General features: G+C 41.7%; 5 protein-coding genes across 21 annotated transcripts; 2 read left to right on the forward strand and 3 right to left on the reverse strand.

The window, feature by feature from the left end:
• The first annotated feature begins 1,813 nt into the window (after positions 1 to 1,813).
• On the forward strand, positions 1,814 to 16,266 carry arhgef33 (Rho guanine nucleotide exchange factor (GEF) 33). Its single transcript, XM_084562500.1, has 17 exons — positions 1,814 to 2,120; positions 4,194 to 4,237; positions 6,398 to 6,562; positions 7,156 to 7,277; positions 7,513 to 7,661; positions 7,804 to 7,944; positions 8,948 to 9,074; positions 9,785 to 9,917; positions 11,598 to 11,705; positions 11,917 to 12,009; positions 12,400 to 12,548; positions 13,188 to 13,277; positions 13,631 to 13,809; positions 14,189 to 14,634; positions 14,715 to 14,939; positions 15,020 to 15,168; positions 15,347 to 16,266. The coding sequence occupies exons 1-17, from the start codon at positions 2,069 to 2,071 to the stop codon at positions 15,474 to 15,476; spliced, it is 2,502 nt and encodes an 833-aa protein (XP_084418626.1). The 5' UTR covers positions 1,814 to 2,068; the 3' UTR covers positions 15,477 to 16,266.
• Positions 16,267 to 21,904: 5,638 nt separating this feature from the next.
• LOC311500375 (mitogen-activated protein kinase kinase kinase kinase 3-like) lies at positions 21,905 to 57,066 on the reverse strand. 8 transcript variants are annotated; one of them, XM_084561740.1, is made up of 35 exons: positions 56,844 to 57,066; positions 45,540 to 45,597; positions 44,849 to 44,939; positions 44,603 to 44,667; positions 44,406 to 44,461; positions 43,319 to 43,366; positions 42,853 to 42,895; positions 42,540 to 42,612; positions 41,951 to 42,082; positions 41,245 to 41,307; positions 41,009 to 41,090; positions 40,583 to 40,699; positions 38,236 to 38,314; positions 38,042 to 38,100; positions 35,953 to 36,015; positions 34,028 to 34,080; positions 33,674 to 33,712; positions 31,719 to 31,793; positions 29,415 to 29,466; positions 29,121 to 29,325; positions 27,387 to 27,493; positions 27,187 to 27,228; positions 26,637 to 26,721; positions 26,431 to 26,510; positions 26,176 to 26,236; positions 25,880 to 25,997; positions 25,607 to 25,665; positions 25,183 to 25,286; positions 24,688 to 24,859; positions 24,529 to 24,597; positions 24,303 to 24,395; positions 24,004 to 24,074; positions 23,005 to 23,060; positions 22,863 to 22,901; positions 21,905 to 22,135 (listed from the first exon to the last, which is right to left on the reverse strand). In XM_084561740.1, exons 1-35 carry the CDS (start codon positions 56,940 to 56,942, stop codon positions 22,048 to 22,050), a joined length of 2,796 nt encoding a protein of 931 aa, XP_084417866.1. In that variant the 5' UTR covers positions 56,943 to 57,066; the 3' UTR covers positions 21,905 to 22,047. The 8 variants fall into 8 exon arrangements, with proteins under 8 accessions (XP_084417866.1, XP_084417861.1, XP_084417863.1 ...); XM_084561735.1 differs by having other exon boundaries at positions 28,944 to 29,325; XM_084561737.1 differs by lacking the exon at positions 35,953 to 36,015 and having other exon boundaries at positions 28,944 to 29,325.
• Positions 57,067 to 57,512: 446 nt separating this feature from the next.
• thumpd2 (THUMP domain containing 2) lies at positions 57,513 to 64,139 on the reverse strand. The gene is made up of 11 exons (XM_084561340.1): positions 63,618 to 64,139; positions 62,819 to 62,957; positions 62,063 to 62,689; positions 61,798 to 61,934; positions 61,393 to 61,470; positions 61,214 to 61,266; positions 60,791 to 60,878; positions 60,329 to 60,400; positions 59,971 to 60,085; positions 58,829 to 58,949; positions 57,513 to 58,600 (listed from the first exon to the last, which is right to left on the reverse strand). The coding sequence occupies exons 1-11, from the start codon at positions 63,726 to 63,728 to the stop codon at positions 58,276 to 58,278; spliced, it is 1,866 nt and encodes a 621-aa protein (XP_084417466.1). The 5' UTR covers positions 63,729 to 64,139; the 3' UTR covers positions 57,513 to 58,275.
• A 4,812-nt stretch (positions 64,140 to 68,951) lies between these two features.
• LOC311500344 (uncharacterized protein) lies at positions 68,952 to 75,053 on the forward strand. The gene is made up of 7 exons (XM_084561687.1): positions 68,952 to 69,053; positions 69,241 to 69,456; positions 70,636 to 70,830; positions 71,067 to 71,236; positions 71,400 to 71,549; positions 72,865 to 73,037; positions 73,117 to 75,053. Exons 2-7 carry the CDS (start codon positions 69,280 to 69,282, stop codon positions 73,554 to 73,556), a joined length of 1,305 nt encoding a protein of 434 aa, XP_084417813.1. The 5' UTR covers positions 68,952 to 69,053; positions 69,241 to 69,279; the 3' UTR covers positions 73,557 to 75,053.
• Positions 75,054 to 94,594: 19,541 nt separating this feature from the next.
• On the reverse strand, positions 94,595 to 208,699 carry slc8a1b (solute carrier family 8 member 1b; the record flags this gene model as incomplete). 10 transcript variants are annotated; one of them, XM_084561531.1, is made up of 10 exons in its annotated part: positions 207,816 to 208,699; positions 205,149 to 205,313; positions 202,569 to 203,359; positions 131,858 to 131,967; positions 117,658 to 117,803; positions 111,998 to 112,097; positions 100,113 to 100,298; positions 99,894 to 99,983; positions 95,132 to 95,235; positions 94,595 to 94,867 (listed from the first exon to the last, which is right to left on the reverse strand). In XM_084561531.1, the coding sequence occupies exons 1-10, from the start codon at positions 208,689 to 208,691 to the stop codon at positions 94,595 to 94,597; spliced, it is 2,841 nt and encodes a 946-aa protein (XP_084417657.1). In that variant the 5' UTR covers positions 208,692 to 208,699. The 10 variants fall into 10 exon arrangements, with proteins under 10 accessions (XP_084417657.1, XP_084417658.1, XP_084417662.1 ...); XM_084561532.1 differs by lacking the exon at positions 131,858 to 131,967 and adding an exon at positions 132,354 to 132,438 and having other exon boundaries at positions 117,658 to 117,795; XM_084561536.1 differs by lacking the exon at positions 131,858 to 131,967 and adding an exon at positions 132,332 to 132,438.
• Between the last annotated feature and the right edge of the window lie 79,659 nt (positions 208,700 to 288,358).

A 288,358-nucleotide genomic window follows, 5' to 3' on the forward strand; every position in this document is an offset into this window, starting at 1 on the left:
CCACAGAGAGAGGCACAAAGAGACAAAGAGACACACACTGTAGATATGACCAGAAACAGAAAGGAAGATGGACTTAGTGTACAGTGACGTAAAGACATGGAGCGGGACAAACATGTGGTCAAAATGTGTTTGAGCCCCAAGACACTGTCACACTGAGTCTCAGAGTAACACATGCACACACATGTGAACACTACCTCAGCTGGACTGTTGTGGAAAATGTTGCGGTTTTGCATAATAGGATCCATTGTGATTCCTTCAAATCAAGTTTTGGGAAATTTGAAACACATGATATACAGTGAAATTAAGCCACACAAGTGGTATGAAAAGTTTATGTGGACATTCGATCCACTATCATTGGTTTTTCATCATGTGGTCAGCACTAGAAGCAAATGTAAATCCAAGTTGAGCACAGCGGCTCTTGCCTTTCAAGGCTACTATTTGATACTTGGCAATTCAGGTTTGGTGGAGTATTACCTGGCTAGTTCACAATTTTCAACTCCACATTTTTTAATTTTACCGTCAGCAACTTTAGCGCTTTGAGGTATCAGATATTTCCAAGTGGCATCCTAGGGGTCTAAAACAAATAAACCCAACTCTGAATTGCCCAAAACTGCAGTTCCTAAAATGTCCACTTGAGGCAGGCTACAAACTTGATAGACCTCATAGAACTCCACGTTAAAATGTCCAATTGTATACAGACTGTTATGATAAAAAAAGAAAAAAAAGAAACAGTTTATAGAGGCCAGTATAGTCAATTTCTCCATTCATGACAACTGTAAGAAAAGAGCGTTTTCATATAACTTACCTTTATACATTTGTCAAGGCTTAAAGTTATCGATATGCTTCTTTGAGTGACAGGTGGCCTCAGTCACAGGTCTTCCTACACTCCTGCCCATGTTAGGTCTACTCATGCCCTACCTTTTTGACCATTCTGGATTAAGTTGGCAGCTTTGCCAAGTTGGCGACGACCATCTTGGCAAAGCTCCTTGGCCACATTGGGCTTCAAAACTATGGGTATCGCCAGTGAGGAATTATCCAATATTATAGATATTTATAGATATTATAGATATTATAGATGTCTATGGATACTTCCTTCAAGAGTTGGTTGAGATTTACCATGTGAAGCAGCTGGACTGTAAGATTCATGAGATCACACAACAACCCATCTTACCAGGCGCCAAGCTTTGCGGTTATGGCTGATGCTGACCAGTCTGAGTCAGATAATTGATGACACTTAGTCCTTTGAGTGCCTTTTATGCACAAACACCTACCGTGACTGTTGGCCTCAGATTGCTCACTGACGTGTTTAGTCTGTGAAACACATCAGTTTATCCATACAATCACCCTTTCAATGTTTTCTTTGACAGCCCCTACCCTTCCAAACAGTTTGAAGAACATGTGTGAACATAGTGACTACCGTATGTAGCGTGCATGTTAGAACTCATTGCACTTTCCCCTTGTGGCCAAAAGATTACTGCTTCAGGGTGAATATGTTCATGAACCCAAAGTGAAATCAATTATCTGTTGAAGCAGCAGAAGAAGGAAAAACAACCAGGCTACACACCCTTCACATGTCCTAGAGACAGACGCACATCTAGAGCTGACAGTGCAGCTATACAAACCGGCTTTTACTCACTGTGCCAGTTTTCATTGCAGGAAACTACAATCAGCTAGTTTCACCTCCTTCCCACTGCAATATCTGGCTTTTCCATGCCAGGCGTTCTCTCAGAAGTTGCGTAAATCATCCTCATTAACAGCCAGTCACGCCTCCTTAAATCTAATGAGTTAGCTACAGTATGAGACTGTACGATGCACAAATGTCTCCCTCTCTCTCCTCCTGATCTTTACCCTCTGTCCTTCTGCTCTCTGAAGACAAGGAGCTTTTTGTACAAAAGGGAAATCATAGGACTCACATGCTTTGGAAGGGAGAAGTGAGTGATCACAGCGAAAGATAGGTTGGCTCAGAGGAGAGGAACAAGGCAGAGAAAGTTGTTTAGAGCTGGACGAGATCTCCACAACCAGACGACCGTGAACGACACTGGACCAGACTCAACAGGACTACCTTAACATGGAGAATGGAAAACCAGAAGCAGAAGACAAGACAGAGGACATGACAGAAGGTAAAACAAGAGTTAAAAGATATGAATTAGTGATAAGATGCTCTTGGACTAAAGTTATGCAACTGCTGTGCTTATTAACAGTATATGAAACATTATAATGCTTTTCCTATTTCAACTTTTGCAACAAAACATCTAAATGAGAGTGTTCTCCTACACGTCAGTGATCTCATGTAGTGTTCAGATTTTCTCCTCTTGATTTGCTGTTGATCACAATGCAATTCATATGATTTCAGATGTGACCCCTAATAGGTTTATCGTGAAAAGATCTTTAAATTTGAAACAGCAGAAATCTATTAAATCAATATGGCTAGAGGACAGGAAAATCTGTCTTTCAGCCAAAAAAAAAAAAAAAGCTATTCATTGTAACATCAGCTTCTGGAAAGAGCATAAAATTGATATTTTCGCTCTTGGGGATGAAGAAAATCTAATAAAGGAATAATGAATAGAATCCAAAAGCAACATATGAATTGATATGTTTAAATACAAAAATGTCTTTTAAGGATATCTATCTCTATATCTATATACAGGCACTATATGTATTTCCAAGCCAAAGGTGAAACAAATTGCGTTAGTTATGGCTCGGTTCCACACGCCTAGGACTCTGGAAGTGGCTCACCTAAATGGGATGCAGCTGATGTTACCAATTACTTGCTTCCTGGGGTCACAAGTCAAAATGTGTGCTGTGAAACAGTTTTGTATAGCATTCAAACTAAAGTCTACCAAACACACATGTGTGCTGTTTTTGTGTTGTAATTATCAAAAACATCAGTCTTGCTTTAACTGACTTTAATAACATTAATATTGCAGGAGAAGAGCCTTGTACGCTACACAATTATAAAAGCAAAAAAGTGTCCCACAGTACAGGGAATGAACTCCTTCACACCATGGATTAGATATGGAGAGCTCATTCATGTCATAGCAGGCAGAAGGAACAGCAAGGTATATCATGTGTTTTCTTATCAATGCTCTGATTACAGAACTGCATCCTGTGTTTACCTAATGGCAATGATTTCATCATTTTTGTCTGGAAGTCTGAGGCCACTCGTGACATTCAGCTATCTCTGGCCTGCAACTGCTGAAGCCAAAAAGCTTAAAACCAAAGTGGCCAGAGGAAATTTGACACACTGTGTGTTCCTGGACAGAAAGCCTCAGTTGTCAGACGTTGCGTTTCCCTTCTTTTTCTCAAGATCTTTCATGGAGCAGATTGTGCGTCTGAGCCTCGGCTATTACGCATGATAATGTATGTTAAAGACGTGTTTCAGATGACCCTCTGCAGTTTTGACAGCAGCCTCGGCCTGTGACATTTCCCCAGTAAACCGAAGCATTGTGCTTTTACACAACTGGTCAACTGTCGCCAAATGCAGTGCATTTCAAAGACAAATCTGTCATAAATATTAATTTCCCCATGCACACTAACAGTCAGTTCATTTTGCACACATGAGCATCAGGTCCAGAAAAGTCCAGTAGCTTCAATTCATGGAGCTGCTCCCTGAACAACGAAGAGGAGACTTAACCACAAGTCTGACAAAGATTTACAAAAAGAACAAGACATGACATACAAGGACATGAAACGGATGATTGATCTTGTGTGTAAATGACCAAACCTCTCTTCCTGGTACATGTAGCACATGACTGCTGAGGCAAATATTTGTTGCTTTTACCTAAAGTAACACATGGGTAGACAATGAATGTAACACTTTATATGTTTCAAGATGGTTTTGGTTGAAGTTAAGGCGTATTTTGACTTGAAATGAGGAGGTCCATCGCTCAAGGCTGAGTCCAAGAAGAGCATCTTTTACGTTGCATTTAATCAGTCAACAAGTTGAAAGTTTCTGATATGTTCTCCTAGTTTTTTTTCCATATCCAGAGTTTCTTAACTCATCTCATTTACTTGTGCTAAAGCACAACAAATCATCCAACACGGTGTACATACGTAGCACAAGATCCTATGATAAAATATGTCAATAAACAAATGATTGAAATTCAACAAATACGAAGCATAATCAGTTCACCGTTTTTTTTTTTTCCCTTGTTAAAATTCAACACCATTTGTATTTTTTGTTTATTTTCCAGATACAGAAGACAATGTGGATGCAGCCAGTCTGGAGGTTGCTCAGGTAATCAGCAACACCGTCAACTTCATATTCGATTTTGTTTACAACTCAAAGCGGGAGAAATAATAAATCAACAATCACTACTAGCAAAGTTACCAATGGTTTATATGCCAAGTTCTGTCCTGTCAATCAAACCTTCCATCCAGATGTAAAGGCGTTTCTGTCTAATTACTCCATTTAAATAGTGTACTTTTACTAAACTCACTGAGCTACTATTCACCTACTTCATTATGACATTTTCAGTTTTCATAAGAATGCTTCCTCTCAGCATCTTAAGAAAACCTTTGGGCAATAAGTCACAGAAAGGTCAAATGTCAGTGCAGTCAAGTGTGTGTGTGTGGTGTGTGTGTGTGTGGGGGGGCCTAAATCAAAAGCCAGCATAATGTCTGTCCTAAACTCAGACCTTTTTCAAAAGGAAGACATCTTGAGTTGTTACAGAAGTGAAAGCACAAAGTGGCTGCTTTCCATTTACCACAGAAGCTGACAATCAGAGGGAGCGACATCACACGTGAGGCGGCTGAATGCAAGTACAGCAAGTTGAGAAGAATGTTGTTAGACGTTGTTAGCAACACCAGCTGATAACAACATAAAACATGTTTGTTTTTCTTTGCTCATACAAACAGTGTGGACCAGACATAGAAGCTAGAAATGTGTGTACAAGTGATTTAATGAAACCTAAGCACATAGAGGTGCTACTAAACAATAGGCCCTTACTGCCACAGCCGCTGATGTACAGAGCATCCATAATAGATTTTTAGGATGGGGTTGATGAGGTTTCTCTGATTTTCTGATTTCGGAAATCCGACATTTGCGGTTCCAGCTGAAATTTACAGGAAGCTTTCCAGTTCAGAGCCATCGACGTCTGGTTTCTATATCCAGTAGCTCTGTGTACATAGACTTGTAAGCCGGAAGTCCACTCCTTACTGTGGAAACCGCTGGGAAATCTGAAAGGAGTGTGCAATGTTCAAAGAATTTGCCTTATATGCTGTACAGTGTAAATGTTCCAGTGGACTTATACCTATATCCAACATGGCGATCATTATGTCACTGGGGATATAAAAACACAAAGCAACTTCTTAATAAATTCAGTTTAGCAAGATGAGCAACTCACAGCAGAACGAAGTAGAGCCGGTCTGCTAGTTTGAGGCTAATCGTGATTTCATGTTTAAAGAGCAGGAAGTCTGAGTCTTAGGTAAAGCACTATATTGTAGCTTCAAGTTCACTTTTGACACTTATTTCCTCATCAACCTATAAACACGTTAGCCCTTAAATGACTCTCTTACTGACTTACTTAAAGGAACCAACCACAGCATCACACAAAGTAAATAACGAGCTCTATGAGGCAAGCTGCAAGGACTCCAGGTGTACAGACGGACCGCAGCAACGTCAACTATCAGAAAAGGAGACGGGAAGAAACAGGACAGACGCTCCATTGAGTCTCCTGCCTGATGCCTTTCACATGACCAAGAGAGTGAGAGAGAGAAAGAGAGATGGAACGATAGGGCGAGAGAGAGCTGCAGCCCATGAAATGTTCCCGAGAGCTGATTCAGTTATCCCCACTAAATGAATTCAATCAACCCTGCATGAGAAAACGGAGAATGGAACGCAGAGAAAAGAGCGAGAAAGCAGATAAAGTATCCACTGCTTGTAGATTATTATTATTATTATTTTGAAGGGAAGATGCCTGTAGAGAGCAAATAGTCTCTGGAACTGAAAGATGGCACGGAAGATGACTGAGAATATCATTATGAAGAGGAATCAAAATCAAAGTAGTCTAGACAGAAAGTGAAGCACTAACAGGAACTAAAGGATTAAAAAAAAAACATCAGCAGTGCCATCAAATAAATTCCTGACTGCCAAAGAAATCCATAATTGTATATCTAGCTATATCTATATCCATTAAGATGAGGGAATAGATCTAAATGAGCACATAAAGCAACCTAAAATAATAAGCAACTCAACCAAATATAAACTATTAAGCTTTGTAGAAGGTGTATTCCCTTCAGACACTCAGGAATTTTAAAATCAATGCCAGACCTTTGAAAATTTTACAGAAGTCAGAGTTTTGACATAAAAGAAGCCAAGAACCAACTCTTTCAAATCTCAAATCTGAATTCACACCGCGGAGAATATCATGCATTAAAATCTCTCCTTGTGATGCAGCTGCAGGGCCTGGTGGCTGAGCTGCGCGAGGGGCTCCAGACTGCTCTGACGGAGCTGTGCGAGCTGCGCCAGAGGGACCAGGGCATGGAAGACAGGCTCCGGGCCCATCAGACTGATGTGGATGATAAGATAATGGGCCTCAAGAACTCGCTCAACACATTCAAGGTGCCGGGGACGTTACACAGAGAAAACACACACACACACGGAATCTATTCCTGGCGAGGAGGTCAAGAGGCCTCTGTAACATAATTTAGAGCATCTGACTGGAACTTTATTAAGAATGTAAACTAATTTAATCTACTGGACAGCTCCTTCAGACACACATTGCTCTTAAACTGTAGTTTGAATACTGACAGGCATCTGTGTAGTGCATCTATACACATGCAGCAGCTTTACTAACCTACAAACAAGGGACTTACTCATAAGTATGTGAATTTTTAACTTTTACGGGATTTTAGGTCTATTTACACTACAGAGAAGCGCACAGTTTGTAATAAGTTGAACATAATTTTTACAATAACCAACAAAGCTTGGATGGTGCACCAAAGCTTTAAAGTCTACATGGCAGCAAATACATTTCAAGTTTTCTTCATAAATCTTTGTGCCATTACTCCTCTATTCCTCCTCTCGATTTGTACCATAAAGCAAACCAGCGGATTTCCCTTTCCAAATCTGACTTAGTGCCCTACACTGTAAAATCCAGCACACAAGCTAATCTAGAGCAGTTTTAAACTAATTAACCTAAAATCTGCCTGCAGGAAGAGCTGAATGTGGCGTTGTTTCACATTAAGGACGTGTCCAGCAGACAAAGAGAAGTGCAGAGGAGAATCGAACTGCTGCACTCAGAGGAAAACAAAGAGATCATCTCAGTTCCACACAGGTAGGACTGAACCATCATTTATTCGATTAGCAGTGCCTCACAAACAGATTGTTTTTTTTATTTAATCTTAACTCCACATCTCCGTCTGTTTAGCACATTACGAGACAATTTTCAGATCTGATTTATCTCTCTGAATAAATGATCCCTGGCAGAGTTTTAAAAAAAGGTGACTTTGTTGTGTTACTTAGTGAATACAAACCCATTCTTGTGTTGATTGTGCGGTTTGGTCCAACAGCAGGAAGAGCTCCAGGGCAGATGTGCTGACGGCACCGGGGGACGAGCACATCTGCATGCCCAGCCAATCAGACCTCAGTGTTATTCAGCACTTTTTTTCCAGTCTGCCACACAGCGGGTCGCCGCATAGGAGCACCACGTCCACGCAGAGTGAGTGTGCATGTGCCACATTCAGGCGTAGGTTAGAAATTATAAAAAACAAAAAAAAAAACATGGGTGGTGACAGTGAAGAGGAACTAATGGCAGACCTGCAGGAGTCACTTGATCACACTGGTGTGTGTGTGTGTTGCAGCATCCGTCTCCGAGCAGGAGGCTCAGGATTCTCAGCAGCAGCAGCAGCAGCAGAGGGGTTGTTCTTCCAAATCTCCAGAGTGGGGAGAGAGCAGAAAGAGTAGAGATGAGGCAGAGAGTCACAACAGCCAGAATGAAAACAGTAAGAAATACAATTACTGACACTACTTGTGGTTTCCTCACCAGCATCAATTAAAACCATGCATTAAAGGAATCGTTTTAATTTTAAAAGTATAACCAGCTGACAGTTGGTTTAGCTCAGAATCAAGAGTGGAGGCAAAGGGTAACTGATCCCTTGTCTCCATCCAAAGGTAACAAAGTCAACCATAAAACACAATGCAAAACCACCAATTTGAATTCTTAAAAAAATAAAAAAATAAAACAAGTTTTAGTGGTTCCCTCTGGGAGGATTTTATAACCTTTGGACAGAGCAAGTAGAGGCGTTTCCTCGTTTACAGACATTTTCCAAAATGTCAAACTGTTTCTTTTAATTTGAACTCAGCAGGTAAAAGTATATCTTTGGTAAAATAATAATAAAAACAATGTCAAGAAGAAGACACAATCTAACACTGGGATCAGAAATCACTTTGAGTATCTAGAGGTAAACCATCTACATCTGCTGTTGGTGCAGATCAGCCAGTAACAGGGGCCCACTGCACGTCTCTGGCTTTTACAAGCAGATGTTAATGTCAATCTATTTCTAAAGCATTTAAAAAATAATAAAAGGTGACCAAAGTGCTGTACAGAGTAGCTGAAGCTTGTAAAAAAAAATACATAAAACACATAAACACACAGTGAACAAAAAAACAAAGACAATGGAGAGGAAGAGGTAAAAGAAAAGCCAAATTAAAAGCACTAGACTAAAACAATAAAAAGTCACAATAAAAACAGCAGCTCTCGAACTGAATTAAATGTCAAACAATAAAAAGTGAGTTTTACAACCAGGCAGTGTCTGGGCCTGCCTAATATGCAGATTGGAGATTGGAGGCTTCAGCTGAGAAAGCTCGATCTCCCCTGAGCTTCAGCCACGCTCTTCTGACAACCAGAGGACAATGGTCAGCAGACCTGATGTCTTTGCAGATTCAGGACGAAGCACAGCGAATGAAATATGTTTAAACTTCAAATATGTTGTGCTTCGTGTGCAGATAAGAGACAGAGAGCAGCTCTGGAGCTGCTGGAGTCAGAGAGAGTCTACGTCTCTCACCTGTCTCTGCTGCTGAAGGCCAACATCTCCTTCAACGGATCAGAAACTCTCACCTCTAAAGACAAACGGTAAGCCTACCAGCGCACAAACACAGCTCACACACACATCCCAGAATCTTACAGGGACATTACTGGAATAAGTCACTGTTAAATAAGGAGGAGGCATTTGGAGTTCTCCGTAGGAAGATCACACGTCAACAATTTTTGCTATTAAGAATAAAGACACACCCTAGAAGAATAAGAACAACCCAGACGCTGCCAACACAAACACACAAAGAGCCACACTTAATATGTTCTAGGAGTGGCTCCAGACCTAATTTGAGACCTACAGTGACAGGAGAACAGGAAATAAATAAATCAAATAAAAGCAGGTTATAAACACCAGCGAGACAGTGCAGACACCACACAGCTTGTTAATGTAATCAGCACACGAGTTCCCAATGATGACCGAAGAGCTCAGAAGACAGAGGACTACTTTTTCAAAGACTTAGTATATGTTTTTGGAAATATTTTATCTAATAAAATCTGAGAAAAAACACCAAGAGTAGTCTTTATGTAATGTTATTCTTAAAAGTACTAAGACAGAGTCACGTGTGCTGAGACTGCTGAAGTGAACATCTTCATAGCATATGGATCATTGTTATATAAACTCAACATGACAGTATAATATATATATATTACAGAAAAGGACAAAAATTAAGAATGTCTGCATGAAAATTCCCGTGAGAGACAAACGGTTCATTCATCTTCTATGCTTCTTTCTTTCTTGCCGTCTTCAGTCCGTTTCCCAGCTGCTTGAGGTTTCTGATCCAGCAGCACCTCGAGCTCCTCCACACCCTGCAGGAACGCGTGCTCAAGTGCCAGTGGCAAGGCATCATGGGGGATGTGTTCATGAGGCTCACCAGCAAAGAGGTAAACACAGAAGAGCTGCTACTGTTTTCTTTCAGCTCCCGAGTTTCCCGATTTTTTCTTCTTCTCCTCATATTTCTGCAGATGTTAACGCGTCTCACGGCAGCCTGCGTCACGGCTGCATACCCATGATTTTTATGTTCATGTGTTGATTTGTTTCTCCAGTAAACACAGCCAGATCAGCCACAGACTTCTCTGTCCATACACTGGAAAGCAACCATTTCATCCTTCGAAAACTGAAACAAAAAATCTCTTGTGAATTGTCCTAACTGTCAGTTATCTGTCAGTCACAACTGTCTGTGAACCGTCACACAGTCTAGAAACTCTGTTGTGATCCTGGACAATGATCTAACTTCCTAGAGCCACAACAATGGCAGTAAAAACCTGATTTACAAACAATGGAAATGATGTACATGAATCTTATTGTCCTAGGAGGAAGTCAAAAAAACAGTTTCCGTCTACTGTAACACGCGGCTGACGGGAATATCCAAATGTCAAAAAAAGCAGCCATAGCACATCTCTCTTGTAAATTAGGCCCTACATGATCCGACACATCTTTCTGACATGCTTGCGAGCTATGAGCAAGTTTGACTCCTGGCTGAACTGCCTCAAACTTCTGTAACATACCGCCCAATCATATCCACTCTGCTCCAGTGGCGTCATCTATTAAACTGAAATTGCCTTTAAATGTTTTTTTACTGGTTTCAGCTCACATTGCCACCGATTTATTTCTCGTAATTGTGCTTGAAACAGACACTTAAACTGGTGACAGGAGAACAGCACGTCCTATGTTTGCCTACTCAATTTGCAGCATTGAATATAGAAACTAAATACTGTATTAAAAAACACTTCAACGCTCGCTGCAGTTCAGCTCAAGTTCATCTGTTCCAGAGATTCGGTCTCGCGACAGGGCCATTATAATGAATATAAATCACTGTGGCAGCCACGACGGGCATTAAATGAAATGTCAAATTCCAGCAGAGGCATGTCGAGAGCTGGAATACAGATGTAGCGCAAAGACAATAGTGACTCCTGTTAGAACTGTTCAAAACAAATGAGCGCCAAAAGGACGCCACAGCTCGGTTGACGAAAACATAACTCTCCAAGACCTCTTCCGGACGGATAAAAGTAGGAGCTGATTCACACCCAAATAAGTGAAACTCAGAAGCCAGCCCAGAACTGCTAAAGCTAATCAGTCTATTCTATTAAAGCCAGTGTGTGGGTAATTGTATCGGAGGGAGAGGTAGGAAATGCAGTAATTGGTGTGAATTCCGAGCTGTTTAAAAGAAAATTAGAGACCGGTTCACAGTGAAGTGTGGGACCTCTCTTACCGATGGCCGAAGGGAGAAGAGAAGGAGAAAAGAAAAGAAAAGAAACTGACACTGCATTGAAAAATATGCAGTGTCAGTTACTCTTTTATTACTCTTTTGCTAAAGTAATATTTGAGATACACGTGACTCTTGGCGGTCATTACATGCATCTGATCTGCAGAACACAAAGAAGATGGAGCTTGTTTTTAAGTATTTTTACAAATGAGTGTGCACATGATGGTCTGCTACAATCTATAACGTATCATACAGAGAAGGGAGGAGAGGAAGTGATGAATGTTTCAACAGGTAATTTGTTTATACAGTATATGCAAATCCAGACATTGTCTCTCTCTCTATCTCTGTCTCCATCCAGAGTGATTTCTTGGACTTCTATGTGTCCTACCTGAAGGAGCTCCCAGACTGTCTGTCCGTCGTCACCATGCTCGCCTCGAGCTCCATGAAATCTTCTGCCTTTGTGGAGGTAACGCAGAACGAGACAGAGCATGATGTGACTGAGAGGGCTATGAATGAATGATGAACCCTGAGTCAGAAATGACTGAGCAGTCCTAGCAGGTTGATTTTAAGCCTCGGTTTTGTTAAAGTCACAATTCTCACACCTGTGTCTCCTCCTATGCTCATTGGTTCTCCCGTGCCGCCTTGTGCTCTGACTGGCCGTGTGGTGCTGCCTTCAGTGTGACATAATGGGTGATGAGTCCAAACCCTCCCTCCACACTCTGCTCCTTCAGCCGGTTCAGAGGATCCCGGAGTACCTGCTGCTGCTACAGGTGATCGATCAATTCCCACAACGCACACTTCAAGGAATAAAAAGAAAATGAAGTCTATTTGAGGTGTTGAGGTGTTTTAAATGCTATACACGACTTCAAACTTTACTTTCTTGTCATTCTTCATGTTTGTTATGTCAGAAGGTAACAAAATCTGCCTTCCTGTAAATCTCAAATTACCTGTTAGATCTCATTTATACAGCATATAAAAACTCTTTATTTGTTGCATGGATTAAACAAACAAAATATGTTCAGAGGTGCTGGTAGGTACCTTCAAACAGAGCAAAGAAAGCTACTACTCTTTTGCTAAAGTAATATTTGAGATACACGTGACTCTGGTTGCACTGATCTCAATCCCATATGAATATATATATTCTGTGTATCTGTGTGTAGGGACTGCTCAGGCAGACGGATGCCGACCACCCAGACTACTACCTGCTGCTGGTGAGCATCCAGCAGTTCAGGTCGTTCACGGCGCAGTACCACCACCTCCTCCAGCACAACCAAGAGCTCTTGCTCCTCAACCGCAAGGAGGTGAAGAGGTCAGCACTACCACACTACCATAACAACACTGCAGCTCATGTTGAAAAAATATAATGAGGCAGAAATATATATAAAGTATATATACAAGGATATATAAATGCAATATGCAAGGATATGAAAATATGAGATGTATATACAACGTGCACAGTATATAAAGATATAAAAATATAGGGCAAGCAGGATATACAAATGTAAATATACAATATATTCAATATAGAAGAGCATCAAATATGGACTGGTCATGAGATATATTGTTTGTATAGAGTTATATACACGTGTATATAAACATATGTATAAAAATATGTAAGATAGATGAATTCTGTATAAACTATACAAGATACGTAAATGTTAAGATATTTAAGCTATAAGATATATACATTCTGTATAATATATGTAATATTGACACAGTCAGGATTTGCCATAGTCCAGTTCTGTCCTCACAGGGAGGCGTTGTAGAGTTGTATGTCCTGAGGGACATCAGTGTGGAAGGGAAGAGACAGCAGCCTGTCTCTGAATGTGCTTCTCTTCCTGATTATAGTGTCATATAGTAAACGTTGTTCATAATGGACCTGAGTTTGTCCAAAGATATATATATATATATATATATATAGAGGGTGTGTGTTCACTTTGCTGTGCAGGTCTACCATGAAGCAGCTGTTAAAGACGGTGGAGACGGGGATTCAAGCCAACAACATGGGCTCACCGTATCCTTACAGTAGCGCAATGCTGTGAGTATTTACTCTGCAGTCCTCTAGCAGTTTTCTACTCCATTTATTTATTTTATTCTTTGATATGAATCATTTGGATTTCCTATGAAAGCTGATTTGATTCTTATTTGGCCACTAGGCAGCAGAAAGTGAACAGACACATCTGATAGCCCTGACAGATTATTTCCCAACCACATTATGTACATGGTAGACTTGTTTTCCAATATTCCTTTATTCTACCTCTGTTATTTTTCCTTTAACTGCTATGGGAAACTGTGTCTTTACATTTATAACCAGTTTGTTGCTATCTATGTGAGCTATAACGCATGGTTTTTGTCAGCTGTGAATAATGAGTCCTTTATTATTCACCACAGGGAACATGCTAGCAACGCAAAGCTAAGGAAGCAGTGTCTCCTGGAGCAGATCCAGTCTCACCGTTTCCACGACTGGGATCGGGACCAAGATCCCGAAACCCACTGCTATGATACAGAGTGGTCCTCCCAGCTCCCGTTCTTGAACCCCGATCTGGACTCACGGAACCACAAACCAACAGGTCTGAGCTCACAGAAGCTTCTGGTTGTTGTATCAGATGATCTCTCTCTGATCGGTTGATGTTGATTTGGCAATGAAAGGATTACTGGGAGACATCGGTGTACTTCAAATTAGGTGGGATTATAGAACAGTGAATGAAAGGCTGGAGGCAGGATTTAAACTTCTCATTCAAGGTCTCTTTTGTTGCTTCACATACCAGCTTCCAATATGTTTAGTGAAAGCAGTCAAATCATTGTGGGCCCTAGTGAAGGAATGTCTGGTTCGTCATGATAAGTTGAAAAAGTTTCTTTTTGTGTCCCAGAATCCTTTGCTGAAACACTTTAATGCATCTGGGCCAACTGTCCCATAACTCAACCAATTAACCCACCTTTGGCCTTCAGGTCTTGGCAGTATCCCTGAGAGTGAGATGTCCGATAGGCACCATCTTCCCTCCAGACCTACTGAGTTCCGTCAGGTCCAGCCAGGCTCTGCTCTGGCTGATGCCCTCGGGGAGTTCCTCCTTCCTCCAGACCCTCCTGGGATGGAGAGCCTCTATGAGGAGGAAGGAGGCTCCCTTCACGATGCATCAATGTTCGACCGCTGCTCGTCTGCCTCCTCTGACTCCTCCATCGACATTGCCTTCGTGAAGTGCCCCAAAGCCCCCTCTGGACCACATCACGCAACAGCTACAAATGTGTTGACGGCCCGTGATGTCTTCGGCAACGGCGGAAGTCAGAGGAATGGTCACAACAGACTACCGAACCGGGCTTGCGTGTCTCCGGATGAGGCTGTGATGATGCGCCGCAATCAGCATCGCCCCCTCCAGGCCAGCCAGCGTAAGAGTAAGGTGAGCACGTTGGTAGGTTAGAGAAATATTATCAAGTCATTTTTGCATGTGTACAAATCAACATCTTCTCTACTGTGTAGTCACTGAACGGCCTGCAGATGGAGAACACAGTGAGTGGTCTGGATGGAGGACCGATATCAGATCACCTGCACAGGGTGGGGCTGGGCAGCCATGCCAAACTGGAGCGCCAGGGCAGTAGAGGCAGCAAAGGATGTTCTACTCCATCCCGCAAGATCCACAGTTCCCCAGGGACCAGAGTGGATGCTGGGAAACAGAGCCCAGATCTTCATGGACTGCTCAACATTGTGGGTTTCAGCTGAGATGTGACTTGTGCATAAAATCTGTTTGAAGTCCAAATTTGAAGTAAATGCAATGTTGTGTTCAGGCCCACCAGGACCCTGGAGTCCAGTCATGGGGGGATGAGTCCAAGTGGAGGGGCGGGGCAGAGGAGAATAACCACACCCCCTTCAGTGAGAGGAGTCGCAAGGACAAAGGAGGATTCAGGAGCTCATTTAAGAAACTCTTCAAGAAGAAGTGAGAATGATGATGGGACTGTGATACAGCAGCTGCTTTAACTAAAAGATTAAAAGAAAATAACCAGAGACATCAGGAAGGCAACAAAGAAATAAATGTTTAGCCTTCAAAAGCTGCAGTTCTTTTGCACCATTTTAAGACACAGGAGTTTCACATTTACCCCTCCTCTTTCTTTTAGGTCAGGTGATGAGAAGAAGGAGAAGGGAAGCGAGAAAACCTCAGAAAATCAAAACAACGGCGAACACGAGACGCAGGGGAAGAACCCCAAACTGGTCCCACTGGAGATCAACCGCGGCACAGCTGTATGAACAAACACATGAATACCAGACTGAATATGTAGTGAAGAATGTACATGTTTAGCTGAGACCCCGTTTTTTTTTTTTTTTTATTATTATTTCTATTTTTACAATTGCTGTATAGATGCTGTACAGGTACACACCGTTTAAATATGCTACTTTTCTTCTAAATATAAAGTTTAAATGCGATTTTTATTTATCCTACCCCTGGCCTTCACACTGAGGGAAAGCACTTGACATGTTTGGACCATGGACCGATGGCACATTTGTTTTTAGAGTTATTTTATAAAAATTCATTAGGTTAAGATTGACTTGCTCCTAAATTACACAATAAACAGAGGCTGATTGTACAGTTAAGAGAACAAATGAATTTTTTTGTCAATTAATATGTGAATATATGATGACAAATCTGACCACTAGAGGGCACATTTACCCCCATGCTGTAAATAAACCTGCTGTCTTCATTTTCTTTATGGTTTCGAGGTAACTAACATCTTTGTTTTGCGTTTTACTCTATGTATGAAGGGTTTTGTTTTCGCTTCAAGTTCAAACCTGACATTGTTCCAGTTCATCTAGCAATATCCAGAATCATATAGTTGCATATACTCAGGAGAAAAAAAAAATATATTAAGCTGTTTTATTTTGTATTTTGTGTACGTGTGGTTTTAAAGATAGAACAGGAAATGTTTGTCTTCTTGATGGTGATTATTATTGTGCACTGAACTGTTTTGTTAAGAGAGAAGGATGTCACAATGTTCAATAAAGCTCTCCACTGAGTATTTGTCAGTCACACTGAACAGACTGAGCCATCATCAGACATTGTATCACCTCTCAACCCTTCATACGCACATTCAGCAGGAAGTAAGTCACTTGAATCAGATGTTTGGTTCTGGTTTGAGTAGAACCTGCTGCTGAAATAATATAAAGAAACAGTAAACAGTTTAAAATTTTGAAGGAATTAATTGTCCAAGCTCCTTAAGGAGTCGGACTATGAACCTGAAGTCATTACATGATGAAAGGAATTAAAAATAGCAAAGAGCCACTTAAACAGCTCTGTGGTAACAACAATATTTTAATTATTGAAATAATTAAATTATCAGCTAAAGATAAACTAAACCTTCTTGTGAGAAAAAAATGGTCCTGTTTTTTTTTTTTTTTTTTTAAATAAATTATTTTCTGAAATGTTTTCCTGAAAACTATCCTGAGAAGGAATAAAATCTCATGACTGACGCCACAGTCACTACAACATACAGTATTTTACGAAGTCTTATGCTGGAAAGGTTGGAAAGGTCTGGTGATCTATGACTAAAATAAAGGATTAAAGTGTGAAATAGGAAAGCTTAAAAATCCAAATGCCAAAACATCCCTGACCTGTCGAGGTATGGACTCCAGTAGACCTCTGTAGGTTATGGTCTTTTATTTACTTGACGCTTTTCACACCCACCCATTCGTTCACACTTTAACTCACCAGTGCCAGGCGCTTGAAGAAACGCAGGGTTCCATTATGTTTCCATGCTAACCCTCTGGTTCACAGACAACCCACTCCAACTCCTGAACCACCAACGTGATCCACTGTGCGTTCTGAAACCTTTCCATCAGAACCAGCACTGACTTTTCAGCAATTTGAGCTACAGTATCTCGCCTGTTGGAGCAGACTACACTGTCCAGCCTTTGCTCCCAATACGCCTCAGTGAGCCTTGACCGTGACCCATAACCCTGCCACTGGTTCACCACTGTTCCTTCCTCACAACAGCTGCAGTTTTAGAGATTCCCTGTCTGAGTATTCAAGCCATCACAATTTGTCCTTTGTCAAATATGCTCAAATCCTTCCCCTTGCCCATTTTCTTCCTGCTTCTAGCACATAAACATGTAGGGTAAAATGTTACCTTACTGCCTAGCATATCACACCCACAGGTGCCGTGATAACAAGATAATCAGTGTTTTTCACCAGTCAGTGGCCATAATGTTACTGCTGATCATTATTTTTTAGCTCTATAAGACGTTACCATAATACAGCACACCCTTACTCACAGGAAACATTTTGACTTGCAGTATAAAAGGCACAGCACAATAGCAGGGACTCCATATTAAAGCAGAGAAACACAATCAGGACATGATTAATTCTTTCCTCTTCCTCCAATTCTGTAGTTCCTGTCCTCCTGTGACGCGTCAACACGTCTGCTGCACATCAGAAATGACCACAAGCCACCAAACGCTTCAGTTCCTTCTTTAATGTGTTAACCTGTCATCTCATAAATCTGTTACACTTCTGAAACAAAATATAGGCAATTATACAGTATGTAAAACAAACCCATTTTTATTTTACACTATATACATTTCATAACGTACGCATTATGAAAGCAACAGACAAAGGTGATGTAAAAGCAACAGAACAGACGTGACCTTCTGTGTTTTAAGATCGGGAGGAGACCTGGATCAAACAGCCTTGGGAAATAACTCACAGCCAAATTAATCTGCGGAGGAAAATTAACGCCAGTTGTTTTCTTTTCCGTGAGTGTCATAGAGAGAATGTACACAACTGGTACGCAAAGCATCTCAAAGCGGGGCCTGTGACTTATTCTCCATGTGATTTGATCCAGGCTCAGTTGAGTTTAGAAAAAAACAGATTTCTGGTTTTTAAGATTTCAGCACAAAGAGTTGCCATGTTGGCACCTGCTTTCAGGGTTGCAGATTAAGCTCGTGTGCACGGCGGCAGGAAGTTAGGAAACAGGGCGTCATTCAATCCCATGTGAACTTTGTGATTATGCTAAATAGACAGTTTTCCCAACATGTTTTAAGTCATGAACCCTGCAGAAAAGGACAGGCATACAACTGCTTGGAGTTTGCGTTTGAGCCACATGAAAACATCCACAAAGATGTGAGGATTAATTATTATTATCTTTTTAAATCTTATGATTCAAAAAAAAAAAAAAGAAAAGAAATCTCCCCTCTTATTAAGTGGAATATCTCATTTACTTTGTACTCACGTGATACATTTGAGTATCTTTTGTTCATTTACACACATCCGCTGCGAGGACACAGACATTTAAGAGTTTAGAGAACATGTTTTGTTTAACGTCTTCTTTACAATCAGACATATTGTTTTAGTTTTAAATCTAGCACATACCACGAGGTAGACTACTGTACCTAAATATGGCCATAAGAAGTTTCAACAACGTATTTTGGCATTACGCAAAAAAAAAAAAAAAGAGTCAAATATACGTTCTTTGACAATAAACTGAGCCCTAGTATTAAGGAATGTTTTTTTTTTTTTTTAAACCAAATTTACAATGAACGTCACGCTGGGCTGACAATATTGATGGATATTCTAGTTGCAAAAACAGATTAATTTGGCTTGATGGTATATCTAACATCTTTTGACAATAATGAATAGATTTTAGCTGAAATGACACACTCGGCTACAGCCCTGATATTTTGCCCAGTCTGTATTAGTTGGCAGGAAGCACATGTATTTGCATCATCAAAGCTGAATCGCTCGTCTGGGGCACTAATGCACTTTGTAGGCAATCCAAAGCAAAAACAATGCATTTTATTGTTTGCTACTGATAAAATTCTTTAAGAAAAGTGTTTTAAAAATATAAATAGTGAAAATATGTTGTGTGTTTGCTAACAAACCATCAGATTTCATCTTTTCTATGGCTGTAATGCGAAGGCTTTAGTTTTGCATGATGCGTATTTCAGGTGCAAAGGAGCACTCTTTATTTTAAGAAACGTGTGCACAGACCATAAAAAAATTACAATTTATATTCAAACTGTGGACTCGAACTCTTATAATCAGTGAGATGATCCGTTTGTCCACAAATAAATCCCATAAAAACATAGTGAATAGTGTGCAGGGGTTAGTTTGATTCCTGTCTCTGAATGCTTGGGGGGGGGCGTCATGTTGGAAAATTGACCAAAAATTGACCAGAAATTGACCAAAAATATAGTATGACACTATCAACTATGAAATTCATTTCACTGTATGTAAAGGGAAACATGAAGTCCAGGAGAATCTGAAGGCTGGTACATTACTTTTTCAGTTACCTGTCCCCAACATGGTGACGCTTATGTAGCCACCTTCACAACATTCAGGGACACATCAGCTGAAACTTGGATGATCCCATTTATTCTATAGCTAACCTTAAAAGATAACGCTGTCATTGCTTCTCTGCTTTCAAATGATTTTTTTTTTAACTAAATAAATCACTGATGACATGTACAAAGATGTATTAAAAACCTCCAACAACCAGACATATCACTGTGGCCATACTGATAATCAGCTGCATGTCATTATGTACTAGCACTTTGTGCTCCTCACTGATGTAGAAGTTTCTCGGGAGTGTTTTATCGTTGTCTGTAATGCATTTTCTTAATTATCCATCTCTGGTTGATTAACAGACTTAAGCTTTCCCCTGTTCATATTCGGAGATAAATGAAAAAATTAAAGAAAGACCCAGAGCTCTGTAGGATGTCAGCATCACAGATGGTATCTCAGTTAGGTTCAAACTAAACTAGTGTCTATGTTCTCAGAAGCAACCTCGAGTGTCACAGCTTGTAAAGTCTGGTAGTGTACTGCCAACTGTAGACTCCTCTACACACCACACAGTGCACATCTACATGCACGCCATGTATGCGATCTCTCATACAGACGTCGGCCTTTAAAAAGCCACAGCAGTGAAGGCTGAAGACAAAAACCTCTCAGATTATTACCGAGATAAATAAAATACGAGAAATTACACAGAAATACAATGAGGAGCAACAGTCTGACTCCAAATTTTCTTCGCTTGGTTAAAATAAACACTTGTTTCATAACCGAGTTGCACTCAGAGAAACCAGGGTTACTTTTTTTTAAATTTTAGATTACCACCGGCAAGAGTCTTTGAAAAAACGTTTAAATAATTATAAGTAGTAGAGTAAAAAAATCATCAGAATTTCGATTAGTTTATATAACTGTTCAACAGAAGTCCTTTAATTAATTAATTTGATATAAAATGAATGCTTTAAATTATGACTACTGACGAATATATAGCAGGAATTTTGTAGAAATGTAATTTCTTGTTATTTCTGTGTAAATCCAGCTTTTAAAATCTCTCGATGATCTTTGACCGCCAACACATCTGCCACCTGTTAAAGACCAGATCTGTACACGATGCACTTGTATGTGCACACTCAATGTCTACCCAAACACACACGCATACACTCTCTCACACTGTGCATACACACAAGACCATATATTATAATGACATCACATTTGTTTATGAAATACATTTTTCTCTGTGCAAATTCTTAACACCAGTGGTTCAATAAAAGTAAAAAATAGCATTAGAGAACAAAAAAATTCTGATTAAAACAGCATTAAAAAAAGAAAAAAAAATTGAAAAGGATGATGTGGAGAAAAAAAAGAAAAAAAACTTAAATGAACAGAACTCCGCTGCCCTGACGACAGTTGCTATGGTGCATACAAGCAGGAAGTTACGTTGGCATGCAGAGTGAATATGACCGATCCGTGTCACTTCCCGTGTTGGCTCAGTTCAATCCTGAGCTCTACACCATTACAAGAGTAATATCAGATTACTAAAGCTGTCCGCCTGAGGAGACTGCAGGGGTGTTCCTGACCCTCGTCACATGATCAAGGAACTCGATAGTGTATTTACTGTCATATCCTCCACGCCCGTTTGTCTCTGTTCCGTCTCCACAGTTGTACAGAGCAACTATACACACGCCTATCTACACGACCAGTCTTTTTAGTGTTCGTCTCTGTCAAAAAAATACTACATTTATATTTACAACAATTAAATAGAGGTCAATTAAGCACTTGTGTGGTGTGGTATTGGAATTTGATGCTAGCGAAAGTGGCGAAGCTTTTTAGTCTGCTTTCTCTTTACTATCCTTTAAAAAAACAAAACAAAAACAAAAAAACTACAACAAATAAAAACAGGAAAGTCATCCCGGTTGTTAAAGTTACAACATGCCACAATAAATAAAGGGGTAGTTTTTAAAAAGTGGGGGAAAAAGGGAAGGAGGAGACATAAGGAAAAATGATAAAAGAGAGAAAGGTGGGTTTTCTGTGCAAGATGGCCCGTTTGTGAAGCTTTAGCGCGAGTAGCTGTAGCAGTAGTAGTAGTAGTAGTAGTAGTATGTGTAGAACTAGTAGTAGAAGTAGTGTTCAGATTTCCGTGCTGGATGCTGTTTTCCCAGTGTACATTATGCAGGGGTAGGCGAGATGAAAAGAGTTGCAGAGATGAGATTTCCCGGTTATCTCAACCCAGACTGACCTCAGACCAGCGGTTTAGACCCTCGCCCTGTCTGAAGCAGCTCCGCAACCCGCTGCTTTAATACAACACACTTCACTGATACACATATAACACTGCGGTGCATTTTAACTGGCTGCAACTGGGAATCCACATCAGCGCGTCCCCCCCCCCCCCTCCCCCCAATGAACTGCTCATCTCCCAGTCACACAGCCAGGTGAAAAGGTGAAGGCTGGGTTAGCGGTGTGGCGCTTACTCCCTCATCTGCAATAGTGATGGGGTGTTTAAGAGAGTGTCTTAATGTGCGAGTATGTTTGTGTGCGAGTGTCTCAGTAGCTGTTTTCATGGCCCGCCAGGATGTAGAGGTTGCTGTGGGCTGTAGGGTTGTCTGTAGGCCTGCTCTCCAGCACCACCACCCTGCAACACAAACATGTCAGCAAAAAACACAAGAACAGTGTCAGGGTTTGTTTCAAGGGACGGCAAAACAAAAAAACATCTCACTTCATTTCACCTTTATATCCCACACAAAAGAACATCCCAGCCTGATATACAGCATGTTATTAGTTTAGTCTGACCAAGTTGAATATGTTACTGGATAAAATAAAGAGTGAAGACAGCCAGCGACCCACACAGGATATGGTTCAAGCCTGTAAAAGCCCTGTTATTTGGAAGAAAAGGCAGCAGAGGGAGTTGACTTGCCCTGTACTCTGTTTACACTGAGGAAAATTGTGAGAAACGTGTTAATACTCTTTAGCGGCTCCCAAAGGCTCACACATTCACACATTACACTTTAAAGAGACTCTTCTCAGTTATGAGACAATAGACACCATAATTACCCAGCCTGTTCTTGTGTAGTTCTTGTTAATTTGTGCAGGTTTTACCAACCTGACACAAATCTTGCAATATTTGACATCTGCAGTTTTTAAATCAAGATTAAAGGCCAGTCCTGATACAGATGATTCTGGTGTCTATGTTCTCATATCTTAACATGTCAAATCTCCAAAAGAACATCATTTCCGTAGGCACACTTTCTCTCCCCCAGAGTCTAAATGCTACTGAACAATAACATCAAGCAGGCCTCGAGATTCCCGACAGAAAGAGGCAGAGGTTTAGGCCGTCTGTGGCCAGTGAGCTGTGAGTGTACCTGGGTAGAGTGAGGCCTTTGTCCTCGGCCTCTGGATCTCTAAGACATCAGACAGCATGTTAACAGAGAGCTAAGAGTGTCTGGGTGCGTGAGTGGTATGAAGTGGGAGGGTTGTGTGCATGTGTTGGTTTGCGTTTGTCACCTGTCTGATCCCAGTAGTCTGAAGATGCGTGTGCTGTCAGAGATCTCCTGCGTGATCTGATGAAGGAGAAAAGACACAAGATCAAAGCAGGGAAAATGTTGGATCATGCAAGATATTATTAAAATACTGTTGTCCTGACCAACATTTCTGATCACACAGATGGCATGTATATAATGAAAATTAAGATTGTTGAGAGACTGCATACAGTTCATCTCAGTTTGTGGCGACAAAATGATGTGGAACTGTATTATTGTCATAATACCAGATAGAATTATGTGTGTCATTTACTAATTATGCAAGTCTGAAAGTCTGCACAACCTACATCATGCTCTATGTGACTTGGTTTATACTCTTCCAATGGATCTAAGCAGAGCCTTCACTGTAACAGGCTACACCATTGTAAGCATTTATACTTGTGCGCTGGTGTGCCAGCATCGTTCTGTAATGATGTCGCTAAAGTGCTAGTTGGCCGCTAGCCACTTGGGTTGAGTTTCTCGGTGTGCTCGAACAATGGCGACATGAACTGAGGGGCTCTTGTGGAGTTGGAGCTAATCTGTGTCGAACAAGAGTTGCTTTTGCTGAGATCACTGCAACGCACGACAGAGAGATGACGTCTGAGTCAATGGTGAGCAGGAGGCAGAAGGAGGGAGAATTGACTCTGCTTATCCAGCTACTGAGGGACATGTAGGAGGAAAGGCATTACAGAGCTATCACAGGTTTATGCTGTGATAGATCTGAACGTGCAGCTCAGGTTACAATGCACAGTACGTAGCTGCGCCGCACTGATGTGTACATCTGATGCAAAACCATTAACCTGGCTTTAACGCACTAATATTGTAGTCAGCTGGCAGCGACAAGGGGACTAATCAAAATCCTGTTATAATCTCACATTTAGTGTGATCTTGTAGTGGGGCCTAGAAGTGAACATGATCCAAGGGGCTCCTCAGGTGTTTATTTTATTTTTAAATACTCTCATATACAGAGAGCTCAGTATCCCACCTCGTTGGTCTTGAAACTCCGCCCCTGCATGCCATGCCTCCAGAAGGCCAGGACACTGTCTTGGAGACAAACTGAGAAACACATACAAGGATTATTTTTATGGGGCAAAAATACGTGAACATGATCAATAAGTAGCTGGAGTGCTTGTATTGTACAAATCCAACTGAGACATACATGTCACTTCTAGTTCTCTTAATTATGAGAGGTGAGTCTCAGAACATTTTGGTCATACTGAATGTGTGTAGCCCTATGTTATGAGAAGTATTTAAGTGATTTAAGAAACTTTTCCAGTCCTTTACCAATGGATTCGATCTGGAAGTTGAAGGTGAGCTCAGCTGACAACTTCCTGCTGGATTTCAACCGGCCCTGGAGGTTCACTATCTTTATACATCCTGCAGAAAGAGGTGGAGAAGACATAGGAAGTGGCAGAATAAAACTCAGTTAAAACAGGAGAATTGTGAACTGAAACAGCTGAAACTACACAATGTGAATGTTCAGATGACTAAGAACGTGTGAGTCACTTACTGTCGAGGCAGACAAGGATGGTGTCTCTCTCTAGCTGAGTGACATGAATCACGCACGACTGTGGTGTGTCTGCAGAGAGGAAGAAGGATTATGTTATTATTTTGGTCACATCTACAATATCAAGTCTTGTCGGTTTAACATAGGAGAAGACGTTCTCACCTGCTTCTGTGAACCAGGAGGAGGTAGAGTTGGGGTTGACGGTGCCGAATCGGACCACCTGGTTGAGCTCCGTTCCTTTGCTGACCGCCACGCAGATCAGAGGGTAGGTCTGCTCGGGGACCACCAACATCTCAAAGACCTCCATCGGACACGGTAACGGGAAGTCAATGTTCTGTCAAAATGAAGGCAAGGCAGATAAGAAGGAGATTTATTAGAATCCGTAGTCTTATCTGTTCTGCTACAGAAAGACATGATAAATGGAGAATTTCTAATGGTGTGAAAATCATCTGTATCTAAAATGCATTAAAAAGACAGCATTTCAGAGCTGTAAAACTAGGATACAGAGCAGATATAGTAGCTCAAACTTAAACATATATTAATAGAATAAATTAGCCATTCTTCTGAAAAATGTGCCTGTGTGTTTCGTCTTGATTGATCTGAAAAAAAGAAGGGGAGAAGACAGAAATGAGGAGTTTAGAGGAGAGCAAAACTGACCTTGATGAGCATGAACTTCTGCATGGACTCCACCCACTCCAACAGCATGACACTGGACTGGAAGGCTCCACACAGGTACTTATGGCCTGTGTACGGGTTACGAACTGCATGGAAACAACAAGTTATCAGTCACTTAAGTAAGACATATTAGGAACTTTGTCTGTGTCCATTAAACTATTTGATTCCTGTGAAATTGATTATTTTATAGTTTTTCTTGTTTTACAGAGTTGAAAAACATTGTCATTTTATGTCCTCACTGTAATATTCGAAATGTGTTGCCAATACTACTTCTATGTTTTCGATGTAGCTTACTGTAACAGGAACGATTTCAGTAAGGTCAGATCAAGTCAGGCGCGAACTTCAGTCATGAAATAAACAACATCAGTAGTCATCAAAACAGGAAATCATCTTTTGCAAAACTCACCTACGCAGCACTTTTGGCACCCTTTAGTGTCTGGAATTTTATTGGATACAGCAAACTTCCTGTAAACAGGCAAAAACGATATGTCTCTAATCTGGGTTTTTGTGTTGAGGTTGACTTACACAGATGATTCAAACATAGATTAGGACTGAAATTGATGTTTTGCTTGTCGATGAAAAGTAACGGTGGAGGATCTTTGAAATTCTACTGATTAAGTACCTTTAATGAAAGGAATTCGAGTTCAAAAAATAATTGACAACATTGTCTTCCTGTTACCTGGGAATCATCTTATCAGGCAGCTTGTGTGTGGGAATGGCTACTGGTAACTTCTGTAACTGCCGGGCCTGTTCAAACAGACCACTCAGACTATGTGAGTACAGCTGCGAAGCTTTTCCTGAATGGAACAAAAGGAGACAGAAAAAAAACTGTTGAAGTAAAGAATAATATTGACTTAAGATACAAGATGTTGTGAGAATAAAATTAATTGGTAGTCATTAATAAAGGCGAATTTCAGGTCAAAATGACATGGTAGAAGAAAAAAAAAAAACAATTCCCAAAGTGTTAAAACTCACCAGATATGGAAAGAAGACAGCTGTTCATGACATACAGCCAGGTACACCGCCGAGGGAAGAGCTGCAGACAGATACAGAGAAAATACATTTGATGTAACCCAACTAGTAGCCATTATTTCTTTCAGTACCAAAAACCAATTTCCCCAAAACTGTTTTCTATTTGCTGATAGAGCATAAAATACATGAATACCACAGGACACATTTAACAGTGGTCAGTATTTTCATATAGTGTACTACTATTATTTCTGGTCTCACCTGTTCCATTGTAGTCTCATGCAGCTCGTTGAGATTTAATGTGTAGATTCCCTCTTCTGCTCCGAATATCAAATACTGGTCTGAAAAACACAATCATTTTGCAAATTGTTAAAGCAGCAGCTCACGTTAGACAACCCTGAAATGCAATGCTGGTTTGATTCAGGATGTAACTGATGCTGATGTTCAGTGCTTTTCTTATTGGTTACCTCTGGTGTCAGGGTTGATCCAGGAAGTGGCACAGTGGATCTTCAGAGGACAGCCGTTGAACACCTTGGAGAAACACGCGCCCATCTGTGAAAAAAAGAAAATATATATATATATATATATAACATGAAAATGTTGGCTATGAGGCTTTACAGGCGAGTTCTTTCATTTTTGTAATTGTTTGTTTGTTGTTGGTCTGGTAGAAATGTTAACTGTATCTTGAAATGGTTGACGTCATTTGAATCACAATGAATGAATATTAGCAGAAGTACGGTTATACACATTGGAGCTGTGAACATTGAGTGGACATGTAGGCAACACACGAGACTTGCAATTGTAAAGATCTACATTGAAAATTAATTGAGGTTTTATTGCTCTTGGAGAACAGAGAACTTGGCTGGTGTTCAAGTAACCAAATGGATACAACTATGTGAAGATCTTTTCCTTCTAAAGAGTTTCTGTGTTTGGGACTCTGCACAACACTACTCAGATTAACCCAACTATCTATTTTTTGTTAAATAAAACAAGAACTTTATAAAACAAGATACTTACATGAACTTTAGGTGTTGGTGGGAGACCATTACTGATAGGCGTCTAGGGCAAAAACACGCACACATTAAAAATACATATTATAAAGACAAAACAGGGGTTACTAGGACAAGCAAGGAACAATTAATCTGCAGCTAAACAATGATATATGTTCTAATTTTAGCTGGTTGCCAAATTCTACTCTTCCTTTGCCGTCTGCTTACCGGAACGTCCTTCTTATCCTTCCGTATGGGGACACTAGGGGGCATGGTGGACTGCCTCTCCGCCCCGCTCTCCCTCTCACCATTGTGTGGCGAGTTCAGCCCATTACCTGCAATGACACAGACACAACTCAGTGTGTTTGGGTGGTGCATAAAACCAAGAGTGAGAGGGTTGGCTTCTGCAGCAGTGTCTCTGAGACAGTAAGTGAATGAATGTAAACACAATTCGCTCCAGAATACACTGTAAGCACAACCCACTCACACTGTTGATTTTATTAAGAACAATCTAGTCTGTGGGACTGAAGACGAGGAGAAGAGTTACAGTAAAACAATAACAACAAACTACTGGGAGCAAAGAGGGAGGGAAGGAGGGAGGAAGCCGGCTAGAAGGAAGAATACAGGAAAAGTATAGTCATGAGCAATGGAGGCTCTGCTAGACAGTGGTCAGCTATGACTGGCAAGATTCTCCTTTACCACTCTGGTAAATAATGGAGTGGTAAAAAAAATGGGGTTAAGATAATAATACAGGCTTGTCATAGTTCTATCCTGACTTATATTTTGAGAAATGCATACACATATGTACTATCAGATTTTTTGATTTAGCGCCCACGTAACACAGCTAAGTGGGAATCTCTAATCAGAATGAGTTCAATTAACTTAACAAAACAATTATCCAAGTTAACACAGCCACTCAGACACGTATGTAAGCATACAGTGCAGCTTGGCCTGGATTTTCCTTATTAAAGCTGCAATGAGCAGAATGAAAGTATACTTCTACTTGTTTTCAGTAAATTTAACAGGGATTGTTTTCCTAACTACAAGCATATTTTCCTTTCATATTTTCAACTTCACTTTAAATTACTCAAGAGACTTCAACTACAAGTGCAAGTCATTGCGCGAAGGAATTCCAATGCAAGAAGATCCTTGTCAAAAACAGATGGGAAGTACTGTATCCTCTCTAAATCTATTTATAATAGCCAACAAATAATCCAAAGCAGAATAAGTCTGACAAATTATCAGTCTTTGGATTTAGTGGTAATAAGGGGTAGACTTTACTTTCCTATTGAATTCAGAAAACATTGAAAATAAAATGATTATCACAGTTAAGATGATGGAAATATCTAATTTCCAAAAGTCATGTTAACACTTTTTGTTCTGCAAAGGTGATTCTTTTCAATGAAACAGTTTAGTTAGATTCTCTAATTAAACGGAGTAAGCTAATTTAAGCCTCAGCAGCATCAGTCAGGACAATGTTTTCTCCTCTTCCTTCTTCCTCCTAGGAAGCGTGGGGGCAGTGGTAGCAGCTTTTGATTGATTGGATTAAACAACCAATCAGATTTCACAAAAATGGCTTTAGAGACACACAGTCATATTGAGAGTGGAGCTGATGACAAGAAGGAGTTACAAACAAAACATTAAAAAGCATTATTGTTAATGGACTCATGAGACAAATAAATCAATTAAGACTACAAAGATTGAGTAATGGGAGACCACACAACCAATCGAAAGGGGGCGACAGGATCTGCGGACGCTACCCATCTACCAATCAGCTGCTCTTACTCTCTTCCTTTTCCTCCTCTTTTTCCTGCTCCTCTTTCACCTCCTTCAGCACCTCCCACGCCTCCTCCAGCTCCTCCTCTGTGTGAGGCGTGTGGAGCCACTCCCAGAAATGCCTAAAGCTCCCATCATCCTCAGGGGCAGAGTTTTCGGCGTCTCTGCACTTCGGGCTCTCGTTACCTAGGCTACTTCGGCGGTGAGGTGGCAGCTTCGGGGGCGGGGGCCGTGGAGGGACATTGGAGGGCTTGGCGGGGCTCGGTGTCTCTGGCACTGGACAGCGCTTGATGGTCCCTCCCCCTCCGCCGTCATCCTCGCTGTGTGATTGGCTATCGTCTTGTTTTTGTTGTTGCTGAGGCGGATGTTGAGACGAGCTGAGAGACTTGGGCTGGAGGTAAATACAGATCAACTTATTTTTCATAATCCAGGCAGTGACATCCTTCAAAATTGAAAACGTTGACTGTGGCTGACAAATACCTTGGGAGGAAGTGGCGGTGGGACCTTTGGCCTCATGATAGTGCTAGATTTACTGAAGAATGAGAAGTAGAAAGGTTTGAGATAAGACAATCAAAAAAAGACTACCAACTGCTGTTTACTACAAACAGGAATTAGACTGCTATATACACACACATATACATAAACATGTTAGCAGTGAGGCTGTGGTTTAACATGTCACACATCCATTATTGCTTCTATTATAAACGAACTTTTTTTATATAAAGTCACACATTTTAGTAGACTTATGTATATCATATATCAACAGAGTCTGAAAACTACTGTCATTATTGCAGTAGTTTAAGGAGCAATTGGCTGTTTCACGCTGAAATGACAGGTATAACCATAGCCTGACACTGTTTGACACTGAGACAGACATACGATTACTGTCTTAAAAGGTTAAACAGTAAATAAAACTAAAAAGTTAGATTGGAATGGGTAAAGAAAAACTACAGATGAGAAATGTGTAAAGCCTCTGAAAATATTAGCGCTGATGTTGACAACAATAACGCAATTCAGCCAGTGTCACCTGTACTGAATTTTGTTTCTTGATTAAAAAAAAAAAAGTGTAAAGTTCCCAATATGGCAAATTCAACATAACCCCTAAAAGGACTTTAGCTTAACTTTTGTTCTCATTTTATATCCAGGTCTCCCCACATTGAGGCTTTAAGAACTTCTTAATGACCAGCACTATATTCGGAGAGACTTTATCCACGACAGTTTATGTATTTCATTGCTACAAAGCCATTTGTTAATGAACGACAGACGGAAACACAATCAGAGCACACCAAAAATGGGCAGAGGCTGGGAGCAAATCATAGTGAAACACCAATAAGTGTTAGGTACAGTGATTCAGATGAATGGCAAGCGACATACACGCAACTTATTGCCCTGGGGGAAGCTTAAAATAGGAAGTTTATCAGTAAAAACTAATCGTCAAATGATGTTTACACACTGATTTAAGGGTTCATATAAAGGTCGTAAAGAAGACACCTATGAGTGCACATCTAAAAGAAAAGCAGGATGATTTGTAACAAATCACTCTCTGCATCGACTAAACCTACACCTAAGATTAAGAACTAGAATAGAAACTTTTTTTGGTGAACTAAGCAGCTCACTTTTGCTTTTTGACATGATTAGCCTTTTTTTCTGTAATCTAAATGTTTGGGTGTACAGCCTGGAAAAGAAGTGGAAAAGAAACATGTGTATGAGTATTTTTAGAAGTAGGCTCAATACTGGTTTGGGATTTATCAGAAGGAAAGGGGGAAAAATGTTTGTTTGATGCGCTATAGAGTTACTTAGCAACTGCAAGCAGTTAGCTAGCATTGTAAGCGTTTTTTTTTTTTTTTTTAAAGCTAAATGTTTGTGCATCGAGTCTGGAGGCAATTCCTCTTTGTCCAAGCTGAAAGCAGTTTGAAAACATTTTCAAGTGATACATAGCATTTACAAGCTATACTGGCTTATTCAGCACGTTAATAGCAAGGTTTTACGGTTCTTTATATTTCTGCTATCACTGCACTGTGTGTTCTGGATGTGACTAGACGCAAAAAATCCTAAAATAAAACGCACAAAAGGCCTCTCTGACTGCGGTGGAAAATATCTGTCTAGAAAGAAGTCTCTGGCCCACCACAGACATTTGGCTTTTACACAATGGGGGAAGAGGCTGGACGCCAGATCTACAGTTTTATAGAGGCAGGAGAAAACAGAAGGCAGCGTGACTGCACACACACAAACACACACACAGCAAGGAGGCACACAGATGGCGATGCAAGGGGAGAACAAAACAAGAGGACAGCAAATAAGACGGCAAGGTCGTGAGGCTCAGTTAGCTAAGGAAAGAAAGAGCACGCAGGCCTTGTTCTGCACAGAACAAAAATAGATCACATTTATCTATTTCATATTTCTTGTGGTAGAAATATGTGGAAAAAACGACAGAAGTACTAGAAGATAGTAAAAGTAATAACAGATTCTTGGTGAGTGTTTAGGGTTAGGGTTACTGTTAGCAGCTTTAAAACTTCACACCAAAACAGCAGCACCAGCATGGAGGACACACAGGCAGTAAACACACACAAACACGGGTGGCATATGTGGCGTGATGGTGGTGTGTGCTGCAGAGAGATGCGTGGATGAAACTGTGGCAAAGACGGGAAGCCTTCCCCCTCATCTTTCTCCTCATCCTCGTCCTTCCCCCTTCAAAAAGGGGGAGGGACGGGCGGGGGAAAGAAAGAGACATTGTGGAGACGAGGAGGGAGAGGCTTCCAGCGCTTAGACTGAAAGGGAACTTACTGAGTGTGAGTTTCATCATCATCTGCACCATCATCATCCTCATCCTCATCATCCCCTAAGTGTGCCACATGGCCCCTGGGAGAGGACGTGAAGACAGGAGGGGAGTGGGAAAGAAAGGAAGGAGTAGGAAGTAGAAATTGTAGTGGCAGGGAGGGCAAAAGAGGGAGAGATTAAGGGTGAAAGGGAGCAAGCAAAGGAGATAGGAGATGACAACAGGAGGAGGATGAGAAAGAGGATGGAGGTAGAAGGGAAAGGGGGAGGGAGAACTGAGTGACGCTTGGTTCACAAGCTACTTCTAACTGACAGATCAAGGCCAAGTTCAGAGAAATTCAGCCCGAACGGCCTGCTGGTTACTTCCACAACTGGACAATTACAGCTTCAACCTATACAGTCCTTCGAATCGAATCGCAAATCAGCAGTAAACCTAACATCTGACTAGTTAAATCACACAAAATCTGTTATTTTATCTACTGTAAATTCTCAAATATTAGCCAAAGCCCGTCTTTATCTCCACTGCAGAGAGAACACATGCTTTATTTGAAAACGGCTTATATTGTAAATTATTACAGGCCGCTGTTGATAAAAATAATATAGTGGGATTCTCTTTTTTAACAGAAACACTGGTTTCCCTCTCTACGCAAAATAAGTAGTTTCTACTTTTCCGCAGTATTGATCTGTGTGAAGCAGCTGTCCACTAAACATCAACACTATGATTAAGGACAGGGCCCCTCCTTCCTGCAGAAAGGAGGTATCAGTAGCTCTACGCTGATATAACAGCAAAATATAAAAAAGGAGAAACATGAAAATGGAGAGTCATTACAGCAATTATTCAACCACCGGCATATATTTGAGAGTCAGAGACTAATAGTCTGTGCTTCTTTAAATAGGTAATTGGAAAATGTCATGATCAGACAATAAGCTGCCAGACCTGGGTCTTGAAGCCTTTGCAAATTATTGTCATATTAAGGTAATCTCCTCCTCCACTGGGAAGATAAGGAGTGTGGTTTACCACTTCTTACTTAGGTGTCACAGTTTGAGGATTACTGCATAGCAACAGCAACCTCACAGACAAATGATTACACTAAAACAAACATCAAATCTGAAATTTGCCTGCTAAATACAAACTAAGACACAAACACTTCTGAACATACAACAATCTCTCTGTTTCTTCTCTACCAATAGCTCTGTTCACTAAAGTAGACAAAGGGACTGAGCAACTTAAAATGAACCACTACATATGAAGAGCGTAGTCAAACAGGCTACAATATAATATTTGAAATTAGTTTGTCTAGGTCTTATATGTAATCTAACAGACATGGATTCAAACAGTGTGGATGTGCAGAGAATAAATAGTAAATTGTTGACATCTGCATTAAATACTGAATGGGGATATTCATAATACAATCCCCTGTATGCACCTTTTGTTTATAGACGAAAATATTCTCTGCAATCTTCAGAGAATTCAGTGAAACACATTTATGAAATCAGATTGAATCGTAGAAAATAGCAAAGCACAGATAAAGCAATTATGTTCTTTTGCGCAAATAAGAATTTTCTTCCAAAGACCTCCTGGTGTAATTGATATAATGAAACCCCCTGCTTCTTTGGCTAATAAAAAACAGTTTTGCATGTGTGTGATCGCACACATGAGAATGCGTACGTGTATGTGTGTGTGTGTGTGGTTGTGTGTGAGCCATGCTCTGCAGGAAGCCCCTATGCAGCACAGCTTTTTCCTGATGACATCAAAGCGTGAAGCAAGCCGCAGAGGGAAAATAAAACCCAGCAGAATCCAAAATGCCGAGAGCTGTGACAGCCTGAAGTCATTATAACACTGTTAGTTGCGTGTGATTGACCTGATTAGTCCTGCCGTTAAACAATGATTGGCTGATGAGTGAGCGTGGTTAGAACTCCAGCAGATCAAGATCACTCAGGATGTAAAAAGAGGTCTGACTCACCTCTGCTGTAGCTCCTCCTCCACAGATTTGAGAAGACTCCTGTTTGTCAAACACATGAAAAAAATAACAGATTTTTCACTGAGAATGAAATGTTCTTAGTCCTCGCCAGACTACGAATGACAATTTGCTGCCTAGGTCTGAACCCGAGCTTTCTGTTTACTAAGCAAACTCGTAAGCAGAAAGCCGTATGTAAACAGAAAGCTTACATCCTCAAGTTACGATCATGAATAAACCATGAAACCTACAGCATAAAATCTCTTCCCACCTCACATTCTCGCACACTGTTCATTACAAACTCATTCAGTCTTGGTGGTTAATTAAAAAAAAAAACAGGGAGACATTTAAAAGACTCACTTGTTTCCTCCGAGCAAACTTGGAGAATCGTGGCCATACTCCAACTGCAAATCCTACGAGACAAACAAATGACATTACTTCTGTGACATACTTATTAGTGACCGACTCATTTAAAAATGTTGTATTTGATTTCTTCATGGACACAAACTGAACTGTGTCCTAATCTGGCAATAAACCAATTTGCCAATAGCCAAATTACTCCAGAGGCTGTCATTGCAGTAGCAGTAGTGACAGCAGTAAGCACAATAAAATAGCACTTTGCACAATACATAGGCACAGAAATTCACAGAGAGAACGCATGGGTAAACTGTAGGTGAACAGACGTGACTCTTGCTGGGTTTACATTGTGGCCTAATAACAATGTAATGTAAGTCACAACAGCAAATCTGTGTTGTTATAGATTAAGAACAACAGGTTTAGCCTGTAAGATTAGCCAAAAGGAAACTGGCAATGTATCTAAAATAATTTTAAAAGAGTAAAGTAGTTGCTGAACATCCTCCTCCACGTTAATATCAGCTTCAATGGTATGAAATCAAATCTGGTTTTAGACAAGCGGTTGCCAATCTTTTGGTTTTGCGACATCTGAAAATAAGTCAACTTTGACTTAGATATGTCCTCACAAGTTAAGGCCTCTTTGTGGACAATCAAAGAGTTTGCTTTCCTTATGGGACAGTTTCCTTTTAGGTCAAAGAGGTGAAAGGCAAAAATTAAAAGCCAGAAAAGAATAACATGCCGACTAAAATCACAACAATAATTTGAGCTACCACAAAATCCAAATGGGGAATGTGCCAGTTGTGAATCTTATCTTTTATTTTTAATATACCCTGTAGTAATGTGAAGTACTACACAGCATTTCTTCTTAGACATAAACTACTGATAAGGCAGATAAGCTAAGACTTGCAAGGATCAATGACAGAGTGTGCACTGGGTACATACTGACTCGTTTCTCATGCAGTTTAAGTTCCTGCAACACGTTTTGAATCAAACAGCACCATTCTGACCAATACAATTCAAACCAGGTTTATCGTGTGTTACAAAAACCACAATGTGAACGCAGCATAGTGTCACTGAAATATTTTTTTGAAGATAGACATAAAGCAACAAGCGTGCAAAGGGGAAAAACACACACTGAAAATGAACAGAAAAACACACACGCACGCTCACATATGGAAAAAAGGCCTCATTGCTCTGGTCAGCTAGAGCTTGTTAGAGGTTAGAGAGGAAGAGACATGCATTCTGAAGAGGAAAATATTGGAAATATGTCAAACAAATACCACACACAATACAGAGAACATTAAAAGATTGAGTATATGTGTTCATAATTTCGGTTGTAAGTGCTTTTGTGAGCAGGAATGTCTTAAATCCATAGACCTCAATAAGAATCCATGAGAAATGCCCTGCCCCACCACCAGCCTTTTAGGCTGCAGATCTATACCTGAATCTGACCTCCTACCCTCCACTGTATGTATGTTTGTTTGTGAATGTGTGTATTGTATGTATGTCTGAAAACAACAACGACACCACCACTAAGGACTCTTTTCACCGTGACAACTACAACACCTGCTAGTGAGGCAAAAGCCAAAGCGGGAAAAAGAAGAACAAATTGAACAGTAACAGATGGATGGACCAGAATAGGTGAACCAACATCGTGACAATGAACAAAAACACATGTTGGACATCGAGCAGCCAAAAGAATCAGCCCTCTGAAAAACAGAACAAATGACAGAGACAGCAGGGGCTCGGAAAGCAAGAGTGCCGACTGAAGGACAAGGACCTGTCCTTTAGAAACGAATGAAGAACGAGCAATGTGGAGTGAGAGCAAAAGAAGGCATGAGGTTAGGAAAGAAGACAGGCGGAAAATAATAAGGCCTATATTGGTGGACGGAGAAAGAGAGAGAGAGAGAGAGAGACAGAAGGAGTACTACCAGATTAGATCTCGCGGTATAGTAGAGCTCCTCAACACAGTCCAGATAGGGCTCAGATTCACACTGGTCAGCAAGACAGAGCGAGAGAGACCTTAGTTAATACATTAACCTGGACTGATGGAGGGAACAGGGGCGGACGAGGATGTGGAGGCAAGAGAGGGGAGGATGGGTGAAAAATGGATTAAGGCCAAAATAGGCTCTGAAGTCCATGGATCAGCAGGACAGAGGCGAAGGGTACGGGAATGTTATATATCTCACGAGAAGAGGGGATGGAGGGGTGATGGGAATAAACTGGTGTAGATGGGGGTTAAAAATCAGCAAAACTGAAGAGACAGTTATAAATTTCATTAAAATATATCAATAAATGGGATCAAAATAGATAGGGTGATACCTTTTTATAGCCTTGTTTAGTTTGATGTCAGCTGTATTCTTTGTAACATAACCACATTAACTTCATAAAGGTAACTTAGTGCCACGATAGATGTGTTTGATTTCTGACACGTATCACACCGGAGATTGAACATACTAAAAGTTTCTCTAGTCATTGCACCATCTCTCTGCCCCGTTAAAGATGCGACAATATGCTACCGATAATAACTGCTGGCTACATAAATGGCATTATTAATTATCTACTACAATATGAATGTGGTAATGGTTTATTGATTTGAAAATGCCACAAATAGCATCATAGCCCTGAATGAATAAATCCTGGAGGGGAAACAGCAACACTATCAACAAGACAAAGAGAACACATGCTGTTATGCCGTCTTCAAGGAGAGGGTAGGAACTGAAGGACAAACAGACGACTGTTGGTGGTTGTCTACATTGGTGACTGTGTCTGATAATATTAAACCAAATGTATTGATACAGAAATTGAGGGACCAAGGAAAGAACACGGTTTGATCTGATTTTAACCGAATTTTCTTTTTTTAGTCAACGCCCCCAAAGAGGGGGAATATGAAAGGGGATAGTGAGAAAAGTAAAGACGAGGGACAAAAAAGAGGGAGGGATAAAGTGGGGGGCTCAAAACATGCCATGATTGCACATGAACCCTGCACCATCACAGTTTATCTCCGACAGCAACCACATCGTCCCAAAGCTCCGAAAGCGTTTGGAAATAGCAAAGTCAGCTTTAGTATCTAGAAAATCAACGTAAGTAACGGTGGCTCAAACAATACACATGTTTTAAAGCTAGTATTGAGCTATGATCAAAAATTATTTCTTCTGCTAATAACCAGAGCAAGTACGGATATGTGCCGAGTGTTGATCCTGTTAGATTTGTGACTATCCTTGACTGTGAATAAGAGGCATTATGGTAGTAAAATAATATTTGCAGTTATGTCTGTGTCGCGGCTGCCGCCTCGCTGTCAGCGTCACCACCATGCCAATGACAGAGGGGATACGATTGCTGTTTAATGCAGATGCATCCATACAGCATTCCTCTGCTGCTCAGTGAGATCTAGGTTGTGGTGGCAGTCGGCTAAGGAACATAGCTCAGACATTCTGTAGAGCCACACCCTCCAGCATTTACAGTGGGACCTAAAGTATTCCAATCTGGGTGGGATGTATAATCCCACCAGCGTGCTTTGGGTCTGAGCCAGCATCTCCCCACATTAAAATATGAACAGCTATCCTCTTCTGGAAGGGATGCAGGCGCTATCAGGATCAGATGCTTGTGCCACGTAACCTCTTCTCAAAATTCCCTGGACAGGCAACTTGACAGTTAGTGTAAAACCAGTGCTTGGATGTAATTATTAACATCTCCGTTATTAACGTTATTGGCTTATTTTGAACAAATTAGTGATGCAAGATCATCCCGGCTGTTTTTTTAATGTTCTTCCTTAGTGTTTTCTTAAAGTTACTTTGTAAAAAAACTACAAAAATACTCAGCAATATTCTATTATTTTAGCAACCAAATTGAAATTTAGATGGGGTGTGTGTTCGGTTCAACGCAGGCTGACAACGATGTGAATTGTTCAGGGTGCTTCCTGTGATTAGGTGAGCATCAGCCATGCCGGTACTCGTGAAGTGACAACAACACAAATCTCACTCACACACATGCAAACATATGCCACAGAAAATAACTCACCGGCTCATGATGAGGTTCTGTCTCCTTCCTATATGGAGGATCAAACTTCACCTGACCAACTGAGAGGGACGGAGTTAAGAGACAGAGAGGGGAAGAAAAGAGGGAACAAAATGAAGTGGGCAGATAGATATATGGAGTGACATGACTGACTTCAGGAGTCTGTTTGTTCGTGTGAACTTTGCGTAGGGACTCACAGTTAATCTCAGACAGTGTCTTTCCTTCTCTGGTGCTCCTGCTGGTGGAACGGATGCGATGAGGAACTGAGACCGGAGACTACCGGGAAAGACAAAGAGACACACACACATCCGAGAGGATTACAATAGGTTTAAAAAAAAAAAAAAAAAATCATAATCCTTCTGCTATTTCCTGTGGGTGGGATTTGATGACACAGCAACACACTGCAACAAAACATAGCAACACAGTTGAAGGAAAACACAAACTGTCCCTTGCGAGAATATCAATATTCCACCCTTCGTCTATTAAATATCCTCTTTACAGCAGTTTATATATGATAGAGGATATTCTTGGACTAACACAGGCTCCATTAAATTCTGGTTGTTTGTTCCCCTGAGTAATAATCAAACTTATGTTTTTGATTAATGTCTGTATAGTCATTCACAAATCAAACAATGGATGCTGTACTTCCAAATAAGTAAATCTCTTCTTGAGTTCATGCCTTAAGCACTCAATCTTAAGATACAAACTCATCCTCACAGAAAAGCTACACCCACAGCAACCTCAATCATGCTTGTACTGGAAAACACAAACCACTTCAATAAAAATGCTTCTATCAAAGCCAAATCTGAATTCACAACCACTAATAAACTTGTCATTTTAAAACCGCTTCATAATAATCTCCATTCCCATAAAACACAACCCATGGTTAGTAACTGTAATAGCAAAGGTAGATGAAGATGGCTTCCATGACTGCACTATATGAGAACTCAAAGGCCCCTTGTTAGCTGTATTTTCCAAACCACCAAACAGAGAGATGAAGTTTTGATCTCTTAAGCAGATCTGGGTCAAGAAAAATCTATAAACCAGTTTGAACTGCTTGGACTTATTATTTCATTGATTTTCAGGATTTATTTTGAACTTTCAGACCGAGGTTGGGATTTATTTTTTACAGTAGAAAGGCTATGTTCTCAGTTTATTCTCAAATAAAGTACGACTCACCTGGGTGTGATTTAGCATCATTATTTAAGGTAGTGTCATAATGTGACACTTTGACAGCCATCTTTATGAACCCACATGCTTCTTTAAAATCCCAGCTGCTCCCACAGAACCTGAATGAATCGAGATGTTCCTCAGCAGTGTCTTGCTGATCTGCTTTGTTATTAAAGCCATCGTGACTCCCAAATAATCTCACCAATGTTGTCAAGGAAGGACAAAGAGGCGTATATTTAGTTGTTTATGTAGCTATGTATGAATTACGACAGAATAATCTGTCGAAACACGACAATAACTATAATAAAATCAATGACTGTACACTCTTTTCAAACCATTTTTCTCTAGCTTGTTCACACGCATAAATGCCTATACAATTTTGAATTAAATCCTAACTTTTGTTGTGCTCCCATTACTTTTAATTATCTTAGGAATAAAATATTATCAGTGTGCTTCTATAACTTTGCATTAACGTTTTCTTTTTTTTAATTTTCTTTCAATCTTTAAAGACACGTCAATTAAATGTTACAAAACTGACTAGAAGTAAAGCAGCGAATATTATTGTTCTACATGATACGCTGAAGAAACAGCTCATGTCTATGTCAACACAAATGTTAAGTAAGTGCTCATTGGCATGACCAGCTAATTAGGGAGCCTCCATAGTCATCAATCAACTGCCTGGATCTCACATACCAATGCCAACTTCCATGACAACACCAGCAGACACTGCATTGAATGGAAACCCACTTTCTATTCATTCAGTTCTGTAGTCCTCCTCCTCCTCCTCCTCCAAATAAAGCAACAGGCAGTATGGTTTGTGTTAGAATGACATCACTGCAGACACTGCAGCCGACACTGGTACCTTCCTACGGGCTGCAAAACGGGGTGCACGTCGAGCACCGGGGCTTACGGGGAGGAAATGACCCCTGTACTTAAACTGAAGATGAGGTAGAGTATGAGAGGTGTAGACAAGAAGGCAAGAGGGAGAAAAAGGAAGGGTGGAAGAAAGAGAGGGGAAAAGAGAAGTGCTACAAGGAGGACAGGATGAGAAAAAAATAACTCAAGAAGAGAAGAATAAAAAGAAAACAGGTGAAAGAAGCAGGAGGGGAAAGAGGGAGGAGGGGAAAGACAAAGAGCAGAAAGATGAGTCACATGTGTCAGGGAAAGAAGGGACTGAGGGTGAGGAGGTGAATTATGATGGGTGGAGACGGAATTTAAAGAAAGAACAAATGAGGAGACAGAAGGAGACAATTTAAGGGGAAAGAAAAGAAGCCAGTTCCAGCAAAACATAATCACTCCTCTGCTGACTTCTGTTTGCAAGCTTGATGCCACTTTTGGTCTTTAACAGCAAATCCCGAGAAGGTCAAAGGTTACCTCAGGTTCGGGGTCGTCATCGTCAAAGTCGTTGAAGGTGCTGTGGTCGGGGTTGCTGGCTTTGTCCAGCAGCTCGATCGCCAGGGTTCTGCTGAGAGGCTGGGACACGAAAGGGTGCTGGAAGAGAGATAAGAGAAGAATAAATAAGGATGTTGTATTAAAATTACTTAAATAATTATAAAATATTACTGGTTGATAAATTTTATTAGCCATATGTAAGAAGCCAGATGGTTAGTGTTTATTTTGGCACACGACTGCTGATAAGAACTATCATAAACTACCATGCTGTCTGTCAGCTTCCTATTAGTTGATGACTAATTGTTGTGCCACTAACATGATTACACAGTAACCTGTAAAGGTTATGTCTGGGTAGCCCCGCCCAATGTCTGTTTAAAGAAATAAAAAACATGATGTTTCATTGCTCACCTGCAGCAATTTCTCAGCTGTCGGCCTCTTCTTTGGGTTCTTGGTCAGGGCTAGTTTGACAAAATGGTGGAAGATACTTGTCCTGTTTTTCCAGCAACGGGAAGGAGATGGAAGAAAAAAAGAAAATGGGTTAATCTTTCAGCATCACTGATAAAATATGGCAATCTGAACAGCAGGGTGTTAGAACTACAGTAACTACAAGTGAAAAAGAAATCATGGGCAGCGCAGTGTCTTACCACTTGACTTTATCTTTTAATTTTGGAGGCTGGAAATTACTCTTGGTCATTAAGAACAGAGCCCTGTGGAGAAAAAAATGTGAAAGACAAAGTTTCAACATTAAGTCTGCGGAAAAACTAAAGAGGTGTGAAAGAGCCCATTGGACAGAAAACAGTTATAATCACAATAAGCTCTACAAATCATCTGTAGAGTACACATAAAAAACACTGAAGTAAAAATTAAATGTTTTTAGAACACCAGCACCCTGTGATAGACCGGTGACCTGTTTAGGGTGTACCCCGCCTCTCAACCAGTGACAGGATTGATTGATACTTTCCTATGGTATTAATTTAATTTCAAACATTCATTTGGTTCTCTGCATTTGATCCATTCTGACACACAAACAAGAAGTGAGCCCACTCAGACCAGTGGCCAGCTATGCAAACAGTGATAAAGTTGAGTGGTTGTCTGCCTTGCTCAAGGTCACTTCAGCCATGGATGTAGCGGGATTTCAAACCAGTTTCATCAGAGGTGTACGAGTGTTTCTGCATCAATCACTTTGTGTTATTTCACAGCTACTACAGGACCACTCTGTAATCCCATCCCAATTCTGACATCTAATAAAAACCTTCACATACACACACACACACACACACATTCACATACACACACACACACACACACACACACACACACACACACACACACACACACACTCTACCCTACCTCATTGGGTGCAGGTCAAACATGGGCGGCTGTAGTTCAGCCAGCTCTATTGCAGTAATACCCACAGCCCAGATATCACACAGCTGGTTGTAACCTCCTTTCCTCTCCACTGCTGCTACCTCAGGAGCCATCCTACAGAGAGGGAAAGAAGGAAAGGAGACAGAAGGAGGTCATAAAAAAACTAAATAAACAATGTGCACTCTCATTTTTACAATCTACTGAAATAAGTTAATTGAACAGTTGCACACAATAATTCAAATTTTTTTAGTATTTTCCAGCAGCTGCACAAAAGTTTCCCAACATGAGCCTGATATGCAACTATATGAATTCTCCCTGACCACCAACAGTAATCGTTATCAAAAGATGACGGTCCGGTTCCATTATATCTGCTCTAAAAATTATTAGGCAATATAATAAATGTTTGAAACATGTTACCATATAAACTCTTGTGTATTGCAGTAGAATGACCATTAGACATTAGAGATCACTTAGATGACTGTTGTTCAAGTTTAAACCTTTTCTCTACCTGCATGAATACTCATTTGCAGTATCAATGGAGCTTCTCTTGAGGTGGACAAACATAACTCACCAGTAAGGCGTTCCAATGAATGACTTCCTCTTGGCTAGAGTGGCTGTGATCTGGGCTGATACACCAAAGTCAGCTAAGGGGATAAAAAAAAGGAGAGGATGTGGGATTGAGGGTAAAGTGGGAAGAAAAGAAGAACTCAAAAGGGAGAAAGAAAGAAAATGTGATTAGGCATGAATAAATAAAAAATGGGGGAGAGTAAGAACCGAAATGATTTTATGAAGGGCGAACAGGAAACCATGTCAGAAAATGAGGCCATTCAGATTCAGTCTTTTGAGGCAGAAGGTAATTGCAGAGGCTTGCGTGTTCCTCTCACCTAGTTTAACATAGCCGTTGTCTGTCAGGAGGATGTTGGCTCCCTGTCAAAAGAGAAAACACCCCATGCATCAGTATCCAACAAAAATAAATTAAACCTGAGGTCAATCTAAATTAACACGTATTCAGAAAAGCAGGTTTGTGGTAAACTGGTTTTGTCCCTTGTCAATGTATCCTGCAGCTTAGGATCAATAATCATTTTCCTCATCATGTAAAACAAAAGCAGCCAAAACATTACATTGACATTTTCTATTATGGAGACTAAAGCATTAATTCAGGTCCACAGCACCTTTTGGGGTTGTGTTGAATTTTACTACATTGTTATTATTTAGTCCATACACATACATGATATAAAACCAACAGAATGCAGCATTGTTTACAGCACATTACAGGTATACTGAAAAAGAGTTTCATAATTCATATGTTTCCCAGACATGCATATTTTATACACTTTTCTCCAAACTCACCTTAATGTCTCTGTGCATTTTGCCTTTATTGTGTAGGTAGTATAAACCCTGTAAAGAGAATCATATAGCAAACTATGATATTGGCTATTACTGCAACTTGCAGTTAAAAAAAATTATTCATGAAATGAAAAAATGGAGCTGAAATATTTAAATTAAATGTTCAGGAGATTGGCTCAACTCATAGACTACCATGGATTACAATGCACTACAGTACAGCGGCCCTATTTAATCCAGCGTGTCCTGCTATGTCTGAGCTAGTCAAGGCCGTGTTAGTGGCTTTTCACCCAATTCGGCGTGTTGAGTCAGCTATGAAACAAGACACAGAGATCACTCCGATTGGCTGTTCTGAGAATCAGTGCATGAGAAGAAAATCGAGAGTGAACGAAATGATTCGTTCAAAGGGTCCTTCTTCATCTACTCTAAATATTCAAATAACAAATACAGACTACTGCCTCCTGCTGGTAAGGAGAGTTATTTCCTGTAACACAGACAGCTGTTGACTGCAGCCTTTGCGGTGTCTTCAAGTGCCACTTTATCAGGTGACAATGTAACGTCACAGTGGGCCAGGAGGAAAAATATTCCGTTGGGAGCATATTCTGTTCTGGCAAAGATAAAAGTGGGGCTCATTAAATTGTTTGGATGGGCTTTATCTGGTGATGGGTTGAAGAGTAGTCATCCATATCATCTAAGCCCAGTGGACTTGAATTTGTTTACAACAAAAAGTCTCTGATTGATTGTAGGACTATCCAGTACATGCAGAGCCATTTTATTTTCTTAGTTGAAACATGCTCCAAAATGAAATCCAAACGATATGTTACCACTTACCAGACTCGTATTCTTAATGTATGCAACACTGATGCTTTGGAGAATGATTCAATTGTTGTTTCAATTTTTGAATTTCTACTAACTTGTTTCAATCTGAATAGATTATCAATGCCATACCATAAAATATCATAAAGCTCTGGAACCAATGAACAGTTACGGTCATTCGTGATGTTGGTGCCGGTATTTACAGAGAGAAACGATGAAGGAGAAGATCCATCTCATGCCTATTTGTTCTATCAGGAACATTGTAAATATACTCTACCTGCAGGGTTTCCCGTGACATGTAGGCTATCTGTGACTCTGACAAAGGCCCGGTTACTGGAGGAATGCGACAAGGAAGAGGCACAGAGAAACAGAGAGAAGGGAATGGATGGTAAAAAAAAAAAGGAGAACATTCAAACCCCAGATCAGTTGAGATAACAGTGTATCTGTGTGCGTTTGGGTGCATGTCATTCCTACCATGATAGATATCCTGCAGAGAACCTCCTCCACAGTACTCCATACTGATCCACAACTTATCTCTCCTGCACAAACAAAGAGAACTCTGTGTAAGTTATTTCCCTTCACACACTTCCATCTGTCTTTTGCTTTCTCACATATACCAGCAGCGTATCTTTTTCATTTTCTCTCTCTGAGAAACATTCACGTTAATAACAACCACAGCCAAATAATGTACAACAGAAACACACACACACAAATGCTTACCGGAGATAACTGCCAAAATAGGCAACTATGTTGGAGTGTTTACAGTCTTTCATCATTATAATCTCCTGCTGGACGACAGCAAAGTCCTCACCTGCAGTGAACACATGAACACACATATTACTATTATTATCACTATTATTACAGAGATAATTCTGTAATCTTTTCTTATTATGACTTATAGAAAAATACAAAGTAACAATTGGGTTCATCATTTTTTGTTTGTGTGAACTACTAACAGGAGCATAATTGAAACAAGGACCAAAAACAGATGGAAAGCAGAATCGCGCGTTCAGCTTAACTGCTTTAAGAAATTGGACAGCAATTGATAGTCTGATTATAAGTTTCCACAGTCGTCCTGTAACTTGAAGTTTTTAAATGTTTGATAAAGGATGGAGATGAGGAATGGGGATAGAAAACGACAGAAGGGAAAGGGGAAATAACCTGTGAGGAGGACGAAGACTTGAGGGGAGTTAAAGAAGCGTTAAGAAGTGTAAGAGCAGGGTGAGAGGGTAAAATGTGGGAACGAAACTGATGAAGGACGAAATGAATGATCTCTAGAGGACTGCAGAGGGAAAACAAAAAGGAGGAGGATGTTGGAACAACTGAGAGAAAAGTTGATATAGAAACGGAGAGTAAAATATAGCAACAACAAGAGAGATATAATAATAGAAATAAAGATGAGGTAACTCACCCGGCTCCAGCTTGATGACTTTGATAGCAGCCAGCTCTCCCGTGTTTACATTACGAGCCTAAAGAACGAAAAGAGGGAAAGTGAGTCATCGGAGGCTTTGAAAAGCACAGTGAGCATTTAGCAATGCTGTTTATGCAACATCAGTGTAGAACATGACTACACTTGTGGACTTGTGCTTTGTATTTTTCACCCAGATAAAAATCACAAGACTCAGATGTGGTAATGGTATGAGGCCAGTGTTGGTCAGTGACTACTTCACCTCCAAAATCAACTAACTCTACATTTATTTGAACTGCACCATAAAACCTGCCCTGCTCATTCATTTCACTGGTGCAGAAGATTCCACCAAGAAAAGGTGAACTTGCCTCAACGCCTGCTGCAACTCAATGCAGCGCCATCCTGCAACACATTCACAGTGAGTTTATAAATCTGACGCCTACCTGCACACATTCTTGTGTGACTGCTTTGTTTGGTTTCTGATAAGCCTTCAAACTCATGGATCCATTACTTCAACTGATGAGGATCATGTTACATACTCTCATTTGTACCTCAAGCAACACTTCCTACAACCCTTTAAGTGAAGGTGCAATACTGTCCTGTCAACCGAAACAGCATTTTCCTGCTCAATCAGTTGTTTGCATCCTGCTTAGAAACTTCTAAAATACCAGCATTCCTCCCCAAGTCCTTCACTACAAAAACTCAGATGGGCGGAGATGGGCGAGGGGTTATGAAGGAATGTATGGACTTCAACATGAAATTGAGACGGCTTTTCCTGTATTCCTGAAAAGCTAGCATTAGTCAAGAAACGGGGCGATTGCTGGATACAGAGGCTGCTTTTCTATAAATAGTGAACGCTGTTTACATTTGCTGTAGCTGCAGTGCTGGTGTGGCAGGAGAGGAATTATATATGAAACGCTCATGAATAAAAGATGGCCTTTCAGAGGAGACATGAATTGCTTGATTCTCCCGGGCCAAACTTGTACAAGTATGACATCGCAGAAGTATGTGACAGAATGAGAGAGAAAAAGAAACTCGACTTTCCACTTGAGAGACAAAAAAGCACTATCACCCTGAAAGAAATGTGCCTCCAACACAGCTTTGCAATTTTATTTAATGCTCTGGTTTCACTATTTCCAGTCTCAACAGAGGAAAAGATGGAAACACCCCCATCTACCCGGAGTGAAAAAAAATGACATTTTACATTCCTGTTTGGTCACTTTGCAGGGAAGTGGTCACATACTGGAGGTTAAACTTTCCGCTTTCAAAGTCTTTTCCATTTTTATATAATCAGACCAGGTAAGAAAAGGAATGCAGAAGATTAAAATCCAATGAAAATAGTAACTTTTTCAATTTTGGGATTTCTGTGTGTTTCTATTTCTGTGGTGAGTCGTAATGTGCAGACCAAACTGCCTACTCAGCATGAGCAGTGACAGCCACCATGGCTTAAGGACAAAAAAAAACAAACAAACAGCATCTGAAACTTCACTGGGAAGACATTGGAGTACTGCCTACACAAGTGCACTGCAGACGCTCAAAAGAGATGAGGAGGCAAAATAAAATAAGGGTCACCACGGGAGAGATACTGACTATTAATAAAAACAAAATGGGAAAAACTAGTTTCCTCCATTCAAGAGAAAAATCAAGTCAAGAACAGAGGCAGAGGAGGAGCAACACAGGCCAACTCACACCAAAACAAAGCTGTGGTGGGAGAGACAAAGAGATGCAAAGAGAAAAGAAGGAGATAGAAGCAGAGGGGAGAGCAGAGACAGTGTCTTCAGTCAGCAGACGGACCAGAGATGACTCATATTGCTCAGTGGTCGTGGCAATAGCACACAGCCTCACTTGATTTGACTGACTGGCTGACTGTAGCATGCAGTCTGGTGCAGCCAAGGGTCTGAAGGTTTGATCATTGGACTCAAATCAAAGGTATAGGGAAATTAAAAAGTACTAGCACATGTCATTTTATATGGACAGACAGTCTGAGAAAATCAGAAACAACTATGAAACATATTCAACTTTATTGTTCAATCAAACTCAAATCTGCAACAAACAGCGTAACTCGGAAAATGCTCCAGTCCATCAAATCAAATTATTTCTCTTGTGTAATACATGGACAACCTCCTCTCAGTGTAATTGTGTAATTGCCACACAACTCAGCAGTGCAATCTGTCACTCGCTGACATTTAAAAGTAATCCATGCAGTGATGGAGCAACGCCTGAACTAAGAATGAGCTCACTAATTCCCAAGTAAACCACTGAGTGTGAAGCCGTTTCCCGTTGGTTACATTTGATATTTTAATTTATTCGGGGCGAGAACTCCAAGCCTAACAGATCAAGTTCCATGTAAATCATCACAGATTCATCATGAATGGGCCACAGTAATACAGTCTGGGTGCCAACCGTTTACATGTTGAGGCACCGATGACTAGGTGCTTAGTGGCGGCGGTAAAAACCAACCAGAAAATGAATGAGGCGACAAAACATTTCCCAGTATGTACCCAGGAACATGACTTGGTATCCACAGACGCTTTCATACTGTGAATATAAATAGAGTCAGTTTCAGTACCGAAGCAATATGTTTTGTAGACCACATTCAAAATGTAAAAGCCTCCTCAACACAAACAGTACTGCAAGAACTTAAAATGCAAAGTGATATAGCACGGAAATATAAGCAAAGATCTAATATCCCAAGCGTAACAGTATTTAATACTAGAGATGAAAAGGTGAGGCCGATTTATAATGCAACTCCACAATTTTACTATCCCCAGATCAAAGAGTGGGTTTATTGTGTATTTTTTTCTAAATTATCTAAAACATATTATTTATAAATCTGTGAACTAAATCTAGACACTGTGATTTCTGTGTAGAAGAAGGTAGTCAGAGATGTGCATCGAAACAATAGGAAAGCAGGAACTTAGTTGTTACGGTTGTTGATTTAGAGAATTATCCAGACTGCTGATTGAACCAGGAGACCCAAGCTACAGAGATGATTCAGCTGCGAGTCACGGGACATTTTAATGAGAAAAATAAATGGGACTTTTACATTGTGAGCCAGAGGTGGCCAAAGTTGTAAGCTCCTAATGCTAGTCAGAAGTGACCTGATAGGGAGAAACTTCCATCCTTAAAAAGTCTAGGCCATATCTGTGTGGAAGTGTGTGTCGTACACTCTGCATATGGTGCGCTCAGTGGGGCATTTAACTTTCCAATCTCTCCCTCGCCATGTAAAAGCAAAAAAGAACCACCTAAGCAATAGCAGCTCTCCATGCTAATCATCGCCCTCGGCTTGAGCTGTAATAGTGTAACCACCGTGGAAAAAAACAAAAAAAAACAAGGGTGCACAACAATAGATTGTACTCTGAAATTGCTTGTTAAACTAAATTCATGTACTTTCACTATAGCTCTGACAGAATACCCTTGTACTTTTTGCAGTTACAACTGTGTGACAGTATTCAGAGGTTATGTCAGGATAGTGGTGGTCCCTCTAGCCTTTAAGTCAACTCAGGTGACAGGTGCATTCAAGGCTTCACACTTTATCTCCCTCCTTATCTAAAAGTGTTAGGAAGCACAAAGTACCTCTGGATAATATATTCAATGAACTCTTAATAAAACTATTTGGGCATTAAGTGAATCACTTCAGGTATATTTCAGGTTTCATGCAGATACAGACTACTATAGACTAGATTAGACTAGATTAGAGCGTTCTGCTGAAAACCTCTGAGCAGCAACAGTGGTAGGGTTAAAGACTGGCCTGGGGCATTAACTAAAATAGTTAGCCATTTCCCCAGACAAGATTTCTCCAAGAGATTTGAGGTGTCCTTCCAATCACCACCGTGGCTTCTCTGACCTTTAAAGCAACCAATGCATTAAACCATGTCAGGTTACTGACTTAACGAGTATTTCTGCTCACTAAATGACACGAACACGCACTTCAGAATGTTGACTCCTGGGGGATAACGACCAAAGCTTAAATCTAAAAATACATGAAAGTTGGAATTTATACATTAATCAAGCTAATTTACATTCAAGCCCTTGCCAAATGAGTTCACACAATGCTGATTAAGGCTACCAGTGCCAGGTAAATATCTTTATCTTTCACAATATATGTGTTAAATCTGGTGTCTGTGGCAACATTCATGCGCTAGGTAAAAGAAGGCATTGACTTTTATGCTTTGACAGAAGTGTAAAGGAAAGTTAAGTGTAACAACACAGTCTACAGCTCCTAGGAGTTTGGCAGAGCTGGAGGAATATAACTAAGGTTCCATGAATTCACTTTCTTTGTCTCTTGCTGCCGGGAAGAATAAAGTAAAACGAAGGAAGTGTCCAAGAAAATGGGATGCTCTGGATAAGACAGACTCTTGGCAATCAGAAGTAAAATTACAGTCTAAAAAAAACAGACGTGATCGACGATGAGGACAGACACTGATTACCTTTGGTGGGGCTCTTGTTTGTAATAAAAGAAGAGAGGCGGCGTAGGGATTGTAGAAACATATCATATGCACACATCCACATTGTTTGTGTAATGGGGAGACCATAGTTCTTTAAACACTAACAGTATTTTTTTAAAACAGGGGTTGCTCCATATGGCATTGACTTTAGCAACATTTTGACAAGCCAGTGAGCACACTGGCCCGGTCTCCTTTTCAATGGAAAGAAAGCCAATCCTTCCATTAGTATGAGAATTAAGTTTAAAAGGATGACAGTTCATTAGTATTTTATTTTTGTTGTCAAAATAGTGGATATGCAATTTTGGTTTTCTCCAAATGCTCAGCCTTGTCAACTACACGCCTCAGCCATAATTAACCCATGGCATCAGGAGGGGAACAGGTGAGGTACAAGCCAAATGCAGCCAAGTGTGTTTTACTGGCACACCTGTCTTTCCACAAAATACCCACTCGCTCAAGCAAAACACCCAGAAATGCACACGCTCACACATGCTCTCTCTCTCTCACTCTCTCTCTCACACACACACACACACAGAATAGAATTAGAATAAAGTTGTTCAGTAAATCATCCCAAACCTCTCAGGTCGAAATGACCAAAATAACTTTCCTTTCACGCACTGAAAGCTTTCTTCCTTAAACAGCAAACGGATTGAACTGAGAGTCATTTAATCCGGCATTTACTATCAAAGACCTCCCTCTTCAAAGCAAGTGATGGGTTCTGCCAACAGCAATAACATGGTAATTGCTTCCACAGCAACTCAACTGGGCTGAAAGAAAATGACTCCAATTTAGCAACACTGCAAACCACAGAAATTAATGAGGTGCAAAATCAAATCAAATCATGGCACATATTTAAAAGCATTCTTGCACAAGACTCAAACTAAAAACTGCAAAAATGGTATTATCACACTTGACCTTTGACAAAATGAATGTGACTGATTCTGCCTTAGCACCAGTGGCACGAACATTTAGTGTCAGCCTGTGAAGTCACATACCGCACACTGCTGCAACAATGACCCACCCAAACAGGATGCATGAATATGCGTGTATGTACAGTATGTTGTAGCTGTTTTAGAGTAGTCTCAGAAAAAAAAATATATGCTCTTATACCAGCAATGACCCTACATAAACATTCCTTGCAGCCTTAATTGTCCACATTATGTGTCCAAAGAAGCATCTGGCTGAGATGAAATAAATATTTAACCCAAGCCAGGTTTGAGCACTCCCTAATGCATCATATGAGGACACAATCTCAAAATAGGATTTGACACTTATGCCACATTGATGCCAGAATATAATGTACAAGTTCTGCCAGAGGTACAATCACAAACGTGCTCCAAACAACACTCAAAGACGTACGCCCTCTCTAGTAACTTAGTAATGAGGTAGCTTTGAGTGGCATATTATTGTTAAAGTGGATAAAACTACACATTAATTAAAGTTAAATAACTTATTTGTATGCAAATTTTCAAAAGGATGTGTTTTAAATACATATCCCCTTCCTCTACTGTATTTCCCCAAAAGTCAACACAATCTAGTACTGATGTAAATATGTTGCCAGAAATACAGATCAGTATGGATCTGTATATGTGGTATATAGAGACAGCCAGCCACAGTCAAACAACCTGATGAAAGTGTGGCAACACACTGTTTTTATGTTTATTCTTATGTCATGATAAATCTCAAGATTTGGCGACTAAAATATGGGGAATTCATAACTCAATAATACGTGTCTGTACCACTGTTCTTATAGAAGCCTTTAACACAAACTTAAATGTAGTTTTAATAACAGAACAATGAATATGTTAAAAAAGTGTGGTGACTGACAGTAGCAGCTCCAAAGTAGCAACAGTGTGCTGTAAATATGTCTGCTTGCGGGGGAAGGCCCAGGCTCTGCTTCACCTGTCACACTATTATTTCTATTGTGCTGAACCACCCTACAGAGAAGTGTCATTCCAGTCACAGATTGCACCACAGATTGAGCAACCAGCAGCACATCGTTTCAGACAGTTAATTACTCATTTAGTATTTCCATTTACAAGCTACGGGGCTGTGTATTTAACTACATTAACGTGGTTTGACTGTACGTGAAGTAGCTGGTCCTGCCCTGGCTCGAGATATTGTGAACCACACTGGCCTGGGCATTTGTGTACATAGTTGAAATGTTTTTAGCCGAAACTAGAACATAGGGCAAGGAATAAAATATTCGTATTAGATGAATGTAAGACAAGTTGAGACATGGCCTTAGAGTAGAGCAGACATTTCTAACTGCAACGAGTGTGAATTTAATCCGTCATAAACATTGCATGTCTATACTGAACACCCCGATCGCATAATATGATATTGCTACTTCTTTGAAGGCGATGTAATTTCCTTATTTACAGGCCTTTAACGTCTTTAACAACATTTACACGGACACCGAATTTAACACCATGCTGCCCGAATGCGATGACTAAGCTATTTTTACTGGTAGATCTGGTTTTGTTCCTTGCCACTACACTCTGTCACTAAGCACAGCGTCGCTATGCAAGTTATCAATATGTCACTGCACCGGTGCCACAAAGACATTCCTGCCCAGTACATGAATTGTACTTGGAGAACAGAGACTCAGAGCCGGGACAGGGACTAAATTTCCAATGTTCATCTGAGGCCAAGGAGGATTTCAGGAACCTCGCGTTGCTCCAGAGCTTTAATGTATGCCAGGTTGAGGTCTGTATATCCACCACAGCGCAAAAACAACTGGAGGAACAGTCACAAAAACAGGATGGCTGAGGACCTGCAGCTTTATTTGTGACTCCACGGCCATCTGTGCGTGCGTGTCTGTGCCTGCAATGATACGATCATCTTATTTTGTGTGTGTATGTGTTACACTGCCGCTTTCTACCTTCTTCCTCTGTTGGCCTAGTGTGAAACAATAGGACATGAACACACACACACACACACGGAGGAAGTGAGGATTTCTGCATTCCTGGACCACGGCTGCCCAGCTGTGCCACAAACACCGAGCTCTGGCCAGGGGAAATCGTTACCATCACGTATGCAACTGTTGAAGACATCAGTCTTATCATGCATAAGGCATGAGTGAATGTGTGCATAGAAAGCAACGCAAAAAGGGCGAAGTAGGGATTAAGGCCTTTACGCATGTGTTATATTTGTGGTAAAGCATCAAAGTCAAACTTCCACTGACTAATCTGCAAACAAGCTTGATCAGTCAAATTTCAATGCAATATAAAGGGATTTGTTGACACATTCTTTTACCACGTTAGCTCAATTAAGGCCAATCACACACCACAAACGGCCATTTCAGCAACTTTCAGTGCTGGTAAATGCACTCAAAAACAGTAAAAAAAAAAAAAAGTGAACAAGCATAGCAGCATTGCTTGCCCCTTACTCAAAGTCCCAAAATATCCAGATGGCTGGGTATGTTTTTAAAGCACACACACACAGTGCTACTGAAATTGATTTTTTATTAACTGATCTCTATCCTCAGTGAAGGTCGTTGCTTTCCTCACTCTGAAACCACAAGCACAGTCACCTCGAGAAAATGAGCAATAACTTAAGTCGTCCTGTGTGAGGGTAAAAACTTGACCTGCGCCATGTCTCGAAAGCACATCAAATGAGGGCAGCTAGAAGTCTAGAGCAGATTTTCATGGCTTTAGAGCAACATATAACACTGATGCTTGGATTCACTGAAGCAGTCTAAATGGCAAAGTGGAAAAGAGAGTCATCGTCAGTTCTCCACCCACATATAGTGACAAATCAATACAAACGATATCTTTAGGATTAGTGAGTAAAGATCGGCTCATCGATGTCAGATATTTCTGGTTCATCTTTGGTTGCACTGGTAAACACAAGCTTTCTGGGTGCAGTTTACTTGCTTGTTTCAGGAATTCTCGCGGTGAAAACTGAATCGAATTGTTGCTCTCCGAAGGAATATCAAAGCAGCTCAGTGTCGGTTTAAAAATTGGTAATCAGACAAAGCCGTCTCCTCTAATAGTGTGCAAGCGGAGTGCCTTTCTCTCAGTATCGACACGTTCATAATGATTTTGTCAAGGAAAAGTAAACCACATGTCTTGTTGGGTCTTAGTTACACTGGACGAACAAAAGAAAACATGACTAAATAATACAGCATGAACACTAATTAAATGCCCAGCCTTAAACATTGCATTGTTCCTTTTTACCAGATAGCCTCAGGGTTGTCTTTAATAATCTGCCCTACCTCACCTTGTCCTGAGGGGTAACTAAAGAATTTCATTAGTCTGTCTACTGTCTACTGTTTCGTCAGTAGACCGAATAATCTCATTCTCATTATTAAGATATTTTTCTCCCTGGATCCTTACCAGGGTCCTGAGGGAAATATCTTGATCACTGGCATAGATTTTGGCATAAAATGGCCCAGTTTATTGACATTAGCTCATTAGCCCATAGTATTGGCAGCTAAAAAGCGCTGGTAATCCCTAAAATAATCTGAGATAGCCGCAGATTTTAGAGGATAAAACCTGTGACCTCTTGGTCTGTCTCACCACCAGACAATCCTCCTACTTCAGTCTCTCATAGATACAAATGGAACGGCATGGCTACAAACACAGGACAAAACAAGCTAGCAGAGTTCATGCTTTGCTTCCTGCTTAAACATTCCTATCCAAGCCACACTTTTTTCACACAGTGGTAGAACCAACTATAGACATTGATGAGGTTTACCACAAGCTCTGGTGTTCAGGAGCACATCCTTTAATCCAGAGGTTTCAAGGTTTGATCATTGTCCTTCAGTAAACCACTGACGTTATGAACTAGACCACGAGCTACATAATATTTTTGTAGATTTCACTGTAAATTTTTAATGGATACATCTGATATCAGAAATAAAATACAACTCTGCTGTAATGAATCATGTTTATGTTCAATAGTTGAATGATTTTCACACTTCATAATTGTTTCTAAAGGGTCATCAGAGCACATTAATCAGCTGCGAAAGGTCAGGCAGGCGAGGCAGCTCTGAGCTGCAGGCCTCCTGAAGATATTCAGACCTATCTGTCTGCGACATGGCAAGATACTGAACCTAAATTAGAAACAAACAAGATTAGCTGCAGCAGGGAGGATCACAATACGGAAAACACACCCCAAAAAAGAAATAAATTATGACATGTAACGTGGTGTTTGGGGTTTACTGTTGGAATTAAAGGCAGCTACGCGTCTAAAAAGACTGGAAATGTTTCACATCTCTACTTTTTCGGATTCCTGTAATTACCACAAAGAGTGCAGAGGTTAACCAAACACCATTTTGTCCCATTAAAGTGTTTAATGAATCTACGGGCTGCCAAAAGCTTCTCCCTCGCACAGCAGTTAAATTAAATTCCACAACAGAGTGACTGCTACACAAACAACTACAAACCCAAGAGTGTGGATATTTAACCTGCGTAACTGGAATTAAAAATCACTTAAATATAAGTAAATTTTTCTTAGTTTTCTCTTATTTTGGGTGCTCTATATACAGTATAGATTTTTTATATACAGTGTGAATACAGTATTGTAGACTTGTGTTTTTGTTGCTCAGCTGCGGATTTATAGCGACCTGATCCTGCTGCATGACGACATGTGTTTTTACATCCTGCAGCATTACTTTACAGTTTTCAGTAATCTTATAAATTGTGCATGATACATGACAGTCTAGCCGTGTTCCTACACTGTACTTAACTCAATTTTATTATATAATTATGACTGCTATTTTTTTCCTGTGTGCTATATAATAAACATGTTGATACTAGATGTCAGAGTTGGACTGCAATCCAGGAACTGGATCCCCGGCTCTCTGCTCCCAGCACAGGGCCTCAAGAGTAAAGTGTGGGACCAAACATAACACCTAAAACGCCACCTACATCAGAGGGCCTACAAAGAAACAAGCACCCCAGTTCATTAATAACCTAAGCTAGTTTTACTTATGTTAAAATGAGGACAATAACAGCAGTAAGTGTTGATAGTAATGTTGTTGTAGCTGGCGCAGTGCTGGGCGCTTTAGCCAGAGCGTTTCCCCAGGCAGGCAGCTGTCAGTCTCTGTCTGGGCTAAGCGGAGACAGTTCTAACAAATTCAACAAAAACTCGGCAATATTACGAGTAATGGTGAAACGAATGTATCGCCTTTGCTTCCGTCAGTGTTCCCGGGCAGAGTGTGAATCACTGCTTGTTGACATTTTGTCACAATTTTCCCACGAAGGAGCTAAACGCCTGGCTAGCTTCTTAATGCTATCAGGCTAACCGCGTCCGTTGTGGGACTAGCTAACGGCTAAACGTCTATTATCGGACAGGTCGATTATTTAATATATTAACAGCAGCAATTCGACACAACATTTAGGCGACCAGAGCCCGTGGCAATTTCTTTAAAAAATAAACTAGCGTGCGCACATTATTTGCAACAATTAAAAATAAATGTGATTTTATCTTGACAAAAACAGATTTAAGGTATGCGCCCATCACGCAGATTGCATATATCGTTAACTACAACTATTTAAGATTTTTCAGAACCCGGGCATATTAACTGCTAAAAGACATTTCAATAACATGAACCCGGATGTCCATACTGTCAGCAAATAGTCGTGGAGAAGGGCCAAAACAATAACACTCAACATCAGTGAAGTGCAGCCTTGGCTATGTGTGGAATTATAGCATGAGTAGCAGATTAAATACTGCACCAGTAAACATCGAATCGGAACAGGCGTTATAGCTTTATATCAGAAACAACCTAATGGCAGCCAAGTATTTGTTTTCTATTGTTATGACACAACCATTGAAAAGAGAAGATATACATTAGCCACTGGTAATACAGAAAATGGAACCCCCGACCCTGGTTCCCTCACCGCAGTTTTACCTTGTACACATCTCCGTATGTGCCGCTTCCTATCCTTTGGATCAGCTCGAAATCCTCCTGCGGATTCCGCCGGGACAGGTCGACACTGGAGTTCATCATTTCCACTGCCGATTACGGCGCCGATAGCGCGCGTTTGACGAACCCCAACAATGTATGGAAACAGATATTTTAGGAAAAACATACGGCGTCAGAAAATCCCAGCCCGAACCCACTGTAGCTCCAACATGGCTTCCACTGCGCAATGAGCATGCGCAATGGACATCATGGCGTACTCTCTCAATAGTGTCTATCAAGGGAGAAGAAGCTGTTGAAATTACTAGATTTACAAATATATTCCATATATGAAACTACAATTGAATGAACAAATGCACGTTAGTCTTTTTTTGTTTTGTTTTTTTGCAGTTAAACATAAAAAAATATCAGAGAAATATCTGAATATATGGGACACAAACTTATATTGAATTATGTACTGGATCTATACAATAAAAAAGCCACATTTCTTAATGCAAAGGCACCAAAAAAAGAGACGTTTACTACTATGGGTAAAGAAAATGAATGAAAATACTAAACTCTGTGTGGCCTTGTCTGGGCCCTGGGTGCAAAACTGGGCTAAGCAGGGCTAAACAACAGCAGATGGCAACATTGTGGTTCAACCAATGGGGTGTGCTGTAGGCAAAGAAAAATGCCACCACTAAACTTTCTCATTGGCATTTAGCAACATTGCCTTTTTTTAATTAGAATAAAAACAATGAATGGAACAATTATGTATTTATTCAAATCACAAGTATAGTAATTTGTTGCCCAATATTAGACACGGCTCTGTGTCTGTGCCATAGACCTCTACTATTATTGCCCTACGCCTATTGAAAACACATCACTGACACTGACACTAACATGTTCCTTCATTTGCATGAACTTCATCATCCTCCTAGTGCTTTAAAAAACAAATGCTCCAAATTGGTATTAATTAGAAGTTGATCAAGGCCTCAGACAAATGTACTTTTCTCCACTCTGAGGAACATTTGCTAAAAACGACTGATTTGAGCTATTTTGCCTTTTTTTTTTTTTTTAAATTAAACAATACATTTAGAGTCTATTTCTCAAGATTTTAATCACCATAGGAACCAGTTACAGTGGGCTAGGAAGGTCACACAATTTTAAGAGACAGAGAAGACCACTGTTGGAAGAACAAAATATTGGTTTGTCAGATGGTAAGATTTTAATCCACTTTCAATGCTCAACATAATTGTTTCCAAAAATAAATATATTCTACATATATAGAATATACACTACATCTATATTACATAATTTGCAATTTAAAAAAGCATAAACATTTTACAGTGCAGTTACAGTAAACTGGCATAACCGCTCTATGATAAGACACAAAGAAAACCAAGCTAATTACTAGAAACTGAACTTCTACCAACACTGATCAAGCATCTGTTTTGATATATTTATGGATGAGTCCGTCTATTGCACCTAAGCTGACTCTGAAAGTTGCTTGGTGTCTGAGGGAGGATAAAGCAGGCTGAAGACTGTGTTGAGGCTCTATTTCCTGGATGGGTGAGGATTTGACCCCTGGGTGGATTTGGAAAGTCTGCTGGTTTGTGGCAGATGAACAGTTTTCCACCCCAGCGTGAGGTTTTATTTCTTGATTAGATGTTGGTTCAGTGTGCTTTTGTATCAGAAGTTTCTTGAGGACACAGGACAACTGAGGACTCAGGAGAAGAACCAGGGTACCACCACCACAGAGGATTCTGGACACACAAACATTTGTACAATTAATAGCAGTTAAAGCTCTTTCCCTACATTAGAAAAAATAACATTAATTCATACAGTTTGGATCCTTACTGATTTGTCACGTGACTTAGGATAACTGTGCATGAAGGCACACATTCACATAGCAAAACAAGCAACATTTTCTGATTGACTGTCACTGGACAATTCGAAAAGAAACAACTGAAAGAGACACAGAGGGAACAAACCTCTCCATCTCAGCGAGGATGAGTGGCAGGTTGGCAGCCATGTTGGTTCTGGTGCCAAACTTCTTGCCAAACGGCAGGTCGCAGACCACAGAGTTTACACTAGAGCTCGGCAGAGGCAGCACTGTGCACACAGAGAAGGACAGACAAGCCAAGAGGTATTTTAATACATGACAACAGGCTCCAAAGTCACCTCCCACTCAGTGATTCCCATCCAAAGCATATAAATCTAGCTGAGAAAGTTTCAAAAGGATATACTGTATACAGAGTCAGTACAAGGCAACATGACATGAGATTCATGACTTATTTTCTCCAAGACATTAAATGATCCATAACAGTGTCACTAAGGATCCTTTAAAAGCCCTAATAACATGCTTTAATTTGAATTTCCGTTTATGTTTATATAAGATTCCCAAGAGGCAGACACTTATACAAAAAGTTAATGTTTTGTCTAAGCTATTATATTTTATTTCTAAAGTGTAAATGATGCCATTTTATAAAAAAAAATAATAATTGTGTGTATTGCATTATACACACAATTATACACAAACAAGAGCTTAATGCAATGAGATATAAACAATCAGGCATAACATTATGACCTTAATATTGTCTGAGATCTGATATCTTAATATTGTACACAGCAGAGAATGGACATGGGTCTTCTGAGGGTGTCCTGTGGTGTCTGGCAACAGAATGTTGTTAGTGGGACCTCTGGGTCCTATGGGTTGAGGGGAGGGGCCTCTGTGGATCATCCCACAGATACTTGATCAGTTTGGGATCTAGTGAATTTGGAGGCCAGGTCAACACCTTGTAGCGTTCTTCATGTTTTTTTGAGTTGTTCCTAAACTGTTTCTGTGTGTGTGTCTGTGTCAGGCTGCATCCTGCTGGGGATGGCTGCTGCCATCAAGGAGTGTCATTGCTATGGGGTGGGGGTGCCTGGTCTGGTCTAGGTGGGCGGTACATGTCTAAGTAACATCCACATGAATGCCAGGTCCAAAAGTTCCCCAGCAGAACACTGAATTGTCACAAGATGGTCAATGTTATTTACTTGTCCTGCCAGTGGTTTTAATGTTGTGGCTGATCCGTGTAAGGCCTAATGACAACATAAAATTTACATTTGTGATAATTTTGTGCAGGTTTCCTACTCAGAGATGAAGCTTTCAGCAGGTGCATCCTGTTTCCCAGCTCTGCAAACGCTATGTTCTCACTGGCCTTCTGCAGCTGTCCATCATCAATGTCCACACCCAGGAAGCAGACCCCCTGAAGAGCCCAGTAGCACAATATTATAAATTTAGTATCACAACTGCACAAAAGTTACAAAGGTATGTTTTACGTTTCATAACCTATGCATTACTTTTAAATAACAGGTAAAATGGATCCACAACTGTATTAAATGGACTGAACTATTCATGAAATGCTGTATTTGTTTCGTCCAGTCCCAAAAGACAACTTTCCAGACACTTAACAGATACGCATTGAAGCTGCATAGACTACTGTTCTGACCTCATGTTCCTGTGCTGCCTCAGTTAAGATTGTTCCCACCCCACACATTGGGTCGACCACACGGAAGCCCGGCTAGGAAACAGGAGAAAAACATACAGTACATACAGTTGGACAACTGCACATGGTGGGACTGGAGCCCAGCATTGCATCATAGTTTGAGCGGTGTTCAAATTCTTTGCCACACACACACACACTGCCAAGGAACAGGCAATAAGCATTATGCTAAAACCTTTCGTGTAGCTGCTGAATAGTCATGTTTCGTGAGCCTTTATCTGCATTTTTCAGGGGATAAAACAACTAATGAGCGAAGATTTTTGAACTTCCTTGGATTATTTGATAGTACATTCTGATTTTCATACAGTACATAAGCAAAACTATGCATGTAATAATCTTGTTCCCTCTTAAGTTTTAAGAAGTTAGATTTACAAAACAAATACAGTGGCATGTCCCCAGTTTTACTACCTGTATCTGAGCCAGTGAGGCCATGGCCCAGGCTACTGTAGACCTCAGTCCTGTGGTTTTAATATAGCTCCGGTTAGCCAACGGTAACCTGAAATAAAGAGAAAGGGCCCGTTACTAACCACTGCTCATCAAGTGAATTACAGGCACAATAGCAAATACATCTAGAACATTATGTCTGAATCCAGTGTTTCTAAGATTTAGATTTTCATTATTAGGAGCATCTGATACGAGTATTAAGGGAACAAACTTGTCTTGATGTGAAAAGCTAGCATCATTTAAAGAAAAAAAAAAAACATTCAAAGCATCGAGAATATCAGCATTGCATGTTGCATTACAGACTGGCTATGTTCAAAGTCTGCTTCTTTGATGGCCCTTTAAAGAAGCCAGCCTACACGTGTTACAAAAGGTATTTCTGTCAATAACCTGGTCAGTGGAATCCCCAGCAGGCAGTGGTCATCACTCAAATATATATTTATCTGCGTTTGAAATGACAGGAAAGGAATCAACAGCATATTTAACGTGAAAATATTACCAATCAAACGCCTCCCATTAAGTTACTCCATAATCAGTACAATCAGGGAGATTTTAAAGTAAATATTTACCTCCAGCTCTGGATTCTTCAGGTCTGCCTTCCAGCCCAACAGTCTGCACAGACTTACTCCAATCACTTTGCTCACCTCCTATATTAGACATAAGCAATATTATTCTAAACAAGTAAATGATATCTCGACTAAATATTGGTGCCAGTTTCTATATGTATAGGAACGCTCTGAGCTCGAGAGTACAAAAATACGATTAGAAATTTGATGACATGATTTTTCAGTGTTCAGGATATTAGAAATAAGTGATTTCTGAAGTCATGGGAAGTCTCATAATTTGCTGCTTTAACAAGGTTTGTTTTCCTACTGTGCGCAGATGTCCTACAGTATTTCTTTGAAGGATATATGGCATTCATAGATAATACACTGACTTTACTGCTATGTCATGTACATTTGGACTTTCACTACCTGTGTGCCAAGACATCGAGCAGCAGATCCAGTACATTTGCAGCTAATCCTAAATGTTACTGGGACACAAGAAGGCTGTTCTGGTTTGTCCTTGCAGGTTTTCAGAGGTATCTCATCTCCTGGTCCAGCAGTCCTCACTTCAAAGGAAGCCAAACATGAGAAGACATACACAAATAAAGGATCAATAAAAGCAAGAATTAACCGTCGTCAACCTAAAATGTCAATCTTTTACAAGTTGTGATGAAAAGAACATCCATCTTGTTACCATTTTCCACACTCTCCGCAGCAAAATTCGTTTTGATGTCCTCCGTCATCTTCCTGCTACTTGCCACATTGTGTTCCAGTCCTGGAGTTGCGTGATCACAAACGGATCCTTTTCCATTTAAGTTTTTTCTGCTGCTGCTAAACTCAATTTGTGTCCTCTCAACTTCCTCTGTTCTGCTTTCTCTCTCAAATGTCTTGACTTTTTCTGCATTCTTTTTATTACTAGAGTCACGAGTAGTACCCTTCCTCTCCTCCACATCTTCCTCATCGTCCCTCTTTCTCTTCTTTTCCAGTGCCTGTGTTCCATTTTGTTCACTACTTCTCGGCCTCCCATTCCCACTCTCCTCCTCCTCCCTCTGCTCTCCTTCACTTTTTCTTGGCTTTACAAGACACTTCTCCCACTCTACCTTCTGTTCGTCACTCTCCCTCCCCTCCTCCTTCTTCTCCCGTGGTTCACTCCCTCTTTCTTCCTCCCTCTCCTTGGTCACTCCCAGTGCAGATCTTGATGTTTTGATAGTAGTTCTTTTGGCCGCCAGCTCCCCCTGCAGGCGGCTCCATGTCATTACAGCACTGGTCCACTGATTTTTGTCACCCAGCAGTCTTGACTGCAGCATAGAGGCTGCCTTTGCTTTGGAGATCACAGGGAACACAAAGATCAATGCAAAAGTGACACTTATAAACAGTTCTTAGGTTTAGACTGGTGCTTACTGCATATTATGGTATTACAGGCATGTGTATTTTTGTGTCAGGTTGGTACCTGGGCTGGTGTGGGCTGACATCCGCAAAGGTGAGTCTTGTTTCAACAAGAGGAAGAGTCTCTCAGCTGCCTTCAGGTTACTGACTCTGTGGATCGGTGCAGAGGAGCTGAACAACACCTTACCTGGCATCTGATACACCTGGATACATACAATAAAAAAAGAGCAAGGTGGTATTTAAAGACTTACCCAGAGAGGAAAATCTGTTTTTAAGAACATCTCTCTGGTCCACAAGTTCAATGAAACAAACTCTGATCTTGAGTAAACAGATACTGAGACTAATAAGTAAGTCAGGCACTTCTGCCAGTGTGTTATAGTGGATGTGATTAACTTTGAAAGACACATAAACATCCACTTCAATTATATTCTCAATAAAATAAAATTATACACTTTCAAAATATACACTATATTAAATAACACCAACTGATAAGAACACAAAATGCAAATTACACAGTATACTTGGTTTTAACATAAACGCGTGGATAGTATTAATAACTTTTTAACAAATATACGATTACAAACATTTGATTAGCAATGCCTTGTGGCTAAGCCAGCTTACATTAGGTGCTGAGGCAAGACATTTAAGTCTAATATTTTATAAGTTAAAACATTTAAAAAGTTAAAAGTTTAACTTTACTACTTGTACACCTGAACTAGAAAATATGTACACTGTTCATAATAACAACATATTAATATTACATCTGGATATTTAATCGTCACATTATTTGAAACCACCAAAATGCCTATGGAGTTCTGAACTGCCGTTTTGACCGTTGGTTTCTTGTGCTAGCAAGCTCTTACATCTTCAGCTGCTAGCTTCCTCTTCACTTCGTCAATTAAAAAAGGCTCCATCCCGTTACCGGCGGTGCAGTAGTAACGAACGACGCTCCCGTCACTTATCGATTCGTTCATTACGCTGTAAAATGTATTAAATGTCAACAAACTGTCAAATCGGCTAGTAGAAGTTTGCTATTTCTTCAATTGACCGATGAAGGGCGCCATATTGGCTCGTTTGTTTACACCGGAACCGGAACTACGTCTTCAAGCAATGTGGCATCTTGGCCAGCAGGGGTCTCCGTTACTCAGTGGAGAATTAATCTATTACGTATAAACTGGAACAATCTGCATATTAATCCTAACATTTATCAGACTGTGAATGTAATAATGTGTCAGCTGAACGTGTGAGACTTGTTTGTATCGATTGTCTTTGTAATAATGTCATGTTATAATGACACAGCAGCACAAAGGCTGCAACAACAAGCCTTCATTATGTGGTTAATATTAATACCGAAGCGAGAGCATTTCACGTACAAATGCCTCAGTGAACACATCACATATTCACACGTACATCCAGCTCCAAATGTACACGCACATACACACACATTTTTCACCCGATTAATTCTGACGAGTACAATACACACACACACAACTCTGCTGCAGAGCACTACCCAGAGGCAGCTCAAAACAGGTGCTCCTCCGAAGCAGACAGTTAAACTAATAAATCTTGCAGCAGAAGACTTTTTTTTTTTAATCTCTACTGGAAACAGAAAGATCCTCCTTCCAATTATGATTCAACACTTACCCTAAATCCTTATCTCTTTCTCTCCTCCTGCCTTGCTCTTTAATCTCTTTTCTCTGTGACATTTTTATGACCCCAAACATATTTAATCCTTTTACTTTATTTGATGAACAGTGTTCTGCTTGTTGCTATAAAACCCCTCAAATGTTGACAGGCTGGTGCAACCCGCCGCTATGTGGTGCACAGTCCTAACAATGTGAAGAATTGCGATAAGTAAGATGTTTATGTGATAAACTAAATATATGATGTCAAATGCTGTTACTTCATTGGGATGGGCTGTTCCGGCTGAACTAATTAGTATAATTTCTCAACTTTTTTCAAACATTTCCTTGAATAAATTGGCATTGGCAGCAATGTCTGGTATCAAAAATGTTTCATAGCAATTTTTCAAAAACACTGACACATTCTGGGCACCATAATACCCTCCTAGCATCTCACGGTCAGACACCTTGTAACATCAAAGTCCTCTGGAAACAAACTTTACTGGGTTGCAAGATAAATGACAGTGGCTAAAGGTAAGCCAGTGTCAGCTTTAATTAATGTTCCAGTTGGATTTATGGGGCTTTCACTTAACAACACGGGCTTTGCTTTTCTGTTCGGCTCCCTTTAAAGTTTAGCCTGTGACTGCTTTAATCAGCCCATGCTATCTGGACGTATCCATGTAGAAAGGAGACATTAATACTCCTTTCAACAGCTGTCATTTGCAATAATTAGCCCCGCTGCCGCTAAATGAACGCAGCAGCTTCACAAAATGGATGCCGCCTCGCGCACCAGTCACGGCGTGATGTATTACTGTACATTAAACTTGTTTTTATTCTCCTCCACACTCTGCAAATGATGGGAGGGGAGGGGAGGGGAGGGGAGGGGGAGGGAGGGAGAAAGTGTGGTGGGTAAAGGCAGAGAGAGAGGGCATAAAATGGAGGATGGAAGAGAAGAGAAAGGATTAGAAATTATGAAAAGAGGAGGGAAATGGAGGGGAAAGAGTGCACAGATCAATATAGGGCATAGATAAGGCAAATGAAAGAGGGACTTTGTATAATAATTTCATCATGTTGAACTAAGCAGTTCAGCCTTGGATGCAACGAGTTTAGGTATAGTGCTCTTTAATAAAATCGTCCATCAGCTCGCTTTATCCTGCAGGGAGTCAAGCTGGGCCGGAGCCTATCCCAGCTGGCAGGTCACCAGTCCATCCCAAGGCCAGCACAGAAAGACAGACATACTGATGGACAATTTAGGACCTAACATGCACGTCTTTGGAGAGAACGCACAGAGACACGAAGGAAAATGCTCAAACCCAAAACCTTGTAGCTGTGAGGCTAACTACTGCACCTCTAGACTGCACTATAGGGAAGACATTGCTGCTTAAACTGCAAGCAATGCGGGGCAAAAGCCCAGAGTTCAAATTCTGCAAAGATTAAAAACAAGCTGACTCTCACACACACAAACATGACTTGAGAAAACTGGCTACATGATGCTGTTGAGTGGTCTTATCACTGACATGTTATGAATAAGAACGACGTTTGGTCTGGCAATCATAAGATATATCCTACAGTATACAGTATGTTGTATAGGCCTCAGTATTTGACACAATTTCCCATTGGTGCCTGAATGCATCACAATAGGCCTCCTGACCTAAACAACAGAATGAGGGTCATTTTTCACGATGCTTCTGACGTATAAAAACACATAATGTCGCCTCCCTTTGTCTCACGCTCCACTCTGATCTACACGCAGACGCTTACAACAATACTCAGATGTGTCACAGCTTCCCACTCGGAATAATCTGTTTTCTAACAGAAATTTTAATTTGAGTTTTGAGTGGCGTTAGTTTTATAAAATGACACATTCAGCCTGAGATGATTTATATGTCTGTGAGGTTTCACGAGGGCTGTCATCTAGAAGGCTTGTAGGTGTGTGTATGTGCACGGTAGGCTGAGTCCATCTGTCATTCTCCTCTAACTTCTCTCTTCTGCAAACCACGCGTTTACTCTTCCTCTACTATTACTCTTCTCTTCCCTCTTCTCTTTTGCTTTTCTTCTTCTTTGCCCTCCGTTTCTGTCCCTTCTCTCTCCCATCATTTCATTCCTACCATCCTCTCTTCTTTCTCCCTTTTCATCTTCACTTCACTGTCAGATGGAAATGAAACCTTTACAAAGAGAGTGTGCAAAAACTGAGAAAGAGAGCGAGAGAGGATATATATTGCGCATTCATACCTCTTGCCAAACGCTGATGTGTGTTCGTGACGTGCGCACATTTAAATATTTACTGATCTCCGTTGAGTGTGAAGTGTGTCAACAAAACCAAGCATCCACGGACAGGGAGGGAGAGTGAAAGACGGTTGCGTACCCTTCCAGAGGCACAGCTCAGCCGGCAAACACTGCAACGAGCTGACAGCAGCTATCAACATCAACAATGGCAGGTGAAGAGGTGGAGAGCGGGATGGAAAGCAGACTGGAGGGAGGGAAAGGTGCATGGAGAGTTTAGGAGGAAATGTGGAAGAATATTTGTCTTGGGCCTGCTGCGTTAACTGTTCACTATTTTAATCGTCTCTGTCACATCAGCTGTGTTTAAAGAAAAAATATGTTTAACAGTCGTTCAGATCCCAGATTCTCAACTTTCCCAGGTAGATATGACACTGTAGCAGTAAGCCGGCATGCAGACAAGGTTTAATTTGTACTTTTCCTACTGAGCCAGAACAAAATGTATCTATTGAAAAGGAGAAATTTTCCTATTTGTGGCACAGCTGTTCATTTTAGGCCCTCTGCTTATACATGGATCAGCCACAACATTATGACCACTGACAGAGAAGTAAAAAACACTGTCCATCATGGATTATGTGGATGTTATTTAGACATGACACTTAGACACTTAGACATGTAGCACCCATCTAGACGAGATCAGGCACCCCCACCCCATAGCAATGACACTCCTTGATGGCAGCTGTGCATATGCAGCCAGACACAGGCACACACAAAAAAAAAACACTTTAGGAACAACTCAAAAAAAACATGAAAAACAGCACAAGATGTTGACCTGGCCTCCAAATTCCTTACACAATATTAGGAAGGTGGTCATAATGTTATGCATGATCTGCGTATCTGCCATGTAATATGAACACTAAAAATGTCAAAAATTTGGCATCACAAATTCACCAGACAACCTGATGAAATGTCCTTGCAGGACTTGAACAACTGTTTTGGTATTAAAACCAGTCGGGTGCAACAAAACCAGCTGTAAACACAACAGCATGCAATAATTTCAAACCTGAGAAACTAATGGCAAATAGTTGCATCTTGCAGACGCGGAGCATCTTCATTATTCATGTGGAGTTGTGTTCCTGGTCACTGGATGAATTAAGTCCAGTATTTAACTCAACTCTGTTTTGGTCTCCACCACTTCCTAAAGGAAGGCAGTTTTCTGATTACATCTTCATGTTAAATATTCCATAACGTTCACAGTTTAGTTGTAACATTTGAATAGTATCTGTTCTGTGCTGGGCTGCTAGCATTTCCCGCTGATCAAAGCTGGTAAAAGCTGCAAGACTTGCGGGCTGTGAAACACTACAAATGAAGCAAGTGACGCTGCAAATAGCAGTTCATTTAATTACAGAACGCTTCATTAAAACATACAGTATGTGTTCCTAATATATTGCCGCCTTCATGTTTGTTATCAGAGTGGACAAAATATTCTATCAGGATATAAGCAGTAATCATTAAGTACAACTGTCAGCTTTTTACAATTGCTTATATGTTTGATTTTCTGAATTGTTCACCAGCAGGGTGACCATTTGAATAAACACGACTGACCGCTAAGTACTTTCACCATCTGCTCCTATGTGACACTGACTGATAAAGTTTAACAGGGTCTGACAAGTGTTTCTGACACTGTTAAAATTGCCACAAAAAAATGACACCCCACACCTTAAATCCCCAGAATGATTTAAATGTCTTCATTAAAACTGATGTACAGGCCGTAGATGTACTCTGTGAGGCATTTCATTTAAACACGGCTGAGATATTCACAAAACTCTGACCAGACAGTGCACAAGCCCTTGTCCCAGTTAACAGAGAACATCTCTCACACTACACAAAATCCCAAATCCCCTTGCCCCATATTTTATGAAGTAAAAAAAAAAGTCAACATCACACCACCACCAAGGCCGCTGTTCCATTTAGCTAAATAAAAAAAGCTGAAAGCCCTTGGCCTATATTTTCAATGTTTAACACAGCCACAAAGAGTTTGTAGCTATTACTTTCATTCCCAAGGACCCCTTTCACAGAGGAGGGCTCCACTATGATCACTTTAAGATAAGAAAGGTTGCTAAATAGCTATTCTCAGAGGCCTTAATCCTCCATGCAGCAGCAAAGCCGTCCCAGGTTGAGCTCACTCAGGCTGACAGGCTGCAGTCCTTCATCCAGAGCAGGTGAACTTCCAGATCAGTGCAGCTAGGGGGAGATCTAGGTTTACTGCTGGGCTGCAATGAGCCGCTGTGTTGTCTTGGTGAGCGTCGTTGCTGCAGCATGCCGGGGGCAGAGGAAGAAAAGGGGAAGTGGACAGACAGAAGAGGCATGACTGTCCAAAACACTGCTCACTGCAGTGAGAGAGAGATTAGAAGTGACTGGAATGTTAGTGGCAAATGTTAGGGTGCTATTTTTGAGGTAATTTACAAATGTCACGTCTTGATGATAATAAATCAAATAGATATGTTGCAATTGTGTCTTTGAGACTTTCCAGACATTTGCAGCACATGTTAAAACCTTTCATTCCATAATGTGTGCTTTCTTAACTGTGTTTAGTAAATTTAATGTTTCGTTTTTTTCTTCTTCTTTTCTTCTTCTTCTTCAGTAAACACACACAAATATAAAAAAACAGATCATCATCATCATGGGCCAGCTGTTCTCATCAGAGGAAGAATTTTCTCAAGTGAAGGATGTGATTGGTTCTCTCCTCTACGATGCCATGTTGGAAGGCGGTGCCGTACCTGAGCTTGGAGTCGTCCACCCTCTCCTGCTAGCCAATCACGATGCCTCCCAGGCCCACCTCCAGGAACAGCTGCACCAGGTTAGTGAGATTTAAGCATACGCTGATCATCAGCCACAACATTAAAACCGCCAACCTGTTAAGTGAATAACACTGATGATCTCATTTTGTAGTGTTCTTCTGGGAAACATGGGTCCTGGAATTTGTGTAGATATTACTTTACAAACCAAGAACACCTCCCATGGCAAGGGGGTGTCCCTTACACCTTTCTATACACTGATCAGGCATAACATTCTGTTTCTTTTATTTCTCTGGATGCAGTGATTAATCCGACCACAGAAACAGAAAATGCACTTATTGAAATGTTCAGTGTTTGATATACACCAATCAGGCATAACATTATGACCACCTTCCTAATATTGTGCAGGTCTCCCTTGTGCCTCCAAAACAGTTGTGACTCATCAGAGAATGGACATGGGCCTTCTGAGGGTGTCCTGTGGTACCTGGAAACAGAATGTTGTTAGTGGGGGCCTTTGGGTCCTATGGGTTGAGGGGAGGGGCCTCAGTGGATCATCCCACAGATACTTGATCAGTTTGGGATCTAGTGAATTTGGAGGCCAGGTCAACACCTTGTGCTGTTTTTCATGTTTTTTTTTTAGTTGTTCCTAAACCTTTTTTTGTGTGTGTGTCTGTGTCAGGCTGCATCCTGCTGGGGATGGCTGCTGCCATCAAGGAGTGTCATTGCTATAGGGTGGGGGTCTGATCAAGGTGGATGGTACATGTCTAAGTAACAGCCACATAAATGCCAGGTCCAAAAGTTTCCCAGCAGAACATTGGATTGCAGAGTTGGCAAAATGTCATGGCTAATTGGTGTTTGTAAGTGACGATGATGATGCAACGAAACACTAATTTGACTCAAAGCAACTAGAAAGCATGCAGCAGGTACAGCAGATGAGCTGCTCATTGGTGCCCTTTAAATCCATTCAGCTGTGAAGTGCAGACTGAGATGAAAAGGAGCAGCAGGAAGATATTGTTGCCTTGAAACGAAAAGAAGCACGTTTTAAAAGTGGAGTCCAGCTGGTGATTGTAAAGAGGTTACAAATCGCTTAATGCCTAACCAGCAAGAACCAATATGATGAATGGATGAATGAATGATCATAAAGAATGGAGGTTAAACTGCTGGCCTAACATGTTTATTTTATTGAGACAGAGAACAGGAAACAAATGCTGTTTTCTGTCTTTCCATGAATGTTCGCATAGTTGCAGGGAGACATTGGGAATAGGGCGCCCACGTACCTGAGGGATCTGATTGGCCGACTGTCAGCCTTCTCGGATGAGCCGCGTCTGGCAGGCCTGGTGGGATTAGCGGTAACCGTGGTGATGGACATGGCTTACACATCATCGAAACCGTCATCGAGTGCAAAAGGGAAGTCAGGGGGGTCACATTCAACCCAGGTAAGAAAAAAATACTGAAGAAAGTAGTATGAAGAGAATATATCTCTGTAGATGTTTAATGTGCAGAATTTAACTTAACGAAGATTAACTACGTATTAAAAGATATATACTGACTGTATTCAACCTTCAAAGTTATTTTATTAATATCAGCTGATTAATATTTTTGACCTAAGTTATAACAGTTACCTGAACCAAGCTTTTAGAGCATCACCGTATACCTGAATGTCTCTCTGCAGCAGAGAGTCTGGGAGCTTCAGGAAATGATGGAGGAATACCTGAAGCGATGCAGGATCAGCCTGAATGATAAAAGCAAACTCATCCAGGACTCAGTCAGACTTGAGGCTGAGCTCAGCCTGATCCTCACCCAGCTAAAGACCTGTCTCCTGGGGGGAGACTGTGACTCCAGGTGAGAGAGTACAGCACAGAACAGTGTAGGAGTAAAGGACAAGATCACATTTTAGAGTAGTGTATAGAAAAGAAATATAGAAGGCATGGTATAATTGCACCAGAGTAAAGGATGTAAGTGGTCGTGAAGCACTGCTTTGTCCTTACGCTATCTACTTCTCCAGGTCTCTGAGGCACTGGGCCAGCGGAGCAGCATTTCACACCCAGATGTTGGTGCACCTGGCTGGTCTAGAGGGCAAGGCTGAGCCCCTGTCCGCAAGGGCAGCACTGGAGCAGTACAAAGAAGACCTGGCACAGATCATACCTGCTTACAGGTAAAGTATACCAGTCGACTTAGAGAGAAGATTTCTTTTGTTTCTTCCCATTAAAGGTGTCCTTGTGTTGCCCTCACTGGATCTAAGTGGGCTGCAAGTTGGACATATAATACATTCTCATTTGACTGTGTGGGGTAGATACAAACCAAGGCTTAGTTTCAAATACTTTAGGTTTTCCAAAAAAGTGAATTCAACACAGACTACATTCACAGGGAGACTAGTAATCTGCTAATAATCATAATAATAGCCCAATCAGAAAGAAAAACGGCTCACGTAATAATCTCAATCAGACCAGACCGCCCCGATCAGGCAGAATTTAGAAAAGAGCGAGTGTGTAAACCTCTGATAAATCCATTCAATAACAGGAAAAGCTCTCTCTGGTTGAAATAAACATATTATTTCTGAGCGTTTGCCCCAAGTAGAGTAAGGTAGGAGTTTTCAGGAGGGACAGAAACGTGGAAGTAGCAAGACAACTAGCAGTCCAGGCAGAAATCTGAAACGCGGTCCTCATACTTTGTGCATGTCAAAAAAAGTTCTAGTGTGACTCGTTTTTTTGTTGCATGCAAACACAGATATCTTTCAGTAAAGTTGGAGCATCTGATCAGGATGACCCCAGTCATGCTGAAGACATCTTTTCCACGTAGCCAAAGTCAGTGAGAGCTCCGGGGTGATGGTTTCAACAGTCTGAATAAACATTTGTGACCAGCAACATGCATTTACAGGAACCCCTCACACTGTCACCCCGGCGTCTGCTTTCTGTTTGAAAAGTTTTTGGCAGCGCCGGCGGACGACCCGCTGTAATGCACAAGACACAGCCCATGTACGAACACTGATTTTTCGAGACCATGTCAGACAGCCAACACACAGCACTTCAGTGGAAGCAGGAGCCTAATAAAGCACACTGACAGAGGAATCTACAGCCACACTGAGCCTGACTGCCTGCCTGTTTAGGAGACGAGCTCTCCAGCTCGCTCCAAGTATGACAGCAGAAACATACACACACACACAAAAAGAAAAACTCATCAGACTGTCAGGGAAGTGTAGCCTCATACTTTCAGCTTACATTTAGACTTTCTGCGTGCAGTAAAAATATCCAGGCAGACAGGCAATAGCTGCAGTCCTTACATAATCCAGAGCTTGAGAGTTTAACTGGAAGAACATGAAAGCTGGAATCAGTGAGTCTGAGAACAGGCAGCGTCTCAACCACATCCCTCTAATGTTTAGCTAAATGAATGAATAAAAGACTCTGAAATTTTCTGTTTTTTCCTCGTCCATGCCAACCACCCCATCCACCCCCCTGACCTCCTCACTCTAGGCGTTATAAGTCTAATACGATATGTGTCGTGAAATGTCGAGGGGGGCTCCTGGAAACGTCTGACCCTTCTGGAGAGCTGCCAGAGGAGGGTGCGATGACGGGACTCAATGTGACAGACAGAGAGACAGGAAAGAGTGTGACCATCCCTCTGTGTGGCATGGAGGCAGAGACAGGTAGGGCGCAACGAATTAGCCAGTAACGGCGCTTTTGCGTGTCTCGGCTGATTTAACTGAATTACGTTGAACTTGGCAGGGAGAAGAATGAGAGACACCGGCCCCGATATCAAGTCGTCCCCCACGTCGTCTACAGTCAACCTGGACCTGATCACCTCGGATCAGTATGCTCAGGCGTACCTGGACCGCCTGTTCTCTGATAAGGGGCCCGTGGCCGCGCTGGAGAGCTACTTTACCAAAGCTAGTGAGAGTCTGCGAACGCTAAGGACTGGACTGGGATGTGCAAAGAAGACAGGGGTGAGGAATCAAGTAGAACATGAAGGAGTTTTTCTTACGGACCAGGGAGGAGCAATGAATGAAGAAAAAATGGGCGACGCGGGGGAGATGGAGAGAAGAGGTGGAGGACGAGATGAGGTGGAGGGATGCAGTGAAAGAAATGAAAGTTTGAAATTGAGCATTGTTGAGACGCGGCCGGAGGAAAGCCTCGATCAGAATAATCAAGGGGCAACAAATGCTTAAAAGCACAGCAGCCATCCCCCACAATGAACGTCCACTACTGAAAAGAGACAAAAAGAAACCTGAAATGGTTCAACAATGTTCTTGTCACTCAGGGTGCTGAACACTTTACCAGCTTCACTGATTTGTCTGCCGGGCTTTGTGAACTGGCACAAGCTGCAACTATAGTTTTTGGAGTGCCTGTTGAGCTAAATACTAAAACAATTATAAAGTTAGAACAGATGTACAACAAGGCCCAAAACAAAAGGCTTAGTTACAGTCAGGCTGTAATCTGTGCAAATCCGATTACTGTTAATTTTGAGTCATGCACAGAAAAAGGGGCACCAGCACTGAGCGATGAGGAATTGCTAACAAAAACAAGAAGCTTACTGAAATACGTGTGAGTAGGACCTTGGTAAGAAAGTACAAATGTCGGACCTAAGCAGCAAACAGAACCGTTGGCCTTCGAGAACTAAAAGATGAGCCGAAGTGTACATCGCAGACCTTTGAGTTTCCTGTTGTGCAGACAGGTCAGACGTGTTTATAAATCAGGCATGAAGAACACCTCACAAACGTCCACGCTCGCTGGCTGTGCAGCATCTGCACTGAACGCAGCCTGTCACCGAGATTGTTGTATGTCGGGCACGTGGCCATGTTTCCAAGCAAAGGTCCAGGGAGAGTTCACCGTTCACTGTTGCTTAGAATTTATTGCATAATAAATGTAACTGTGCGTCTGCAGCTGCCATTCACTAGCCAACGTGTCGAGGGGACGTGGATGAGATTCAGTTGCAGTCAGTGTGCCGTGTGCTACCAGCTTATAGGACGGGGATGCCACCTTGTGTGGAGGGTGCAAAATAGGAAATATGGCAAAAATTGAAAACAAACAATCGTTATATTTGATGATGGAGATTATGATGTGGATTATGATAGTAGTCACAGCTTTGCATCAGTGAAGCCCTTTTAAAGTATGTTACTGTGGTTTCTAATTGGTGCAGTGAAACAGATATCTGTGCTGGTAATGCAGTTTAGACAAGAGGTCAGTAAGGGAGATCAGCCCCCCGTACGTTCTGTTTCCTTTCCTCTATAGTGAATTCGGGCCTTTCCTGACGCTCTGTTTCCTCACACCTCATTCCTTTCTGCTTTCAAAATCCCTTCATTCTGAAAGTGAAACCCTGGATTATAAATCTGTCACTTCAGAGCATCTATCGTGCAGCTCTCCTCCTCCCCGTCTCCATCATTTCCTGGTTGTCCGAGGAGTCTCCGCCAACAACCTTCATCTGCTGCTCCACCACCACCTGCGTCTAAACTGTCCTTAACTTCCTCCATCGTCTGGGACTCACGCAGATACAGTCTCTTTGGTGTCTCTACTGTAAATGTTCACTGTTCACTCCTACTTGATCTCACCTGATCGAAATAAAGTAACACGTGCATGTGTGTGAAAGCTGAAAACAGCCTATCCAAATGTTATTGTGTGGCATTTAGAGTACTTTTGTTGAGGGAAAAAAAAAAAGCTCTGACACAAAGTAGTGTTACTTTAGCTGGTAGAAAAATGCGTCCAAATTACTTGAATTTAAAAGGTCAGAAGCTCAACAACCCGTCTGCCGCTTGCACAGGGCAATTTTGTCTACGTATGTGAAAAGAACTGCATCCTCAAGGGGGGCATTTTGAAGAGAGAGGTGGCACTCAAGCGCATCTCACTTAGAAAGGTTGAAAAGGCGCTTTCCGTCTCCGCGTTGTGGCGCGGCGTGCAGCAGGTGGGCGAGCGGCACGGGAAGGAGCTCTTATGCGGCGGAGCTGCGGCGCCGTGTGAATGTCAAGCCCGGAGGGCCAGAGAGTGCATGGATTTCTGCGTGGGCGTGCTTTAGCGGGGGCGTGTGAGCATGCACGCCTGCCTTTGTAGGTCGAGACTGAACAAAGACGTGGACGTGAAGGATCAAGGCTTGTGTGTCACCTGTGTGATTAAAAATAAAAAATAAAATGAGCACCAAAAGAAAGTTGTGTGATTTATGGAATAAGGGATAATAATGATGACAGGCAGAGAGATGGGGGAACGGTACAAGTGGTTGATGTATGTCAGGTCTTTGTAGCTGTCGATGAATCACACTTCATGGCTGCAGTTACTGGTCTCTGCTCTCCTAATGCTGTCTGATTGGTGTTATTACTCTGGCTCTTTTATTCGCTTCCTCCCACTTTCTTTCATTCCTTCTTTCTCGCTGGTTTTAAAAAGTAAGTCTGATTGTCTTGGTAAACACAAATCAGTACCTGCATCACAAAGAAGCACATATGAAATTAAAATCCTTTGTGTTGTTTTTTTTTAATCACTCTCTATGTCCCCTTTTCTTATCACTAGCGACAGCTCTTTCTATAGGTATTTCTTTTCATCTCAATTACCCTGGAGTCTCCGTCTCTATTCTTAAATAATGCTGCATTTTTCTTGCATTCATCTTTGTTCAGACTGATTTATTGACACGGCGAAATGTTCCTATTTCAGACCGGTATTCATAAAGAAAGAGAATTGAAAAAGGCTGATGATCATTGATCCAGAAAACAAACGCTGTAACACGGCGTGACTTCAAAACAATCATTATTCATTAAAGACAAACAAGCTATTGTTGTGTAGAAACCTGTGACGTTCTGACTGCACAGACAAGATTTCACAGTTTTTATTAAGAAGCAGAGTCACACTTTAATAACCAGCACTATATATAATTACGTCTAAATCACATGGAGAAAGTTATCACTGCACTGGCGTAGCTTGATTAAGGTCACGGGGGCTGCAGCCCGTCACAGCCATTTCTACACACCTTTTATTTTCAGTTCTCTGTATTTCAATTCCACAGTCGTTGTTTTATGATGCATATCTATCCTGAAGGAAGGAGCCCTCCTCCGTTCCTATCTTTTTTTTAAAGAGTGTTTTCCTATTCCAGTCATCAAGTCCTCAATCAAAGTCAAGTACTTTCTCTGGTTTTGAGGACACATGTCATTTTTGCTTACGTTTGGGTAATTTGGCCCCAAAAATTACTCACTAACACATATTCTTTGTAATTCACAATGAGAGGTGAAATCGAATTGGCTGATTAGTGACCTGCTCCATTTATGGACACAATGAAAATTCTATTGTTGGAGCAGAGAGTGGTTATTAAACTGCTAACCCCAAATCCTTTATATGCTGTACATACAAGGTCACTTCAGTATTTACACCATTACATACACCGATCAGCCACAACATTATGACCACTGACAGGAGAAGTAAATAACACTGACCATCTTGTGACAAGTCAGTGTTCTGCAGGGAAATTTTTGGACCTGGCATTCATTCGTGGTCACCCAGACCAGACCAGGCACCCCCACCCCACAGCAATGACACTCCTCTGTCCTGATCTGTGTATTTGAAGGTTAGAGTCGGCCTATGGGTTGCTAACTGCCTGCAGTCGTTTTAAAAATGTGCACAATATTAGTACTCAGAAACAAGAAAAGAGACATCTCAACACTTCAGACATCATTTACACTGAGCACAGGAGAATAATCACATAATCACTCATGCATACTGCATGCAGATGCAACATATGAGCATATACACATACACATCTGTACCTGCAAATTTATTTGTATCCATGTCAAAACTCATTTAATTTGAAGAATTTACTTGATTGTGTTTGTTGTTTGCTTTCTACTGCCTCTCTGTCCTCCTTATTCTGGTGGGATCTGTGTGGATAGAACGCTAAAAGGGTTACTCCCATTTCTAATGTAAACCCTGAGGAGGGTCAGAGTGTGTTTGCTAAGTAGGGTTACTCTACTTGATGGCTTGTTTTTATGTAGGAGTACATACAGGTGTAGTCAAGAGCCTCCATGTCTGCGTCTACCTCCTGTGTGTGTACTCGAAGGCGCCGACATGTTCCTTATCCCGTCCCCCCTCCACAGCCCCGAGTAGTGTTGTGTGTGTGTGTGTGCGTTTGCGTGCGAGTGTGTGTCCGCGCGTTGTGTGCTGCATTTGGTTGTCGCGAAAGCGTCGCCGCGGCAACCGAGAATCGCCACAGTAACTCGACATCATCACATCGCCCACAGGCTCTCAGCAGAGAACAGTCGCTGACACAGAGTAACCTGCTGTCGAGTGTGTGTGTGTGTGTGTGTGTGTGCGTGAGTGTGTGAGTGTGTGGGTGTCCGTAAGTCAAAGAGATGAGGACTTTGTGATCAACTTGTGCCAAGAGTAAGGGTGGAAGACAAGCGAATGAGACAAGGAACAGAGAGAACTGGAGGGAGGGAGGAAGGGAGAGAGACACGATGACGGGCCAAAGAGAAGAGTGACAGATTGATGGAAGGAGATAATGAGGGAGAGAAAAGACAGGCGGACTGTAAAAGGATGACGGACAGGGCAGAGGATAAAGCTGCTGATTTTTAACGTTTTAACTATTGTCAACAAAATCTCATGAAAAGATTAAAACACCAGTGAGTGTACATTACTGAAGCATTCCAAAAATCTGAATTTGTCTCATTCGTCTGTGACACAGAGGACGCATTGTAGTCCCAGACACATTGATGAACCGCACAGATGTCAGAGTCTCTCAGAGCAGTTGTTTGTGCGTGCTTGGGAAGATAGTTTGTGTAACAGAGCCAAAGTAATGAGACTAGAGGGCCTTAAGGTCACGTGGGGTGCAGGCTTCATGAAAACTACATCTACGGACCCAGGGGCTCTAAACAAAAATTGGTAACACAACCATACAGAGACATGGATTTTAATTCCTGGTAGGGAATTTATTAAAGACTAATGAAAGGAGAATGGGGTTTAGGACCATCTGCTTTAGCACTACACGATGAAAACACTAATCTTTCACAAATCTTCTTAATTCTGAAGAAAGTGTACGACACTCAGGAGATAATTTGAGACACATTAAAGTTAATCCTGCTCTTCCCCCCACCTCACCTTGGTCGTCTTTAGTGTGCATCATATTTTGAAGTGGTGCAAAAGGACTCCGCTTTAAAGTTATCGAATACGTTTAAAAGGATTTTTTTTAATTTTTTAAAGTGCCTCTGTAATTGCCCCTTGGGGACAAATTATGTTTGTAATTGAACTGGTTCCCAATCAGTTTTTATTGCTCTGTTTAAGACCCAATATTAGGGTCTGCTAGCACCCTGTCCCACCCTCTCAGCCCTCTTTAGTTGCATTTCCTCTTCTGAACATTCTTAGCATATGAATCGACAATTTCTTCTTAACCATCAGACGTGAATTTGAACTATATGTAAAGCAAAGTGATGTTTAGTCCATAGAGCTGCCCATCAGATCATTTTATCCACCGTCATTAGCGGAAAAATATTGATTAGTGCGGCTCTGAGGGTTGAATAAAGCTTACGTGTGAATGCGCCACACCCGTAGTTGTGCACGTCTTAGCCCATTAATTCTAAAAGGCACTCACTTTGCATTATATTACAGCCATACAATGTTAGGCTCTTAGATTGATTTTCAAGTCCGCCATCAGATTCAATTCTTTTCCTTAAGGGAAAATTAACATTCATTGACTTGGCACTTGCTTGAGATAGATAATCAATCACAATAAACAATTAATTCATCAAAGGTCTGTTACAGTCAGCTGTGACCAGGGACTCCCTATTCTTCAGTGGTGGTTACTTGGTGGTTGCTTTCATTTCCAAATAAAATGTAACTTATAAATGTATAACCCCCTTTGCGGCTGACTGTTAAGTGCATTATCAAGGAAAGAAAATCTTCTTAGCTAACATTATAAAAAGTTTCTTACCCAACATGATAAAAGCTGCACTGTTTATGTTGTAAGCAGCATGCATAAGCCCATGTCAGTCATAGAAACCATAGCAATAAGTCATTATTTCAGAATACTGCTCCTAGAGACTCTGAATATTTTTGTCTGACTGTGGAAAATATATATAGGAAACAAAGGGGAAGTTTATTCCGTAAAAGATCATCCACAGGTGCAACCACACACCCCCCAAGACTTCAAATGAAATTGACGAAGCTTAAATTTAGCTGGGAATGTAAAGCAGAGGTGCAAATCTTCCTCCATTTTGCAGCCTGACACAGGCACACACACAAAAACGCTTTAGGAACAACTCAAAAAAGCACAAGGTGTTGACCTGGCCTCCAAATTCACTAGACCCCAAACTGATCAAGTATCTGTGGGATGATCCACAGAGGCCCCTCCTGTCAACACATAGGACCTAAAGGCCCCCACTAACAACATTCTGTTGCCAGACACCACAGGACACCCTCAGAAGGCCCATGTCCATTCTCTGATGAGTCACAACTGCTTTGGAGGCACAAGGGAGACCTACACAATATTAGGAAGGTGGTCATAATGTTATGCCTGATTGGTGCATATCAAACACTGAACATTTCAATTAGTGCATTTTCTGTTTCTATGGTCGGATTAATCACTGCATCCAGAGAAATGAAAGAAACAGAAAAACTGACAAAAGGATTTGAAAGAATGTGTCGTATGAGGGATTACTGTACGCAAATTAAATGGGAACATGGAAGATGGCATTGTTCCTGGGACAATTTCTGGACTGACAGGGTTCTTTTAGATGCTCCAACAATGCCTTGATTGGTACTGCCTTTCCCCATGTGTGAGAAACTGAAATTGAAATTCACACAGGCTTGTATTGTATGCTTCAAGCAAAATTAGGACTCCTACATGTCTTCCTATCTAAATATTCGCTGCAGTTTTTAAAGGCACCTAGAAACTCACAGTAGGCAGGAAGGAATATGCATGTGCAGTTACACACACATATGCCACACGCCGGATCTGGGGGGAAAGTTCATGCTCTGGTATTTGCCTGACATTTAACTTCAATCCATTCCATGTGTGTGAAACACCTGCTCTAACATGGCACATTCACGTTTCCATCATTTCAGAGGACATTACGTTCCCTAATTCCAACCATTTTTCTATTGTTGACACTCACCTTAACCTTAAAACAATTCTACATTCTAAAATGTTATGATTTATTATGAGAACATGTTTTTCGTTAGCAGAGGGAAGACAGGTCCCCACAATGTGCCTGTAAACTTACTTATCTTTCCACAGCATGAGTGATACAAGCAAACACACACACGTACATCTGGCCATTACTGTAAGCCTGTCTATCAAGACAGTCAAGCGGGAAGCAATTTGCGGGGGTGGAAACCAGCAGTATTAGTGCCATGTGATGATAACCCTAACCCTGGCATGTAGGTGTTTACTGCACATTTTGTGTGTGCGCGCGCGAGACCTTTAGTGATGGACCCATTATTAAAAACTAACCCCCTGGCCCGGCCAGACGTCCTCCTTCCTCTCCCCTTTTCCTACAGGCTTGACATTTCTGCAGCACAAAGGCCACTTGATCTGCTGTTTGTGGAACAACAGTGTAGGAGAGGGAAGACTCTGTATTAGAATGACAGAAGACAAGGAGAATCAAGGAGATATGAAATAAACAGAATACCCAGTTCAGAAAAATGCCAGTGGTCTCTTCTGATGACAGTGGTCAAGATGTCATGCAATAAAAATGCCTAAATATACTAAATATTTTGTCATTTTCTTGCATTTGACAGTGGATTTAGAATTTCACGCATATGCATAAATTAAGTTTGGATCATGGAGGAAAACAATCTTTGTTTTGCTATGCTATCCTGTGCTTGTGTCATGTCATCATTGGAATTTGTTGAGAAATACAACTGTCTATCATCAGCATAACAATGATTTCGGTACATTACAGAGACTAGAATGTACAGAACATAATGGGACCATGAATAGAGCCTTGGGGTACACCACATGTTCACAAGGCAGATGTTGATACGTGAACAGTAAATGTTACGAGGCAAATAACATTAAAAGCACGCCCTATAAGTATCTCGCACATAATGTTGTCCAAATTTATCAAAAAATGGACATGATTCAGCTTTCAGTTTGTCTACAGATGTATTTTATGCTTTCTGTTAAACCACAACACCATCTCTAAACATGTCAGGAATTTTGCCAAATGATTAAATATGTCATGCCTGTTGTCAGAAGAACTTCTTCACCACCACAGATTCAAATCACATTCAGGTCTCCCCTCGCCACCTTTATCAAGAAATTTGAGCACTAGTCTGGCAGTTATTGGTATTCCAGTGCTGACCCTACTCTCATCCTCAACCTCTGAGACAGACATTTTTCTGTCCTGTCTCAGAGAAAGAAAAAATGCCATGGTCTAAAGAAAGGTATGATCTGTGATATTGTAAATGAATGTCTAGATGGTGAAACTACAAAAAACTGACACAGTAAAACACATACCGGAGAGTTTCCTTTACTGGACACCACAGTTGTTGGTTTTATTTAATAAGTATTTAAAGTGCCTGATGAGCTCTACCTGGGCCCTGGATGTGAAAACTGGAAGTGAACAAGGTGGATGAGTTTCAAACCGATATGACAGCTCACAGCAGCAGAGGAGCTTGAATGCAATGACTAGCTGATTGAGAAAGTGCCAGAAGGTGGTTACGTTGGAAACTCCCATAATCAGCTGATGAGGCAGCGAGTGAGGAAAAAGTCTCCCTGATTGAAGTCTGAGCTTCATTTCAATAATAGAATGCTTTGAAAGATTCAGAAAAATGCTTCACACAACTTTGTCACCACATATCTGGTTGACAGTGGGAAAAGGTGGTGGGCAGCTGAGGAGCAAAGGCTGCTGGAATGAAGATCGGAAGATGCAACAGGAAAATATAAATCAAACATAACGCACACACACTGAAAATATGTCTAACCAGGCAATACAAGAGAAAACACTCTTGTAGCCCCAACAGGTGAAGTTACACATGAGGTATGTCTTGACTAAAGATCAAACTTACTTTCCGATTGTGAAACATCTGAAATGTTGGCAAGGAAACCAGAAGATCAGAGGACTTTCTCACTTCTTAGAATACATTTGATACACCGCTTAAAGCAAATGTGAGCCTTGTTTCACAGTGTTTTTATATTTCAATAAGGAGAGATTAGGTGGAAGTCTGTACAGCACATTTGTTGCGGAAACTTGAGCATGCAAAGTATTTTGGTGATTAAACTGTGAAGAGTGACGGTGTCAAGTCCCAGACGGAGGAAGAAAAGGAAAGGACCCCTGCAGAGCTAGATGCTGGTGGAGGCTGAGCAGCAGATGGAGTTAGCAGGCGGTTAGATGGAGACGTCTGATGAAGACTAGCAGGACGACAAGGAAGGGGTGGAGATGGAGAGGCAGGGGGTTGCTAAAGGCAGAGTGAGAGTGGATTTAATGTATGGGGTGGGAAATGATTTGCTCAGTGGTGACATAGAGATTGAGAATTAAGTGATTTTAACAGTATGGGAAAGCAGACGAGATGAACAAAGGTTAGAAGTACTTTTTTCAGTAACTGTCTCAAGACGCTTTACAGAACCCAGACTGAAAGAGGAAGGGAAACAGAATGTGAAGGGGTAAAACGTCTTTAATAACCATTTGCTTCACTAAATATAGACAACAGGAAGTACAACATATGACAAAACATTATTTAAAATCCCTTTAGCACCTGTGTAAGAACCCTGAATGTCAGAACCTTTCGTAATGCATGTGCTTTCACCGAGCACTGACAGCTTAAACAAAGAGAAGTGAACAGTATAGAAAAATCAAGGCTGGTCCTGTTGTCTCTCTCTGAAGCAGTTGTGTACAGTTTGACAGCCGATGCACACTGTCTGACAGTTTTAGGCTTTGTTTAGCACTCAGCAACAACCACGCGCACACACACACGGACATAAATTCACAATAATTTCATAGCGTGCTGACCGTCAACCAGACAAGAACCTGTCTGGAAATCAAATGTGACAGCCTAATGAGATTTTAGACAAAGATGGCAGCAGGTGATTAATGAAAAGAGCCAGGGCCTGGAAGCAAGTTAAACAGCAACAGCAACGGTCTCTTCTGCTGACTCACTCATAAATATACACATCCAGCAGGCAGCAAACATAATAAAAAGAACATCTCACCAAAGGCTCTCACAAGAACCTAACCATTACTCAGCTGCTTTTCGACAGTAAAAACTTTGACCGTTTGCATACCCACGTGTTTATTTACGATTTGTTTATTTCTATAACTAGTTTACCCTTCCCCTCACCAAGAAGCTTCATTCTTCCAATGCTACTTTGGATTTTATATATATTTTTTTATATTGACAGCCACTTTACTTCTATGTGAAAACAGTTTACATCAGTCCTAATACTAGTTGTACACATTTATACTAAGAAAATGACCATTTGCTGCAAACTGTGGCACAGATTTGGCAGAAAACCTTCTTCTCCAACATTGTACTGCAAGAACCACCTCCCTGCTAAACTAAAGCTTAGCACAGAGTGTATCAGCATGACTGCATGTTACTAAGGGGTCCGCAGATTGCTACGAGTCAACCACTGATGGAGAAGCGTGAATGAACGAGATGATTCCAATAAGCTCATTCATGCAATTCATGGACCCTAAATGTAATTTTAATGGTTTTAACATGGGATCAAAGTCAAAGCCGGCTTGAAATAGCCACAGGCCTTAATAACACATACACTAGCTTCATAGCTTTTAGGCATTAAGCAGTTTTCTTGTTAAAGTGGAAAAGGCAAGTGAGACAGTGAGCACACCACTGATTTCCCCTGGGTTTTTCTCTTCTTTGACGCGCCATAATGTAATAAAAACCACAAACCGTTTTTTGAGTCCTTTAAATAGGTGAAAAAAAGTGAACTTTCATCTAATAAAACTACCCAACTGCTTTGTCTTTGCTTTTCCTTGCAATTAAAATCAATGAAGGAACATGAGGGTAACTGCATCCAACAAATTAAACCGTTTCACCAGTAAAACCACAAATGCACAATAGGCTAAATAAGACACTTGGCCGAGAAAGAGAACTACGTTTTATAGTGTTCAACTTATTCAAGGGCCATGAAACACCAAGTCAGTGGTTGGCCGCTGTCCAGCATCTGTGGCTCTAGTTTTGGTTGCGTGTCTTGCAACATTGCCACTTGTCAGCAGCACAACAAATCTGTGAGAGAGATCTCTCTGATTGCATGTTCATCTTAGAGAACCACAGCACGAGAAGAAAAACAGAAGAGAGGATTCAGACTCACAAATATTTGCACAATGACATGATCATCTAGAATGAATAAACTGTAAACCAGTTGATCAGCGTGATTAAGGCGAGGACAGCACTGTAGCTCTTTTTAGTTTCCTAGCCTCTCAGCTAATAGCAGCTCTTCCTCCTCCTACGCGATTAGATTCAACATGTATGCTTTGGTATGTTCATCTCCTTCCTCCTGCTGCCCTCTTCTCCTCCTCCTCCCCTCTCTCTTTCCATCTCTCCAAGCCTCAAGCAGATAGGTTTCTTCCTGTTAAAAGGTAGTTTTTCCCTGCCTCTGTCAGACATAACATTGTGACCACCTTCCTAATATTGTGTAGGTCTCCCTTGTGCCTCCAAAACAGTTATGACTCATCAGAAAATGGACATGGGCCTTCTGAGGGTGTCCTGTTGTAGCTTAGGCTTAATCAGGATTATAGTTGGGTGCCAGAGAGGAGAGTAAATTATATTGTCAACCTGCCAATTTCAAAATTAGATTAATAATGAATGAAATTAGCCTGGTTAGCTTAGTGCCTGTGACACAAAAGGCATAAACAAAAGGAAGACACATTATAACTCAGCATACACAAAGATCAGATTAATCTGTCACTGTCCAATCAAACATTTCCACAGAGGCCGATACTCAAACGGAAATGCCCGTAAATTCAGGACTGTAGAACCAGCCCCACATTTAACCAATGGCAATAAAATGAAAGTTTGTTAATCTCTTACTTTCCAACTTTCAAAATAAAATCCAAAAGTGTTTGGACGTGTATGAGTGTGTGTATTGGAGATGTTTGAAGGCCCTTTTTTTAATTTGAGGCAGTTCAGTTCAGTTGAGAGTGTTTGTAAATATGGATGGATGAGAGTTGCGTGCATGGAGGCATGAGTGTGAGAAGCCTGGAGAGTTTAGAAGATAACTTAGCTATGACAGAAGGGAAGGTAAAGTCCACCGTTCGGTCCCAGTCAGTCAATGAGATTTTCATCTGGCCTCATTTGATTAACTCCAAGGATTTCTTCCACCGGTCGCTTTCTCCCAATGTAGTTGGGTATATCCAGCTGATTTTGGTTACTATTTGTCCTTCTTTGTTTACTTTGAAATAAGTAATTCTGCTTCTTCTTCTTCTTCTTCTTTTTATATGGCGGTTGGCAACCAGCTTTTTGGTGCATTACCGCCACCATCTGGAAATAAGTAATTGAATAATTTCTTCTTTTTTCATTAATTTACTCTTAGTTATCGCTTTTGTTACTCTCACTTCTTGCTCTGTTATCCTCCATGCTGCTTTCAGTAGTCGAGTGACTGATTTTCCACCTCAGGTGTGTCCAATTTATCTTCTCCCTCCCCTCTTCTTTTCCTGTCTAGGTGGAAAATGATTGGTTGGTCTGTTGTCCTATGTCTCTGCTGCACTTTGGGCTCCATTGTCACAAGATGTCAGTGGTTTTAATGTTGTGGCTGATCAGTGTATGCCATTGGTTGTATTCACCATGGTGTGTTCAAGTGCACCTTTTTGGTCCAGACAAAGGCTACATGAGATAAAAGTAGGCCGGCCTTCGTTTGGTGTGTCGGTACCTTAAATCTGCTGCAATACAGATAGCAGATTTAATTAGCCCATTTGTCAAACTCTTAGTTCCGTGCTCCATCCTTTTCTAGCTTAAAAGGAGCTTTTCTTTTTTTTTTTTGTACAAAATCATTTATTTTTCTGAATTTCCTCTAACAAAGAGCGAGTTGTAAATACGCGCGTTGAAGGAAAATAAATGGAGACAATACATGAAATGACAGAATTAATCAGAGCCGATGCAGACGTCGCTTCCATCCCCGACACAATGGCAGAACAAGTCCGATGACAGCTAACGACTCGTCAGCCATTCAAACAAATGTCATCCTCGTCGTCAACAGTCTGAGCACGTGAAAGAACACGGCTGTTTGTGTGCACGAGCGGCCGAGCGCGAGACAAAGGGAGAAGGAGGCACCGCGGTGAAGAGCTGGCCGCAATTCCCGTTTACTTCCACTGAATGAAAATATAAATGCTAATGGGAACTTGCATAATAATTAAGCTTTTATATTAAAGCTTCTTTTCAGTGTAGACTGCATGTAACAAACTCGCACTACACACACACACACACATACACAAAGACAGTGGACTCACGAGGTCTCTGAAACAGGGTATCCCAAACTTTATTTTACTGGTTTTATCAGAAGTACCAGGTACCATGGAGAGCAGTCACAGTTAGTGGCAACACACATACAACAACTTTCTTCCTATCAGTTGGTGTTCAACAAAACTTCATAATATTAAAAAAAAAAAATAAACTAAAGAAAATTAATAAATGCACACACACACAAAGAGGAACAGCTGCACAGAAAGAGAAAAAATATCTTCATTATTACAAACTGTTGCGGTTATTGTTCCATTTAAAAAAAAAACACACACACACCAAAGCAAATGAACAAACATATCCCCAACTACACCCATGGACAGCGAAGAGAAGGATAGAGAAAGAAAGAAAGAAAGAAAGGGATGGACAGATGGAGGGAAAGAATGGATGTGGAAAAATGGATAAAGGAAAAAAATATGAAAAGAGGGTTATAGCAACTAAGAAAAAAAAAAAAATAATAACAGATGGTTCAGAGTCAGACAGATGGCGACTTAAATAAAGACAGGTAATCCTGTGAGAGGGTCAGACAGGCAGGTATACTACTGTATGTGACGATGGATGGAACATGTAAGAAGACAGGAAACGGGTGAATACGAGCATGTACGGAGATACTGTTGGGTCAGATCAGACAGACTGACAGACAGATTCAAAGACTGATTCAAACACTGACAAAAGCCCATCTGAAACACTCCTGAAACTGAAAAATAAAAGCAGAGAGAGAGAGAGAGCGAGAGAGAGAGAGAAAGAGGGGAGAAGAAAGCGGATGAACGAGAAGAAAGAGCGAGGCAGAGATAGAAACAACCCTTAAGCAAACTACAACTTCTCCATAAAAGGCAATATATGTCATTCTTGAGTGTAGTGAGCGTTTTTTGTTTCCTTTAAATAAATATGTAGAATTAATTCTCTATGGTTAGCGTGATGGCCACACAGTCCACCTCACTTATAACACTGTACAGTATATACACAATATTATTATTATTTCTTTAATGACAAAATAACCTTTAACATACAGTATTCCTCGTCCTCTGTCAGAGAATACAGCCACGGTATTAGAAGTAGCAAGCAGTGTCTTTTTTTTGTTTTGTACAAATAACCCATGCAACTCCCGTATAGATTATTTATTTAAGATACATAGCTCCTTTAAGATCTCATCTCTCATTCAATAACAGCAGATATTGCCTTTTCAACAAAAATATAACCTTAATTAGTTAATCAGTCATGTGCAAGTTACTCCCAAACAAAAGACGCCTGTTTAAATTAAAAACAAAATGTCGTTAAGCTCTACGTACGTTACAAAAATGTAACTGAATAGGATCAAAGATGAACAGAAAACCTGAATCTGTACAACATTCAGACCACTTTTTTTCTCTTTTTTTTTGTTTTTTTGTCAACACCAGGGGAATGGGACACGATTCTCTATAACTATATACAGACATGTTATCATTCATGCACAGTGTCAACAAGTAGCACATTGACATTCCAAGATATGGAAAACGTGGCAAAGGGAGACGGAGGGTAAAAAGGGGAGGAGGGAGGGGGGAGGCTTGGGAAGGAGAGGGGAGGGGAGTACAGAACGAAAGGGTGGCTGCCGGTTTTGGTTACTTTAGCAGCAGAGAGCTCGAGAAAGAAAGACAAAGAGAGGGTGAAGAGACACAGAGGGACAGATAAGACACCATAACAATACACATGCTGGGCAGGAGAAGTCCATTTCAATCTCACTGACCCAGAAATCAATTTATGGCTGTAACTTCATGTTTTTATATTTTATATTTTTTATATATATATTTTTTTTTATTTCATTTTCACCTTCATCCTCCTCGTCTTCCTTCTCTTCCTTCTTGTCAACATCCATTTACATTGTACTTGTTAAATTTAAGGGTAGAGAATAGCTCTGGTAATGTTTTTTTTTTTTTCCTTTTTTATCCAACAGCACATTAATTGCCGTGCCACAGTCTCCGGTGACGCCGCACAGCTTGTACCGCAAGCAGGTGTGTTTGTCCTTCCTTTCACGCGTTTGTTTGTCTGTCTGGTGTTGCATGTATTTATTCCTCAGTCTGTCGAAGAGACAGTCAGTTAAGAAGTGAGCGAGGCAACAGAAACGTATCGCGAACCTTTACATCAGAAGCAACATCGTTAATGGCTCACAACTGATTCACCACCACTTGTTTTTTTTCTTTTTTTTTTTTTTTTTACATCAGGTACATCGTCATTATTATTGTGTAAATCAGAGTCGAAAAACAAAATCTCTGTTGTTGTCTACACCAGGAGAAGAGCTGTTAACAAAACAACATAGCAACCGTTTCACAGAAGTGACGAGAACCAGTGCAATGATTTTCCTTCATTTAAAACCCAGTTCTTCTTCAAACCCCACCATAGAAGAGTTAAGTAATAAACCAATACGATTGTTTTCCATAGCTACTTTTCCACCCTTGCTTGCTCTTAGTGTTATATGTACAGTGGTGGCCTGGCTAACCTTTGACCCTTCGAACCTCAGAGGTCCAAACCAAGGTAGGAAGCTAAATTCAAGTACTACTGTGGCTCTTCATCTGAACACATGGCTTCAGAGGAGAAGAACTTGGTTGGATGTTTATGATGCCTTCAATTGGGTTTGTGTTCAGATTTTGGCCTGAAGGATCCGATATCGATTCTTAAAATCCTCGGATTGATGTTTTTAATACACGCCGCCGTTTCCTGCATCCTCTCGCTAACAAATCTCACTGCGGCCTCGCAAGACCGTAAAAACGAGATTGGGGTGATCCAAAAGACGACAGGAGCTCCAACTCTGAGAGCACTGTCAGGCCTGAGAGCTGATTGGATTTAAAAATGACGATGACGGAGAAGGGCTGCACAAACGAGAAGCCACATGCAAGATGTACCAAGAAGAGGTAAAATATTTGCGTAAATACCACAAATCTCTGGAACTGATGACAAGATTCGATTAAGTTGTACGTAAAATTGTTGCTAAACTAAATTATCTCCAAATGAATTGATATTGCATTGAATAGAATAGGAACCTTGTGGATCTGATTCAAATCGATGGAAGTCAATTTTTGGTGGCTGGTAAGTTAATTTAGTCATAGTTTCGTCATGATGATACTCCTGAGAGTCTAATCGTCTCAGTTTGCCACAACATTTCCTACATGTTAACCTAAAGTGTGGCTAGCAGCCACGTTCTCACGACTTACGGCCGACGTGTCTTCATTTTGCGTACACGTCTTCTCACGTCATGAGCTCACAAGTTCCATTTGAAGGCAGCGTTACAATCGTAGCAGGCAAAGCGGTCAAAAACGCCTGTTAGCCGGGTTTAGCTTCCCTCCTTGATTCAAACCCTGTACAGCTGTCATCAGACCAGCTTTTAAGCCAAGGTAGGTACACTGAGAGCGGCGATGCAACAAAGCCGGCGTAGCGACAGAGCTAACCTCCCACAAATAAGAAACGTTAGCTTCTGGAAAATTGCGCAACCAATGAATTTGATGCAAACAACTACATTACTGCAAGCCTTAAATTCTTGCTCTAGAATCTAACAAATTAGGTAGCAGGCACACTTTAAGTAAATCCAACATGATTTATACCCTGCTGAAGTTACTCAAAAATGGATGCAAACAGCTTCGATATATATGTATATAGATTTTTTTTTTTTTTGCGCAAGCTATCTTTTATTTCTTTTTACAGTGTCTAAACCTTCAGCTCCATGCCAGTGAAGAGACAAATACATACAAATTTAAATAGAAAGGTTTTGGGTCAGGTTAAAACAACAATGCTTTTTTGTCACTTTTCAGATTGTTAATGAAATATGAATAATATTTGGCGTTTTAAGAAAGATCCATTGGTTAGAAAAGCCTTTACAGTTTGGACTGGAAATATTAAGTTTCTGATAGAAAGATTTCCCTTTGGCAAAACAGGGGTAAACTGCCACTCCAAGGCCTTCTCATGAGAACAGCTACTCTAATATGGAGAGCCGCACATTGTGCAGAGTTTGGCAAATGCAAGTAATCTCATTTATGTGTTTGTTTGGCCGTCAAAAGATTATTTCATCAGTAAGTTTATATAAATGTGTGTTCCAAACCGTGCAGCATTAGGCGCCTTCGAACCAAACCGAAACCTTTTTTTTCTGTCTGTATTTCCACTGCCTGTAGGAACTCTGAAGTGATGTGGTAGCTGTTCAGTGGGTGGTTAAACAACATAATATGCTTATGCTATAGGCTCAGTAAAGCACGGACTTCATTACTGGTTCATTTCTTCATGTTTTGCGCCGTTATTTAAGGCTAATGTTGAGAGCTGTAGTTTATACAGGTAACCTTTTACCAACGTTTAGCTTCTTGATAATTTCCATTTCTGCATTCATGTGTTCACCCAATCAACGTACACTCACATCCAGACCAGTCACTGAACAGCTACTTCACTCAAGGTTCCTTGTGTACCCTGAAACAAAGACCCTAAAAGCAGAGTTCAAGGAACTATGAAGGTTCTCAGTTCCTGCAGTACAGACACAAAAAAAGGGGAATCCTTCCTCAGTTACTAGAACTACAAAAAGGTTCCTCTGGCGTGAAAGCGCCTATTGAGGCTGCAACAACTAAAGTCTGTAACAACACACGAGTTTTAATCAGAATTGCGTGCCGTGTCGGACCTCTTTGTAGCGTCACCCATCTTTTGGTGAATTGAAATTGTACAAAACACTGGACATTCAAACTATTTCCGTCCTCAAGCTACTCCGTATTTGCCAAACTTACCCAATCCAGGGCCCTGCTCAGCTCTACTCTCTCACAGGGGTTGAAAGCTGTTTGTGACAAGATTGTTGCAAGGTTCAAAATGGATTACATCTAGCCCCAACTACTTACTCTACAGATGACATTAAGAATACTATTTATTATATTATACATAGAGTAAAAAACACGACGTCAGCAGGGAAATTCTGGCCAATTCAAATGCACGCAGCAGTGCCATCCAACAAACTACTGGCTTTTACTTTTTTATGCTCACACACAGTTTAGTAAGTTTCGTGGACGCTGAGATCACTGCGATTTTAGCTGAACGAGTAAAGCAGTTAACAGTCTGAAGTCTAAACTTCTCTGACAGTCAAGATATGCTTGAAGATTTATATTGTGCCTCTTTAACTTAAGTTTTGGAGATTTCTTGTCTTTCTAATACTGAATCATTAAAGAGGATTCACAGTCTGTTAGTGTTTGACATTGTCACTTTGTCATGCTTTTGCATTTAATGTAGTTGAATGTGGGTTACTTTGCTGCTCACCGAAAAGTTTAGTTTCCTAATGTCTACTTTGTGTACTTCCTTGAGGTCATTTTTGGTAACTAGTGTCCCCAGACAGCCCACGTAGTGTTTACACAACCTCCAGTTACCTCTGAAGCTGTTACAACATTTTTGTAGACGGAGGAAAAAATGCACCCATCTCCCATCGTGCACACAGAGCAGCGATCAAACTGAAGCTCGAAATTCAGTCTGAGGAGAGCTGAGATACAGTGGTGTCGTTTTCCATCAAACCAATAGATTTGACTTCACTGTAGACCTTGTTTGTGAGATTTGATGTTTCAACATTTGACAGTTTCGCCTCGACAGAGCCCCTTGTTTGTCCAAGATTGAGAGCCTAACTATTAAGATAGACTCACTTTTTTTTTTTTTTTTGGGCCCAGGGAATTTCTGGGCATTTTCCAGCATACAGGACATCATATAAGTTATAACAGGATCTCAGAATAGATGTACCTTATGTTAGATGTCTAAACACATGTCCAACTATTCCTTCCTCTGATGGCTTTCATGTTAACAGTGAAAACTGTCTGCTGACAGAACGTGTTAAAGGTTGTTTTCATTCAACTTCAAAATGTGAATCATGCATATTACATTATGGTTCCTTATTTAAGAGCAAACACATACCCTTGAATAAAGAAATAATATAAAGTGAGATGTTAATTGCTTCCTTTGGGTTAAGGCCTTCACGATGCAGCTAGAAGGCTAGAGCGTTTAGGCATAATAATGAGAAGAGAACACAGCATGAATGTTTTGTTTTGGAAATAAAGCTGACTGCAAGTTATCGGAAGTCTTTGCATTATATTGGCAAAGACTCCCAACAAGAAAGGTTGAAGCAGGCTGCTTCTTCCAATGTCTAGATAATTCGGGATACTTGGCCTTGTGCGATGATGAAGCCATGTAACTGCTATTTCACCAAGTTGTAGTGTTTATCTTTTTGATGCCGCGGTGAAGCAAAGTCCTACCAACTGAGGAGTTAATGTAAAAGGTTTAGCAACAGAAGCCCCCGTTATAAAAAGCCCCCAGATGACCAATCTACGTAAAGAATTATAAATCAAGTGTTGGGTGAGGGAGTAAGGAGTGGTTGTTCGTTACACAGCCCTTGAGGATTTGGATTGGTCCACTGACCAGCCAGGGGGAGGTGCTTAAGACACACAGGGGTATTGGCTGAAGCTGTTGAGTGAACCAAACGGCATCAAAGTGAGATAAATGACGGCACAGACGAACATGAAGCAGAAGGCCTGTGAGGCTTCACTGAGGGCGGTCACCTACGTTGTTGCCTACGTCTACTACAATGATTGACAAATAATGGTGGCAACCCATTGGTGGTAAACCAGGTAACAGAATTCCACAGTTTAAAACAAAAACAAAACAGAAACAAACACCTAAGATAAACCTAGATATTTATGCAATGTTAATAGTTTCTCTAACAGTTTTTAACGGTAGAGTTGGCCGCTTGGTCTTTTCAGACGCGGCCTTATTAAAGGTAAAAGCACACTAACCCCTTCTGGATTCAAATTAGACCTTAAATCATTTACATCTACAGTATAAAGCAACAGAAAGAGGGCCCGTTCAGGAGCGTATGGCGGAACCGAGACATTCAGAAGGAAAATAGTAGAGCTGTAATGTACGTTCAGCTATTTGTATTTACATGTCTAAACTCATTGGCATTTCGCCTCACTGAATGTGCCCTCCCATAGCAAAGTCTTACTCAGCATTTCTACAGGCTGGGAGAGCGAGAGTCAAAAAAAACCTCGGGTACAAAAGCGTATTCCGTCTCACGCAGCGACAGCGAAACGAGAGGCGTATTTTTCACAGTACTTGACCTTCTTCTCACAACACACAAGCACAGAAACACACTGTCACACACCAGCACGCGCACAGTTTGTTGTCATTGAACAGTTGTGGCAATGTATCCGGTTTCGGCTGTATTTTCAGTATGGTCTGGTCATGCATGTACATACTGATGCAGTTATTCTGTCTTTTTCTGGCTCACTCGTGCCTGTTGACGTAGCTGGACGCAAGCGATGCTTTGCTCTCCAACTGGAAGATGATAGATGCGATGGCTAGGAGCTGTGATGGCGCACGCTCACTCCTCCTGTTTAAACACACTTTGATATCTGTATGGTTGAACCACAGTGTGTTTCTTTCTGTGTATGTGTGTTTGATACTTTAAGGATTACGTATTATGGGAGTGAGGTTAAGATAACTTGATTGGTTTGAATTTGTCAAGCGAGACGAAAAATGAATCCCTTTATAAATCCCTTTGACGTCATGTTTCGATCTTCTGAGCGACTTCTTCAGCTCTTATGATTCTCATTTTTATTGTTGTCCTTCCATGCATCCGTGCCCCCTTCCATTCTGTTATTAGATGCTTTAATGCATCCTCCAGTCCTTCACCTGTACATCCATCCATTCATTCAATCTATTGCGCAAAAGGGAGGGAGCAATAGATCAATGTGACTGCCGCAATTTTCAAATCAATCCATTCTTCACCTCCCCCAGGTTTCTTCCTCCGTGTTCTTCTTCCGTCCCACCCTCCCCTTGGTCTTCTCTAAACACCTTAGAAGCCCTGGATGTGGCAGTAGGCTTCCAGAGAGGAGAAAAGGATGTAGAGGAGCCACAGGCTGACGAACAGCATGGTGGTCAGGACCTTCGCAGTCCGGGGCCCGCCCAGCTCTCCGCCGATCTCTGGCCGCCGTCGATACATCAGCGTGCCGACGCAGATAAAGGCAAAGATGGTGAAGAGCGTGACGGAGAAAGCCAGAGTGCCGGGATCCACCCTGAACTCCTCCCCCTTGCTCTGGTGGTAGATGGCGGCGATGGACCACGCCACCTGTCAAGCATGAGCACAACTGAACTGAATCAAAGTGATACTACGACAGTAGATGTTTATAAAAGTGACTGATGGCTGTGGCACACTATTCCCCATGTCAATCACACACTCATTCATGCAGAACTAAAGAATCGCATGCATACAGTAACATATCAATTATTACAAACACAAGATGATAATTACTACCACAGCAAGCTGACAAGCTTCACTGGATTTTCACCAGATAATAACTAGTCAATCTTAAATTAAATGAGCTGCACTCACCCCAATGCCCAGGAAAACATTGACAGCGTTGGAACCCGTCACATTACCAATGGATGCATCAGCATACTGATCCTGGATAGCAGCTACCTTACTGGCAAATGTATCTGGACGGAGGGAGAAAGGTTTGGAGATCAGAAATGTGCATGCCAATCTGTTGTTTCCATACTGATCATTTTACATGTTTTACACTGCCATCTAAATATGTAAGTATGCCAATCACAAGTCACATTCCTGTTTCCGTCTCCATCACGAAAGAAAGCAAAAGCTGCCAAAGACATGATTAGGGTTTGGCACAGCCATAATGTATTGCACTGAATAATACAAAACGTTCCATTCAGCAGAAATAGTTTCTGATTTACATAAGCTGTTGAACGTTTGACCTCGACACGCAGTTACACAAGATCACAGTGACAGAGAAGGACATGCTTGACAAATGCAGAACACTTATAATTATTAAAACAGAGTGCTGTGCAAAATCCACTTTTCCACTTTTAGACAGAGAGCCCTAAATTAGAAACCCCAATCTTTAATCCTGTTACAGTGTTTCTTCACTGGCGGCCAGCGGGAGCAGGATTCGGTCCAAGATCAATAATTTACGAGGCTGAATCTCAGTTTGCAGGGACAAACAAATCTCGGCCTGGCAGCTAATCAGCGTTGTGTTGCCGGGTCCCAAAATTTGTCCCCGGTTTTATGTTTGCCAAACTACGGCGACTCCAGAGGGACACTCTCACTCAAGGATCAGCGGAGACCCTGCCAAATCTCAACAATAGGCTCTTCGGTGAACAAATAGCCAACTGGTCAGTTATCACTCTTTACTCTTGCTAATTTCCAAGCCATCTTCTCTTCATTAGTGATTCATGTCCTCTTGCTTTCCTCTGCCAGATACAGCAAGAGCAGATAAAGAGTGAGAAAAGGCAAGGAAGTGATGGATAAAGAGAGAAGGAAGGGCCTCCTTGAAGTGGCAGCCAAACTGGCGGAGGAAAAGAGGATAATGAGAGGGCTGGAAGAGGATGGTGTGAGGGGGGTGAGGGAACGGGGGGCCAGTGAAAAAGTCCAGCGAAGATAAATCTCCCTATACATCTTAAAGCTTTAAGGAACGGCCTGGTGGGCTTAACTGTGTGTATGTGTATGGGCTCTATTTACGTCTGCCCATTGGCCTGCAAGTGTTCTTTTTATAAGTGCACACATGTACAATGTACACTTTTGTGTGTTTGTGAACGACGCCACCTGGGTCCAATCTGATACCGTTCCTCCACCAGCTGGCAAAGGCGTGCATGTCTGTGCATCAGTTGGTCTTTGAGTGCTTGAGAGCCTGATTGAGTGGGTGAGTGCGTGGGCGCTTGCATGTTCGGTAGCAGCATGTGTGCATGTTTGTGCGTCTTTGTAGAAGACAGGTTCTACTCTGCAGCTCCCTCTGTGAGAATACGTCTCCCTAGAGAACTTTCTGCCCTTTTCCGCCGCATTTCTGTCAATCAACCAGTCTCGCTCTCTCTCTCTCTCTCTCTCTTTCTGTCTCATCCTATCTCTCCTTCCCCCCTCTCTCTCGTGCTCCTCTTTTCCCCATTGCCTCTTAAAGTGGAAGGACACACTGGGGAGCACTGATGGGTTTGTGATAATCTGGCAATCTCTCAGATTTGTGGAAACTCTTGTCTGGTGTTGCCGATAGAGGAAAGTTAGTCCTCTGGGGCCCATGAATAATCTGAGGGAAATCTGGCTCTTGGATCTGGACACTCTTTGTCAAGGAACAAACTGTCATAGGGGAAATGGGGAGCAGACAGTTAAACAGGGGGTTATGAAAACAGTTACAAATGATCTTCTTGGGACATAAATATCCAAAAGTGATTTCATTGCAGCCTGGGCAAAACTTTTCAAGATATGTTGCCATGGAATGGAAACACCACCCAATTTTAAAATCAGATTACAAGGAAGGAGAAGCTTCACAGATAGTCTTCTCTCTAACCTCATAATAGTGCCACACACACTACAGGATATTGTTTAGATCATCGTGCCAGGTAATGACGAGAAATATGTACTGAACAACATTCATTGGCTGTCATGAAAGTACTGACATACTCACGCAGATTTTAAATCCGAAACAACAAATGCGTTTGACATCATTCACAGCGGCACAGATGAGTCTGTGAGCAGTCTGGGAGGTTTAAGATCAGACCTTTAAAGACCTCACATTAACAAATAATCTGGATTTCTCCACCGATTCTTGAGAATATATCAGCCCAAAACCTCTGTAGCCTGAGCCTGCAGTGGCCAATATTGTATCAAGGACTGGATTTTGGGACATCAAGACAGATGTCTCCAGTTTTTTTTTTAGACTGTATACCATTTTAATTAATAAATGACTTTAACAAATAAAAACAACAACAGCAACTGATTATTTAAGAACTTATTTAAGAATAATTACAGAAACAAGTGATTTACCTCTCTGTCAGTGATCTCTGGCTGTCACCAAGGTTTCTCTTCACATGAATGAATAGATGCTTTACTGTCTAGACCTAACATGCACTGCACAGCACTTCCTGTCTTGTAACTCTTCTTTCTCACAGAGGTCCATCGTGTATTTTTGGTGATTTTCCAAAGCCAAGATACAATGAAACATAGTATGCTTTAAGTACACTGTGGATTAATAAACTAGGGCTCAAAGGATTTGAATTAGATTTTCTTTAGTTTCTAATTCTCGTTCAGCAGCTCCACTTCTGTTGTTTTCTTCTCCATCCCTTTCTGTGTGAGTGTTGTGTTAGCCTGGCTAACTGTGATAAACGAGGTTAATCATCATGAAACTGCAGCACAGGATGGGTTTTATTAACTGTGTGTGTGTTGTGTGTGTGTGTGGGCCACTGGGGGTTCTGTTAATAAGGCTGAGAGACACCGAAAGGCTGAAACACTTTGTTTCCATTCAGCAGCTTTGCACTATTTGTGCACGCCTGTTTTTATGTGTGTGTTTTGAGCAGCTGTATGTATGTGTGCAACTGTTAACAAATGTATATTTTTGTGTGTGTGCACCTACAGTGTTTGCACCTACAGTAAATTACATCTGTGCTTATATGTGTGCACGTCTGAGTGTGTGTTTTTACCCCTTAGCTTCCCAAATGGGAGGACTGAGACCACCTGAGTCTGACATGACAAATAGCCCAATTCTAACCACACATGGTAGGAACGGCACAAGTGTCTGTGTGTGTGCAAGTGTGAAAAGCGACCATAAGGATGGAGGTTTGAAGGTTCTGTATGTTCTAGGTTATTTACATCTTGCACTAGTATGAGCTGTGAGTCTGATTGCGGTGTGGGTGTGTGTCTGCAGATGGAGACGACTGGGGGCCAAGGTTAAAACATATTTAGCCGTGGCTGAATGCAGTCAGTCATTCTTCATGTTTAGAGGATGATCAATGTACTGCCTGCAGACTGCACTGCTTGGTCTAACAGGAACCAGCATATTAAAAAAAAAATGGTACATAGACCTGGAACTATTGGGTCAATCCTGGTAAATATTCCCTCAGCAGAACAGCCAAGCACAATAGGAGCAGTGGCCTATTTAAATGACTGCTTAAATGCAATTTTTTTTTTTTTTTTTTTTTTATCTATTTGTTATTTAAATGGAAACATTTGTGAATATTATCATTATCAGGGTTGTGACTATCATTTGGTTTTTTCAGCCCTTTAACCTATGGAATATTCAGGAATATTGAGTAGGTGATTAATCCTTTGGTTAAGTTACCACTAAATAACAACTATAACCTCTAATGTTAATTAAATTAAAATTATAAATAAATTATAATAACTATTTTAACAGTCTATGAAAGAAGCAACTGTCCAAAAAAAAAAAAAAAAGTGTTGTTTTTAAACCTAATGGTACCATTTGTACCAACGTGCCATAAATCATCAGATATTGTGTATGATTTAACTTCAGTGGTTTGTGCTGACTGCAATAAGAAATAATAGCATGGAAGCTAGCCCAACTTCCCCCTGCCAACAAAAATTTCTGCAGCACAGAGCTCGTCTGGAGTCACTCCACTGAGAACTGATTATGCTCCAGAAAACGTTTGCCAGGCCAATCAAATCATCTGAAGAAGAAGTGAGTAAAATTTTTTTAAATGCGGCTGTATTATTTATCTTCTAAAGGTTGTTTGCACCTACTTAGACTGATCAACATTAGAGGTGTATAACATGTGCAAAAGTAAGGATTTACTATAGCCGTCATTAAATAAAAACTCAAAATAAAATTGACTTTTATCTCTACTCTGTGGTGTAACACGTCAACCCTGAATGTTCCCATTTTTGTAAAAGTGCTATTGTATCCACACATCTTTGTCTTGCCTCGTCCAGCATAGCCATCATCGATTTGTTTGATTGTTGTTTAAAAGAGCGCTGACTTTTATGGGACTTTTATGAAACAGTCCTTGATGCAGGGATACACTCTGTAAAGCTGTCTCCTTTACTCTGCAGTATAAACACAGAAGAAACGAAATGGCAGAAGCTCCTGGTAATAAGAAACGAAGCAAGGAACTGTAAATGTCAACGCATACTCCCTGAAGGGGATCACTGACGAACGCAAATCTATTCTTAAATTGAAGACCTCGGGGTATTATATGCTCATAATGACCTTATCAAGCTAAATACTAAATTCAGAGAGACAAGAGGTTTCGATTAAAGTGGATGGGACGAATCCTGTAGTGGGGATATTTAAGATGATTAAAACAATGTTGGGTTAATCTCTGAAAGTACATCCAGTGTGTGTTTGAACCCTGCTCACCTGGTACAGAGGTCCCCAGTGCAACAAATACTACAGCTGTGACGGAGTCTTTCAGGCCCACTGTGCAGCCAAAATGAGAAGCCAGGTCCCCTGTAATGAATGAAAGGAGTCACCACCATCAGTTAATGTCATTGTCCACTACATCATAAAAATCCAGTCATGTTAGGACCTCTTTTATGTGGTCATAAAATACATCTTATCACTAAAGCTGAAACACACCAATGACGGCGGTGAGCAGTCCGATCATGCAGATGGAGACGACGAAGCAGGCCCAGCCGCTCCAGTAGTCTGTGGGCGGGACGAAGGCGAACAGAACCTTCCAGAAGACGGTGAGGAAGTGCATGACGTAGTCGAAACACGACGGCAGCTTCTCCTCCCCGCACTCGTCATCGTCGTCATCTTCGCCTGGGAGAAAATAGAAAACAGAACGAGTGTTTAAAGAGGAGGTCTGCTAGGTCGGAGTTCTCCTCAAAGTTCTCAACCGCAAAGAGGTGGGTTATTGAACTTTGACTCTGCTGAAGGTCTCTGCTTTTGCTATGATTAAAAATGCAGGACAAGTTAATAAGGAGAGTTTCTGAATATAAGAAATCATGATAATGAGACCAAACAAAAATGCTGCTTGAGTATGAATAGTGGACTAATCTATCATGTCCCGAAGGGCACTGATTAAAGGTCTCTGTGTCTCTACCAGAAAGAAGCCTTGTACATTAAAGTCCATAGTGACAGGTGGTGCAGTCCAATATTACTGCAAAGATAAAACAACTGATTCAATTTGACAGATACCATTTCTGACCCACTAACCGGCAGGTGTGTGTGTGTGTTCGTGTATGTGTGTGTAATGTCAGTATCAGAGTCTAACCATTGCCTCGGGACATGGACCACAGCCAACCATGCTGCTAGGCATTGTTGTGGCATCTGTGTGGTTCAGTGTGTGTGGAAGGACCGACGAAACGAGGGAATAGCTGAAACATGAATTTCAAATTACTTTTTCGCACTCGGTGACACACACACACACACACACGCGCGCGCGCTATTAGCGATCCACGCAGTCTCTGTGTATCTGGCGCCTGTTCGGCTCCATTTATAAATGACTCAAACTAACAAATAAATGAGCCTATCTGCCGCTTCCATGAAACCCGCTGGCTGGGTGAATCCCAGGGAAAGCCATGATCTCTTATTGATTTCACCCGGGTGTATCATTAACATTCACAGAGCCGGCGATGCGTTTAAATGCTTAAAGCAAGCAGACATAACCGTCTGCATCCGGAAACTGAGCTGAGCTTGGACCGTTTCTAGCAACGCAGCTGTTATAAGAGAGTTTATATCAGATAACTGTATTTGTTTAATTGCTAATGACATGTCTCATGCAAAGTTATTCATCCATGTGGTGAATGACCCTTGATTCTGTGGTGCATAATCGTTATGCAGTCTCATAACTTGTAATAATAGTGTTATTAGCAGCAAGGCTGTTAACACACCTTACACACCTTGTAAGTATAAAATTACAAGACTGCCTGATATTTGAGTCATTAAACATTAGTCATGATCCAGGCAGTGTGTTACGCAATCACTATACATTAGCGTGGATTAACATTAAAATGAATTTGCTCTAAAAGGGTCGATAGTTCCCTCACGGGTCACATACCTTGTTTATAATGTAATTAAAAATAAATGTTTCAAATCATCAACTATAAATGAACCGCAGAAGGTCAGCGACGGAGAGCCACGTCCACTTTTGCGCTTTGGAGCGCGGACGCACTTAATGGATTATAAAACAAGACTCTCGACCTGAGTTATGTCACTTTTTCACCGTCAGCAGCCCTCCTTCCCACCCACACAGTCTGTCACGGCTGAGTGGAGCCACTTCTCTCTCACTTTCTTTCCATTTCTATTCGTGCGTGTGCCCTTTCGCCACAGCCTTGGTCTCTCCTTTTTCATTTTCAGTCCCCGGATGTGTCGATTGCGTGCCCTGCAAGCACCCACGGGGGAAATCATAGGTGAGGTGACCAGACTTCGCAAGATCACGTGACCATCTTCCCTGGTTTCAATCTATGTCCTTTACTGCTTGTTGGCTTTCAAAGCTTGATCTCATTGGTTTTAATTAGCCTGTGATAGACAGATGGTTCATCCATTCACCTGCTAGTTTTGTTTCCAAAAGGTTAGAGTACTGCATACAGTCTGAAAGTGGTGCGATTGAAATGCAAGCTAATCCACTGTCTGCTTCCTTGTTATCGTCTAATGGCCACTTAGTTTTGAGTTATTTTGTCCCTTACTGGAATACAACACCACACTCCTAATTGGACACGTTTCTAACAACTAATTTGTTTTATAACTTCTTTGTCACTGCGTGGAAAGAACTGCACTAGAGCTGTGTTGATGAGATGCTGCCGCTGAACCGAGCGCCCTCCCAGGATGTGGGCTTCAGCCGGTCCCTGCAAAAATAATTACTGGACAAACACAAACACCCTACACATGTCCTGATCAATCACGTTAAAGGCATTATTGACAGAAGATAAAATCTGGTCCACTGACCACGGCTGAGTTGTGCACAAACGTTTCATGACTGAGAGATTAGATTTTAATGAGCCTTTATAGATTTGATCATTTATTGCAGCATAAAATGTTAATAGTTATTTGTCCCTGGGGCCCATCTTTTATAACAGCCCACTATAAAATAATGTGCAGATGGTTTAATCCACTTTAGAGATGTCTCAAATCGTAGTACAAGTTCATTTGGGACCTGAATGTGAATAAACTGTTTCATACACGGATCAGCCACATTAAAACCACTGACAGGGGAAGTAAATAACATTGACCATCTTGTGACAATAATTGTTATAATAATTGTTCTGCTGGGAAATTTTTGGACCTGGCATTCATGTGGATGTTACTTAGACATGTAGCACCCACCTAGACCAGATCAGACACCCCCACCCCATAGCAATGACACTCCTTGATGGCAGCAGCCATCCCCAGCAGGATGCAGCCTGACACAGGCACACACAAAAACTATTTAGGAACAACTAAAAAACATGAAGAACAGCACAAGGTGTTGACCTGGCCTCCAAATTCACTAGATCCCAAACTGATCAAGTATCTGTGGGATGATCCACAGAGGCCCCTCCCCTCAACCCATAGGACCCAAAGACCCCACTAACAACATTCTGTTACCAGACACCACAGGACACCCTCAGAAGGCCCATGTCCATTCTCTGATGAGTCACAACTGTTTTGGAGGCACAAGGGAGACCTACACAATATTAGGAAGGTGGTCATAATGTTATGCCTGATCAGTATATTCACGTTTAAAGTTGCACAGGACATCTGAACTGTTCAGCCTTCCACTCTTGTCCTCTCCCTACTTTGGCGATCCTTTTTCGGACACGAGGTGGCTCTTCTGAATTCAAATTCTGTATGATGATGTGACTTTATTTACACATCTGTATAACTTTAGAAATAGATTCAAGCATCTGATGGCTGTCTTTTTCACATCCCATCTCTCTTCTTCTATTTGGCTCATCTTCCTATTCTCCTCCCTCTCCATATGTCTTCTTTTATCTCTTTCTGTGGCCGACTCGTGCCTTCCCTCGCCTTGTTCCTCACTCTTTTCTTCCCTTTTGATGGCATTCTGCTGATTTAGCCTTTTTATTATAATTGAATATTCTCCGTCACTTTCCCGTTTCATCCTTACAAATCCCACCTCACCCCCCTGAAACCTTCTGTCACTGCCGTTGTCAGTCTTTTCACGTGTGTGCCTGCGTGATGCTCGAGTGATTATTCAGTTATTTTTCTGGAGCTTCAACAAAATCAATTGCTATTCGTCTTGGGGTTTGCATAAAACCCCCCCCACAAAAATACAACCGAGCAGTAATTTAAAATCAAACAGGTCCAAAACTAAACCGCACAAAGAAAAACAAATGGTCAAAAAAAACGATGAAACGTAGTCCCACACAAGAATTAATAAAACTAAATGACTATCTGTATGAATTGCTCAATAATTATCACCTTATGCTAATCTGACAGTTTCTTACTCAGGCTTCTCTTTCGAGAAGCACTAGCATGCTGATGTGCTTTGGCATGGAGAAATATTTCATCTGACACACACATATCAGTACTTTCTTTCTTTCTCGCCCTTACAGAGGTCGTGGATGTCTCTTATGTCTTTCTGCTCACTGAGCGTGCCCAGGAGCTGCGCTCTCGTAGGTCAAGGCAGATGGTGGACTGCAGCTTTACGTGCTGACAGCCAAGCGAGGGGTTTGTCCATGAGGACGGTGTGCTTTAAGTGATACGGTCTGTGCTCAGGGGACTGTTAAGAATCATTCATACCACTGTCTGTTTACACACACATATTTCCAGACAGGGAGAAAGTGATGTGGCCAAACAAGCTCCTGGGCAGAAAACTCCAATCTGCAAAAGACCATTCAGTCATTTTTCATTACAGAAGGAGAGAACAAGACACACCATAACAATGAATAATTCATGTCAGGATTCACACAGCTTTGTCACAGGGGTTGTGCAAGAAACCACACAAACACACAGAGATCAATAGAAAAGACACACCTAGCAGTATCCCAAAAGGCACTGGGCATGTATGTGCAGAATCCCAGATGTAGTATCACACACGCAGCAGAGGAAGACAGCCCGTCAGTCAGCCATGCATCTTCAAACGTAGCCTCCAATTTGTGCCTCTCATTAGTGCTTCTCTGACACGGAGGACATCAGTCAAGTCACAGAAATAAGTCGCAGCAGTTGTCAAAAATAAACAGAAGTCAAATTCTGAGAAAGAAGAAGCAAGAAGTCCAAAATCTTCAAAGCCCCTTCGGTCCCAAAAAACAAAAAGAGATTATCTGGGCTGCACAGTGGATCTGAATTTGAAACAGTTTCTTAAGATATGTCTGCAGTCTTTGACCAAGCAAACACTTTAGACCCTGTCTTCTACTGTAGTATGACAGCCGTGTGACTGAGTGTGTGTGTGTGTGTCTGTCAGAATTCATGCTGACATGCTCATGTATATATTCATGATCCGCTGGTCCTGTCATCCTGTCTGGATAGGGCACACACGCTCACGCTCAGAGTCGGGCTGTCAGGCAGCAGAGTCACTGGAGAGCTTCAAATAGACAGCTGACACTTAAAACGAGGTTGAATCTTTCCTCAATGCGCCACGGCACAACAGAAAATCATTAACCTAACTTTCCAGCTCGAAACCTTTGAAATAGTGACGAGCCCGTGTGGAACGCTGACTCTATCCGTGCGTGGAAAATGCTTTCTTGTGTTTGTGTTATTTGTCAAACGTTTTCAGCGGCTGTCGCACTAAGTCCATCGGTGAATGAGCCAGTCAGCCTATCTTTGACAAGACGATCAGTCAACATGTAACGAGTCGATTAAATAATAAGCCATGTAGTGAGTCAACCATTCGTCGTCATCCATCATCCAAACAATGCAAATAACAGTTTGTGCCAGGGCAGACAGACAGGTGGTGAGATGAACTAAGAGCAACCCAGGAAGTTTCATTTTGCAGCGAGAGAAACAATTCGGACTGATGAGAGTTGATTTGTCTCGAAAAGTAAATAAAATCACTGCATATGTTGAGGTTACATTTACTGTCCTCAAATCCTCTAGTGAACACGACATGGGGCCTTGTCTCTGGATTTTTCTTCTTCCACTGTTTTTCCTTGAATGCCCACATTACCTGCATTTCCCTCGGGTGCCCTCACACATACAGACATACATCCATAAATAAGACACCCACACGGAGGAGTAGGTGACACGCGATGTGGGCTCGGTAATTAGAAGGCACTGGTGTGTGGAGTGTTTGGACATTAATCTCTTTTATTTTCTTCCACTTTTGCCCACAATCCTATGTCCCTACTAGTCCCTATTTCCTCCTTGATGCCATTTCTATTGATTTTGTTTTTCAGTCTTGTTGTGCTTTTATTTTATTTCTCGTTCATGATCTTTAAACAAGAACACATTAAAACAGAACCACAACTCGTACCATGATACACTTCACACATGGGGGGGGGGGGGGGGGGGGGAGGGGGCATGCTGACTCACTTCCTTCTTTGTTGTTTTAGCTGCATATTAAAACATTCAAGTCACAATTGTATAATGAATATGGGCTTGAGAGCAGCCTCTCAGCTCTTTAATATTTAGAGTCCTATTTCAAGTGACCAAAAGTGATTGAGCACTTGACTTAAGAGCTGTTTAATGGTCAAGATTATTCCTTTATTTCATCTTCATCTATTAGGCAAGTAAAAGGTCTGAAGTTGTTCCCGAGGCATTTGGAAAGTGTTGGTCAAACAGGCCCTCTGTAAGGTACGGACACACCAAATGGACATAAAAGTAGTGCTGGCGATGAAGGACGACTGTGACATCGCTTGTGTTTGGAACAAAGAGTTGCACTTGAACAAGACTACAGCCATTGCCTGCATTAAAGGAAATAGATTTACGTACCAGCAGGTGGCAGTAGTCTGTAATGGTCATTCAAAAGGGGAAACCAGAAGAGCTGATATCAGGTGGGAGGCTACGAAGCTAGGAAGCGCTATAGACCGTCGTATGGAACTGACTCCCGCTGATCACTTGGTCTACAATTTAGTCATTCTAGATGATCACTCCGCTGTGAAAATACATGCATATTTGAATGTTCAGATCAGATTAAAATTTGCACTTTGCAGCTTTGACCAAAAGATATAGATTAGAGGGATAGCAGGAGGATTACTGTCCAAATGAACCAGTGCAGGAAAGTTGATTGGTTGATTGGTTGAAATCACAAAGATAGTCTTTAAGGTCCCAAGTTACTGATTTCAACGGTGCAACACAAAGACTTTAGAAAAATGGATGACGCGTCCCCACTTCCTCTCGTGGACCACAGTGAGGCTAGAATTCTGGGGACACAAGCGGACCCATCTTATGAGTTTGGAGCCAGAGTCTGCGTAATACTGTCTGAGATGTAGAGTCACCCATACTTCCTCTAAACCCACTGGCGTTTGCGTTTGGCTAATAGTCTGCTCTGCTCTGCTCTACCTTTGCCAGTTACAAAGAAATGTTGATGTTGATGATTATGCACTGAACTTCAGCATGTATTTCAGTGTTTTAGTTTGGCCCAAGTCCCATCCACTAACATGGAGGAAGTGGAGCTTATGACCTATACTGCAACCAGCCACCAGGGGGAGCTCTACATGCTTTGGCTTCACTTTAGAGGAGCTGTCATGGCTTCCACTTTTTTTACAATCTATGGTGCCACATCAGTGTCACATTACTTCTACTTTTACACCTACAGCGATTATTTTCTCCAGGATAAGAGGGATAATAAGAGCAACTTAACATTTTCATCTTATGGAGTTATCCCTTAAAGGGCAGTAAGACATCACATTGAAGGAAACACTGCTTATGATAAAAACAGCCATTCTATGCTCGAACAACGTGTGAATAACAACAAATGCATTTACACTTCAGCTCTATCATGCTGCTCTCCAACTCGGAAGATTTGTCAAATACTGCATGGGCACAATGATGAATACATAATCCCTTCCTGTCTCTCTGTGCTAGCTTATCTGGGGAATATTCTCCATTAGCCACGCAACACACACAAAAAGGAAAACAGGTCAGTGTACGCACAGCACCAGCACGCTGACATTTCAAGGTGCTTTAAAGGCTGGTTAAATGCAGGTTTCTTGCTTTGAGATGAATGTCACGGTCTTGGAAGCATGTTGTGTGCATGTATGTGCAAATATGTGCATGAGTTCTAAATCGTTGTTATGGTGTGACGACCTGAAGGTCAAAACTTGTCAGATTTTAAATGCCTTTTCATGGCTGCCGCCTTAACAGAAAAGCTGCAATTTTCCCAAGAATATATTTGTCACAATAATTTCTGGAGAGCTTCTAAGCATGTAATTATGTTCTGATGCTTCAGCTGTGGAGTGAGGATGAGAGACAATATAAAGTTCTCTTAAGTTCTCGGGTCAAGATGAAGGAACAGTTGAGGCTGGTTTAAAGTGATAGTAATCTTGATTTAGATCTAATATGTTTGAGACGTGATAAGAAAAAGTGAGGCAGGATAATAGAGGGAGGGACAGAGAGAGAGACGGAGACAGAGAGAGAATCAGAGATGGAGAAAGCAGAGAGAGGGAGAGATGAGATTAGACAAGGCTAGCTTATCAGGGTGTGCGTTAAATCCACCACAGTATCAGTGACAGTTCCTTTGGACTTGCTCAAACCCTTCAACCAGAAGTGTGTGACTGCAGGGATGAGCCGCCAAGTTACAGCATGTCTTCATTCGGGCTTGCTGTCTCAGTGTGTGTGTGTGGCGTGCATGTGCACTCAGTTCACATGGTTTGTCCAGAAAAGCAGCGCCAGATACAGGATTAATTCCTGTTTTGATATATTCAGTGCTAGCTTGCCACCATCCAGGTCTGAATCCCAGTTGTTGGAGGCATTGTAGCTCATTCTCTTTCTGTGTTGCTGCAAGATTGCATCCAAATTTTCAGTGCAGATAATGAAGTTGAGCCTTTTGTCTATTTTTCTTTGCTTCACCTAATAATTTCTCTTTTTTCTCTTCTCCATCCATTCATCCATAACCTTGATCAAGTGACCCTGGTTCCTGAATCATAGGTTCAGCGTGTTTGTATTCCAAAGGAGAATATTGACCTTCCCCAAATAAATTTGCAAATTAAGTGGAGAGGGCAGACTGCGAGATATCAGGGCTTAGTGTGCTGAAGAAACGGAACTACTATTTAGATAAAACAAACTCATTTCAGCTACTTGGTGCCACACAAGTTCATTCTAACTTTGCCAAATGAACAGAGCCAGAAGAGGAAACTCTCCGGGGGTAAAACAGCGATAAACACGCCGGGTGGGTGTGAATGAGTCGAGGCGCAGTGTAGCAAAGACCGGTCAATGGAACATGATGATAATTACTGCGGATGCAATTGATTTCTGTTGATCCCAAGACCAGATATTTACACTGCACATTAATACTGTACGCTAAGCATGGCATACTAATATAAATAGTTGACATGCAAATTACCGCATCAACATTTCTGTCTATCTTCCCTTTTAATTATCTCAGCATGAACTTGATTTGTCTCATCAGATTCTTTAGTTCGTTGCTTTCTCTCTCTCTCTTCCTACCCTGCTCTGGTTCCATTCGTTTGCAGCTGGATGTCAACTTCCTGTTTGATCTGCAAGCGTCAAGTCAACTCTTAATCTTCAAACACTCCCACAATCCAATCATTTTTTGCTTTAAAGGCCTAAAAAAAACAAAAAAAAAAAACAATTAGCCTCCAGTTTGACATGGTCCTGCATCTGATTTGCTTGTCAGCTTTGTGTGAATACAAAACTGCACTGCATGTGTGTGTAAGAGACAGCGAGCGCATGTCACACAATGAACCGTTGTTCTTCGAGGCTAACTGTGCTCACTACCTTTTTGCAGCTCTCCTTATAACACAAACACACACACACACAAACAGCACTCAGCCTAGACAAGCTAATCCCAGATAAGAGGGCAAAGACAGACCTTTTCATTAATGCCATCAGCCTGCCAACAAAGGCTGGCTAACTAGAGTGCAAACAAACGCACTAACACACAAGGATTAAGTTATTCAGGAGCACTGGAGTGATTGGGCAGGCTATAGACAGACAACAGAACTGTGTTTTGAACACAGCAGCGGCAGCAAATTGGATTTTATTCTTTTAACCGATTGTGCATTAATCATACTGTATGTACCATTTTCACATGAATAAACACAGAACAAACACATATTCCACTCCGGGTCATCTGTGTTTACAGTGATTATCTTGTTTGTAGTAGTTATTCTATCTATTCTATCAGTGGCTCTGAGGTGGAAAGAGTGGACACTTTCAGATACCTGAGAGTGACCATCTTACAGGACCTGCCATGGACTCAGCACCTGAACACCATCGTGAAGAAGGCCAGACGGCGCCTCTACCTCCTCAGACGCTTCAGAGACTTTAAGCTCCCTCTCAAGGTGCTCAGGAGCTTTTACACCTGCACCATAGAGAGCATCTTGTGTGGGAGCATCACCACCTGGATGGGAAACTGCGCCGGGCAGGACTTCCTGGTCCTCAAAAGGGCGGTCCGTTCAGCGGAGCGGACAACTTGCAGGACATTTAAACAAAACGCTGTAGGTTAAGGGCCAAGAAGATCCTGGAACAGCCCAGTCACCCTGGACACTCTGTCTTCTCCCTACTGCCATCAGGCCGGCGTTTCCGCTGTCCGAGGACAAAGACTGAGAGGCTGAAGAAGAGATTCTATCCTCATGCCATCCATCTTCTCAACTCTGAGCCTTAACTGGACTTAAATAGCGCTGCATTACTGCACTTTATTGACACGGCTGCTTTTTAAAACATTGTAAATGCATGTATATACTGCAACTGCCTATATAGTACTAAAACTACCCCAACTAATTGTATATAGAAGGCCATTTATATACTGTGCAACTTATTTACACGCCAGAGAGTTAATGGACAAAATGAGAGGATATGAAAGTGGTTAGCTTAGTATAGAGACTGAAAACAGGTCTGGCTCCGTTCAAGGTAAAACAATTCATGTAAAAGTCGCACCAATATCTCTTTTGTTTAACCAGGAGTTATCAACCGGTGCTGTGTCAGGGTTCCAGGTGAAATCCAGAAAGGAAGCGTCTGAAAGATCAGTCAGATCAGTCAGATTTGGTGAAATCTGAAGCATTACAGCAGCAAGAACGTTTACATCTCCTTCTCCACTGATGAGCTGCAATGAGGCTCTCCTTCCTCCAGAGGGCAAATCACTACTAGCGACGATGAGCTGTGAAGATTCTGCAGCGGATGTGGAAAAAAAATGTCTTCCACAGTTCCCTGATCTGCGTTCTCCCTCGTCTCTTTTCTCTCTGCCAACCTCCAGGAACCTCAACTTATTTTTTTAGGTTACTTCATACATTTCTTATTTGATGCATTACATTTCAATTCATGGATATATATATATTTATATTTGTTCTACACTGTCCATATTTCTCAAAGTTATTTTAACCCTGCATGTATGCTTTATCTCTCTCCCTCTCTCTCTTTCTTGTCACTCTCTGTTTGCATAATATAGTGTTTGAGACTCTTTCTCCATCTTCAAGGGACATTGACTCCATCAGGGCTTACAGCTGATCTGACAGTGACATTACTGTTGAATATTACTGTCTTTCAAGATCAGGGCACACAGCTTTCCTTTTTTGTCTTTGTGAGAAAAAAAGGTTCCCGAAGTTCCACAGTATATAAAAAATGTACCTTACAAACACATGAAACATACACTAGCGGGCCCAAAAATCTTTAAAACCATTAAACATGTTCCTGTTCTCATAATGTGAAGCCTCTTGATACAGAGAGCAGACAGGAATTCAAGTTTGCTCAGCCTTCATCCAGCCAGAAGTCACTGTGGAGGACGTGGTTTGAGGTCATACACAAAGTCTGCTCGTAAATCCGCTGGAGAGACGGAGGATTTTTAACGCCAACGATTCTCATGGCAGATTTAATCAAGTGGCCAGTTTGGAATTTCAGCTTATCTGATCCCACAGCAGACGATATTCTGTAAAGCCACCTGGTAGAAAATACTCATCAGCACAGAGCCTCTTTCTCCAGCCCTCTCTATCCCCAAAAACCCACACACGTCATCCTCGTTCTTCCGGCTTTATGGGGCCTGAAACACGCGCAGTCACGGCCACAGTTGTTCTCAGCATTATCTCCCATCTGGTCAGCTTTTGTCCAAACAATCAAAGGCCGGTCAACTATCCAGTTAGTAAAACACACACACACGTCTGAATCCGCAGAACAGTGAAACTGCTTGATTTTACGCTGAGAGGCACATTATGCATGAGATTTTTGATTAATTTGCTTATATCGATCGTTAGAACGAAGGAAGCAGAGGACACTGGAGACATCAGCGGACTGTAAAACTGCAGCTGTTCACACTAAAAAAGAATTTATATGTCACACTATCCGTCACACACACATCTGCTCCATAAAACCACCTCAGATGACTCCAGCGAAAGCTCAGAGCGGGAGGAAGGAATTCTGAATAGATAAACACATGCGTATTAAGCACACACACTCTCCACTGGCCTTACCTGCGCTAACAGTGATGGCTTCTATGAACTGGTCTCTCCAGCTGTTGGTTCCTACCAGCAGAGCCAGGTTGGTCTTCTTTATCAGCTTGTCCACTGTGTTCTGCAGAAGGAGAGACAAATAATTCAATGTTATATTACAGAAATCAACTGGATGCTATAAAGTAAGAGACTGCCACTATCATTTTTAAGCAAATGCAAAAGTTTTCAGATCTTCTGGTGTAACTTACTGGTGCCAATGTATCTCTGGAGCTATATGATTGCAGAGTGAAACATTAAACCCCAAGACTACTAGGCACCATTTACACAAAATTCACATTTGATTTTCCTTATTTTGGATCACTGCTGGAATTTAAAATACACCTTTCTGGATTTTCGAAACATATGGCTGTGAAGCTCGACTTTGTAATGACTGTACCATATATTCTATAGTTATAACTTACTTAAGGGTAAGGGTTAATAATTAATTAGGGTACATGGGAGTAGTTCCTTGAATGGCCACTAGAGGTTGGTTCAAATAGTGAGTCGACCCCAAAATACATTTTGGTTTCTATAGCGAATTTCCTTATTTATGACAACTGTAATGGGGGTTATTTTTTACATAACTCAACCATTTAAATTATGTCAAGGCTTACAGTTATGCATTATTAAGGCCGTTACTTTTCTGCTGAGGTTTTTCGCTGTCAGCCCCAGCTCCAGTCCGACCTCATTGCTTATTTTTGAATTAGCTTGCGAGTTCTGCGTCGTATTCACGCCATTTGGTATAGCGGCATAGCTCTGTGACCTGTGCCCAGACATGTGCCTGCTCATCATGACAACGCAGACTGCAATGGCTATGATTGGTGGGAAAGGGAGAAACTTAACATACTGTCAAGATGGCAAGGACAGGAACCACCACAGTGAGCTTCAAAAACCGCTCTACAGGTATCTTATAGGTGGCGTCGCTTAGGGATGGGCGATATGGACTAAAAAATTTATCCCGATAATTTCTGGTATTTATCACGGTAACGATAAAAATTACGATAAATAAACACCAATTCAGCCTAATCTTTTTGACTATAATTCATCGGCAAGTTTTATCTGAGTTGTTGTTTTTTTACCGGACTCTTTGGATGAATTCGACGCTGCTTCTGCATCCTTGCACATTTTCTGGCTTTCTTCATATTCTGGTTTGTGCTTGTGTTTGAGGTGGTGGATCAAATTAGTGGTGTTACTGTCCTTTTTATGCACTATTTGTTTGCAAACCTTGCATGTTGTAATTTGCTGCTCCCCATCAGACTTTTTAACCCCTTCATGCCTAGTGTCGCGAATTCACGACGCACTGTTTCCGTTCAGACTGCAGCCGAAATAACGCATGTAATACTCCAGTGTCGGTTTGTGCACATTCAAAAAATTCCTAGGAACCTTTTGCAAGCACTAGTTTCTCGTGGGACCGGCCGGAATGGTAAGCAAAAATACAAATATTTAATTTCTTTATATAATTGAAAAATCAATTCAGGCGTTAAGGGGTTAAAACCAAACCGGTTCCAGATGATGGAGGTGGAGCCTCGTTTAAGAATGAGCTCCTCGCTGCCCAGTGTATCTGCTCCGCGTTCCACCATTGTCAATATTCCATACATGTTGGGCTGCGAGTGTGTCGCGCACATATATACGTCATCAATGGGAATTTATCGTTTTTATCGCGGGATGACATATTCTTACCGTGGGGAATGTTTTTGACGATATATCGTAAACGATGAAATATCGCACATCCCTAGCGTCGCTGTATAAAGGTCTTTATATAGTCAATGATCTTTATGGAGCTTAGTCCAGTTGAAATGTTTAAAGAAACAGTGTACATTTAGTTTATCCTATCTACTGTAAATTTGTTTGCATCTGCAATTCTCATATATTCCTTTATCCGCTTCCCTTTTTCTTCCTTTCTCCCTTCCTTTCTTTTGTTTCCATCTTTTTCCAATTTCATTCCTTGTATTTATATGCTCTCTGTTTTCTTCAAACGGAAGAAACTGACAGATTGAGATGGCACACAAACTCTGAAGCACGCACACTCACACACACTAATTAGTAGAGCGGTGGGGATTGCTCGCTCCTTTTCTCTCCACTTCAGAGGGAAACTGGGATGCTAATTGTGTTGAATGGAGCTTAGGGGTGTAAATAGTGCCTTGCTGCTGCTGTGGACACACACACACACATGCATGCACGCATACACACGCACACAGCCAGCTTTACTCTGCCTATTGTACGTGCAGAGTTTATTTAACTGCGCTCAGCTAGGTTTTTGTAATGCCGTCTTTCTTATTCTCTGCTACGCTGTTATTTTTATCCCGTTGACTTGCTTTCTTCTTTGTTCTCTCACTCCTCGCTCAGACTGGACCGCTGTCAGATACATATGCACACCTTGTCTGCGTGTGTGTGTGTCCACAGAAGAGAGGAGCGCACATCTAAAACCGGTGGATAGATGAATGTCACCAGCATGTGGTGCTGTAAAACCTGGTTAACTGCAACAAGACTTTTCAACCTGATGCTGACGGATTTATTGGACATAATAAATTTCTTCGATACTCCTCGATCTCTTTGTCCTGACTTTAAATCTCTTTTCTTTATAAACAAATATTTCAAACCATATTGGTGATTATGAAAAGTACATATTACAAAGTGCACATGTTGGAATGCACAATAAAACTGCATTTTAAAAGGATATGAAACATACTTATATAATTAATACCAGCTCTTTTTTTCTTCTGTGTCACAGGGGTTGTACTGAATAGTCGACTAGTCGACTTCCTGCTTAAAGCGTCATGGCACAGCAGTAAAGTCGACTAGTCGCCTATCACGTGACAATAACAACACGGACACCTCCAAAAAGCACTACTGTAATGCACACTCATCTAAAAAGACATCCGCTAACGCTAGCAGAAGAACGGTCCAAATCTCTCTCAGCAGCACCAGCTACAATATCCTATCTTACAACATGCTGTGAAGTATTATTAAACGCTATTGACGATGCTGGTTTATAGACAATACAGACAATCTGCAGCGCACAGCATTGATAGGCTCATGTGTTTCGTTCAGTTCTGTTGCGTTCTATTAGTTGACATTGTTGGTGTGATTGTAGATTGTGTTTTTCTCTTTTTTTGCCAAGCGAGAGCCGCATATGCGTCAGACTGACGGTGTCTATGGTGTTGGCGTGGGCTGCAGCCGACAGTAGCCCGTGTTCAGGCTTCAATTACCCTGCAGAAAGGGCTCTGTAGCTTCCTTTATGTATTCAGGTCAAGAACATAGATTTCGTCGTTGCAAAGCTTTACTTTCTACTGTGTTTTTATGTGTGACACCATCGACTAGTTGACGTTGACTGGACTTTCACCACATATTAGTCAAAAAAATCTGAAGTAGTTCAACCCCTAGTGTGTCATCCGTGATTATTTACAGACAAAAATAGATAAAGATGAGTAACGACATTAAAAGACTTTGAGGAAAACAGCTTATTTGCCTCTATCTGTGGACTCACTAGGCATCTCTTTTCTGTACATGTGTCTGTTTTCACACATGCACGGAAGCCCTCAACTCATACAGACTTGAAATCTAAGACAGAGAGGGTTGGAAATCAAGCTTCATGTAAGAAAGAATGTGTCTGAATCAGTCTTTGTAATGTGCACCTGACCTGATGTACAGTACGAGTAAAGCAGGGGATTTTCAGGGGAATTCAGCGTGAGGGAGCAGGTGGATTGATGATGTGTCTATCAAGTGTGAAGAAGTGTGAAGAAAAATAATCCTTTTCACAAAAAAAAAAAAAAAAACTGTTGGAGAGACAACAAGGTTTGAGAACTTTTAGAAGGTCAGAGCCATCAGATGAATTTAGGAACTAGACCAAATAACGAAACGGCCATGAACTGTAAAAAAAATAATAAGCTGGGATTTATATATCATAATCTTAGTGCCTGTCACCAGCAGGCAGTTTTGAGAAAGAGTCTGTGTGTGCTGCTGTTGTGAAAGGGCACCTCCATATATGAGAAAACTACTTTTGTCTTTCTTGATCATCAGGCCATCCGTGCTTTCTTTTAGTACTGGCACTATCCCTCAACAAAATACCATCAGATCAGTCTTGCTCATCCTCAGTCTCAATCCCTCAGTCCCTCAGTTGCTCATCCAAATACCATCAGATCATTTTGGATTCAAAAGAAAACATTCAACTTCCGAGTAGAAACTTTCTACTGGTCTGACTTTTAACCTTTATCCTCTCCAGTCCTGTCTTAAATCAAACTCTGCTGTACTCCACTATCTGCCAACAGGTGCCACTTACAGATAACTATAGGATACAGCTCTCCCCCCACACACACATTCACACGCACAATCTGATGCACTGAACTACTTGACAAAGTATAGTATCCTGTCAAGTGGCGAGCTATTGCTGGGTGTTATTAACTGTCTGTCTAGAGCGAGCGTGTAGGTGGAAGGCAGCAAAAAACATGCATTAGTACACACACATGCACACACACACACACCACAATATGTAACATGGAAGGTAATTACATCTACGCTTGTCTTAAGAGAACGAGAACTCAGAAATGACACACACACACACCGATTACACAATTATTTCCTATATGTATCAGAAAGGTTTGTGAGTGGTTTTGTGTGTATCTACTGTTACGTCACTAATTATCACATAAGCGATGTGTTTGACACAGGCAATGCAACACATCATCTGGCTTTTAAAGAATTATTACCCCCCAAAAAAGAAAGTCACATATGGATCAGAGAGGTGTCACACTTCTCATTATACTGCTGTATACGTATCAGCCACAACACTAAAACCACCTGCCTAATTTTGTTTAGTTCTCTCATGTGCCTGCCACAAACTTCAGGTGGGACACTGATATATCGTATCTGGCACCAGGACGTTGGTAGGGGAGTCTTTGAGACCTGTGGAATGAGGGGAGGGGCCTTTGTGGATCAGGCTTGTTCCAGAGCATCCCGCAGATACTTGATCAGCTTGGGGTATGGGGACTTTGGACTATATTTCACGTTGTTTTAACCTTTTGTGATGGGAAAGGCTGCATGGGATTGGCTTCTGCCATTAGGGAGTGTGGTTGATATGGGATGGGGTTGCCTGGTCAGGAACAAAGTCTAGGTGGGCGGTACGTGTCATAGAGGAAGAATATGAGAGCAATAGAAGCAGTAAGACCAGTTGGATTTTGTTTTTCCTCAGATTGAGCCGATCCATGCTTGTGTAAATTCAAGGATTTGACCACATACTTCATAACAGCCCCACATCCAACACTTTATAGTGCTTTCAAAAGCCTTGTTTCCACCTGCAATTTAAACCAGTTTTGTTGTTTTTGCCATCTGGTTTCAGTGTCCACTCCTAGTAATGATTAATAGATTTAATTACTGACGTACTGACTCTACTGTCTAGGAACTGACAGGCTTTGTGAAGTAAAATCCTCCTGTCGTTCAAGGTCATGTGGGAGTCCGGTATTTATTTTGTGGATTAACTTTCACGGAGACAGACAGGATGGAGCGGACATCATCATAGTAAACAAATCTATTGGTCCCATTATAAAAACAATCTAAAATAAATTTCTTTTATAACCAAGCAAGTAAATTTGCAAAAAGGTGGCACAAAAATACTGACAGCTTTAGAAGTGTAACCTTGAACTTACCTTGAACTCATACGATTCCTCTATAATGACCTCCAGTTTGACATGGTCTCCCAGCATGGGACGGCCCATTTCGGCTATGCGGCGTTCCTCTTCGTCTTTTCCTGTCAGTGCCTCTTCTTCCTCCTCTTCTTCCTTCTGCTGCTCCTCTGAAAATGTAACAGAACAACAGCAGGTCAGTGAGGTTTTGGAAGTGTTATAGGTGTCAGGAATTCATTTAGCAGATTCACCCATTAAAAAAAAAAATATATATATATAAAGATCTACAAAGTTTCCAGTCAGGGGAACCCGCTGTGTAGAAGTAAACCGGAAGGTAGTAGATCTGAGTGAGGGAAAAAAATATTTAGTAGGTTATAGTCCTTGTAGGCTACTGTGTCAGCATCTGTTAAACTGCTAGTCTGCAACTAGTCAGCTGTGTTGAGTGTGTCTGTGCACTTCAAATAATCGCAACTGTGACTGAGCAGCCCATGAGGAAGTGGGAGCTAATAAATGTTGAACAACCGAAATTATTGCAACACAGAAAAGAAAAAAGATGACTGAATAGATGGTGTGTCGGAGGTAGAAGGAGGGAGAATTTTTTTTGTGCTTGTCCGCCCACTGAAAGACATGGACAAGGAAATGCATTTTGGGCCTAAGTATAAATTAATTCATCTCCAATCAGACCTACAAGTTTCTTACAGAGACCCTGCCTTAGAACAAATCTACTTGAATGTGAAAAGACTGCATTTCAGTTGAAGCTATTAATGAACAGTAATGCTCAAGTCCTTGTGATCCTCAACGTAACATGTCATGACAGTTACGTTAAAAACGTTTACAGCAGCCCTGCTGGGAAACTAACTGTCAGTTTGTGTAAGTTGTTACGAACTCTGCTGTGTTAAATTTTAATGACTGCACCCCATCTGTCCACTGTAATTCTTTAAAACACTTTATTAAATACACTAAAACCAAACACACCCCACACTTGATGTCAAGAGACCTGAATTTGGAAACATGTACGAATTTATCCTCAGCACTCCTCATTGTCAGTAGTAGAGCTGCTCTTTCAGGTGACAGAAAGCACAGTGATATACAGTATTACTTCCTGGTTAGAAGACTGAATGAACAGAACAGAGCATCATCCACAATACCCACTCCCAGTACAAATCTTTGTGTTAAATTAATATCTAGACATGTCTGTAGTTTCAACTTATTTAATTAGACTTAGACTCTTCAGTAGTTTTAGTAGCCTTGCTAAATGAAAAATACGTCCCCAAGTTCCTCTGTCATCTCATTATCCCTGTCGTTCTGTTGCTCTGTTGCCCCCCTCCCCTCCTCTTTTCCCCGTCTTTACGGTCAGTAATTGAGATTCGCTGTAGAGCCAGAACTCACTGCTGGTTTCAAAGCGTGTGGGGGAAGGGACGATAATCAAATTTTCCATGAGGGAACGGTTAGCAGTGCTGTTGCCTTCTATTATAGTGCAATGCATTGTGGGTCCACACTAGCTCATTGGTCATTTGTTCCTTTCAGCTGAGCTTCAAGTGCATGGAGCTTATAGCTCACTCACACAAGCAGCCATGCAAATTTCTGCCAGGAACACTTTTGTCAAACACCATCATAAGTGAGAGGCAGAGTCAGAAATTGTGGCTCCTTGCACGTCCATATATCACGAGAGCTGAAGGTAAAGCAACCAAAACAGAACCTATAATATTAGTACTTTCATATAATGGAAGGCATATTTATCTGTAAAGGGCTAACAATTCAATTTTGCCTCGGTTTTACAATTGGGAATTTAGCTGCTGTCAATCAAAAATAGACACAAATGCTTGTTTCAGCCACTGAGAGAAAAACGTATTTCAGATATTTCTCAGAAGACCCTTCTGGTTGTTTGTCCCTATAATGAAGCAGTGGTCTCCTGTGTTAAAGTCCAATGTTTTGTTGACTCATCCATGCACCTCCACATATAAAATGCACTGCTAACACAGCTTTAAACAGCAGCATCTCTCCCTCCCCTCCCCCCAGACCATCCACACACATCGGCCGCTCACCTGCTATGTAATATAACCTGAGAGAAAACTTCATGGACCACTCACGTAGCATACGAAGCTATTTGTGTTGTTCACTAATAAAAACTGACGTTACCGACACTTTTTGAAACCCGATGTTTGAGCTCCTGATTTTCTGGACCATGGAGATTTACAATTACTTAAAGAGAGTTGGTCAAAACCTGGAGGAATCGAGTCCAAATGTAACGTGAGCTAGCTTAACTTTATAAGCGCTAGCTAGCAAAGTTAGATTGAAAGTCCACTGTTTGCTATAAATTAGTTTTATTCGTTGATACTTTATTTAATCTTAGATGCATATGTCCATAGAATACCATGACTTAACAGCATTATGTTAAGTATTCCTGTAGATGAACTGGTGAACTGAATTTGTCGCTAAATCCAACCCAATCCGTTATTACGGTAATTTAAAGAAGGACTGAGAGAAAACACATGCACTTACTGTATGTGCAGACATTTCATATACTGTATAAATTGTTTTTAATAGTAAGGACAGCATCATAATTAGGTTTAGATTAGGTTTTTATTAACAGTAGACGCTACCCCCCAACACACACACAAAAAAAACATTAGCTTTTTTACTTGCTAATTTTGCCTAGAGGGAGCTAGCTGCTGTTAATAATGCACAGACACTCATGCTTGTTTAAGCCACTGAGAGAAAGAGGATGTATTTTTGACATTTCTCCATAGACCCTTCAGGGAGTTTGTCCCTATGATGAATAAGCGGCCTGCTGTGTTAAAGTTCATTGTTTTGTTGACCCGTCCATTCGGCCCAGCCTCATTCCCATGTGCAAATAGTAGCTGTGCAACTACCTGACCTCACTTCTTCCACTGCACAACACCCTCTAGAAGCCACTGGCACAATGAAATGAATCTCTGGGCAGTAATAAGCTGCATAATGGGCAGACAGTCTCTCCACAAAACCACAATTATAAAAGTTTGGCAGATGATGTAAATGTAGGATTTTCACTGAAGCTACTCTGTTACTATTATATCTCACTTGACCTTCATGGTTTGCTTTTAGTTCATTTAGAATGATTTACACACACACTCATGCAAACACACCCTGTGACACACCATGTAATGCTCTTTTAATGAACTCAATTAACGGCCTACACTATACCTAGTGTGGGATGAACACGACCTGCCAGTATCCTTGTTAGCTCCACTCCCTCTGTGTGTGTGTGTGTGTGTGTGTGTCTAAATAGACCTGACAGAGGTTGAATGTTACAGGGTAAGATGCTGCCACCTGTCAAAGCTGCTGTCTATACCATTTATCATTTGGATTTTCTTCCCCTTCTGGTGTCCTTCTCTCTGCTCCTTTGCAGCTCAATTCAGTTAAATTAAACTAGGTGTGCTTCACAGCCAGGGCAGACACACAAGGATATGGTTGAAGGGTCTGAATACAAATGAAATTCAGCATTTAAATAATTCAGTTCTTTTTCCAAATTGAGCCCAACCTTTCTACTTGAACTGTATCTTTAATAAACACACAAAAATATGACATAATCTACTTGTGTGGTATCCTAGAATTTTTAACATAACCGCGTCTCAACCCATGTTCTTCTTTCTTAATCGTTACTTTCCTTTCAGTCAACATTCTGTCACCGCATCACCTTTGCTTCTTCTTCTCACTATTAAAATTTCCCATCTGTATTCATACTTTTCAATTTCGCCCTAACGCATCTTTCCCAATTTAGTTTCAGTTCAGAATCAACTGGCTGAGAAAACCAGCAAAGAGCACATCACTTATTTTGTAAGCATCCCTGACAACACCCTGCTTTCTTGGTATTCCCACTGAGAACACATGAGCATGGATCACTGGTGGACGCCGTCTTCCTCCCATTGTCATTACTGCTATTTCTGTTAAAAATAACAAATGCTTTTCATAACCTCCATTTTTTTCACCTCATAGTTGGAGCACTATAATCAGGGTGAAACTCTACTGGTTAAATCATCAGTTCAAACTCGAAGTACATAATTAAACACGGAGTACATTAACCTTTTAGGTAATTTAAAGTTTCCTTTTAGCAAGAAAAATCTAATCACTGAACTTAAAATTTTATCATGTGAGTAATAACAGTGGGGATGTAGGTTTTACAAACTTAATTCAAGTTTGCTTACTTCATTAGAGGAGTATATCTTTGTCTAGATGAAACACTGATCAATACATGCTGACATGACGTAGCATGTGTTCAGTGTGTATGTGCGATTTCACTCCTTGTCATGCGCTGACTGAGAGTCTAGTTCACTAGAAGGAATGGAAGAAGGAAGGCAGAGGGAGAGGAAGTGGTTGAGAAGCACCATGGGTAGAGGAAAAATGGGTTAAGAGGAAAATGTGATGGACTGAGGTTTCATTAGAGGAGGCAGAGGAAGGAGAGGAGGAGAGGAGGAGGGATATCTTTGCAAACTGTCACCGTACAAAAGACAAGGGGAGGAGCAGAGGGGATAAACTTCTGCACTGTGTCAAGGGTGAGATGAGCAGGTGGAAGGAGGAAGAGGACAGGGAGGAGACGGGAGAAGACAGGGTCTTTGACAGGATTAAGCAGTACAGCGGGGGACAAGGGAAGGAGGAGGAGGGAGAGGAAGTGTCAAACTTTTGGAGAGTCTCACAGAAGGAAGCAGAATAGGATATGTAGAAGACTTGGGAAGGCTTAACAAACTGTGTCTGCCCATAAGAGAAGACAGGAGAGGGAAAGGGAAGGGGTAGTTGAGGAAGATGATGGCGGAGCACAAAGAGGCAGTAAGACAAGAGGAAGACAAGGATAGTCAAGAGAAGGAAATCTTCATCATATTAAGGGGATGGGTTTGTCACCAACCAAAAATAAAATAGGAAAAATAGGCGGGAGGAAGAAGGAAGAGTGATGAAGAACTGGCAATCCTGGCTGTGTTAGGCCTAACTCTCTATGCCTTCAAACATTTCATGATGGAAGGAAAAAAAGTATCATCTACCCACAATGCAATGCATGGCATTTTACAAAAGCCAAAATGACAGTTGAATTATATTCAGCAGGAAGTAGTGGATGAGTGAAGGGAGTGATTTCTGAGGTCTTCAATTGAACGTTCCGTTGCCAGTAACAACCACTACTGACACACTTCCATGGCAGCTTAACTGATTGTTACAGCCATCATTTCTTCTGATCTGTGTCCAAACACATACTGACAGAGAATTGCTTGTCTGCACTGACCTTGTTTGGGAATATTTTCACTTGAGCTGTTTTATTGTGGCAGGAAACTTTTTTATCTTATTAGGGCCATACGGTTTCTTTTTCTTTTCCCTGCTACCTTATTAGGAGTTTTATGCCTGATTAATTTGCTCGGCTACAGTTGTGACTCCTCAGAGAATGGACATGGGTCTTCTGAGGGTGTCCTGTGGTGTCTGGCAACACAATGTTGTTATCGGGAACCTTTGGGTCCTATGGGTTGAGGGGAGGGGCCTCTGTAGATCATCCAACAGATACTTGATCAGTTTGGGATCTTTTGAATTTGGAGGCCTGGTCAACACCTTGTGCTGTTCTTCATGTTTTTTGAGTTGTTTCTAAACCGTTTTTTTTTGTGTGTGTGTCTGTGTCAGGCTGCATCCTGCTGTGGATGGCTGCTGCCATCAAGGAGTGTCGTTGCTATGGGGTGGGGGTGCCTGGCCTGGTCTAGGTGGGTGCTACATGTCTAAGTAACATCCAGCAGAACATTGAATTGTCACAAGATGGTTAAAGATAAGGAAGAGAAGAAAGAGAAGCTGGATAAAAAGAAAAAGGAGCGGAGAGCCGAGGATGAGAATTTGGAAGAAGAGGGAGTGGTTGAGTAGGATGATGGTGTTACAGTTAGAACAGAAAGAGGCATAGGAAGCAGAAAAGAAAATTCAGGAAAAAGAAATCCTCACCCTCTGAAGCCACTAACCGCAGGATGTCTCTGTTTGGTAAATATAACACTCATTACCTGCTTATTGAGTGGCGTTAAATATGACAAAGTGCAGGCTGGAGTACATTCAAAGCCTGTCACACCACTGAGTCAGACTGTTTTGTGGGAATCTGTACATACATTTACCAAGAAGAAAGACTGGAGATTATCTCTGTAGGCATGCTGTGACTGTAGCAGATGGCTGACTTTAGTTGACTCCAGAGCCTTTTGCTCACAGGGACTAGTTTTACATATATTTATCTTATTATTTGAAATTAAGAGAACAAGAAAAAAACATAATTGGCCCTCTTTAATAACTGTGATCTTTAACTTGCAGTATTTTACTTCTTACTGACAAAATAATAGAGATTTTCAGCGGATTGTACAGTAAAATAGAACAAATTTTAGTTTCACAACTGCGTCCAGCAAATTCTTCAAATGCAATAAAGCCCAGGAAGTCCTAATTGATGTAATGATCTAATCTAATCAAGGTAACTGCCTATTCCACCATCTACTTATTTATTTAGACTATTTAGTATAGTATATTAGCATATGCAAGAAATGAAATTCACAAAAACAACACATGATTAATGTTCTGTTATCATTAATCAGAGCTTTATATTGCCGCAGGAAAGCTACAAATTGGTATATAGTGTACATGCTAATGATCAAACTAAATATGGAGGAAGGCAGGCAAACCCACACACACACACAAACTCTGACTGGCATGACAAACGGCTTATTGTGTCTCCAATTAATTTATGTTGTTTGGACACATGGCCAGGGTTAATCAAGGCCAGGGTTAATAAGGATGCTATGTACGGTTGCATAACTAAACACACGCACATGCAAACAGGGGCCAGAGAGAGGACATAAAGAGAAGGAGGATGGCACAGCTGTCAGACGAGATCTGTCACCGATCTCCACACACATATACATAAGCGTGTGCGTCCATCTGTGTGGGCACATGTGGCAATGTATGTTTCACTCTGTGAGTGTATATTGTGTGTGTCATGCACGCTTGATGCTGCGTGTGGATTAGGACACGGGGTCATCGCCCTCTGCGGGGCGTGTGTGTTTTCAGCTGTTTACCCTCTCAGCACTATCCCTTCCTCACTATTCTGCTATGACAGTTGGAGGTTCACAGGCTGCCGTGAACTCTCCTCTGCCTCCTTGCCATCCTGAGGCTGCTTTGGACCAAATCAAAAACCGGACATATCAGAGGTTCTTCCGGAAAGTTCAAAAGCCTCAAGTGAATTTAGCCTTTTACCCCCAGAGAGGAAATCTCCTGCATAAAAGATGTTATCGCTCAGAACACCTTCAGAGAGAATCAGAGATGCATTTTCTATTTTGAAACAAGAAAAATTGACCCTCGGTATCATCAACAATACCGTGACTGATGACTGGACAATCACAACCTGTGCAAACAAGTTCACAGGTGGAAGAGCAAATCACATATCATTCAGTCTGGGAGAAAATGAGCAGCGGCTCCATGAACTCGGAGCAGACTGGCTGATGAAAAGACCTAGGTCTTGAACTGATTTTTGGTACTATTAATAAGAGGCAAATTGACCATATTCCACAATGCTTTAATACTAAATGCGTAAGATTTAGTGTAGTAGTTAAACTGAAATGCTTACGCAGGATAATTTATACTTTAGGCTTAACAATATGATGTAAACTGTGACCATTAATCTCTACTTATTTTTAAAGTCAAACAGCTACATGGGTTTCCCTACCCATCTTCTAACTAAGCACAATGTCTAACTCTTTGTTTCTGTATAGCAAGTGACAGATGCAGAGCTTGTTTAGTCAGCGCTCTCACAGTGAAACACAGCTAAACGAACAACCAAAAAAAGCCCTTTATTTTCATCTAATATTTAAAGTACAGATTTGATAAAAGATAAAACTGACGGGTTCCAAAAAAAAAAAAAAACTCCCTCTGTTCTCTCTATCCAACACTTCCTAGATGTTAAAGCTGTTTTTTTTTTTTTTTTTTTTTTTTTCTGGTCTCTTACATCTGAAGGCACAACTCACACATTAATCAAGGCTTGAGAGTGAACGTGGCTCTTTTGGTCTCTATTCAGCAGCCGTCTCAGGGGCAGGAGGCTTAAAAACCTACTTGAAATTTGCTGGATTGTTCAAAATTGAGAAAATCAATTCCACACTTCACAGTCTCTCTGTAGTGGTCTCTGCGCGAGAATGAAACAAAAGCGCAGCTGCATTAAAAATTCACATGTCTTTTAACACAGGTTTATCAGGTCAGTGTATTTTCACAAATTTGGCTGTCTGCTGTAAAATTAAAATGGAATAAATAGATGAATTATGTTTGTCTGGTAACGACTAGCCACGCACGTATGAGCATGAAGGTTCTGCTGCTTTTAATTTTATAGGAAACACATGCTGCTGCTTGAGTTATTAGCTGTAGTCAAAACCTCCAGACCTGGTAATAAATGTATGGGTACAGTATACGCATTGATGTTAACAAATGAAAACATACTTCCTCTACAGCCTAAGGCTTTTCAGAGTGCCCCAGAGGTTGATGCTGATTCTTCGTAATGCCTTCATTCAGTCCGTCTTTCTGTGCACCATATCTGCTTCGTGTGCCAATATGACAGCTACCCTCAAGTCTCAGCAGCAGCATCTGGTATGAAAGTGGTCAGAGTGAGGGACCAGCTTTCTTCAGTCTACATTTAACTCAACTATCTGAAATTATTTGGTTTAGGTACAACCACTTCTCTTTCACTGGTTACGACATATGACCGAAATGTCAAATCCCCGGAAGCACATGGCCTGGGTCTATATTTGCTGAAACCCACTGAAATGCTACTGGTAATATAAAACCAAAAATAGTAATGGCACAAACGGGTTTTGCACCACGTTTCTCCAAATAATGTCCCCAAATTTATTAATGAGAAGCATTTAAAAAAATCACAGGGGAGCGACGGAATGGCGCCACTTTTGCAGACATTGCCACCACAAAAACAGCAGTAGTGGCCAAATTTGAAGGTTTTCTTTTTAACATGTGTTTAACACTGCTAAAGGGTCTATTTTATACCAAACCACAAACTTTTTATTAAAAGGTAAATATAGTACCTAAACCTAATCCCAAATGGGAATAATAACTCAGTTATGTAAAAAAGTAATAGGCCGACATTGAACACAAAGCCCACTCTCCTTGCTGAAAGTCTAGCCTTATGCTGCCATCCATCTCTCTTCCTCATTCGAATTTATAAGCAGTCATTAACACATATTCCTTTAAACCAGGGGTGTCCCACATTTTTGTTTAAATACTGCCCCATTTGATTTCAAGTGGGCCAGACCAGTGACATAATAGCACAAATTCAAATGTTTCCCTTCATTTTAGTGAAGAACCTGTCATTTTATGAAAAATAAGTGCAATTTCAGCACATTGCTGTCTGCTGTTTAGTTCTGGGTGTTGTGTTCTGTCCATTACTCTTACTAAAAGAGTGGACAAATTAGGAACAGCAGTTAATTAAAAAAATCTAGTTAAAGTCTTGACAATTTCATGCCATGGGCCATATTAGAACCTCTGGCGGGCTGGTTTTGGCCCTCAGGCTTTATGTTTGACACATCTGCTTTAAACACACATATCTGACCTTCAGGCCAACCCGTAGTTTGGAACGTCAGGAAGCAGAAACAAACATCCCCAAGCAGAAACAAAGAAAATGTCTTGTGAATGGCAAGCTCGGCCCCAAATCCCTGTCTGTGTGCTTTCCTGTCAAAATCAAAGCCACCTGTATTTTATGTTGACTTGAACGGAGCCACCATTGGAGAACTAAAAAAAAAAGATTCATTTACAGCTAAGTGTATTTTTAACTATGGAAATGCCACGAATTGGGATATAATATTCTAATCGATTGACAGCCCTAACCCACACGTTTAATCAATCATACGCATCATACGTCATTTTAGGAATCACTGGCAATTGACCTTTGGCTAAGCCCCGCCCCCCTTAGTTACTGTTGCTACGTCCGACATTCTCTTCTGGGCTGTGGTTTTCTGGTTATCTATAAGGCTCTGGTATCAATATCAAGGAGCAACACTGTTCATGCAAAGCTGGGTACGTCTCTATTCACTTCTATAATCGTTATTACGAAGCAAACGGACTAACGTTACGCACGTATAACGTTGTATTTCTTCAGCGTGTGCTAGCGTATCAACAACTATGCAACTTAAGCTGTAACGGTGATGTTTTGGTTAGCTCCACAGGGTTTTGCGCGCACATCATTGGGCTTATCCATACCCTGGATGCTGGATATATACCGACAGTATAGCCTGCCGAGACCGAAAATATGAGACGCCTGCGTTAAAGTCAATGGAGCGCTGTGGAAAAAGTGTCGGACCCCTGTGGCAGCTCTCTTGGCTGTGATTGGTCAATCTACATTCTAGGGCGGGGCTTAGCCAAAGGTCAATTGACCTGTCTACCCTTCATGTGAGAGAACAGGAACTTTAGGAAGCTCTTTGTCCAAATAAAAAAAAAAAACCCTGACGACTGAGGGTTTATCTTGAACACACACATCCTGTACACACAGAAGACGGACACGTGCATGAACAAGCAAGCGCACAATGATAAGATGCACAAACAGACATTTGCGCGCGCGCGTGCACACACACACACAGTCAGGAGCTAAAGCCATAAAGATCTGCGCAGGGCTCATTTAGCATGGTGAACCAGCAGATCAGTTCATAAAACACACTCATTAAACACACAAAGCCAGTGCAGCCTCTGAACTGTGCGAGTGTGTGTCTGTGTGTCCCGAAGGTGTGTTTGATCTCCTGACTGTGATAATGCGATATCCAGCCCTTGTCTTTGATCCCCTCATCACTATAAACACTGTGGAAGCCTGGCAAACACACACTGCCATTAACACGCTCCCTCTCTCTCTCTCTCTCTCTCTCTCTCTCTCTGCATGTGTATGGGTGTGTGTGTCTGTGTGTGTGTGTAACAGAGACATAGATAGGGCTACTTTTAATGAGTGTACCCAGAAGAGCTGAAATGAGTTTAAGGGCATAAAACTCCTTTTAGACATCGACCTGAAAACCATGATGGGCTGATGTACCTCAAACTCATTAACATGAATTTGGTTTGTGGATCGCTTCTTTTTGAACAGCAATGTCTAATTAAGTCAAAGTGAATATTAAAAAACGCTGCAAAATGTGTGTGTGTCTGAGGCTATAAATAACTAGTGGAAAATCTTTACAACTCCAGGTCAGATCGTAAAAGGAAAATAGAGATGTGGAGCTGAGATGAGACGACAAAGTGGAAAACAGATGCAGAGACTGAGGCCAGTCACGAACATGCACATCTGATAACATCATTCATTTTGTCATAATCATTATAGGAAATATATGATAATATAAAATATGTGTGACATACAGTCAAGAAACTGGTAAATATGCTACATTGCTTTTCACTGTTTGCACTGCACTTTATACAAGACATTATTTCTTCAACCTGAGAGAAATCATTAGGATTGGAGATTCCAATTCATCTGGTCACATGGACACTAAATAATGCGATCTAATCTATGATTTTAAATGCCTCCAAACGTTAAGAAAAATAGAACTTTTTTTGACATGCGTAAAGCGGTTAGGGCCACTGTGGAACGTCAAATCTGCTCGACAACATTGTCTGCTTTTGACAACATTGGATTCATTCAATTTTAGAAGACGGCCCAGGCGGACCGCCGTTTTTAATCAATTTCTGATTCGGTCATCTTTTCAAAAACTTGTTTTTTTTTTTTTGCTCTGATTAGGTGGTTACACAAGGTATTTTTATTCCTATTGGCCTACTATACTGATTATTGGTGAAATACTAGCAACCATGAATACGTAGCCACTGATTTTTTTAGATAGTAGTGCAACACATCAGTACTGTGCCTATACAAAGCATATTGTATATGACTTCAAATCACATGTTTACAATTGAAATTCAGTGTTTCCCACAGATTTGAAAGCAATGTGTGGTGGTCGACGGGGGGGGGGGGGGTTGGTTGGAGGTGGAGGTTTGGCCGGGGGGGGGGGATTGGGGAATGAAAAGATTGGATAGGGTATGTGCATGAGGACACAGATGATCCAGACTAGAGGATGGATACCCGAGTTCGGACAGATATTTAGAAAGGATGCTCGGCTACCTTTATGTAGGTAGCCAATGGGCCTGTTTCACTTGATGCAAAAGTTCGTTTTTGTGATTAAAATAAATGTATTAAAAATATTACCCCAAATTGGTCTTCCTGTGTGCGGAAATGTGTCAAACTAGCCAGGACAACGAAAGATGTGCGTATTAAGCTACATGTGTGCGCCTGTGTTATAACGGCGCTTTTTGCCCCGTGTGCGCTGATGCGCTCATCTGTTGACATTTCCGAACGCCTTCCTACAGTTGCTTAATAAAAGCGGGCTTTCCACACAAAAAAGTGCATGTGTCATTAGTATGAGAAAAAAAATAGATTTTAACTGTGTCGGGCTCGGACATAAATATCTTAATGCCTGTCGGGCTCGGGTCGGGTTCGGTTACTGCTCTGTCGGACGCTCGGACAGAAAAATGCGGCCCAATCCGCACTCTAATCCAGACAGACAGTGTGTGTGCACGGAAGAGTAACGAAGAATAACGAAACGCAATATGTGACGGTCGGTGTTGAATCTATTATTATTATTATTTTTTTTGGTCGGTGTTGAATCTGCGGCGGTCGGAGTTGAATCTGTGGCGCACTGCCACAGATTCGTCTATGTGTGGGAAACACTGAAATTTAAGGCCTTCACCTTCATTTGTTTCTGCTGAATTGTTGTGGCTGGATGATCGAGTCGTATTAGTACAGTGCCTTCTTGATCAAGATTTCAAGACGTGGAAGACGTTTCTATCTATCCCTCCATCCATCTATATTATCTCAGCACTTTGTATTGTGCAAACTTTCGTACGGTTTGCTCTTCTTTTTCTGTCTGAAAAAAGTCCAGAGTGATTATACAGCTTAGGCTAAAGCTTTGTTGACAATGGCAGCAGTGTTGTCATGATAACAATAATGTTTCTTACTGACTGACAAAAGCACAGTGACATTGCTGTGCTTTAGTCACAGCACTCCCATTAAACAAACTGATGTTAATTTTTTAATTTAGGCGGCAACATTTAGCTGTTTAATACTACTGAGATGAGTGCCAAACCCACAGTGAACACCCTCTCGGTATATGTATTTTTTGTCTCAGTGATCCATAATCCGGCTGTGTGTGCACACTTTAAGGGCAGCTGTGACATTTTCAAAGACCAGCAGCGAAAAAAGAGCTGAATGTATTAAAAGCTCTTGGCTGGCTGAGCAGAGGAAAGGCAAAGGCAAAGGAGAAGAAAGGAGAGGACAGGTGTGATTCCCCCTAAGCTTTCTGCACATACCTCTGAAGAGAAGCAGAGGAGGGACAGAAGAAAAAAGACAGGAAAAACAGAGTACAGGAGGGATCAGCCGAATCGCTCCAGTGTTTGTGCAACCTGAATCTTAAGTCAACAGGCCTCTTAAAACATGAGCGAACACGGGGAGGCAGCTATGCGACTGTCAAATAAGAAATATAAGTGCAAGTGATGCTTGGATTTAATGTCTTACAGGGTTGCCAATGGTAGAGTGTCCTTGTCAGAGATGAAATGTGACACTTTGCATCCTCTAAGCTGTAGTCATGCCCTGGATGATTGTTTAGTTTTTATGTGTAATCTCTGCCAAGATGAAAACGGAGCATCTCAGACAATTAGAGTTACCAAACAATTTTATATAAAGTACTGAGTAAATGTCCTATTGACAGGGAATATTTCAAAACTTGCTGCATCATAAAACACTCTCTAACATTAGAATACCACTGCCAACTGAATAAGACAGTTCTCTCAACAAATCTAATAGTTATTTTTTGTTGTTTTCTTACATGTTTTGGAGCCGTTTCACCACCACCACCCACAGTTACTTTTCATTTTTCCAGCTGGGAGCAGCTCCATCCTCTCCTTGGCAGAATATCTTAAAACAACCGTGTTTTCATTCGGTCAGTTTTCCAGTGTGAACTCTCTACATATTCACACCTTGCTTAGACTTGGTATGAAATCAAGACACACGTGTGCAGCTGCACCTTTGTGAGGCTTAATTAAAAAAGCAGCTAGAACTAGCAAAAGGAAAATGTTGTGTGAATAATGTTGTGTGATAATGAGAAAGGCCTGCTGACTCTAGACCCACTAAGACCCCAAAAAAAAGTGCATTCTCAGTGCTGATTGGTTGTCACACCTGTCCGTTCCTTCCCGCTTCGTCTCCATTCGGGGGGTTCAAGCAGAACGTAGAAGGAGGATTGCTTATTGTACTCCTCCCGGTCTAAGATCCTAACCGTTATGGTCTTCCTGTATGGGACAACACACGTACACACACACACACAAACACACATAGAGGGAGGTGGTGAATGCATGCATGATAAACAAACCACATGGCAAGGTATCCAAACAAAATAAAAAGCACAGACACACACACACGAGGTGGAGTAGTGGATGTGGTGAGATGAGGTGACCCACAGACCGCTGCATGTTCACTCTGTCCTTTTAAGGGCACATCAGGAGGAGGAGAACAGGAGGAGCAAGAAAGGAAGAAGGTGTGAATCAAAATCTCCTCCTTTGTGTCTCCATGTGTTGAGAACATGCAGCGTCTGCAGTGCGGCGGGCTCTTTGGGGTCAAGGGGTCAACGTTTACGAGGCTCACCCTCTTCCTGACCTTTGGTGTCATTGTTCTCCACCAGGCGAGGCTCTCCAATCTCTACGTAGAAGGTTTTGTTCTTCTCGTACTCCTCGTCGTCAATTATTTTCACCTTGATGGTTTTACTGAGGAGGAGGAAGAGGAAGAAGGGAGGGAGGAAAAGAGGAGGAGGGAAGAAGAGAAGGCAGAAAGGTGAGGAAAGAAAAGGCTGGAACTGGAAAACCAAGTGGAAACAGAGAAGAGAAGCATTTTGTTTTCCCACAAGCACCTCTCTATTTATTAGATTACTTTTTTAGGAGCCAGTTTCTGAGGCTGTTTTGCTTTTAAGACTGATAAAAGTTTTTGTATTTCCACCTCTGATGTCAGACTAATCTCTGATGTTATCAGAGAAGCTCACATCAGCCTGACAAGATTGATCTGATAAACTCATCACGCTGCCAGCCTGCAGTCCTGAGCAAAGCTCAATTCAATCTTCCTCTCTGGTCTGATATCAGGCCCTTTTTCTTTTAAAAAAAGCTGAAACCTGATCGCTGAAGGCTAAATGAACCATGGCAGTGACTGGAGAGGTTATCAACTCTGTTAGGCGTTTTGGTAAGCGAGCAATCATGATCACGATGATGAAAATTTGACACACAACCAATTGACTTTTAGCATCACGCAGGTTTGCAATGCAGTATTTTAGAACACATTGCTTTCCACTTTTATGAGACTATTTCAAAACATAATCCACTGAAGTATTCATTTACATTTATAGAGAAAAAGAGGAGGCTCATTGCCCTGGTGCCTGTGGGAAACCAGGAACATTCACAGGTGATTCAGCCAAATACAGAACTGAGTTTTCATCTAAATATACTGCAGAGGGTTGCAGTTAAAGGTGATGGGAGCCTATAAGAAATTTAGAAAGTGTGCTTTCGCAAGCACGCAGCTTTCACCTCATTTTTGGCTGAATTCACTGTGACACATACTGTTGTGAAGTTGACCAGATCGGCATACAGACAAGCTTGAGACATTAGAAGAATAAGGAATCATCCAAAGACAGAAGAAACAAAAGGCTGAGCAGGAAAATAACAATGAAGAGGTGACAGAAAGGTATGTCTGCTGCTGTTATCAATCCTTCCAATTAAAATGTTTAATAAGACCAGCTCTGACTTGTGATCTAAACCAGCACAAACAGGTCAGAAACACATGCAAGATGAGGCATAGCTAAATCCAAGAACGCCTCTCAACGTCTCCAATTCTATCTTGTTCTGAGATGCAACATATCAGCACCACAAATGTCTCCTCTTTGACACAATAGCACATTATCTACATGCAAGACACATTTAAAGTAAATGTTCTCCATATAAACCAGTCAATTCATGATATATTACAACGAAACTGCAGTAAAGCACCCGGTTAACTCCAGAGGCATTCTGTCGATGAACAAAGACAAGCCGATGATTTCTTTCTCTGCAGCCGAGTTCATACAGATAAACCAATAAGTGCAGCAGCAAGTATTGACCAACCAAATGCGCCAGCGTGGAAAGAGTGTGTGCGACCGTGTGTATTTATTGTGGCAGTTGGCCTTGGTTGTATTTGGCAGGGCAACTAATATTCCAGGTCGCAATGGCTATGGAACGGTGTATACAGTATTTGAGTGTGTGTGTGTGAAATAAGTGCCTGCGGACATATTCATGTGTTTATGTTGTCTTCCCGGCCTGGAAACGAAGCCAGTATTCTGATCCAAATCCACCACAGGCAATAACAATGACAGCTGAGAGAGTAGTCATAATCTGGCCTATAGGGTGACAAATGGGAACACACACACACGCACCAGCTTATATAAGCGTTATCTCTAATCACAGGCCTGCAACCTGTGTTGAATTGTGAGCCAGAGTCATGTTTGCAGAGTTACATTTGAATCCATGCGCTGTCAACTGAGCTGCTGGTTGAAAAGTAAAAGGTACGTGGTGGTTTGCATTTTGCCTCTTGCATACGGTCTGGATTGCATTCAGATATTCACCAATGTAGCACTACAGTGCTACTAAATTAGCATTCAAACCGCACTCAGGTAAGTATTCTCAGTTTAATCTGTTTAAGTTTTAAAGTTAAGGGGCATACACACAGGAACAGACTAGCAGCAACAAGAGATCATGCCTATTGATTAAAACCATTGGAGCAATGACAGGTGAAAACACCTTTGGCGACACAAAGTGGTGCACCAAGTTGAGCTAATCTCAACTTTGTGGTAGAAACCAACAGGAGTGACTGCTAGAGCTGACTGACAGAGTTCATTAAACATTTACCACAAGGAAACTTTATTTCCAACCATCAAATCCACCATGCCACCATAGCGGGCTTGTAGCTTAAAGGGAAACTACCGTTTTTTAAAACCTGGACCTTATTTCTGACGTAAAATATGATCGTTTACTCACCCATATAACTCTGGTGTTAATTGGAGTCTTTTGGAAGATATTTAGATCCAGTGGAGCACCGCATATATCCATATAGTGGGAGTGACTGGGGCACAGAAACTCAGCCTCTAAATAACGCATTATCTGCCGCGAAACTCGTTCATTTCACCAGTATTTTGTTATGATACGCTAGTGCTATTCCCTGTTATTTATTCGCGGACGTGTAACGGTTTGTTGTTCTTTGGCCAGCTGTTCCTCTCTCTGCCTCTGCATCCTCCTGTCAATGAGCTCCTCATCCGTATACTCAAAACGGTAAGGGCGTCCATCATAAACAAAGTCGTCGTCCACAACCTCAGAATCGGAAAAATATTCAGCCATGCGGCAAAAAACTAGCAGTAGCAAATTACAGGTAAACAAGCTGCGCTGGGTGCGCGTGGTGCTCAGAGATGACATCATCCAGGTCAGAGGTTAGTAGGTCAATCTACAGACCCCGGATGATGATAACAGGTAACTCCAGACTCAACGGGGAATAGCACTAGCGTATCATAACAAGATATTGGTGAAATGAACGAGTTTCGAGGCAGATAATGCGTTATTTAGAGGCTGCGTTTCGGTGCCCCAGTCACTACCACTACATGGATATACGGAGTGCTAAATATCTTCCGAAGGTCTCCAAATAACACCAAAGTTATATGGGTGAGTAAACGATCGTATTTTATGCCAGAAATAAGGTCAAGGTTTTAAAAAACGGTAGTTCCCCTTTAAGGTGAGCCAAGACAGAGCGACGGTATCTCTGATGGTATTTTCTCTTCAAACAAAGATATCTAACTCCGTCCATGCACTCGCAATATTTTTATATTCTATTTGTTTCAATCTGAAACATTTGACGTGGAAAATATACAAGACGGTTACCGAGGTAGACAACCAGGGCCTGGAAAGTCCACAAGCGATTAACTGTCAGCTATGAAGAGATGGATGACTAGTGAATTGCTTTATATGTGAATGGGGCTTTAAAGTTCTAATTTTGTAGAATGGATGTAATTGTGATGTTATGATATTAATAATAATTAGCAATACACAACGTCCGAAAATGACAATGCTCAAGTAAATACAAGTAATAGCACGAGTTAATCCGTTTTTCACCCACTGGCAGCCTTCACAGCATTTTCCATTCCTGATAGGAGACACACAGCAGCCTGCTAATCATCCAGTCATACACAGGAACATCACAGGTCAATCTGTCAACTGCACAATACCAACGCAGCAAAGGTCAAACCATTAAAATATCATAAGCAAACGTCCACACACACACACAGACACATTCAAATATCAGGGGTCAACTGAACGCACTGGAGGGATTAGTCCATCTATCATTGTCCCTTAACGGCAGGCAGACACCTTCTGCCGGTCAGAAGCTCACGGCCAACGGGGCTGTCTGTTCACACACAGCAGCTGGAGAAGTCAAACCCTCCCCTGCCTCAAGGTGGAGCCCTTGAGCAAGACACTTAACCTCACGGCTGATGGAGTAGAGATGCCGAAGGCTCGTTTACAGTCCCTCTGAGGAAATAAATACTGCAACTTCAACCTCAATTAATAAAACACTTATGATCATTTAACTGTAAGTCTGCCTCTCACATTTGAGTCTTCATGTTTCACTCAGGCTGACTGGTTAACAGTTCTTCATTTACAACGTACAACATGCCAGTTTTGCTAACTAATACTTTCAGATGACCCATCTTGTTTTTGTTCACCAAGAACAGACATGGCAGATTTGCAAAGGATTGAGAGCACAGACCTCTAAAATGAACGCAAATCACAGAGAGACCCAAATCAACAGTGGACCCATGTGAATATGGCTCTGAGCTGTATCTTCTCATCAAAAAAAAAAAAAAAAAAAACGCCCTAAACCATTCCAATCAAATCAGCAATCAGAACAAATGCTCTTGCATTATTAACCTAATACCACATCACTATTTCAGAACATTTCATCAGTGATGGACGGCTCACTTTAAATGAGATCTAATTTAAATGACTCACAGTGTGGGAGGAGAATAAAAACCGTCATTAAAATCTCCATCGACACTTTTTTTTTCTTTCACTTTTTTTTTCTCACAGTTGGAGAATGATGACTCCTCTGTTGGAACTGGCAAACCTCACAGATGACCAGCTTGCTGAGGAAACGCTCGCGCACACTTACAACACGCATTCTCACATTTCTACACGGTGAAACAGCCCTGTCCAGACGGTGCATCAGCGCAGGTAGCGCACACTTTATCCATAACAGACCGGCTTCATTACATCAGCCCTCATATCTTCCTCGTCTCGCACACAAACTCTCGATATGTGAACACGCACGCGCACTTCCCTCTGCATGACAAACACGCTGGCTATTCTGCACGCCGTCGCGTTGCCATGGGGACACTATGTTTGGGTAACTAACACGGGTGGAGAAGATTGTTTCCAGACCAGTGATGTGTGTGTGTGTGTACTGACAAGTGAGTGCATGTGAAAAAGAGTAAGAGGCCATAGTGTATACACACCGCGCTGATTTGTATGTCTCAGTATGTGTGTGGGTGATGCTCTGTGAGAAAGAGAGCTTGATATTACACAGTAGTCTACATTGTTTTTAGTAAAAGGTGCCTCTTTGTCAATGTTAATGTACTAACCACATATAAAGGGTAAGTAAGGGCTGTGTGTTTGTAACATGTGATAGTTCAGTAGAAATTAAAGTGTCTTTTTCTGTATACATGTGTGAACTTTTGCCCTCACTGATATAGTGCAGTCATAGTCCCTTAACATAACCTAACACATTAAGGGAAGTCCCGATTCGGCCCGAGGTTTTCTATAAACCAAAACCACGTCCCTGCAGCATCAAAACGTCTTCTTCTTCTGTTTTAGCGGCGATTGGCATCAAAGCTGAAGTCAGTCAGACAGCAATAACTTGTGCAATTATATGGCTGTTTGATGAGGTGGAAGTAGGAGATGGTCATTCAGTACTACCAACTTCATTTGTCACCTACATTTAGAATCACAAAACAGAACCACTCTCAGCAAAGGCTGCACCGAGACCACGACAACATATACCGAAAGCTTTGTTTAAAAGAAGAGCAAAGTTTCCTGGAGACAGTGTCAAGGAGAAAAATATTCCAGAGAGGGTTAGGGAGTTTATGGCGTTGGATGACCAGAACAAATCTGTAGTAGAGAACACAGGTTTCTGGAGCCAAGGTACAAGCTACCCTCCCCGCACTACGTTAACTTTGACAGCTCAATTTATCGGACTTAATACGGCCGCGCTGTGCACGCGTGATCTAGGAGAATACAAGGAAGATGAGAAAATGAATCTCCAGTGGAGGAGATTCTGTTTAATCAAGACTGCATTGAGACTCCGTATTGGATCGGGGTGCAAAAAAACCTAATCAGGACATCCCTAATTTAACCCCGTAAACACCAAATCTAAACAAGCTCACTTTTCAAAAATACTATCAAGATCGTGAAAGTGAAACCGGCCCTGATAAGGATAGAAATACCATAGCGCGCACTCACACAGACAGAGGCGGTCTCACACTTGCATGACAGCATTCACAAATGTATCACACTAGCATGTTTCCAAGTCCACACACGAGGACGCTAAAGGAATTTTGGCTGCACACACACGCACACACACACACACACACACAACCTCACGCACACACATTACTCAGGGGTACGCAACATGTGTGCATCTGCGTTTCCACAGAGACGCCGTCCATCTGACTTTGCTAAAAAGCCCAGAAAAACACAAGTGAACATCTGAGCAGCTGTGACAGACCCCCACTCGGTCGCTTCTCCATCACCCTCACCCTCCGTTTCAACTCTCCTTTGTCTTTCATACCTAGGGGTCATAACGTATTTCACTGACACACTAAAATGCAGAAAACTTCCCTGGAACGTGCCAGACAAATAGGATATAATGGAATAAACAGTTCAGATGACTACAAACACACACCTTTGCCAGTTGGTGACCTGAACGTACCGAAATACAGTTTCCTTCCCTATCTCTGGGTGACTTTTCCTTTTTGTCCATCCAGTTTGTTCATGTTTTCTGTTGTCATGATTTTCCACACTCGCCTCCTCACAGAAATAAATGATTCTGCAGGTTTTTGGCTCTGGTGCTCCCGCAATTTTCGACCCTGAATATTTGCCATGACGCTGGGAAACATAAAAGTGGTGAGTCCTTTTTAAGGAGCGGATTTATTTTAGATTAGACGATCCCCGCTGATCCATGATGACCGTGCCTGAGAGAGGACAGCGAGAGATGGGCAGCGAAGTCTGGCAGTTTCGCGCCAGAGATTGAGCAAACATGCCACTAAAAACAAGGGGGAGACTGTTTAAAGCTTTGACTCCCTGCAACCCCAGAGAGACGTTTCAAAATAAAACCTGTTTTACTCCCATTTTAAACACACATATACTGTATATACACATTTTTCTTTCTGTTTGACATGACTCCTGCGATAGAAGAACTTAAAATAACAGCCCTCTTGCGCGCCGTCTTTAAATGTACGCACATATTGCATCTATTTGCCAATGTCTCGGCACATATTTGTGCTTTTCCCCCCTTCCTCAAACAGACACAGGAAGTTGTAGAGCCCCACAGACAGAAGTGCCGGTCACTCCCCCCCTCTCAGCAACCTGCCTTAACGACGTATTTGGATCGGAAAATGCGAGTTTGGGAAGCATCACTTTATTTTGAGTTTGAGGGAGAAAACGCTGCAGCTCGGCTGGTGGATGTTTGTTCGGAGGAAGGGAGGCAGTGGGCAACCGAGTCCAATTACCATCACTGTGATGGAACAAACCTGCATGTTTATCTCTGTTTGTGTGCATCGATGTGATTGTAATCCTAACATTTTGAGTGTCTCCGAAAAATAACATGTTTGCAGCAGAATGTGAGAGTGTGTGTATTTTAAATGGGAGTTTGGAAATCTAATAGTTGTGTGTGTGTGTGTGTGTGTGTGTGTGTGTGTGTGTGTGTAAACAACTGGCCTTTCAGACTGGGGACTGGTCTGTTTGTGCAGAACAGGTCGCTTGTGGGCGGACTTCGGTCACAGACTAAACAAAAGCAGTGTGCGTGTGCATCCATACGTACGTGGTACGTCCTTGTGGGGATGGACATAAGAGTGTCAGCATGTTTGTGTGGAATAAATTAAATTATACACAAAAAGTCGCTGTTTAATGTATAGAGCACATGTGGGCGCGCACAGCAAGAGTGTGTTTTTATTAAGCGAGCGTGTGCAGATACGCATGTGTGACACAGGTTTACACATGGGAGTACTAAGTGGGTGTGTGTTTGTGTGTGGGCGCGTGCACTGTTTTATGCAGTGGTTTTATAAGACAAAGCTGATAATGATGTTGGCCACTGTGGGAAACCACAACAATGGGCCGACAGCGCTCAGCCAGGCCTCCTCTAATAAGATCCAGCCCGCTCACTAATACATATAATCCTGACTTCATGGAGGTTAATGGGAACGCCTAAGGTTACGCACACATACACCTGCGATATCGCTGCTGTAGGTCCCATGTGGGCTACAGGCCTCCCAGTGTATCCCTGATTGTTTTTCGGTCTCTATTATTAAGAACTGATCACATTTTGCAGACATAAATGTTTGTTTCGCCTCGTTCTAATTCTTTTTTAATGTTCACTAAAGCTTCTAATTCCTCAACCATGTCAAACATTCAGCGTCTGGAAGTCGTTTCATGGAAAAGCTCAAAGACATTAGTGACATTTTCATTAGGCCATTTATTGAAATGTTATATGTGTCGTATATTCAATATGTATGTTTAGAAATTGATTATTGGCATATTGCCTCATGAAGAAGGTCAAGCGCCTCAGGCAGAGTAATTGAGTTGCATGGATATTAAATAAATTCAGTGTAGCTGGTTGAGATAAACTCATAAAGGCATCATAGATACCGTTTCCCAACCATTTCTCAGATCATACGTACCTCATATCAAACCTTGCTCAACTTTATGGCCACTCTGGAGCTCAGAATCTAGCTTAAGTATAGTAGAAGAAGATTTTTAATTTTTGTATTTTTTTTTTTTGCCATCAGCTTTCCTGGCAGCACTAAATTCTTTCAATAGAAGAAGATTATCAGGATGGGTTAATGTTTTCAGCTGTGCTGCTCACATCGATTCCAGCTTTGTTTCTTCGGGAATACCAGCACATCACCCGACATTCACCCAACGTGGGGCAAACATGTCCAAAAAGATACGCTGATTTCAATTTCATGGTTACTACATGGTGCTAATATTTTCCTACTGAACGGATTATCAAAGATTTGCTCAAGCCCTCTCTATCTAATTGGAAACTCCTAATCTCTCAGACCTATGGCCTGATCATAGGTCTAAAAGATTAGGAATTTCATAAGACAATGGTCACATAAGACATTTTTTGTTCTGATTGGACTGTTGTTCTGACTATTAGTGTCTGTGTCAACGCAACAACTGACACGACACGCAAAAGGAGGATAAAACCCAGTTTTGGACAACATATCTTGGAAAGTTTCCACAGTTGTATTTTTATACTGGAATAAAATGATATCTGGCTGATGCCTCAAAGTACCGAAATCAATCTTAAATATGAGGTAAGGTTTAAAATTACAGGCTAGTATAAAAAAAAAAAATAAATCTTGTTACAGATAAATGCTTGGAAGAAATAAAGAAATCAAGCTTCCAGCAGTCGCCTCTGTGCTCCTGGATGCATCCAAAGTTAAGTTCAACAAGAAGTTTCTGTTTCCTCTGAGGAACTTTTACAACTTTCTCAACTCGGTCAGTAGTTGGCGAAAAACTGCAGTGACAGCCATTCAGCTTGCTTCTCTCTAAGTTACTTTATCAGTCTGACACTGAACAGGGCCGTAAAAAGATGTTTATGGTAATGGTCATTTTTATTGGACAGCCCTATGCAAAACAACCATAAACAGCAGCTACTCTCCTTTTTTCTCTCTGGTGTATCTGTGTGTCTGTGTTTGTGTGCATCAGACCCTCCTCTGTGTCATTTAAACTATTTTCTATCATCACAGGGAGTTTCCCTATCTTTTCTGCCTCTGCCGTATACGACTCTCTCACTCTCCCTTCATTCCTATCTGGGGTTTATCTTGTTAACCAAATAAGGAGTTTGGAAAATCCATGGGACTCCCTCTCTCTCTCACACACACACACAACCCTAAACACAAACACACACACACAGGGCTTTACACAGGAAATGTCTCGGAGGAGCTTGTAAAACTAAAAACACACATGAGTGTGTGTGCGCGAGTGTGCTCCTGTGGGGACATAAATCTGTTTGTGCAGTCACACTGTGGGGACAAAAAGCAAGTCATCATAATTTGAGTCACTACATTTTAGGGGGAAGACCTGATTTAAGGCTAACGTAAGGGTGAGACGTGCAGTTATGGTTAGGGCAAGTCTCCAGGAAATGAATGTACGTCAATGTGACACGCTCTGAAGGGAAGGAAACAAGGATTTTCTTCTCGCCCCGGCTATTCATTTGCTTTTAATTAAGTATTTCAGTTCTTGCGGAAATACTCGGATTATAATTTGCAAAATAGAGAGACAAAGGGGGAGGGAGGGAGAGAGAAGATAGGAGAGGGAGGGAGAAGAGCATAATTAGTGGTACTTTTAGTTATTCTAGTCAGGATTAAGTGAGATTGCTGAGCTCAGCAAGACCAAACTGCATGTCACACACGCACACACTGCAATTAGGGTGAGAAAATAGTTAGCACTGGTTAGTGAAGAAGAGGAGAGGGAGTAGCAGATGCCGAGGCCACGGCACAAAGTGATATTTAAATGTATCACTTAGCATAGCATATACCACGTCCTATATGTACAAACGAACCACTACATAATGAGACGGGGTAAAGAGAAACTGTGTGTGAGTGTGTGTGAGAGAGAGAGGAAGCAAAAGAGCAAGAGTGCATACAGTATGAATGCTAATCAGCCGAAGCTGCCAAACCAGCTGCAGCGCTCCATCATTTCCAGGCCATTTATGAGCTCTAAGCTGCATCAGCGCTGATGGAGAGTGACGCAGAGTCAAGTGGACTGAAGAGCCTCTGGAGCCACAAGCCACTACTGTGGCAGCGAAAACTCTTTGTTTCTACCAACTGCAGCTTGGTAGCCATTCAAGGCGACCTAAAATACCTGAAAAAGTCATTGAGCCATCAGTGGGCCAAAGCTCAGACCCTGCAGTCTGTTTTTGTAGCTGAATGTTGATCATTTATACTCCACTCGAAATGCTTTTGTTCTCATGAGAAGTATAGTTACTATGAGACGGTATCTAACCTTCCCACCACTACAGAGAATATGTTCAACATTCAGCAACTCATTCGCTTTATTAAATCAAAAATATCTTTGAAATTTGAAAAATTGAGACGCCTCCTGCATCTGGCCCTGAAGTCCTAGAGCCTCGCCTTCTGCACATTTCCCTTACACACTAAAGCCGGGTGTATATTGTTGGATCTATGCAGATGGTACATCGTAGCCTATACAGGTGGCCTACACCAACATTTATACTAATACCCTCATGGGTCAGCATTGGTCTGTAATTACACCACTAAAACGATGGTTGGTAGCTAGTCCAATCAATGAGTATCTCGTGTCCTTCAAATGAATTGTCATTTGGATCTGATCAGCTCATGTTGGAGTTGAAGCAAATAAATGTTGAGCAGTAACCTTTCCTGAAATTACAAGAGAAGAGAGAGAAGTCGTTTTAGTAGATGGTGTTTATGAGGTAGACGGGGAGTGAATTTTGGACCAAAGGTTTGCTTTGGCTTACATTTTAGGGGTAGTGTACGTCAGGCTACGATTAAGGGCTACAGAGCAATGTGGTACTTATGCCGTTCATCCAGTGCAGAAGCACTAGACGCAAAGCAGTGCAAAATTCTCCAAAATGAAGGTAATTCCTTGGGATGGAATCCACAAATACAGTGATGAACAAAACACGTTTCTTTCAATCATATTCCACTGCAGGTATACTGCATTGGGAATAACTGAGGTGATGTTAGGAGAACAGTTGTGATGCATCTTTGGAAACTGAAGGTGATGGAAAACACAGCCTCTGTCAGATGTCAAAAGAGAAAAATCTTCAAAGAGTAAAAGAATCTTTGTTTTAGGTGATGCTGAAACAAACTTGGCAGCAAAACAAAGTTGAAAACTCTCCTGAGTGATTAAAAGCCTTTATTTGGCCATTGAATCAGTTTAAAATGTAGACAAATGTTTTATAATCTCCCTGAGAGAGTTCAGTTGGAAGACCTTTTGTATCAAAACTCTGACATGCTGACACTTTCCAGAACCAGTGGGGTAACACTGGATTGTTTTATTGCCGAACATCTTGTCAGTTTCTGTCCCCATCTCCCAGAATGACGACAAATTCAGGGCCGTTTCAGTCAGGGAAGACATTGAAGTCTGGGTTTAATAGTTTGGCATGAAAGATGCGAACACTCTCGCCAGTCTACGGTGAAATAGCAGCCCTCCTCCTGAGTGTGTGGCTTTTGATTCTTTATCCATCTCTCCTAACAACATGACACTGGTGTCACAGTGTAGAAAATATGATTTCACCGTTGACAACCACAAAGTGAACGCTTTTATACCAAGACTAAATACACTTCAGTGTATGGAATAGATCAAACACATGTTACTTCCACACTGTCAAACTTAAAGTGATGAGTATTTTGATTACATCACACAAGGATCATGCAACAAGTAGACAAAAAGGGGTTCATGTGATAAATTGTAATTCCAGGTGACTGGACCACATGGTTTCACGGTAGTTAAAGACCATAGCATTGTCCAGTTGTAGCCACCAGTACAACAGTTTCTCTTTACATTCCTACAGCTGCCTTCCATCGATATCTACCTTTATTCCCTTGTTTCCAAAATGCATCTACAACCATAATGATTTTCCTTTGTGATCTCATCTTTAATCTTCCTACCCTAACCATCTCCATTACTGTTATCTATGGCATTTCGCTTCTCAAAGATAACTTCTTCCTCCACTTTGAAAAATAAGACACGTGAAGCATCACCAAGAGGCCTGAACATCAAAAAGATAAGGACATGAAGATACTGATGCACACAGCTGCCACAAGGAATCTAATCGTGATCAGTTCTTCAGGCAGTCAGTGGAGTTGAATATAAATGTCAGGTGTTGAGGTTGCTCCATTTCACAGGTGTCTAACCCCCTCAAAGCTTGTTAGCAATCAAAAGGTAAAGTTAATTCTAAATGTGTCGCAGAGGAAGAGGGAGATTACGCCTCCACTCTCTCATCATTGGGTTCATGATGCTGTCATGATCTCAAGCATTCAAACAGCAAGACACAATTTTACTCTTCAATCTATATTTAATGCGTTCCCCCTCTATTTCACCACTGTGTCTATGGTTGATATATGTGCCTGCAGCATGTGTTCGCTGGCATTTCCTATTACCCCTCACTTTTTCTTTGACTACACGAGTGTTAGTGAGCCAGAGGATGTGTGTGTGTGCATGTGTGAGGAATGAAATGCATGTTAATACAGTGTTGACTGTGAAAGAGGGCAGCTGGTAAAACCAGGCTTAGGATAAAACAGATTACTCTGATACAGATCAGGACAAGTACAAAAACTACTTTCTGTGAACTGAAAACAGGGAACTTAAATGTATATGTTTACTGATTTCTGTGGTGACTGTTGCTTAAGAACCTATTGCTGTACTTTCTATGGATTGCACCAGATCAACTGTCAATTATACTTTGATATCCGCCTTGAATTCAAATTAGGATTGGTCAGAAAATAAGCTTTAAAAGGAATCATATTGGCATTAGTGGATACTGTACTATAGCATTTTCTGCTAGACAAACCATAAATGCAAACTGTCTACCTGAAGTTGTAGATACTGTGCACTAGTGCCTTAAATTTTACTTTTTTCTTGCTATCAATTCGTGTCATTTGCAGTCTTAGCCTTTCCCTTTGTATGTGCACCACCCCGACTATCACTCTACAAAAAAAAAAAAAACTTTTAGAATTACAGCTCTTTCAAATGGTAATTCCTAATGGTAAAATTTTAAAGGACTAGTGTGAAGAATCTAGTGACATCTAGTGGTGAGGCTGTATATTGCAACCATGTGAATACATCTGCATTACCACCAATTCTTAAGTAATTCTTGGGGCTATATACAAATGAAAACTCAATGAAATCTAGGGATTATATTCCATTTCTGCAAATATATTGCCCTACATCCTAAAATGAAAACAATACCCACTGTTTTGAAATAACCAAACAATAATTAATCATGGCAAGGCATCCAGTAACAATTATTTAGATAACAATGGGGCTAATTAACATTTCCTGCCTGTAGCAGCAGCTTTCTAAAACACCACTTTGAACATGTTGGACCTGCAGCATTTGGCTCTAATTTGCTACCAGGAAACGGCAGTATGAACTGGTTGCCGGTGCTGACTCCAACCGCACAAAAGACAGCAGAGGAAAAGCAAATGGCAGAGCCATTCAGAGGCCTGGAAACCGTACAATAAACCTCACTGTCTTTCTGTCAGCCACTTGCTCTTGCCATTTTCCTTTACAAACTTTGGAAGTGGAAAAAAAAAATGCCGCTCTCTTTCCTTCCGTTGACATTTCTTCTCAATCTAGAGATTCTATGGCAACTCTCCATCCACTCTCCTCTCCCCCTTTTTCTTGTTCTCCTCTTGTTGTGTGATTAAGTTTAGCAGTGGCACACTATTCCAGTTGGCAACACCAGCCTCTCTTTCTGCCACTTACACACCGACTTAAAATCCCTTTAATTTTCCCTCCAATTTTCAAATAAATTTCACTGGCATGTAGAAAAGAGGCCCATTCACCTTCTGTCTCCTCCTCCTTTTCTTCTGCTTTATTGGCATGACTCAAAGACAATAACTCTTTCACTTTCCCCTCCCTCTCCCTCTCACTCATTTCTTTGTCTCCGTCAATTCAAATAGCCTTTTTGGCATGCATCAATATAACACTTGCAAGCACTTTAATCCTGAATGGCCCAAGAGTATAAACCACAATATATGACAGTCAATTTAAAGGTTGTCATCTCTGTCTTTACTTCCCACTGCATTCTTTCCTTCCTTTCTGGGTCTAAACCCTTGATCTCTGTTTCAGCTGACTGTTTAATTAAAATACATAAGTTCAGTTAGTTGTAGCCAGATTACTGTAGTGGGAATGAGAAGATGGATTGGATGGTTGCTACGGCAACGCATGGCCATCGTGACATGGTTTCCAAGGCAGCTGAATGGCCCTGCTGCCACTTTTTCTTAAATGGCTTAGTCTACGGATGCCTGTGGGCAAGACAGGATATTTAGAAGGAGAGACGGAGACAGAAACTGATAACAGAGTGAGACAGAGCAACATTTTTTTATTTTTTTTCATTTCCCCTCTTGACTTGATCAGCTGTCATTCAGTCCTGGTCTGACCGAATTTCCTCAGATTTCGATTCCTTGGGTCTTTGAAGACCTCTTAGTGTAAATTTACATCCAACTGAGCCGACAGAGAGAGTTTAGATAGACTGTATGGCTATGGTTGTTAAAAATATGTGAAATTGCCAATATCACTAAAGCAGCTACGCCTTAATCTGGATCTCCAACACACTATACAGTAAAAGGACATGCGACTATACCCATATATGAGCAGTAAATCCACACAAGTGAACTCTTGACCTTCCTCCTTATAAGGTTGTGTATATGTGAATGAATGTATACAACTGTCAGTGTGACAACTTGAGGTTCAGGACACACAGTGGACAGTCAGGGAAGATAAACAGTCCTATTTCCGTCTGTTCTTTACCTTTTTAGCCAAACATGAATGAATTGCATATATATATTTATGCATGCAAAACGTGGAGAGGATTTTCTTAATGTTAAGGTAAGAAAGAAAACAATAATCACATTGTTTCAAAGATGATCCAACCACAGATAACGCAGAACATAATAAAAAGATAAAGGCCATGCTTTAATCTTGTCCTCTGGCTTTTTAATGTATGTCTGCCTTTCTTCTTCTTGTTCCAGTGACCCCAGTCTAATCTTAGTCTGTGGAACAGATAGTTCTGAGGTCAGGAATTTGTTCAGAGTCTGACAGAAATGTTGCCTGAATGTTTTCAGCTCTTTGATGCTGTCAGACGAGGTGAAATGTATCTCTTCCGCTGCGGAAGCATAGTTGACCGGCCACAGTTGTCTCTCTTTCACACGCACTTAAACACACACTCAAACACCTCCACAAACACACAAAACAAGAGCCGACACACACTGGACATTCAGCCAGCTTTCGGTATCTGGGAAACAGCGTTAGGAGCGCCTGGTTTGGACCTTTTAGTGTGTGTTTCCCCCTCGCTTTATCTGCCTGCGCCTCGCTCCTCTTTCATTCACACAAGGACATTTCATTTACTGGAATACAGGAAATGAAATCTGACACAAAAGACATGCCAGGCACTTGGCAGAAGGCGGCCATAAATGCACACAGCTTTATTTTGTGAACATAAAACCGTCCCACACACACTCACAAACAAGCACAAACGCACCTACATAAATCACTGTGGATCATATAGAAAAAAAGATAAACAGACAATGACATAAAAGGATGAGACTGACAAAGATGAAATTGTACAGAAAAATGAAGATGTGGCTCCCCTGCATTATAGCTGCATGGTAATATAGAGAAGGGAAGAGAGGTGTCAGGAAAGAAGACCTTCAGGTTTGAAAGATTGCAAAAGAGAAGAACAGAAGTTGCCTGAATGGCCCCTGAGGGAAGATCTGACTGTTTGGGCTTCAGCAAGAGGTCAATCAATCACAGGCAGGCGTTCTGACAACTGGTGTTTATGACTGTTTAAGCTGTTCTCTGGCAGGAAGGAAAGTACGCAGCTTTCGAGGATGCTACCAAAATATAAAGTTCATCTCTGCTCGCATGCAAAAAGATAAGTTAATAAGCAAGACAGTAAACGTTATAAAGCATGAGGAGACGTTTTCTCAAAAGGCCATAGTAATCCTTTTGCATGATGAAGAGCGGGGGTAGAACTTAATTGAGAATTGACGATAAGTCGTTCCCCGTGCCCTGCATGACAGAATCAATATGTTGGAATGTGATTAATTCGCTGCCAAAGCCGGCATGCAAAATAGCATGAGCCCTATCTGTCGCTGATCTGGAGGGAGGCATCGGAGCACGGGGGAGACGGAGGATGATGAGAAGAGACTTTTAGTAATTTATTGGGTCTGAAGTAATCATCCCCTCTGCTATTTGGACTGAGCAGACAATTGAATCCCGGACGTTAGAAGGAACATGAGTACAGTTAATAACAGGTTTCTCAGTGTCAAGCGGAAACGCAGACTCCCTGAAACATTTTAGCTTCACTTGCTATCACCGTGTGCGACGCAGCGCCCATCTCACATCATTTATGATCCAGGTCATAAACTTTTTAAGATTCACATCTCAGAAACTCCGCTCAGTCTGCTTGGCCTTTAAGAAATCTAAGTATCTTATCAGCCAGCTACAGGATGGCCAGCTTTTCTAGCTTGAAATACGTTGCTATGCAGAATTTGAACTAAGCTGCTGCTCAGTCCTCCCACTCTTTGGGGAATGCAGATTTTTTTTCTGATAATGGAATAACACAGGAAAAACATAAGGTCAGGAAAAGCTTTGGACGTATACACAGGACCTTGAAGTCAGTTTACTGGTAATAGGGACTTGATATGGATTAAATCAAAGCCAGCAAAGGCCAAATAAAAAGCTCGACTGGAAAAAGCCCTCTGATCAGCTCAGATTCCTCATTGTGCTCATAATCACAGGGGTGAATTCAATGTTTGGCTGCTCGGAAGATTTAAATTGAAAGCAATCACATTGGAGGCAGCAATGCAGATTACAATTACCTCTCAATACAACACGGCCCTCATCCAATTCTCCGGCCGCTGAATGAGGTGAGGGCAGAGAGACGACTGAGCCTGTCATTATTTTTAGATGGACGGAGAGGAAAGTGTCACTCCTCCTCTCTGTTCTCTCATTCAGCCTCGTCACTCAAATTGTTTCATAATCTTATATAAAAGGATACATGTGAGGAAGTCTTTACCCACGCGCTTAGCATCTGGATCACAATTCAATAAAGCGGTGTTAAAAAGTCAGCTGATACAGCGTTATCGCCTGAAGTCCAGCAAAGAAAATTATGGCCTGTGCAAAACACCTCGATGAAAGTCATTGTCATGGCAACATATACGATGGACCGAACAAGCGCAGAAAGATAGAGTCCCATAGCACAAACAGACGCGCAGTACCCAACCCAAATGTTTTGCATTCTGTTCAGCATCATCTGTGTTCGGCTTACTCCCTCCACAAACAGACACAGTTGACTCGACTACGCTCCTACTGCTGCTTCCCCCGAGGCACGAATGAGTGCAGCGCTGGCCGAGATAACACTCTACAGTTAGTGTGCTGCAGATGGTTGACAAAATGGCATCGAGGATTAAGACAACAGAATAGAATCCAGCGCAGGAGATATACAAATAAAATATACAAATTAAAGGGGAGTTTAAAGGTTGGGCATATTGTTCTCTATCAGTTCTCAGTGATTTCTAACATTTCTTCTTCTTGTATGCCTTTGTTGCTGTCATTTTCAACACCATTAAGTGCATCGCATAGCGCTTTATAGTGATGCTTTAATGAGCCATGCCCAATAACATCCGTTATTGCAAAACAAATTCATTCCGTCTGTAGAGAAAAAGTGTTTGTTTGATTAAATGTGACAAATGTGGCATAAAATATGCGAGAGAAAACAGGAATAAAGTCTGAGTGTGGCCAGATCAGTGTAGATCCTAGAAATATAAAAGAAACACAGGCGTATGTGGTGCAATCTTTTGTTTTTATACCTATGCCAATATATGGATTATATGGATTGTTAGCCCACAGAGTAATACATCTGCCTGCACAGGCTAATGCAAATTGATTGGAGGCAAAGGATTAATAAACTAAATACAAGATTGACTGTAGCTGTTTGACTTTTCCCACCAGCTCATTAGTCACAGGACAAGGGATGTTGTGTGCGCGCAAGTATGGTCCTACACATGCCTTTTAGTGTGTGTTTTATATACATGAAGAGTGACTCATGCAGCCTAACATGCACTGTGTGCAGTTGTTGAATGTGTGTCCTCTCCTGCTCATGCATCACTGCCTGTTTAGAGTGCTTGCTCAGCACATGAACATCAGCAGGGATAGTCAATAAAAGTAGAAGTGAATTCCAGCTCGAGGCTCGGGCTTTATTCTCGTCTCTAAATGTCAGTCCTGACAGGCGGTTCATTCCTTCGGCTGGCCCGGCAAATAGATTAGACTCTTGTACTGATCAGAGAAGGTTCTATTGGTTATAAGGAGTGGGCTTTCAAACACCGACTGACCATTGTGATTGTGATCCCAGTCCAAAACATAGACTGTATGTAAATATGGACAACACATCCCCACTTCCTTCCATTGGCCATACTGATGCTATTTTCCCAGGGACATGGGCAGCGCCATCTTGCGAGTCTGGAGCTTTTGGGGCCCTCTCCTGAATGGAGTCGCACAGAGCCACATTATCAATGACCAGCCTACCCTTCCCCCAGACTTACTCGCGTTTTCGAGTGATATAATAAGTGACATTAAAGTGGCCTAAGTCGGACCCCATTTTGAACCCCTACGCTTACGTTAAGCCAAATATAATGAATAGGAGTTTTTCATGCTGCTTACTGGAAAATAGGAACACGCACTGGCACACTAGAGTCCCTTGATACTAAGCGTGACGTTAAAGTCCAACATGAAGCAGGGCCAACCCAACTCTTAAAAGTATATGTCAAAATTGTTTCTGTGTCTTTTTAGCATCACAATAAACATAAATCTCTCGTTTGACATTTTGCAATGTGTCACTTAAATCTTAAATCGCCAGTTTTATACATCTTCCATCTTCTCAGTGACTGTTGTCCTGGGTTTCTGACTTGGGACATTTTCACACCACTTCAAGTAGGTAACCGATCAGCACACCCACGCACGCACATTGCATGTTTCACTGTTAGAATAACATCATCATTATGTGACAGTGACAGGCGCATGTTGTGACAAAGCAATCGTTTCCTCCCTGATGTCACCGGACACCTGTCAATCAAACCCTGGGACCAACCTGGCAGAGAGGTCGCGCTCTCCCACACACACTGCCGGCTTTCGGGACCCACTGTCTCAAACTATTACAGGCTACTGAAAGCCAGGAGTGACATGCAGTGCAAACTGTGTCCACTCGATGTCATACAAACATGCTAATTGCATTTGAGATGACACGCACCTCATCATGTTTCGTATAAGTCCCACGACCAATGTGTGTGACTCAGGACACTGGAATCAAAGGAGGCTATTTAGACTGCATCCTCAAATAGTGAAACATTCTGAACTTCACTTCCCAGTATGACTTCTCACCCCAAAAAAGCTGTGCACATGTTCTCTTATTAGCAGTGCACTACTACAGCTAAGTCTGACTTAAGTGTGCAATTAGCCAAATTTCAGAAATGTGCGATTTGATAAATAAATGTCATTCTGTGTATCCGCGTTTACGTTCAATTATGCCTTTCATATCAATCACTGTGTTTGTTAAGATCAAATATGACACCAAGTCAAATATTTGAGATCTATAACGCAGCTGGGATCGGTGAAAGAGGTCTGGGATTAAGTGTAGGACGTATGTACGCTGTAATTATGTAACATGCATGTGAGTGCGTGTGTTGCTCTGTAAGACTGAGACAGAAGCACAGAGATGCAAACTCACAGAACCCTTGACCTTGCCTGGAAAGTAAACAACTCGTGACTTGGCAACTCCTCTTCCACACAAACACACACACACATATATATACACACATATACAGCATATGCACATGCACACACACCTCCCACCGCCGTTCTTGTTTTGCCTAGAAACACCCATGCTGTTAGATGACGCGACTCAGAGCTTGTCACATTAAGTCAGAGAAACCTGGAAACGCCGTATCCATGAGATTAATACTTAGTCGTGTTCCTCGAATTCATCCTCTCAGAAACAAACTACACAGACGTTCTTTCTCCTTGCATATCCCTCTTTCAGCATTCAGCATCTTCTCACCTTCTCTTGTAGTGACTCTGGGTTTTAAAAATAGTTTCTCCAAATCAAATCGATTTCCATTTAAAAGATCTGATATAGATTCATGAACTCCTCGGAATGATTTTAAATTTAAATGCACACCATTTCTTGCACGCTGTCACTGGAAATCTCACCGTGGCCTCATGAGAGTGGTTGTGCACAACTAATCTCTCGAGAACGCGCCACAGGATTAGTTCAGGTGTGAGGGAGATCCACAACATGACAGAGGCTACAGCTGACTGGACTGAAAAAGTATGACGACAGAGAAGAGCAAAGGCAAGGGCCCCATGAATTGCAATGAAATCGATTCCGTGGAGATACCCAGCCCTATGTCTCAGTGTAGCCTGATTCAGTTGTTAATTTCCCTTATGTTCTTCTTTTAACCAAAGTTAACGTTAACTCATGGGCTGCTGCAACAACACCTCAGATTAAAATGATTATGAATGCAACAAAACAGAAAATATACATGAGTAAAGTGAAAACTTTCTCCAAGTTTACTGAGGTTTTACTGCAGGTACTGGTAAATGAACAAGTGCAGCTGCAAACACTGTGTGTGTGTGTGTGTGTGTGTCTGTCTCTCAGCATCTTTACTTTACAACTAGATGTGTACGAAACCCAACACTAAACATCAAACTGATTGGTGCGTGCACTGTATACCTGCAAATGTGGTGTGTGTTGGTGAGCGCGTGGGCGAGAGTGCCCGAGCAACCAACTGAGAAATCGTTTCCTCTTCGGTCTGTTTCATTAGCGACTCCATAATTATCACCCCATCTGCTCCCGGAGTTCGACTCTTCTCTCCCACTTTCTCGTTTAACTTTGCTAAACAAAAAGATTCCCAAAGGCAGCCAGGAGGATTTCTAACTGACATGCAAATGAACACCGAACTGTTGCCATGTTGATACAAATGTACGCGGAAAAAAACAACAACAGCAACCTCTCTATAATGCTCGTTAATTGTCTGCCTGAGGTCTCATTCTCTCTTTAGTCTGCGGGTGACTTGCTGACTTGTGGGCAGCAGGTAAATTGGTGTTTATTATGAAACCAGCTGCTAGCAAATGAAGGTGCAGAGGTGCAACTTGTGTTAAACATTAGAGGCTATTGTTGTTTATCTCATTTTCGTTTCCCTCCTTCCACCACCTGCCTCCAATTCTCTAGCTGAACAAATCTGGAAAATCACTGCAGTAAATCAACTTTCCTTTTTTTTTTTATGTATTAACAAAAGTGAAATGTGAAAAGGGTTTATTGTAGGAACAAACCCAAAGAGAATTATCCCCTGACTCGGCAATTCTCTTCAGCTCCACTGCTCTTAACCTTGTTTCAAGCCTGCAACACAAAGCAGTTTTCAGCACAAAAGCTATGATGAACAAACCACGGGCTACTTGTTCAGCACCTGACGGACAAAAATCGCCACTAACTGGTCATCATAGTGAAACATTTAGAAGCTAAAGAGCCAAATGCTTCCCTGAGGAGTTGGCAGATGCCTTAACAGAGCTAAAAGGAAGGCAAATATTCAGGTTATTTTCATCACAGTTGGTTAAGTGTGCAGTCTCGGGTCATACTGTTGGACATGTATTTTACAATGCCACTGTTCTTTTCCAATAAGTGCTCATTATTTGTCGTTTTCTTTCAGCTCTGACAAAATGCATCACTTGCATGGAAGAGGAACTGAGCTGAAGGCAACAGTTGGAAGGAGAAACATAAACATACTGCCTCTGCTAGTGTGTAGGCTGAAGTGAACAGGTGGATTCCCAGTGGGGAGAAAGCTCAGCATCTATCTCCATTCCCAGACCAGTCAGACACTGAGGGGGTTTGAAAATTAACAATGCAATGATGCTGCTAATTGGCTGGAAAATTACATTTGGAACGAAGTGTCAACCCTGCTGTGCATGTGTGAAAAGAGCACATGTGGTCTGTAGGTGCATACGGGTGGATGTATAAGTGTATGGAGTCAGCCTTCATGAACGTGAGTGTACAAGTGGAGCTATGTATAGTATGTAGATGCTTGGTTACAGAAATATTCTCACTTTTTATACTATTGTAGTTTATGTCAATAATAAAGTCAATAATAAAGTCTCCTTTTTGCTATTATATGCTGAGGATGTAAGGCACCTTGCTTTGTAATACTGCAACCTATTCTGATTTCCAGTGAACACGCACACATACACACATAATATTGGCATTGTTTTCCAGGCAGCTAGGCACCAATGGCATCCAGCATCTCAGAATAGCACTGCTGAGGTTTCAGAGGTGAAACCTGAGGAGATTTGGAGCAGAGTAATGGACCTGTGAGGTTTCCCGGGTCCAGGCCTCTGAATGCGTCCGCTCCACCAAGCTGACTGATTTGCCTGGCACTGTGACATGAAGCAGAGCCGTCTTGGCTGAAAAAGCAATCTGTCCAACGAGCACCGCAGGACGACTTGGAATTAGCCAATCAGCACCATGGGTGGGAGTAACACAGTGTCCATGCTATCGTGAAGCATTGTGCCTGAACAAGAGGAGTAATAACAGCAGGAGGTGATGAAGATGGAGGAAAACTAACGACAACAATGACAACCGTGTATTCGCAATATCCCAACGGTGTAGTTAGCTTCCAGACATAAGGCCAGTATTTTGCCATGGTTACACGTCAGTATTAGATTAGAATGACAGATTCAGGCGGATACTTTGGTCTCAAGTGATTGGCTAGGAAAGAAAAGAAACCAGGGTCAACGGGGGAGCCAGGGTTGGGGTTAAAGACACTTTTGATCTTCCTAGACAGGGTCAGTTAACACAACCGTGGCACACTTGGACACAGAGTGGGATCAGAAAGGATATACTGCATTCATAAAGGCTGGGAAGGGATGTGTTGAGAGTTTTGTGTCTGGCTTTTTACAAAGTATATTAGCACGTGGTTCATTTTTCAGGTTGTGTTTCATCCTTTCTGAAATTAATCAAAGATTAATTGAGTTCGACTTGATACAATAATGTGTTCCTGGTAATGATTCACCTCACGCTGTTCGTCACGAGCACACGTCTACCTGCGCTACGATTAAAAAATGCAGACCTGCATGTGGCACTTCCACAGGGTCGTTCTAACAAGAAAATAAAGTGTTTCCACGGTTACCCAGCGCTTTGCTTGGAAATTGAGTGGACAGTCCCGAGGGAGTTATTAACTGAAAGAGCAGCTTTAATTGATTTGTAGTTTCTCATGGGAACGTGTGAACAGTTTTCTGTGTTGTCATTCACCAACACTCCAAACTGTAAAATAAGTAGGTAAGGGGCTTAATGCACAAAATGGACCCCGTTACACTGCAGTGTGTAGCTGTGGCTCGACAGTAGACGACATCAGTCCAGTTAGAGATAAGAGAGGGTAAAGATAACAACTGCCTATAGATTACTGTGAAGAGGAAGTAAAGGAAAGACCTTCAGTACATGTTACTACAGAGCTGGAAAGAATAACCTATTCATCTTCGTTATGTCTCATTAACAATGATGCCACAATTGAAATAAAACTGTTGTGTTTTATGGAACACGGCGCTCTGATAGGTCGACTTGCTCTGAGAAGATGGGCAGTGGACCATGCAAGAGACTCTCATTCTTGGCACCAAGACTGTACAGGGCCTGAATTTCCACACCTCTCCTCCCAGTGTGGCAGTCGACAGGTCAACAAGACAGTTCAGCACGGTCAATGAAATAATCTCAGTGCTACTGATGTTATACTAGAATGTTTCTATTGTCCACATTTGATAAGCATTGTCCTTAATCGAAGCGTCCATTAATCAATGAGCAGTGTTGGTGGTGGTCGTCACAGAATGCTTGTATAGGTCCATATTTATTGTCGTACTGACGCAGTAAATCACTACTTAATTTATTGTTTAAAACTGCGACGCTGAATGAACTCAAGCTTGGTGGTCAGCTCAGGCCAGCTGCAGGCTAAAAACCAGATGCTCCGCTGACAATCGATGCCGTATTATGTGACCCTGGCTGCCGAGGCTTTATTGGTGAAGGATCAATGACCTTTAGTCTGCTCTTACTGGATCATACAAGACATATGGGATTTACACACACACACACACACACACACAGCTTTTGTTTCTAAGGGCCTATTGGATTTCTTTAGTCTCTCGAAGTGACTGAATCATTCAGTGCCAAGATGGCCGCCTGCCTCTCCCTCAGGACGTGGGAAATTACAGACTATTACAGGATGGCACACGCACAGAGTGAATATAGGGTACTTCATGTAAATATCTGGGATCCTTTCAGTTTCAGATGAGAAAAATACTGCTGATATTTTTTCGAGTTTTATCCAGAGAAAAGCAAAACCATCATCAATTTAGGAAGCTACTGAGGGAGTACAACGGAAAATCGAATTAAAAAATACCCTCCAACGTCTTGCGGCTGTCCAGGTGAGTTCTGGAGAAACTGCTGGATTTGTACAAACAGTGGGGTCTACCATTTTCCACTGTGACCCCAGCTGGGCGTAACCTTTGATAAACAGCGGCCAGTATTTACACCACTGAAAGACAGATAGCCTCTGCTTTCCCTGACATTTACAGAGTAGGGTTTAGGTTGCCTTAGGCGAGTTAGACATAAAGACGGATGGAACAGAAAGGGATAGAAAGAGCGGGCTCCACACCAATGACATTTCTCTCTTGACTAAAGCCTGCGCTCACATGGCAATTTACTGTTTTGAGATCGCATTTCCTAATACTATACAGCTTCATTATAATGTAGATATCAGGAACTAACTAGGCCAAATAGGACAAAGAACCTATTATGATTAAGATGTTTCACAGAGTTCATTAACTGATCCATTTAACATTTACTTCAACACTCTCACAATGTCCCTGATTATGTGGGCGTATCTAGCAAGTCTAAGAATTTATGTTATATATGTTTAGTCCATCTTACATTCGAGCCTGTGTGTTTTCTGTGTTTGGCACGGTTCCGCCGAGGGGTTGTCTGTTTTTAATCATCATGCCAGCCTTCCACTCTGACAATATCAGTCAGGACTGTTGATCAGTCCAAGAGCTCATTAATACGCTTTGAACCTTGCATATTTTGAGAGGACAAATGTGACCCTGAATTTAATTGAAAGTGCTTTCCTTTTGCGACTGCAATGACAGCGATTGAGTGTTTCAGGAGTGTGGTTCCCTCCAGGGCCTTGGAGGCAGGTAAAGGTCATTAGCTTTAATTTCACGATAAATCACTTTTCTATAAATTAGGCCTATCAGAGCTTTTATATGACTGTCAATTCACATAACAGGTCTCAGTATGATTACCTCCTGGGCCTTCATGTATAATTCAAACAGCAGCAAACAGTTTTTGATTAAATGGGAGCATGTGAGATAACGTGTCTGTTGAGGGACTTTGACTGATGTAGGACTATAAGCTCTTCTCATTAGTCAATATGAAGAAATGTGATCTGTTCTGTCTGTCCCAGTAGAAGCAGATTTATTTTTTTAACATTTAACATTTTATTACAGCCTGCCCATCTCTAACGCAGCACACGCCCCGCCGTCATCTCTTTTCAGTCCTGAACAAATGCACTTACACAACAGAGACAACATATTGTGTGAAAGACAAAGAGAAATGGAGTGAGAGTGAACATAGGGAAGTAAAGAAAGAGGGGGCTGATTTAGTCCATTACTGTGATTGAAGAATAAATCCAATCACTTGCTAGTTTATTGATTCTCTGACTACCTGCTTAACTCACTTGCCTGGTCACTGACTGGTTAGGTAGATGGGTGGCTAAATGACTAGCAGGCATACATTAATGTTTCACAGCTCTCTTTGACTTCCCCGTCCCGTCTCCTCCCTGAGCCCATTTGTTCGTCCTGACAGATTCAATTATCTGGGCATTGTCTGACTACTGTTTATCAAATGTTACTGAAACTGGGGTAAATCCTTGATTTGATGAGGTCTTTGTTGAAGCTACATTTTGTGCACCCGATGCACAATATGTTTTTGATTACAGAGAGAATAACTGGATTTCTGACTTGTTCTTCAAGTTGTTGGAAACTGTACGTCACTGCCTGTTTCTGCTCAGGATACATTTTATATTGTCTTGTTTTCTGAACGTGCAAATAAAAACTCAAAGAGGAGAACCGAAAATCTCCTAAATCTTATGAGATTGTCTTTATTTTATTTTTAGATACAGGGACGTGCTGATTAAAGTCTGTGACTTGAAAGCAGTCTTAAGGAGTCCGTGTTTTTTGTGAGGACAGATGGTAAAGGCAAAGCAAGCGCTGTGATCTAATCTGACAGAGGATGAGATGTGACGAGAAGGACAGAAAGAGAGGAGGGACATAGAAAATGCAAGTTTGGACAAAAATAAAGAGCAATTATCTGGTAGAAGGGGATATAATGTTTCTTGGAATATTTGCTGCTATTAAAATTATGACTTTTGTCTCAACCATTTACGATCAGTGTATTAGATTTACAGATAAACATTTGGCTGTTTTGCTGTTGCGGTTTTCTTTTAAATTGCCAATTGGACCGCAGTGTAATTCCTATTAGTGCTCCATACTCCTGGGACCGTTTGTCTGATACTCCATGTAGATGCTCCTGGGTATAATATGTACTTTAACTCACCCGCAATATTTTGTAATTCAAAAGTCACACAAAGCAATGTCACGAGAATACAATAACAAAATTATAAAGCAACCTCTGGCTGTTGAGGCAGTGGAGATGTTTCCGCTCTCGCATTTGAGGTTCCTCCGTGCGTGTTTGGTTTGCACGTGACTGTGTTGTTCGGTGCGGATTGCTTTCTCATATTAGTTCTCCTTGAAAATACATTCAGTCACAGTATCTGCTTATTGGCAGCGTGATTATGCTAACAGAGGTTCAGCCTGTGAGTGCATTTAAATGTTTGTACACTCCTGTGCTCAGCCGGATTCCACTCAGCTCCGGTCGCATCATTTTGTTTTTGTTTTTTTTTTAGTTCCAAGCATCCTAAAGGAAAATGTTAACCCCAATCTGTCGCAGCAGATCCAGCACAGGTTTTCCACGGAGAGCGTCTTCTGAAGGAGCGTCGGTGAAGCTTTTCCTCGTGCAGCTGCTGCAGACCTTCAACAGGCTACTATCACACGCAAGCTGTTTGATGCCTTCTTCAGTATCTGACACTTTGTCTTTATGTGATGCTGAGAAAAAGACGATTTGGGATACGGTTTTCTTCGCATTCTATACGCTTGATATATATAATGTAACAACTGAATATTACAGTTAATACCAACAGTGATTCGAGCAGTCTGGAAAGTCCCTAGAGAAGGATATAAAAGCCCCTTATGATGCTTCAATAACAGAAAGGAATCAGCGTTGCAAAAAAAAGCAAACAGAACACTGATCCCCTGCTCAGTATGCAACGAAACCAATCCAGTATTATTTCTGTTGCCAGGCAAAAACTCAAATTTCCGATAACTGAAAGAACATTGCTTCCAGCTTGACAGCATGCAGTTGTTAAGTTTGTTAAACTTGCTTTTTAAAAGGATTTTGAAAACCAAAGGTAGCTATCTGTCAAGTGAAATTTAAACATTTATACATTCAAATCACCAACACACGCACTCTCCGACACTCTCCTCCGCTGTAGCTGAAGAAAGAGTAGAAGCTAGATGGAGGACAGTACCACTGGAAAATTTAGAACCACATGGAAAAGCCTGTGTTTAGATATATGTGTGTGTCCTTACACGTTTTCCATCTACAAATGACTGTGTGTGTGTGTGTGTGTCTTTTTACACTTTTTGTTCACAAAGTCATAAAAAATAGGTTAAAAATAGTACGTGCATGTGTGTGTGTGTGTGTGTGTGTGTGTATGTGTGTGTGCAGGGACACAGTAAGCTACAGTGCTACAGTAACAGTCCACATCTGTCATGTTAAAGCTAAACATGGAAACTTTTTACTCCCCTGTGTGTGTGTGTGCGTGGGTGCGTGTGTGTGTCTCCGCGTCATTTGGAAGCACTTAACATGTTACCATTACACAGACACAAACACAAAAGGAGAGGGAGATGAGTAATAAAGCTACACATGTGGTTTCTTTTTATTTGATTTAGAGAGGGATTCCCCATTTAACAATCTCTCTCTCTCTCTCACACACACACACCACATACGCACTCACACACACATAGCTTGTATCTCTTCCTGCCACTCTCTTTTTCCCCATTTAATTCAGTTTACAATGTAGGCAGCGGTGGAAAATAAATCATCGACTCGAGGAGTAAAACGATGGCTGACTCTCTGTCTATCCATTCATCTATCCATCTTAACTTTGCAGCTTTAACGACCTAAAACCTGCCCCTTCTATTATTCGTGCAGACGGAGAAGAAAACAAAGAAACGGGGAGAAAACGAGATGAAAAAGGAAAGAGGTGAAAGACAAGAAGCTGAATGATGACAAGTAAAAGGGGAGAAAGAAAGAGAAAGTGAGGAATTGATTTACAGTGGAGCTATGTATGTGTGTGTGTCGGCGTGTGCGTGTGCATCCACAACATGGCTTTCAATGTAAACATCTAGGTAATGTAATATGAGCACACACACACACTCACACAAGTATTAGTACTCAAGTTTGTGGCTGATATGAGAGAGCAGGCTATGACTTGAAGCCTGCGGGCTGCAGCCAAATTACATACCTACACAAATGCACTACCGCAAACACACACACACAAAAAAATATATGGCAACGCACACTGGCCGAAAACCTTTACAAAAAGAGCCGCTTTCAGTTTATTCCTTAATTTTCACCTCAGGCAGACAGGACATCTGCATTGGAGACTTTGCTGCAGTGAGGGGATGCAGCAGCCTCAGTGGCGTGCGGTGAGGAATTGCGTGTGTGCGCACAACTGCATCTGCTCACAGGCACGCAATAATGTGCGAGTGTGCGGTGATATAATATTAATGCTCCCTGATGTAGTGTTGCACCAGTTCCACATCAAAGCCAAGCAGAGTGGAGAAACAGCCAGATACAAGCTCCTTAAACAGAACAACTAAGCACTGCAGGGACGGACGGCGCGCATCTCAGCGCCCGCGTGCGCCTCTAATGACTGCACGCATCACTGTGGTTAAGGACGGTGTCTTTAATGGTCTTTTGATTAAACCGGCGTTCAATGCATCTAAATTTTACACATATCTTTTAATAATCAGCAGACATGAACGTGCAGTTTGCAAGGTTCATAATGCTGTAATTATCTGCAGGTTACCATAGAGACAATATTTGCTTCAAGCTAAACACTATAGTTGCAACTAATCTAACCAATCCACAGTCTAAGTGACTTTCGATGGTTGTGGTGTGAGACTCATAATGCACCCTGGGGTGTTCAGATATAGAAAATGATGTCATCCGTATAGACACTCTGTTTCATAGCAACCTATTAAACATTAATCAGGTTCACATCACATCTCTAATCGACTCATGCTGCTAACATTGGATTCTTTAAGATTCGATTTTAGTTCTAGTGACCTACCTAGTTAAACCTAGTGAAGCTAGAACCACAAAAGTGGCAGATCAAGACATGGTTGTCTTTTTAGTAATGCTCATATGGGTACCTAAGTAAGGCAATTACACCTTTTATTTGTATTTGTTTGTCCGTGAGAGGGTAGTTCTTGAATGGTCTTACGCTGCATTGATATCTCTTTGCACGGGTATCCCTCTTCTTTTTATGGGCGCCAATGCGCAAAACCGACTTTTCGTCATGCACCCCTCTGAGCTCATTCAGTGTTTCTGAAACTAAACATGGAGTTTCTTCCAAAAGCTGTGAACCAAGTAAAACTCCACACTGTGGTATGGCTTCATAGGAACGACGTGCTCCACTTCCACTGACACTGCGTCTGTATACTGTACGCATCAGAAACAGTCTGTGATTTCACTATACCGATTTGCTCCATTTACTGCGGGTCTGTGTTTGGATATGTACACATACACTCATACAGTCGCTGAGTGTGTTATGTGTGTAGACTCGGGTGGCAGGTTGCTCTGCAGCGAGAGTCTGAAGTCATGGAAAATATGCAGCTAGTTTACCATGGTTCTCTAAACAATGAGAAACTGACAGAAAGAGAGGGAGGCAAACACAGGGGGAGCGAGTGTGTGTGTGTGAGAGAGGGAGCAAGAGCGAGAAAGAGGTGTGTGTGTGTGTGTGTGTGTGTGAAGTGGCGGGAAAAAGGGAAAAAATCTGAGTCAGAGGAAGAGAGGGAGAAAGGAGAGTGATGAAGAGGAAAACATCTTTTTATCGGCTCCGTCTGCCCTTCCTTGGCTGGAAAATTATGTTTCCGTTTGGTGTGAGTGTGTGTGTGGCCCGTGTTAGTCAGCAGAAAGCCTCCGAAAAGAGCACCGGTCGTGTTTTTAACGCTTCCACACGTGCAGCCGCCCGTGTAAGACCCTGTAAAGCAAACATCTTAGCGGTTCACAACTGCAAAGGTCATTCTCAACACTTCCCGTGAGTCAGCCTGCCTTTGGTTCAAGTACGCAACATCTGTTTCAGCTGAAACGCACAAAGAAACTGTCACAACAATGAACATGCCAACAATAAGAGGTTACAATATTTAGCATGCATTAGGAGCAAACAAAGGCAGCAGCAAACAAGTGCCCCTTCAGCCTTCAGTGGTGCAGTGGCCAGTCTGAAACAACTGTTGTCTGATATAGAAAAAGCAACGCCTGCTTTTCTATAATGATTCCTAAATTAAAATAGATCAATAATGCTGTACAGTAATTTGGAAGGAGTGAGAACTACACTGATTACATCCTGAATATAAAAGAGAACAAGGAAGAGAAGATAAGAGGAAGAATGTTTGCTCGGCTAGATGAAGAGCAGTCATCCATCACATCACATCCGTCAAGACGCAGTCCCAACTAAAATTAGCATGCACACACATACACACTTAGGAATATGAACGTATTTGACTATTCTATTGTGTTCTATTATTTGACATTGTCGCTGTGGTTGTAGAGCGCGTTTTTCGTCCTTGATGTCAGTTTATGCACCACGCGAGAGACAGGAGTTCTAGTAGAGTTGAGAGTTTGCTGAGCGAGAGCCGCACATTAGAAGCGTCAGACTGACAGTGTTTATGGTGTTGACGTGGGCTACGGCTGACAGCAGTCCGTGTTCAAGCTTCAGTTACCTCGCAGAAAAGCCTCCGTAGCTTCCTTTGTGTGAGACGCTACAATATGTATTCAGGTCAAGAATATAAACTTCATTGTTGCAAAGCATTACTTTCTGCTGCGTTTTTATGTGTGACTTTAAAAAAATCCAAAGTCATTCAACCCCTAATACAAACAAAAAGAGTTACATTTACATACTGCACACCAATACACACAAGAAAATGATAGAACTAATTCAACAAGAAAACGCCTGGCAGATTATCTGATTGGATGTTGCTATCAACTGCTAACTTTCAAAACAATTACCTAACAATCCTGAAGCTAGTATAGGCAACAGTCATGGTTTTGGTAACAATGAGGAAATTGCTGGAATAATAGAATAAACAACTCTCTCCTTTGGTAAACTCAGATGATTTGGTGTCCCATTCATCCACCCCAGCACCCTTTCTCTCTGTACATGTTGTGACTCCAAACAACACACTAGTTGCTTCTTTGCTCCCAACAGATTCAAGTCATAACTGTTGAATGTGTGAATTGTTGAGTCTGATGCTAACAGTAAGGTAAATGGCCACAAACACACAAGTACACACTGCTCAGCCGCTCTACAGGAACTTGAGTTTCTTAAGAAACCGATTTCGAGGCTCAAACAGGAACTATCGAGAGTAAACCTATCTTCTTGTTCCTCTTCTCCTCGTATCTGAAGGACCCATCTGGGGCCGTCCAACCTGGCTGCCTGTCTGCACGAACAGCCCTCTCTGACAACAGCTGCCAGTCATCCCGCCAGGCCACTGGCCAATTAGGATGGGGTTGCCATAGTTACCGGCACACACTCACTCTCTCTCACTTCTCACCTCCGATGGTGTCCGCCTACTCATGGCATGGAGGAAGATATAGAAGAAGTGATATGAGCATGAAAGGAGAGAAAGCGATAGAGAGGAGGAAGAAGAAGTTGAAGACGATGAACAAATCTTCAGATGAGAGATGATTCCTGAAAGCCGTCCTGAAAACTGTTTAGAGCAGACAGTAGTGAGGAATGCACAAGCTGGGCAATAGTCCCTTCACGACACTGATAAAATATGTGCAAACAATAACTTGCTGCACTTATCGTTGTATTAGATGCATTTATCAAGTACAAAGTGAAAAAGAACTGTGAAATTGTTTTCTCAGAGATTATATACTTCACTACTTTTTTAAAGCCGAGCAAGTTTGGGCAAATTTTATTTCCATGATGCACTGTGAAAAGGACAGATTTTTAGGTTTTAGTTACACCTGATATCTATAATGAGACATCTCGATTTGAATGAGCGTAATAAAATAATCTTATTTGGCTTTAAACAACATTGTGCACCTATTGTGTTACATCTTTACATCATTCTTCAATATACTATTGAAGTAATAGACGAAAACCTTTGGCTGAAAAATACATTTCAGACAGAAGAAAGAATATACATAAATGCGGTGCATTGGAGTGTTTGATTGTGCTTACAGACAGACAATCAATACACTGCTTCTTAAATTCCCCAGCTTCTCTGAGAGGGAGAGAGACCTCGTCTGACAGTTGTTTCCAATCCTCGTTCATCCAATCTTTGCCAAGCACGGAGGAGGGGTATCAAAGTAAGACATTCAAGCCAGAGAGCAGAGAAAGATAAGACGATGGCGCGATGGGAAGCGAGAGAAGCCTGCACGAGGCGTTGAGGCGGAAAAAAAAAAAAAAAAGGAGCAGGAAAGCGAGAGCCAAGAGAGCAGAATCAACATTTACCTGAGGCTTTGAGAAAGCAAAGGAGGATGAGAGCGAAGGGAAGAAGGGAGGGAAGGAAGAGAGATAGAGTTACTCGCTGCTCCGAGGAGAAGAGTGAAGCACGGGTGGAAAGATGAGAGGAAAGGAAGAGAGACTGAGGCGAACCTCAAAATTTAAGACCAGGAAGGATGATAGATAAGAGTGCATGACAGAGTTATTTAGGAGACTGAGCGCAGCCTGGGAGAGAGGAAAAGGAGGAGGAGGAGTGAGATAGTCGGATCAGTTACTTAAAGTGATGAGATGTTGAGAAGGAGGGAGGGATGATGGAATTAAAGTTAAGAAAGGAACAAAACAGGAATGGATGTGATGGATTAATAATGAATGACGTAAAGACAGAAACAAATAAAATAATCAAGAGTACAGAAAAGAATAGACAGAACACAAGCATGAAGACAGGGAACGACTAAAAACAAGACATGACGGACAAAAATGCGGTAACAAGGGGTGAGGACGGCAGGACAAAGGTGAGTGAAATAAGAAATGACAGTTAACAGAGAAATATAAAGAGAAACAGAAGTGAGCTGAGCTGGGAGAGGGGCCGAGGGAAGGAGGAAAAAGATCCCAGGCAACAAAAAACCTCAAGATCAATGCAAGGGAAACAGAAACACATAGTGGATATGGACACATTACTGGAAGCCAATTAAGGACATGATAGAGATGGCAATGAAAGAGACAGGAAATTTAAAAAGGTGGAAAAGATGACAAGAGAAAACGATTAAACGCAATATATACAGGGCCGAAAAGAAAGAGTGAAGAAAAGGGAGAGGGAGGCGTGCACAGATCAATAGTGATTAAGATGGTGGAGAAAACAGAAGGAATTCAGAGAGGTTAGAAGCTGAGGGTTAGATCAGTGGAAGAGACAATCCTAGCAACACTCCAGCTGGGGGACTGCTCATTACCCATGGGGCCATCAGCTCAGTCGAAATCCAGATAGGAGCAGCTAAATACCAGAACCACTAGCTGTCAAATAATAACAACGAGGCCTTCAGCATCTTTTGTTTGGTGGAGAGAGACGTGAGGGAATGTCTGAGAAACTCCATTACTGAGAATCAAGGTAAGAAAAGCTCAATAATTCAACAATGAATGCAGCAGGATCTGCTTCCACCGGCGGTTTACTTTCAACATTACAGACAGTTCAGCTGATCAAAGCCGCACAGATCACTCTCTGTTTTGCACACTAATATCTCCCTGGTGTGTTTCTACCGCCAGACATTTAGCTCTCAGTCAGAAAAAGGAAGAAGGTGTCGATAAACAACTTTATTCTAAGGATGATTCCACACCCTTGAAACACGCCCCCCCCCCCCCCCGCCCTGCTCTCACACATGCAGTATATCTTGTATGCACCAGTTCAGAAACGCGCCTGCTGAAACATTGATCACAGCCACCACAGATCCAGCAGATCTCTCTCTGAGCCCTCCGTCATTGAAGATCAATGTGTAATTCTGCCAAATCTGAGAGTGCAGCTAAGGACACGCTGAAGCGTCAGGTGGAGTCAAAAAATAATCGAAAAGCTAGGGAGTAAGGAACGTGGTCATAAGTTCTGCCTTCAAACGGATCAGTTTGTTTTTTTTTAAATAAAACACCTGTCTGTCGATTAGGGTGTCTCGTTGAAAGGAGGTTAAATCAGATCCACTCCCCATGTTCCTGTCACGCTGCTTTAAAATAGAAGCTGTTACATACCAATCATAGACCTAATTGCACAGGGTGTGATTCAGGAAGACACACACATACATGCACACACACGCGCACCCACCCATACGCACGCACACGTTATCTATTAAAAATTACCCAGCAATCAAAAAGTTGTAATCATTTGCCCAAGTGTTCTGCTTTCCAAAAGTAGCTTTTAACCTCATTTAACACACACACGCGCACAAGTGCACACCCACACCCACACACACACACACACACACACACACTCGTACACTCATTCTTCTTGTGGGTGTCACACCAGGCGGCTGAGCCAGTTTGTGACTAATTGGTTCTCCATCGATTGCGCTGATTGGTCACTAAATTAAACCATCCCGTTTCCAGAGATTAGCTACTCCGTGACCATTTGTCACGCGACACACACAAACGCGCACACACACACACACACACACACACACTGAAGGTGTATGACACCCTTCTTCCAAGTTTTGAATCACGCAATTACTCTAGGCATCACACAAATAGGCCCCGAACACACCACTTGAACGCTATATTTACCCACAAAGCACTGGGTCTAATCTGACAAGTGAGAAGCACAGCTGATGCAGGAGACGGAGATTCACAAAACAACCTCTCCAGAATCTCTCCTTTAAGTTCAACATACACTCTTTACACACCACACACATACAGGCATGAGCCTCCTAGCCTCTAAATCTCTCCTGAGGCAACACACACTTCCACACCACCGTATGAAATGGTATGAAATATACATTCACAGAGTGGCAGATGAATAAAAGATGACGGCGGAGGCTGTGTGGAGGGACCGGCGCTGTCACATGTTGCTAGTATCAAGCCTTAGCTGGGATTTCCTCTTTCCCTCAGTGTTTATGGGAGAGGCCGTCAGAAAGCAGACAGACTGGGCAGCGTTACCATTTCCTCTGAGCCTGCCTTTAGTCAGCAAACCTCTGCTATGCTACGCCTGGTTGATAGGTAGACAATACCAAGGCTTCCAGCTGATGAAAGACAAAACTTTTTCCCTCATCTGTGAGTCAGTTCAACATGCCAAATTACGTGTTGATCAGGAGCAGTGACTTCCTGGTTTCCTTCCCGCTTTCCTTCCTGGTCGCCTGTGAACGTCACAGGGATGACTGATCTTTGTTACCTGTGTTTGTGGACCGTGGGGACACACTGCAAACTCCTCATTAAGCAGCCTGCCGGGTTTTCCGAAGACTGCTGGGCATTCATTTTTCAGAAAAACAAACACTGCATCATAATCACCTGATCAATGTGTCATTTCAGCAGAGTCAACGGCTACACAGCAGATCGTGAGCTTACGGTATTATTGTTCTCGGTGCCGTCAGACCAGAGTGTAATCCTGCACGGACTCGTGTAAACCTCCCTGAGTCAGTTACATCAGAAAAAAATTACACGTTGACAAAAACAACAGATTCTTCATTACCAGGCTGTTCGTGAACGTAGGGGAAGATTAAGAGAACTCACATCTGGCTGTCAGAGAGAGATGTAGGGGAAAGGTGAAGGAAGATGGAAACATAATTCAAAGATTACATCATGGAGACAGCCAAGGAAAAATACCCTAAACCAAAAAAGTATTTTTATTTTTTATGTTGGATTTTGGTTCAAGTCTACATTGTTGCTAATATGATTTCTGACACAGTCACATCAATGTGACAGAAAACAAACACAGAACGACAAAAATGTAAAAAGAGTGACAGAGGATAAGCTGTTGCGGGAGGATCACTGACAGGCAGTCTTGGTGTTTCGATGCTGTATCTCTGATACATCTAATGGACCCATCTGGTCCTCAGAGAAAAGCTCCAGGCTCGTTGGAGTTTTAATGATCAACCACAGGGCACTCTGACCCTTCATACATCTATTCCAGAGCTTACATTTCAAGTTAGTCCAACAAATAAAAAACCTGTAGGGCAAGGGTTATTTTTAATGTAATGCCCTCTATGTTCCATTCACAATTTGATGTAGTGACACACTAATGGGCACATCTCCTTTCTCACACTCCACAGCTAAACCTTCATAATGGCTCAATGTGTGTGAGAGGCCAGGGGATTCATTAATACTAACGTACTAATTCATGTTTATTACGCTGAGACAATTGAATGTTCATAGACCAGTGAATAAATTCATTCATTTCAATGGAGGACTTAATGTGGTGCATGTATAGGAAAGGAGAATGAATATTAAGAGATTCATGTATGACTAAAGAAAAAAAGGAACAAAAAAATATGAATGATTTATTGAATTCATGACTCGATGGTTGTAAAACCAGTGTATGTAAGTATGTACAGAATGAACATAGGACTAGGAGGACTAATGGCATTACACAAATCTGTCTCCAACAAACTATAATTCAAACGGCCACGCTTTTACTTGTAGGGTCTTTAGCCCTGTTCAGAGCTGGTTATTTAAGTAATGTAAGTGAACAGCTTCAAGTGGACAGGTGTGAAAGCACCTGGGACGCATTGAGGATGCATCTGAGAGATCTGATCCCAGAAGTATTCGATCACATACCTTGGTACTTTACAACAAAGCTCTACATGTCCCAACAGTGATCGGATCTGAGACGCATTTACAGTGTCGGGAGAGAACAAAATGTCTTTAGCTGGTTATTGATGATCGGATCACAGGGAACACATTCAAATAACCAAGTCTGAACAGCCCCGTTGTGTGTCTGCGTTGTCATGGTCTGTGTATATTGTGATGCACCACAACACATTGTTAGAGGCAGATAATTCGAATTTCAAAAAGACAATGTTTCAGTCCCCGTTGAGTCTTGAGCAGGTAAGAATACTTAAACAACAGGCAGACTGGATGGAACAGGTCTCTGGGGACACTTAAGACCAGAGATGGGCTGACATACTATGGCATATCATCTATCTATAACAGAAATGTTTACATAAAATTGCATTCCTATCTTTGCATGCACGTGTGATTCAGGAGGCATTGATAGCAGAAGCACAGACTGGATGTCTTTTAGGGAACTGAGCGGTGACAGGCGGCAGTTACAAGGGGGAAAAAAATGAGACAAATTAGTGGTGAGGGCTGCTACAGCTCAGCTGGATGCTGCAGTGACACGAGCTCTGTACGTGTGTGTGCGATAGACTGAGCATAAAAGATGGGCGTAGCTAGCAGCACGGAAAGTGGGTTGATGTGCAATACCACTGATGGCAACTAGGGGCAGCTTTATCCATTTATTTTTATTTTTTTTTAAATAATTCCATACTTAAGCAGATACTGTGTCCTCAAGGCGAGGTATGCTTGTTTGTTTGATGACATGTCAGATCTGAACAAATAGATCTGGCAACAATAACCCCTTGCTCCTCCCTCTTGTCCAAATATGGTCACTCTGGATTCCAAAAGTGACCATATTTGGACAAGACTGATAATATTTCAGATGAATATAGAAAAGACGCACTCACACAAACACAACTGCATGTACACAAACACACAGTTTCTGCTTCTTACTGCAGAGCTGCAGTGATCTAATATTCCTGTGCGGCACAGGCAAGCTGTTTCAATCAATCACATCTCCTGTCTCCATCTATTGTTCGTCTAAATTCTTATTTTCTTCTCCCTAGTTGAGCAGTTACAATATTAATTACAGTTTTGGGTTTGTTTACTTCTTGTCTGAGTATCTGAACAAATAATATTTCAGCAATTCGTTTAGTTCGTACAAAGGTGCGATAATCAATACAAATGCTGGCTAGAACGACATTAAAATGAGAATCTGGAAAGTTATAGTAAGCTGAATTTACTGTTGTACAAGAGGAATTGATGGAAAGTAAAAAAAAAAAAAAAAAAAAAGGAAAGTGCATGGGAGAAAGAAAGTATATATAAGATACTGAGCGAGTGAGGGACCATCGAGTATACAGAATGGAAACTGAGGGTCCCTTAAGTCACTATATGTGTGTTTAGCTTGCACTGCAGCCTACACAAACATGTTCTTAGTCCAGAATAGGTTATTTATGTCCATCATGCATCAATCTCACAAGTGCATACACACAAAAACAACACACACATACACACACCGGGCATCTGTGGACTTTCAAGCCATTCAGTTGCTCAAATTGCTTTGCTTCACTTCAGCTATGGTTCGTTAACTTTTCCTACAGGGAAATGACATATGTTTGCCAACATGCCAAGTGACACACACACAAACACGACAGGATAAAGGACAGCTGGTCCCTTCACCAGTGTCTTAAGTCATGACCTTACATAACAGACACTGATATACACAAACACATTCTCTAGGTTACATGCCAGCGTGCGTAAAGGCGAACTGATCAGATCACAGTAGGGTTCTTAATCATTTACTTTCCCAGCTGTGGTGAAGTCACTCTTCACTACACGGGCCTTAGTTCAGCCGAGGTCCCTCTGCAGGGCCAAACAGAGCCAAGCATTGCTTATTATCAGCCTGATTATCAATAACAGACCAACTGCAAGCTTAGCAGGAAGGGGATCCTAGCGCTGTTTCTGCAACATGGCCACAGAGAGCCAATCACGCTTACTTTAGTGTTCTTAAGACAGAGCCAAGGGAGGGTTTTACTTTAGCTTTAACATGGATTGCACTGTAAGGCTAAGCAGTCCTGATTAAGCCTTGTTAAGACAAGGAGGACCAGCCAAAAAAAAAAAAGGTTGATTTTTCTAGAACGCCACAGACTGCAGCTTGTCAGAGGCTTACTATCGCAAGGTTTCCCACACCTCCCGCTAATGCTAACTTATTGCCATTTAATCTCCCGCTTTTGTGACTTTCATCTTTGTCCGTTGTCACCATATGGACGAATATCAGCTCTTCTGTGTTAGTCAGCAACGGCGCACACACACAAACGCGCAAACAGTCGCTGCATCCCATATTCTGACAATCAGATGAGAATGTCTTATGATGTGTGTGCGGAGAGAGACAGAGAGACATAGAGAGGGGAGAAGAGGAAAAACAGCACACTAATCACTCTAGCGCTGTTGGGATTAACAGCGGGTAACACACACACACACACACTCATACACACACAAACACACAGCCCCCTGCTTTTCTCCACCTGCCACAGTTCAAGGGTGAGCTGATACCCTGCAGAAATGTGCGTGTGTGCTAGTGGAAGTGTACATCTATGATCGTGTGGGCTTTGTTTGTGATTTAAGAACATGAGAAACCAGTTTGTATTTTATGTGCAGTAAGTGCGCACATGTAATAGGGGCCCTGCAGTAGTGTTGCAGCTCCGGCTAAGTCTCTGCGCGAAAAGTTTTACACAGAGAGCGAGTGAGAGAAGGAAGGAGAGAGAGGGAGAGGTAGAGACTTGCAGAAATGTCAGAGAGATTAGTAGAGCCATGCAGGTCTGCTAGTGCTGATTCAACAAAAAGCTGCAAAGTTAGTGAGTTTTAAGGGGAAAAGCAGGCTGCAGAAATGGAAGGTGAAAGAGTGAAAAGGTTTAAGAAAAGAGAAGAACTGGAGAAAAGTGAAGGAAGCAAATTTTTACCTGTTGCATTGCTTTTTCGAGCTCTCAAGAATGTGTGAAGACACCTTTTCAGGCAACAGATGATCAACTAAAGCAAAGACAAACTGACAAATGTCGAGATTTCCCATCAGAGCTCTTAAGATTTGTCTTCCTTACTTTCGGTCACCACGTCTTTATTTCCTCTCTCTTTTCAAAGGCATGTGTACTCATTCATTCTGCAGCAGCTGAAATTCATTTCCTGCTTTGGAAGTTATCTTTTCCATCAAGTGGCCTGCCAGTGCCTCAGCACATATGGGCAATTTGTCCACCAACTGAGTGCACTGGGATATATGGAAAACTGAAATCGTATGAAATTGTCTTATGTCACCTAAGCAGTCAAGCTGGCACCTGAATGCATCATGTTCTTCACGCTCCATGATTCATTGTACCTTTAACTTAAACATGCTCTTCTATCCACAGTTGACTGCAGATGTATTCTGCAGCAGGATTACAGAAAGGGCTAATAAAGAAGCTGGAAGTCATTTAGCATGACTATTAGCACCGCTGTCATGAGCAGTTATCATCACTTATGGTAATGGCCAGAGAGTACTTAAGTTATTACTTAAGTGATATTAAAGCTTCTGTAGTTTCTGCAGCATTTTGGTGGAGGTGGAGCAGTATATGAAACAAAGCACATTTTCCTACTGATTGAATTTTTGCTCTGGGTTTCTACTTCGAAAGAAGCCCAGCTCCAGTAGATAGTGCATTATGTAAGCCAGTGGTAGGAGATGATTAGCAATGATAATTATAAGCTGGTGCAGATAGAGATAACGAAATGGCCAGAGGAGAGGAAATAAGGTTTGATATATCTTGTATCGTTGAGGTAAAAACAATTGATGGTGGCTTCCAGACACCAGCTAAAAACTCAATTTGCTGCAGCGAACATCAATAAACGAGACAGGATCCAGTCAAATCAACTTGACAACATCCTGATCTGGGCTATAATAGAAACCAGCAGAGAAAACAGTCCAGCCAGGAGCAAGTTTTATCTTACATCTTACAACACACATGACTCCATTTACCTTAAGCCTAATCAAGTTACAATTAATCTAGCAGCTCACGCAGACACATAAATATGCCTAACACACTAATAACGGCTTTGAAAAACACATGTTGAGAGAATAATAAAGAGATAAATGTTTTCAAGATTCTAGAGGCCTCCTGAGACCAGATGTTTCCATCAGAGGAAAACTAAATTAATCTGCCAGAATGTCAAGTGTTTGCGTGCATATGCTGGGACCTGTTAAGTGGGTCAGAGATTGCACTGTTTACTTTCACTTTTCCACAGCTCCCCATGTTTCTGAAACATGGTGAGACACAAAGATGTGCACAAGGATGCAAAAGCCCGAAGAGCAGCTTTATGCTGAGCAATGTCACGATTACTCATCATGATCCGCCATTTGCTGCTGTGTCACTGTGTGTTTTTTCCGGGAATGTGCATTGTGTTTATTAAAGGGTGTGTGTGCATCTGGTGAACACCCTGTGCCCTGAGAATTATCATATTAGAGGTCAAATCCATAAAACACTAAGGAGGCTGGAGGGTGTGTGTACATGTGTGTGTGTGTGTGTGTGTGTGTGTGGTTGTGTTTCTTGCCCCTCCTGTGATACTGACTGTGCTCTAAATATTCGTGTCTGCAGGAAACTGTGAGTGTGCGTCTCCGCGTGACCATGATACTCGCTCCCTTGTTGATGATACCCCTGTTGCATCAGACCTACACACATGGTGAGCGCGAACACAAAATTCATTCATACACGCACGCAAACACATGCGCACCGTGAAACCACAGACAGAAAATCTCTTTCCCTGAGGAATTCCTACCAGCTGTTGTGGAAATCGCTGTTTTAAAGTGACGACATTGTGCTCCACTGTTATTAGGTGGTTGCTAGCAGTAACCCCGGTTTCTGTGTGGAATGCTAGTCGTGCTACAGAGCTGGGTTTACAGTTACCAAACAAATAACTGTGATCAAAAAGATAATGATGACTATATTTGGCACATTTCACACAACCCAAATTGTCAAAATACAGAGCCTTAAGTATTATGAAAATGGATTTGGAGCAACATTTATTTCTTATGGGTACATCAATTATCATGATACAATGAAAACAAAAATAAATCAATGCCTTTCGTCAGATATTGGTATTTGATTATTTTTTGTGATTGCTGGTAATTGAAAAGCCGCACGTTCAATAACTGCAGTTTTTTTCTAGTTCTCAATCATGACTTTTAATTGGATGCAACACACACACACACAGACACACTGCTGTAGGTAAATGCTATTAATATGTGGCTGAACCAGGACAGTGGAAGTGGGGAACGGAAGCAGGGCGGTATCCACTGGGAAACAGATCGCTGCCTCCATTTTAACTAGAATACCACTGGGAATGTCAGTGGGAATGACCAGCGGGAATAACAGATGGGAAGACCGCTCAATCCCTGAGAAAAGCTGTGACCTAGACATATTAGACTAGCACATTTCCACCCTGGGTACTGATCTGACATTGTGGTGTCAAAGTCTCAAGCTACTGGTCATAAAAGAGCAACTCCTGATTGATAAATTAATATTCTGCTTTATTATTGAGGCATAAAACTGTTTCAGAGTCCAGGCAGAGTTAACAGATGTTCTAGGTAAAGTGGAGAAATAGTTCCAAAAGAATTAGATACAGATTAAAAGCAGGAGAAAACAGAAAAAGACAAATGAAAGAATGATAATGACTGGGAGAGGTAAACTGAAATGGATGGGAAAAAAAGTAGCTCAGAATGCAAAAGAACAGATGCTGCATAGTTAGTGAGAGAAGAGAAGTGAGGATTGTAGTGAAGGAAGGATGGACTTCATTAAGTGCGATAGAAAACACACCTGTTGTCCTAGTCGTTCCGTCTCCCTTTGTGCCTGTGTGTGTGTCTGACACCAAGTGTGTTATGACAGATGTCATACCACGCTGCTTCTCAGCAGAGGACAGGCTCAAAGTTCATTAGGAAGGCCTCTTGACATTCAGCCTCTGATACGAGACACTTCTAAAACACCGAGGACTGCTGGTGGAATAATAAATACGAACCCAATAGGTGTGTTCATGACCTCTGGTTGGCCACCAAACACATCTTGTACTCATTTTCATTTTTAAATGTCATCTGCACAGCATAGGGAGCACGGGAAGACAACAGAACTGTTGTACTGCTGCAGATTCTAAACACTGACACTACATTTCATTTGACACGGGTTGCATGTTCAGTAGAGTGGTTTTACCCTTAGCAAAAAGTTCAAAGCCAGAGAATGTGGAACTCGATCACTCTTTATGGACAATTTTAACTTAATATAAGTTAAACTGACCATAGGGGAAAAAGAGAGAGAGGGAGAGAGAGTGTCAGTCAGAGACTCAGAGCTATGTGTATTTAATATTACCCTATGAACTCCATTGTAGTTAATGGAAGCCTGAGTGTAATTCATTCTGTAACCACCTGAGAGGCCAGACATGACCTTCTGACTCTGCATTATAATGAAGTGAAACTCATCGTCCATTCATTCTTAAGTCAGCGCAGACTTGAGAGCGCCCTGCTGTCCTGGGAACTGAACTCATTAAAATGCAAGTCAAGTGTACTGAAACGTAGAGCCTTCTGATGTCTCCAGAGAGTCCACAGAGTAGGAAGACCTCCTGGTGTGTCCATACCGTCTGCTGAGCCACCACTTTCTCCCACTACCATGTATCCTCTTGTATCTAGACAGTGCATAACACCTCTGGACTTCATGACGTCTCCATAGCTTTTTCTTGTCTCTTAAATATTCGGCTTTTGTCATACACTCAACTGAACAACAGAACTTTTTAAGAGTACCACCACTTAACATGCAGTTTCCATTAAATCTACCAACTGGTTGAATCTTCTACTACCGGTCTAACCTCCATGCTGTTGTCATAGATACTACAAAGCGGTAGAATCCTCACGGAGCCTACTGAACATCAAGTCCTCTTGATGTATCCGTAGACTACACTACATAAAAACATCAGAGCTCCTTGCCGTGTTCCCCCAGGTGGCACAGACATCCATCCATCCAAAACACCTGAACACTGTACCCAACTTTTATTCTGTTCTTTTTACATTATTTTACTCAAGCATCGATAATTTCCTCTATTCTATTCCTTCTCTACTTTATTCCCATGTCGCTGCGCCGGGTCCCATTTCATTCTCTGATGAGCACGCTGCGCATGTTGCTGCTTTCCATTTGGAAATTGCTGGAGGTGAGTGCAGAAGAGAGCTGTCGCCTATCATTGATTTCCACTTTAGATCGACTTTATATATCCAGGAAAATTGAAGAGGTGAGCGAAGCAGCGACATGTGGGAAGATGCTACTGGGATACATTTGATTGAATCATGGAGGAACGGTTCTGTCAGTGAAGGTCTGTGAGGGCTACTTTAGGGTCTGAGCAATTCCTGGGTTTACAACGTGATGTTATTACCTTTAACCAGTCCACGAAAATGCACAGTCTTCAATCATAAACATACATACACATTCTCTGTATATTGTGCGCGTTGCTACCAATGGTAGTGCGCACAGATTAGGTTAGACAAGGCTAAGTTGAGGTATAGGGCTGGAGATTGTTATGTTCAGACATAGTCCAGTGCCTTTCAACATACGTGATGCTCAATCTTGTAACCATGAGGTAGTAAAAGATTGATATAAAGATGTTTGCTTTTTGGATAATGATGAAGTATTCAGATTTCAAAACCAAATCTGAATATTTCCCGTCATTTGGATTCACTTGAAGGCCACCTTTGTTTTGGTTACTTTGCCACTGCATTATGTGCTATTAGAGAAGGAAAAATGAGGACAGAAAGAGGCCCATGGTGTGTGTCTGTACAGTGTGTGCGCGGACAATGAATAATGTGTAGCAGTGCACTGGGCCTGCTGCCTTCTCCGATAACCAATGATGGAGGAGAGACCTGATCAATAGCAGCACACACACACCCACACACCCACACACCCACACAAGTAACCAAAAGCTCCTTTTAACTCATGCCCTCCACACACAGAAAATTGCACACAAGCCGGGAGCACACATAAACATGCACACACATGCACACTGACCCCTGCAACTTAAGTCTTTTTTTGAATGCTTGGGAATGGAAACATTCCTGGGAGAGAGTCCCCAGAGAGAGAGAGGGAGAAAGGAGCATGGAAAGAGCGAGAGAAAGAGAGTGTGGGGTGGCAATCTATAGTGGTCTGACACAGTCTAAGTCTGGAGTTTGCTCACAGGCAAGTCATGTTTAGAGTCTAGCGTGAACACACTTATTTTTTTTTTCACTCCTTCAACTCCTCCATCATCCAGATTCAACATGACCTTGATTCTATCTCTCCTGTCATTTAATATCATCGCATTCGTGTCTTTCATTATTTCTGTCTTTTATTTTCTCTTCATGTCAGTACCAGTCTTAAAATAGAGCCGGTATGGTGGAAACTACGAGCCCACTAACACTGTACAACACACATACGCACAAACACACAAAGAGCCTGTGGGAATTAACAGTAAAGCAATGCGGCCTTCCGTGGCATGGCAAAGCAGCAATCATAAGTCTTCCTAATTAAATATCTGCATGAGCTTGAGGTGTGTGGTCGTCTGTGCACGTGTTTTATGTGCATCTTTTGTCAGCGGAGGTACTGAAGGGAGTGAAAGCTGCAGGCCCCTTTTTTCTGTTTGAGGAGACGTAAATCTACCCTAGATGCCGCTGAAACACAAAGGGGGTGATTTAATGCGGGGAGAAATGAGGGGAGGACGGTGGGAGGAAGAAAAGGAGATAAAGGATTAAGACGGGAGGGAGAGAACAAAGAAAGGGAGAAAGATGGGTGACATTTCAGGAACCTGCAGTGACACAATTCACAGAAATAGAAAGGAGATGCAACCTCCAGGCAAAAATTAAAGCATACACACATTCCATTAAAGCAAAAATCTGTCGCACTTTCCTTTCAATTACATATGAAACATATCCCGCAAACATTTTTTTCACTTCCTTGAAACAAGCATTTGTCACCATCTTTGCACCAACATATTCATTGATCATTAACCTGCCATTGAAGACCTATTTCATTTACAAATGAGGTCAAACTTTTCCAATATTTCTGTCAAAACTACTCAATGATAGTTCATCATGAAGCTCTACCCATACAGTGCTAAACTGTTCTGTCTTCTATTATATTAGTATTATAAGACTTCATGTCATGCAGGCTCGGTAATTTTGTACAGTCATGCCAATAAAACATCAATCAGCTGAATTAATCTGAGCTGACAAACGCTGTGAGATGGACACATCACTTGCAGAGACTGGACGAGCCACTCAGTCGCTGGTCCAGGATCAGTGCAGTGACCTGTACGCTGCCTAACTAACACTCGTCTCGTATCAGCAGTTATCGCTGACCCCTTTCTCTCCCTTGGTTTAGGAGTTTCTATCGATACACTACAAATTTTCACACATAGTTTGACACTCAGGAAAGCTTAACTGTCAACAGCACACCCGGCGCAAATCCACACTCCACACTTTCCTGTATGTATGCACACAACTGAACACTTGTACACATTATAGACATTGTCTGACACAACCACAGCTTAAGAGAAAAACTATCGTATGTATGCAAACACAAACACACCCATACAGTCGAACGACTGATGTCATTTGGAGTTTCCAGAGAAGCACCAGAAGCCAAGTCCAACACAACCAACTGGGAGAAATGATTTCAGACCCTGGTAATCACAGCTTTAATTACATATTCTGCTCTCTCTCTTTCTCCTTTTCCTTCCCCCTCTCTTCCTCACTCTCTCTCACCCTTCTTTTATCCATCCCTCTCTGTAGATCTGTGTCTTCTTGGCTTCAGTTTATGGCCAGACGTTTGTCACTTTGCCATCCTCCTTATGGCTTCCTCTCTCTCTCTCTCTCTCTCTCTCTCTCTCTGTGAAGCAATGGAAACCGGATTTTTCTGTTTGCTCTTTCTTTCCACTTCATTTGCCCACCGCACCTCTCTCCCACTGCCGTTCACCTTCTCCGCCAAACTAATTCGAGCATTTTTAACAAGCGAGTTGGTGCACAGAATGTTTGCGTTGAGCATGCAGCTACGTACAAAACTGCATCAAAGTGACAAGAGTAGCTGCAAATGACACAACGGGGACAAGTCCACTGTATATAGAACATTTTGTTTGTGTCTGCATATGCTTTTTAGTGTAAGTGCATGATGTGTAAGTGTATAAATGTGCAGTCTCTACGGATAAGACTCAATTATTAACATGGTGCAGAGCTGGATTGCAGCCGTACACACAAAATACCACACATACAGTTGCTGGGTGGGGAGACTTGAATTATGGCTAAAACTGAATACAGTGCTAAAGTATATTGTATCTTTAATGCAGAGTTTGTTAAATGCATGCTAAATCAAAACTATGTGAAGGCATTAAGACTTAAAACAGCAGATGGCACCTCATCTCTGCTGAATGTACAGAGATCTGAGATGCAACATTAAGCACAAATGCCATATTCAGTCCGCAACACTATAAAATGTGACTTATTTTTATTTTCAAAGTGATACATATTAGATGTTTTGGGAACAGCATAAAGAGAAACAGATCGCAAATGGAATCTGAGATTTCTTTATCTGATCTGGATCAGGTTAACATGCAGTCCTGAGGTAAACCGGCTGCATATCTGATCAGGGAAGTGAAAAAAACTTGTTTTTGTTCTCCTCTGGCAGAAAATGACTCCAGCTCACAGTGGAGAGGTTTGCATTCATCATGGCAGTATTAGCTCCACCTGCGCAGGTGTGGATTCTGCAGACGATGCCAAAATGAGGACTGGATATGTGTAATGATACCGATCAAATTGAATAAATCTAAAGCAGAGAAGCCTGAGATCCTTGGAAAAGGAAAGGAGGAGACAGGCTGTACAGTCTGCGTGTGTGTGGGCCGCTCATGAAAAGTTTGGCTTAACTGTACAGTGGAATCAGAGGAAGCAGGAAGAGTGTGTGTGTGTGTGTAATGGAGGATTGTTTTGTTTTTAAAAAAGGACCTGGAAGTGACACGCAGACACACAAACATACACGGGCCTTTAATGTCTTTACTGCAAATGTGCATGACTCACCGCACCTCCACCAGCGTTGATACATACTTTAAATACTGTTAATCAGGCTGGCCAAGCACACACACACACACACACACACACACACACACACACACACCCACACACACACACACACACACACACACACACACACACACACACACACACACACACACACACACACACACACACACACACACACACAGGTCTGTGTCTAAACAGCAGGGTATGGCTATTGTCTGCCTGTCCCTGTTTGTTCTCTGTGTGACACACAACAGAGAGAAGGGTAACAATCAGTATGGGAGCATGTGTGTATTAATGTGTGTGTTTGTGTCTAAACTATTTACAACCTTACATTACCGGCTGTCTGGCTGTCCCACGCTTGTTAGTATATCTAACCATTTATAAACAAGGAGAATAAGAGAGACAGATTGAGCTATGGTTTTAATAAGGGCTGTGAGCAATTCATCAAATATTATAAGACGTGAAAACAATGGACAGGAAGATAAACAATACTTTTCAAGGAGGCTTGAAAAATCTAAGCATACAGTATAAACTATGATATATTTGATTGCATATTCGCCAATAAATATTATTTTAGCTCTAAAGTTAGTCCCAATTCTTTTTCCATTTCCATTTTCCACTGCTGGATCCTGTCAGCAGGCCTTCGAGAAGACTCGCTGCGCTCAACTACTTATTCATCCTCCCCTTCATTCACTTCTTTTAATACCATCTTGCTTGTTTCATCTTTTGTTGATGCGGCGGTTTGTATTGATTGTCATTTACTCCCACTCGCATGCAGAGTGTTGCCAACAGCCGTGACTGCTCCAGGCGGCTTGTTGTTGAATTAAATTTAAGATATATTCTCGGCCAGAACACAAAAACGCGAACACGTCAGAGACTCCCACGGACCACCTACACTGATCCGTGAGGGACAGCAGTCCAGATCATGCATGAATATTTGATAAAAATAAAATGTCTGAGGGTGAAACACAAAAAGTGTGATCTTGAATATCAAGAGTTTATGCACGGCACTCGGCTTTATCAGAAGTCCCTGGTTTCCATGTGCCACAGGGAGATAAACAATGATGCACTTAAGAATACACTTCACTGAATGAGAGCAAGTTTCATGATGACTATTAAACATTCAGCTGTGTCACATTTCAGTAGAGGCCTCTGATTAACCCTGGAAAACTGAGAATGTTAAAGGTTGAAAAGACGGAAACACAGCCTTCCTCTTCCTGAGTTGGCATAAAAATCTGTTGATCGCAAGTCATTGGTCGTATTTGGAATTTAGAAACGAGGCCATGGCCTCTCTGTAATCAGTTTTCAAAAGACAACACCTTCATGTCCTTTAGAAACAGGTGGCTCCTGAAAGTGGGACACAGTAGTAGGCTGCCAGCGTCATCTCTAGAGTCACAAAATAACAAATCACCTCCAACAGTGGGCAGTCAAAAGAGAGGGCACAGCTAAGTATCACTGCAGATGAGTAACTGGTCTATCCAAACACAAACCTTGTCATCATCGCTTAGTCGTAATAAATAAAACAAGTACCTCTCTTTCAGTAATGAATGGGAACTCAAAGGTAGTTGTCTATTATCACTTCTTATTGTGCGGTGCATGCATATTCTGCAATTTCCTAGCAAACAAAGAAACTAATGTTTGTATAAATGAGAGTATTTTATATTTCTATACTGCCATTATAGTTGCATTTATTGGTGTATTAACTTTCGTCCACATGTAAAGCAATTCACTCGTCGTCCATCACTTTGTAGCTGACAGTTCGTCACTAGTGTACATTCCTGGCTATGGCTGCCAAGAAAGCATTCCTGTATATTTCCCACACTAAATGTGAAACAAGTACAACATAAAAATATTGCTAGTGTATGGATGGTGGTAGCTCTTCTTGCCATCACAGCTCTCTGTTTTAAAACAAAATACTAGGAATACTGTCTACCACTTAGTCTGGGTTCACCTGATGGAGGTAGGAACCAAAGTCGTGGACGGTGTGTCCTTGTGCTAAACATGTGTTGTGTTTACATTATATGTCCATTAACTGTTGCTCCCATTGGTCGTCGCCTCAATGCTGTTGCATCAAAGTTGAGATTAATTCAACTTGGTATCTGCCCACTTCACAACGGTACTTTTTTCCACCTTTTATTTCTGGAACAGGTACAATTTCATTAGAATTGTTTGTTGTTAACACATTAAAGCTAATGCCTTCGTGTGGTGTACACCCATTTACCGGCAATAGCAGATCAATGAATGGGAATTAGCTCCATAGCACTACTAGTGGTCAAAGATTGCACCTTTAATCATAGAACACCATTGCTGAGTATAAGCCCAAATGTAAAACTAGAATCTATCAGTCAAATTTATAAACGAGTCAGTGGACGGACTTGATTTATTCGAACAGGACCAGAACCCCCTTTATATTATTTATTGAGCAATACTGTGCAGAGCGAGAATAAAAAAGAAACGGTGAGAGGAAGTTAAAAGAGATCATATGAAAAGAGCGGACAGTGATGAAAGACTTCAAGTATCCCTGAGAGAAAGTTAAAATGAGGCTGAAAGTGTGATAGTGGAGGACATATGAGAGAGGGAGAGAGAGAGAGAATGAGAAGGAAGGAGAGCCGGAGGCTTTTCTTTCTCTCTCCCTCCTCTCTCTCTCGTCCTCTGTAGCATCATGGGAGTCAGTGTGCTACATTAGAAACAGGATCAGCTGATAGCCTACATCCACCGCTTGCTTGGCTATGCAGTAATACTGAATCCAAAAGAAATAACACAACAGAAAAAGGAGCATATGAATAAAAAGGAGGGCTGAAACAATCTCTAGCTGTGTCATAAAAGCTTTGAAATGAGTGATAAAAATGACCATGCAGGCTTACTACTGGCAGCTCCAAACACAAATAAGCATCCACAACTTCCCTGCTTGGAAATCAATCCGAGTTTCACCGCGTGTGTGCATTTGCTTGTGTTTGCAGGCGCTTGTGTTTCCATTGCTGCCCTTTTCTCAAGATTAAAGGCAGGGGACTTCAATACCACACACAGAGTCCTGCCATCCAATAATCACAGTAACACAGGGAGTCTAAGTCCTGATGTCACTACCAGGTGACCTACTGCACCAACATCTCTTATTAAAATAGTGACTGGTCCAAATTCTAACACCAAACATCAATTTATTCATCTTTAAACAACAACAAAAGAAAAAACTGGAGCTTTTACTGGCTTCACACATTATGCATCATTTTAATAACTGGCTCCGTTTCACGTCCAATGATATCCACCTCTTCTATTGTTAATGTCTGCTACCTGAAAAACATCTTCACCATTCTCCCTAGTCTCCTGTATCACACCCTGGTGATTAACATGCACATGTCCTAAACTACAACCATTAATTATAAGGTCAGACGCATTTGAGACTGTGTGTGTGTGTGTGTGTGTGTGTGTGTGTGTGTGAGCACATGAAGTATGAAGCAGGCATGGGGGTGTTCCTCTCTGTCACTATGTGAAGTCATAAATCTTTACACGCAACCATGCGGGGCCTCCGCTCAGTGACGGCTCGTTCATCCAATCATGGCTCACCAGGGAGATGCTTGTCACCACGGAGACAGGCATCTTGGCCACTAGGGCATTGTGGGATAGCTCAGTCCTCCAACATATAGACAATCTGCCATCGCTGATACATGGGAGAGTGGATTTATTTGCCTCTCTCTCTCTTTAACTCACTATTTTCGTTTTATTCAAGGTGTTTTGGTGCCTCTTGTCTGCTGCTCCTCTCCGATCAGCCTAGTTGTTTAGCTTGTTTATCTCCTTTGGGGTTCCTATGAACATTATGTATCAGCAGACATTAACATTAAATACTCAATACTGCATACAGTGGGATAAAAGCGTGCAAACAACTTTGATTTGTCCGATCTCATTCTAAAGGCAACAAATTATACCATAGTTTCCCATGATTATGTAACAGATGTGGTATATTTGTCTGCCTTAAAAGCTGCTAATGCTAAAAGAATTTCATTAGCCTGCATTTCCATGGAGAGTTTTGGTTAGGCAACATTGCCATTTTGAGAGTTTTCCACCCCAACAAGTAAAGTGTGTTATTGTAATTAGCTTTGTATGAAAACGCTGACTTCTATAAAGGTTTTGAATACTGGAACAATTTTTTTGAAGCAGCTTCTCCTTCATTTCTCTCCTCATGGATAATTTATTATCAATAAACTCAATTTAACAAATTTATTCCTCTTAATCAGGTGAGCTGCCCTGAGCAAACCTTCAAGTGTCCGGTGTGCATCAATTACCCTTCATCTCATTAACAACCTGTAATTAGTCTTAACAAACTTAACAAACTTACAGACGCCCCCGCCTTCCTCTTCACATAGGAAACAGGGAAATGAGAGGTGAGGTAGAACATGGGGAATACATATCCAAAAAATGATATACACTATGTAAAACTCATATACAGTGATATGTAAAGCGAAAATCTAATTAAACTGTAAAAGAAGTTAATACAATGAATAGTGCGTCCTATTTTATTATAAATGGCAACTGATATTTTCCCTGAGGTGCATTTGTGGCGTGCATAATGCCATTTTTTGGCTGAAGCAGCAACAGCGTTATTGTTCCCTGTTCATAGTTCTTCCTAAATCACTTTGATAACTTTGACAAGCAATAACATATAAAAGAAACAGCCTATAAAAATTGGCGTCAGATGAAGTATGCCTCCGCTTGCAGCCTCCAAATGAACAAACAGTTGGGTGTAACATATGCTTTTAAATGATCAGATTGCATAACCACATGTACAGTTTCTGGTGTACCTGTGGAATAGGTCAATCAATCGGACGACAACTACTAAAGATGGCTTAATTGTCAGTCAGTGGTGTTTTGGGAAGATGGAAATCAAAGTATCAAGCATTTGCTTTACGTGGCCCCACTGCAACCACCAGTTTAGTTAGCATAAACATGGAATGGTGGTTTGCGGATCCCCATTATTTGGATCCCCAAATGACAAAAGCAACCCCCCCCCCCCCCCCGTCATTTTATACTCTAGAGAGATAGTATCCACTTTTTAGCTTCTACACAAGCAGCATCTAACAGTCTACATTTAGGCTCCAGAGAACGTAGTGTTCAGTGTCTAGTTTCTCAAGAGAAAATCTAAATTAGTCTAGACAGACGAATCATTAGTACACTCTGGGCCGTCCAGAAAATATTAAGTTTCTAGAAAAACAGATGTTTTAACAGTCAACTGTTGGTGGCCTAAAGTCCTACAAACAGATCCCTTGTAAGGCGCTACAGGTTTTCTAATTCACAAAACGCCTCTCAAAATAGAAGGGAACTCTAAATCTCCAGAGATCTATAGTTCGTTCTCTCAAGAGGAGCATGTTCCTTTGCGCTACATTTATTTAATTCTTTTAATATGCCCATAAAAAAATCCAAACATAAAAGTAGTTTTGGGAACAGTTACTACCGTTTCCCATGCGTGTATCTGCATCAGTGATTGCTATACGTCGGCATCCCCATTCAAAACGTAGCACCAAATCCTTAGCGCAGGGGTTGAACACCCTGTTGTGAGACCACACACATTACACAGAGGTGAAACAATCAACTATGAGCTTTAAACCCGGGTTCAATTCCTATGGCGACCACAAAGTAGTACCTTATGACAGCTCACTGATACATGAAGGTAGCTCCCACACACACATCCATGCACCAGTTCCCTCCGCTGGATGCCGACTATTACATTCCAGGTCGAGAAAAGATGGGAGGGAATTCCCAGCTGGAATTCCCGAGTTGCATTCTGATTCCCGGGATCGCGGGAGAACTCAGTGGGGTCGGATCCCACAGGACCCAAACTGACATGAAGCGGTATATATAATTTATCTGTTGCATTAGTGCACACAAACGCATTATACATATATGCATTATAATCAGGCTATATGCTAGGCCTCCCACTCCCACACACATATTGAGTATCAGATCAGTGGTTAGCTGCTGGTGTATTGTTAATTTGAGTTAACAGCTTCCCACATACAGGCTCTCTGAAAGCTGCAGAGCTAGTTAGTAACCGGAAGCTACGGACAAAGCTGCAGACAGTGTATCTTTTTTTTTTCAAGTGCACACAAAAGCATGCACGCAAGATTTGTCTACAGGGTTTTGTACACTTCACGGTTTGAAGACCAGCTTGGAGGAAAGCGCGCTGACAGAAAAGCGCTGTCAGTGCCACATCATAACACACAGATGTGACAACACAGCGCTGTGGCCAAAGGTCTCGAAATGCCACAATGGCTGTATTCATTTTGGTGAGTCTGTTCGCGTGTTAGTATGCTCTCTTTTGTTTTTGATTCTTGTGAAAAGAAGTATGAACTTAAAGGAATGGGAGTCCAGGGAACTACACTAGGTTTTCTTGGTGGATATCAGAGGAGGCCATTAAACAAAAGATAGCTGTCTTTCTATGTTTCCAGTTTGTATGCTAAGCTAAGCTAACCTAACCAGATGCTGGCTTTATAGGGTGATATCAATGTTCCTGTCCAAGTCTCAAATTCCTTTAAGATTCACCTTTTTTGAAGTGTCTATGTATAGATTATAAGTTTAGGTTTACTGCTGTTTTTAAGGTTTAAATCAAATGTTTTGCAGCAGATGAAAGTGAAAGAAGCGAGGCCTCCTCTCTTTGTAAGGGCATATTATCTCTTTCTGGGACTGTGGAAGGGGCACGTCTTTGGTATTCAAGAGAAACAGTGGGCCAGAGTGGAAGGGAGCACCCGTCCACTGTTGGATGTGTCACAGCAATCCACATCTGTTGAGTCACGGTGTAACTGGGGTCACCAGACATTTTGGCGTGAATCCAACGCTTTCTTTGGCTCCTTTGTCCCTCACCCACCCTTAAACAAACACACTCACATCACTCGCCTCTTGTCCCACTTTGATCCTTTCACGGGTGCCGTTTATTAGATTGGAAACTGCAAACGCTCGTTCTCCAGTTCATCCAGACATTTTCGTTTTTTTTTGGATAAAGTTATGCAGTAGGTAGTTTGATGCCTGCATCAGCCAGATTGTGTTGTGTGCAGAGGGACAGGGAGAAGGAGAGAAAATCTGAGTCACACATGGATGCTGGTAGTGTGGGAAAAAAAAAAAAGCAGACTTACAGGTCTTTGCGACACGTCTAGAAGACAGAAAACATGCAGGTATAAAGAACAGGATGGGTAATCAAAGTTAGAGGCTAAGGTGTTCACGAGTGCTTGGAAAACTTTTGAAAAAGGACACGGAAGAGATAAAAAGGGCACCGTGACTGTCTGAGCCCGTGACTGAGCACCGAATCCAGACACTGTATCTGCCAAACTGGGACATCTAGTCATCATAGATTACGCAGAAAAATCATCTAGTGGCATCGCAAGGCTTTTTCACCATCTAGGAACATTACTTCTTAAACCGCAATCCAGGATTGATGTACAACATTTTCTACCAAGCCGTGAATGGGCTGCCGTTTTTATCCAAATGCCGACTGCATACATCCCCTAGAGGGGGTGGAAAGGCTTCAATTGCAAACAGGGGCTTTAAATCTGAAATGGTATCACAATGATTGAAGACACCTCACATTTTGGTTCCACGCAGCTTAAAAAAAGCTTCCTTCTCCTCTTTGTCTAATTCCCGGCTCGGGACTGAGATTTAATAGGTGAAATCAATCAAAGATCAGAGCCTGGATTCTCCTGATCAGGCCGTTTCAATGAGGGAGCACGTGGATGTAATATATTTAGAGCTTTGAACGCTACAGAAAGGGAGGGAGAGAGAAGGAGGTGAAAAAGAGAGACAGATGAATTGGTATCAGATCTCTGTAAGCCCAGGATTCTGCACACTGGAGCTTGTACAGATTAGCTCACACTGCAGCTGCTGCAGCAAGAGAGAGAGAGGCAGTGTGTGTGTGTGTGTGTGTGTGTGTGTCTGCGTGTGCTATGTCCAGTGCTGTACTTAACCAGGGGGCACTGTGTGTGTCTTTTCACTCCATGCAGCAAGCAGTGCAGCTATCAGAAGAGTAGAGGTTGTGTGTGTGTGTTTGTGTGACTATCCCCAGTGTGACTCCTATCAGATTCCAGCTAAGCTCCAGGCAAGACTCACTCTCTTGCATCAAATCCATTGCAGTGATATGGGCCACTAAGCACCACAAATCAGTTTAACTTCCACTTGGTTATCACAGCTCTCAGCTCTCACCCCGCCGTTTGTCCTCAGACATTCTTTGTTCACCTGAGTCACGCAGGATGTCGACATTTTCAATTTCTTCTCCGACTTTCTGTATCCACTGGAACATGTCACGGGGGATTTTTATCGGCGCAATGTTTACGAGGTGTAAAATCTGGTCTCGGCGTAGCATTGCTGGCTTTTCCACTCGCGATTCGCTGAGTGTGCGATCATGCAGGCTTCATGATATTTGCATACAAAGTACACGAGGCAGCAGAGAGTTGTAAGCTTTGCATTAGTTGTGCCACACATTTGGGAACAAAAACTTCAAAAGATATGATTTAGAAGTGACTCAGAATAGCAATGCATCTTTCATAAGAACTCCGCATAAGTAGGTTAATGATTCATTAAATTCAGAAGTGTTCATTTAAGCACTAATGTCAACATGAAACACTCAAGCAGGATCTACTTAAGGGATAGAAATATAAATGATTTGCAAAATGATAAAGGGTTTAACTGAATCATTCATTTAAAAAAATAAAATGAAAGCTGCATGTCACAGTTTATAATACTAACGGCTTCATATACAGCGTTCTCTATTGAGTGTGCAGACTGGCACTGCTCTGCATTTCTCTGCTCCTCTCATTATCACATCATTCCTGGAAAGGTTTCGGTAAAGAACAGAAACGCGACAGAAAAAGTCAGATGCTCCATGCTGAACTTATGTTAAAAATGTATTCTCTTAAGTCTCTGTGCCAGGATGTGCCTTCTTTTCCCCCAGCAACCACCGAATGAATATTCTTGCAAGTTCACATGTGGAGCTGTCCGTGACGACAGTCGACCTCTGCTGCCGGCACCTATGCGGAAGATTAATTGCTAAAAGAGCACCTCATCGATAGTTGTTGACAACACACCCGCCCACATTTTCCCAGCTCATTCAAGGGTTTGACCTGGAAACCTTCCAAATGCAAAGCCACTCCTTCGAAGCTGTAAGCCACTGGCAACACGTTCCATCACGGGGTTAGGGTTTGCTTTCCCACTCTGAATCTTTCTCATCAACTTTATACTTGATACCTAATTGCTTGCCTTGACAATCCTCCCATTTGCACTGTACATATGGTTGAAATATATATTTTGTGATTAACATGTGAATGCAATTTGATTTTCAACCCAATATTTGTCAGTGTTTTAAATGCATGGTGATCTTTCTACCTATCCTGTCTACCAAGTGGATAACACTGGGAGCCTCTCATTAGTACCCTGGTCTGCAGCCAAACACTGGACTCATCTACCAGATCTGTACCCATATTTGTCCAGTGTGGCCAAACATAGTCTGATCCTTTTTTGGAAAAGTTTCCCTTGTTGCTAACTGACCAAAACTATGCGGACTATGTTAATATGTCGTAAACAGAAAATGGTCGCACAGGGAGAATAACGGGGGGAGGCGAAAGGAAAGATCAGGAGAAATGCTTTCAGGGAGAGTTGAGAAGTGCTTCTACGTACTCCATCAACCTGGATGACTGGGGAATCTGCATAGACAAAGGGGGAGAAGTGTTTAAAGGCAGACAGAGCAGAATTCCAGCTAAGAGCTGTAATACATCAGCTATCATGTGTGATTATATTGCAGCAGATTTATCTGTACTGCTGGATCTCACAAAGAGGGAAACCAGATCTCCCATTATCACAATGAAGCACAAGAATGGGGAAAGTTAGAGATGGAGATTGTTATCCTCTGGGAACCATGAATGTTGGCACAAAATACCATGGCAATCCATTTAATAGTTGTTTAGTCAAGAACACCGCCCTCATGGCAGAACAAGAGGGGAAGTTAAGGGATTAACCAAGTCACTATCCTCTGTGGATCATGTCAATAGTTGTTGAGATACAGTATTGATGAGTTTGGACCAAAGTGTTGAATGGACAAGCTGAACATCTCTAGAGTAGCTGTTTTTAAGGCACCTTCACATGACAGAATCCAAACTGTCATTGTTCCAGCATGAGCATAATTATGTAAAGCAAATTAGAGGCCTGTCTTCACCATTGTATCGTCTGTTTATATGAGTGAATTCTTAATTTGACAACTATGCTAAAAAGAAATGGATATAATAACGGAAAGAAGATGGAGTGAGGAGGAGGAGGAGGAAGGATAACCGAGTTAAGAAACTGTAGTGGCTTTGTGGATTAGATGATTTTCCTCTTTGTTTCTCTCCCAATGGGGTCTTTCTTTCTGCTGTTAGCTTGCTCTCCATCCACGTTTTCCTCCCTCTGCTCCATTCTCTTCCCTATGGTCCTTCCTTTAATTCGTAAACTTTTTCTTTACATCCATTGATTTCTCTTCACCCTCTCTCTTTCTCTGTGCAGCACAACAAATACGCAGGAAAAAAAAGCGAGATGGAACGAGAGCCCCATCAGAGCGTGAAATGGTCTGAGCTTTTACTACAACTGGCAGCGTTTGACCGCATACTGCACCAGCCATTGCTGCGGTTACCCGCAGCAACGCTGCGCTAAAAGAATGGTACGCTGAAAGAAAGAGGAGGGAGAAAAAAGAACAACCAAAGCCGGTGTGTCCTGCATGCAGAGCAGGTGTTAATAGGCAAACTGGAAACATGCACTCACACAGACACACAGGAGTTTGATGGGAGAAAAGCCAATCCTGTCTTCCGGACTTTGTAAAAAGAAACACAAATAGGAATGAGCTGCACTACACTCTTAATCCAGACACACACAACTGCACACACAAATAGGTAGCGCAAGCATCCAGCTAAGACCTGAGTGCAGGCTCTCTCCTCATCAACCACAAGTCGTACCGCAGAAACTGAGATCCTATTTATGTGTTATTCTTTCAGTGAAGAGACTATTCCTCTATTTGGGATGTTCCCCTTGGCAAGTTTTTGTTTCCTTAACCCACATGGGCTACACACAGGGACTATATAACCCACAAATAACCAAACCTGAACATGACCCGAGCCAAAACCTCAACCTCAGGGAGCTGACAACGTTTCAGGTTTCAGGTAGCAGAGTTTAACACGTACAATTGAAATAGTACAGGGCATAAACAACAGTGACCCGTCTCACTTGATTGAACAGATTCCCTTGATTTCATGTACACACACAGACACGGATTTGGCAGCCATCCTGCCTCTGCGGTGTCTCTGTGACTAACGGGCAGGATAAATAACCTGGTGAGATCAGTTCCAATATCACAGGGCCCGCTCGCCAAAAAATTAACATCAGCATAATGCCATTAGCCTGCTCATAGTCATCCATTAAAACTACTTAGGGCAGACAGGCAGACAGGCCTGGGATCAGACCGGCGCTCGTATTGAAGCGCTTCAATCGTATAGATAAGCACCAAGCAAAGAGCTACAGGATGGACAGGGAGATCCTACAGGTTTAAATCCGGCCTCATCATCAAATTAGTCAACCGTGTACAGCATGTGGGGACAACGAAAGAAAGGCACTGTAAGTACAGAGACAGCTACCATTGTTAAAAACGATTTAGTCCTTTAGTACACAATATAAGATCCCCAAATATCAGAAACATTTTAACCTAACAGTTTAGAATTTCAAAGATAAAGTCCAGCAATAAATGAGTCGCATTTCTTGTCACTGTGTTGCAGATAATGGTACAGTAACATGAATCACAGCAGAATGGATCCTTGAAGTCTGCGCCGCACAGCGAGGGCCCACTTGCCACATTGTTTTAGGGAATATTTCATTAAGACTCACATCCGCCTCGACTGTAAAAACAGCACCGACACGCAGCGTATGCTCGTGTGATCAAACGGAGCCCCATCAGTCTTTGAAAAACCTGCCACTGAATTATACCCGCGGCCTGGTTTCCAGCAGTCCCGACTCGCTCTTCGTCTTAGATCCACAGCTCCCGGTGACAAAGTCGGATTTTAGAAATTAGCACAAATATCAGCAGGTTTAAGCGCGCGTACAAGTTTCAGGGTGTCAATTCCCAATTTATGCAGAGGGATTGTAAACCACACCAGTGCTGTGTGTGGATTTTTAATGGCATCACCTTTCTTTATGCAACTAAATGGGCCACATGGCAAACTTGTGAATATGACAGCGTTGCCTTAGCCAGAGGGACAAGGAGCAAACAGACGGAAGTTAGAGTAACCATATCTCTTGTAAATCAATAGCAGTTGGTGGCCCAGTGACATCCTTTCCTTAGAGTTATACCAGTTTCTTTTGAAATAACTGCAAAGACAAACTGCATCACTTCCTTTACCCTCGAGCTAGGAATTGTCCAACTGATGAACCGCGTGTGCTGCGACGCTTCAAGTACCTGTTCAGCAGCTATGAGCATCCTCATTTCATTATTGCAAAGTGACTCATGTCCTCTTGTGCGCGCTGATAGGTCGAAATCGCTAAATAGAAAGATTTAACACAATCAGAAGGCACATCTGGCAGCACCAAGAATAAATAATGAGAAACTACAGCTTCACATCTGGTCCCCTCCACTCTATCTCCTCACCCCAGACCACCTTCTTTCCCATCTTCTCGCTCTCATGTTTTTTTTATCACTCTTTTTGCTTTGCATCCCTTCCGTCTGTCTCTCTCACTCCATCCCAGCGGTTGCCAAGGCAATAGTGTTTTGTGGAGGCAGCTGGTCAGGGCTCATTTGTCAAGCCGCTGACCTGCCCTCCCTTCTCTTCTTTCTCCTGCTCTCTCTTCCTCTTTTTTTCCCTGTTATTGGTGTACTACAAAAAGACTGAAGAGGCTAATTGCCACGCTAGTATATCCCCAAAGAATCACATGGTACAACTGAGGATGGCATATTTCATAACTGTCCAGTTTTATGGTTTTGGGAGAGTCTGTGTAATTTCTTTCTGTTGTGCAGTTGACTGGCAGTAATTTAGTGATGCAAACAGTAAATAAAGCAGCTGCTTCTGCTTTCGCACAAAGATCTTGACATGGGACCTAAAAACATTAATCCCACGCTCCTTCATGAGAAATATTTTGGCAGCCGACCCTAGAAAAGAGCCGACTTCTGTGGAAGGTGAGGTAGGGAAATGCCAAAACATGATTTCAGTCTTGATACTCTCCTCTCTCATTTGCCTCCACATGTTTACTACACTTTCTCTTAACATTTGCTTCTTCCCACGACTGTAGCTACCTTTTTATTTATTATCCATTGTATCTGTTTAATGGGGCAAAAAGACATCCAAAAGGTTTGTAAAGACCAGAGGCCCAGACGCACCAAACCATTGTCAAAGAATTTCCGACAATGACTGCGATGTTGCCTGTGTCTGGACCGAACACGTGCACTTGAACACCCTGCGAAGAGTTCAGCCAATGGTCAGCTGGCACACGCTGTACGTTCTGCGCCTGCATCAAAGGAAATAACTTCAGTCTGTATTCGTGAATCAGAATTTGAAACCGGACGATCTATTATTGGCGAGGAGGCTAGGACGCTAGAAAGAGCTTCAAACTGCTGTAAGGAGCTCGCCTCACCTGAATAATGCTTATCAGCTGATGTAGAGTTTATTCACTCTAGATGATTATGTCGTTATGAAAATATTCTGTTTGCTTAGGTTCGTCATATTTGATTCCCTTCTCGTTCACTAAGCTGAACAGCCTACCAGAGAGCCTACTCTCTTCGGTCTGCTGCAGACTCAGCACCCTGACACAGCTAAAAAGACGCCGTTAGAAGTCCATCTAGTGGCTATGGTGCAGGACGCGCCACCAAAACTGGGACCACAGACGCAAACGGCTGACTGGCGGCTTGGTAAGTCAGAGCCCTTACGAAAGCATAAAGCACTTTTCATGGTTTCACCAAGAATATTGTCGCAATATTACTTAACCAATACATAATCATCAGAATAAGAGCTGATTTGTTTCAGTCAGTTGACTCCTCCAGTCGTTTAGGCAGTAAAAACAGTTGCTTCCCTGCTTTCAAATACATACACCCACAAACACACACACACACACAGTAACAGGTGTAAGTCTTCTGCCTAGAGAGGAGTTATTACAACGTACTCCGTAACATGAGAACACAACCCTCACACCTCATAAAGCACGGCCTGTGTGGGTTTGTGTGTCTGTGTGTATACGTAAGGTGGACAAATCTTCGAGGAGATTTTGTTTTAAAGTTCACTTCGTTGTTCAGCGCCAAAGAGGAATTTATTACAGCGAACCACAGACACTCCACAGGCGAAGCCAACACACACACACATTTAATCATCTGTCCTTTGTAACAGAAAAAAATGTAGTTCTCCCACAACACTTGTTATCTTCCTCTGCTAATTAATTCAGCGTTTTTTACTAATGATACTGCTGTCAGAGACAGGCGGAGTGTGTATGTGTGCGTGCATCTGACCTACAAACCTCATCAAGCCTCGTTACCACCTAATGCCTCACTGATACGAGTGTCTAAAGCAGCCTGTGTGTGTTGTTTCCTCTACGTGTATGTTTCCAGCCAAGTGGAGGATGTTTTTTATTTTTTTTTTTCCATGTCCCTTCATGACTACAGAACGAGGGATTAGTGCATCTGGACATCCTTGTAACTCGAAACTGACAATCTGACATTTACAGACACTTCATGCAATGCTTGGCCCGGCAGGGTGGAGGGTGTGAGCGGGGTTTCAGTTTCTCCCATTTTTTATTTTTTTTTTTTCACTGATGTCACATTTGACGAGTACAACATAAATGCCTTCCAGGCAAGACAGCGTGAAATTGTACGCCATTATCCCATACTGAAACAATTTTCCTGTCAGCCCCCTCACGTTGACTTGTTTTTCAGCTCATCTTTAAGGGTGGTCATCAAACACAGCTATAAACACTACTGCTGTCACCATAGCCTGGATGACAAATCATACAAACTAAGCTGATGACAACCTGGCATTAAGTAACAGCTGCTCAGTCGGTAAATCCAAGCCTAACAATATAAAATGCAATCTTGTTTAATGTTCCAAATAAATTACACTCAATTAAGCTTATTAACGTGGGAATCTGGAAGGTTTTCATTTAAAAAACCTCTGTTAAGTCACTATTGCTGAATGAGGTAAAGAAATGGTTGCTGTCAATGGCCTACTTTTGTGCTACAAATGCTATCGGATGGGATTAATGTTCCAAATAAATTTTTACTTCAGATGAGATTGCTGCCAACGCAAACCGAACACTTCTTACTGTGCAGCTTCACATTAAACTATTTATTTCTAGGGTTTATCATTTGGTAGTCACAGCAAAAGCAATGTGGGGTTTTTTCCTGCATTTTTGACAGCCAGTAAGTTTGAAATATTTCAGGAATGAACTGAAAAACGCGTAGCAGCCACATTGATCCTTTAGGTGAAGAGCTGCAGACGACAGGCTGCACACTTCCACCTTGTGGGCAAATTAACCAGCTCCTTTCACCGTGCCATGCCGTTCAGATGGAAAAGGCCAATTATACTGTAGTCTGACTTGTAAAAACAGTTCAACAGTTTGTTTTTTGCGCCCAGAATTCTGTGACCCGCCGTATAAATCTGCATTTCATGTTAGCCTGTTAGTAATACAGGGTTTGCCAAATAAGTCAGGACTGAAATGGAAGACAACATTCAAATTCAGCAGCGGCCTCTTAACTCTGGCTTAAAAACATGAAGGGTCGGGTCATTTACTTGGGCTAAATGTCCCTAATGTCACTAATATAAAAATATTTCTCCAGCAACTCAAACCAAGGCAGTCATAGGCTCTACTGGGAATCTACTGAGAATCTAAATCCTGATTAAATGAACCCTGGATGAAAAAAAAAAATTCAAAAATCAAAAATTCCACCTCCATTTGGCAATATTTTAAAAAAATAGCAAACATACAAACTCTTATGGAAAAATATATATACCACACATCCCACATCCCTATAGCTTCTGAGCATACATCTCAAAAGGCCAATCTGTGCTGGTTATTGGAGTGTGAAGTCCCAGTCTGCTCGCTGTGTGTGTAGGAGGGAGCCTAATTTGATTCTCAACCGTACCATGTTTCTCCACTGGCTGCTTGTTTATGGAAATTGCATAATTGGTTCTGTGTGTGTGTGTGTGAGATCCCTGTAGTCACTACCTAACAGGGTCAAAAAGTGTAAAAGTACATGTCAAAACCAAGATACAGCAATTCAAAAGCTTGGGTGACGTGGTTTTACGATTTGCATGGGCGTGAATGTGTGCGCAGCCAGTGCGCGTATGCATGTAGGCACATGTGTGAGCGGGCTCGTGGGCCTGAATCTGAGACTGTTTGTGTGCATCCACCTGCATGCTCCGTTTTCTCGGCTCTTTGACCTCAATGTGTGAAACAAGGCCTTGTTCTCCAGGTAACCGTGCTTCATTGACAACTAAAGAACCATGCAGTGCGGGTTCAATGTCAACTTTTGCACTGATCATTTGACAGGATAGTATGAGACTGAAAGCATTCAACCTGACTGTCCTCTTCACTGTCTAAAAATACTGTTTCAATGCAATGAGAAAAAAAGTCGGACTGCTGGCCCATTTTATGTTAAGTGGTCTGCTAATTCCATAAGGACAGCCCATAATGAAAATAGAGCTGCTGGAAGGTGCTCTGGATAAAGCTGCTCATCATATGTCAGGTATGATGACGGGAGTTTGTAGTAGTGGATTTACATGAGCAGTAAGATGAGTGAAAACCTTATTTTTACCAAAAAAAAAACACACATTTGCAGCAGGTGATGGACTTGTGAAGTGACACCGCATGTTTCCAGGAGTTCCTTGGAGTTAGGTGATGAAGTATTTTACTAAAAATATATCACATGACGTCTTAAGGCTGAGATGTTTGGAGAGTTTTAGTGGTTACAAGCATGGAATGTTCCTCCCTGATGGATCTACGCAGAACCGACGTCGTAGATTATCCAAACTGCAGAAAGAGGAGGAATTTTCGGCGCTTGTCGGACCGCTGACAGTAGCAGACAAGGAAATGAAGACCGATCAGACAAATCACAGCCGTTGCAGTCTGCGTGTGTGATTATATTTCTTGGGAGGTGCATGTCAGGCTACAGGGCTGTGCCATAATTATGATGTACCAAGGGTGCAGATCAGACGCAGAAGTCTCTTGCTGCTTAGGACGTGCAAGTAGTATTTAAGGCTGCATTAATTGCAATAATAATACTTGTAATTGCTGCAGTTAGTCAGTGCAGGGCTAACGGTAGATACAGTGATAGCGGTAATACCTGTGACACTAGCGACTGCAGGTACTGTATAAAGTAATAAACATAGCAGTGAATTTGCCCCTTAATTCTTTTTTTTGAACAGCGGCAGCCAGACAAACACACACATGCAAGGCTGAGCTGATATAGAGGCTTTTACCTGAATTCTGGTTGTTGTCTTTGTGTTCTTCCCATTACTCGTTCTTTCTTGCACACAAACACAAACGCACCTTTCCGTCTTTCAGCAAACACACCAGACAAGCCTTCACAAACTATTCTGGAGACAAATGGGCACACAGGGCCTCTTACAGACCGAGAGAAGGTGAGACATAAGGCAATAGAACAGAAAGTAAAATTGGGGGGGGAAACGTGGTAATGGTAAGTAAGGACATTCTACAAAAACTTCACAAGCACTAAAACTTTTCTCCTTCGCCCTCCCCTCCCCTCTGCCCATTCCACCGTTCTCTCCCCTCCCTCCTCCCTTTGCCGCCTCCATTCACACTCGTTCGCAGTGCCCTCTCTCTCTCTCTATCCATGTCTTCTATCAGAGAAAACAGAATCAGGGTAAAGTCAGCCTGGAGGCAGTCCTATTTAGATCAGCTATTTTGTAATTCCTTTTTTCTGCTACAAAAACGTTCCTAGCTTTCCCCCAGAGGGACATATCGGGACCCCGGCAGCTCGTTCATGGCTTACACGGTGTGTTTCTACGGGAATGCATGTTTTCTAAAATCATGGGACTGGCGTTGCAAATTAATTTAGACTAAGGCGTGCTTATTCTGTGAATATTCTCCTATGCACCTGTCCCTTAATGAGTTTTTGTTTTTGTTTTTTTTGCTTGCAACTGCACATGCAGGTTTCTGGCCTGCTTTCCACCATTGCTATTTTTAACTCATCCCATCACATTCAAGGTGTGAAACTCTATCCAGAAGACAAGATACAGTCCAGCATTGTCCTTGTTGTGTGCGTACCGGCTATGCGCCTCTGCAGCCTGGAAACAAATGTGTTACTTTACAGTTCAACAGACAAAAACAAATATGTCCTCATGATCTCGACAGCAAACCGACTGTCTCGGTGTGTTAATGCAGACCACTGTAAAAATTAAATAGTTTTCTGTGCGTTTTATTTCGTTAGTTGGTGGTAACAAGGTCAGCGCAGTTGAAATAAGCCACTGTTTTTATACACAGAAGTATCACATTTTCTTAATTAATGTTTCTGCAGTTTTTTATTGTTATCTTTACAGCTAAAACTTATAGGTGACGAGTAATGCTGTGTGACTGTCTAAGACTACATATCTGTAATTAACCCGGGATTCATTTTAAACCCCAGAATTCACATTTGTAACTACACCAATCACTGAAAATTAGAATAACAGACTCACAGACCTTTTCAAACAGATTTGTAGCAGCCTTTAACAAGTGTAATTTCCATGAGCCCCATTAGCAAGCCAAATGTCATGCCTCGTCTAATTGGGAGAATCCATGAATGTGTCAAAGTGTTGTGGTTAGGCCCAGACAGAGAGGGAATGAAGGCTGTGGACCGAAGTTTCTAGACCGAAGAGATGACAACTGGAAAACGTGAAAAAGAAGTTTACAGGAGCAGAGCACTGTCGAGTTTCATGGATATGCACATTTGCTTGTAGGTTTGCTACATTTTTGTTTTCAGAAAAACAACTGAAAGAAATGCTAAATGAGGGATCAGATTGAGTTACACAAGTCTCGGTCTATAGACTGCCCATTAAGCTTTTATGTCATGCATTAGACTGCTGTTAATTGAATAGCTGAATGAATGATTCATATAAAAATAATTTAGACAGTCAGAGATTAAGTGGTTGGAGCACTTCTGCGGTAATCATACTTTTTCTGCTTACAAAATGGCCTCTCCCTTCATAACTGATTTTTATATCAGCCACTGTGGTTTACAGTCATCCTGCATCTCCCCTGTGTCTTTTCCCTAAACAAACAAACACACATACACAGTAACCATGATAGCCGGAAGGACAGTCCATCATTTGATTTGGACAAAGTGTTATTAAAACCCACTTAGTCCTGACTGTAAGAGCTATACCAGCGGAAACTATGCAGTCTCTCACAGGCTAAAAAAGCCGACCCTGCAGACATCTGCTTCAGAGCTGACCAAAAACACCAGAGGCTGAGATACACACAGAGAGTTTAAGACTACTGTTACTAAGGCAGCATCTCTCTCATTCATTCAGCTTGACAGCACACTTAGTTTCATGTTATTACAACTCTTCTTCCATCCCACAAACAACCCGGACCTTTCCAAACAAGCAGCGTGGGCAAACCTTTGGTTTCCAAGGTGAACTACTGCAACTAACAACTGAAGCCTGCCAGCACAGAGCTCTACATCTCCTCCTGGTCACGTAGTCAAATCATCTAATTTTCATGAGACCAGAACAGCAGAAGTTCAGAGGACAAACCTAATCCCCACCCCAAAAGTCTTACAATGTGTTGACAAGAATCTCAGCAAAAAGTAAGCTAAAAATCCAAACTACAACCATGGAATTATAAACCAACATCTAATTTTAGATATAAAAGTACTGCAACGTCCAATTAAATATGTCTTTTAATATAGTTAATTCAGTATCAGTTGTTGACGTCATTCAAATTGCCATGGTGGTATACATTGATTGATAAGGCCCATGGGTCCCTACTGCTGCTGTGGATATTGAAAGAAGGGTTGAATAAATATGCATATAGACAATGTTCAGTGATGATTAATACAGCCAAAAAACTAAACCTCCAAAAGCTATGATGTTTATTTTTCTTCCTGCTCAAGATACCAACCCCCCTACGAGAAGACTTTGCTGCACACAGTGATTTGTGGCGACACTGTGAACACGCCCACCCAGCCATGAGCGTATATGTGTAAGTGGAGAGTGGGTGAGAAAACCAGCCCATCTTATTATTAATTGTTTAACAGAAAACAATAGTTAAGCATAGAACGGAGTGCTCCACCTCGTTGAGTGTTTTGTGAAAAACAGCGGTTTCCCTCACGGAGAACATCACTGTGTTACTGCACATGGGCGTACGTGAGTCCAGTTTAAGAGCAACTTGCAACCGTGAAAACAGCTTTTCGCCAGCTGCAGGGTACAACATATGAACAAAGACGAGGTCCGTAATAAACAAGATTCAAATGTACAAAAATTACAAGGACAATTTATTCACATGAAACTCCCAAATAAACACAAACATTATGTGTCACCAAAGGTACTGGACGTTTGAGTACATCAGCAACACGGACAAGTTCCTTTCACCACAATGATTTGTGTTTTTTTGCACTAATAGTTTTCACACTAGGAGGTTTAAATGACAAAAGAGGTTATGCTCAGTTTTGAAACCACAGAGGCCAACACTGTACAGACATTTGGCTGATTGGTGGAGTTAATTTCCCCCACAGGATGAAGCAGCAAAATCACTGAAATGCCTCCTGCCTGCTGAAATGTGGTCAAATAGCAATCACTGCCCTCACCATGAGTCACCATTAGATAATAAACGTTTGGCTGCAAACCGCTTTGAACAATGGCTGCATCATTTCACAGCAGGGATCCTTAAATTGAATCCCAAGACCTTTTTAACCAGGAAGGACAACTGGGGAAAAAACTGCCTGCGTGAGTGGTTGCTCTGGGATGTTCTCACATAGTACAAAACTACCTAAAAGGGCAACTGGAATTCTTTTGTGCATCCATATTAAGTTGACCAGATAGATGTTGGCTGATCCCCTGCGGTTTATTGAGTTCTTGTACAGTTTCCAGCAACCAGCTCCTCCTTGTTTTCCATTACATGTCTTGCTCAAAGAAACTTCAATACATCTCATTCAATTTCCATGTTCAAACCATCGACCATCCAACAAATAATCCAGTTTCCAACTTCTTGGCTCCTAGAACTCTAAACCTATTGTGCTGAGTGCAGCAATACAGAGTGTGGAAATCAATAAAACCCACAGAAGACTAAAACAGCAGCAGAGTTCAAAGAACACAGACTGAAGAGAATGAATGTGTCAAAGTAGAAAAAAAAAAGAGAGAAAAAAGGGGTGGGGGACTGTTGATTTTTTCAAATGCCCAGTGAGCAGTCCGCCTCGCCGCTCATCGTGACCACCACATCACACTAACACCTCCATGTTCTCACATCATCAGCAATAACATTTGCAACATTACACTGACAGAGCGAGAAAAGCAATCAAGAAAAACACGAAGTGAAGCTGATAATTATCTGCATCAAAATCAGTCAGGGTCATGAAATATTGAAAGATTCAAGTTACTCACAAAATCTCGTCGTTTTGAAATTCCAGGACGCCATGGATGTCTTCGAAGTCCTCTCCACCACCTCGTGCCGTTCCCTCCAACGTCTTGTATGGCAGCATGACAACGCCGCGAGCCCCCGACGTTCTCAGCACCTTCACCTCCATAGTGCCAACGCTCTCGCTCACATGGCATACAGGCTCCTCAAACGTAAAGATACCGGCATGGTCGTCATCAAAGATGGTAACAGTCGCTGTGGACGGTAAGCCAAGACAGGCCACTGAGTCCACGTGATTAGCTGACTCTCCTTCCTCGGGCTCCTCGCCTTCTGATGTCAACACCTTGACATTGGAGAGGTGAATCAAGAAGTTTTCATCCTCCTCAAAGATGTCATCATCAATGATCCCAACACGGATCTCCTTCATGGCCTCACCAGGCTTGAACACCACCACGCCCTCTGTGAACTCGTAGTCCGAGCCTGCGTTGGCTGTGCCGTCTTCTGTACGGTACTCCACAGAAATCGTCTTGCCCAGGTCGCCGCCGCGCCGCACCACGTTCACCGCCACGGTGCCACAGTTCTCTAGGCACTGGTAAGAACCGGGCTCAAAAAAGATCTTAGAGATGGGGTCGTTATCACCAGCATCAGAGCGAACCTCGTGCATGCTCACGGCCTTTCGCGCCTGATCGGCAGCATGTTTTTTCAGGATGTTGCCAGCACCTGTCATAAGCCGGGTGGCTTGGCATCGATAGAAAGCACGGCTCTTCTGCTGTTGGCTCAGAACTTGGTAGTTGGCAAGCTCAATGAGTTGTTCCACCTGGTAAGAAAAAAACAATGGCACAAAACATGTAAAATTTATCAGCTTTATTACTGGACTTTGTACACCAAAAAATCCTGACTCTCAGGCTGCAAGTAGAATTCTGTGAAAGTAATATGAGGAAAAACATTAGCTTTTTTACAATGACTATGTAAAAACATCTAGTGAGAGTAACTGAGTTAAAGAGCTTCTTCTATATTGTCGGTGTGGCACGTGGATTAATCCATAGAATTTAAAGTCGACTATTACGTGGTTTAAGTGGAGTCGACTTCGACTAGTCGCAGATGACGTCACTCATTAAAATACAGTAGAAAGTAAAGCTTTGGAAATCTATATCCTTGACCTGAATACATCCATATAGACCGTATATGGATATGCTGGGAACAGAATATAGCTGTGCATCATGTGCACAGCAAATATCTAGTCTAAAACAACTGCAACTTTGTTGTCTTTGTTACTGCACGGCGTTTGGCAAAGTTAATTGACTCTCGAAAGCTTGGACCGTATGCTAGCGTTAGCGAATGACTTTTCAGATAAGTGTGCATTGTAGTAGTACTTTTGTTGTATTTCAGGACTGACTTACATATTTTGCACGTCACTGTAGTAGGCTACATCTTTAGTGAAGTATTTCCACACACTTTGAACCGCTGTTAGTTTGCTGCAATGACCCACTGTGCTCCTCACCTGTCTCCTAGCAGGCGTCGGTGTTATTTGTCACGTGATCAGTGACTAGTCGACTCCCTGCTTAAAGCGTCACGGTACAGCAGTAAAGTCGACAAACGGACTAATCGGTTTTGAAATTGCATCTTTGTGACTTATCTAAGACTGTTTTTGGATGGTTCCAAAGACACTTTTTACACTGCACCTTTTGGTATTCACCTCTAGACAAATGTGAAATTCACTGCTGAATTTACTGCAAACACATGCTTATTTTTTAACTTCTGACATAAGTAGAGCCTGTCTGGATTCTATTTTGATGGAACGAATGCATCATATAGTTATTTTCTTTTATATATTTTTCTGTTTATGTTGTAGATAACTAGGCTCCTTGGAAATTAGCTAACTCCAACAGCTTCAGTGTCATATGACGGCCTTGAGACAGAGTAATAAAAGAAAAGACTATGCTATGCTATTCTTGCTAGCTAACATTTGCATGTAAACTTCCTGCAGCTGAAAAGACAGTAGTTTCAGATTTATTTGATCAAGGTCCAGTTCACATACAGTATAAATAAACAATGTAGTCTAAAAAAGGAGAACCAGTTTTGGAATCCATCTCCTATGAGCTGCAGATGTCTTGATGTCCAAATGTGCAGAAAAGCTTTAGCCTACTTGTTTGTGACAACTGGTTAAATTGCCTCGTTGTAAATCCATACAGAGCTGAGGGCGAAATAAGCTATTTAAGCGGACATACAGGTTGCATATATCGAAACAAGTAGGCACTATTAGTCATTCTGTGTCCACAATAAGTGTATGTAGCAGTGACACAAAGAGAGATTCCTATCTATTTTTCATGCCCAGGGATTGTCTATGCTTATTTCCATACTGACATTCTGTTTTAATGGCTAATTATTTTCCTTTGTAGCTTTCTTTTAAATTAACCTTTGTAGAATTAATCTGAGAAGTTGTGATGAGACCATAGCTGCATTCATCCCTGAGACAATGGGAGCAAATACACGGAGCATCATCTGCTGCTGATTATTTTGTCATTTCATTTCCTACACAAACGATATCACAAAGAAAAACAACCCCAACAGTGACAGCAGTAACAATAGATCCGCTTGCTACAAACCTCTTTGTCAGGGTGCTTCTGTTTGAGCTCCTTCAGGATCTTGGCCATGTCTCTCCGGGTCTCCTCCTCATCCAGGTCCTTCTCATCAAGATCCAAACCCAGTGGGCCATCCAGAAAGTCAACACCATGAGAGTTCAGCATCTTCCCATCCATCTCGATGTCCACCTTAAAATGGAGGCTCTTTAATCATTAATATGATTTGGTTTTTGTGGTGTTGCCATCAATCCTTACTAACATTAACTGTACATTTCATGATTTTATTCTAACATCCTAAAGCACCCTCACTGTTAATGACTCAAAACTCAGTTATGTGCAGTGTTGGGAACGTTACTTTAAAAAAGTAATTAGTTATAGTTACTCACTACTTGTTCCAAAAAGTAACTGAGTTAGTAACTGAATTACTCTATAATAAAAGTAACTCGTTACCAGGGAAAGTAACTATTTGCGTTACTGTTAAAAAAAAAAGTTGCTATATGTCAAAGAATTTGGATTTTTTTGAGCAGTTTTCACAAGTCAGTTGAAATGACTAGAACAGACAGGTGTTTGTACATAACTTTTGATATTTATATATATATTTTATAATTATATTTATATTAAATTTATTTTTATAATATTTATATTTCGGTAGGGTTTAGACGGCGAGCTATCGTCTGTGGTGGAGGTATCTGTGTTTTTGGCCACTAGCTTTGTAGATGCGTGTGTCGTTGTGAGATGCTTCATTAAATTAGAGTTGCTTGCAGCGGATGTCGAGAAAGTCTTTGCTCCTGGACATAATGTACACATTACATGCACGTTCCTCCCTTTGACCACAATTAATTTTTTTATTTATTGAAGTAGTGCTTATATCTCCACCTTGAAAATGCCAACTTTTCATCGGATTGCTCCTGACTCGCCGTCTCTGCTGCTTCATCGAATCTCTGTTTAGCTGTTGTGTGTGTGTGTGGCGCGTGTGCTGTCATGTGTGTAAAACCACTGGCTCTGATTGGCTACCATGAAACATGACTCTGCCTTAGCCAATCATAATCGCTTACCTCGTTATTAACCCACCTCCTCACTAGCGGTGAGCCAGGGGTGCGTTCGGATTACACAGTTTATTCAATCGATGTATAGTAACGCACCGCATTTAACGTCCAGTAACGACGAGAAAAGTAATTAGTTAGATTACCCCGTTACTGAAAAAATGACGGCGTTACCTAACGCCGTTACTTTAAACGGCGTTATTCCAAACACTGGTTATGTGACAATGTGGACATTGTGTCTAGAGTTTAGATTGAAAGGATTTGACTTAATTTAGGTGAACAGGACATACTTTTTGCTCAACATATTGCTTTAATCAATGTTAACTGAATGTTTATTGTACACGTGAACATGAGATGAACAAAGCATCAGATATTACTGTAATATGTCAGTCATCTCTATTTGAATGTCACTTTATTTTAGAGCCTGTTGTTCACTGAGACCGTGTTTTCCTTTGAGGATGATATTATTGACAAAATGTCTTTTAGTGCTTTAAACAAGATGGTAATTTAAAACTTCTTAATTATTAAGCCTCTTCTCTCAGGAACAGTGTTGAGTTTAATTCAGTGAATTTCTTTCACCAAGCGTTGAAAGAAAAGTGCTTTTCATGTACTAATGGAGCGCTGATTCCTCATAATTTAATCACAAAACTGCAAGCAATAATAACATGCGGATTCAGAAATTTGGAAGAAGAGACATTGAGCAGCTCTGAATTAACTCGGTGGTGAATGGGTGTACCACAATACTGAGCATTTAATTGTGTGCAGTGCTCTGCATCATCACACAAAGCATCAGATAATAGGCAAAACAGGATATTAAAGGTGACAATACTTAAAAAGTTATTTATATTTGTGTGTGCAGTAATAAATTTCACGGCATTAGGTTACCTTGGCAGCATTCCATTCAGTAATATAGATAATTGTTTCAGATAAACATTATTTATGAACTCACTTCCGCATACATAGAGCTCCTTATCTGTTCCACTGTATGTTTAGATGAGGGCAGCTTAATTAGTTTTTACAGGTCGGATGTTGTGTAGCAGATATTCCGTCAAGAAGGTTGAGCTCCCAGCACGACTGTTGGATTTTTTAGAAACTAATTTTAGCTTCGGAAATGCTGACCAGCAAGTTACCGTTGAAATCTGGGAACATGGGAGTACCACTGCAACTCTAACAGGGCAAGAAGTGAGCAGGCACGTGTTTAAGCAAGTTATAAACAAGAAGAAGTCACATTTTTTAAACGGGTTTGTAGATTAAACTGAAAGTGAGCTAACCTAAACCTGTGATGTGGATAGTACAGCTCACAACAATAACAACTCACTGGGCAGGACAAGAGTACATGCAGTATGGAAAGCATGGCTAAGGTCAAAGTTGGATCAGTGAGACATGCTGTAAACTAAGCTGAAGGTTTTGGCAATAGTTTTACCCCTAATATTTGGTCTTTCTGCCAAATAAGTTTGAAGCCTGTTTATCTTTCTACATAGTCTGGTTTCTTTTTTCTACAGTTCCCAGATCTGGGCAACTGCCTCTGTAAATGCAATGCCAAGGTGTAATAAAAGTCTTCTAAGCGTTATTGGAATATTAATCTTATTAGTGTTGATTGTAGTAGTGATAGCAGTAAAAGTAGGAGTGTTAATTCCTTTGAGCATACCTTTGACGGAAGTGGACGGTCACCCTCGGTCTCAATGATCATCCCACGCTGCTTGCCGGTGCGGTAGCGCTTGTACACATACTTGTAAAACAGCAGGCGGCGGTCGGCGATCCAGGCGAACACCACACAGATGGGGAAGAAGAAGAACGTGAGCAGGCCCTCCCACACCTGCACGACGCCAGGAGAGATCACTGACAGGATCAGGTAGAGCCAAATATAGGCGAAGATACTCCAGGTGGCCGTGACAAAGAAGACGCGAAGGTGCTTGACCTTCCTCGTCTCACCGTCGGGCACGACGTACACGCAGATTCCGATGATGACAAACATGTTGAATGCGGCAGAACCCACAATGGTGGAGGGGCCCAGTGTGCCAGCATGAAACCCATGACCAATGACTTCTATGACGGACAGGAGGATTTCAGGAGCCGAGGAGCCCAGTGCCATCAGGGTGAGATTGGAGACGGTCTCGTTCCAGATCCGGACAGTAGTGGTGGTGGTTTCGCCGTTGGGTTTCTTAATGGTGATCTCCTTTTCCTGCGACGTAATGACCTCTATTGATGCCATGAAACGGTCTGCGATGATTGACACACCCAGGAACATGTAGGCCAGAGCCACAAAGTATACCGTTGCACGGGCGACCTTGTCACCGAATGATGGATTTCGGGGCTCCCACACAGGTAGGATCACCCCCCTTTCGCACTGCTCGGGCTTGCTGCATTCAGTTTTATTGGTGGACACTGCCGAAACTGAGCCACCCAGGGTTGTGTCAGGGGGGGCGCCGGCCACAGAGGGATGGACCTTGAGGAGGAGAATCACAGCAACCACTGCTAGCCTCAGGGCAGGTGACAGAAGGGAGGAGCGACCCCGGCTGCCCATTTTTTCAAGATCAGCACTGATTAATGAGAATGTTGACCCTTTAAAGAAAAGAGAAGAGGGAAAAAAATGATTATTTTAGTCACTTACCAAGTAAATACTTTTCAGAATAGTGCCATTTGATCAAAGCTAGCATATTTGTAATTTTCTGATAGCAATGGCACTATCTGGCTTCTACTTAATGGCTCAAGAGAATCCAGATTCCTCATGATGAAAGTACTAAAGTGTAAGTAAATCATCTCTCTCATAACAACGCCTCACGAGAAGCTGTGCAGGTAACAACTTTGCTTTGTTTAACTTTCAAGCAAACGTTGCAGGAGTGAGAGGTCAAATCTGCATCTGTCTGAAAAAATCCAGCTGACACCGCGATGTCAACTCTGCAGACTTATGAGCGCCGGCTCAGTTCGCTACGCAAGGCTTTCACGTTCTGCGCAAATTAAAACATAAACAGTTCAGTTCACGTGGAGGCATTTAGTACCTTGAAAGCGCCACCCCACAAAAAGGAAAACATATGTTTCAGGTAAGATGTTTGTGTAGCTGTTTAAGAGCAGCAAGTTCAAATAACCGCACCAAAGATAAACTTCGGCTTCTGAGCTCAGCATGGTGGATTTCCGAAGCAGCGGATTCTGAAAACTCCCTGCCACATTCCTGCAGCAAACATACCCTGCTTTCCCTAATATAACGAGGCGAGGAATGGCTTTTTCTGATAACAGTCTGCTTGACTTCCGCCGTCAGCACAGGGCACAGGGTTGTAAAATTGGTTACTGTAATTAAACATTTTTTTTAAATGCCCATAAAAAAGCAAAGAGCAGTCAGTCCTTCAGTATAATATTATTTATTTTAGATCTGCTTTATTTCATCGTGTCATTGCTCCAGTTTGTGATTTTAGTTGTTTTCCAAAGTCTTCAGCACTCCAGCTCAAAAAGCCTTCAGCTGTGGTTTATTCACTCAGGAGGCTAAAACACAATAAATCCTGTGCCTGCTTTTCATTCTGTTCTGTTACGAGTACAGACGCTGTCCTTCCTCCTCTACAATGAAAGCTGGTGGCACCACTAACCACACTCAACTGAGTCACATCGTCTGCATTTGCCTAGTTCTTTAACGAAAACCAAAGGCACAGACGCAATCACTGATGACTGTGTTTTAATAACATTTAAGTGCAATACAGAGATTGTTTTTTTGCCTTGCGGCCCAATACCAGAGAGAGACAAACTCCAACACTGAGAGTTCAAATCAGTAATTTGATTTTAATGTAACTGCTTTCACACAAACAAGATGAGGCACAAAGGATCAATGCCAATGAAGTGTCCCAGTAGGCCAGCATACAACATACTCAGCACATATGACAAGATGACAAGCTAACTGCAGAGTCACTTTCCATGAGGATAATAATCCATCCCTTCATAGTTCTGAGTGGTTATGAGACTAGACTGTGTAGAAAGTCTTACATTTTGTGTAATCCAAACTGCTAAATGTGTGGATATATGCAAGCATGTATTTTCAGCAAGACTGAAACTTTACATGAACACAAACACAGAAAAGATGCATCATTACCAGCATTTCCTCATTGCTACAGGCAGCATTTTGCTTGTTTAAAAGAAAACATATACGGTGATGCAAATTAGCAGTCAAATTCTCGGAAAAGGGCTGCTTGGTGATTTAGTCTGCAGGAAGATCTAGAAGATCCCTGCCTGAGAACTAGTAGTTGCATCTCGGCTAACAGGAGATCAACATAACTGGGAGCTAAAAGGTATCGGAAGGGTAGATACCATATTTAAGTTTAAATGCTGTAGGTACACACACTCTCTCTAGAGGTTAAAAACAAGCACAAAAATGCAAATGACCTGCCACAAACAAAAAGAGGTGTCCACACATGTTTTGCTTGTCTGTGTACTCCCTATTAAGCAGGTTTACCAGTCTTGTACTATAAGACAGCATATGGTTCTGTGTGTGAATGGTTTGATCCAGATGTTTTGAACCAAAATATGTGTAGTATGGACAGCACCGAGCTCCTATATCCTCTAATTTCTTATCTAATTTCTTCTCGTTCCTCTTGCTGCTCTCTCTTCTCTCTCTTTCTCTGTCTCTATCCGGCTGGCCTTAGACAGACAGGTCCCTCCATATGAGCTGGGTTCTCCTCAAGGTTTCTTCCTGTTAAAAGGGAGTTCTTCCTTGCCACTGCCACCTTTGTGCTTGAATTGAATTGAACCGAATTATTGTTCATATTAGCAAACTACGATAGTATTGTCTATATCTATCCATGTTGAAGACATATAAGACACTGAGTCTGTGTCCATCCATTTTTTACTTCTTAACATCAGTATTTGCATCAGGAAACCTGTCAGGCTATAGGGCTGGACAATGATTCAGAGATGTGATGCTGAAATCAGTTCATCCAGGCATAGCAAGGTCCTTCCCTTTCACATGTGAATGGACAGTTCGTCAGGAAAAAAAAAAAAAAAAAAAAAACTTTTACCGCTTGTAGAACTTTTACAAAAAGTCCTGCTGAGCACACACAAACAATAATCCTTTCAGTCAGAGATCAATAACGAGAACTGAGACCTGAGGCAAAGATCATCTTAGATCTCTCTACAAACAAGGTTCTTCCTCCTTCCTACACGCCGGCATCCATTTCCCAGTAATTAACTGTTCACACCCTTTCATGCAGACGCAGCACATTTTACCAGACATCAATGGATACAACACTACTTTCCAACTGCATTGCTCATATATGAAGCTGTAAATCTTCCAACAAGGTGAATCACATCTTCTATAATTTTACAAGCAGGGATTTAGAGATGTAATCAATGAGTGAATGTTCACTGACGATATTATACAGCACAGACAGTATGGGTGAGTATGTGACACGGCGAGCTCAGCCGTGGCGTGGGAGCTTTTCGCTGTGATGTTAAGAAAATCAACTTTCAATAAAATTACACATCAAGCTATTTTAACGTCAAGCTCGTGGGCAAACAGTTTCCTCCTGGTTAATGGGAGCAAGCAGCTCCTCGCCTTCTGTGGCCTTCTTGTGTGGCCACAGAAGGCTTTATGTGGCATTTCCAAGCGATCAATAATTCAGTGTGCTTTGGGATTTGGTTGTTTTCACTTAAGGATGTCATTTTTCTAACAGGCTCATGGCTAAACAGAATACCCTGCGTCAGCTGCTCTCTATACAACAGAGAGCGTTTGCTAGAGCTTCACTTTCAGTATATATTGAGTGCAAGGACAGTAAATATAGGGTTAGGATTCACTTTGAAAGAACACAAAAGGAAATTTGAGAGTGAAAACGTCCAAATATTATGTTCATTGTATCTTTAACAGTGGAATATGTGTAGAAATTCAGTATGACATCCTTCTAAATTAGCTGTCAACGGCAAATCCACTAAACTCGCTCAACGACTGCACATTTATATAGCACAGGGAAAGTCACATTAAAATGGGAGTCATTCTAATGAGATGCCAGTTGGAGTCAAGCAAATTCACCACAGGTGAGAGAAACTGTCAAGTTAAACCTCACGCTTTATGTTATGTGGGTCATCTCATCCAGGCGCCAGCTAACAGGAAATGAGTCCACAGAGGTTGACATTAACTTTTGAATTAGTTAATGGCTTGACAGTTGCTGTCTCGTGAAACAGAATGGTGTTTTTTCATCACATAAGGGAATCCACAATTTATCTCTTACTGTGAAACAATCTGTTGCGTGACTGCGGAGCTGGTCCAGAGAAGGGTTTTACAGGGAGAATGGCACTTCCACTTTCTGCCTAAGAGTTCTATGGAAAGATTGATACCACTATCATGTCTGACCACAAGAGTTGACGCCAGAGCCATTAGCAAGGTCATCTGGTGCTAGCATAAAAACACTGAAACAACTAAAGGAAAAATCTAAATCTACCTCCCAGCACATCGTTAACTGACATGAGTGGTGTCATTAGTTTAACCAGTACATATTACAGTTTACATAGCTGAAAAATATTTCTTGCTATTGTGCATGCATAAAATGCCTGTTGTAGAGGTGGGCTGTCCAAGAAACACATTTTAATTAAAACCCTCGGCTGTTATTGCTCATTATTCCAAATTTCCACTGGATCTGTATATTCAAATGATAGCCAAAGGGTGATTACATTTATTGCTACCACTTTGATCGGTCTGTGACCCTGAACTGGAGGAAATGGAAAAGAAAGTGCATGAGTTTGACGTGACAATGCCAACAGAGTTATCCCACATACAACAGAAGTTTGAAGTAGCTTGCTAAATGGCAGAATATGTAGCAGTGGCTAAGTATTTAGCTTATTTTCAGTTCACCACAGTCAAGCTTTCCTCATTTAATACCATTAGGTATGCATCTCAGCACAAAACAATGAATGAATAAAACATAGCTAATACTGTGCAGGCTTTCACATACAGCACTACATGCTTTAAATGATCAGCACATTGAAGCAAAGTTCCTAATATGAAATGCAGCTCGTTTACTAAACAGGAGTCAGTGCTCCACTTTCTGGTCCCTGCTTAGTTTCTTCCCTCCAGCTTACTTAAAATTCATCCTCACGAACTGAAATCCTTGATAAACCTTGCTTACACAATCTTGGTTGCTTTACACTTTATCCGGAGATTACACTTCAGATGACTTAAGATAATCACCTGTTCCGCTTTCAGTTTGTTATATGACTACAAAATATGCCCTGCAGAAATGTGTGCGACTGCACTCCTCTCCCCCCGTAAGGACCATTACAACAGATAGAAAGGAAAATGAATGACCTGGCTTATTCATCAACAAACTCCAGGGAGTGTTTATTTGACTGCTGCTGATGCCAGAGAAGCTCAGTTGCCATTTTGGATTTTGTAATTGAAATATCGAGTTTCAGAAGATCCCGTCATTGTTTTCCCAGGTGTTATGACCTCAAAAAACATGGCTCCGTTTCTAGAAGAAGACAACATAAGACAAGTCGGTCCAGCTTCAGAATAAAGGGCCAGCAGACACGCAAACTGGACCACTGAATTCTACTCCCCAGAGGGAAAAACGCATGATCCATAAAGTCAAGGAAACCAAAACCATGTGCTGCAGTGAGGCAAGCTGTTCCTTCTCTGCCCTGATACTGTCATTCGTCTGGAGCCTCGGAAGACAGCACCCAAAGGTGCCAAGAGGGCGGCTCATTGGGCCAATAGGCAACAGAGAAGAGGGAGAGAGAGGATGACAGGAGAGTGCATACGATATGAACCCTCTTTCTGTACAAACCACAGCTGAAATTGAATCACGCACAGAGCCCAAAGACATGCCCCAGCTTGCTGCTCTGAGAGCGGCCTGTCTGAGATGCACTTTCCTCGCTAAAGGACACGAGGCGTTGATAAAATATTTAAAACGATGACTGAAAGAGACACAGAGAAATAAGGCAAAGTAAACTGTGGAAAGGGAGGGATGTAAGGGGACTGATGAAGAGGGATGTAATGTAGAAAACAGTAAGACGTGTGGAGGAAAAGATAATGAGAACGAGACAGATGGAAAGAAAAAGGTGACCTAACATATTCTTACCCCTCCTAATGGCATAAAACCACAGGGATATTCCACTGTGTCCAAGTGTATGGACGAAATACACACACACACACGCACACACACACACACACACACACACAATGGCCCCTGCAAACAAGTGAAGATTAATGGTCTGCATTTACCGTCATTAGAGTGATGTTGAGTTCTTTTAGCCTGGATCTGCCTAGCAGCAAATCCTCGAAGCCAAGATGTCTTGTCTTATTATTACACTTGGAGAACAGGAAATGATCAGACTGGCAATGTAATACACGGGATTATTTCCCACTGCCTGGCTATGTGTCCGTCTATCCACCGGCAATATGTCTGTCTGGGAGGGACAAGGGGCCATGAACATGTGGGAGGACAATGACGAGCAGAAGCAAACGGGATTTGCGCAAATAGAGAAGAAAATCAGAAGACATGTTCCCTTATCTACAGCTCTCATTCAGCTGACCACAGGCAACGGCTTTCTTTAACTGCATATAATCATGGGATGTATTTGCCATGACATGATTTTTTTCTAAAGAAAGGATGTCTGCCTTCTCTCCTAGCTAGAATCATAGATGGTTTCTATCATTAGTCTTCCCGGAAATCTGAAAATTGTCCTTTAGGAGCGTTCAGTCTAACATGTTCTGGCAACCTGTCAAAACCTCCATATACATTATTAACATTTGACAAAGTACCTGCACTTAAAGCAGCACTAATCAATACTCCACACGTTCCTGAAGCTCTAAGGAGCATTTTAATTACTTTCAGCTTTGTTTTGATTTTACCGCCTTCAACTTTGCAGCGTTGATTCATTCACTCTGCTGACAAAAACTGGGTTTTCAGCGCACAAGAAAAGCAGACAAACCGACTATATACCCTAAATTGCTGCCAGACAAAGTTAGCTGCTAACTGGGGGTCATAAAGGAACATCTAGCAGCTTAAGAGATCTATTTCCTTGAGGAACTGGACACAAAACTGGATTTTATTCCACCAGAATTCTGTGTCTGTTGTTTATATTCAGCCTGTAAAATGTGCCGACCCTCTTTGGAGAATGAACATAGATAGGCCTTCTATTAATCAGGCAGCCAGAAACGCTCAAAAATGCTAATATCACTCAGCCTCCAACAACCTATCACTGACCGGTAACGTTGCCAACTGTCCCTTGAAAAACATAATTGTCTCATATTTAGAAACAAAAGTACACGTCTCGTATTGAGCGTACCACGAGGATCACAAATACTGTGTAAAATGTCAGTGGAATTAATGAATAACAGGGCGCTTTATATGACGATTTACAGTAAACTCATTACCAGGCTGTCTCCTGCTCTGTTGCGAAGAAGATACCGAAAGACAACAAAGCAGCAACTTGTCCTCACACTTTCTGTTTGCACTTTTCTTATTGCACTATTACAAGAGGAATTTTCTGCTTTCTATTGTTTTATATTAATTTATACAGTTTTAAGTTAAGCAGGACAGTTTTCTGGTTAAGAAAGATATTTATTTTATATTATTTTAAAAATAAATTGTTGAATAATAATTTGTTTTCCATGTGTTCATATCACTCAAAAATATGCATCTAATTCAACTGAGTCAAATAGTTAAAAAATCATTTTTACACACATACCGGGAAGGGTGAATGCAATCGGGTCGGCCGGCCAATGAGGTGTCCATTATTTATTTTTTAGGAAGTTGGCAACCCTAGATGGCACCGTAGGGTTGAAGAGCTGCGAACTCTTTTATTTTTATTTTATTTTATTTTATTTTATTTTTTTGCACAATTTACACCAAAACTCTGCTTTTATCAAGGATTCCATCAGGTAGTTGTTTTTTTTTTTAAATAAAATCTGCCTTCCATCAGTCCTGGCAACTTGCTTTCATCCGATTCCTCCATTTTGGTAGCCGTTAGCCTGACGTGCGCATCAGTGTAATCGGTGTACCAGGAAATCGTGCACTGACAGAAGTTTTGCATTGTTTGGAATGCAAACTGCAATTAAATCTATTCATTTTTTTAACGCGTTAATTTTCTCTGTAATTAATTAATTGTAATTAATGCGTTAAAGTCCCAACCCTAATTTTAATACAGCAATCCTGCACTAAATCTCCATTTTGGACTGTTACAATGTTCAGTTTGTGTTGAGAAAGCATCAGAAAGGTATTAACTCAACTGTACGATTTTGTTTGGGTGGGTGTAGTTTGTGGCGCTGTTAAACTGGACTGAATTAAGCTCAGAAGTGTTTCTGTTATTTAGCCTAGCCCACTGACTAAAAGGAGGTCGTCCGAATAAAGGAAACATGTCGGTATAACACAACACAATTCAACTGTACTACAAGCCACAACCTCCACAATGAAAACACAGATGAATCAACAGCTCTCTCAGTTATTTTAAACAAATGGTGAATACTCTGACCTTCATGAAGCTAAGACTTATTGCAGGGCAGTCACATTAGAATGCATTGGCTTTCACTACCTAATGAAATGGCAAGTGAGTGTATAAATATTTTGTCCTGTTTCTGTGTACAGGTTTATGTAAGGCATATTGCTTCGACCTGGATACTGTGTTTATATGATTTCCATTATACTATACCATACTCTACTTCTATATTATATGCATGTAAACGTGTTGAATTCATACATACTTTATCACCAAGCCAATTACTTGTGGGGGTTGCACCCTATCCTATTAACCACTGACAGCAAGAACTCTCGGGAAAGCTCCCATTTGGCAGAACAAGCCCATATTTCCTGTAAACACCATTCCTTGTATCTTGAAGTTAAATCACCACTGGCCGAGTTTATCAGGAATAAACACATGACACAGATTTGTAAGTATTGTGTTTACTCTGGTAGAACAGAGCCTGTTGGCTTTGTGCTATGAAGAAATCCAACAAACCCTGCAGTGGTCATAACAGTGCTTTATTTGCTTTACTGCGCTATCATGTGTTCATTTAACTGAGCTGGCATGTTTGTCAGTCTGACAGGGTAAGTGGTTCGTGTCCCAACTGTGCACTCCCATGCTAAAGATGTACCATACATTTAACATCAGCTGCCAGTTTAAGAAATCCGGTGCCTGAGAGCGAACCGTTCTCCAGTGTTTGCTGGAGGAGGAACATGAGAAGTATGGCCGAGTCAATCTGGTTTGCAGGAATTTGCGGGTTTGTGTTATTATGTTACCTGTAATACATCCGTAGCCCAGTGAACCTGACAGCAGTTAATGTGCACTGCGACGTAGCAGCACAGCCACACATTAAACTAAAGATTTACACTCACACTGGATATTGCACATATGAACCTATCAGCATACAACTGAACTATAATGGATGGTGAGTCTGCAGTGAAGCCACCAATCTGCCTATTGATTTATGACAGATGAACTCAGCCTCTGGGTTTTTACATGAGTGGCTACCTTTTAGCTTCCTTGCCACTGATCGTTGACACATGCTAGCATATCTGTCTATGTGACATTATGCCTGAGGCTTATAACACAATAATGACGTTTACATTCAAGCATGCTGACTTGCAGCATAACAGCAGCTCCTCTGCATTTCCTCTTAAATTTCCCCTTCGCTTTGCATTTCAAGAAGCTCTAGCTGCCCTTGCTTAGATGACCCTGTTTACTGTAAACTACAGTGATCAGGGTCCCTTCAGCAGAAAGAAGCAGGGCAACTTTTTTTTGTATGGGAACATACAGTGAAATCTGGATGAAAATCTTATTCTTGATGAAAATGTCTGGTTTTTGTCACTCTTTTATGGTAAAGATACAACCTTTACCACAATTTAAATCTAAAAAAAAAAAATCCTAACGTTACAGAGCAAATGAAGACAAAATGTAACTAAGCAGGCTTGGCAGAAACGTTATAGAAATCTGCATGGTAACATGCGGCAAAAAGTAACCAAAAAGGGTGTTTCTGTTTGAATTTTTGTAGCACACTGACCAGGATGAAGCTCAGCCTTTGCTCTATCACTGTAGCCACTGACTTATTTAGTGACCCAGCAGTTGTGGCACTGTAGCAGCTGTGAGCCTGGAGAAAGTCCGATGTGTGGCATTCTCCATCAGCCAGGTCTCAAACAGGCCTAATCACTGCTTGATGCAGACCCACTGAGAGGTGGCCTGAATCTGGCTTCAAATATGAAAAAAAAAAAAAAAGTTCTAGAAGATGACTGTCTGCTAGTCTGAACCCTTTTTTTTTTCCTGGTATGCTTAAAATGATGCATCACTGCTGCATCGCAACATGATGTTATAGCTCATCAATAAACAACTGCATCACTGCTGCAAGGTAAATAAAGAACCCTGGCTGCGTTTCTTTCTTTTTTTTTCATTGTCATATATAAATATTTCATCTCATCCACAGTGGGATGAGCTACAATCCCCGCGTGTGTTTCATGCCCCGACTCAAGTCGGCTGGAAAAGAATTGCCTTGGAAGCCTTGATGGTACCTGCCGCATGTGCCAAGCTCTCCTCACAAGACGAAGCGTTTGTAGTGTCACATCTGGGGAACGAAGAGCCGCGGTCTGCTGCCTCCTCTAATGTTGTGTGTGTGCGTGTGTGTGTGTGTGTGTGAGCCAGGTTTACAGAAACTTATCTGACGTACTAAGCTCTGTTACACTTTTATTTCCTTTTGTTTGACCGTTCTCCAAACACAGAAGGCAGAGAAGTAAACCCCTGGATTTCACGTTTAAGTCTAAAAATACGGATTCAGAAACAACCAGTTCTGATTTGGAAAACCACTGAAACTCGAGATTCGCATTCTCTCTCCCCCAACCTGTTCTGCACTGATGCGCAAAGACACTCCACCGGCACCGACCGAACTGCGCTGCTTGGCGCAAGGGACGTGGGACCTGCAGAATTGCGAAATTGTGCCCCCATTCATCCTTTCCAATGATTACCATATCAGAGGGGGGAATTTAACCGGGACTGCGCATGTTTGCCACTCAACTTCCACACTGAACGCCTATAAAAAGGTGGGAGCGTGGTTATCTGAACGTGCTCTGCATTCGTAAGTGTTATTCCTCTATGAATAAGTGAGGCGGGCGGCTGGACTTAAATGTGCGAGGAAGGGTGGGAGTGGAGGGCGAAAAAAGAAAAAGAAAAAACAGCCCCGAAGCCAAAAGAAGCAGCCTCCGGTGCTGTAACCGGTTCCTATTTACTGTAAAACAACCGACAAACACTTCCCATCTGAGTGATCTCCAAACCAGTGGTTCTCTTTCTGTGTGTGTCCGAACCAGAGAGGATGGGAAGCGCATTGTGGAAAGCGTCATGGGGGAGGATGGGGTGAGGAAACATCGTCTCCACATCGCATCCAAACCCTTCCGACGCATGGCGCGTTCAAGTCTCCAACCGGAGCTCCTCGAGACCGAACCATCCCAGTTGCATCCCATTCACTCCACCTCCCACCGCAAAATAATAATAATAAAAAAAATAAATAAAATAAATAAAAAAAGCTTTCACCAGACATTACAGAAAATAGAACTAGACCCCCTGCATTCATCACTGTTAACATCCTGATTCTGGCTGAAAACGCACTCATAAAAACATCAGAGTCTCCTACCTTTTTATCCAGAGAGTGGCCACAATCCGGAGAAGATGGTCAGTTATTAAAGCGGCTCGGTAGCTCTACTAGAAACACCAGCAGTGTGAGGAGTGAGAGGAGGAGTGGTGGTAGTAGTAGTAGAGGTAAGCCAGTAGTGGGGAATGGTAATGGAGACGCAGGGAGCTCTTATACGCCAGCCAAGACGGCGTATCCACGGAGCGAGACGCACAAAAGGAGGGGAGAGGAGTCCGGATTCCCATGCACTGACAGTTTTTTTTTATTTGTTGCTGTTGTCTTCCGCTGTTGCCGACTCCTCGTTTCCATGCAGCGCGACCAGAGTGACCTGTATGATCGGATGACCGGAGCGGTGCTTCATCAGCAAACCCGCATTCGCTGGGACGAGGCGCGCAGCACGGCGGACTTCTTCCTCATTCTTCCCTTCCCGTTTCCCCCCCCGAGCTCGGCGCAAGCAAAAGAGAGAAAGAGGGCGAGAGTGTATGAGAGTGTGTGTGAGTGAGTGAGCGAGCGAGCGAGTGAGCGAGTTAGTGTGTGTGAGCAGGTCTCTCCTTCGTCTGTTCCCTCACACACTGACTGAGGCTCAGCTCTCCCTCCTCATTCTCTCTCTCTCTCTCTCTCTGTGTGTGTGTCTCTCTCTCTCTTCTGTGTGCGCGCACGTCTCTCTCACTCTTCTCGGCTCACACACTCTCTCTTCCTCGTATATTCGCCCTCTTTCCTTTTAATATCGATGTCCCTCCGAAGACGTTCCAGAAACATGTCTCATTTCACTTTTTGCGTCTTTCTTGTTCTCTCTCTTCCCCCCCCTCTCTCTCCCTCTCTCTTAACGCACGGCATAAGTTGTAAATCTAAACTACTCATGTTTTAGCGTAGGGGATTTGCTCGTTTCTGATTGGCCAGCAGGTGTCCATTCAGATTTTAAGTTGGAATGCCAGAACGGCCATCCTGAGCCATTAGTTGGGAACTTGTAAAAAGCAGATTTTGATTCAGTAAAAAAAAAAAAGTGAACATTTAATATCGTTTCTTATGAAAAACAAACCCGTCATGACATTCGCAGAATATATTATAACTCCAGTTACGCGTATTAGTGACAAAGAGCGCTCAGCTCTCAACCAATCATCGTAGCCTATTCATTCATAAAGCGCATCCATAGCAACGAGGTCAGCCCCGCCCATTCATTTTTGTTTTTTTCACAAAGGTTGCACTGAGTTTGTGAACATCCTTCAGGTCAAGTCCTGATTTAGGAACATTCCAACATGTGTGTATGTAAGAAGAGTTAACCTCCACAAAGCTCCACCTTCTTGTACAAACAGAAGTCAGAGAGCACAGCTGACGGACCTTTTGGAAACCCCAGCATTTGTTTCATAAACTCAGCTGAGAGTAAGTGTGGGAGAGTTAGTTTGACAACATAAATGAAACTACAAGACTGAACATTATTGGGGTGGCTGTGGTCATTGCTCCGATCCCCAGAGGTGCTTTGAGCAAGCCCCTCGTACTGCTCCACGGGCGCCTTGCACGTCTGCACAGTGCTCCAAGTGTGCTCCCTTGGATGGGTTACATCCAGAAAGCAAATTTCTTGTTTGTGTGTGTGTGTGTGTGTGTGTGTGTGCTTATATATAAACAGCAAATAAAGTTGATCTGATTTGACTTCCCAGTTTGTCTGTGGTTGTTTTTTATTTTATTTTAGCAAGCAGCCATATTACTGCAAACAGACATTTTGAAGAGAGCCAGAGAGAGGCCTGGAAAGCGAAGTAGAGGGACAACGGCTAGGTTTAAACAGACAATATTTCTTCAACCCATTTGCAGAGAAAATGAGAAAATCCTTCTGATTAGAGATTCCGACGTAACTATTTATGAACGCAAAATACTGAAAATCAATCGGAACAGAACCTTTTTCACATGCGCAAAGCGGCCTTGCCTGCTGAGGAGCATTGAATCCGACAGAAATATAACACGTTTTTTTTTCTACTTTATTGACAACACTTAATTCATTCAGAGCTCCTGCAGTATTACCCACTATGATCCCCCTGTAACAAGCAGAGCTTTAATGATCCGCTTTATTCCAGACCCACATTTTCAACGGAGCTGCACACACTGGTTCTGGCTTTGTTTCATCCCTTCAAACACTTGTTTCAGCAATTAGTTTTACTAGTTGAAAAACATGGTACATGACAGAGAGAAACAAGAAGAGTACATGGTTATTAGTCTCTATGATTTTCCTATTGAATGGATTATCATCAGGTTACACCACTACTCTTCATCTGATTAAAAATGTCTTCTGATAGAGCCATTCTGTTCCAACTGAGGTGGTTACATAAGGTAATTTCATCCTGACTGAACTATACAGAATATTACTGGAATATAGCTGTCTGTGTAAACTGAGCCAGTAAGACATAATATAAAGTGAAAAGGAGTATTGAAATGGGATTCAAATGGGAAATAAACAGGAATTAACAGGGATTAACATCCAAAGATGCCCTCTGTTGTAGAAAGGTGACTACAAATACACTGTATCTGGACTAACAGACTTGTTGAATGCTTTTACTTCATGATAACATATGTAGATGCCTTTTTTTTTTTTTTCAGCATTTCAGATTAAGTTTTGTTTAAATCCAAATTTCCTTGCCTGCCAGAATTTGAATTCGGTGGCAGACAGCAAATGGACAGAACCCCAATTCAGCACAGATCTTACGTGGAGACAAATGATTGGTACCTGCAACTTCTTAATCTAGAGCAGGGAAATGCAAATCCTTTTGTCAAATCATTATTTTACTTTGCAAACCTGCTACACGGTGCCAATGCATAATGCAGTAGTGAGTAAGATACATTTTGTACTATATTTGTTTGTAATTACTACAGTTAATTACAGACACATATGCTGAGTATTATTTGCAACCATTTGCATCAACAGCATTGTTGTTTGAGTGCTGCAGCAGTCCTGCAGAGCAACGCATGCACAGCATCAAGAGTCTGCACTGAGAAAGGATTTACAAAGTCCTAATAGTTAAAAGAGCACCACTTTGCAGGAATGTCAGAATTAATTATAGCCTCATCAAGAATAAAAGGCCTAATGCAATCTCTGAGAATCACCAAGTAAAGGACAGCTTGATAAATACAAACGGTGAACTAACTGTTGAAGAAAATAAGCTAACTCCGGCTTCCTCCCACCGTCTACAGACATGTTTGTTAGGTTAACTGGTGATTCTAAATTGGCCTTAGGTGTGCATGTAGATAGGTAGTAGATGGGCGTTTCTCTCGCTGTGTGTGATAGACTGGCGACCTGTCCAGTGTGTACCCCGCCCCTTGTCCGATGATGAATGAATGAATGAATGAAAATAGTACATAATTTAGTAATAAATGGAATGAAACTGATCTTCCTACATTTGCACCCAGGCATCTAGATCATACTGGCCAGAAACTGGTAAGCAGAAATTGTTCAGTAACAGCATGGCACATATATATAGACTCTGTGGTTAATAGTCAGTGAGGAACAGGTGGTTTGGGCCAGCCATCACTGGACTGGAGAGCAGTTCATGCTTCAGTTTACCCAAGAGAAGCACCAGATTGACCAGGCTGGCAAAGCGACCCGTAACCCTGGATGTCAGCTTGTGGGACAGGCAGAAAACTGGCCCTTTCCATTGCACAGGGTCATAACAGGGAGCACGGATACAGTGATTGTAGCCAAGCAGACGTCCTCCACAAGTTCTAGAGAAGCAGCTGTTCAGGTGGTTGAACGAAGATAGCTTAGGGCGACCATTAGACCAAAAATATCACAGCAAAATGCCTGACCTAGGTCTGAGGGGTTAAACCCTGGAGGACATTTTTTTTTTGAGGAGTGACCGGAGCAAACAAATAAAGACGGAAGTGGTGTTTGGAAAGGTCAGAGTGGCAAATACCGGACATACATCTGAACTAGGTGCAGGCTTTAGTTTGCAAAATGACTCTGACAGAGACACCAGAGCAGATGCCGAACGAGCAACAGATTTCCAGCTTGATGGACGGATAAAGGCTGAGGCAGTGAAACATAAGAGACAAGCGCTTGTAGCGATAGCGATACAGACAAGAGTCAGCTATAGTATGAGCACATGCTGAGAAAGAGATTCACATTGGGCTCAGATATCAAGTCAGAGAAGATTGGTGACAAAGGGAACTGGGAGCTAAAGCTAATAGAAAAGGGGAAATGTTAACTCTACTGAGAAACAGAGGGCCAACAAGATGTCAGACGCATTAAAAACTAAAAAGGAGTTGGGCAGAGGTAAAAAAAAAATAAAAAAGATAAGGTGGTGGATTGAATGAGGTCAGAGAGGCTGATGTACCAAACAGGGAAACTGGTAAGCTGCAACACCGAGGGCCCGCGAAATCACAAGGAGCATTCTGGGACCTACAGGTGCCACTGGATGATATGAAAGATGACAAGCCAAGATCACACAAATTCTGCCTCTTGGTACAGACTTGCTCGCCAGCTGATTCGCTAAAGGCCTGGCGGGGGGATGCAGTGGAAGATGGGGAAACACTGGGAATCTGACGCGTGAGGTTTTTAGGGACGGGGAAACAGGACTGCAGTGGCTGTGACAGAGGTGATTCAGTTTGTTCAGTGAATCATTTCAGGTGAGTTTAAAAAGCCTCACATTTTGTTGAGCAGCTCACCAACAAAAAATAAATAGATATATGTATTTTCATCTTCTCTTTGCTGTGTCTTTTACCGTATCGTGCTCCTATTGAGTATTAATATGGTTCTTTAATTGAACCAGCTTAGTTTCTGTCATGGTAATTCGGCAAAATGGACTGAGTGGGGGGAAAGGAGAGAGCCCTCTGCAGATGTGAAGCTGACACGGGAAGGTAAAAGCTTCAGACTGTTCATTCATAATTCAAAAGTGCAGCAGCCCAGGGCGACTCCTTAGAGCACAGCCGTTCAGGAGTCAGTCAAGCAATCCTGCTAAACCTACAAGAGCTTAGCAAGACATATGAAGGTGACATAAGCTAAATTAAGCTCTTACATTATGTTTTCTTCTGAATACACAGTCCTACACTATTGAGGATTATACAATAGAAGTCAGCCGATGGAGCTGTTTTTAAAAGACATACCAGTCAAAGTGATTTGTTTAAGGCAACAAAGTTTTAACTGGAATAGGGCGAGTCACTAAGGCTCTCCTTGTTACAGGGGGATCATACCGGCTAATGCTGCTGTACAGTCCTTTGAGAATAAAGGCGGAGAAGCATGCAGTATCTCTGCAGACTCCTCTGCAGGGATGCATTTTATTAGACTGTCACTATGATTATGATAATGCTAGACTGCTGTTTTGAAATAGGATCATTTACATATTAGTATAATTTGGATGTGGCAGTGTAAAATATGGGAGAGACCTTCTGCTAAAGATGGCAATTTATTATGCAGTTACAAAGAGTGCACAGACTTGTGCACACACACAGGCCCACACAATGGGAATATAAATTAGAAAGCCACATGCACAATGTAGAGGAAGCCCATATTTTTATTTCTTTTTTTTCCCCCCCAGTCTTTGCTCTCTTAGCAAACACACACCCCCCCTCGCACCTGTGTGCATGCACCAACACACTTTCTAATATCACGGTGATGCAGAATGACACACAGACAGCCAGAGGGGGAAATAATCAGTCTTGTTAAGATACTCTCCTCCAGGAGCAGCTTACAGCTCAGATTAAACTTCAGTCTGGATATTCTTTTGGACTCTCACAGCTGAGGATAAAAGCCACTAATGGCTTGTTAGTCAAACTGCTACATAACGACTTACGTAAAAGTGTTTATAAGTGGATTGCATCATTTTTCTTTAACATAATGAACGTTCACATAATGTTTTTTTAGGCAGATACAAACACAAGATTCATCTGTTTGAGAGTTTTCCAATCGGCACAGGGAAATTTAAAATTGATCCAACTTTTGTTCGCACTCCTTCTGTTCACACCTCCGTCGCTACCAATTCGGAGGCAGTCGGTGCTGAGGTTTCACAGCAAACACGCGCAGTGGTGGAAGTGAGAAGGTGAGGAGGGAAGAGAGAAAAAGAAATTGCAAAAAAAAAACGCTCCTCCAGTCATTTTGACACACAGGAAACCTGGTCAATCACTGCGAAAGGTCAGCATGACTTGGTAAAGTTACAAAAATGGAGGGCAGTGGCCCCTTTCCAGCTCAACCAGCAGAACCTAACAAACCAGAAACATTGCATATTTTGGCCATTTAGTGTCCCTGTAGAGTATAGAGGTTATTTCAGTGTTTCCCCAAACCAGAGGGAGGACCGAATAATTCTAATTTCTTTTAGAAATCTGTGCATATTTACAGCCACATAAAATATCAGTTTAAAATGAGCCGTGTTCCTTCAGAAAGCTGTCAGTCAGACCCAGGTCGGGACCCTTTAATGCTCCATTTCAGCTGTGTTATCAGCTGTTGAGTTGCTGCAAACCTGCAAATGTAGACTCACTAAGACTGTGACTAGAGCAATTACATCATACTATGACTCAGAAAACTGGACAAATACGACTAATATTCACACAGATAATTTCGTTAATCCTTAATTGGAATTGAGCTTTCTATTCAATTTAAAAACGTCTTTGCTATGGTGCCACTTGTTAGCATGTGTGTCGATGCTACAGTAATCAGTAGATGAATCTGTCGTTGAGACAAACCAGTCACCAGCACAGTCATATTAATATTCTTTACATTCTGCAGAACTGTTCGATGTCATATTTACATACAGACACATATACACACAGGTTAGCTGGAGCAGGATGGAGGTGAGCAATCTCTCCAAAGGGAATATCTACAAACAGTGCTGAGTCACTCAGCATGACTCTCTCTTCCTTCCCCTCTCTCTCTCTTTCTTTCAGTCCAGACAATGTCAAGGGAGTGGGCTGTCTGAGACGGAGTGCACAACATGGTTGACACGTTCACCCAACTTTGACCCTCTCTACACTTCTCTCCTCTCACTTCAAGTGTCCGTGCCATCGCTGCACCACTGGCACACAAAATATCTGTGGAGGTCCCCGGTACAAAGTGTTATGGTATTTATACACTTTAATCAGAAGCAGCGTGCAGGTGAAAATGTGGTCAACTAATGCTAGGACATCAGCATTTTATCTGTATTACCATATTTAATGCTATGAGAGTTTTTTGTCATGCCTCACATATGATGACACATTCAACCTAATCAAATGTAGTCTTGATTGCCGAGGTGCAAAATTGGATAGATCATTTTTCCCAAACGATTTCAATGAGGTCTATTGCCGACAACTCTTTGAGTGCCTCCTAAACTCCAAAATACTGTGCAGTGGGCACAAAGGAGGAAAAAGGCACTGGATCGTTAAACGGCACTCTGAAGCATCCAGGCTGAGAGCCGCCACCTCCAAAGCCCACAGCCATGGCGATCTGCTGGAAAACAGTGGTTTGCTGCTCTTAGGTCTGTAGTTCAAGTATCTTGGTGTTTTTCACAAGAGGCAGTAACAAGGAAGAAGGACAGGAGGGTTGGTGAGGCATCAGCAGTAATGCAGCTCTTGTACCGGACTGTAGTGGTGAAACAGGAGCTGAGCCGTAAGTCAAAGGTTTTCTAATTTAGCTGTCCATCTACGTTCCAACCCCCATCTATTTCTTGGACATCGAGTAGAGCCTCTACTCCGCTCGGGCGAAGAGGACCAGTTTAAGTGGTTCAGGCACCTGATGCGGTTACATCCCGGACACCTCCCTTTGGAGATTTGCTGGGAGGAGACCCCAGGGTAGACAAAGGCTTGAATTAGAAAGCATTGTTAGGGAGAGGGACATCTAGAATACCTTGTTAAGTCTTCTGCCACTGCGATTCGACTTTGGATAATTGGATGAAAATGGATGGATGAATGGATGGCAGGGTGATGTCTGTGTGTGTAATTGTGGTTCCTTCCTGCTACAGACTGTTGCACATGTTCCGAGGCTGCATGATTGATTCAGGGCAGGTGTAAAACACACCTTCTCACTGACACTACGGCTGTAACACTGGCTAAGCTTAGCCAGAGAAAAAAGCAAACACGCCTGAAGGTAATCGTACAAGTCCTCCACAGTGAGCGGACTGCAGTTTTGATTGAATTTGGCTGTCACATTTCTAGCTGTATGCATTTAGATGAGATGTGTTTTTATTGTACATATTTATTTCACGTGCAACTGACTGTCATGGCAGAATATGGTAAACGTATGAGAAATGACACACGAGGGCGAGACTAGAAATAAAGGGTCCATGAGATGAATAAATGAGAGGGTTGGTTGAAAGGTTGTCCTTGCTGAGTGGTGAGGTTTCTGTAGGGCAGCGATGATCAGTCTGCCGAACTGGATTAGTCTGAAATGTCAGGAGAGGAAAACTGTAATAGAGGTGAAATGAAAGAGGGGAGAGTATCAGACATCAGCTGCGAGAAGAGACCAGCCTGCAGTCTGCTGTGTCCTTAAATACTGACACACACACACACACACCCTGTACACTCATACTTTTCTCCTTTTCTCCGAGAAAAGCTGCCAAAGCGTACAGCTGGTCAGCAGACATCAAACCGCAGACTTTGAGCAGACATAAAAGAATATCAGATATGTGACTCTGATTGACGGAGCACCAAGAAGAGTCATTTAAGTGCATCTGAAGTTAACGCGGATTGCTGCAGGCAACACGAACCCAGACCTTTAGATGATTCAAATTTCAGTGGCTCCAGAAGACAACACCCCCCACATAAACACTCTTCTGTTAACCCAGTCAGAATAAAAAGCCCCATATAATCACCACCTGAACAGGCTGACCTGGTCAGAAGGAGTTTTCAGTTGGATTGAGAGGGGAAGTGCAACCAGTATTAAAATATTACCGCCTAGTAACCATGATATGTGCACGGGAGTCTCACGTAGTGTGAACATCAGGTGACAAATTTAGAAGGAACTGAAACATGGAGGTTGCAAAAGAACAAGGGGTGATTCAAACACGTGTTCGAAAGCATGAACGAAGCCGGACACGATGTGGGCTGCAACGCTGGAAACCAGGATCCATCTTAGTCATCGTCTTTTGTTATATTTCCGGCACATTCCACGCTCCGCAGCAGGCGTCGTCGCTTTGTGCATGTCCAAAAATACATATTCTGCTTAATGTTCTGGGGCACGCAAGAAATATATGTAATCTTGGATGGTTTTAAAACCGTTTAAGTTTGACGCTCATCTGCCGCCCCCTCTTCACACTCTCTCACTGTAAACGATGAGGATGACAGGTTACGTCTAACATTCTGATACATCACGTGAAAATGGCGAACTGAGAACCTTAGTGCTGTGTGCGTATTTGGAGCAGCAAACATGGGACAATTTTGTCCGTAAAAGGGTCAAATTACGTCCCTTATGGTTGCTTTTGAATTTGGACCGTGCTGATGCCCAGTAAAGACCAATCATGTCTCTTTTTCTTTCTCTCTCTCCCTCTCACCTGCAGCCGCTCTTCTGTTATTGGGGGCAGCCTAAAATAAGGGAACTATTTTGGGGGGTGGGAGGGCTGTGCTACAAAAAAAAAAAAAAAAAAAAATCGCCATAGGCTCTTCTCTTTTTTTTCCTCTCCTCCTCCCTCCTTTCTCCTCTCTCCTCCTTTCCAGTAGCCCTGGGCTCTAGTAAAAACAGAGCAGTGCAAAATAAAACATTACTCTATGGAGCCGGATGACACAGGCATGACAATAGAACCAAAGCCACGCGGAGCACATTTGAATATAATACGAGCGACATTATGAAGCATTAGGTTAAGAGTCTGGAACAAAAGAAGACACAAATAGAGCAAAGCAGCGGTAAACAAGATCTTATCATGATAATGTGTGTTTTTACTGAAACAGTCTCCGCCTTTGGCCACTAAAAGTCTCATGGGGTGTTTCATTTGTTTTGCAAATATTTAATTTCTTGCATGCTGCTTGAGAAAAATAGCATCTAGTTACGTCATCAGCCTTCATGAATCCTTTATGAGAATGACTTAATTTGCACACACAGGCTTTAAATGATTGTAAATTCAAAAACTGAGGTATCACCTCATAAAAACTACCGTTCCCATTTTCCTCCTTCACCGAAGAGACGCTAAAATTAAAAAACGAAGAAGTCAGCGATTCACAAAGTGAGGAAGTGCTTTAAACAAATAGCCTGCTGTTGTGCAGCACTCACATGCCTTCACAAAATAAAGATGACATATGAGATGTCGGCAAAGGTAAACACAGTCACTTCTTCATTCAAAACTCTGCATAAAGTAAAGTTTATAAAAGTCTGCAGAACTTGAATGATCAATAAAGGTGTGTGACAGTTTATCAGATTGTTTAGGTTTGTTGCTGAGTCGAATTCTGTAGATGCTCTGCACTTTTATTTAACCTTAAAAAGCAAAGACACAGACTCATGCAAAGTGTTACTCTGGGTTTAATGTCTCGCACAAGGACACTTTGGCATGTGGAGGAGTCAGGAACGCATCTGACAACCTTGCGATTAGACTCTGCCTGACTCACAGCTGTCCAATAGAAGGCATAATTTCAAGGCATCAAACTGCAGAGTTTCCAGTGTGAAGGTTTTCCAAAAAAGTTCGATATAAACTAGTTAATGTAAAAGATGCACCGCTCCAAACGGCGCACGCCATAAACAGTTGTTGTAATTATTGTGTTTCCCCTCAAGGCCAAAATCACCAGAGCAGACAATAGTCATCTGCAGTGTTCCCCCAAATAAAATCAGCTGGAGAGAAAGCAAACAACCAAACTACGGACGTTTAATGGAGCAACCCTGCAGTTTCTCTGTGAATTCCAATAAAACGAAACACGGAGAAAGAAGCAGGGCGGGGAAAATAACAAAACATCAGGGCAATGATGTGAAATGAACAACGCAGAGCTGAGCAGAGCAGAGCAGAGAAGAACAGATCAGAGGGGAGGAAAAAAAAAAGATTGATGCAGTGCAGGTGCAGTGCAGCCCAGTTAACAACAGAGCTGGTACAGGAGAGCGGGAAGAAAAGAAACAGGCTGCAGCTCAAGCAAAGCTCAGAGGCTATATTCATGGGTGACAAATAAGGAGATGAAAGAAAGAAAGAAAGATTTGAGAGGCATAAAGTGATGACAGTGCACATCCAAATTAAATCAAAGGCAAATGTAAAAGGGAAAAAAAGAAAATAAGAGCTACCATCACTTTTAACTTTCTGACACCTGAAAGAAAGACCAAATCTGAAGGAAACTACATGCATCTCTTTTGTAAAATGGGTTTTGAAATATGTGACTAGTGTTTGCTGTTGGAGCTTATCTTAAGTATATTAGTTTCTTGCCCTCCATTTTTCACCCTTCCATGCGTTTTTCCCACCATTTTTATTTTCTCCTTTTCTCTCTCTCCTTTCCGTTTCCATCCTTTTCTTGCCCTCTTTCTCCTCCTTCACTTTCAACACCCTGTCCTTTTCTAAACTCTTTTCCCCTTCCTCCTTTTCTGCACACGCTCTCTCCTCCTTCTTCCCTTCTAAGCACTTTTACTGCATTATAATCTGCTCTTATCTCTCCAAACAGTTCTTCCACTGTGTTCTCCCTCCTACGCTTTTTTTTTTATCTTGTCCCTGCTCGTTTCTCCTTTCCCACCTTTTCCGCCCCTCTTCCTTTTCTCCATTCTCCCTCTCATTCTGCGTTTCCCTTCCATCAAGATCCACAGCTTTGTTCATTACCTGCCCTACAAACAAGGTTGACATTTACACAAGTGCTAATCACGGTGGACACGTCTCCGTGATGTTTCCGGTAGAGCTGAAAGAACACACACACGCACGCAACGCGCACACACACACATACACGCACACACACTGGGGCCAACGACTGGCATCTGGGGATAACAAGAGACAGACAGAACGTTCCTTATAAAGCCTGCAGCTTTCTCTCTGCTGCATATTAGCATGTAAACCCCATGAAGCCTTGACAACACATTAAAACACACACTGAGTGTTTGCTGTTTAAAGCTGTATTATAAAAAACTTAAAAAACAGTAAAATACCAATGAATGATGCACAAAAGTAGAAAGAAAAGAGATGCTCAAACTTTCTATGACGTTGTGTTATTATCAGGTTATTCAGTTGTTTCTGCCACGAAGCCTCACCCAGAGAATAACAGGGTATGGGCCGTCTGTTTGTACCTACGACCAGCTGTTCAATGAAAGAAGCGTTTATGTTGGATGAGAAACTAATACACCAGCACTCTCCTACAATGCCTCAAAGATTTGTCAGACACTATTATTATCGAGCCTGCTTTTGTTATATCTTGAGATTGAAAAGTTGTGTTTAAGTGCCACGCTAAACTGTCTTAAACTTTGCTGTTATGGCACTTTATCATTCATGTCATTCATTATTTTCCAATGTGCATGGCAACTAAGCCAGTTTCTATATCTAAAATAAGTGCTCAAGTTATTATTTATGAATCGAGAGTTATACGAAGCTTACGTTCCATGATTGTGGTGTTAGATTTTGACCTTACAGAAACATCTGTCAGGAAACATGCAGGTCATCTGGTCAATGGAAGCATATGCTGCCTTTAAAGTGGTTCATGTTTACCATCTCTTGGCACTCACAACCTCCCAAGTGGAAATTTTCTAAACGATCCGAGTTCAGCAGTTAAGTGTGTTTGCTGACTTTTTCAGAAATTACGGCTGTAGATGGTAAGTAAATATATTGTAATGTAGTCCTGTAAAATATTCTTTGCAATTTTGTCATCCTTTCATTTTGCATTTCCTGCATTAAGTTACCTGTTTGTTAGCTTGCTAAGCTGTTAGCTACGCAGACCCTAACGCAGTAGCCTGACGTGCACATCCCCAGGAATGTAACTAATAACTAAAGATACTAAAGTCACGGCGACGCAGACTGCAAGAGCTGTTATTGGTCCACTTTGTAGTAGCTTATTTCCGTTTGAATATTTCAGGCTGTTTCTCCATGTCCGCAATTTTCAGATTGACTGTTTTGGATTAATAACAATGGAATACACTTAGGAAACGTTGATGGAGGAGGTTCGGAGCATGACTCGTCTTTGGCGAAAATTCAGCAAACGTTTCAGGCCCCAATGTTGAAAGTGAAGCAGGAAGTAGAAACAAAAATTAGCCCGACTGCCATACCAGGCACTTATGTTTTAGCAGACGCTTGTTTGTCAGTACTCTCATCTCTCAGTGAAACAGATGTACATTTACAGTTTAAATGGCCTCCTAAGGACTCTGACTTGGCTCTTTAAAGTCAAGCTTCTTTTGTGGCCATGAAATTATAAAAAAAAAAATACTGTCTCTCCACTGATGCAAGTCCATCAAGGCTAAATCGACTGCCAATCCCAGCTCATAATGGTCTAATCTAAATGTTATTTTAGTGTAGGAAATAACATCCCGCTTCTGGCAGCTTATTAACCATAATATCAAAGATCATTTCTATTCAGCGGTTTGGCAGGGCAATTGTGAAAGTGTCTTGTGGCTTTCAAATCCAGAGTCTGCTGTCAAAGAATTTAGTGAAGTGTGCTCTGTATTATGAAATGGAAATCTGTATTTATGAAAGAAACGAAAGAGCGAGAAATGCATTTGGCCATTACGAGCGGATAAGATGGAGAGAATCTTAAGTAGCATGACATTTAAGAAAAGCAGAGGCAGGGGTGACCTCAGACATGCGGTATACTCCACACAAGATCATCTTTTTCTATGCCCTTAGATGGATGTGATCCTGGGGACAATGCTGGTCATACTCCTTACCTATCCAGGTGCAGGTCATGGCGGGAGCACATGTGTTAAAGTACCTAAAACCTACAAAGGAAACACTGATTGCAATAAATATATATACACACAAAATATGCAATCTAACAACGAACAAAAGAGACAACATTATTAAGTGGGTCCTACTGAATAGCCAGTTGTGGCACCTTTTTCTTCCAACTGAAAACATCTCAAGGACATTCAGACCCACTGAGAATATGTAAATGATAAACTAACCTGTGAGAAAATGACTATAGCTCAAGGGGCTAACGTAAGCTAATGACGCCTAGCTAGATTGCTAAGTTTATGACTGCACATGTCCAAATGTTGTACGAGTTGCCTTCAAATAGTGTTTTCTTTATTCACAATAAAAACGAAAGGCCCCTTTTTGTGATACGTAAACAAAATTTGTAAACTGATATTTTTGTAGAGGTCAGAGTTGTGATGTTTTTGTTGATGTTTCCACAAATGGGCTAAGATTGGTGGTAAGCTTGGACATTGGCCATGAATGATTTTGTCTACAATTTTATTATATGTCAAAGGAAAGTATTCTTTCATTATGTCTTTGTGTTTCAGTTGTTAGCTTGCTATACTGTTACCCTTGGTGGCTTTTGGATGCCAACAGTTGCTTGGTTGATGTTGCTACTTGAACACAGAAGATTGTTTCTATGAATTCTCATACATCGACCTAAACGGTTAAGACATTATTTCATTAGTTTATCACAAAGTAAACAAAGTTAACATTCGGTAGCTTCACAAGAAACATGAAAGTTGTTTTCTGCAATGGAATTGTGCAATGTAACATACTTTCACTTTCCAAATCCAGGCTAACATTAGCTAACTAACATTCCAGGCTAACGTTAGCCAGCTAACATTATTGAAGTGAAAGTATGTTACATCGTCAAAGTTATTTAACCTGACAAACTGGTTTGTAACTTGTAGCTGGAGCTTTCCTGAAAATGCTCTCAGCCAAAACTTAAACATACAGAACCCAGATCTTAACAAATGTGCTAAACTGTGTCATATTTCTTCACTCTTACCTTTATTGTTTCTTGTTAAAGTTCCCAAATTGTTAACCGGCATTCAGTTTTTACATTTAAGCAGTTTTTCACCTAACAGAGAAAGTTGATTTCAGAGACCTCCTTCACTTGGGTCAATCCATTTTTCCCACAATGGAAATAATCTGATAATCACCATTAATATTGGTCTGGGATTCTGGGCCCTGACTTGGCATTTATGTTCCCCAGAGCAGAGGAATTAATTTAAGATTAGTTTTGCCTGAGGAGGGGGTAATCCAGTGGTAGTTTGAACTAGTTGAGCCCATCACAATGCTAAATATCATGGGTTCCACCTTTGTCTCATGAGTAAAAGACAAATTAAAATTCATCCAGGAATGGGTGGCTAAGCACACTAAGCACATTAATCACATTCGGTCCAATTCCATTCATTCATACCTGCTGGCCTGTGAAAACCACTACAGGCTTCCACTGTTGGCCACTGAACAGGTCCATTTAAAGAAGTGGGAATTAACTGCTTTGTTCAAGAACCATGGTTTAGTTTCTGAGCAAACAAAGGTCCCTGTACAATTTCATCCAATTGGGGACATGAATGAGTCATCTTTTTCTGAGTCATCCTTTGTAGTCTTAAATAAAAGGTTTGTCTGTTTGTATTAGTATAAGATTGGAGCACTAAATAGCTTAAAGTGATATCTGACTGAGCTTAACAGGTTCATATTGAAATAAGTCACATTTAGAGGAACAAGAACAGAATGGTGTCCTCATAGTTAAACACTCGGGGACAACTTTAATTATCTACAGTGGTAATGACAGTTGTGGACAAAGAAAAACTGTCTGCTGCTGAAAATTGGCGCACAGTAGGAATGAAAGCATTTCACCGTTAGCAAAGAGGTGGCTGTAGAGCTACAAAGCGCTCTCATAACAACTGTAAGAGTCATGACCAGCACTTCTCCAAGCTGCCTGTGAACACCATTACATAATAAGAAGTGTTCCGTATATGGGTCCTTTCCTCTCAAGTATGTGCTTACATGTTTCTCCAAATGGACCGATTCACAAGTAATTGCCTGAGAAGCCCTTATACTTTCATATACCATTAATGGTAGATATTAGAGATGGAACAAGGGCCCACTTATACTAAAAAGTTGAAGTGAAGCACAGTGACATATTATGGCATTTGTCATCTTGCGTAAGAGCAGGAGTGCTTCCTGTGTGGCATTTTCAGGCAGCTTCTTCTTACTTGAGGTGCATTAGTGGGAGTAATCCATAATTTTGTGTTGTCAAGACCAACGGCTCAGTTTGACATACAAAGGATATTTGTGGAGAAAATGTCAATGTTGTTACCTTAATGAAATGTGGATGGAAGGCAAGTTCTATGATTCAAGGGCCTTAATTGATATATTTATAATTACATGGTGTCAAATGTGAAAGCTGTTGCTCGTAGTGACCAATGATTTTCATGTGAATCTGCTGCTCACCTTCAGCTTCAAAGGGCAATGTTACAGTTTTGTATTCTTTCTGTTCTCACAGAGTAATTTTTGGAATCATTGGCCAACTGCAGATGGTCGAAATGAGTTGGTAGAGACACAAACTAGTGATGAAAGTGATGAAAGAGAGTTTGTTGAGAGCCAGTGAGGCCGGAACCAGAAAAAAAGGCTTCAAATTGCTACATAAAGATTCTGACTCTGGAGCAATGGAAGAAGGTCATGTGGTCTGATGAGTCCAGATTTACCCTGTTCCAGAGTGATGGGGGCATCAGGGTAAGAAAAGAGGCAGATGAAGTGATGCACCCATCAAGCCTAGTGCCTACTGTACAAGCCTGTGGGGGCAGTGCTATGATCTGGGATTGCTGCAGTTGGTCAGGTCTAGGTTCAGCAACAACAACAACAGTCAACAGTCCTGTAAAAGTCAGCTATGGAGGTAATTACAGAGGTAAGATCATGTGAAAGGACCTTCAGTTGCTTGGAAACGTCCAGGGACTTTCGGTGGAAACATGGCTTTTGTTGATAACAAAATAAATGTAAAACCTTGGTATTCTGATCTGAGAGAGATCTAAGAGACACTCTTGGGTATCACCAGATGACCAGCACATAGAAAAACATCATTTATATTCAAATTATAGCAATACAGAATCATGATCATTTTGCACAGCTTTCCCGAAGAACCCACCTTATTATTTCATCTGCATGCATACATCATGAAGCAAAGGGCCAACACACTGTCACATACAGTGATAAAAGCACTAAGAGGTGTTGTTAGGCGCAGTGTGAAAGCCTGTTATGCAGTCACATTCGACTGTTTTCTGGGATTCTACACGGCCTTAAATGTGACTGCCAATCAGAAGTAAGGCCCATAAGGAACCGTTTCATAATGCCCAGCAGCATCACCACAGGTTGTGAGCCACTGCTGTCCTCGACAACTCTCCGGCACAGACCTGACACATTTCTTTTGGAACTGAGAATTAGATTCCAGATGGAGCGGAAAAAAACCCCAGAAAAATCACAGAGGGCTATTTGTCGGCTTCGCTGTCCCCGTTTCAACTGGTCCTCAACGTTTTTGGGGCTGAGGCACTTTGAAGTATCGAAGAAATAGGTTGAAAATGTCACACAGGGGCCCATTCATACATGATGGCTGCATGCACACTGAACAGCTGGATTAGTCATAATTAACATTAAAAGTATATATGTTTTAATATTAAATGTACTCTACCTATTCGCGGTTTATGCTTCTGCGTCAATTTAATGCTGTAGCTACAGCAACAGACCCGACCTTACACAGACCCTAATGCCATAGCCTGAGGTACACCTACCCAGAAATGTAACTACAAGTCGTGGGGTCGCAGGGCGCAAAGGGTGTGATTGGTCTGTTTGGTAGTAGCGTATATCTGCATTAGTATTTCTGGCTGCCTTTCCATCTCCTCAATTTTCAAATTGGTCATACAACAATAGAGTTAACTAGCATGCTTATTGGTAATGAGCACAAGGTGGAAGGCGTTGTCCCGCGAGAACACACTTTGGTAGCCCTTCACTCTAGTCAGAAGATTAAAACTTCCAGTTCTATTTTATGTCATTTTCAGGCAGAAATGCAGTGTCACTTCCTGTGTAGCAGAGGTCATTTCTCCAATTGCAGCCGTTTAGCATTGCAGCTATCCGTCTCTTCATCTGTGCTCCCAAATTACACTGATCTTACGCAAAGTCAAACCACAGTTATGCACAGAAGAGCTAAATGGTTAAGTTTTGATCATCAAAGCATGGACTGTTGGAAAATAGTCCAATGTGATTAAGTGCACCTGAAACGCCTAATGATTTTGCTAACATCAGCTTGAAGTGCTTTGCATAAAAGTGATATATAAATGCAGAGTATTACATTTCATAGTGTACGTACTATAGCAACTTCACCCGTGTTTATTATGCAAACACAGCATCCTGAGCAACCAGGGGACCACTACACTGTGCAGTGCTACAGGCTTTAAATGTGCATGTGTACTGAATGTACTACCAGCCACACAATGTCTCCCCATAGGAAAATCCCTAAGCTTGTCTTACAACAGTGAGGTTAACTAGCATGCTAATTGGTAATGAGCCCATTGGATGGGACTCACTTGGCTAGCAGTTTGTTTTGCTTTGTATCTCCTTTGTTCGGTTCACTTTCATCTGTTCTTCCATTGTCCCTCCACAATGCACCCCCAGTAGTGCTGTACAGCTGCCCTACTTTTAGAAGAAGGAAAAAAAGTGACGCATGAAAAAGTTAACTACTTTTTATACCGTCGCTGTACCTGCTGGGAGAGATAGAGTTGCACGAGCAACTCACAATGAATTAAGGAGCATCTAGTCGTGTTTTTTTTTTTTTTTTTCATTTTCACCTTTGAGTCTACAACTATCAGCTTTCGCACCCTTCTCCTCTCTGGTGAAAAATCACCAGGTTGCAGGTGTGCTTGCAAGATAAAAACCAGGCAGCGGCGTGTGTGAGTTATGTACGCACAACAGACAGTACGGATTGGTTAAGATAGCAGCAGTAGAACCCATACTGACTTGGACATGTGGGACTTATTTTCAGCCTTGACCGCTACCTTTCATTTTTATTTTAGTAGTTTATCAAAGCCAGACACACTGAAGTCTTATCTTGAATCCATCAAACTCATTTGTTTGAGCTTAGAACTTCCTCTTTTTTAATCTCTCTCTTTATTTCCCCTTTCCTTTTGTCATTCTATGAATTTATTTCTCTCACACACACATGCACGGTTCTCGTAAATACACACACACACTTTCCAGTCAGACCAAAGCCTTCGGTGTGCCACTCCTTTGATGTTGCTGAGGAGGCAGAAAGCAGCCGACAGCTCCGTGAATGGATGTTGCTGCTTTCACAGGTAACAGAAAACTACTGCACAAGAGCAACTGCAAAGTGAATAAAGACCACGCTGCCTTTCTAGCAAACTTTTTGCAAGTGAATGAGGAACAATACGTGTTACAGAGAGTGAAAAGAAGAACAAGGAACTTGATAAAAGAGGTGAAAAGAGACAGCACGTGAAGTCAAAATGTGAATGGAATAAAGACAAAAAAAAGGGTGACCTGAGGCTCTTACACGCAACAGATGCATATGTAATCTGAATCAAAGATGTGTTCTTCATGTTGGTCTTTCTGTGAGCGGGAAGTGTGTCACTGCAAAATCTTTGAAAATCAGCGTTTGTACTTTTGTGTGTGTGTGCACTCTTTGCAGCTGGTCACTTGTGACTTGAGGTCTCTGTGGTATCCGTGGTCAGCTTTATAAAACAACAGTTTGTTCTAAAATAATAGTCAGCTTTACAGCCGACCTGACACATCATGTCAGGCTGACCGCGTCAAAGGAGTAGAAGAAGAAGTGTTTTCAAGGAACTGTCTTTCTGCAGATGCTTACCGTGGCTTTCAGTGAAACTGCAAGCATGAGAATCAGTATTTCTGTTCATTTTATGCAAACACACTAAAATTCATCTTGTGCATGGTCTGTCTGGAAAGAAGCTACGACTTACAGTATTAGTGATTTAACAAGATGGATTTCTAGTCAAAAACAAAGATAAACATCTTTGCTGTTTCATTCATCCATGGCATATACTGTATGTTGTTGGAAGAACAGCACACTAGGTGACTGACATATCTAAATACAAAATATAGGTGAACACACATGTGGTATGCAGGCTACATGGCCGTTGCTACTGTTAATTAACACTTAGGCCTGTCAGCTAAATGCAAGCCTGATGAATAGCTTGTCTTTGTTTCCACATCCTATGTATGGCTTTTTGGCTGCAAGTCTTCCGGACGACCACTGACCAGAATTCCTGGTACAAAATCAACACTCTATTACTGCTAATGCAGAGCTGATGGGGCTGAAGGACAGCATCCAGTTTCAAACCGAAGTCAGCCTGATGCGTCTTCTGTCTGTTGCACTCGTTACCTAAAACCGTAACCACACTTCTGCACAAGAGCTTCAGGAACAAATCTGCAAACAAAAACTGCTTGGGTTCTTGCTCCTATAACACTACTTGCCATTCTTATTAGAGCCAGGGATAGATGTTACAAGCAGAAATAAAAAGGTTAATAGAAATACCATTTCTGCCTCTTAAGAAAGGTGCATGACATGTCTCCTACCGGCCTCATAGCCATTTTTGTGTGAGTCAGCTGGAATAGATTACAAGTATAACTCACAGAGCAAAGGATTACTGTTAGAAACAATGCAATGCCAGTCGCTTCTTGTTAGAAAAGACCAGGCAGCTTTTTGATAAGAATCACAGCGCTGAGTGTGAAAGCGAGTTTGCCTGCTGTAATAAAATGGCCAGCACCACTTTAAATTGCATCCTGAGGCTTGCTAGAAGGCTGCACTGTTAGAGTTTAACCCTCCCCAGTCCAAACTCACCAACATTGTTGCTCTAAATGATACATTGTATTGTGATGAACAGACAAACATGCAACAGTCTACGCATTACTTGCATGACAGAAACAGATCCAGTCATTCATGCAGGTGACATGAGGAAGGATGAGGACAGAGGAGCCCTCATCATCAACTATTTATCCAGGAACTTGAAGTAGAAAGGGTAAGCAGCTTCAAGTACCTAGGGGTCCACATTACCAAAGACCTCACCTCGACGCTGAACACCACACAGCTGGTCAAGAAGGCTCAGCAGCGGCTACACTTCCTGAGGAGGCTGAGGAGGTTCGGCATGTCGCCTAAGATCCTCTGCAACTTCTACAGCTGCATCATTCAGAGCATCTTGACCAGCTGCATGGACCGAAAACGCCTGCAGAGAGTGGTGAGGACTGCTGAGAGGATCAACCAGGACTCCACTGCCCTCTTTGCAGAGCATCTATAAGCATAGAGTCCAGAGGAGAGCTGCCTCCATCTCTGAGGACCCCAACCACCCCCAACACAGACTGTTCACACTCCTACCCTCAGGACGGAGGTACAGGAGCATGAAATGTAGGACCTCAAGACTGAAGAAGTCCTTCTTCACCACTGCCATCAGACTCCTCAACAGCTGACAGGAGTCTAGAATCATAGACTAAAATCATGGACTACTTCTACTTCATTTCAGCTTCGATTTTTGTATTAGACGTTGCTTTTATATTCTATTTCTAGATTTTTTATATTGTTAGGCGTTTGGGTGGACGGCAAAAAGAAGAAGAATTTCATTGTACAGGGAACATGTTTCTACACTGTGCACATGACACTAAACTCTAAATTGAATTTGAATTTGAATTGAAATGACTATTCATTTGGCACATCTCCTATTCAGCTACTGCAGCATATCATAAGAATGCCTTCCTGCAATTTCATTGGCTAATGCTTTAACATGACTTAGCAGGAAACTGCTTAGATTACATTAAACTCCTATGAATATGATTTTCCACTGCAAAAGCAATGCACACACAAAAACAAACACAAATACAGTAGACACACTGATGCAGGCTTATGCTTCACATACAGTCTCATTGAAACTGCCCGCGTGTGCACATAAGCACTCATTTTCAGCTGTCAACAGAACATTATATTAGGCCTTGAGTTGCACATCAGAAGATGAGATTGTCCAAAAGCCTGGAACATAAAACACCCTCTCTATAACAGCCATGAGACGGCGCATGATAACTGAGCATCATTACATTGGTCATAAGCGCTTTAGGTATGATTGTGTGACATGCGTGGACACGTGTAGGGCTTTCACCTACACTATGTTTGAATGCCTGCTTTTACTTTTGCATAATTGTCCACACGTGGTTGTGTTTTAAATATACATATGCCGGAACTGTGCTGTGTTGTTCGAGGCATGCCTCCCACCTCACTTCACCTACACTGTTTCTGCATAACAGACGCTGTGTTGTGTCCACGCACAAAAAAACAAAAAATAAAATAAAACAGGATTATGGCCCTTTCTGAAAGCCACTTCCAGGGCTTTTACCTGCCTTGGAACAGACAGGCTAAAGCTATTGTTTTCCCCATTTGAGACATCACACAGTCATTTCAGCATGTAAAAGTAATGGAGGCTCTTCTCTACAGCAGGAGAGCTCTGTGGATCAACATTTCACTGTGCTGTCAAGCTGTAATGTGATGCACAATTGCCGGACACATGCTGTCCAGTTGAAGGAAGACTGCAGACAAAAGTAGAATTAAAAATCAGCCAGCTAATTAACGTTCGCTCCATGAGGTACTTAAACCTGAATTTTTGGATGACAGTTTAATATTTTAGATTGACTCTCACTTAAATGAGAAACCTGCAGAGTGTCTTAAATATGAATTTGATTGCCATAGTCACATGCAAATGGTGTGTGGTGTGTAATAAAGCAAAAAATAAGGTGTTTTACAACTCCTACACGTCATCTTTAGCTTGTTGGAGTTTTTTTTTTAGTTAGCGTGATCCAATATTATGAGAAATAATGTAAAAGTTATTTCATTGTCACAGAAACACATTATTGAAAAAGAACTTCCAAATGCAGTACATTATGTTGTCAGCTGTTTATTGTAATTAGCTAATGATATGCAAACTTCTGGCCTTGGAATTAGTGATGCGTTGCTACAGGCCTATCGTGCCTAGCAACAGTTGCAAAGCTAAGTGACAATCACTGTTCCAGGAACCGTGATGGAAATTAAATTGCAATGCCAAATCTGAGAGAGAGAGATGAGGCGAACATTTGCACATGAGTTTTATCTTTACATGTCACCTGTCACATAGGCCAAGCATGTTAATAGACAAGCCTTACAGAACCTGAGCGCCTTGACTTGAGAGTGGGAAAAAAAAATTGACTTGGCACTGTGGCTAAGAGAGAGACACCAGGCATACATATGCAATTTTATGGTGTAGGGATTCAAATGAAGTCACAAAAAATGAATTCTGCCTCCCACGCGCGCCTACACTGAGGCTTTTAAACCAAACAACTTACAGTGAACCTGCAAAAGTATGCTATGAGCTCGCTAGTCAAACCGACGACATGGGATTACATAACCAATGTTTGTCATCCTGAACGAAATGTACAGTGTGTGTGTGATTAAACAAAAAGCAAACTGTATAGTAAACAGTATTTTTCACTTAGACACATAAAGATTGGGGTCACTATTTCATTAGTCTGTTAATACATGCACGGGGGAGAAATTTACCTGAACATCTGTAGCCACTGCACGGCTGACACTCCCTTAGGTAGTACTAGTCATTCTAGGCATGGTTACCTTGTATCTTGCGTAAGTATGCACAGCAGTTCAACTTTGTGTGTTGAAGAATAGTGCTCTTGCATGTCACCATTGAGTTTGATTATATTTCCCTTGTGGGCTGTTGGAGCTTGAGCTCCGTGCTTGAGCCAAGTACAACTTTGATTATACTCCTGCAATGGATCTTTGCAGAGCCGATGCACCTCAACTCCTGTCCTACATCAGCTGTGATGAGTTTCTCTGTTTACTTCAAACAATGACGAGTGGAACTGAGTGGTTTATGTTGGAGTTGCGGTTAATGAATGTTGAACAAAAGTTACATTTCAGAAAGCAGAGAAAGCCCCTGAGTAGATGGCGTGTCGGAAGGAAAGTCAGTTTTATGTGCTTGTCAGGCCTCAATGTGACGTGGAAGAGGAAATGTATTCTGATCAATATCAGCTGTTTCTGTCTGCATCACTGCAATGTGTAGTTACTGTTCAGAAGGTTCTCAAATGTGCCTAGTGTGAAAACACCCTTAGCCTGACCACAAGAGTTCCACTGTGTCAACATCAACAAAAGTGAAACTGAAATTACAACACAACTGCTGTAAAAAGGGGTTTTGTAAGACAACAATGATCTAACACATATATAGGAGTAATTTCCAACTAAAAATACTATTTCATGAGTTGGATAAACACAGGAAGAAAACAGGAATTCCTCTTGTTACTCCACCACCAAATACTATGTTTTTACTCGGTTTAGGACTGAAGGCAGTGCTGAATTAATCATCAGGACAGCCATGTTATTGTAGTGTAAGCTATTTGTAGAATTAACGATTTTCATTGATGGTTTCTTGACCCTCTGTATGCTGATGGGGACCTGGAGAAGTGGTTGCCTGTCAGCAACCACTTGAAGACAAACCTTCTTACTTGGCAGCTCGGTCCGTACAGTGAGACAGGTCAAGAGAAGGGTCACGGAGAGAAATAAATAATTCATTGGTCACAAAACACCAGGTCACTGCTACAGACCTTTGTTACCACTTTGTACAAGTATTAGTTAAATGTTCTTACATTTGACCCCCATTCTGATTCTTGTTATACCCTTTGATTACATTGCATTTTGGTCTAGTAGGCCAACACTGATGGGAAATAAATGTGTTTTCTTTTGTGTCATAATCTTCCTGATTGGGCGTTGAATGTTCTTATCTTATTAACTATTTGTAATAAGTTCAAGACTCCAACAGAGACATCCATACATGATCTTTTTATTGAGAAAAGCCGAGTGAGTGGAGGGAATGTACAGGAAGTCTGCAGTCAATAAATACTATTGACCTGCCATACTATTGAGGGCCAAGCACTGAGACCCCAGCAGTTCGATGATCAGTGGGGCAAAACTGTGCATAGTTCAAATCAGAGCAGCTTCAAGGCAAGCTGCAAAAAAAATCCCCCAGGATGTTGTCTCAAATACAAAAACATTCAGCATCTATATACGAACTTACTTTATGTGGATACAATAAGAGCATTTGGTTTCCAGAGAGGGAATTGGTGAACAATTTTGGAAAGAGAGATCTTAGCTTTCAAAAGTGTAGAGGAGTGTATCATTACCCATTTACTTTGGTCTGTACTTCAGCAACAACTTACGATACGGAGGGAGGGAGGGAGAGGGTGGGAAGGGAGTTGGAAAGTTTCGCTGCACTTGTCTGCAGCTAGTTTCTGCTATACTGTTCGTACAGCATGAGTCAGAATATGAATGTGGTCTAAGATGTAAAGATACAAAGACATCAGCCAAAACCCTGCTGGGCTTGTTCCCAATGTACTTTAGTTCCAGAAGCAGAGAGTAGGAGAGAGGGAGGAAGGAAGAGGAAGGAAGTATTAGTGATTTGCTTTGGCTGCTGTTCTGCCAACTACTTACCATGAAGAGCGCAAATCCCCTTTCATAAATAAAGGCTCAGCTAACTGCTACTGTTGGCTCGGACGCCCTCAATACTGCACTGAGCTGGCAGACTGAGGGAGCACTTAGGGAGCTCATCACCCACAAGCTTGTGGCTTACACTGACAGTTTTCAATTTGGGGTCAGGAACACCAGGATGGAATCTTCAGGAAAAAAAATCAGGAAGGTGCACACCATTTTGGCATTTTGGGGCATGTCATAGACCTGAAATATTGAAGGCCTTTGGGCCTTAGTGTACACAAGGGGAGCAAACTTTCAGATTTTTGACTTTATGAAAAGATGCAGTTTTCAGTCATGTAAGAGATTCTACTTTAATTCAGTGGACCCCACTTGTTGCCTACTGATATACAATGGATGTATGCTTTATACATTAAGAGTGAAAGGGCACAGCAGCGGTACACTCTGACCTGCTGTGAATGGTAGGTCAAGCAAAACCTGTTTTCCCGCTTAGTTTAGTGTGTAAGGACGGTAGGGCTTCTCTGATTACCTCTGGTACTGAAACGCTTTCTCATGTTTGCAGCAATGTACAGGCACTCGACACCATACATAATATATAACAAAAACCTAAAAACAAAATCAGAAACAATCTATATACACAATATTTACAAGAATTGTAAAATAAGTGAATATTAAAAAAAAAAAGAAAGAAAGAAATGAAATTGCCATGAAATGCAATGAATTTACAACCAATAACCAAACAACCATGTGCAAATTTCCAAAAATAGTCCAGAGTGTCATCTGTCACACACAGATGAGGAGTTGTACAGGTGGCTGGCTTGAGGCAGGAAAAATTTCCTGTGGCGTCCTGTGAGACAACAAAGTTGTCAGAGCCTTCTGGAGAAGGTGCTCCATTGTCTGTCTATTGTGTGGTGGAGCACCTTCTCCACCACACAATAGACAGGCACAATAGAATTCTCCAGAAGGTGCTCCATTGTCTGTCTATTGTGTGGTGGAGAGGGTGGTCAGGGTTATCCATGACTGCTTTAGAGTCCTCCTCTCCACCACCACTTCAAAAGTTTCTTGACTGCAGCCAGTGATGGAGCCAGCCTTCCTGATCGGTTTGTTCAGTCTGTTGGCGTCACTGGCTATAATGCTGTTCCCCCAGCAGACCACAGCAGAGAAAAGGGTGCTGGTAAAAGATCTCCAGCATCTTGCTGCACACATTGAAGGACCTCGGCTTCCTCTGGAAATAGAGTCTGCTGCACCCCTTCTTGTATACAGCTGTACTGTTGGTTCTCCAGTTCAGTCTGTTGTCGATGGTCACTCCCAGGAATTTGTAATCCTCCTCCACCACCTCCACATACCTACCAAGGATGCTGAGAGGCAGAGGAGTCGTTCCCTTCCTCCTGAATCAATTACCATCTCTTAGGTCCATGTTAAGCAGCAGGTGATTCCTTCCAGCCCACCCCACAAATCTGTCCACCAGCCCTTTAGACTCCTCCTCGTCCCGTTCCACTCCTTATCCACCCTACAACTGCAGAGTAATCACAAAATTTCTGTATGTGACATGACTCTGAGCTGTGCTGAAAGTCAGTGGTGCATAAGGCAAACAGGAACAGAAAAAGCGCTGTGCCCTGTTGGGCTCCCACACCACTCACCACCACATCAGACAGGACATGACCCAAATGCACAAACTGTGGCCTGTCTGTCAGGTAGTCAGTGATCCAGGAGACAGTGGACGCACCAACACCCATCAACCGCAGCTTCTCACCCAGCAACAAAGGCTGGATGGTGTTGAAGACACTGGAGAAATCAAAGAATGTGAATCTCACCGAGCCTCCACCACCATCCTGGTGTGAGTGAGCTCGTTGCAGCAGATAGATGACAGCGTCATCCACCCCCAGACACGGCTGGTAGGCAAACTGTAGGAAGTCTAAAGATCTCACCTGCAGCCTTAGGTTGGCCAACTGGACAGTAATCGCCAAAGACAGATGGAGACTACTTCTTGGGCACTGGAATTAAGCAGGAGGTCTTCCAGAGAAGCAGGACCCTCTCCAGGCTGAGGCTCAGACTTAAGAGACGCTAGAGAACAGCAGACATCTGGCTGGCCCAGGTCCTCAGTATCCTGGGGCTGATGCCGTCAGGGCGTTGCGTTGGTTCAGTCTCTCCAGCTGTCTCCTCACCTGGCCGGTCATCACAGTCAAGGGGAGGGGGGCGGAGGGAGTGTCCGTGGGGCGAAGTGTAGTGAGCTGTGTTCCCATGGTCTGATCCTGAGGCTGCACCGTAGGAGACGTGAGATGCGGGAGCATTGGAGGCAGTTGGGAAGTGCAGTGGGGTAGAAGAGAAATCCGACTTACATCCACTTAGAGCATAATGTTAATGGAAATCTACGTCATTTAATTTTATAGGTCTCTCTACATAAAATATATGTCTTTTCCCAGTAACTAAAGCTATATGTTCAATTCAAACAAAAGACCAGAACTAGTGACAACAATAACCACATTATAGGCACAAACATGGCAATACCACTCTACACAACTTCTGCAGCTGGGTGGTGCATTTGGGTGAATCGATCAGCAGCCCAGTACAGTAAACCTGGGATTTCTGACATACGAATACCATGTCTTTCTTAATATAAACTGCCAACACTTCTGTCATTTCTTTCTTCCAGTGCCCTGTCTTGTCAAACTGGGTGACACTGGAAAGTGAGACGGCTAATTTTAGCCGCAGTCTTGGAATTGCAATGGGAGCTAGTGTCTGAATTTGAATGTCTGCTCCCGTTCCGCTGCTGCTTTTGTCTCAGGTACTGGAACATGCTTGTCCTGCTGCCACGTTTAGTTTGGACCGAGTTTTAAAACTCCATACGATGTAGTGATCTGTTCGTTGGCAGACTCTGCATAACTAAACCGTTTCCATATCACTGAAGTAATATTCTTCTGTACTATTAAAATCTCACATGTGTGGGCTTCGCCAAGGAAATGCTGACAGCTTTCCATTACTCCACGCGCCAGAGAACGAGGACTTTGAGAGACAGGGCAAAAGGCCTATGTCTTGATTTAAACATTTTTGACATGCAAAAACAAAAAAAAATATTGTTAATTATCCAGCACTAGCTGGAGTTGGATGCAAAGGCATGTGTCTGTTTGCTTGAGTTCCTTGTATGAATGTAGCCCATTTCAAGAAAAAAATAATAAGAAAAAACAGCCACACATACACCTGGAAATCAGATAAGTCCTTACAAGCTCTGACTGTGAATCAGGGAATAAATAAGAAACAAGAACCACTGTTGCAGAGATAAAATGTGAGCTGCATTCTGAATGGTTTCAAAACTCCCTTCAGAAGAAATGAAGAAGTGAATCTCCATTTATTTTATGCTGCTCATCTACCAGCTACTTAACATAATCCAGAAACATAATCCCTTTTATTTAAAAACGTTTCGGAAGAGAACACTAACTAAATATTCCTCTTTGCCAGAGCTTCTTAAATTCTCAGCTGGGCTAGTTTGTAGAAGAACAGAAATGTTGGAAGATGTGTCACTTGGTATACTTTACATTTAGTTGTTACATTAAATTCCTCCCAGTGCGCATACAGCACTGCCACTCTCAGCACTAACTTGAGACTGTTGTCTGAAGCTACTGGACACAGAATTTCCCTCGGGATAAATAAAGTATCTATCTATCTCTCTATCTCATCATTAATGTAATAGAAGATGTCGCTCTTCCAAAATTCAGGGTCCAGTCTCATTTCTACTGAGCATTTCAGCATTTTTGTGAGCGAAGAGCTCTGATAAAAGTTATTTATGCTTCTGGCCTAGCACAAGATGGCAGACTGACAAAAATAGCAACTCAGTGGTGATTCAAGTGGAACTTTAAGCAACTTTATAGTTTCTCACAGGCATTGGTGGAAACTAAAACAGAGGTAAAAGGACTAATTTTGCACTTCCAGGATTATTGGATGGACTATTGCTTTGAGAATATTTACTACTTCCAAATCGTAAGTGGTTCAAACTTCTACTGTGGCAAGTATTCTCTGTTAAAGTCATTTACAGGCCCTCTGTACATAAAGGCTTAAATCTGAATTAGATGCCAGCTGTCATTTTGGCAGTTTGACTGAGGCATTGCTAACAGGCAGGACAACAAAACCAAATCCAAAAAATATAAAATGCCGGACTGGTATTTGTCCTCCTCCTCAATTCTTCCAAAGCTCAAAGAGAAAGCGGCAATAGCACAATAATAGGTGTCATGTTTTGTCATTGCTCTTTTGTGCACATGTCATCTGTGTGGCGCAGTCAGTTCACATTGGTATCAGATCAGAGTTAATGTAAGAACAGACATGAACAGTCACCCACAAAAATCTACTATGAGCACTTATTCCGGAATGAAGTCCTGCAGTGTGTGTGCAGCCTCTGTATTCAAATCAGATTCAGACACAACTTTAATTAATGCTGGCTCCATTTAGGAAAATCTAATACTACTGTTTAGATGTCAGTGTTCATGTGATAAAGATCACCAGACTAATAATAAAGGGGTTTGATGTCTTATAATTTATATCTAAACGTTTTCAAGTAGTTACGTCTTCCCAGTGCAGCTGAATTCTTGCAGGATATGAAATATGTATTCGTGAACAGTGTGTATGCATAATCGAGTAATTAGCTTCTGTCCCATCACAGTCTAAATTTGAAATGGATACGAAGAGTTAGGAGTTCAAGAGTTCAGTTTTACCCTAAAAACAGAAATCTTTTGAATTTGTTCTATAATTAATGAAGTGAGGCGAGCTGCAAAATGCAATCTTGCGTCTGTCTGTGTGTGTCTGATGTAAAGCTTTGTAAGTTCTTTGTTATTTATGCTTCAAGCAAGTAATTCTCTGATTTATACACTGAGCCGCTTGAAACTGCTGTCCAACATTTATCAGTGGCAGTGTTTGCTTTGTAAGCGCGTGAAATATTATACTATGGCTACTGATATTTGGACAGCCCTTATGTAAAAGTAGCCAACCATTAATTATTCACAAACCATCCAGGGAGTTAGTGTACACATAGAGAGATCAGAAGGTTGCTTACTGTTAGGATTTTTAATATTTACATCCCATTAAGTAATGGAGACGGAAAACACTGCTGAGGTTTTTTAATCACTGCTGACCTGTTCAATATGATTCTGTCTTTTATTGGATATGGAAGCTGTTGTATGCAGAATGGTTAAAGACTGAGTTTCTTTGGGTCTCCTGGGGCAATCCTCAGCGAGACGGTGGCACATTTAACCACCTAACATTCATTTTTCATTAATGTAACCTCTGACCAGGCCTTCTGAGGAGTTCAAATTCTAATACTTTTACATATCAATTCTGAATTTCTCCAATGAGACCTTCAACACATCTACCCGTCCGCACAGCATTCAAACCATGTCCCTCCAAACCTTCAGGTCAGAACCGTTTAGGTCCCCAGTATAAGCTGGGCTTGGAGAAGAGCTCAGGGCTGACAGCCATGTCTAGAGGAAATGCCTGGGTCAGCAGTTTTAAGTCTGAAAAAAGAGGGAGAAAGTAAAGAAAGAGAAAGAAACTGAATGGAAGTAAGGAACAAACACAAGAGAGGAAGAGAAGACGAAGAAAAACTTTACAGTGGAAGGAAGAAGGGAATGTTATGGGCGTGGTGAGCATGGCGGGGCCTTTGGGATGGGCTGTCAACAGTCAATTGTCAGTGTCCGACAGGCTTTTGGCCCTCGAGGGCCCCTGTCACTAGCTCTAAACCCTTGGGGTGACAGTGTAGGACAGAGGCAATGGGAGAAAGAGAGAGATGAAGAAAGAAAGAGAAAAGGCTTTGCTTGCACCCTGTCACTGACCCTAATCACCCCTTGGTGCGTGAGAGCGAAAGAGCAGATGTAAAGGAGCCTTGGCTTGCATCAGGCAAAACTGTCACTAACCCTCAGAGCTGAGGGCCTTGCCTGCAGTGGCTGTCAAAGATCCCGGTGTTCAGAATGTGTGTGTTCGAGTGTCTTTATCCTTCCATATCTGGATACTACCTGGATATCACATCACACAAACTGCTAAATGAGACAAGCTAAATTAAAGACGGAAAACAATCCGTATATTAAGCAACAGTGCAAATAAAACAGAACTGGACCTACGTGGAAGATTTTGCTAGACATGCTGTTCACATGATTTTCTTGTGTTTGTTGCTGCAGTGAACATCAGGCTGCGGGAGGCCGGGCTCCTCCTCTGGAGTCAGATAATCCATTATTAATTGGCAAACAGACCTTGGCAGCAATCGCTTTCTTAATTAATAGTCTGCAGTCTAACACAGAGATACACATGACTGAGCAGGCACACGGTGCATGATGGTAGAAGTAGAGGACACAGTTGCGCACATGGAGACGGAAGCGTATAGAAACATGAAGAAACACGTGCTAGCAAGCGGGAACTTTTTTTTTTATTAAAGTAAAAAGTCTGAGCATATATGCATATACACTGTGTGTTGTAAATGTGGGAAAATGTGTGTTAAAGTGCGTTTTTTTTTTTTTCTTCTCTTTTCGCAGGTGACAGTTGGCAGTGACGTTGCTCCCTTATGGCTCATTTAGATGAGACATGGTGTGTTCAACATCACAGAGCTGCCGGTGCAATTCCCAGGGTGTTGTCTATAGTTAGCATAGGGAGGCAGAAGAGAGAGAGTGAGTGAGAGACGGTGTGTGTGTGTGTATGTGTGTGTACAGGGCTTCACTTCCAGCTGTGTCTGTCAAGTGCAGATAAATCTCTGAATGAAATGAGGAGATAGAGGGAAGAAGGTGAGCTGCTCAATGATAGAATACGAATTAGGTTGCACAGATCCAGAGACTCGTTAGGCCGTTGTGTCTGTATTTAAACGTTAGTGACAACAGCTCAGTGTGAAACATCAAGAGCCATCCACCCTTTAATTCCTACCCTTCGTTGAGAACTCACAAGGTCAAGATGTGTATTTTCTCCTCAGCATGAATGTCTTCCCTCTGTGCCTGTGTCCGCACCCATCCTCCAATCAAACTGGCAACCCTGTGTCGTTGTAAATTGGAAAAACTCTTCTCCTGCTGTCCTCCTCTCTCCTTGTTTCCTGTTTGGCTTACAGATACATTAAAAAAAAACAAGCACCGACACACTGTGTTTGTCCTTTGATTTTATTTATTTCCATTTCAATTTGGATATGATTTTATTTTATGATCATTTCTTTAGTTTTGTTTGCGTTTCGTAATGGAGGAATCATCTGAGGCAGCCATCTCCCATCAACCAGTCAACTGCAGTCGACTGGTTGATTGATTGGTTGGTATGCTCTCATTTGACCCAGTTCTCAATGAGCAGTTATTTTCACATGAACTACCTGACAATATTGAAGTCTTCCAACAGGTTTTAACATTTGCTGGGCATTAACTCAAAGTCAAACTGACCCCACGTCAAAGAAGTTGTCACTGTGATGGCGTTTTTTATCAAAGTCATCAATTTATTATGCTAATATGGTTACAGGGCGGCACAGTGGCATGGTGGTTAGCAATGATGCCTCTCAGCAAGAAGGTTCCGGGTTAGGGTTAGAATCCAGGCTGACTGGAGCCTTTCTGTGTGGAGTTTGCATGTTCTCCCTGTGTCTGCGTGGGTTCTCTCTGGGTACTCAAGCTTCCTCCCACTGTCCACTGTCACTGTTAGGTTCATTGGTGATTCTAAATTGTCCGTAGGTGTGCATGTGAGTGTGAATGGTTGTCTGGCTCTCTGTGTTAACCCTGCGCCAGACTGGCGACCTGTCCAGGGTGTACCCCACCTCTTGCCCTATGACAGCTGGGATAGGCTCCAGCCCCCTTGCGACCCTTCAGAGGACAAGCATTTACAGAAAATGAAGGAATGAATGAATAATATGGTTACCAGAGAGAGTGCACTGCAGCAGATTTATGCTCCTACAAACCTTCGATTAGTTGAACCATGGGTACGATTTCTTTGGCCAACTACATCCCAAGAATGAAATCTATTTCGGAGTGACGTTTCAAGAAAGCAGCATTTATTCCAAGTATATCAAGTATTTCAGAACATTTTGAAATACAGAATTAGATTTTTAAAGTGATATATTAAGAAGTGTGCTTCAGCTCCACAACTAAAAAACACAACAGTTGTTTGTAACTACTGTGCATACATCATTAAAACAATTCTTCCACATTTTAGAGAAAACTTTGATTTAAATCTGTGTTTTTGCTTTCTGCTGTTGAAGTGACACGCACCAGCTGCTACAAGATAAAACATTTGGCCATAGAGATAAAAAAGAAACAGCTCTTTCACGCGAACATGTTTTCTGTGATTGTTCTGTTGTTGAGTACATGTTGACCCGTGCGCTCAGATTGTACACTCTGCCTGTGTTTACCGACCACTTTCCTGTATGACCTCTGAGCCACGCTGTTGACGACAAGAGCCCATATCCATCACAAATAGAGAAGGAGGAAAAGATGATAGTGAGAAAATGGACAGCAGCTGCAGGGGAAAATATTGGCCAGCAAGAAAAAAAATAAATAGGTGGGGTGAGCTGTCTCGCTTTTAAATCAGCTGAGATAGAAGGTAGAGGAGATTGCAGTTCCTTACAATATTCATCTCTTGCAGGTGAAAGGTGCCATTTGAAGATCAAGTGGATCTATCAGAGGTTTGCCACTGCCAGATGAGACTGGTACACATTCATGCATTCATTTCCACATTCATTACTGCAGACAAACAGCTTCTTCCTGTTACTCAGACAGTTATATTTTCAAAGTCACTCTGTGTAGGATTCTGAAAATCACTTAGAAGCATTTAAGACATTAGTAAACAAATAAACAAACAAACAAATGATAATCACTGAAAAGATTGCCTACCAGTGGTGTGCTTTAAATGGCATGTCATCCTGAACTGATTAAAACTAGACAATGTACTGGCTATCATTTGTTTGATTTGGCATACAGCTTTAAGCGAAACCTTTTATCTTTCTATGGTGTGACTGAACAGGGAACCTATTTTTTTGTTGAACTTAAAAAAAAAAATAACCATGCAGGACAGGAAGGAAAAACTATTAAATGAAATACAAATCTGTCTCAGTCAGCTCCGGGGATATTACACTGCATAAAGTTCACATAGCTTCAAATAGATGCCCCTCTAGCAATCAAGAATATATATAGTTGCGGAAGCGAACATGATAACCATCTAAAGATACTGTGAATTTCAAACAATATTCAGACTGAATCTAAATAAATAGGGAGTTTAAGTTATCAGTTATCATTTTTTTTTTTTATAGGTCCACCAAATAAAATCGAAAGTTTGGAAAAAAGAAAAGCGCAATCACTCGATGGCATGTTTTAAAAGTTGTAGCTTTATTCCAGACTGTAGAAGCAAGGTGCTAACTTTAGGTTAATATTACTTTACATCACCCACATGTTGTTAAGTTTAGATGTCGGGGAAAGTGTAGTACGAACGACTTTCTGTCACAAGAATAAAAGAAGGAATTGTACAGTACATCTGAACATTACTTGACCAATAGACCACAGTATGTTAGGACACAGGACTGTGTGTCTGATTTGGTTGTCTGCAGCATGGGAGCTCCTCAGGGAATTGTCCTGGATCCCTTCCCTTTTTCCATCTACACTGCTGACTTCAGACACCTCTGAGGCAGCGGTCATCTGCAGAAACTCTATGATGACTTTGCAGTCACCGGCCTCATCCAGGATGGTGAAGACAGAGAATATGGAGGACTCATCTGAGACAAAAAGAGACTGAACAGACTGGTGTAGAAGGCCGGCTCTGTTCTAGGCTGCCTTCTTGAGCCTGTGTAGGTGGTGGGTGTTTGGAGGATGGAAGCAAAGCTGTCATCCCTGATGGAAAACCAGTCCCACCCCCTTCATGGCGCTATAACAGCACTGGCAAGCATCTTCAGCAGCCAACTACTTCACCCGCGCTGTGTGAAGGAGTGTTATTGCAGGTCCTTCCTTCCTGCTGCTGTGAAGCTGTACAATCAAGCCTGCTCCAAGTAGACCCTATACATAGAAATACTGTTATGTTTGATTCTCTGTTTTTTGTATTTATTTAATGTTAACTTTTCCTTCTCTAGTGTGCACTGTCCTTAAACTATATGCTGCTGTAATATGGCAAATGTTCCCACTGTGGGATAAATTAAAGGATTATCTTATCTTATCTTATTATACTAACTTCATGTCTACATATGCTGCCGGGAACAAATCACTGACTGTATATAAAGATCAACTCTCTGTGAAGTCACTCATAGGTTTCCTGAAGAGGAAGCTCAGTGTGGTGACTCCACCAGACTCATTTCAACCTATTTTAATTCAAAAATGGTGAAAGAACTGGAGCATGATCAGAGCCAAGGCAGGCGCAAGGCAGACCGCTGCCGAAACCAAAACCATTTTTGTACCAGGCTGTAAACACATTTATTTAGGCTGAAGGGTGATTGGGGTCAGTGACAAGCTGGCCATTTTAGCATGGAGGTCTGTTGGGCTTGACTTGATTTAGAGCCAGCCAAGTGGCCATTAGAGGAACTGCACTTCTGTGTCTGATTGGACCAATCTGATTGGTAAACATCTGGCAGTTCAGTTCACAAGAATATCTGCTTTTGTTGAGCCTGAGTCAGACCTCAGGTAGATACTGTAAACATGTCATCTTCCGATTCTACAACACATAGTTACACACAATCACACTCACCCTAAATGATGCAAGGGTACAGAAACAACTGCTGCCATCTATGTGCAAATACACGACTGTAAGGACACAGACAAAAGTTGTTATTCCGGTAAGTAACATGACAACGGAATACAAACAGCATACAAAGAAACAAGGAAGTATGAGCACTCCTCTTTACCCAAAATTACAAATAAACATTTAAGCAACCATCAACCTGCACATATGCACACAGTCCAACAAAGAACCTGGTAACACACACTACAAAACATATATACTCTCAAAAGACTTTTTCATAAACACAATGAAGCACTTGAATTTACACAGTTGTGTAGGTTACTTAACAAGAGTACTGGGACCACAGAAGATAAGTAAACAGATATACAAACAAAATAGCGTCTAAAATGCTAAAATAATGAGACAGTTTCAGCAGTAAATGCTCACGCAAACAAGCATAAAAGCAAACAAACGAACACAGTGTGAGAGCGGTGATTAGGCCAGCTGTTGTGCTCCTGCTTATTGGAGGTATTGTTCTTTATGGCTGAAGACTGGTAGTCCCAGTAGGTTTCTACCTTTTAACTGCTGCTTTTTCTTCTTGTGTTCATTCTTTTCTTTTTTTTTCTCGTCTTTTCCCATTAGAGTTTGGACAAATCAAATGCAGGGTCGATCTCTTTCTTTTGTCCATTCTCCCCTATTCTTCATCCCTCGATTTCTTTCCTTGCACAAGTGAAAACAGAGAACATCAACCACACAATTCATCCCTCTATCTGCCCTACTTTCTCCTCTTGTTAATATTCAGCACTGCAGCTAACAGACTTAAACTCACTGGACTCTGAGTACACTGAAATAAAAGTAAACCCCTGCATGTCATTTATTAAGAACTGGTTTTGTTCAAAGATCATCAGCCCAGACATTTAAACAAAGCAAAAAGGGCTAGGCAGGAAGGCAAACAGACCCAAAAGACAAGAAGATGGTCATAACAGGAAGACAGGAAAAAATAACAAGCTTTGACACTACATAAGTGAAGTGGCAGGTATGTTTACAGGGAGCTGGTTGGCAGATTGGGAGCAAGTGGGCAAGTGTGTGTTTAATGGCGGAAAGGAGGAAACATTGGGAAGTGCTGAAGGGCAGACGGGGACCAGACCTTTTCTTGCAGCCTTGTCACAGCAAGAAAAGCACAGGTGTTACCACCAGCATTAAATGGCTTATTATATTCAGGAGTCTGCAATGACAGTTTGACGGACATTAGGAGAATCTTGAAACTGAAGCTGGTACATATAACATAGCCATTAATTTTATTATTGATGCCACTGTCTGCCAATGCTACAGACCTACAGTAGTTATAGGGAAAGTTAGTGACTGGAATAAAAGCAACATGAAAATACACCGATCAGCTACAACATTAAAACCAGTAACAATCCAATGTTCTGCTGGGAAACCTTTGGACCTGGCATTCATGTACATGTTACTCAGACATGTACCACCCACCTAGACCAGACCAGGCACCCCCACCCATAGCAGTGGCACTCCTTGATGGCAGCAGCCATCACACACACAAAAACGCTTTAGGTACAACTAAAAAAGCATGAAAAACAACACAAGGTGTTGACCTGGCCTCCAAATTCACTAGATCCCAAACTGATCAAGTATCTGTGGGATGATCCACAGAGGCCCGTCCCCTCAACCCATAGGACCCAAAGGCTCCCACTAACAACATCCTGTTGCCAGACACCACAGGACACCCTCAGAAGGCCCATGTCCATTCTCTGATGAGTCACAACGGTTTTGGAGGTACAAGGGAGACCTACACAATATTAGGAAGGTGGTCATAACGTTATGCCTGATCGGTGTAGTTGGATGTTACTGGCCAGCTGATTAACTAGATGAGAAATTAAATCAAGTCAGCTTAATAGCTGTCTATGTATTTACACACCAGACATTATTTTTCTGGATTTATTCCATCCAAAAGAGGACATTTTGAACAGTGGACAGCCACACAAGGTGGTTTTATATGCCTGCTCAATGCACCTCAGCCATGGACATAGCGGGGATGGAACCAGTTACCACACACTCCCAAAGATGTTTCTCTAACCACTATCCACAGCCCCTTCCTTACCTATAGGGATATTCTGTGTGTCAAGCATGTGTCCAACCAGCATGGTGTGATAAGTTCAGAAGTGCACAGTAAGTGTTTGTATGTTGTGCACATAACATGTGTCTGCTGGTTCGTGTACAGTAATCTCCAGTACGTTCCATTCCCTCATGTTCATGTTCACGTGAGCGCCTGCATGCGTGAGTTGCACATGATCATCCGCAGAGCACACACCTATTCATAATTCAGCTGACAAGTTGTGTCGTTGCTGTCGCTGCGCCTTCAACACAAGAAGCAATGTTGACTCACTGAAGCCCTGAGCTGCTTCAGTGCCCACAGACAGACTCATTAATAAAAGGGATTTTCTTTCTCCCACACACACCATTTTACAACATCTGTGAGCATTGCACATTTCACGGCAAGATGGATATTTCTTTTTCAGCCAGGCTTATATTCAACCACTTGGTTTGGAGGAAATTGTTTGACCAAGGCCAACCTTGCACCTTTTAATGAATACTGCTGTTAATCTCCCCCCGTGTCTCATCGTGGTTGACCATTAGACCATTTCCTCTGTTTGATTAGCCTGCTTGAGCTTCCTTGGATTAAGATGTCGTCATGTTAATTTGCTGGGCAGAGCGGCTCGAAGACAACGCTGTCAGTGTCATTACATTATTAAAAGGATGATATTACACGAGGCAGGCTGGTGAAAGGATTAAGTGTGGAGTTATGAGGACAGCAGTAATTAGTCTTGATGATCTGGCTGTCATTCTACCGAGAGAAAGAGAGATAGAGAGATGACCGTCTGACACACTGTCATCAGGAGCTCACGGAGTCATAAAACTGCAGGAAGTGTTATCAAGACACTGATGTCAAGCATCTGGAATTCTTCATCCATCTCCATTTTGCCTTTATTCACCATTGTATAGAGTACATGTGCCACGGAGAAAAAATGACATTAAAAAGTACTTTGGATATTAAATTAGTGTTTTAATAATTGACCAAAGTGAAAAAGTTAATTTGGTCAACTCTTGTTAATGAATTATTTCTGCTGTAGTGGAGCATTTTAAAATGGGGGCCTATGGGGATTGCATGGCTTTCTTTTCTATAGTTTTTTGGGGCTTCTGTACATATTTCATTCTAATAAGAACGTTTAGGGACTGTTAAAGTGCTAAATGTGGACAGAAGATATGCTACTGAATACACGTTACATCTTAAATCAGTCCCTATCTGATTCTGGGTCAGTTTGGGATTCAGATTCAGATTCATTTGGTGCTTCTCAATAAAATACAACAAGCGTAACTTAAACTGACTGTTCAAAAGTAGTACATTTGAGGAAAAGTGAGGAGTTAAAACACTGAAATTGAAATTTTACTGTGAGAGGAATCATTTCCAAAACCAGCATCTCCTTTATGAAAACTCCTGGTGAGTTGGAAACTAGGCCTGTGTCCAGTGCTGAAGGTTAAAATCCAAAAAGCAATCCTCCCTGGAGGTGTAATCCCAGTGCAGAAAGCTAAAAACCACAGTGAGGACTCGTCTGACTGGTCAAATCACATTACCAGTTTTAGCTGAACGTCGCTTTAAAGAGTACATTTCCTTGCTTGGTCAATCTTCCATGTACTAGTAATGTTTACAAAGGAAAAATAGATTCAGAAAGCATTTATTCATGACTTCGTCCTTGGCCCTTATATACAGAACATCCTGTCCTTAGCGTCAAGTTGACTCGAGAGTTTCGGGAAGTGCATAAAAGCAGAAGTTTGCGAGTGATGGGAGGCATAGAAAAGTAGATGACAAGCTGTGATGCTGGAGGCTGCAGAAAGCACCAAGTTGAACAGGAAGCCAACCCAAGCTATTGTATATTCATTCACTAACCAGCAGGAAAGGGGTGAAATGATTTGAATCAAATCATTTAAATCAGAAAGTGTGAGAAATCATTTCAGTGCACGTTATGATGATCAGCTACAGGTGAAACTAACTTTACAGATAGACACAGAAAAGGGCAGCAGTACAGTAATAGACAAGAATGGCATGTTTACTAGCGTTATTTCTTTTTCCTTCAACATAAAGCAGCGAGGAAGACAGATGGTGGGTGGGCAGAGAGAAAAAAGAAGAAATTGGCAGGTAGAATACAAATGATTCTTGCCAGTTGCGAGCCAGAGAAGAAAACAGCCAGGCAGGCGAGCTCAGAGAGAGCCTGACTGTCTTTAATTCAAGTCAAACAACGAGACAGTCGATTGGTTCTCGATAGCGGCAGGCAGAGAGAGAATTTCACATCCTGCCAATTTTGTCACCTCTCCGCACCTGGCCAGTTTGCTGCGTGAAGTAAGTGTGATTGTTGAATTGTTTTCTGAAAGTTCACAGATATGTGAGATGTGGAAGGTGTGAAGAGAGTGGTTTTCAGACGCTGCAAGAAGTTGAAGCATGGACACGATCCATCTGTCTCACTGAGATAGACGGAGATCGTAACTTCAGAGAATTTACTGTAGGTCTGCAGTACGTACACCTTATAAAAATGTACTTTACAGTCACTTGAGTTCAGCTTTGTTGGTGTAGTATTCCTTCCAGGGATCTTTTTTTTTTATGAAAAAGTGCAACATAAAACTAGAAGTTGGTCATTTCTCATGTGAGTGGATACTGAGGAGCGGCTAATGAAACTAGAAGCTCACATTGCACTCATGAATGTCAACTGTACTAGTTCATTTTGGATGTTAACCCATCATTTTGCCTATGTGAACATGCCGTATTTGATTTAGTTTGGCATATACTGTAGCCTTATGCAGCATTCAGAGGTGGTCCCTCCTAAGTGGAAATATTTGCCAAGGTCAAAGTTCACGATTTGTGACGTGTTCGTTGGTGCATCCAGTAATGTTGGTTAAACATAAAATACGTATATCTGAGGGAAAATCTTGATATTGCCAACCGCATCATCCTTTCTTTTGCATTTCCTTTATCAAATTCCCAGGTTGTTAGCATGCTAAACTCTCTAGCCTTGGTGGCCTCATGTCACTAACAGTTGCCTAGCAGCAGTGTTCTCAACACATGTCTGCCCACTAGTTCAGTCTGTCCTTCCCTTTCAATGGCCTGGTTGCTACCCGGACGCATTTTATGAATTCCAAAGTTTTTAAAAAGAAAAATGCTAAGGACAGATATAATTGATTTCCTATAAAATCTTGAATATTACAGATATTTTTTTCATTCTGTTCTACATTTCAATTCTGCCCTCTCCTCTGTTGTGGTTCAGAATGAAAGATGGCAAACCAGCAGGTAACCATTAGACCAGACCTTTTACAGAGAGCCGATAGACTGAGCAACACCAAAGGGTCAGGTAGCACAGAGACAATTTGTCAAACAGTGAACCGCTGGTATAAGTTCTGAGGGACTAATGTAGGAAGTGGATACAGGTGAGCAAAGACACAGAGAAGATCAGGTGACACAGCTGGCATGAATACAGGGCAGGAGGGAGTGGCAGGTTTGCAGGAGAGCATGATAATGGGTACACAGAGAACCTAAACGAATGGTTTACACGGTCAACATTCATCCCAGTAGGAATAATTCTGATTAGAGATTCCAGTTTGCGTGGATGTTAAATAAAATGATCGAATAAGATGTGTGATATATCTGACATAGTGGTTCTGCGTATTATAGAACATTAAAACTGTACAAAATATAACAGAAAAAGAAGGCTTTACTGACAACATTGAATTATTTCAGCAAAGATAACCAAGCTGGCTGCCCAAATGTAGCTGCCCACATAAGTTCCGGCTTTGTAGATGGACATCACCCCTTTCAATCTAATTTAAAATTCCTTCCGATCATTCTGCTCTGCTCTGTTCTTTTTTTTTTTTTTTTTTGTAGTGATTGTGGTGTCATTCTGAGTATAAGCGGAATACTAGTGTCAATGCAAATGCAACCAAAGATAACATGGCAAACCGTGACTCTCTTCCTCTCTCTGTTTCTCTGTTATTGTCATCACCAGTGCAGTGCCTGTGGTAACAAGCATCTTAGTCAGTGGTTAAACTGGGTTGTCTGTCTCTCAGTATGTTTACTGCTCATCCAAACAACTTTGAACTGAAAACTTGCAGCATCCCTGGGGGAAATGCCCACGGAGCTTCAAGCAGATCAGCCAAACGACGGGAACAGACAGACACTCTCAGAGACAAACAAACAGATTACTTTATTAATCAGCGAGATGTAGAGTTCATGGTACATGCGTGTTTGCAAGTCTCAGTAATTAACCTCCATTAGAGCAGTGATTAAATGGTTGGAAAGATGAACAGTGTTTGGTTCATTCGTGTTTCTTCTGAGACTCATGTAAAAATGCAATGCAACGTTCAAAATGTTATAAACAACAATATATATAATAAATTATATTCAGTTTCACTATTGTGTGGTCTCTCACTCCAATGACAAGGGATGAGACATAAGATGAACAAATTAGACAACTTTCTTCCCCAAGTTCAAATGCGTGCCAGTAAGTGGAACAATATTCTTTAAAAAAAAAAAAATACATTTTGCATAGTCTGGCTTCTTTTCTGAAACAGCCACCGCTTTAATTTGCCGAACTGGAAAGGAGCATCAAGGCACACAAAAGGCTGCTGCTCTCAAACAAGCAAAGCACCACGCAGCTGTTTGAGCGGAGCAAAGTGCTTTAGAAAACTGGAAGGTTGAACTTTTCTGAAAAGGACAGAATGGCCTTCTGTCTGCCAAACGGGAATGATGGAGATGTCTCATGCTGCGTGGGAGATTGGACACTTCTGGGGAGCAGCAACAAAGACGAACACTGAGTCGGTGAAGACGTTCTTAAATAGTCTGATAGCAATCGGTTTCTACGTGCTCGATCAGAAATAAGCTGGTCTGGTCAACTTTGTTTCCTCATTTTATACAAGGTATACTGTATGTCAGAACTGAGACTTGTAAGGTCTTACTTCCCCCAGTTCACTTCTGCTTTTGACTTACGGAGGTCAGTGAGTGAAACAAATTAACACAGATGCCCATTTTCCCAGGCTACTGTAGTGACGGGAGATTTAAGTAAAGGCCACTGAGAGACAGTGTAGCTCATTATCACACCCAAGGCTTTGGCTGAGCCTTGTGTGTGCGTGTCTGTTAGAGGTGTTTGTGGCAAACAGAAAGGAAGAGTGTGTGGGAATATTTCAGTGTGTGTTTAGGACATGTTCCAGAGAAGGAGGGTGTGTGATTCCTCATTATCTGGATACAGATGGGCAGTGCCTTGCACCAAGTGAAGATCAAATTTATCATTAAGATAAAGGTTACGTTTAACACAGAGAGAAATACAAGCCTCTTTGTTCGGCCTTCCACAGGCAGCACTTCAGAATTGATCTACTCCATCAGTACACTTGGGAAATGTTTTGTTACTGTGGCAATAAAATAAATAACTTTAGTTTCTGTTTTGAAATTACACTGATCAGGCATAACATTACTACCACCTTGTGTAGGTCTCCCTTGTGCCTCCAAAACAGTTGTGACTTGACAGAGATTAGACATGGGTCTTCTGAGGGTGTCCTGTGGTGTCTGTTAACAGAATGTTGTTAGTGGGGGCCTTTGAGTCCTATGGGTTGAGGGGAGGGGCCTCTGTGGATCATCCCACAGATACTTGATCAGTTTGGGATCTAGTGAATTTGGAGGCCAGGTCAACACCTTGTGCTGTTCTTCATGTTTTTTGAGTTGTTCCTAAACCATTTTTGTGTGTCCCTTGTTGGGGATGACTGCTTACCTGCTTCAGAGAGACAGTACGTAAATGAGTTGGCTACAAAGGGATATAGTCAACGTCACATTAACATGTGTTGCAAATGTGCTGAAATGTTAGGTTTGTGTAAAACTGCAGAATACTGTAAGATTCAGAGAGTAACAGTAGCAGATATGACCGCCAGGTTGGTAACTGTGCTGCAGAAGAGAGTGTGAAGAGGCAAGGATAGGACACAGAGACAGAGGATATACTGTATAACACTGCCTCATCCCCACATCTCAACCCAATATGACACGCCCTAATCCGCTGAACCAAAGTCCCCCCTTCCAAGGTCAAGCTTAAGTTTTCCCACTCGGGAGCAGGACCAAGAGAATGAATGAACGCAATCACACATCCCTAATACAACAGCCTAATGGGGAGATGCTGAAATAATGCAATTAAATTAAAGCACTCATGTGTAAAAGATTATCCACTTGGTTTGGCTGGAGGAGAAACAGAAGTGTAATCAACAGAGGCATTACAGAGGGCAAATTGATGGTCTCTGTTCTGTAGGGCTGAGTGGGATTGTTTTTCATCTTCTGTCCTTTTCGATCATTCTAAAGCCACCATTTCTCCATCCTCGTCCTTAGCACTCATTTCAAGTTCACAGTGACATGCTGTTGGACATCCTGGCCTCCTGGAATTCAGTGGTATACAGTCACATTGAACACAGGTCATTATAAGACAGCCTTTGACCCAGGTTGTCCGATGGGAAAAGCCGATGTAATACCTGTTCTTATTCAATCAAGACATACATCAGAAGGTCAAACCCTCAGATCCCTGAGGGCTGATGCTGGAGTCAGAATTAGAAATATCTGGAGCGAAAGACTTCCTTTACTACCTAGAGTGACAGCCCAATAGAAATATATGTGTAGACCATAGACTGCATACACAAAGGGGAAAACCCTTTATTACATCATTCATATGGTTCCTGAAGAGTGGTTTTGAAGCTCAGTGTCAAGGCTCTGGCTCGTCACCGATGTAGTAGTGCTTCACTCCTCTTAAGTCCTGGGCAAAAAATGGGTAAAATGTTTCCCATTTTGACCCACTTTATTCACCTTCTGATTGGCCGACTGAAGACCAACCAAGGGGCTCCTATGTTACTGTTGCTAGGTTAGATAAACAATAGCAATATAAAGGTCCATCCCATTCCCCTACACTCTATTGTACAGGCTTTACGTTTTTCTACTGGAATGGACGGCCACATTGCTATTGTTTGTCTAACCTAGCAACAGTGAGTTGGAACTTGACGATAGCCCTCTGGTTAGTGATCAGCAGACAAATCTGAAGGCCAACAGTGGGTCTATTGCCTATAATTTTTCTACTATAAGATATATAAAAAGTGCATCCATGCATTTATTCATTTACCTTAAAACTAAAATAAGAATGACATGAGTCTAGGTAAATGTGTAACACTTGGTATTAACTACAAAGGCAATCTGAATAGTCCGTGCGTGAAAAGCTCCATTTAAACCCATGATCAGTTTTTGCATGTTCAACTGACGTACTGCGTACTGATTAAAATGTCCTCTGGGTTTTGCTAATTAGACTATTTTGGATGTCGACCAAATGGACACAGTGTCCATTTCGCCTCTAGTTAGTGTCAGATCATATAGTGCTCTCCTCAGTATTTAAAAATTATTGGGAACTCACAGACCCATTGCTCAATGCTCATCTTTGTTTGGAAAGTACAGTTTGCTGGAACATCTGTTTGTTTACTATTGCTGTCTTACTCACTACAGCGAGTGGTGAGTTAGTCCTCTAGTCCTGGGAAGTACCATAAAGTTTTAGAATGAGCACCGTAAAACTGTTGTTTTCTATGAGTGGGTCCATGTTTTGCTTATACTGTAATTCTCATGATGTGTGTGTGTCAGGCTCCATCCTGCTGTGGATGGCTTCTGCCATCAAGCAGTGTCGTTGCTATGGGGTGGATGTGTCTGGCCTGGTCTAGGTGGGTGCTACATGTCTAAGTAACATCCACATGAATGCCAGGTCCAAACGTTTCCCAGCAGAACACTGAATTGTCACAAGATGGTCAATGTTATTTACTTCTCCTATCAGTGGTTTTAATGTTGTGGCTGACTGGTGTATATTTGTCTTTTCTGCTAAAGAGTTCTTTATATGAATTATACACAACATCCCTAATAATTATAATCTTTTCTGATCATAATTAAAAATCCACCAACGCAATTTTATTTTGGGTGACCTGATTGAAAAAGAGAATCCACCATCAGCGGATCAAATCGAAAAAAAATTAATAAAAAGTTCCTGACATATATGTTCATGTCATATTGCTTTAACATAGCTGCACCCACTGCCAAAGCTATTGGTATGCATCGGCTTAATGTGACATTTGGAATGCATCGATGGAGGTTGAGTTGGCTAATTGAATGAGCTATAATTATCTGACATGTTGATGTCAACATTGCTCACATTGTGATAAAAATGCTAAGCTGATGTCTGGATCTGCTCGTCTTGGGGGAAGACACCGCTTATTAATCTCATCACATGCAGTGTGTGTGCTGTGATTAATAATCTACACTACATATTCTGAGACTTTACATGCCAGTGTGTGTGATCTTTTAGTGTGTGATGAGTAGATAAATGCCAGCAGCATCCTGGGATCAGTGTACATGAAGCACTTTAAGTACCTCTAACGGCCTATTTCAATCCGTTCCTTGACTTTTATATCTCCAAAGAGCACACAACAGTTGCTGTGAGCCCTGTTGTACTGAACAATACGGAGACCAAACTACTAAGAATGAGGAAGAAGGAGATACACAGAGGTAACCTAATTGGATGGTAGGCTTGGTGACCTTGGCAATTGCCCATTACCTGGAGCTCCCAAGGGAGACGGAGGTGGGGGGGACCTCGGCAGTCTGCGGTTTACTACCTTGGAGACAGAGACAGGGAGAAAGGGAAAACAGAGGGATAATTTCTCCAATCCTTTCAGGAATCTCCAAGCTTCCAGTTTATCGTTCCCATCCCTACGGCTGTCAGGGTAACCGTTACCATGGCGCTAGGCATGCAGGATCACCTTGTCGCCTCCTGCTTTCTCTCTCTCTATCTCACTTTTCCCAGTAATTTCTCTTTCCCTAATGTCACTAAATTAAACAAACACGCAAGCACACTTCTTCCAGCTGCCTCTGTATTTATCAAGAAAACACACACAGACACAGACACACATAAGCAGGCTTAACAGCGAGATGCTCGGAGCCAACAAGAGGTGACGACAGAAGATTAGAGAGGAACATCAAGACAAATTCAAGGCCAAAACTTCCATTGGCGACAAACATGGAGAGAGGGAGGAGGGGGGAATAGGTTTTGTCCGGGGTTTAAATAAACGTGAGAGGATTGTAACACCTAAAAACAAAATCCACAGAGCTGTAGCCTACTGCATCTCTGCATCTCGTGAGAAGAAAAAAAAAGTAGAAAAGGAAATGTTTTCTTTGCATCCATCTGTCAGGCTGCGTGCTGTCAGAAACCAGTCAGTCAGATATTTAAATTGATGTCACAGACTTGAAGGAAAGAAAAACATGTCAACATGGTGAGTGAGTGTGTTAAGATATTCACAAATACAAAATATCACAAGTACATGATCGAGATTAGCTATTCTAAATTTAGTACACAAAGAAGTCTGAACGTACAGAAATGTTACATCATTGCACAGCCATGACCTGGATAGATGTCCTCCGAATAGGTTTCAATCTACAGTTCATACGTAAATTATAGGGGATGCTACATAATGTCCCATTTAATTTATTTCTGTTTTTAGTCTGCAAAAAACATATCAATGACAAGAGTACAAAAGTAGTAGGTTTTGAGATTTGTTTGTAAAATCACACAAACAGTAAAGCTTTGTTCAAGGCTGCAGGGAAATCAGATTTGGCTCCCAGATCACATCTTCAGGACACACTGTCCTCATGGATTTGTGTGTCCAGACATCACCAACCTATCTGCATGGGTTTCTGTGGTAATTACATAGGCTTCAGTAACTGCATAGCAATGCTGGTGATGCTGCTTTCAGTTGTCTTTGGCTGTTATGTTCCTTCCAACTTTGTCCGTAAATAGCAAATGGGCTGCACTTCTATACTGTAGTGGTACACAAAGTATGTGATTTACTCATGGACCAATGCTGGCAGAGTTGCCATTCAAGATGCATGTCTGCTATCGAGAGCAACTTCGAATTTAGTGTTTTGCCCTAGGACACTTCAGGCGTTCTGTTCAGCAACCTCCTCCAAGTACAAAGAATTTGCCACTGACAGGAGAAGTAAATAACATTGACCATCTTGTGACAATACAGTGTTCTGCTGGGAAACGTTTGGACCTGGCATTCATGTGGATGTTATTTAGACATGTACCACCCACCTAGACCAGACCAGGCACCCCCATCCAATAGCAATGACTCTCCTTGAAGGCAGAGGCCATCCCCAGCAGGATGCAGCCTGACACAGGCACACACACAAAAACATGAAGAACAGCACAAGGTGTTGACCTGGCCTCCAAATTCACTCGATCCCAAACTGATCAAGTATCTGTGGGATGATCCACAGAGGCCCCTCCCCTCAACCCATAGGATACAAAGACCCCCACTAACAACATTCTGTTACCAGACACCACAGGACACCCTCAGAAGACCAATGTCCATTTTCTGATGAGTCACAACTGTTTTGGAGGCACAAGGGAGACCTACACTATATTAGGAAGGTCATAATGTTATGCCTGATCGGTGTATATCAGCATGTGTCCACTTTGTTCAACACCTCTGCTTCTCTGGATATGACATTGTTGCATTTCATATTGTTAATGATTCAAAATGCACATACATTCATCAAATGCACAAGAAAAAAAAAACAGATTAGATCACATTTTAAATAGCACTTTGAAATATAGATTCACTTTTCAAAAATTACATTTTGTGTGGGCCGTTTTAAAATGGTTTCTGAAATCAATTATGAAACAGTTCATAGATCATCATGAGGATGTGTCCAAATTATCCTTTATGAGCGCATCAGTCCTCTTGCATCAATATGGCCTCACAAAAACACTTCTCTGTACAACAGTTTTTCTGTTTTTCTTTTCCACAGAAGGCCAAAGAAGTTTCATAACTTGGACATAGGAGACAGTTCTTTGCTACCTAAAATCTGAAGGTGTCTCATTGTGTTGAAGCACTGTGCTAAAATCTTTTCCATCACAGGTTTCTTCTCATTTGTAAGATGCTGCACATTTATAACTGCAGCATGGTGTACGACTCAAATGAGCAGCAGTGGGATTAGAAACTGCACTGATTATGTATTCACCAGATGAATGTATGAGTGCTTGTTGATGATGCTAAAGCACCACAGGGTAGCATATGTTTGCATCAATACGCAGCCTTTTGCTCTGCTGAGTACGTATACCGGTGTGTGCGTGGGCGTGTGACCATGACATCAAAACAGATTTGCAACAACACGAAGCACGTGTGCAGCACAAACACTACAAAGCATTTAAAGTAATAAATATTTGTTTGTGCATAATCGGTCATGCGCCTGTCCGTGACACGAACACAAACAGAGATAACAGCCTTCGTTTTGATGTGATTCAAAGCCACTGTATACAATTATCAGCTTGCTGTAAAGGCTGGAACTTGCACAGGTTTACGCAGAAGTTGTAACAAATGACTTTTCTTAGATGTTGTTTCCTTTCTTTCACTGACACCTCATTTGACTCGCATACATAATATCCAGTGAAAGTTTAGGTTGAAAGAAGGAACCCATCCCTCCTCTTGTGTAACAACTGAAAGCAGTTGTGCACATGACTGGCCAATGAAATTCTGAAAAAGACGACAGTTTTGTTCAGTGAGTAGGTCCAAAACCACATTAAAAGGAGTAGCATACATAAGGAGAACTACCTACAAGTCCGTATTCTACTATATGTGTCTGTGCATCTACGGTTTGTCTGATCTTTTGAGAGTTTAGGAGAGTGTCACTTTTTATTAGAGCCCCAGGTTGTGACTGTACACTGAAACATTCAAGAGCTGTAAACTCTTTTATCCCAGTTATGTGACCATGGTTACCAAGGGCTACTTTGGAAATGTCTCGACATAACTTGTATGAAATACTAATTTTTAGAAATGTTATTATGAAATTTGAACTGGGATAATACGTTCCAGCTGCTGTCACCTGTGGGCACCTGTTTATGTTCAAGTGAAGATAAAAACCTTTAATTTGAGTCTATACTCAATGTAAGAAGCAGAAAAAACTTTCGAGTGTTACCTAGACTTAAAACATGACATGCACTTCAAATGATTCAAGAACAGCTTTCAGTTTTCAAAGGGGTGCCTTGGATTGGTGTTTTTGGTTCATTTTGCAGGAATAGCAATAGGTTATTTGTTCCTTAGCAACACATTCCAAGGCAAACACACAATAGCATTTCTCCAAAGTGCTACCAGCGATATGGAACTCCGCCACAAATGTTTGATTTAATGCATCTTCAAGCAAGAATGCTAGCTGACCCAAGTGTAACAGCAATATTTCCCAGTCAGTAGGTCCATGCTGGGTCAGGATGTTTAATATTTATAAGTGTTAGTTTGTATGTTTGTGCAGTATGCGTAGCCTCCTGGTGCCCGGCATGTGGAGTATAATTAGCATAATATTTACCAAATTATGCTTCACATCCAGCGTGACACTGTTCAGCTAGTGGCAAGAGGCATTATGTGAAAAAAAGAACTGGCTCTGAAGTTAACTGAGTCTGGTTGTGAACATGAAAGGCTTTAGGCAATCAGGACAATAGCTTTCTGTTGGAGGCACAAAATGAAAAATGCAAACCATGGTTCTCCAGTCCTCTTCACTCCCCTTTCTCTCTGTCATAATCCTCCATTCTTTGTGTATCCATTTAGGTCATGGCTCAGCACTTCACATATCAGTCACATAAGAAGGTTTAAGGCAAATTTCTGAGTCTTTTTTATTTAAATAGAGGGGATTTGTCAGTAGGAGGGAAGGAAGTTGAAGTGAAAGGAGAGGAAGAAATCCAAAAAGTTGAGCAGTTGAGGCAGGAGGAAAACTGAGAACTTTGAGTCTATCATTGGATCTCTCCAGAACACGTCCACTTAGTTTATTTATACATTCATGATCTCAACTGAAATCTTCCACCTCTAAAACTCAAGTATGAAGACAAAACCAGAGAGATGTAGAATGAGTTTTACATGTCAGGATATAGAAAAGGGAGAGGCAGTTAGTCAGTTAGTGTGTTTGTCCCTAATGGGAAATACTTTTTCTCAAACTACACATCAACTTTACATGTTAGTAAGAAGCAGAAAGACGTAGGTAGAGCACAGCAGTACACAAAAAAGACACACATTACCTCTAATTGCCCCAATCAAAAATTACAGAAATTTCTGAGGTACAACATAATGTACAGCACACAAGGTACAACATAACATCCACATGGTTCGATATAACCTGTTAAGTACCAAGCTTTTGCCAAAGTGAGCCCCTCTGCACCTGAGGGTCCTGCACCTGCATTGTTGGTTGTATGGATGAGTTTTTTATGAAAGAAAAGAAAAGAAAAGCAAGCAAGGACAAGGAGAAAGGTTTAATAAGTTCTTAGATCGGTAGGTAATCAGCTAATGGATGGATGAGGAGATGAATGGATGAGTGGACAAACTAATTAATGGGATATATGACTAATAAACCCATGCATGTAAAGGAGTGAATTGACAAATGAATAGAAATACCATGTATTTGATGAGCGAGTGCGAGCAGGAAGGACGGATGACACAGTACAATGGATTGATTGATGGCAGCGGTGAAAGATCCAAATTGAATGAAGCCTTCACACACACACACTGTAATCAAGCCACAAAAACCTCCCCAGCAGCCTGCCAATAACCTGCTTAATCCTCAAGACCTCCCAAACCCCCCGCTGCTTCTGCAGAGCTATTACACAATCATTTCAGACACACACTCAATGCAGCAGAGTGGCAAAGTGCCTCATATAGGAGATAAATGCTGTGTGCTGCGGTGTTCGAGACATTCGAGGGAGAAAAGAGATGGGCGGTGGGCGGGTGCAGTCAACTTATATTCATTAAGAAAGGAGATGCAGTTATGCAAAAGAGTGTGGATTTTGAGACGCACACACGGGTTAATCACTGCTGAAACACCGCAACTTGTGGGAACTAACTCTCTTTATCAGTCTCTCCCTCACTTGGAGTGTCTCCCAAATGGCAGAGTCTGGTTTCCTCCCCCCGGCAGACGGTCTAGCAGGAGGGGGCCCTCTTATCTTCTCTGCCAGTAATTTGCTTGAAGGGATAATATGTGACATTTTCATCAAAATAAATGAGTGTTTTCAACGCTCTGTGCCATCATCTGACACAGCATAATGATAATTCAACTCACCCTCCAGTCTTGTATTTCTTAAAATGTTCACATTTCCAATTGACTTTTGACCAAATCATCGAGTCCTGCATATGAAACAAGAAAATTAGTTGTATGTCCATGTCAAATAGTCCATCGCTGAAATGTCTGCAGTGGTTCTGTATGGCTATATCGATGGTTCACTTCCAGCCTGCATCCTTAGCTGTGTCTCTCTCTCTCTCACATCCCACAACCACCTGTCTATCTACTAAAAAATACTATGAGACACAGACATAAAAGGTGAAAAACAGTCACAATAAGTAAGGTTAAAATGACAACTTCATTATGATTAGGATCTTCATGGCGACAAACAAGCATTGAGTTACCTAGAAACGCCAGTGTCTTGTGGGAAAGTCAGATGTTTTTTTGACCCATCCATCCACTCTGACATAATCCCTATATTCCCTAAAATGTTACTTGCTGAACGGTTATATTCAATTCCATTGAATATGGCATATGATAGAATTATCGTAGCATGTTAGCATAATGAAATTGGCATTTAGTTCAAAGCACTGCTGTTCACTGAATTGTGCATTATTCATGTTTTGTAACGTTTCTTTCTTCCATTTCTGTGTCAATATCTTTCTCTCAGCCTCCCTCTCTCTTCCACCCTCTTCTTGGAAGAAGGTTGAGAGCGTGAAAATTATGAATAAATTAGCAGGATGAGAGCCTCTGTACTTGTACAGTAAGTATGTACGTGTCAGGTTTGGAGTTTTAGGTGTAAAAACCTTTCTGTATGTCAAGACACGTGTGTGCATGTAGAACGTTGTGAATTTCACTATGCGTTCATTATTTCATTTGTGTCACCTACAGTTAGGGTGTGAATCTCAGTGCCACAATGGCATGGGTATCAAGCTGGCCTGATGACACAAATGAACCTCAACACTTATCAGTCTAATCATGACACACTCATCCCATCTATATTTAGTGCTAAAGCAGCACCACAAAGGTTGGCTTCATTTTTTTTGCAAAAAGTTTATTATAAGTTGTATATCAAAGTGAAATTTGTGTGATCATTGAGGGGAAATATCATCATATACACTGATCAGTGTCATTACTATGGGGTGGGCTTACCCGGTCTGGTTTAGGTGGGTGGTACATGTCTATGGAACATCGACATGGATGCCAGGTCCAAATTATCACAAGAAGGTCAATGTTATTCACCTGTCAGTGGTCATAATGTTATGCCTGATTAGTGTATGTTTCTTAAACTCACAAAAATGAAGCTCTATATAAGAATACCTGTTACTTGAACTGAATGTATTAAACATATTTTTGACAAGTCTGCCTTTTGTACAAAATGGTTTTGCACTTCGAAAGTATGCTAACCAATGTTGTTCTGCAAAATAAAACAAAAACGTCAGTCCCAGTGAGGGAGCACTTATGATATTTTGATCTCATACTGTCAACCATTAACCATAAGAAGTAAAAAGAAAAGATGATTTCAAAATCTGACGACCAAATGAGGAGTTGTTCAAATGTCCACTGGAATTAAGTGCTTACATAAAAAAGTAACAGCTTCACAATCGGTCGAGGTTCATGTACCTGAATGAATGTCAGTTTAAAGGCTTAATCGATTGCAGTCATTCACTCAAATTTTTTAGTCAGACATGACTCTCAAGTGAAGGAAACCTATGGAAGTCAAGCTTATTTGATGGTCTGCCAATGCTGCTATATGTAACAGCAGCATGTTTAATATGTTATGACTCAGGGAAACCACAAGAACCGGAGGATAGGACCATGCAGTGACCTTGAACGGAGACATGCAGGAACACACTGGGAGAAAGATGAGAGTGGAAACAACCTCCTTTTGGTTTCGCGTCTCCTCTGGATATTGTAGCTGAAGGGTCTGGGTTTGTCAGTGACAGCTGGCCTCATGAGCGCCTGCAGAGAAATGCCAAGGCAGATCAACAGCAGAGCAACTGAAAGGACATGAAGATTTTAATCTGCAGAAGAACTTTTTCTTTAAAATCTATTATTTGAAGAAGCCCGGTCGGCTGGGAACACAAGACACAAACACATTTGCTTAAATAAAACATTTATTATCTGACACTTTGTTTTAACAATGCACTTTTCAACCCTTGACTTTGGCCCAGACAGAAAGTTCATCGTGTCACGCACTCTCTGACCTCCAGCCCTGATCCAGCTCATGTGATTACAGTGGCCACATGTCCCACAGTCAACACAAAACCTGCAGGTTTCCATCATCGTAATCATTTTTATTAATCTCTCACAGCCATCTTCATGCTGGCAAACCCAACTGAAGCGTCCATCGCTCTGCACCTGCTGCTCTCTTCCTCTCTTCCATTCCATGAAACACCATATATAAATATATAGTGTCAGCAATACTGTTCTGTCACGTTCAGTTCATTCAGTTCATAGCCTTATATTTTTTCTTCCACTGCAAAAAAAAGTCAATGAGGAATACTGCCAACACGTGCTCCATATTTCAGGAAATCAGTATTAATGGACTTTCTTGAATGTGAACCTTTACAGGAAAGTTTTATGTGAAAGAAGTGAAAACATCTAGTAGTTTGCCAAAAGAAAGTGTTTAACATTTTGTCAGCTATGGATGGATATGCATGATGAACAAAGAGCTTCGCTAAAGTCTCTGGCCATGCTGGTGGAGACCAAAATAGAGCTTAAATCACAATGAGTGCTCACTCTGACCTTCAGGAGGTATACAAAATCATAATTTGAAATGAATGGTAATGTTGCTGGATGCATAAAGAGCAGGTTTTGTTATCCCAAAAAATAAAAAAATAAATAGATATGGAGTCATGTCTATGACTGTATGGCAAGACTGGACCGACACTACCAAAACAAGCACGTTGTTTAGATCAGAATAAGGATCACACTCAAAGTAACTCAAAAGAAAGTGCAGTTGCTTTCGTAAAACACATCTTACATAATGCTACAGTAGCTGTAAGGCTAACACCCCGTCTCACCCTGACGACTGGCTGATGAGGTCACGTACCCCGTGACACTCCGGCCGTCAGCAGCCGTGAAACAAACCCCGTCACTACAAACAGTGTGCTCGGACAGAGCCTCAGGTTGGCCCAGATGTAGGCTGAGCGTGTGATGCATGTTTTTAATAATTCATTTTCTTCGCAGAAATGAAACCCTCGGAGAAGTAGAAATATTAGCCGTCTTTGGAAAATGCGTCATTTTTACTTTTAGGATTACTCTGGGGTATGAGGCTATTTCTGTTAAGCAGATATTAAATTATTTCATTTAAGAAATTGTCCTTATATGTCCAGAATGAGCCGCATGCTCGGTGATATTTGCTGTTTGGATGACTGCGGGACATATGTATCATGGCTGCATGCTAAGTGTGCCAGGGGACTGTCTAAAAGAGGCGTGTGGGTTTGTGTCTGAACAAGGTTACAGAGACTAAACAAATGACAATAGATCAAGGAAAATTAAGGTAGAGAGCGATACACATGGAGAATGGCAAAAACAGTGGGGAGGTAAAGGAGAGAAAAATGACAGGAAAGGCGAAGAACTGGGAGAGAAATCAAGGAAAAGTTGGAGGAGAGGAGTGAGAACGCCGTGAGGAACCCAATGAATAATGTATGGCTTTCTTCCAGCTTTCTCTCGCCAGCGTTTTGTTCATTCGCTGTTCTTCTGTAATATGTTCTGGCAAACATAAATCTCTGCTTAGAGCCACTGTAATGGGTTTCACTCATTCTTTGACTCCCTCTTTCTCTCCCAGTCTTTATCATTCTGTCACCCTCAATCCTCCTCCCACTCTCCCTTTCTTGCTAATCACCCTGGGTATGACCGATCACACCAGAGGAAAAGGGGGGGATGAAAAGATGCAAGGGAAGAAAGTTGTTTTTCCCACGTTGGCATTAGTATTTTCCAAGACTCTTAAACATACTGGGTTAAACTGGTGCTGCCCCGCTTTAAGGGAAATACCAATAATACCATAAACAATGACAGCCTTAGACAATAGTGTGATTAAAACATGTTGCCAATACTGTGAGGAAATCCCTTTCCTGCTTCAGCATGACCATGTGAATAAAGCCATGTCCATAAATATCCGGTTTTCTGAGTTTGGATTGGGTGGAGAAGAACGTAGGTGATGGCTAAATCAATGCTACACACTGGTTAACTGCAGGACATTTATGGCAGGGTTAAGGTTAATTAAAAGGTAACTGCAGGTATGTAAGGGTTAGGTTCTCTGCTTCCGGCTTTGGTGCTTGACACTGGCATTGGCCACAAATTGCGACGTATAGAATGGCCCTTTGAATGGAAGTCCCTATGGATACTGAGCTGTTGTGGAAGAATTTGACGTTTACCCCACATTCAACACTTGAAACTGGAGCGTGGATTGCAAACAAGGCCGCGAGGCCGCACATTCGTTTAGTTCTCAAAATGACGACGATGTCCCATGTACTGTGAAACATTTACATTAATATTCAATTGCAAGGAAAATAATGCAAAGAGAAACAAGCTGTGTTTACTTGCCAAATTAAAATGGCTCCCCGTTTCGTGCCCTGGGGCAAGATTTAAAACCAGATCCGGCCTTGCACAGTAATCTTGGCCACATCAGAGCATGTAGATGCTTGCCAAAAAAAATGACAACTACGAAGATTTTCAAAATGTAAAGAGAGGAGAGAAGGATATGGAGTTAATGATGAATGAAATGGAAAAAGCTGCAGCAAATGATCAGTGAAAAGGGTAGACTGATCATTTTGTAAAAGCTTGTGCCTGGCTTTAATTTAAACTGTTTGTATGTGTGTGTCATAAACGACCTTGGGTTAAGAGAACTGGGGTTGACTGAGGCAGCTCTGTCGCAATGAGAGATGGCGATCTGACAGCGCTCAACTCTTTGTGTGTGTGTGTGTGTGTGTGTCCATCTTCCCTGCAGGTCCTTGTTCCTTCCAGCAGCCAAATATCTAAGAATAAACCCAAGTGTCAGGACAAGGAACTAGCTAGCCTGCACCACAGTGACATACACATGCACTCACCTATCATATGCTTTATGCTGAGAGGAAGAGATGTAAAAGATAAAATAAATTTATCTGTCTTTGTTTCTTACTACAACAAGCCAGCTTTGGTTGTCTTTCATTTTCTGCTTGCATGTCTATGTAGAAGGACCAATTTGTCCTTGGCTGTAAGGAACAATTTGAAATTTAAGAATAAGAATACGAATAAGAAGTTTTATTGTCATTGTCTGGTGAAAAACAACGAATTACAGTTCTGGAGCTCTTTGTTTTGGAGAAATAAAAATAGAAACTATAACAGCATAAAAATAAAAAACAAAACCATGGCAGCTATACACAATAAAATACAATATATACAGTAAAAGCGCACAGTAGCACTCAAATGAATGTAATTGTTACAGTGAGGAAAAAAAAATAGTAGCATTTTAAAACAGTAAACGATTAAACAATAGTGCAAATGGTTTCCATGTTAGTGCAAATATGCCTATTGAGTGTAGGTAAACTGGGGAATAAATATGGGGGTTATTGCAGAGCAGTCTATGAAGGAGAGGTTGGAGGTGTGAGGGATTTGACAGCTTGAGGGTAGAAGCTGGTTTTTAATCTATTGGTTCTGGATTTGATGACTTTGTATCTCTCCCCAGAAGGCAGAGTGGTGAACAGACTATATCCAGGGGTGGGAGTGGTCCCTGGAAATGTGACTGGTTTTCTTTTGGAGCCGGCCCGTGTAGATGTCTGTAGATGAATTTGGGGTGAGGGCATTTGGAGAAAGTCTTTTTGAGGGTTATTCAACGAATATTTATGTTCAAAAAGCAATATGGCAGCGTATTTACTGTCCGTCATAGCGATGTTGCCGTCTATCATTAGAATCTTGCCACGTGGTCCATACGATGGCAGCTAATGCAGGAACGTCCTGTGACATTCACTGCACACAAAACCAAACAGGAGATACCACTCCTTAATTACAGAACACCTGCTCTGACTGGCACCCCACTTTAAGAGAGGTATCACCACATCTGGCCAATTATGACCTTGAAACATACACTGATCTGTCATAACATTATGTCCTAATATTGTGTAGGTCTCCTAGGCGGTTTAGGCTTCTGCGTCAATTTGGCACCGTAGCCACGGCAACTGCCCAGGCTCTGAACAGACCCTAATGTCATAGCCTGACACGCACCTCCCCAGAAATGTAACTACGGGTCGCTGCGACACTAACCACAAGTGCTGTGTTTGGTCTGTTTGGTAGTAACGTGTTTCCGCTTTAGTATTTCCAGCTGCATCTCCATCTCCGCAGTTGATTGTTTTCAATTCACTGAACTGATTTCGAATTGATTGTTTTGGATCAATAACGACAGAACACGTCAAGGAAAGGTAAACTGAGGAGGTTCTAAGATACAAACATTTGTATGACTTGTTTTTGGTGAAATCTCGGCAAAGGTTTCAGCCGCCATTGTTGAACGTGAAGCAGGAAGTAGAAACAAAAATTAACCCAACCGGCAAAAAGGCAAAGGTGCCGACTAGCACTTGGGTGACGTTTTTACAGAGCGAGTATAAATGGCTCGCACAGGCATAGGCTACATACGTAGGTTACGGCATCTGTATACCGCAGTACTCTAAATGAGCCTTCCCTTGTGCCTCATCAGAGAATGGACATGGTCCTTCTGAGGGTGTCCTGTGGTGTCTGGAAACAGAATGTTGTTAGTTGGGGCCTTTGGGTCCTATGGGTTGAGGGGAGGGGGCTCTATGGATCAGGCTTGTTCCAGTGCATCCCTAAACCATTTTTGTGTGTGTGTCTGTGTCAGGCTGCATCCTGCTGGGGATGGCTGCTTCCATCAAGGAGTGTCATTGCTATAGGGTGGGCCTGGTCTGGTCTAGGTGGGTGGTACATGTCTAAGTAACATCTACATGAATGAATGCCACATCCAAAAGTTTCCCAGCAGAACACTGAATTGTCACAAGATGGTCAATGTTATTTACTTCTCCTGTCAGTGGTCATAATGTTGTAGCTAATCGGTGTATGTATGTATAAATATAAATGTATTTATATGAAGACATAATGCCTCCACTGTTAAATTAAATACGGGAGGGTATTTATCCTAGTCTCTGATTTAAGCAATGAACCCCCTTGTGTGGAAAAAAAAAATTGTTTAAGGTGTGACTCCTACACATGACAAATATGTTAAATAAGGTTTGCAATGAGTATGACAAGAATAGCATACAGCGTCAAATACAGAGATGGGGATGTTACTGCGGAGAAATAAATGCAAGGGATGGATGGGAAAATTTGGAAAGCAGAACAAGTAAAAATGGGAATGTGTGCTTGAGTCAATAATTTGAATATTCTTGAGAAAGTGACAGGTGGAAGGAGAGAAACACAATGCACAGAAAGTGCAATTTGCCTGCTGGTGGAGTGGATTGTGATGCAGTTGCTGTCAGGTGCAATACAGCAATGATCAGTCACATACTGGAGAAGCACAGGATTTGTGAATGAATGCACACATACGTACGTACATGCACGCCCACTCGCTCAGCGGAGCAAAATGTGACTAGCAAGGTATGAGTCATGAAAGGACCGTGAATGAATGCAGACGCTGAAGTGGAGAGAGAAAGACACATGGAAAGAGAAGAGGAAAGAAAGAACGGAATACAAACCGTACTCTAGAGGGAAGGAGTTCAACGAAGGGACTGAAGCCGCAAAACGTCAGTGTAGAGGAAATGAATGACTGTATGTGGGAGAAGAGTGGAAATCAGATAATTGATTGCAGTCTTCCTTTTGCTTCTGTCTGTCGGTCGTGCTGAAAGGACTGAAGAAACAAAGTGACCGCTACTTTGGAGTTTGCCAGCTGTAGACAGAACTTCTCTCTCAGAGTGAGAGCTTCCACAGAAAAGTAGTTTACTTTGAAATCTACTTTTGTTTTTAAATGTAATGTCCTTAAATAAGTTAAAAAGTGTGGGCATAAAATATATCTTGAAAATGGTTGCGAACAACTACTATAGATATAACTGACATATACTGATCAGGCATAACATTATGACCACCTTCCTAATATTGTGTAGGTCTCCCTTGTTCCTCCAAAATAGGGATCTAGTGAATTTGGAGGCCAGGTCAACACCTTGTGCTGTTCTTCATGTTTTTTTCAGTTGTTCCTCAACCATTTTTGTGTGTGTGCCTGTGTCAGGCTGCATCCTGCTGGGGATGGCTGCTGCCATCAAGGAGTGTCATTGCTATGGGGTGGGGGTGCCTGGTCTGGTCTATGTGGGTGGTACATGTCTAGGTAACATCCACATGAATGCATGTACTGTACTGTCACAAGATGGTCAATGTTATTTATCAAGGAGAAAAATCAGCGATTTTATAAATGTGTGAACCTAAACTGTATATTTGTCAAATATTCAGCGTTGAGCTCGAACATATAATAAAGGACGCTCACATATTGTGTCTGGCAATCCACAAAAAGTCAGAAATACTGCATGCAAAGTGCTGGGCTGACATAAAAACTGTTATCAGTCCATAACTAAATATCAGCCATTTCATCCAATTATTGGAACAAAAACAAATATATCACAATAAGCCCTTATGCTGTACATGTATTCTGTTTGTGAGCTTGTATGCTTTCAGAAGATGTGATAAAAGCTTGTTAGCTACTTGTTGAGTCACAATCATCCTCTTCTGGTCGAATTGTTGTGCTTCATAGCACAGTGCACTGCTTTCATGGAACTAATAGGTCTGTTGTAATGTGCGTGGGAGGACTGGTTGTGTATGTTTTAAAACAAATGGAACTTTTTTTAGTTTCAGTGAAACAAAGTTTTGTTTCATTGAAACTTTAGTGCTTTGATCGTCTTTGTACCTCTAGCGTCCTAGACAGGATCCGTGCTCCTGGATATTGTCTGTGTGTGTGAGGACAAAGTGAGGACATTTTGAGCTGTGTGAGGATTAAGACTCGGTTTGTGTGAGCGTGTGTGTGTCCATCCCCACTCAGCAGGACAGACTGTGTCATTAGCCACAGTGTCATGTCGGCCTCCTTCTCACAGCAGCGCAGGACCAATTAAAGTGTCACTTTAGGAAAAGGTGTGTATGTCGAGAGGAGGGAAACGACAGACAACTCAAAGGACTTCAGAAACTATTCCAGGCGTAATTGGAAAGAGGGCGTGTCCGTGTTGGGCATCTTTACCCTCTGATGAAATGGTCCAAGCTTGCGTAACGTTGCCTCATTTTAGCAGCCATTCAATACTTTATTAGCTGCTTGATTCTATAGAGAAACTTTTCATTTATTGCTCATTACACCTATTTGAAATGAGACAAGTGTGGTCAGTGAGTTGTCTCAAAGGCTGATATTAGAGGAGGAAAAAGAACTTCACTTATCTGCCCAATAAGAGCCCATTCTCAATAAAAAAAAAAAAATGCCTCATGTGAATCAGAAAAGACTGATTTGATTGAGAAAGGTGGAGTAAACTTCTGATAATACATTCAACAGGAAAATATTAGCTCCTACAACCAGGGGCGTAGCACCAAATTCTGGGCCCTGTACACTCTTAATGTCAGTGGGCCCCTATCAATAAAAATAAAAAAGCATAAGTAGGGTTTTAAGCTAAAATCAGATCAGATTACACTGATGACTGGTTCTTTCATTCACCACCTGAATTGATGCATTTAGCCTACTTGTGCTCAAACACCTATAAACATTAGGCTACATCTGGTTTGTGTACTAACGTTTTGATCCATGACACATATTGATTTAAAAACATTTATTGTTGAACAGGAGCCAACAACTGTACACAGAGAATCAAATCAAATAAACTATCTAATTTTTCAAAAATAATGTTCTTCAGCTTGCAGAAAAAGAAATAAAGCCTTGCTAAAGCCTTTCACGAGATGTAAGGATGTAATTTACAGCCCAGTAAATGCCCACTGACTCTGGACTACGACAACGTTAATGTTAATTGGATGCAGTTACACAACAAGTAAACTCAGTTCACCTTTTGGAAAGAAAGCAGTTAACAGTTGCTTCCCCTCATTCTGCCCTATTTCTTTTTCTTTCCGCTCTTTCTTTTTCTGGTACCCCGATTTGTGTTTTTTGGGCGGCATGATGACAGTTAGCCTCCAGGTCATTCAATCTGCGCTCACTGACGTACTTGTCATCGGCCGCTGACTATGGGCAGACTGAACCATTTTGCGTCTCCTAGAAGGGGCCCCCAGAATGTCCAATATGTTGGGAGGGCTGTGACACAAAGTTCATTCTCTCAGTTGATGTTATCAATATATTTGAAATACATTATGACACCAATTAATTGGAGGGCCCAATTAATAAAAAAAATAAATAAAAAAATCAGGATTTTCATGGGCCCTCTCCCTACTCGGGCCCAGGGTAGTCAGGTCCCCTCCCCTCCCCCACTACCACACCCATGCCTACAACACACAAACACATTAGATCTAATGATTCTCTTGAAACATCAGGTGATGTGATGAGGACGGACAAAATCATAGAGAGGTGGCAAAACAACCAGTCGTTCACAAATGTCATGGTCAATTGCTGCGTTACCTCGGTCCTGTCCTGTGATGCTACCCCGATCGTCCTACACTCGTGCTTCCTCATGTTCCAGTGTTTCCGTCTTGGTTTTGGTCTTGATCTATTTTTGGATGAGTGTCTTTGGATTATCCTGCCATCACTGGAGTGCCTTTTGTTGTAGTTTTCATTAAATGTGTTTTGTTTCCTACCCCTGCCTCATCCCCGTGTCCCTGTGTGGGCAGCAACGACGAAAACGTTGATCTGTCTTCGTCATCTGATAACAGTGTTGTCAATAAACCTGGGGAAAATACTTTGGGCAGATTCCACATGCCACGTTGGGCATTACCTATCCTGATTTTATGTTTCGGGACATGTAAACACATATATTTTATCAGATCATTTTATTTAGCGTCCATGTAAACAGTTAAGTTGTAATCTGACTTATTTCAATTGGGTTGAAGAAATATTTTCCATGTAGACATAGCTATTTTCACACTGTTGGTCTTTGGGTTTCTACTGAACCAGTGACTCCCTGCTCCCTCAAACCCCTCTACTCTGACTCAGAACATGGGAAAAGCAAACCGTCAGCTTGTGTGTGCTTCACTCCTAAAAAGGGAATCCTGCACCACTATGGCCGAGACAACAGTACCGGCAAGGGGGTCTTTTCGTCCTCAAGGAAAGCATAAAATGGGCATGTGAAGCATGCGTTCTGACTCCAGCACAAACCACGTAAAGCCAATCTCTCAGCCTCTCATTCAGGAGCACTCAGGTGTGGATTCCTGCACCAGAGTTCAGCTAGAGTGGATTTGAAACAAACTAATAACATGCCTGCTGAAAAGGATGACCCAAGAGGAGGATTACAAAAAACGTAGATGAATAGCAAGCAGGAGGATTGTTGTGTACAAAATTGAATCAGGTAACTTCAAACAAATGTTGGAATTTAAACCCTGAAGTAATGTTACCATAAATTCAAGGCTTTCTTTTCTCTTAGATTTTTTCTGATGCTATTTCTCCAGTATTGAACCTTTAACACTCCACATCTTTGTGATATTATTGAGAGCTCCTTTTGAAAAACCCACATCTCTGCTGCGCCTTATATTTTGAGCTCAGTGCGGTTCGAATGAGAGATGTGAGGAAGGTGTAAAGGTTTCCACCCGGAGTCACCTCATCAGCGCATTCATGAGGGAATGTCTAAAATATGTCGGTACATTCAGCGAGATCTGATGCTGCTGCAGAGCTATCAATGGATCAACAGCGTTACTGCCTGCAGCTTTTTTTTAAATATTTGGTATGTATATTAGACAGCACATTCAGCGAGTGCTTTTTACCACACTCTTTTACACTGCACTCTGTTCTGCCTAGAATTTGAAAAATGATTTTAAAAGGCTGTATGGGTGGATGCGTTGTATATTTTTGCACTACAAAGGTAAATCATGCCTGTATTTCTGTTGGGTAAAACCAAATACCTGTTTGTTACAACTTTTTTTACTTGTGGAAATGTACTTTTATTTTATTTTCATTGTCTTTGTGAGCAGACTGGTTTGAGTACCCTTAAAGCCTTCATATATCTGAGGAGTAAAACTTTGTCTTGACTCCAGGCAGTCACAGTGACCATCAACTGTGCAAGAGGCACAAAGGGGAAGGAGTGGGAGGAAAGTAATAAGGGCGCAGATTTGGATGAATCCAGCTAGGAGACAGTAAATTGCATTTTCAGGCCAAGTGTGGACAGCCAGACGTCTCGAAACATCACGCTGTAATGACCAGATCAGATGTGATAAGCAGACGGCAGCAGACGTGGAGCTGACACCAAAGTCAAAGAAATCAAAAGTGGCATTATACATGCATTTGCACGGCAGCTTCTTCTTAGCTCTTCTAAGTTTCTCATTTGTCATTAATGAATGTTTTCCAGTCAGCTTTCTCTCCTTCATCCTCCATTTCCTCTAGCAATATTACTTCTCCTCTACAACGCAAATATTGTGCAAATGCATGAATTCATTTGTTGATCTGTTCAGTATCTATTTTCTAACTACTTTTGTCCTCCATTTTCTTTAGTTCGTTTTGTCACATTAACCTCACCACCTGCAGGACTTCCTCTCTCTCTGTCTCTCTCTCTTCTCCTCAGCGTTGTGTTATCAATAGACATTAGTTTAAAGTGTTTGATGTCAGTCAGTCGTGTCAGTAATAGATTAAAACAGAGAGGTGTACAGCTCAGAAACATATTGATCGGTAGAGTGGAGGCAGCTCTGCTCAGCCCAGCACTCACGGAGCTGTGTGTGTCGGGAGTATGCAGCATGTGTGAGTTTATTTAAGAAAAAAAACTGAACCGGGGCTTGGCATTTATTTTTCTTGTTCAACAATAAGAACCTAGAAAGGTAGCAGTACTCAAAAAAGGTTGTTAAATGAATCTGTTATATTTAGACGATATATCCGTTTATGAGGAGGCAGTGGTTGCATCATTAAGTGTCGTGTTTAAATGCACAGCTGCTACCCAAGTCAACAAGGTCAGTAACCCCTGGTAGCCAAGGCAGACGTGTTCGTTCTTATTCCAGAAAATGGTCACGTGATTTCTGGTGTGAGGGATCAGGGAAGGACACCCGGGATGCTTCTGTGTCCTCGTTTTCCTGAAGGCGCAACATGCCAAGCCGACGGTCGGCACTTTGCCAGCGTCGGCCCGTAGGTGAACGTCTGTCGCCCCGGTTTTGGCATCGTGTCCCGCACCGTGGCCACTAGCTGGACATCTGATGGCAGCTTTTCAGCCAAGTCAGGATATTGAATCGGTCGGGGAATGAGTCGCTGAGAGAGATCACTGATTGGCTGTTTGGCTCAGTGCACAAGAAGAGAAATGGGAGCGGTGGGGGTAAACAAAACGTTACATGTTTAAAGGGCACACACGGGAAACTCCAGCCATTTTCAACTTCATCTAATCTGAACATTCAAATATTTTCACAGTGACATGACCTAGAATGAATTAACTCTGAACCAACTATCAGCATGATTCAGGAGACCCCTCCCCTCAACCTATAGGACCCAAAGGCCCCTGCTAACAACATTCTGTTGCCAGACACCACAGGACACCCTCAGAAGACCCATGTCCATTCTCTGATGAGTCACAACTGGTTTGGAGGGACAAGAGAGACTTACACAATTCTAGGAAGGTGGTCATAATGTTATGCCTGATCTATGTATACATTGTCTTTATACATTTATTTATTTTTTTATTATATTTCTTCCTGACATTGATCCCAGAGCACTCTTTCATCCTGCCTTGCACAAAACATACAAGATTACAAATTTGATTTGGTTTGATTATTTCTTCCTGACTCAAGTGGTACTTCTCTTAAAGTAACAAGTCAGGGTACATTAAAGGACCGTGACAGTTTCGCATTATTCTCCCCAATTGAAATGCATTTCTCATTATCAGCGCAGCAATTGCAGCCGGTTCCCTTGTCAAGAACAGTTGTTGAAGGTTGTCATTTAACCGTGTTTATGTTGAATAAACAGGCTGACAGGGTTTGACCGTAGGGATGTGTTCCACCACTCCAAGAACCTTTTCAAAGAACTGTGCAATCACGTCAAACCTACTCCTGGAAAAAGCTAAAATGTTGTTCTATGCCGCTTTAGAACTGTTCATATGTTAAATGCTACTGCTGAGATAAGATAAGATAATCCTTTATCCCACAGTGGGGATAAATTTGTAGTGTTGCAGCAGCACACAGTTTGAAGGACAGTGCACACAGGAGATTAACAGTAAAAACTCAGTGGGTATACGCATGAATATTGTACATGAGAATAAAGATATGTAAGCATAAGTTATAAATGATGACACAGATACTGTATTACATATGCTACAGTGTGTGTTGTGATTGTTCAGCGTGTGTGTGGTCTACTGCTTGGTTGTACAGTCTCATAGCAGCAGGAAGGAAGGAAGGACCTGCGGCAACACTCCTCTAAGTAGCGAGGGTGAAGCAGTCGGCTGCTGAAGGCACTGACCAATGCTGTTATAGCAACATGAAGGGGGTGGAAGTGGTTTTCCATCACCTCCTCCACGGGCTCAAGAGGGCAGACCAGAACAGAGCCGGCCTTCTTCACCAGTCTTTTTTTGTCTGCCACTGAGATGCTGCCACTCTAGTAGACCATTCTGGCTTAAGACGTCGAAAAAGGACCTCAGGAGTGCACCCTGCACTTCGAAGGACCCAAATGTCCTTAGCAGATAGAGTCTGCTCTGGCCTTTCTTATAAAGTGCCCTGGTGTGGGTAGTCCAGTGCAGGTTTTTGCTCAGGTGAACATCCAGGTACTTATAATAGTCCACTATCATGTCCATTCCCCAGTGTGTGTTTGTCTCTGTGGAAATCCACCACCATCTCCTTGGTTTTACCCACGTTCAGCTGGAGGCAGTTTTCCTGGCTACAAAGTCACGGATGAGTCCTCTGCATTCTCTGTCTTCCCCATCTGTGATGAATAGAGCATTTAAATCAAACTCTGCTCTGCCCGATCATCCACCAAATGATTCATAGAACAGAAAGAAACCAGATGTCCTATAATACACCCGTTGCTCACAAATATGTAGAGAAACGGTTCAGGGGACAAATATTGACACAAACCGAGATGAATTGACAGGAAAAGCTGAGGAATGCCTAACTGAAGGTCTGAGAGGAAAAGCTTTGATCGATGGTTGTTTAGCCGTGCCTTCAACATCTGAGCGAGGGAAGGCTGAGGGAGATGGTGCAGAACCAGAGGAATATACTGTAGCTTCCAAATAGATACAGGATGGGGGAGTTTTTCTTGCTACTAAAGCGTAAACAGTATGGGAGTACAATGACCGCTGTGGCTATATCACGTCATATGTATAAGGTGGAGGAGGAATGAGATTAAAGGAGTGTGCTGGTGGTTTGCGGATAAGGAGAAAAGAAAAAGATTGTATTTATTTATTTTTTTAACCTCTAGCCTGAAGCAGTTCTGCATTTATGAAAAAAGGATCTCCTTTCTCGTCAAACGCCTGTTTCCTTTTTATTGCCTTATCTGTATCATTTTATTCACACATGTGCACTGTATCGCCCCCCATGTTTATCCACTTATCTCACACTGTATGAACAAAAATGCATACAGTGTTTCACATTTCTCTTTGCATGCTGTTTACTGCGACCAGTAGAAATATATGAATGCAATTACCTTTAACTACATAAAAAAGGAAATGATCCCACAAGGCTTACATGTCCCTAAGCCACCTTCTGACCTTCTGTCCTTAAGCAACAATCTGGCATCCATCACCGCACAGCGTTCACTGCCAGGGGCTTTGGCCATGCCTATACAGCGCTGTTGGAGAAGGAACATTTAAAAATGAGAAATGAGAGATTGATCACCACCTTGAGATTGTGGCAAAATAAAAACAAGGGCAAGCTAAAACAATCCCAGTGCAACACCAAAACTCACTGCACCACACAATCAAGAAATAATAAAAAATAAATGAAAAATAAAGGACTCTGACCCAGCACTTCACTTGCAATTAATGTGACCACTTTTCCCCAAGTTAAACAACAGAATAATCTAATCCAAAAATGTTTACTGTCTGCTTTTTGATCTGACTGCTATATGGCTGAGGCTTGGTTTGCTTAGGACTGAAAAAAAAGTGGTCTTACAGATGATGATACAGGCCAGATCTGCTCATTATGAAGATTTTGTCACCCTCTTCTACCCTGACTGTAGTCACATGACTTCCTCCGTTGCTCCCATGCTAATTATTTCAGCTAGAAGGCTTTATCATGCATGTGACAGTAGTTCTGAGGTACTTCCTGGAATGACGGATGCTGTGGTGCTTCTTAAGGGGATGATGGTCTTGTTTATTCTGTTGCACATCTGCACATTCACTTTAATTAGTTACATTCTAGTGATCAGTCACTGTCCTGTTAATAGTAATAATAATAACAATATTGTGGGCAATTAGCAAGGAAGCTACAAACCCTTGAACAGAGCAGTAATCTCCTGAATCATGCGGATCAGTTGGTCTATGGTTTATTCATTCTGGATGAT

This window comes from Chelon labrosus (genome assembly GCF_963514085.1).
Source record: "Chelon labrosus genome assembly, chromosome: 15".
Classification (NCBI taxonomy): domain Eukaryota; kingdom Metazoa; phylum Chordata; class Actinopteri; order Mugiliformes; family Mugilidae; genus Chelon; species Chelon labrosus.

What these genes read in the sequence shown, in the direction of transcription:
- arhgef33 (XM_084562500.1), top strand. Translation starts at nt 2,069, where the DNA reads ATGGAGAATGGAAAACCAGAAGCAGAAGACAAGACAGAGGACATGACA. An exon ending in ACTCGCTCAACACATTCAAG is followed by an intron (nt 6,563 to 7,155) that starts GTGCCGGGGACG and finishes ATCTGCCTGCAG; the next exon opens with GAAGAGCTGAATGTGGCGTT. An exon ending in TGAGGCTCACCAGCAAAGAG is followed by an intron (nt 9,918 to 11,597) that starts GTAAACACAGAA and finishes GTCTCCATCCAG; the next exon opens with AGTGATTTCTTGGACTTCTA.
- LOC311500375 (XM_084561735.1), bottom strand. Translation starts at nt 56,942, where the DNA reads ATGATGAACTCCAGTGTCGACCTGTCCCGGCGGAATCCGCAGGAGGAT. An exon ending in CATCCTTGTCTGCCTCGACA is followed by an intron (nt 24,396 to 24,528) that starts GTAAGTGACTCA and finishes CTCTTTCTGCAG; the next exon opens with GATGTATAAAGATAGTGAAC. An exon ending in AGACTACTGGGATCAGACAG is followed by an intron (nt 22,902 to 23,004) that starts GTGACAAACGCA and finishes CTGATGTCTTAG; the next exon opens with AGATCCAGAGGCCGAGGACA.
- thumpd2 (XM_084561340.1), bottom strand. Translation starts at nt 63,728, where the DNA reads ATGAACGAATCGATAAGTGACGGGAGCGTCGTTCGTTACTACTGCACC. An exon ending in TGAAGAATCCAGAGCTGGAG is followed by an intron (nt 61,267 to 61,392) that starts GTAAATATTTAC and finishes TTTCAAACGCAG; the next exon opens with ATAAATATATATTTGAGTGA. An exon ending in GCTGAAAGCTTCATCTCTGA is followed by an intron (nt 58,950 to 59,970) that starts GTAGGAAACCTG and finishes CTGTGTGCACAG; the next exon opens with TGCTGCCTCTGCCGAGCTCT.
- LOC311500344 (XM_084561687.1), top strand. Translation starts at nt 69,280, where the DNA reads ATGGGCCAGCTGTTCTCATCAGAGGAAGAATTTTCTCAAGTGAAGGAT. An exon ending in GGGGGAGACTGTGACTCCAG is followed by an intron (nt 71,237 to 71,399) that starts GTGAGAGAGTAC and finishes CTACTTCTCCAG; the next exon opens with GTCTCTGAGGCACTGGGCCA. An exon ending in CAGATCATACCTGCTTACAG is followed by an intron (nt 71,550 to 72,864) that starts GTAAAGTATACC and finishes TCCTCACTCTAG; the next exon opens with GCGTTATAAGTCTAATACGA.